The sequence below is a fragment of the Periophthalmus magnuspinnatus genome, chromosome 14 (genome assembly GCF_009829125.3).
Source record: "Periophthalmus magnuspinnatus isolate fPerMag1 chromosome 14, fPerMag1.2.pri, whole genome shotgun sequence".
Classification (NCBI taxonomy): Eukaryota; Metazoa; Chordata; class Actinopteri; order Gobiiformes; family Gobiidae; genus Periophthalmus; species Periophthalmus magnuspinnatus.
In genome coordinates, this window is record NC_047139.1 from 23,466,203 (window position 1) to 23,700,775 (window position 234,573).

The window sequence follows — 234,573 nt, forward strand, 5'->3', positions numbered from 1 at the left end:
GTATGAAAAGAAGTTCATAAAGTTTGATTGACTGATTGATAAACAGTATACTTGATATTGTTTGCAGTCATCAATGAAGAGATTCTGAAGTTTGATGAAACAGCAGTGACAACTATGAGAAAACCATGACATTTATACTCAGTATGTGAGACATTTGTGGTAAATGTGTAATTCAAGAGAACCAAAGGTTAGACAGAAACATCCTATTTCTAAAACTTGTATAGAGAAAGAGAAGATACTATGTCTTCCTCATTCAGCAGAAGAGGGAAACAAAAAAAAACAAACAAACCCATAACCCACACAGTGAACACTGATAAGTGAGTTCTCCTTCTCTAAAATCCATAGCAGTTTTTTATGAATGCATTTAATGGTTTGTGAGAAAAGCATCACTTGAGGTTGTACAGCAAACTCTATGGGTAATGTTACAACCAACACATTTAATTAAAAGATTTGGCTTCATTTATTGTTTTAATTTACAGTTTAAAATTAATAAAACAGAATACAGTGATTTCTCCATGATTTCTTAGCACAATATTATTTAAGTACCATAAGTCCAGTATCTTATTGTATCTTATAACAAGATGTCATACTGTGTGTAACTTCAAATCTACTGATATTAGGGCCATGTTTAAAGCTTGTGTTTCAATTTGTGTCTAACCTGTGAATAAGGTGGTCATTCTTAGTACACTGTGTCTAAAAATGCTTTATAATTTTTACTAGTTTATTTGAAGTACCAAAATTGTACCATAGTAACTGTACCATAAGACACTGGTTCTTCTAAGACTAGAGTGACAGAAGAAATCTGAATTTGGGTAACTGATGTGACTGTCATTTCTAAATAAAATGTTTCTTCCTCCAAAATTCACCTGAACTGTAAATAAATATGTATTCTATAAATTACAGATAGTTTCAGGACGAAGTCATGTTTCATTATCTGGTATTTTACTAAAACGTCCTGCAGTTTGACTATGACACTTCTACAATGAGTCACCTGTGTCAGAGCCAGTTCATAAAAATTGATGGCATAAAGACAAACATGTTTACATTATATAATAATAATACACCTTTATTAGTACTTTAAATATACAAAAGATATATGGAGTTTAATGCTGTAATCCAAAGGTTGTTCTGCAGTGTGACATGAAAAATCCCATATTTAAAAAGACACACAAAAACTAGAAGGAGCTCATCTGACATGTATGCACCAGGAAGAGCTCTGGGGATAATCGTTTAAGCAACAAGTCAAAAGGAATAATGATAATATACATATTTTTGTAAAATTAAACTTCTGAAAAAGTGTGATCATGCACCAGTTTGATGTCTTGACAGCTGTGTTTTCTAAGAAAAATACTATACTGATTGTTAAAGATGTTTTAAGATGGGACACTTTCATAATGATTAAACTAGAACTAGAGACATATTAAGTCATTTATAAAAATTTTTGACATGGCAAATTTATAGTGAATGTCTAGTGGGGCAGGAGAGAGCACACCGCTGGGCACATTAAAATGTCTCGAATTAAAATAGTTGCACAGAAAATGTTACAATGCTTGTGAAAAGGCTTCTTTACAATTGTTTTAAAGCTGATTTGTTTTTTAAAATATTTTTTGGATTATGCTACAAAGGCGTGTCACACCACAGGACAGAAAAAAAAGTTCCACTCTCAATGTCAAGTGCCCGTTTACAAATAATTTAATTTAATAACTTAATTGTCAATGATCAGCTTGGCTCTTTTTAATGGAGAGGTCCACAGCCAAACCTCTGTCAGCAAAAGTATGTGGTTTGGAGCAGAGTTCACACTTTGGACGAAGAAATTGGGTTATTTTTTATGTTAAATGGTAATGATTAAAAGTCTGTCTTGTTTATGTTCAGGAAATTAATGCTGAAAAAAAATTGAGGAAATAATCTTGACTGCATCTAATCTCTCCTGTCCTGTATAGAACTAGCACACTCACCTACACACACTTCTGGACGGTGGGCATGCGGTGGTCCCCAGGAGAGACCCCACATTGCCGTGCCTCTGACCTCTTCACCCTCTCAGAGCTTGATAATGGTGCGGCGCCTCCTACTGGGGAAATCCTCCAAGGTTCACCAACGCACAGCTACAGAGACTGATCAATGTGAATGAATCTGCAAAGTAAAACATAAGGCAAGTCAGACAGATACATACACATAAGAAAAAGGTTAAAGTTAAGACCAGTTATAAGCAACCAGGTAATTTTAAAGTTGGGAGTTTCTGACTCATGGGAAGACCCCTCATTATCATTACAAAAAAATGGTAGGTACTTTTGATAAATGTGAGACAAGGCAGGAGGCAACAAACTGTGACATTAAACTGTGTCTTCATGAGCTCAAGTATTTGTTTATCCTTCTTCAATCTTAAATGTTTTTAACCTGAATTCATTCTGTTTAATCCATGACCTAGTCCTAGGTAAGATACTGCATTTTCTTATTCATAGGTTTTGGTGTGATGACAAATTATGACCCGCTTTCATGTTTTAATTCAGGGCAAAATATTTCTGTTTAAATCAAAAGTCTTCCAAATGGCACTTGTGATAGGAAACTAAAACGCAGTATTATTAGATATTAAGTAGGTTAATTTTAAAAGATTACACAGTGGAAGAGAAAAATACTTTTATACCCCAAATTAAAACAAACAACTTGGCCATTATATGCAAAGCATTTGTAATTTTCAATATTACAATTGTCATCAGTAAAAGATATATTCCATTTGAACATGTTGAGTTAGCCATAGACAGGAATCACAGGTCATGTTTATGTCGTTTAAAATCTAATTCTCACAGTTCCTTTATGTTGGGCTATACTCAAAATATTTACAAGATACAAAATGCTTTATTATAACTGTTTAAATTCAATATCAAATGGCCAATTACAAGTGTCTTACTCTCTGCTGACTAGTTAGTTACTCATAAGCCAAAAGTGTTCTGATATTGAGAAGTTTGTGTACATGACATTCCCATGCACGGTATCATTATGAAAAATAACAAATACCAATTTAGTAGTAGTAGTAGTGTACTTTTAAGACCTTTTAAGACCCTTTTTTGACCATACAGACTGTGAACCCTGTATCACGATATGTATTGTATTGTGAGGCAGCAGACCCAACCCTAATACTAAGAAATTTGATAGTCAGTTATTATTCAAATCAGCAGGAGTTACTGTGTGTACTCCTCTGTTTCATGTGCTCACCCTCCTGCGTATGCCTGTGTAGGAAGGGTGCTCCCAGTGACGCACTATGACAGTTGGCGTTACGCAATACAACAGCACCAACAGTTCGAGAGATATGGCAGTGTTCGGGTGGGGTTGTAACTTCCGGACCCGGTGACATGATTACAGCACAGGAAGGGCATCAGATGAACTGGCACAAATCAGCAGCTACACACATGTTTATTATCACAACACTGAAGTGGAACAGGATTTTCAAATGAGAAGTACAGGTACACCCTCATATAACATAATATATAGTATTCAGTAAACTGACCTAACTTGGAAAGCAAATTTCTCATATTTCAAAAATGTTCTAACTGTACTTTGGGTAAAAATAAATAGTTCTAAATTGACATAACAAAAAAGGTTAGTTCCTCATTGGTCTGGTCATAAAATAATAGAGGGTTCATAGGAGAGATTTACTTTCTTTGTTTTAATAAAATTCACAATTAAAGGTGCTCCATGTAACTTTTATGCTTGTCTACATGTGTTTGTTTTGCTTGGAATGTTCCACAAAATGACATAAACTTGTCTGTCTTCATAGGGACAGGCAGGTTACACCACCAGGCCAAGTTATAGGTCAGATCCGAGGAGAGGCAAGCGCGCACACACACAGTAAGAATGTGCACGTGTTTTAAGGTATTTGTGAGTAATGTGAGACAGACAATTTGGATGACGTGCTGTGGAAAAACACGCATGATTGGGCTCACTTTTCCACAGATCTTACCTGAAACTTACTTGACCTTACCGATGGAGATTAGATTATTTTACGTAATAGGGGACAGTGCATGAGATTAGCCTTTTATACTTTAGCTTTCTACTTTGGAACAGTCTAGGCAAAGCAATAACATTTCCATGGAGACAAGCAGGTAGAATCCCCCCCTCCAGAAAAGTTTCATATAGCAACTTTAAATAACACTGGCCGTTAAAGAAGGCGCACTGTCACAACTTGCCACAAAGGAAAGGGGCTCCAGACTAATACTGTACAATCTAAAATAACTAGACAGTGAGTAAAACTGAAGTGAATATTTGGAAAATTGACACCCGGGTGTTTACGAAACACGCCTTATGTGACCAGAGGACCTGCCGCGGTCCATGAGGCTGATGCTGTCACTGCTCTCTGCTTTCGTATCAGTGTGGGGCTATGTCACTGTGACTCAGCACGACCTGGCCTCGTAGCGTCACCTGTGGGTTACAGAAACTACTATGGCTGCGTCACTGTGAATAAAATGAAACAGCAATTTTTCTGCGATTAGATCTGCGATATATTTAGAAAGTAGGATTCTGTCCAGAGAGCAGATTGTAAACAACTCCAGGAACATCAAGATCTGAGACTTAAATAAGAACTGATAAACTAATACAAGAATCCCATGCATTTCTGAACATGTTAGCAAAACCAGTGTTTCCCAACCAAACACTCTCAGAATGTCTTCAGATTTACATAAAAGTTGAATTGAATAAAATGTGAATATAAAAAGTTTTTTGTAGTACATTTCACATATTTCATAATGTTTCTGTAGCATAACTGTGGAAAAAAGAACATGAAATTAAGTTATAACTGACAAAAAACTAGTTAGGAAACACTAAGGAAAGTGAGACAATGCTTTGAAAAAAAAAGAAAGTTAAACTGCCTTTGCAATATGATAACTCTGGCAACTAAAAAAAATTGCGATTTCGATTTAACTGCGTTATATTGTCTGGCCCTACGAGCAACACTTATTTTGAACCCATGTTAGCCATTATAAGCTACTGTTTAAGGAGCAATTACCAACAGAGGAGGTGGTGGCAGCTGCTATTTTAGTATATGTGCTAAAATAACTCTTTTACAGTGCAGTGCTTAACATCCACCTAATGTTTACGATGCCTTGGACGACAAAAATACAGGCCGCACTGACAGAGAAAGCACACACTCTTTCACTCTATGGGATCCACAATGAACGCGGCATTTCTGACATTCCTGTGGTGACCTGCGGAAACCAGTGCCTGGCCCCAAAACGAGTGGGATCCCCTCTTCTGGGCTCGGGATACACGCAGCTCGGATGTAAAGAAAATATAGGGGAAGACTGCACACGTAATACATGCATTTCTATGGACAACTTCAGAGTAGGGCCGCAAGGATTCATAGGAATAACGGCAGAAATCACAACTTCATCACTATTAAAATAATCGTAGTCATTATTTTGAATATACAGACTCTAAAACAAGTCAGTGAGATAAGACGGCGACATTAGTCAATGAAAATATCAAAAATAGAGAGTATGTGTTTGTAAACTGTTTATACTGAATGTTCTTGGTCCCTTTTAAAAATGAGATGCTCCATCTCAAGGGGCTTTCCAGGAAAATTTTCACTATGGATAAAATAATTACAAATAAAATGAATTAATAAAAAAATGTTGTTGTTTTTTTTAAGTGAATATATATATATATATATATATATATATATATATATATATATATATATATATATATATATATATATATATATATATATGTATAAAATTATTATTATTATTATAAATAATTCACTTTATTTGTAAATGTTCTCAACAGTCGCTATATTTCAGCCTTTATTTAGTAAAAAAAAAAAAATTTTTATCAAAGTAAAAAATAATCGTTTGACTAGTTGACCACTAATATGATTGTTAGTTGCACCTATTACTACTTCAAACTACTTCAGATGTATACTTTTATTACGAAATGAAAATTCTGTAACCTAACTGTTATTTCACTTTGAAATAACAAGAGATGCATTATTTTTATTTTATTTTAAGTAAAAACTGCCTATAATAGCGCATTAAAACACTTTTATTACTTGATAAAATGAAATGTACAAAAATTTTCTATCAAACAGTGAAAGTGAATTTGCATTAACTGAATGGAAACATATTTGAAGAGGGCGCATGAACATGTGTGGGTGGAATGACTAAACTGAGAAAAATGGGGAGTTGCATTCTTACTACTACTATATATAACTAACTATTAGCATTAGGATACCCTCCAAAAGACAGTAAAGCAATTACCAACACTATAAAGCTTTAAACTATAAAACATTTTGTTTTATGTCATGTTCTGTTCGTTATGTTTGTAATGAAAGAAGGGCTGGGTGGGATTCGATGCGTTTTCTTCCTCCCACTCTTTCAAGCTTAAATCATTCTCTTTTTTTACATTACACCCCTAAAGCCTTACATGTATATTGCATATTTACTTTTATAATGTTCATTGACTTAAAATAAATAAAATAAATTAAAAACAGCACTGCACATAAAATAAAAATACAACTGTAGTGAAAACCCAAATGTTATGTTTGACAGTTTTTAGTATCAAATAAATGTTTCAGTTTAAATGTATGAGTTGTGTTTATATTTCCCAAGATTGACACATTCACACTTGCCAGTTACCAAAAATCATCAAAATTGAGACTAGGCTGGGACTAAACCAGGACCTAAACTTGGATTAGACCAGTACTAGAACAGAACCAAAACAAGTCTCAACTGCACCCTAACTTACTCAGAATTAAAACTACAAAATGAAGAAACCACAATTGATAGCAGATTTTTATCGCACAAATTGGCTCTACTCTTAAACTGACGAAAGTATGCACAGATATATTCAAGAGAAAGAGATTGAAATATTTTAGTACCAAAGCGTTGGGAGTCAGTCCTGGATGGAGCAGACAGTTTGATATGAAGATGTAGAAGTGTGTGGTCACAGATGATGACAGTGAGGGGTCCCACCTAATTATCCCTGTGGTTTTACAATGAGGACCCCCACCACACACACAACAAACAAACACACACACGTACACACACACACACAAACACACACTAACTCCAAGTGGATGGTTTTAGATTGAAGACTAGTTGAGTCTTAAGTAGGCGGAGGGATATATCTGAGAATTAATAATGAAGCAATAGTTGTTTTGGAGATATGCAAAATGAAAATATTAAGAAAATTGTCTATAACTAAAAAAAGCTCTGAAGGCTGATTTGGCTAGTGCAAATAATCAAATTTCAAATCGTCAGTGATATGCTTGAGTATTTTGAATGGAGAGGTCCACAGCCAACCGTCTGTCAGTAAAAGCATGTGGTTTGGAGCAAAGCAAGAAATTTGACTATTTTAAAATGTGAAATCTTCCAAACAATGATATAACGTGATATTTCTGCATGTTTGTGGTTTGTTTTACAATCCATTCACATTTTATACGATACTTAGCACATTTCAACTGAACTGGCAAAATAAAACATCTCATGACATTTAGTGTATATTTGAATCTAACAGCAAGCCCCAGTGCGATAAGCTCTTGTATATTTATCTGTAATGCAACAGGTGAGAAACTACCAGTGGTGGAAGAAGCAGTCAATTTTGTACTTAAGTAAAAGTACAGATACTGCAGCAAAAAAATACTCAAGTAAAAGTTTCACATGAAAAAAATCTACTTGAGTACCAGTTTAAAAATATGCTTGAAGAGTAAAAAGTAAAAGTATTTCGTGCTGATTTTGAGATCTAATGAAGCTTCAAATGTAGTGACTTCAATAAAGATTTGTGCTGAATTTTGATCAACAGAAACAACCGAATTGATAAGGCTGCTTTTATTTGTATATTTTTGTTTGTTCAGACTATGAACTTGCTAAAAATAAACCCCATGGACTTTTCCGCAGGCCTCAGACAATAATAAAAATACGTTTACTTTCCAGTCCAGTTAAAAAAATGTAGTGAAAGTGCAGACACCTTCACTCAAAGGTAGTGAAGTAAAAGTAAATGGTATCTGCTTTAAAATTTACTTAAGTACAGTACTTTACTACTTTTACTTCATTAACTTTCCGCCACTGGAAACTAACCACTAAATGCTGTTAAAAATGCATGTCTCCTAATTGGATCAAAGAAGTGATGCGGTTTAAATGAGAGATCCATTACTGACATCCAATGGTGAGTCAAAGAGTAGATTTTCAAAGAGTAGTCCCTGAATTCGATCCTCATGTGTCACTCATGTTCCAGGTAATAGACATACCAGGTGTCCAGTCTCACGCTAGTATCATGCACCGACAACACTGACTCACATCTGGTTTAGAATAATATGTCAAGTTATACACACACAGGTTCGAATGTAGGACAAGAAAATGAAAAGATGAGGGCCGTTACAAGTGGTGGAATATTTACAAAGCCCAGAGTGAGTCACTACTTATACAAAAGTGCCTGGTTTTGTTGTTTGCTCCTGTGACTACACACTGTAAACAATGGTCAGGTAAATGCAGAGGGCAGCGCTTTGTGTCGCTTAGGCTTCGTCACCGTTGTGTGGGTGGGGGCAGGACCTTGCACAGTTCCGACAGAGAGAAAGAGAGAGAGAGAGAGACTTCTTAAGTACTGGGGTGCTATGACCCCATGAGAATAATGACATTGTGTTTACATCATGTTCACAACAGAACACCTGCTGTACTATTCAATATACTTCAGGATCAACCAATGAAAGAGATTGGGTTCAAGCTTTAGAATTTAGTTATAATTTCAGATGGAGGGAGGCAGCAGCTTTGTTACACCTCAACATTTTTGTTGAGGATCGTGCGCACAGGCTTGTCGTGTTAATGTGTTTTCAGTTAATAACAAGCTTGTGTCATTAAATAGTGTAATGTTTTTTGTTTTTTTTACATTATTGTGAGAAAATTAAAACAACTAAGCTGACAGAAAACTTTGGTTATAAGGCCAGTAGTTATAGATATAACTATAAACTAGGGTTGTGAAAAGTATCGAAAATCAAATACTAATCCATAGAGTTGGGACGAGACACAATGAATGGTCCACAAGAATGAGACAATTCCCAATTTTGGTCAAATGATTTTGAATTGGTTACATTTTTTATAAATTGTGTGACAATGGGTTTTATGTGTTGCCAAATTAAGTCATTTTCATCATTTGCTTTTGACATTCTAAATGCTTTAAACAACCTTTATGCTTAAGACACCGATTCTGCAGTGTAAATCCACACATGCAGCACTACTGACTATGACAATATACTCTGTATACAATATGTCTATTACACTGAGCTGGAAAGACGCTTTACCCTTTCATACTCGTGCCAAATGTAATGACATAGAATAAAATCTCTGGAGATAGTTCTTCCCATGTGTGCACAGTCTCATGGGAATTTGATCTGGTCCCATCCTTATTAATCGATTCTAAAACTACTGTCAAAATTAGATTCATTTAAGGACGTGTTGATAAAAAAATAAAATAAAAATCACGTGACTGGATAAAAGTTTACCTTTCCTAAACAGTTTCATCTTAAGTTTGATCAGAACTAGTGTAAAACAATATAGTATAATAAACAAATGCTGTTATTTTGTGTTAGAACATTGCCTTAAAAAAGAGTTTTAAAATGATCATTTGAGTTTAAAAACTGATACAGTGTATCAGGTCTTTGCTTTAGTATCACAATCAAGTTTGAAATTTTAGTATTGTGACAACACTGCCGTGAACAAAGCCAAAATATCACCAACCTTACAGTTTAACTCTAGTAGGACTAAATTATACAACCTTTATCATAATAGTCTCTTCTGACCATGCAGTTACCAAGAGAATTGCCTAGCTGCAACAAGGACAACTCCAGTGATGATAACTTCTCTGTTGCTGTTTATTTAACTTTAGGCATAATACTTTTTGCCCATAATGACTTAATGGCAACAGTCGTTACTCAGAGTAATTTACCGGTGGATGACTCAGATGAGCTCTTCTCTCAAATATTTACCACATTCTTGAGTTTTGGAGGCTTTCTCTCACAGTGAAGAGGAATGGTGCAGAACAGTGACACAAATCGTCACTAGAGCTGTAGGCCTTAAGTCGTTTAGTCGAATACTTCGTTGATGGTGTCTTATTTGACCAAAATTTGTATTAGTCAAGTAATCATTTTATTACATTATAAAGATTTATATGGGAGAACAGCAGGAAAGAGAAGTGAGTGAGCTGAAGAGTTGGTATTTTTGGTATCTATATGTAAAAAGGCAAATTAAACTCACACGTTTAATTATTTTTTGATTAAAGTTGTTTTTGTTTTGTTTGTAAGTGCAGCTTGGGTCGGATACGAGGGGGCGAGTTTTGCCACGCCCCCTTTTGATCAACTAATAATCTCTCCGGTCATTTACAGTCCTAATCTTTGTAAAAGTAAATATGTCCCACAGAGATCCAGAGGAGGTCCCAATCATACCGTCACAGGTGGAGGATGTGTGATGTGATGTGCACTGATGCAGCCTCCACAAGCTCAGCCAATAACACACATAAAGTGGTGCCAGTCTGTGTGATATTGATTTCTTTCCAGATTTACTCCTCTTTATCCTCCTTTAATAATAATTTCTGTCCAAGAACAATGATCTCCTGCTGCTTCAGTGGGACACAAACGCAGAAGCACCAACACTAATTCCTCCACTGACACACAACCAGCTCTCTGCCTCCATCTACTGGCAACTTTCCAATAAAACTTTAAGCCTCCACTACAAGACCCAGTGTATCCAGGTTTTAACAAAAAAAATCGAATCAATCACATAAATCAAAATCAATACTTTGTTCCATTTGGGACAGTATTTTTGATACCACTCCACCCTGGGATGACAAATATGATTAATCTATAAGCCACTGAAAAGTTAATTCATCTACCACCAATACCACATTATACCACTATAGATCACTGGCACCATCTACTGACTCTTTATGGAAAAACCTCTAATACAGGAATAAAAATACAGTAGACACTAGTCAAACTGCTATAAAATCTACTTAAAATGTTGTGCTTGTTGATTAACTGTGTATAATATGCAACAATGTGGGCTACAAAATGTATCTTCTTTAACTAAAAAGAAAGCACGTCACATGGCCTGTCTTTTATGAAATCCATGCAATAAGTGTCTGTTTATATTGATGATGAAGTACATGAACATTCTCATTTAGTTGATCTTCTTTGGAGTTATATTATTGTGAAAGTTGGAAAGAAAACAAGCCCATTTTTGTAAGAGGTACTCTCCCTCCCAGTTGCATAACATTATACAATAGGTGCTTTGGTAACACAATAAAAACTTTTACAAAGCCAAGATGCAGACAGAACTCATAAGGTAAAAAATGTGAACAAGGTGAGCATATTAATAACTGACCCAGTCCTATTTTTGGCCTAACCTGTCTGCAGCCCTGTGTTAAAATACATGCATTTATTAAGAAAACATTGTAGCTATAAAAAGATGAATTGACAAAACATTATGGACCTGTAGTGGTTCTTTAACTACTTGAGTCTCTCCAACAGAATATATAATTTTCTTTCTGTGTGCGTGCGTGTTTCACTGTTATAACACACATACACACACTGCATACTTACATAATCAAATATTGCAAATGTTTTAAAATATAATAGTTTAACCATGAAAATAGAAGAAGTGATGCCAATAAAACAATTACTGAATACTAAAAAATATCTATATATCAACAACAAACAACGGTAAGCATAAAAGCACAACTGCAGTACCAGCAAAGAGCACCGAGTTCTAACATGAACTCGGTGACACCACTACTAGCAGTTCCAAGTATGTTCACTAGATGGAGCCATTCTGCATTTATTCTTTTTTCAAAACACGGTCCACTACGCACTAAGTAAATCAGAACTTACGTCATTTTGGGGGCAACAAACAAACTTGTCTTTTAAACTGCAGACTGAAGGACATGTGGTGCCACATGCCAGGTCAGACCCATTGGGAGAGGGGCACACTGACCTGCCAATGGTCCAGTGAATGATAAATAAAGATAGGGCAGACATAAGCAGATGTTGGGGGAATTGACTTCACAGCACCAGCTCCCCATAGTCAAAATTCACTCACAGGAGACAAGTTAAAGTAGGAGCAAGAAATGCAGACTAAAATGCAGGTGTAACGCACATCACCAGCACAACACAACAAGAGTGGGTGTGTTACAAGTTAGTAAGTTGGATAGTTAGTGGCACAGTTCGGAGCCAAGAGAAAGGGAGGGAGAATGTTTTTATCCTTGTGTGCACTCATTGAGAGGGGTCAGTGAGTGCGATTGTTCCTGGACTGCCTGTCAAAACAGTACAGCAGCTACCACAGTCCCTGTTGATCTCCGCCCCATTATAAAAGGCAAGCTTGCGCCCTCCGTCATGATCGCACGTAACACATGTGAGTGAAAAAGAGTGAGGAAGTTTGAATAACTGTTTAAATAAAGCCTTAGAAACAGCATAACAACAAAATAAAAACAGGATTTGTAGATTTAAAGACCTGCGTCACTTCTACATCATTACCACACTGTTTGAAGTATAAACATGCACAAGCAGGTGAGTAACTACAGTGTAAAAGTGACACAAGTTAAGTCTTACCGGGCAGAGAAGGAAGATGTCTTAAAAACCAAGAACACCCACCAAGAAGAGGATGCCAGAGCCCAGCCAGTAGTACACGCATGTCTCTTCTCCATGTCCTCCATATACTGCGGAGGCCAGAGAGAGGGACGGTCAACCACATGGCAGAGACACATGCATAGACTCTGAGCAAAACAAGCAGAGGAGGGGGAGTGCATAGGAGGAGGGGGAGAGCAGAGAGGGAGGGCTACGAGGAGAGGGTACAAAAGTGTAAAAAACAGTGCTTTAAAGAGAGTGAGGGAGTGACTGTTGTTGAGGAGAGAGCCGTAGGGTAGGAGCGTTCACTGACAGGAGAACAGAGACATTATTCTTCTTTGAGGCAGCCAAGTCTTGCAAAACAAGTCAAAAATCATGTTCAGAAATCTGTCTTCCAGGTAGTGCGGCTGTAGGTTAATTGTAAACAAATCAAAACCACAACCCGAATTGACGCAATTAGCACATCGCAAATGCTGCAGTTTTTGAAGTGGACACATTTCTTCCACAAACAACAAAATAAAGTCTTTATCTCTATGGAGAAACTGCTGTAGTTTAGATATGTACAAACATGTTCTGAAATATTATTCTTGTATTAGTTTGTCATTTCTAGTACATATTTCAGTGTTTTGGATGTGTTTAAAATGTGAATGCTTATCAGAATCTTACTTTTGAATCGCAATCGCAATTTTTGTAAGGAAATTTTCTTTTTTTCCCCTAATCATTCAGCTCTAGTTTTGTTATTATCAGTCCATCTATCAATCCACTGGGCAGGTTGTTTTTAGGAGGAAGCGTGTAGATTACCAGAAGAAGGAGGGGATGCGAAGTTGAGCTGAAGTTACGTTCACTGCGTTGGAGGAGTGTGGATATATTTCCCTCAAGAACTTCATTTCCCAGGAAACTTGCTAAACAAACACGCAAGTCCAGCCTCAATGTCTTCAGACGGAATCCTGGGAAGTGCAGTACCAGCATGAGCAATTGTGTGGTTACTGGGAAGCGATTACACAACTTCTGAAGTCATTTAACATAAAACTGTGGTCGTTTCATAATAAAGTACTGGTGGAAAAAAAACAAAAAAGTGCACAAGACTCTACAAAACGCAATTATTTTTCGTCAGCAACACCAAACACCACTGCAGAGAGCCTAGACGATAAAAAAAGTGAATTACTATTTAAAGAAAACGTCATGGGTTTACCGCAAAACACGTTAAAAATACCCCAAAAGTAATAAAGTAGACGATCAGGGGTGGCAGACGGCGTGTATCGAAAGTGCATTTTAGTGCGTCACTAAACGACAAAAATATAAAAAAAATATATGAATGCAACGTAATTAAAAATATGTATTGTTTTAACAATTACACGCTATTGGCATGCGTTTATAGACTAAAATACCGACAGGTTTTACAATTAAAACATTTTAAGTCACAAAAAGCAAAGCTAGCGGGACACGTTTTTTCAAGGGTTTTTTTTTTTTTTTTTTGCTAAGTCACATACTAATAACATTGTTTCCATCAGCACTATATATGTTTAAGAATAAAAAAAAAAAAAAAATACCCACCAGGCAGCTGATAGTTTGGCATGTTATATCAAATGTAATAGCTTTGTTGTGGTCGCGGATGAGAGTGAACCCGGTGAACCAGCCCTCCCTCCTCCTCCTCCTCCTCTCACTCCTCCGCCGTCACAACTCATTTAGAAGCGCTGCACTGAGCTCCGAGAGATAATTGAACTGGAGCGACAGGAGGTTTTGCCATTGTCTTGGACTAAATGGACGAATTAACCTCATAAAGATGGCCAGGCGACAGGACAAGGGTATTTTTACAGTAGTCAATTATTTCTAATGCACATGATGGCCTATAGGGGAAACCTTTTGCCTGAGATGCCTGCAGTGGTATCAGAAAACAGATTATTTATCATGGGTTTCAGATCCCTGCTGTTATAGGTGATATTTTGAGTCACAAGATAGAATATTTAGTTTTGAATACAATTTACTAATTTAATTTACAGCAGAAGCCTAGTTAATTTCATTATCACCCTGAAACCCATACATAGGACAGTAGCTCAAAAGAGAGACTGGATTAACTCTATATATTCATAAATGTGTACAGGGCATCATTTTAAAATATTTTAGTATATCATATCTAGGTGATATTAAAAACAAGCCCACATTTGGAATGACTTAGAGACTTAGTACCACATGTTGCGTAGTAGTATGTCTGTACACACCATGCTGTAGTCTATGTAATGATTGTGTCTGTTTGTCTGTAACTGCAGGTATGCGTGTGTTGCACGTGTGGAGAACAGTAGCTCTCATTCTGTACACTGCTTGTGGTGTTTGTGGCTAACCACATCCTCTTGTAGTTTAGAAAATAAACACGTTGTCCTCTCACAGTGAACCACACAGACCTCCCCGTGAGTACACTCTGACCTTCTTTCAGCCTCTGCGTGTCAACAAAGAATATATGAGCTGTGTAAAAAGCATATGCCACGAAAGCATGCAAGACACTCAGCATCAGAGCTACAATTAGTACCACAGATAACATGTTTGTACAGTTTGACAAAAAGACTCAACTCAGTGCAACATTAAAATAGCATTATGATTAACTACAACTGCAGAAACTATCCCACAACATCAAAATGTACACACAGTGCCATTTTTCGAGTTCAATAGTAATTAATATTGATGTTTTGCTGAATAGTAAATCTGATAAGTGCGTTTTTACCTTTGGACTCCTGGCTTGCGACATAGAGGAAGCTACTCGAATGCCCATATTTCCTCCACTTGCACTGAGCAGACGTCCTGGTGAGGGAAGAATGGTGTACCTTTAAAGATCTGATAAGTCTGAAAAGCACGCACTGGTTTGTTTTATGCCCCTGTTTCTACTTCCTGAAGATTACTGGTAACTTAATCAGGCCTGTGCATGACCTAACCACCACTTTGCTGGCGTTGGTGTTGACACTGGAAGCTCATGCAGTCCCCCTTGTGTACACCTCCACGCCCAACTGTTTGAACTCATACATAATCATATCATTAATTATAACTGTGCAGAAAAGGCTATAATTTTAACTTTCCCATAAATCTCCTTTATGTCTGCCCTTTCACAGCACTGTGTTCCCTTGGAGTGGGCCTCTTGTGTGTTCTGGCATTCCACACATGGACCACTGTCATGCTCCGTGCACATGTTTAAAGCTGCCACAGAGCAATAGGTGAAGTTCTGCTTGTTGTCTACTGGCAGCAGTTATCACGTCATAAAAAGTAATATAACCTTTAAGTAAGAACACACACTCAGCGCTAACATTTTTAATAGGCTGCCCAGACAAACTAGAAAGTGAATTAACTTTTATGGGTCCTCAAACAGCCTGGAAAACCAATATGGGTATAAGTGACATTCTGGGAAATATACATGCAAGTTAAATGTTAAAGGCCAAAGCATTGAACTGAAGTGTCAGGGAAACAGGGAGTTTTATATAGACTTACATATATACTTGTTTTTTTGTTTGTATTGTATTTTGAACAGAGCATCCATGAAAAAGAGAGTCTAACTGCTCTCACTGGTTTCCCCTGTATAAATAAATTCTGTCTGTAAACAAGATTCAAGACTTCAAACAAGGCACAACACGATCAAGAATTACATCACTGAGTTTGCACAGTGTAACCTGACTATACCAGGTTTTAACTAGGTCTAAAAGGTCTAGGTCTAAAATCCAACTTAACCACTCCCATGTTTGTGTGTGTCTATGTGTGTGTGCATGACTGTGTTCTGTGTGTTATGTGAAGCATTTTCAGTGTCTTGAAAAGTGCTATATAAATGGAAGGTATTCAAATTGGGCTATACCGTAAGGGGACAAAAATGTAGGTAAAGTTGCTTCTAAGCCAACACTAGAACTGCAGAGGAATCCACTTACCACCTAAAAAAGCTAGCGAGTTCCACCAGTGCGACTCGTAGCATAGTTTGAGAACCACCAGTGTGTGATCCTGAACAAGGGTGAAAAGAAAAGCAAGAAAGAAAAACTGCAAGCAGCTACTGGTGAAGATGTAGGCCTAGCATTAAGCATCTGTAAGCAGAGCAATCTTAAGTAATTGTGTTAATTCTGTCTGTAAACAAAATTCAGCCATTGAATTGTGAAGAGATGTCCAGGTTCTCATTTATGTGGCTAACTGTCTCTCATTGTGGTGATTCACACAAGAGCCATTGTTTTAGAAAAGTAAATAAACCAACCTATTATTCTACTACTCATAGGTTTCAGTGTCCTGTTATGCAACAATCTGAGGACTTTTCCTGTTTAAAAGATATTATTTTGTTTTAAATCGTTAATCACTATGGCAGCAGTACATCATTCTAAAACCCATGGAAGGGACTTTGTGGGCCCCATAGCCTTTCTATGCGCCACAGTAGCAGACCAACTGGTGATTGCGCAATCTCTTCTGCAAAACAACTCCGACCTGTTGAGTAACACTTTTGTGAGGGACAATAAAAAATATCAGATTTCAGTAAAAGGTCATAAATATTTTATTTCCTCGTAAAAATCCACACAAAAAAATTCAGGACCAATAATTTTACAAAAATAATAGTGAAAAAATTGAATATGTCGTTTCTAGACATAAACTCACCACAATAAACGCCAATAACAACTTGAGAGGTGCAGGGAAATGTAGGGCAAACACAAAAAGCCACAAACTGAATGCAGGGTGTGGTGGTGGGGGGGCAAAAAGAGAGAGGGGGGAGTAGGGAGGGGCAGGCGGGCTGGCTGGCTGTTACCACTGAAAAACACAGAAGACCAGAAAAGAGGGGAAGATGATTTTATCATTTGCCGGTTCAAACCTCGAGAGAGCCAGTCTAATTAAGAGCCCTATAAATAAGCAGTAGATGACTTTCCTGGAGCACACTTCTAACACAAGTACGCCCTCAGAAGAATTCAAAAAGAGAATGAATCAACGTTTGGGCAAAGAGACCTCGGCTGCGTCCCAAAGTGGTAGAAAAAAAACCTTGAGGACATTAGATTTTTGTGGGTCACTTTCTAAGTACATAAGGACCTCCATCAGCATGAATATGGTAAATGGCAAAAGCACTTGAGCTGGGGAGATTACCTATGTATTTAGTTACATAAGACTGAATACCTGAATTAAAATTTTGCAATGCATTTGGTTACACGGTCCAATCACCAGTGCTCTAGACTCTTACGAATAGTTAGAATACTTCCACATTGAGTTGCATTATATTGAGGTGTAAAAATGTGACATGGGGTTAACACCACTTAAAGTTTATTTCACTGTTTGTTCTGCATTTGTTAATTACTACTAGAAGGTGTGTTTCTGATTTTTTTCACTAATACTGTGCAGTTAGAAGTTTAAATTGTGTGATCAAGTACTGCAGTGTATTCATTTGTTTTAGGAAACTAAACCAGAAAAGTTACCCATATTTTGTTTAGATTTTTTAGGTATTTTTGGTATTTAGTTAAACTACTTCCCAGCCCTGAGTGCTTCAGTATACTCACACAGGCAGTAGTACTAGTTCATTTTTCAGTGTTCCCATAGGCCTACCAGTGCTCCCTAACACGTTTCAAATATTGGCTGTGAACTGAAGAATAAAATTATGCTAAAATATCCATTTCTAGATTCAAATGTAGCCTAACAATTACAAACAGTGCTTTTCTCTAACAAAGCGCCTGGAACAACCAAATACGCTGCTAAGTCGACTACTGGTAAATTCATTGTTCACACTATATTGTCAGAATATTTTCAATGAACCAAATTAAGTATTTATTCAGCATATTACAATCTTCACTGGTTTAATATAAGGTAAACTAGAAATCCTCTTTTTTGTGAGCACTTTTCACAATTTTTTGTTTTGAATTTTTTGTTTTGAATTTTTTGTTTTGGTTTGAATTGATAATTTCTATGGCAACGGGAGGCCTTTGCTTGAACCACAATCACATGAGATAATGCATTTAACAAATTTTGGTCTCCAGTAGAGAGCTTTTTTCAAATTTGAAGATGTCATTAGAAAACTCCAAAGACTCTTTCACTCTTTGCTTGTTGATGATGATCTGACTGCTCCTTGCACAAAAGCAGGTTAGGCAATATTTACTACTCTATATATGGCAACAGAAAAGTTACATAGTGCTCCTTTAAATACAATTTTTTTTAAATGTAATTTTTAATTAAAGGTGGCGGGTCCGTAGTCTGCTCGCCTGAAATGTTCCACAGTATAGTACAAACATGCTTATTACCACATGGTTTTGGTGGAGTCACCTGCCGGTCTCCATGGACACTGATAAGTGTTATGCCATTTTGTGGAACATTCCAGGCAAAACATTAACATCTCTACAGATAAAACAAGGAAGGACCCAAAACCTCAAAACTTAGCTTGGATACACCATGGACAGCTGTGAAATGAGTCCCATTATGTTATGTGCTTCAGTTGGAGGAAGACAGTTCACACTCGTATAGGCCACATGCAACAGAGAGAAAAGTATAAGGCAAAAATGGCTCAAAGTGGAAATCGTCATAGAAACCAGGTGTCAATAACAGACAAGGAGGGACTGTGCTGTATTGAACTGGAAGAAATGAATATCATGGAACTAAGATCTGCTCAAACAGAAAAAGACAGACAGAAAAAGTAAGTCATTTTATCATATTAGGATGAAATACAAGCCATAGACATGCATTAGACTCTGCCCATTTGTACAGGAACCATGAAGAACTCAAGATCAAACTACACCAAGCTATGAAAAGAAACAGACAGCAGAGGGCGCTCCATGACCTGCTGTTGGAGCAGGAGGTTGAAAGCAGGATAAAAGAGGAGACAGCTGAAAAAACCTCTCTTGTCAATCGTTTGAAAGAGTAAGATATCTATAAATATATAACCAAATATAAATGCAATAATAGTGTATAATAAATGTGTAATAAGTCAGTAATCCTTATGAACCTTGTAAATGTTTTGAATGTGTAGGCTTAAACAGGAGGTAGAGAGATTAAAAAACAAAAGATTGGTGAAAGAAACGGAAGAAGACAAGCCTGTGCAAAAGCTAAAAAAGTCAGTTATGTGTCAGTCACTCTACTTAAAACAAACAGTGAGTAAACAGTACAAATATCGGCATTAATTTGAATGTAATCAAAATACTGTACTTATGGTATGATGTTGACCTTTGCCAGACAGAGGATTTCAATGAACACCAACAGCAGCAAAGAAAATTGTCTATTCAAGTGAGATCTTTTCCAAAATACTAACAAAATACAAAAATAATACATGTAATAATGAGTGTATTTTGTCTCTTATCCAGCACTATCAACTGACTACTGAGAGAAAGAAAACTCTGCATTCCCTGTCTACGTATACAGCTGCTGAGATTACACTTAAGGTCAAATAATCTGCTGTACTGGTAGTAGTAATTATACAGTGATTGTTCATTGGATCAATTTACCATTTAAGGTTGAACTGGAAACACTGAGGAAAGCCATTTGTGCCAAGGATAAGGAGATACAACAGATGTGCACAGATATAAAAGCCGCAATGAACAAGATATGCAACAGTGACATCCGCAAAGTACATCACTACATCACGGAAAAGTAGTGAAACTGGTGGAAAAGTTGTGGATTAATTTGGATTATTCTTTATTCCTAGAAGCTGAATTGGAAGAATGCTTTGGATGAGATTGAAAAGGGACAAGACCATATCAAGTAAATACATGATCTGATGAAGTCAGACTTATAAAGTGTTAATTATTCTTTCTATTTCTCAGGACAGTACTAAAGTTGTGCAAGAATAGTCAGATCTTTCCAGAAGCAATACCACAGGTACTCCAGCCAGCACCAGCATGTAGACCTACACAAACTGTCACGCTGTTATTTGTTAAAATGATGGAGGTTTGTGGCAGTAACCAACTGTGATCTGTATTTTTCTGTGTTGAAGGGCCCTGTAAATGAGACATGTCAAGAAAAGAAAAAAACAACAAGGTATTTTAATCATTTGAAGATTTTTAAAGGCTCTACAATGTGTTTTGTTATTGATTTGTTTTGGGTTTTTTTTTTTTAATGCATTTTTGTTAAAATTTTATGTTGTTTAAACATTTAAAAACATGCTTTTTTCTTTCATTAACACATGCATAATCGAAACTGTTTATGCTATCCAGAGTTCAAAACACTTAGTACCCTGCATGATGTCATCCAATGTTTGATCTGGTCGATAGGTCAAAGATATTAATCATGATTTTAAATGTTTTCTTGTATTGATCAATCACATTTTAATACATAAAATGGCTCATGTGTCATGTGTGCCAGAGCCATAGCTGTCTAAAGATCAAATAAGATTTGAAATAATTGGATCTAAATTCAATTTAAAATGTATTAATTGTACAGCCCTATCCAGTGATAATGCATCCAGAATGTGCTACTTAATGATTTTAGAGTCCATTCGGGTTTACCACACATACATTTGCTGTCCATTCAACGAAAGTTTCTTTCACAATGCAGAGAATCCATTTCACATCATTGGCACTTTCTATATTAAATGAGCTGCGATACTTTTACTGGTTTTCCATAGATTGCTATTGCTCAACTCAACATTATATTTCACTAAATGAAATGGTGTGCAAAGCAGGATTAAAGACAGAAAATGCATAATATAGGACACTTTAAGATATAAATTAAATATGACACACATTCAAGAGCCAAATGTATGTTCAAGTCTTGATTTGTAAAATGATTCTAACCTTTTTCTGTCTCTGTTTCCTGTGGTGGTTGACTCACCTTAGCGCTGAGTACATTTGGAAAGTGACAAGAGCCCTGATTCTTTGTGGCCTGGGGGTGCTGGTTTTCATGCCTCCACTCTTCAGCCCCAATTATGACCTCTGGACCTTCCTGTTTGAGACTGTGGAGTCCTACAGCGAGCTTCAGCTGGCATTTTATTTCTGTCCTCTAACAGCAGAGTGATGATCTAAAAATATTATCTGAAATAAACCAAGCACCATGGCCATACAGTGACTTTTTTTTGTAAGCATTAAGCAAAAAATATATAGGTCTAGAGGGGGCTATTGTGAGTACCCAAGAGTTTAAAATAGCGTAAAAGTGTAAAATGATCAAACTCATACATATGCATGATTCAGTATAGTTTCTGTGAGTTTTGTTAAAATTCAGTTTAAAAGTAGGTTATGCCATATATAGCAATCACGCTCCAGGAATTTCTCCAAATTGTCCAAAACGTAAATTAGTTTCAGGGACTAGATTTCATTGTTTATGGGAGTGTAAGATTATACAGTCGTTCTGGGATGTAGTATGCAGAGAGGTTGATTCTGTAGTGGGGCGGGCCCTGTCTCCCACTGCTTTGTCTCCTGAGGTTTATACCTGTAGATCTGAAAGCTCTACAGACTAAACTTTCTAGATGGGTTAGTGAAGAAGCCCCTTCTGTTCAAATGTGGAAGAATCTAATATAATATAAGATGGTGACTTTGGAAAGGCTGAGATATTGTATCTGTGGTAAATTCAATCTTTTTTAAAAATGAGAAAATGCACTGGACTGAAATTAAAAGGGTAGTGGTGGTATATTGCAAGTAAGTGTTGATTGTTGATTCCTTTTTGTCAGAACAGCTGCATTTGGTATAGTTAATCTCATAGATTAATTTGCTGATGTAACAGGCTGTGTTTTAGTTTAGTTTGGGTTTTTTTTTTTTTGTATACTTTTTTTTTTTTAAAGGGATCAATAAAAATGTTACACTATGGCAAACAAAGAGCTAGGCCTGCATACATGAGTGTTTGTAGTGTGGTTTGTTGTAAGACTTCGCCAATACCTACCTGCTGAAGCCCTTTCAACAACAATAATAATAATAATGAAAACAAAAACAAAAACAAAACACCTACCTGCAGAAGCATGTAAAAGCGCCTGAGCGCCATCTCGTTCAATATAATTTTAATAAGACCCGGAAGAGTTCCATCAGCCGTTTCCGGGTCACATACAAATCCTGTAGGCACGCTGGCAAAACACCGAGGCGACCGGTAGGTAAGAAATACGCTATTAACATGCTCTCAGATACTGTCATAATCAACTATTCAAACATTTGTCGATCAATAATGCGATATTTAAAGAAAATTGCAGTGATAACTGTTAAATGTGAGCCCTGTATGGGTATGACAGGGGCCGTGCCAGGCGGGAAGCTAGCAGATTTAACGTTAGCATTTAAGAAATCTACTCAGATTTCTCAGATTTAGATTTTCATCGGACGCAAGGTTGAAGATTGGAAGACAACGAAACGAAACAAGTGAAACCTGAAACTTGTGCATATTTTTTGACTAATATATCCTATTGCTATGTTGCAGTGTCTGCAGAATGGACTTTGTTTATGGCCCGCTGGGCTTGAGTGTCGTCGCAGGATGTGGGCTCATCCTCGGTTGGTACCTCCGGGGCCGGTTCGCTCCCGCCCCCAAAGCCGCGGCAGCGGCAATGGGGAACAGCTCAGGGGAGGCCAGTGTGATGGGAGAAGGAGGAGAATACAAGATGATTCTTGTAGTACGAAACGACCTAAAGATGGGCAAAGGTAAAGTGGCTGCTCAGTGTTCCCACGCGGCCGTGTCTGCGTACAAACAGGTCCAGCGGAGGCACCCGGAGCTGTTGAAGGAGTGGGAGTACTGCGGCCAGCCGAAGGTGGTGGTCAAAGCGCCAGACGAAGAGACCCTCATTGATCTACTGGCACGCGCCAAAGAAATGGGACTTCCTATTAGTTTGATCCAAGACGCAGGCCGGACACAGATCGCCCCGGGGTCACGCACAGTGCTGGGGATTGGCCCTGGCCCATCTGATTTGGTTGATATGGTCACTGGAGAGCTAAAACTCTATTAAACATCATCTTTGCTACGCACCACCGTACTAGCAAAGATGCTGGAAGACATTTTTATAATATGAGTTGTATTTTTTACAGCGCACATTCACAAGGCTTCTTGCAATGTACTGAAGTAATAGTACAGTGTATACTGTGTTACCCAGTAATGTTTGGCTAAATACTTTTGTTAAATGGTTTAAATAAAATTGCCAATAAATTAAGAATTCCATAACATACTGTGACCTACATTCACAATCTCAGAAACATAACCTCCAGTGGTTATGAATGTATGTACAAAACCTTCACATTTCTGGCTCAGGGATTTTATTCTATTCTACCAAAGGGCAGAACTTGGTGAGTGAAGCTAGGGTGTATTCACTTAGGTGTTTAGTACAGTAATTAAGCATAAGATAGTGACTAAAGTATGTAACTTTGATTTGAAAGCTAATAGTCAACAGCAAACAAACTGACAAACAAGAAGCCTTTATTTTCAAGTGGAAAACAAAACTGCAGTTTCATTCAATATAATCCTGATTATGCACAATCACTTCTTATAAGTGCACTGTTTATTCTAAAGTAATCCAGATAAGAATATAAGTCCAAAGTTAATCAACAATTTTTCTGTATACACACAAGCCATTCTGATAAAAACTTCAAATAACCACATGACCTGCAGTGACATTGAATGTGTTGGTCAACTGAACAAGATAAAAGCAAAAGTTTTCAGAAATCTTTCTTGCAACCCAGACAACAGGATCATGTGATATCCAGCAGAAACAAACTGCGGTGGAAAGGGGGCTGAGCGCGTCAGTCAGAGTGGTTTGTTGTCTATGCCCAAGTGGAACGCATCCAAATACAAGCAGTATTTCAAAGTACAATCAAATATGAAAGCAGATGCTATGAACATCTTGCACAGGCATTGCTGAAATATATACTTTCTATTAAAATTGGGTGTCAAATGCCGTGAAGCAAGTGAAGATAAAACGTAGTGTTTCAGGATTGTACTTGAAGCGGCAGTTTTATATTCAAATACAAATCATCTGAATATACAATAATAAATGAATTTTACAGGTGGACAGAAAAAGCTGCTCACACATCAAGAGGTTCTACATTTCTTCTTACTACAGAGTGCAAATCAGATGCTTCACAACAGACCTTTTAGACTGAAGAGGACTCGCTCTTCCAAAAGCCCCCCTCCCCAATGTACACAAACCATTTTCCATTCAAAAATGACAGAAGAAAAATAATCTAGTCAATATGGAATGTGAGAAATTATTAATCTTTGTGATTCAACAGAAAAAAAGTCCTTCATAGCAAAAGGGGTAAAGTACAAAATAAAAATAATGTAGGTGTAATGTTTTGTATCCTGAAAAGGCAGAGAGGTCTGGTGAAGGACTGTGGGTGATGGATGGTAGCTCTACATGCCATAACCAAAGCCTGGCTGAGCAGCTGGCTGAGCATAGCCTGCAGGGGCCTGGTAACCATATGCGTAGGCTTGTTGAGGAGCCACAGGGACACTGGGGCCTGCCGTAATCATCAGTTGTGGTGTGCCTTCAAAGAAACACAAATGGTTTACTCAGGTTTATCAGCTTTGAGCTCATAAAATTAAGCTAGACCTACCATAAACAATGGGTTGTGTCTCTGTTGCCTGCTCTTCCTCTTTCCTCAGGGACTCAGAAGTCTCTAGTTTATCTACCTGTAGATGCATAAAAACACCCTGTGTGTTAATACACCACCACAAAACCAGTCTGTCATATCTATGCTTTTATACATGTCTTTTTGGAGCAGTTTAAGACTCCTATGGCTTTTGTCCAGTAATAAAAGGTGATTTATAAAGCAAGCTCCCATGCCAATATGCATTTCGTTGCACATTTATGCCCTAAAGTGTTACTGAAACAGTGAAGAACGTCATGCCAATGAAATTACAAAATATACAGCAAACAACAGGCAGACTCCAGACTCCATAAATTTTAAATTTGTGACATCAACAGTAATTTTATGCAAGTTAACAAAATTTTCATGTGTATTTTTTTTTTTTTTTTTTTTACATGCTTTTACAACCAGTTTGTTCCAACATTGGATTAATACTGAACTAGTTTTCTACTTGTACTACTTGCTAGTGATCAAACTATATTTTCATTGTTCCAAGGTTTTAAATTGTTCAATCTTATGCAAAAATCGATACTCATGCAAAAACAAGGCAATTTTAGAACTAGATTTTCTGGTTTAACTAAGACTTTCACCTGATTTGTAATTGCATCAACCTGAAATGGAAAAAGATAATGACATATTCATTTACTACACAAGTTTACTGTTTAAAGAATCTAATCCTTTTGGTTAGTGCTGTTTGAACTGTAGTGGAAGACATCATAATTGCATATATACGTTTTACATAAACCTGCAGAATGGCCGCTCACCTTGCTGAGGTATTCTCTCATGACCTGGATGAAATATGGCATAGAAAAGTCCATGATGTTGTGCCTCCATGCAGTCTCTAGCACCACATCTGGCCGTAGGAGGTCATAGCATGTGAAGAGGCAGGCAGCGAAACACTCCTTCTTATTCTCCTGTAGGAACCAGGCCAGCAGCTCCTCAGCCAGCTCTGTGTCTTTAGATTCAGAGGCATACTGCATGGCATCCTACAAGAAAATATCACAAAACAAATGTGTCAACTAGAGATGGGACAGAAGTATGGCTGCGACTAACAATTATTAATCTACTAGTCAAGTTATTATATCTTGTACAATGAGAGTTTTTAAATATTTATAATCAATTAAAGGTTGAATATGGTGAATGAAGGCTTCTAGATACAGAATATTTACAATTAAAGTGTAGTCTTAAAGTCAGAAATAGTTTTCTGTGTTTTAGAGTCTGTATAGTCCAGATAACAATAACGATTATTAAAATAAACCTGCAATATTTTTTTTGTACTCGATCAATCATTGTTAATAGTCGGTTAATTGTTTAGACATTTGCCTCACAGTGATTCAATGTATATACAAGGATAGGCATAAATTGGTTATCTATATTTTTGATGACCACAGATAAAATATTCATGAACCCAAGGCTGTGTGAACTGTTGCTTTTGCCACAATCTCAGTGGCAAAAGCATCGTCAAAAGTCCATCCTCATAGTATTGATATCGTGGCTTTTTAATACCGCGGTGTACCTTAATATCAGTTGTCCAATCCCTAGCGTCAACATACATGATCTGGTTGAATAAACAGATCTACAATATACCTTGTAGAGCTTGTCCTTCTTGCAAAGCTCTACACTCTGTTTCCAGCGGTTATTGCCCTTGAAGAGGTAGGCAGCGATTCTTCTGAACTCAATCAGCTCGTGTTTTTCTAAGCGCTGGGCCAGTGAGATGTTGTCAAAGTTGTCGTAAGCATCTATTGACGTTCTAAGAGCCTACAAAAACAAACAAAATTACATCCCTGAATAAAGCAGAACACAATCTAAAGATCATTTAATGTTCTTACTTGATAATCCTCCTCTACAATGAAAAGGTTGTTAAGTGCTTCATTGACTGATTTGTTGTTGTGGTTCTGCACTGAACGCAGGTATGGTTTAACCAAAGGCAGCTGTTTAACCTGCAGAGATATACATGTGCAATCAGTACCAAAATAAATACTGCAAGGCAGTACATTAAAAACATGACATTAAAAATCATAATTCAATGATACCTTAGAGAAAAAGTTGACGGCACGGGAGTGATCCAGTCTCGGTGAAAGCACTATGAGCAAATCATTCAGTAACAACGGTTTGAACTCCAAATAAAACTGGGTGGCTTTGTAGTACAGTTCCACATTTGCAACCTACAGAAGAAAAAAGATACTTAAGTAGGTGTAAACATTATTACTCTGACATTTGATATTACTAAAGAAGATAATTATATTTAATACATTTGTGCATGTAAATTAAAGAGGGCCCAATACCAACCTTGGTAATGATGTCTTTAAACTGTCCCTCCTTCCAGGCGTCTGTGGGGTGGTTCATCATGGTGATGATGGCATTGTCAAACTCTTCATATTTGTCATAGAGGAAGACGAGCTCCGCCCACAGATGTGCTTGTTCTGCTGCCCTCAGGACTTTAGGGATGTTCACCCTGGACCAGAACAGCTCCAGATGCTCCCTCATCTTCTGGGGCTTAAACTTGGAGTAAAGGATGGCTAGCTCTGTGAACATGCCCATGTGCGCACGTTCCAAGCCAAGGGCGGCCTCCAGCATGGTGATCAGCTCCTCAAAGTAACCCCGGTCCTGGCAAAAGAGATATTATTATTACCATAAGTACGTATGTGGACTAATACTTAACTTAATACATGCATTTGCTTCATCTTACCTGGTAATAGTTGATGAGCTCCTCCAGTTCGTCAGCATGCACCACAATGTGGAGGCCACACATCTGGGCCAGCCTAAACTCTTGACCGTCCACACAGGCGAAGCACACCTCTTTCCAGGTGCGAGTGCTGTTGGCCTTTCGAGCGCCATCCACAGCGGCCTGATACTCCCCGAGGTGCACCAGAGTGGAGGCCAAGCGGCCAAAGTTGGAGACATTGTTGTACAACAACTTGGCTGCCTCGTACATTTTTTCATCGTAGCACCTGTCACCAACCTATGGAAAATATTCAGAAATGATAAGTGCAATGACCAAACATTTATGAAGTGTGTATTTTAGATACACACAAAATTAAAGAACTAACCTGTTGGATGTGTGCATTGTTCGGTCCATTAATAAACTCTTCGAGTTCTGCCAGGCGATTTGTTTTTGCCAAAGCAAAGATCAGCTCTGTCTCCACATATGATTCACGGGCCTTTTTACGTGCCATCTGAAGAAATTTGACCAAGTCCTCCCAGTTTCCTGTTCAGGAAAATCATGTGTTCAAATGTTTAGTCATCACAACTATTTCAATAAAGATATTGTATAGACTCATTTTAGCAAAGTTTCTTACCACTCTTATCCGCAGCCTGCACCACCTCCATATAAGCAGAAGGATCATCAGCTTTGATGTAGGAGTCAATAGCCTCCTTCACCAAACCCTTCTGCAGTTGGGCCTTTGCCAACTGGCTCCAGACAGCCGGTTCATTACAGCGCTCTGCAAACTCATATGCTCTGTCCAAATTGCCAATGTGTTCAATAAGCACCTTGGAGAAAACAAAGCAACCAATTATTTTAGTACAATATACAAGTACAATATAAAGATATACAACATGGACAAAAGGGGTGAAATTTCTTACCTGTACAGCTGAAGTATTGACATCGAATTTCTTAAAGATGGAAAAGGCCTCCTCAAACAGTTCATTGCTAATTGCAATATTAGCAATATCAGGAGCATCATAGTTGTCCAATCGGTTAATGTACTCCATCACACGTGTGCGGTCTGCTTTGATTGCTGTCAGAATCAGCAGGTTCTGAAGATTTCTGTTTGAGGGGAATTTTCTACTTTAATTAATGCATTTTATATTAAGGACATTGTATTTAAACAATAAATAAACACCTGTGTTCACTGAAGACAGAGTTATCCAATACAATCTTCTCCAGGAGCTCAATAAGCTCATTGGGCAGGTCAGCTGTCATGAAGGCCTTCACTGTGACCGAGACCTCCTCTGGGTCTTGGGTTTCTGACAATGCTGTTTGCACAACCTAAAAGTAAACACAACAATAAGCATATTTATTCAGATGTTTTGAATGGCTATGTACATAAACACTACCTTTGTTAAAACTTACCTGATCAATAAGTGGTCGTCGGTAGGGGTTGGTCTCCAGGAGAACACTGGCCCAAAGATCTGGGTCTTTGCGACGAACCAGGTAACGAGACAAACTTTTGAACAGAGAATTCTCATTGCAAACCTGAAAAAAAAAAAAAAAAAAAATTAGACACATCATTGTAAAAAAAGAAAATCTGTACATGAATTTTAATCAATCATGACATTCTTACATTGATCAGTTCCTGGTCGCACTGGCCTCTCTCATATGCCACGCACGCTAGATGGGGGTCTCTCTTCTCGCAGTATTTTCCGACCACGCGGCTGTCGTAGTACGGGTTTTCTCTCAAGAAACGCTCAGGATTGTTGTTGCTGTCAATGTAAATCTTAGCCAAAGCATTATGGGTAGCTGGCTCCTCACAACCTTCATGGATACGAGACTCAAGCCAAGGCAGCAGCAGCTTCAGTCTGGATAACAAAGATGAGGAACAGGATTTTTAAGTTGGGTCTCGGACAGAAACAGGTTGGATTTACATGACATTAACATTGTAAAATCCTGACAGTTTAAACAGCTGGAGGAGAGGTCAGAATTCTATGGTGGAATTTGCTGTTTAACTGTCACATTGAAGTTGTGTTGACCTGTTTTATGGTTAATATCTTTGTGAATTCCTATTCACATGAAACAAAAACTGGCACACAGTTCAAGGTCTCCCCTGTCATTACAAATTTAGCTCTTTCATCTTTTAGTATCTATCTGTTATTTTTTGTTTATGTTTGAATCTGTCCCCTTTCCCCATTGAATTGTGGCTGTGTGACCCCTTGCTGTTGATTGGAGGACTGTTTTCTCGCCTGGCCAATCACCTGCAGCTACCTTCCCTATTTAAGTTTCAACACATCTGCTCAGGGCTGCTGGCCGTTGTGACACTTTGTCTGCGTCTCATTTAGTGGTTAGTCACTGGTTTGTCTCCCCGTCTCAGTTTGTACGCGTGAGACACTAGTTTAGTTATATTTTTGCATCTGTTGTTGTTTTGTCACTCATTTCTGTTTGTAGGTTTATGTGACTCATATTTATTTGGGGACACTTGTGGTTTGGTATTGTGTTATGTCTCCCTTATTTTGTCACTTGTTTATAGACCGAGGTCACTAGTTTTTTTGAGGCACGAAACTTGTTATTTGTTAAACCTGTTATTTTTGGTTTCTTGCTTTAAGTTTTGTTTATACATTTGCGTGAATATTTTCACTTTTGTTACTTTCCCCTTTTACAATCCTGTTATTAAATTACACTATACCACTTAAACATCTTGTTTTTTGTTACTTCCCTAACCCTGGTAGAGCTGGGTCATAACAGTTCTACACCAAAGACATGGTTTATGGTCCTTTCAAGTGACCACGATCACAAGATTAATATGGCAAGTTTACAGAGCAAAAATAATGACAGAGTTCAATATTTGTGGAGCAGTTTCTTTCAAAAATAATGAAAATATGACATCAAATAGCATTATTGATTCTGTAAATATTATATTTACAGAATCAATAATGCTAAAAGATAAGATATGCTAAATAAATCCACTGCAATAAGGCTTGTATTAACCAATCTAGGCAGATACACAATTTCCTCCCAAACCCTAAAGTTGATAAGGTTTTTCATTTAAGGGAATGAAAAAGCACAACCTTTTCATTAACTACAACATATACCACTCTGGTTAAACACGAATAAATTACCTGTTTCGCTTTTCAACTTCAGCCACAAGTTCATCAGTGGAGAACTGTCCTCTGACTACAAGGATCAGACTCTTAATGACATCTTCAGAGCAGTCCACATCTAAAAGACCTCCAACCACAACAGGTAGACGGCTGGGATTCACCTAAAACAAATATAAACAAACAAACAAGTGAATAGGTTTGTCATGATAATTACTTAATTAGTTGTTGACTTGGTTCAATAAATGATAGAGGGAACAATATTTTTTTGGATGCGATAAGAATTGAGCTATTGTGAGTTGAATAAATAACTGCCATGCCTCATTATGAATGCAAACTAACTACTTAAGTGTTTCATGTTTCTATTTATTGCAGCCCATGTTTTTAACATTGTATTTTTAGAATATTTTTAGGCAGGTGTCATTCTGCTTTAGGATTATTGTGTCAGTAGCATTAATTAGTTTCAGTATTATTGTTTACAGTCTATATTTTCTTCAGCAATATTCCACACTTCAAAGCTTGTTATTGTGACAAGCCTAGAATAATCTCAACAGGAAATGAAGAAGCAAAGTGAGAAATAATGTCTTACCTTCTGCACATAGATTTCAATGTACTTCTGAAGGTTGTTGCGATACAGATACAGAACCAGGTCATGGACAAAGTCAAAACGATCACAAACGATGATCAGTGGGAGCTGGTCTGTCAGTTTGGCCTCCTGTTCATCAGGGAAACACAAGGGAAATATACATTTACATATATAATAGAATATTTACGCAATCAATAATGCTAAAAGATAGATATGTTAAATAAATTCGATGCAATAAGACCTGTATTAACCAATCTAGGCAGATACACAATTTCCTCCCAGTCTAAAGCTGATAAGGTGTGGGCATTCGCTGTGATCTGACAACATGCTACACTGAATAAAGGCTTGTTGTGCTACACATAAATATCTATCAGATTCATAATAGGCTTCACAAAAGACAAATATTTTTACTTAATAATAACTACACCAACCAGCCAAGTCTACCACATCAGGTTCTACAGCACTGGGAGCACTTCATATGTATGGCTTGTGATGCATACGCCACCATACAAATGTTAAATCCAATTCACAGACTGGGTTAAGGATGGGGGTTCATAAGGGACATTTGTCACTAGTAAAGACAATTTACCTGATACATGTCCTGCCATTACAAAGACAAAGGAAAGCACAACAGTTAGAGTGTGAAAGGGATGTTTCTACCCAGTCAACTTGCTGCCATTTCCATTAAGAAGTGTTCAAATTAAATTTTAGGATCTTTATTATGGCAAGTATGGATTATCTGCACCATCAATTTACTAATTCAATTTTCAATTTAAGCCAGCTTGTTCAAATAAGTAGAATTGTTAACACAACATTGTACTAATATGCCCTTTTCAAAACATGAATCCCATGTTTGTTGAAACTTTACCTTCAGGAAGTTCTTGACGCGCTCTGGGTCGTAGCAGTTGCTCTCTCTGCAGATCCTCTCCACCTCTTTGATCTGACCCGTCTTGCATGCGGCCTGGATGTATTTGAAGTGCACCTCAGGATCTTGACTGAAGTTCACAATGGAGCCCAGGAAGTAAAACAAACCTGTACCGAAAAATCCACACCGTCACATTCTGTAAAAATGAGCATACAGGTATTTTCTAAAAAGCAGCCTAATAAGTGAAACATCACCTTCAAAGCTCTTGAAAGACTCGAACAGCTCAGTCAGGGCCTGTGTAGTGAGCTGCTCATGGTATTTGGATGCCACCTGGACACAGATCTGCAGATTCTGACGGATGTTGGCCGATAACATGGCCCTCAGGCACTCCAGAGAGTCCTCCACCGATAGGGAACCGAAGAAGTTCACCAGCCACTATGAAGGGGAACCAAACAATTATTCAGTGTATTATCAGTGATGCTTTTAATCCACGGTGAAATATGGTCCCTCATTTGGACAATAAACCTGTACCTCTGGGTTGAGTAGGTGCGTATGCACCACAGCGCGCTTGATGTCATACAGGTCAGTGTAGTGCTCCAATGCCCTCTGCAGTAGCCCGGCTTTTTCACACAGCTGGGCAATGTGGGCACGATCATAGTTGGTAAACATTTGATTGCCCAAGATGGCATCAGCGACCTACAGTAATGAAGACTTATGTGAGTCGATGAAGAACCCCACAGAGTTGTATAGTTTTATTACACTTCTAAAAATATTTTATAAATGGGTAACAGTGCATAAGTGTACCTGAGGAGCATGCATCAGGTTCATCTCCAGGAGGCGGGTCTGCAGCGGTCCTTCTGAGGGACGGTTGTTCTTCAGCGCATCGAGGAGGAAGGAAGTGCACTGCTGGATCAGGTTGTACTCCATGAACACGTCCACAATCTGAGCACACATGGACACCACTTAAAACAGTCCAGGCATTTGTCCAGATAAGAATCCATATTTGAAAATAAACTTTGTAATAGTACAGTAATAACGTTAAAATGCCAAACCTGTGTGATGTCGGCCAAAGGCTCCTCATCCTGAACAAGCATCTGGGCAAACTGCAGTCCCTGCTCTGGGTTTATTCTCATCACATTCCTCAGCAGAAAGATCCAGTCAGGTGTATATCCAACCTAAAAATACCATTGTCCTTAGTAACATTCAGAATATTACATAGTATTAAGTTAACAGGCAATAAACAGACCTTCTTTGCATACAGTACAATCTTGGGAAACTGTCCAGTCTCTGCAAAGCACTGAATGACTTTGTTGGGGACATTTGCTCTCAGGTAGACGCTAAGAGCCAGGGTGGGGTCCACTGCTTTCACTAGGTCACCCAGTTCTTCTGAACACTCCAGCTGAAAAACAAGTTTAGCAGCAATTTATCAATTAATTGACTAAAAGGGGGCAAGGTACGTTACTGGAAAATGCTCTCAAAATGACAGGCTCTCACAAATTAGTACTACTAAAACTATCCTAAAAAGGCAGATTAAACTGTCCAATCACCCCCAAAACTCCTGCTAAAGCACTCCATGGTTTCTGCTGTGGCTATTATAACCCCAATAATTAGTAGACTAGAAAATTTGGTCAGCTAAGGCACCGTTGAACAATCAACTAAACAAAAGTGTGCAACCCCGACAAATTTCCTCAAAGCATAAGACTTAACAATCACCTTTATAAACACATGATCTCACTCAATCTCAGATAATGGAGAAACTGTGTAAACAAAAGTGCTGCTCAGGAAAAGCCCCTTCCTGTTTGTAGCTGTTATCATGGAGATTGTGAATACCTTGTCTTCCTTCAGCCACTTCTCCAGAAGCTGCTTTCGCCCTTGCTGCAGCACAGGCCTGCACAGCTCCAGAGACTCAAACTTGTTGAGCTGGCCCTGGTCCAGAAGAATCCCAAAGTACTGTAAAAGTGGAGAGGTCTGGCCTTGCTGAGTTGGAACGCTCTGGAATCGTCGAATGGTGTCTGGAGTACGAAGAATACCCTAAATGCCAAAAACCAATATGACAGGTTAGACAACTCATTTCACTAAACCATAGTTAACATAATTGTATTTATGATTTATAAGTATTGCCTGGTTGGATACAGGCAGCAGATAACATACATAGATGTAAACTGTTACCTAATGCAACCATAACATTACCAAGGGCCAAAACTTTACAAAAGATAGGAATAGACTAACAATAAAAAGATGACACCATTACTTTTGATGAGGGTTTAAACTGTCAGAAAAATGCCTCCTCTTAGTGTAAACTGAGCCTAAATTTTGAAGGGAATTTTAAGTGTTTATGACTTATGCAGAGGTAATCTGTTTTAGAACTCACTGCTACCTTCTGTATTATCTTATCAGGTTTTATACTCACAAACTGCCACTTCATTAATGTTAAACAATGATAAATATTTACCACAGGTACTATTCAACCAAAAACAAGTAATAATTAGAAAAACGTGAGACTATCACATGCACTTTAACAGCAAAAGTTAGTCTAATACATCTGTTACATCTAGAAGTGTGGGTACCTTTGGAGCGTTAGCAGCCACTTTAGCAGCTTCTGAATAGTTTCCAGCAGCAAACAGGTTGTTGAACTTGCGCGCAAAGAGCTCTTCAGCACCTGCCAAGTTGTTGCGTACAGCCAAACGTAGAGCCAGGTCTGGGTTTTGTAGCACATTAGTGATGTAGGGAATGATGTTCTCCTCCTCCACACAGACAGAAAGCACCTGTTTATGAGACATGGATCAGTGTGACATAAATATTCAGAAAAACTGGGCTGCTGCATTTAAGGTACACTATGGAACTTTTATGGAGGAGGGTGACTACAACTTGTCTTCATGGAGATGTTTTTGCATTGTCTGGAATGATACACAGAATGGCACGAAACATATCTATCTCCATGGAGACAAGCAGGTGACACTATCGGGTCAATTTACAAGTCAGATCTATGGAGAGGTAACCCCGCTCACAATAAAAATGCTTTGCATCCATTAAATAGGGTAATACTGAGTAATAAAAACACCTGTAATTGAATATATGCATGACTGATACATTTAATGGTGCCATACTGTGGAACCTTTTAAGCAAAGAAATATCATCTCCATGGAGACAAGCATGTGGCCTACCCTACTGTAAAAAGCTGCATAGTTCACCTTTAGTACACAGTGAAGGGTTTTGGTCCACTGATGCAAATAGGTCAATGATTGTATCACTTTTGAGTCAAATCAAAGAAAGGCCGACTGAGCTACACCGACAAATTCTAAAGGGAGAAAATTTAGATGGATTCATAGATCACACCTAAAACAGACCTCTTTGTGCAGTTCTTTTTTCAGATTAGAATGTGTTTTTTAGAATCTCAGAGGGAAAAAAAAACTGTATTCAAAAACCATATGTTGGAAATCTTATGCCATGTTGATGACGTACAGGAGGCAGTGATTACAGGGAGAATAGGAGCTCTAAGAGGATTAAGTGCACCAGCCTGTACCTGTGACTTCAAATCATGTGCTTATTTGTGGTATGATTTCATTTTCTCATCACTAACTTTATGTCTGTCCAGGTCACGAATTTAAAAGTGCACTATGTAACATTCATGATAATGGTCATCTGCTTTAAAAAAAAAAAAAAAAAAAAAAAAAAAAGAATCCTTTATACAGGCAAGTTTCTTGAGATGTAAGACTCAAGAGGGACCTGCTTGTCTCCTTGGAGAAGCTATTGCTTTCCCTAAAATGTTCCAAAGTATGGTGACTTATTTCTCTCCATAGAGCACAACAGGTGAAACCATCAGGCCAAGTTTAAAAGGTCAGATCTGTGGAGAGGCAGCCTTGGTCACACCTAGAAACAATGTTTTTCATGTTTCAGCAATAAAAACACATGTCAAAAGCATTGCAGGCAAAGCAATAGCAAATAAAAGTGACCCTCCACCAGAAAAGTTACATAGTGCACCTTTAAACAACAAGGTGATTGAAAATCTTTCTGTGACTGTAAAGGATGTAGAAGCAAAGCAAATACAACACACTGCCCTAAGCTTATAGGACCGTTTCTGCCCCAGATCAGTTTCCACCTCCTTACTAAATTATTCATGGGGAGCGTGGCCCAACTGGAACATTATTCATCAGCTGGTTGAATCCAGTTTCTACTCTGGTTTAACAAAGGCCTCAGGAATCAAACCTCTCCGCCCTCCCCACGTGAAACTCAACCCTCAGGATTATCACCATTCATTCTTGGCACAGTTTGGACTCGCACAGTGATGACAGATAAACTACAGCTGTTGTCGTTATTAGTGCTACTTTTGTTTTGGGTTTGGCTAATTTCAGTTTATAAAGCCATGTCAGTTATGTTGTTTCTTGGACTAATCCATGTTCAAATACTAAATCTAATTGTTTGGTTTCAGTTGACATCACAACATTATATAGGCCTATAATATGCACTATGTGCACAGATCTAACTTTTCTGGTGGAGGGTATGCCACACCTGACATCAATGACATCTGCGTATCATTGCTTTGGCTGGAATGTTGGCCTGTATGACATTGAAAAAGTATTACCTTGTTTCAGTTTAAAAGGTTCAGGTTAAAATACCTTGGAAAAACATGCATTCTTATTGCGAGTGGGGAGGACTCTCCATAGACCTAACCTATAACTGGGCCTGGTAGCGTCAAAGATTTGAATGCCATACTGTGGAACACTGCAGGCAAAGCAGTAACATATCCATGAACACAAGCAGGTGGCAGACCCCCAACTAGAAAAGTTATGTAGTGCACCTTCAATAGAGATGGGGGATCTTTAAAATATATATTGTTCAAAAACATATTTAATTTTGTTTAAATACAGTGCATTCTTGGGTTTAGTCACTAATAAAAATGATCAGGTTCAACATTTGTGTATTTACCTTGTATTTCATAAGAAAATACATCATCATCAATACGGAAAAGTGTCTTGTGCTGAAAATGACCAATACAAGCCACGATAAAGTCACACCTGTCCCTTTCTGTTGACTCCGATAATGCCCGAGGTCGGCTCATGAGGAGCTGTGACAAAGATGGTCTCGCCGCTGATGCGGTTCATGTAGATGCAGGTGCCAGTCTCTAGGTCATACAGGTGGATGTAGCCATATTTGGTAATGAGGAAAACCACATTGTGTTTGCCACTTATCTGTAAGACAATGGTATTTTGTCATTCATTTCAGTAGGACATTAAAATACAGAACAAATTACATGCTGATATTTCAATAAAACTTTCTGGGCTCTCTACCATTGCATTGCAGATCTGTTTTTTGATCCGTTTCCCTCCTACCAATTAGTGTCCATATATCCACACACCTCCCCACACCCATCTCCACACCCATCTCCACACACACCTCCACACACACACCCACACACACACCTCCACACACACACCTCCACACACACACCTCCACACACACACCTCCACACACACACCTCCACACACACACACACCCCCACACACACACCCCCACACACACCTCCACACACACCTCCACACACACCTCCACACACACCTCCACACACACCCCCACACACACCCCCACACACACCCCCACACACACCTCCACACACACCTCCACACACACCTCCACACACACCTACACGTTTCTTTTTTCCCCTTTAAGTATTACAAATTGATACATACTTGCATTGCCACTGGGAAGTCATTCTGTGCTTCTGGAGGGAAGAAAACATCTACGGCCTTCTTTGGGAATGGCTGGTTTCCAGTTGGTGGGGCTCCGACTTCAATGATGTGCAACTGTAAAAAAAAAAAAAAAAAAAAAAAAGTTATAGAGGGATGTTTTGGGGTCGGTTATAAAGTACTTTTGGTTTGGTTGCTGTTACCTTTCCTCCAGCCTGGCCTCGGACAGCAAAGCAGAACAGTGTGGATTCCTCTGCATTGCCCTCCATCTTGAACTGGGCAAAACTGGCAGCGTGGCCTTCAATGGGCTGAGAAACCTTTCTGTCTACAGAGTAAAGCTGCATTGCTCCAACCACACGATTTTGCTGAGGAGTAAAAAAACAAACACAAAAATAATTATTATCTATAGAAAAACAAACACTTCTTTAAAAGGCACTGTGCCCGTTTTTTACCATCTTACAAATAGTGAAAACAGATCTAGCTCATTTTAAACTGTTTGCAGTAGTCCAAAGTTATTCCTCACTTCCCTGATGCATTCCGAGCATGCAAATTATTCACAGTGATGACTAAGTTTGAAGGGCTTTTCTCAGCACAGAGAGGAGTTTTGCTGTCACGTATAGCTAAGTAGCATGATAACACCCACTTCCTGATTAGCAAACAATAAATAGCTTTATAATTAGTTGCAGATGACACACAGCACACTTATTTTGACCTCAAGGGTTGCTTATACAATGCATTTGTACTGGAGCAAAATGCATGTTCTCAAATACACAGGTGAAAAAAAATTGGTACAGCAGTTAAATTCAAGTTTCAGTGTATTACCTGTGCTGAAATACCAATTAACAGAAGCCATTTCTGCTTGGCATCGGTGCGGTAGTTGATGATCTGGCAACCCGCAAGGCTGGAGTGGCGGTCGAAGACTTTGACAGGCTGCGAATCACCCTCCATGCTCCAGTGGTACACGGCCGTGTCCGTCACCAGAGCCACTGTGTTCAGGGAGATCCACTTCCAGAAGGTCACATCGTCCGTCATCGTGTGCGCCTTCATCTTACTCTTCATCTCAATGTTGAAGATCTGAAGAGTTTTGGCCGCTATGGGAATACAAATAAGCAGTTTTTATTTTCTGTCATTTTCAGGTAGAAGTTTCTACCAACATACAATAATAAAATAGGAAAGATTATGTTTAAGTAGAAGGAGAGAGATGATTTAAAAAAGTAACAGTCATGGTATAAAGTTCATCAAGCAATGGCACCATGACTGTCGGGCAGAGGGTGCCATACATGCGGTGTCGGAGGCGGTGAAGACTCAGGTGCACTGAGAAAACTGACAAAAACACTTAAAATGATATTCCCTCTGGGTGTTTATATCAATACTATAACCCTGTTCTTCTATTTAAGCTGTTCTAAACACAGATGTAGAGCTACTCTCACATTGGGCAGAATACACACATACTACTTAAGTCATGTAGCATTTTTGAATGCTTTCAGGGGGAGGAAGGGCAGCAGCGACTAAAAGCAAGAAAAAAAAAAAATCACCTTATAAAAAACATACCGTCTCAGATATTTTCAAAAGCAAAAGTCTGGACTGAAGTCCCTACAAGAACCAGCAGCCGTACCCACTGAGCAGTTAACTAGTATTTCACTAGTTCACACAAATGCATGCCTGAACAGAAGATTGAATCATGGCGATGTACTCACCTGGACAATGTTTCATTAGTTTAGATTAACCAAGCAAGCTTATGCTTTATTACAGCAAGAATTGTTTGTTCATTGATCAATAAACCTTTGATGAATGCAAAATGATTAAAAGCTGATGCATAATAGGTTTTCAACACAAAAGGCGATAAATTACACAGTGGTGTCAGGAGACACATGTTTACACTGGAGGCCTAGCAGCTCCAGTGCTGTAGTATACTGTGTATATAAACATGATTTTGTTCCTAATCTTTGTTAAATATGTGACTAGTTAACACATTACTGGCATAAGTAACATGTGAGATGAGGATGGCCATTGGACAATTACTGCACAATGATGACGGACAATTTTAAAATGGAAAATTACATGACATCAAATCACCTCATTTTAACCATTATGAAATCATTTGAACACACAATAAAACAATGAAATGCCAGCAAGCTATTAAGTTGTGGAAGATAAACCCTGTTTTTGAACAATCTGTCATTATTTATTATAAATATAATTATCATTAAAACATTCCTAAAATACTTATACTGTAACATTCCTGCAATTAAGCAAGTGGTTTAATTTGATGAAAAAAGGTTATCCCTTTTGCCAGATGTTTTTCCTAAACAAGGTTTTACTTCCACAATAACTGTAGTTAAATTTGAACTCACCGTCTGCAAACACATAAGAAAGCAGTAAAGAAAAAAAACACAAAGACAAAAACAAAAACAACAAAGTCAAAGCATTCATGAATGCGCCACAAAATACTTTAATATTTCTATAAAAATGCCTATAGAACATGCGGGTCAATAAAACTAGCACAGCAAAAAACTAGCTCCATGACAAACCGATGCATAAAAGTGTTCAAAATACTGTTTAATAAAAATGCTGCAGATTTTAGCTTTTTAAAAGTTACTTGAAAAATAATAAAAGTACTAGTATATTTTAACAGCGACCCCTAAATGTTAAATGAATTATTCAGGCAGAAAACACTTGGTCAAAGTCAATACATACCTTTGAGTGCAATGACCTTGCTGGCAGGGTTCATGATGGCGCTGTCGGCTGAAATGGGCCTGCGGATGGGGGTATTGGGGTCGGCCAAGTCAATGATCACCACCTGCGTCTGCTCACCCACCTTCTCCCGCACACAGATGAACTTGTCTGACTCCATGGTGAGGGTACTGAAGCCAATGTTAGCCGGATTGATGCCCAGGTTTTGGAGCTTTAGAAAAAGTAGGCAAAAGGTGTTACTATAGTTAATCACAAATTTTTGTGATTACATATTGTACATACTGTTCAAAGTGATTTCAAAGATTAAAAATGTATGCTTATTTGACAGTAATAAACTATACCATAATTTGATCAAAAATTTACATTTTGTTCATTGTAGGGCTGTAGTCAGCTAAAGACATGTCGATGAATTAGTTGAATAAAAAGGGTGCGTAGCTCTGAAAAAAATATTATATATCTCTATGGATCTGACCCAAAGTGCACTCACTCACTCATGCAAAAACAACTATGTATGCAGAAAAGCAAGAAGAAACTAGTATTTATCTCTGAAAAAAGCCCTGAAACAGTTTGATAATAGAAAGCACTCACTCACTTAATAACTGCAAAAATGAGAAAAATTTAGCATGCAAGTTACTCCCCTGCTTGTTACAGTTAAATTCTCAAGACACTGAAAATGTTTGATTCCATGTTAATTTTAATTCATGTCCCCTTTAATAGTAGCTACTGATATAAGGAGAATCCATTCATAGTTATAAAAAACACATGTAGCCGCGGAAACAACAGCAAGAGGGGGACTTTGACCTCAGCTTTTACACAGCGTGACCAGGTGATGTGGTCATATGAGTGACAGAGCAGAGCAGCCAGAGCAGTCAGATGGGACAGGGAGGAGAGCTAACGCCTAGTCTAAACTACTGCATTTTAACAACACAGTCTGAGAAATAATGTCAGCCTTTATTTCACATACTTCTATACACATAAAAGTATGTTTAAGTGTTTTATGACGAAAAATTATAAGGGCTGGAGCAATTTTCAAATTCCTCAGTATTGTGTTATCACAGAGTATAAGTTTTGGAACATTTTTAAAAGTCTCTTAAACATTCCATGCATTGAGAGAATTAGGTTTCATCTAACGTGAATTTGGTGTTTTTGATTCAAACATATCTTGTAAGTACACTCCATCAGGATGTGGCATCATCTGTGTAAATCTTTGTAAAAATCTCAGATTTACAGGGCTTTTCTAACATCTAAACTTGGTTCTTTTTAGTTTTACATTAGACCCAACCATTTTAAAGTGCAGCAGACAGCAAAGTTTGAAAAAAGAACATCCTGCCTGCAGTACAGAACTCCTGACGCAGCATTCTCACCAAAGTGGACATAGTTGCACCAGATTCAGGCCGCTGCACAAGTACTTGAGCTGTAGACCTTTAAAGATTAATTTATTGATAGTATCCTAAATCGACCAACATTTGTATTGGTCTAATAGTTTTATTAGGATTATAAAGAATTCCATGTAACACAGCAGAAAGGAGAATGCCTGGAAGGAGTTTGGAGTGACTGGATAGTTCAAACTTCCTTTTCAAATACAAAAATGCTATTTATTATTACTTATTTTTGTAGTTGTTTTTTGCATAAACGTCTATGAGCTGTGGTCTTGTATGTGCATTTTGAGTTCAATCATAGAAAACACTTCATAGTTTTGAGAAATGTGCCAGGCTGTGCCCTCTTGTAGTTGCCTAATTGTTGCATAGGGCATGTCTTTAGTTGACCAGCAAGAGGTGGTCGATATTTACAAAAATCAATACCTCAATGTTTGTTTTTGTGTCTCAGTTTTATAGTTTTAACTATGGACAATACAATCAATATCTCCAAAACAACATATGCAGTATTTTTTATTGATTCCTAGCTCCCACCTCTACAGTCCAAACAGGTAGCACTCTAGAAATCATAATCATATAAAATGAACAACCGTTTCCTTTTGTTGCAGTAGCAGAAACATGTTATGAAGTAATTTGAGGGAAATGAAACTACTACATCTCCAAAGGCCATTCTGTGGTGATGTTGCAACTTCCCTGGTTTTGCAATCCAGATGTATTAACTGCTTACAATGATCACTTGCAGGGAGTATATATGCAATAAATTGAGATTATAACCAGGATTTCAATTACTCAATTCAATTACAAAAATATTGTAATCAAAAATGCAGTGAATCATCTTATTAAGAATGTGTGAGCTTGTTCAATCACTCAAAACATGGAGCAAAGTGACACTTAAAAGTCAAACATAGAAAAAACACTTTTCTATCCAACAGTGACTTTTAAGTGTCACAAAACCTTACAAATAACATGTCTATTTTCTCAACAGGTTAATTTAAACTGCATAGAAACCACTGTTTTCACCAATTGTGATTTTAATAATGAGCAAAATATCGTGATTATAATTTTGGCCGCTCTATTAGAAGAGATAAAGTCATTATGTTGTAAGCTAGACAGGGGTTGAGTGGGTCTGCAGTTACTCCATTTTACATTCTGTTATAGCATCCTAATCAGCACAAACCACAGTTCCTGGAACCTCAACGAAATGTGTCCACCTTTTATCATTTAATGGCCACACCCCGCAGCCTTGGCCCACCCACATTCTTTCACTTTGGCTCACAGTTTGTTCTCAGTAGCACTGGGATAAATGTAGAGCTGCCAAGTGAGCTACTATATAGTGACTTTGGGCATCTATTTTGGGAAAGTTAGCTGCCTACACATTTTGAGACTTGCGGATTGTGTTTTTGGCTTGCTCCTTCTGATAGTGACGTTCACATCCTTTTTTAGTTTTGTTTGACCTTAAATGACCTAATGACTGAAATACTGACTGACAGTGCTAATGTTTTAACAATGTTATTGGTGCAAAATGTGCTATTAAATATACATGCATCTCATTAGTGCTTGTTTAACAGGAGCATATGTTCAACTACTTTTTGGGGGGAGTTTATTTTTGTGGGGCTGGCATTACTTATTTTGGGCAATTTTTCCCAAAGGCAACACTTGTTCTCTGAAAATCTGGCAACCCTTGTTAAATCTACCACATAACAAGTGCAACAAGCACAAAAGGAAGTCACAGAAACTGGTTTTGTATCAAGCTCTCACAGATGACATCACAGTGATAGAGGAAGTATTTACCAAAGCAAACAATACAACAAAGTGAAGCAGTCTGTAAAGACACTGCTCCTTGTCCAAATATTTGTAATAACATCTATGCTTTCAAAGTAGGGCTGTGAATTTAATCGAATTTTAATAGAGAATTGAGAAGTCCACTGTCAGTCCTCTTCAGGTTCAGATTTTGGAGGAAAAATTTATGACTATTTTTTTGTGCTAAATAGCAGTGATTGTCTCTGTTGAGGAAATTAATGGTGAAAAGGCTATTTTTATTTGCTTTTATAAAGACAAAAAGGTAATCGTTTTTGTCAAGGTTTCCCTTTTCCAAGACACATTAGTGAACTCCCAATTCATGGAACAAACCGGAAAGAGTAGTAAGTAGCACACCCAAAATAAAAGGACAACTCCTATTTTAATAGCCAGACAGATGTTGCCTGAACTGTGTATGGGTCCAACATGCAAATGACATCAGAGAATAGGAATTTGTGTAAAAGCAGGTCAAACCAGTGGAGCCGCAAACAATGTGGAAAATCACTTATTTATTCTGGCCCGTGCTGGTCTGATGCCTTTGAATTGAGAGCACCACAGTCTGAGGTATTGGCTTCAGTGTCTTGGATAGGATAATATAGACCGTCTAAGCTAGGGATGGTACAATATGGATTTTTTTGAGCCGATAGTGGTATTCAAATCGTTTTGCTGCTGTGGCCGACAGCCAATATTTGCCAATATTTACATTACGATTTATACATGTTATGATTATTGAGTTATGAGTTATTGTGCAGTGACTTGGGTATTACTGCTGGTACTCAGACACCTTGGTCGTACGTGGATTCTGCAGCAGTAGATTTGCTGAAGTCAGAATCACTTTAAACCACATTTTTGTCCTCTTTTGGGATAGTGCTTATTTGGTGTGGATCAGGTGGTTTGGATCCCTTAAGTGAAATATTTTCCTGGGGGTACTGTGGTGTATGAAAAGTTTGGGAACCACTGTTACAGAGAAACTCACAAATAAATTGTTCACTTAATAAAAAAAATGAAAATATGCAAAACTGTCTGCATTGTAATAATTTGTTGCATGACTGGGTAAACATATGGCCACATTTTTAGCCTCATTTAAATTTTATTTCTTTTTTTATGCTAATGAAATAGACAAAACTGAAGACACACAAACATTGCGGTCCAAATATCAGCTACATTTTCAGTATCGAACCAATACTGGGAAAACCCTCCAATATCCACAATATGTCACAAGCACAGCATCATTCCTGAACATCTGTTGGTTTAACTCCATGCTCTTCCTTGGTCAGAAAGCATCTTGTGGCTCAGCAGAAAAAGTGCTCCATGTGTCCTGCAAAAACGGAGAGTTCAAGGCAGCACAGGGAAGGATGTGCTGTGTAATGTGCTGAGGCGTGCAGCGCTCAACGACACAGCTCCACAACAGGAAACCAGGGACCCATTGTGTTAATACTGGGACTGAAATAACAGGCTGGTCCAAGCACTGCCTCCTTCACAACCATGTGACTGCAGTGGGACATGTGACCAACAGGGACACTGATAAAGAGTTGGGATGAAAGATACAGGCTTTGGTTCAGAGAGATAATTCCTTGTGTCCTTTAAATTCTCCTAATTAGGACAGCATAATAAACTACAAATCAAAACTGCAACTGAATAATTTACATTTGTTATGGTTATTTATGTTTTTGTTTGTATTGTGAGTTTAATGTCTTTCTTCTTCTTAAAGCACTTTTTATTACTTTGTGTATGAATTGCGCTATACAGATAGGCTATCCTTACCTCTTCCTTGCATTTGGCACAATTACCAAATTACAGAGGTTGCAACTTTTGGCTAATTGAATGACTATACACAAAAAACAAAATAGTCCTGTTTATTTAGGGAAAAAAATAGTTTAACCGTTAGCCGTTGTGAAATACATGAGATTCCTGTATTAGTCATCAGTTCATGTTTCAGTCTTCCCTCAGATATTGATGCTTGTGGAAGTGTTTAAAATCCAGAAATCCATAAACTGAACAGATTTTAAAACATAATTTGCAAATCTAAATCACAATTAGACTCCAAGATCATGCTGCCACACACCTAATCTCAACTTTGGAACGCAGAATTCCCACTCTTCAGCATTTCTGTATCCTCATTCCTCACCAGTCAGTCACGAGGTATCAGCTGGGCCTTCCCTACCCGGTTCAAAGGGTAGAGCGGAAATCTCAAAAGATGAAACCTAACACAGTACGACGATGACCCAATAAACACGCGTGCATCTGCTCCTCTGCAAGTAGTAAGATGTAATACAATATGTCATGTGCTCAAACTATAACAACTCTGCAAACATGTAAGAACGTTCAGATTATATAAGCACACTGTGACCTATAAAACTGCATCATACAAGTTCTACCACAAGCTCAAATTATAAAAAGGAAATGTTTGCAAGTTGTCCATAAAAGAATAATGAATCCTTTGAAAAGCCCCCTTAAGTCCATGTTTAGGTCTTTGTCAAACACAATGTGAAAACTGCTATCATATCAACATGGCTAATAGAGATTACTTTGAATGTTCTCACATTCTCGCAGTTTCCCACCGCACACAGGACACAGGCATTTGACATGTGGAAAAGTCCATACTACACTTGTTTAAATGGATGATGTATAAAATGCAAGCTTTGCATAATGATCAGTAGTCGACAGCTGAATGAGCACCTTGGACAAAGTAAAAAAGGATTTATGAGCATTTGTTAAGCTATAAACAACAAAAACTGTCTCAAAATTTGTTTGATGAATACATAAATATGATTTTTAAAAATGCCTTAAGCACAGAACAAAACGATATTAGGCCACAATATGGTCAATAAAGCCTGAACATTTTAAACGTTTATGAAACATATGCAGGTCATGCATTAGTTATAGCAGTTTGACCTTGTAATGTGCAAATGACACAACTCGGAAGAAAACAAAACGTTTCTTATACCTAACTTATAAGAAAGATAAAGAACATTTCTTTTAAAATGTTTAAAATCTGAGACTGTTATCATTATAAGCACAATTAAACAGATCAAATGAAACTTCTGTGCCCTCGACAGAATGCATCAAGTAGTACCGTTTCTTGACTTGAGTGGCATGGTAGATCGGATAACTTGTAATAAGCTGGACTGAGAGGCCAAAGTCTTATCATTTATTCATTGCATCTTGTAAGCCAGTGCTCCATGGTTACATTAGGACATGGGGTACTATTCCCTTTCCAACTTTTGTCACTTACATGGGAAGATTGGGGAAATATCTACATTAAGAATTCCTACGATTTAAAACTATATTGATCCTATAAATAATTACAAGGTTTTCTAAACAAAGGAACATGGTTTGAGGACCAACCCACAAACCACATGACACACTACAACTGTCTGACCAACGTGATATCTTTAGCATGCACTGTTAATTATTACAGCATGTCAAATCTGCACAAATACTATAATTCCTCTACCTCTAAGGCCACATCATCCCACAGTCGAGACAGCTGACAAAACCCAAACATTAGTGAGCCAGTGAGGAATAGCATTTGGCAAAAGGACATGTCTAAAGCGTCGTGCGTTTAACCTTAATATTTTACATTAATGATGACAGCAGTTGCAAAACCCAATAGCCTACATAACTTAAACTAATAATCTGTTCATAAGAAACCGTAGACGATGTGTGTAAATTAACTTCCAATATAAATCCAAGCACTGATACTTAATCAATATGAATGCCAAGTGCAATTAAACTACAACAGAGATATAAGAAAGGCACTAAGAGCAATAAAAGTGTTAAATTTAAAAAAAGTTAGCAGTCACGCTAGATGCTAACTAAGATAAACGTCATCCACCCAACCAAGCCAGTTAGCATAGCAAGTAAAAGCTAACTTAGCTTGTTAGCTGCGTTCACTACTATTAAAATAGACTTAAACCAAAAATCCTTCACAGGGACACCCCAAACTCCTGTGAGGACTTACGGACTTGCCTAAAACAGCCAACTATTCATTCATGCACAAACCTGCAGGTGCTCCTGAAAGCGAATAGGAAGGATTTGAGCCATGGCGGTGCCTCTCACTCTCCTCCGGTTTCTTCAAATGCTAACCCACTACTTCTTTCTCTCAGATGCTAGCCGGGCCGTGAAGGGGTCGCTAATCTACAGTCTAAACTCTAAATTTTACTTAATACGAGGTGTCAATCTGGTGTTACTTTCTATTTGTCCCTAGACTGTTTCCTTACGGGCTACCCTGGGTTAGACTGGCTGCCACTACACCTCCCTGGACCTGCAATGGCGGTGGAGGCTGGACAACGCAGAAAACATCCCGGAAATGGAAGTGGATTCAGCCAGGCGGAAGGATACATACTTTTAAAACTACAATATACCCAGAATAAAACCAAATCTGTTAGTATAACGGGTTGTATTTTATTCTCCCATGTAACTGTTATGTAAAAAGTGTAAACAACAACAGTTTAGTAAGCGTGAAAATTAGTAAAAGTGGGACTATTTTTCTCCATTCGCCCTTTGATTTTTGCCACATCATTCGTCTTCGCAGAACTACGTCATTCCTACGCGCTGTGCACTTGTTCCTTTGGGCCAATCATCGGCTCTTTCAATAAACCAGAGAATCTTAGGAATGACATTGATGAAAATGCTTGAAAAATAATTAATTAGATCTACACATAGTAGGAACTGCTTCTGTCTTTAATGCATGTTGCAAAAAATAATTACAAACTTAAGATGAAAGTTAGTCATGTTAACTAAGAATGCATTGGATTGCAACAAAGGAGATCAAATTTGGGGAAGCTAGGAAGCAACAAAATATGCTGACACTCCAAAGGGAAATGAATCAATTATTTTGCAACAACTTTTACTGACTGGAGTTTGCTGTCTATTACACTGAACAACTTGTTGCATTAACTGACATTTAGCCTACATAACGTGCAATAGGCCTATAAAACACACACAAAACAATTTAGTCCTGTGATTCTAAGTTTTAGTTGCAATGTTAAGCCAATGTCGGTGTCAGTTGCTGGAAAATCACCTTTTTTAGATTTTACTCACATTTACAAAAACAAATAAGGTAAAAGGACCAGCACATGTGGTGTTCTCCAAATACAGTGCAAGCCTACATCTCAAAGAAGCTAGAAAGAATCATCATTGGTTTTGCAGCCTAATATAACCCCATTGATCTCTCCAATCTTTCTCATGCAAAGTCTACTCAAGCCCCAGTTTGTTTGATTATCTTGTTTCTGAGGCGGTGAGAGTAGTGGGGGCCATCCTGAATGACCTATTCACGCTGTGGTTGCCATGGATTCAAAGGCCTATAAAACAGACACTTTGCTCAGAGAGGCTGTGTGCCATGATAAAAGGGCAGCCTTCGGGCTTTTTGCAAAGATATCACACAAACCAGTCAAGGCTCAGACCACTGAAAGACAGCCCTGGCTTTACAGAGTTATGGTTGGATCAGGGCTGAAATGAGGGAAAACTCACTTTAACTGTCAGTTTAACTACGATGCAGATTTGGACTGTTTCAACACTCACACTTTGGCAAGGACTTGGGTGCAGATTGAAGCTCTGTCTTCTGATGTGTCAGTGATCTGTGATGACTTAGAGCCAACTGATGTTTGGACCTTGAACTCAAAACAAGCCCCAAAAGCTTGTTGTGTTAATTCCTCTGTACTGCTGTACTACTGTTGCTTCATTATAGAAAATTAGGTCGGTTTGTTTTTCTGACATAAAAGTGAATGTCAAATGTGGCGTAAAAGATTTAGGTTTTGAAAGTACAATAAAAAAAAAAAGAGTAAAGAATTTCAACAAAAGAGTAAAATAACATTGTATGAATAGTCAGATTATTTTGGTAGGACATTTCATTCATAAGAATGGGCCAAGCAAAAGCCAGCAGCCTAAATGTTGCCATCTAGTGGACTCAACACAAACAGGAGCCTACTTGATTTATTTTGCTTGATTGGTAGCCACAGTCAGTTGTAAAAATGTCAGCATCTTACCTATTTTAGAAACAATTTGTCATTCTGTAGTACTTATATTTTAACCTAGTAGTTAGTTAGTTAGTTAGTTAGCTAGCTAGCTAGTTAGTTAGTTAGTTAAAGTTTGTAACAAGCACAGTCAAACTACAAATATAGTTTTCTGCAAATAGGTTGCTCTGTTGTATAGATATGTTTATTATGTTTATTATCTTCACTAATATCACTTAATCTGACCTCATCTACCATTAGGAACAATGTTGTTGATGAACTTGTGCAACATGAGGCTTATCAGTGCTTTCACCCTGACTATTACTGACACATTGTAGTTTTGCAAAGTTAAAAGACAGTACATTCAGAAAGAACAATATCAGATGAGATGACACAATTATGCCCACTGTGTTCCACAGATTAAACATTAACCCTGGAGGTTCTGGGAGGAGTCAGTGCTTGTCTGGTCAGTGAAATGTTTTCATCTGCTTCGCTGTCCCAGTCCTGAGATATGATGGGAGATATGGACAAGAGGACACCAGCTGAAGGTATGAATTTCCTAGATAGTAGTTGAAGCAGAAGAGAAAAAAACTTTCTATATTTAGTGATGGAAAGAGCACTGCAAATTTATACTCAAGTTAAAGTACAGTTATAAAGTACTGTCAATTACCATCAAGTACTGCTGCCAAAATTGTACTTAAGTAAAAGTAAGTACACATGAAAAATACCATAAAAAGTACTAGATACTTTTGAACAGATTATAGCAGCATTTTAGATCAGTATCTTAAATAAATGAAGCTATTTAAAGCTGTATTTAGTAATTTAAACCACAATCTGCAGATTCTCAAAGCTCTGGCCAGCCAGTGCAGACCATGCTGTTGAGTGTGTATGTATTTTTTAGTCAGTTTAAATGAAGCTGAGACAAAGTAGAGACAGCTGTGGACTGGAATGATGCGGAATGTGCACTATTCATATTATTTTAACTGTAAATGTGCACTATTCATATTATTTTAACTGTAAATGTGCACTATTCATATTATTTTAACTGTAAATGTGCACTATTCATATTATTTTAACTGTAACTAATTACAATTAGAATTGTACTAAATTACAAGTAGAAGTACAGGTTTAAAAATCTATTAAAAAAAGAAGAACTACCCCAAAAATCTGCTGCTTACAGTATGTGTATTATGTGTAGTAATGTGAGTATTTGTAATTAGTTAATTTCTACTCCTTGCTATATTCTTCTTTTAACGTTTAACACAAAAAAAGGAGACTTGAAGCAGCACTATGCAATTTTTCTATTTTCTGTTTTTTATTTTGACAAGAATGTCATTAAACATATATATGTTGCATTTATTAAATTACAATTTTATTGCTCAAAAATACCTAGAAATCCTGCATTCTTACTGTGCACGGGCTTGCCTCTTCATAGATCCGACCTGTAACTTAACAAGCAAAACTGACACTGTGTACCTTTAACTAATGTGCAAAAATACATTAGATTGTGCTGTCTCTGTGGGTTCTGTAGGTATTGTGGTGAAAGTCAAACAGGGACCCATTAGCTGGACTAAAGTGCTCAGAACAGGCCGAATGAGAAGGGCTGCTTAGATAGAAGGGAATGTTGTCTGAGTAAGTGTAGCATAGTTGTCCTTGTTTAGTGCACCCAGAGCAAACAACATGTGGTTATATTGTGACAGAGGATCAAGGACTCTGTTGCAGTTAAAAGATAACATTCAAAGATCAGTAGTTTTTAGTCTGTTTCGACATTACAAATACAAGGATTGTGTATTTTTAATGACACTAAATACTGAAGATCAGGGAGTAAAAAGACTCATAGACAGCAATGTGAAGTATACATGCTTTGGATCCACTTGAGGGTAAGAGTTTTGAGTAGTTTGGGGGCAAAGCTTTTCTTGTCTATTTCATGATCCAGTTTACCAGGATTTAGCCATATAGTACATCTTTCCTCTATGAACCACATTATTGGCTAGATGATTTCAGCATATAGCATAGATCATTTCTCATAATAAAAAGTGGACAATCGACTGAATCTCAATATTTATAGACTGCTCAAAGAAAACAGGAGCAAAACGTTTTCAAAGTATATAAGTGTAGATTTTTTTTCTTAGAGGAGTTTCAAATCTTTGTTATCATGTATTCCCTGACAGCAGACAGAACAAAGACTAAAACTAATCAGTTGTGGTCAAACCCAGTTTTATGGGTGACATAAACCAATATTGCATGTCAAGGTTTCAAAAGTGACTGTTGCTGCAGTCACAGTTCAGTCGCACAGGGTAATTCTCATCTGTGTAAGTTTAACCAGGGCATAGAAAACTTTTGTCTTTTCTGTATGCAGGCCCTGTGGAAAAAGGCTTCACAAGGTAAGCATTTCACTGAACACTCATTTCACTAATGGTTATATTTGCTGTGAAAAAATGTCATGCTAATGCTACTTTATGTCACATGACTGTTCACTTCTGATAAGGCCTTCTTTGGCACTGATTACATATGTCCACATAATTATGATACATTATTTTGGACATAGACATACAGGGAACTACTGACATTTCCCTTTTGACAGAATTATATTCTTAGTTTTTTCAACAGAAAATTCACATTTAATCCGAAGGAGGGAATAGATAATCCAATCATGGTCGTCACAGATGACACAGGTACCTGGGCTGAGCAGTTCTATAGCACTTCTTCTTCTGATCACATACTTATGTATTATACATCTCTTGTCAGACTCAAGGTCTCCCTGCCCACGCTTGTGTGTTCTCAAACGAGAGCAGGGGGAGTCTTATGGCTTCTACCTCCGAGTGGAGAGGGGGCAAACTGGACACATTATCAGAAATATAGCATCAGGAGGGATCGCTGAGCGCAGTGGCCTCATGGATGGAGACAAACTTCTGGAGGTCAACTGCTGCTTTGTGGATGATGTTGAACACCAAGAGGTGAGAAATACATTATACAAATATATCAGCGTTTACCAGAGCATGATGAAAAGCTAAACTCTGTCATTTTGAACAGGTTTCAAGAAGGATAAAAGTAAGTGGAAATCAAATTTCTCTATTAGTTTTGAGTGGAGATGAATATGAACAGGCCAAGTCTGAAGGTCTTGACCTCAGAAATGTGGCCAGGGTCGCCAAATGTGGCTTTAAACCTCCAAGACTCTGTCACATCAACAAGGGCACAGCATCTTGTCTGGGAATCAGCTTCACTGCTGTGGAAGGTAACAGCAATAACATGATTATTACTTAATTACAGTATTATTAATCTCTTGCTCTTTAGGGCAGAAGGGCCACTTCACTGTGAGCCTGGTCGCTGAAGGAGCAGCTGAGAAAGCTGGAGTATGCAAGGGAGATCAACTGGTTTGGATGAATGGGGCAACAGTAGAAAATCTAACGCACTCTGCCTTAAACAAGATGGTATGAATTATATTTCACTACTACCCTGACACAACAATAATATTTGTTATTATTGCAGTTGAAAAGAAGTGGTAGTCAGATCACTATTCTGGTGGTTGATGCTGAGAGTGAGAAATACTACAACTCCCAGCGGATACCCATCCTTCCAGCTATGGCTACGCCACATAATCTTCCATTGAAAGCTAGAAAACTACATTTGACGCCAGATAAAAATGGCTATGGCTTTTTACTGCGACTGGAAAAATCGCCATCAGGCCGTATTGGTAAGATTAGAGCAAGCATTTATTCTTTAACTTCATGACTGTGTAGTGACCAAGCTGATTTTCTAGCTCATGTTTTACGTGAGATGGAACGTGATGGGCCAGCTGAGAAGGCGGGGATGCGTGATGGAGACCTGCTGTTGGAAGTGAATGGAGAAGAAGTGCAGTCTCTGAAACATGACGAGATCGTAGACAGAATCAAACAGAGTGGACAAAAAGTCACAGTTACCACTATTTCGCCAAAAGGACTGGACTTTTACAGCAAGGTAGGCTGTTTGCATTGGATCGCTTTATATCTTTATAGTGACCAATACCACTCTATTATTTTTGACAACTTTTTTCCCAATTATTTGACTTATTAAATGATTATTTCTATTGTACACTGATATTATTTAATTGTAAACTAAATAAAGGTTCAACTTGCTGGCTGAAATCTTCTAGGTAAAGAATATTTAAAAGTGAAGTGTTAATCAATGATTTTTGATTTAATAATGTAATGCCGCTGTCTTTGTTATTACAGAGGCCTATATTACTCTATTTTCTGATCTATGTTATAATGTTGTTTCGTTATCAAAAACCCACCTGGAATTGCATTTTGTTTAATTCTCACATGTTTAAAACATAAATCCTGCATAGTTAGGCTGAGTTCTTCTTTCAAACTAAAAACCTGTAAAAACCTGTATCTACATGACATCACCATGTGATGTCATGTAGATACAGCCAGTGCGCCACTGTGTTTTTAACCTCCATGCCCTTCAGCAGAATTCTTTTGGATAATTTCAGCCCTGGAATTGTCAATCTCTACTGAACAAAAGGTAAAAGGAGCTGTTAACTTGAAAACTACCGCATCATGACATCACAAGGTGGAACAGAGCATTTTGAGCTTTGGAGATGTAGACAGTCTAATAATGCAAGATTACTCAAACATGTGTGAATGAAACAAAACACAACTCCAGGTATGTTTTTGATACAATAGCAACATTATAACATGTAAAGAGTCAATTTTGCCTAATGTAGGACCTTTAACTTCTTTTGGCATGTGCTTTAAAATGTATAATCTAGATAATGATAACAATTTTCAAATACAATTACAATCATTTTAATAATCACCTAGTCACAATTATTCCAATTAATCGTTGCAGCCCCATGTGATAATTTCTGATGCATTAAAATGTCATTAGTTGATATGAGCTTATCTTTTTCTACAGTTGGGTCTATCACCATTGCTTTTCTGTGACGAAGACACAGTTAAAGGACAAGATAGCAGTGTGCCAACCACTTTGATAAATGAAGGCAAGGAAAGCACTTGCAAGCCAGCCCCTGAGCCCTGCCCTAGTGAGGTGATATAAGATTTAAAATTAAAGTTAACGGATTAATGATGTGGTTACTAATAAACTGATCAAGATACATTTTGTCATTTGGCAGGCGGAAGAGGATACAGATGAGATAACATACTTGTGAATGAACATTTAGGCTGTAAAGATTAGACAAGTCAAGTGTACACTGGAGAATAATGCTTTGCTGATGTGTTGTTTTGGGAAGAAAAGTAGCATCAAGTGTTTTTTGTTTTTGTTTTTTTCTGAAATATAGGTCTAAATAAGTACTTTGCACTACTGAATTAAAGCTGTTCAAAATATTTATAATTTATCATCTGGATATAATAACAGGCTAATAGTCATAGTATAGTTTATCAATAATAAACTAATCTATTATGAGACTCTATGACGTAGGCTATTTATAATAATATAATAGATAAATGTGAAATGTTGTTTTCATTTCAGTTTTGTGAGGGCAAATAATATCAGACAATGTAGGCCTATATTCCAGGCATGTAGGCTATTGTGAATACTAAGCTTGTAAATTATTGATCATGTTAGTTTGAATTAAAATAAAATGTCTGTACATTATTATTGCGTTTTAGTGCATTTTTCGATTCTACCGCCCTCTGTTGGTCGAGGAAATAATGAAAATGTATTGTATTACACCATTAAAACTTAGATATATTGTGATTGCAAAAAAAAAAAATAAAAAAAAAAATACATCCAGCAGACCTTATTAAGAGACTTTTCAATTAGATACTAAATCACCACTGCAATATGGCCGTGTTTAACACTGTACGTCCACTTGCATAGTTCAGTTGCTTTTAGTACAGGCAGTAGTTTGGTCACTCCGGGGGTCCTTCTGCTGGTGGAGGTGACATTCAGGCTAACACCAGCGAGTTAGCGGTGCTCGCAGAGATCGTCAACATGGCACAAGCAGCGCAAAAACTGGTCGCTAAAGTTCCAACTCTAATCAGCGGTAAGTGACTTTTGTCTTTATATTTTGAGCCATAAGTTCATTGCACAGTAAATAACAGAGGCAAAATCAGTTTGTTGTGCGGCTAGCTAACGTTGCTAGTGCAGCTAATAGCCAACCGAGCTACTATCCTTCATTGATTCATTTGATTGTTTTGTTTATTGCAATGGAGATTAACTCCAGATTTTAGACCCTATATGTTTGACTACTTAATATGCTATCAAATTCAAATAAAAGCGTGGTGAAATTATGTAATATTATATTGTCTTGTCTTTAAGCCGCTGTCACCTACTCCAAACCTCGACTTGCTACCTTTTGGCATTACGCCCGTGTTGAACTTGTCCCCCCATCTCCTGCTGAGATCCCCAAAGCCATCGAAGGGGCAACCAATGTCATCAAGGCTTTCCAGTCAGGACGGCTGGGTCAGATCACAGTTAGGGTATGTATTTTATTTTCAGAGATGTTACAAATAAGTGTAGCTCATATTACATAATGACTTGACAGCATTGATGATCTTGTTTTTGTGTCCAACAGGATGCCTTCAGAAATGGGCTGGTGGCCACAGAGGTGATGATGTGGTTCTACATTGGAGAGTGCATCGGAAAAGGGGGGCTTGTTGGTTACGATGTTTGAAGTCTGGACTGTTATTTTTCTCTTGTGAGCGTTTTATGCTCAAATTCCGTTAATCCTGGGAATCAATAAATATGTTAAATTAAATTTGTTTTGTGACCACTTTTGTTTTCTTGAACTTTTTGACAGAATACACTTTGGAAATTCAGAGCCTGTTTCTCTGAAAATTCAGGCCGACTGTCCCTAAGTAAGTTGCTCTCAGTTATACGTGTTTACCAACAGGGGGCAGTGTGCTCATTTGTAATTTTCAAGTGGCAGGCCTTACTAGTAAAAACTACTGTTTTGATGAAGAACAATGGCATGAGTTATGATGAAGGCTCTAGGACACAGACTACATTGCAGTTCTTTATTATTTAACTTTGAACATTTCTGATAACAAAACATTTGAAAACAAGCAATCTTTCATAGGTAAACAAATTAAATAATGGTTAGTTCAAGTAGGAAAAAAACTCAGAAACCATCTGAACTGGTACACAAAATAAATTGGAATATAGACGGAGCAGATGAGTCTTGAGGGACTAAACAGTGGCTGTGGTTACATGTACACTCCACATCTGATTATTATCAGATTGTAAGCAGCACCAAATTGAGCAGCTTGCCTGTCCTTTTCAGTAATTTGAAAGACCTAGAAATAAATCAGATTTTGGTAAGCTTGCAACCGCAGCCAGTGACTGGTAGTCATATGCCCTGTTTGATCAAAAGGGCAGTTGTCAGCTAATGTTTGAGGATAATTACTCTGACAAATTTTATATTGTCTGCTTATGTCTTAAATATGGTTCTGAAAATGTGATTTGAGAATACAAACTTAGGTGCAGTGATAAAGTTAATAAAACTGTATACATGTATATACATAACAAAATAAAAATATGAATGATGGTTCAGTTTGAGTAAAATACTTTTCTATAGTATTGTGTAATGAAAGTCTGTTGTCATATTGCTAAAAACGCATTTGGCATAACTGATATAATATTAAATATCATCTTATTTGACACTACAAATCTTCACAGACGTTCCAACACCAAAGCCTGGGTACAATGGCTCCACAAAGTTGGCTTCAAACCTGTGTAGGAGGGTCATGCTGCTGCCTATGGCGTAGAAGGCCAGTACCCCAGCTGTGTGGTCCAAGTACACCCCTATCCTGGGTGAATGAGGGCCACTGACTGTTTTGTCCACCCTGTTGTGCCAGGCTGAGTAACCTGAGTCAGAACAGAGCAGGCTCCAGGACTTGTCATTGTATCCCAGGAGACAAAGTGAGCCTTTGCCTTTACGGCTGATGCTTTTGTAGGCCACACCAATGGAGAACTCCCCGCTCCACTCTATCTCCCAGTAGAAGCGGCCTCCGGATAGAGCTTCTCGGCAAAGCACTTGAGCAAAGCTGTCAAATCTCTCTGGGGTATCTGCATAAGCCTGAAGGTCTCTGGTGCGGATAACTTTTCTACTGCTGTCGGAGATATGTAGCTCTTTGTATGCAGTGTTTGGGTCAAGTTTCAGTTGGCAAAAATCTAAAGAGAATGAATACGAATGATACATTAAAAAGGCTAAAATGCATACTGTCATCATTATACAATTAAGCTGCTTACATTTTACAAAGTCTCCTCTGCTCTTAGGCTCTGGAGCTATGGGTAGGCTGTCCACTGTTATAATCTCTTTGCCTGGGAATAAAAACACAATGTCAACATGACCATACTCCCACACTTCTTCTATTATTTATTATCATGATGTCACACTACTCCCTTTAAACAATTTAAAACAATCTCCCCATTAGCTAGCCAGATATTTATAAAACACCTCATAACACTCACCTTTGCTTCTTCTGTCCAGTGTTCTGCTTTCTGTGGTATAGATTGGGACTTCATTCACTGTAAGACATGCAATTAGCAACAATTAGCCTCTTTTATTAAAATACAATGCTCTTTTCCCCTCTATTGTAAGCTGTTTTTGTCAGACCTGACTTGGAGATCCTCAGCAGCTCTTCACTGCCAAACTCCTCCAGACGCTCCTTGATCTCGGCCACAGCCTTTCTGACTGCGCCAAAAGAAAAGTCTGGGTTTACTGACACTCTTGGTATGAAGCCATCATCAGTCGGAGTGCAGAGATAGTTGAAATTCTATCGGAAAATAATACCGTGGTGAATATTACAACATCACAAATGCATTTCTTCTGTGGATTTCTTAAAAGATGCATTAAGTAACTTTACTAGGGGGACTGTGCCATCAGCATGTTCCAATGTATGGCATTAAACTACTCTGCATTTTTTCAGTTGAAGGTGTTTGTATCACTAAAAGATATTTTAGAAAAACATGTATTTTTGCTGGGAGCAGGCTTACCCTTACACAGATCTTGCCTGTAACTTACTTGACCTGGTGGTGCCATGTTTTTGTCTCCATGGATGCCTAATGCTATACTTTGGAACATTCTAGACAAAGCACTTATCAGACCCTCCACCATAAAAGTTACATAGTGCACCATTAATCCTGGAGGTCACATGTTACCTGTAGGAAGTGTATGTGGTCCTCTGTGCTGTAAAGCTGCTTCAGCCCAGTTTGCTTCTTCTTGAGCTCATCGATCTCCTGCTCCAGTCTCTCTATCAAAGCCTCAGCCTGGTTAAACGCGGCCTTTTCGTTAATACCGATCAGTTTGGTGACCTCTGACCTCATCCTCTCAATCGAGCGAATCATGTCCTCGAACATTTTCTGGCTCTCCACCATGGCCCTCTGTGCTGAGTTCTGCACAGGAAATCCAGGATGTTAGTCTCGTACATGATAAGCATCTGACGTCACAACATGTTTATGTACAGTATATAAGAAATGTGTCTATGATAAAGTACTGTGCCTTACTTTTAGGGAATCCACTGTGGTCTTCAGTTCTTCCAGTTCCTTCACTCGCTCTTGGCATTTTTGTTTAATCTCAGCTTGGGAGAGTCCCAAAAGTTTCTGTAAAAAAACATTACAATATTACTTGCACCTGCTTTGAACATTTCTGAAATGCTATCAAAGCAAACAATCCGAGCTTTCATGTATTTACACTGTGTTGTTTCCCTTTTAAATCTTAAGAAATGTATCAGGTGTGGCTCTTGTTTTTGCTTCACTGTATGAGACTTGTATAAGACTTAACATTCTTTCCCATCAAAGAACATCCAGAGGGGCCCTTTGCCATGTTTAATAAACCCTGCTCCTTAATACGCTCAGAGAAAGGAAAAATCTCTGATGGCATTCCGGTCATTTCAGGAATGTGAATCTTCTGCTGTCTGACTTTTAAAAAGATGTTTCAAGGTACACACTGTGGTGACAACCCCAATAGACGGCTTTTCCAATTCAGCTTTTTACTCAAGCCCACCAACCTATTCTTCAAGATAAGCTTGAGGAATGTTGGGAATCTAGGGAGGGGGGATGATGAACATGAGAGGGGGAGGGTCTGCGGGGGAGAGGGAGCAAATGAGATGTGTTGGAGAGTCAGGTTGTAAATCTCCAGATGAGAGAAACCAGACGCAAAGTGTAGCAGGGGAAACAAGCTGGTGACTTATTACTTCAGTGGGCCTTAAAAATCCTTTAACCTATATATCAGCATGCCATAAAAGCACCCTCCCACCTGGTTACTCATCCACTGTAAACCTCAGAATGTTGCATATCTGAAACTGTCTTATCTCTTTTGGCTTTACAGACATTGTTCCATCACTTGAGCATGAATGTCTGTAATGTAAGTTATGTGACTGTTACACGATCATGTGCTTTTGAAGGTCTTGACTCCCTGGCTCAGTATCACTTGACTCACAGGCCCACTCCCACAGGTGGGAACCAACACAGAACACCGAGGAAGTTTCTGTGTATCTCTCCCACAGCTGGAACAACAGATTCTCTGAAAAGCAGCTTTGATAAGTATAAGACACTCCCCCAGCTTTGAAACAGCTAATCAGAAAGCTGGATTTCTTTTGGCGGTGAAAGCCTGCCAGGGGAGGTGATACCATGGGTGAAAAGGGGCAAAGTACAATCGCTATTTCTGTTACAAGGGCAGTAGTTTTGAAAAACAGTTTGCTTTCATTCTGGTAATTAAGGCTGTTTAACTATTGTGTGTTTACCAAAAGAGTCAGGTGCTCAAACAGCCGAAGGCAAGAGCCCATTCAGATGAACTCTCTCTCCTCTAGACTAATACTGTTCTTTTTAAAACCACATATAAAGTCAAATATGGCTTACCTGCTTTTCTCCCCTCTCTGCCTCAGCTGATACTATGTCATGGCCCCGGTGCTCGCTGACAGTGCACAGGGCACAGATGCACATTTGGTCCGTCCGGCAGAACAGCTCCAGGGACTTCTGGTGCTGAGGGCAGATCTTCCGGTCCAGATTCCCGAGCTCATCCACCAGCTTGTGCCTCTTGAACGTGGCTGACTCGTAGTGAGGCTTCAGATGCTTCTCACAGTAAGATGCCAGACAGTTCAGACAGGACTTCACTGCCTTTAGTTTCTTCCCAGAGCAAAAATCACATGGCACATCAGTTGGACCTGCTACACCGTTCCCTTGTGTAGAATTGACGTTCAGGTTGAGTCCACTCTTCTTGATCTTCTCTGCCACCATGGTCAGAGTGGCGTTGGGCCGCAGAACAGGCCTCTGGGTGAATGTGATCTTACATTGTGGACAGATGTAAATTCCTGTGTAGTCAGCCTCATTCCAGTAGCCGCTGATGCAGTCCATACAAAAACTGTGCCCGCAGGGGATAGCCACAGGGTCCCGTAGCAGGTTGAGGCACAGAGAGCAGCTGAAATAGTCTGAAGACGTATGGTCGGCCATTGTGGTGGTCAACTCCCAACTGGGGCAGACCTGTGGGAAAGCAGTAATGAAGCAGATAGAGGATTTTGTCTAGTGCGCCTGGGAGCCCGCCTTCTCGAGTGTGGTACAGCCTGCCACAGACAGGATCTACTTGTATTTCTGAATTCCAGAGGTTATTGATTGAAAGCAGACAAGGCCCTCCCCTTCTGCCTGTGAGTGTACCGAGCCCTGCCCAGTTCAGATAAGCAGGTTGAGCAAGGAGAGAAGGGAGAGGCCGGCCAGCAGGAGAGTGGGAGCAGCCTACAGGAAAGACACAGCATCAGCAAAGTTTGAATGAATGAAATGTACAAAAACACAATAACATATGCCTAAAAAGTGATAAAATTTTCCAAGTAATTGCTCTTTTTTCCTCTATTCCTCTAGTGGCTCATCAGTGGATGTGTTGCGCGCACACTCCTCACAGCTGCATTTCCACCTATTGTTATCAGACAGAATTCCCATTGTCTTAAACCGGTTACAGTCCAGAAAACACACACACACGTAGCCTGAGGTTGTAGAGGAATTTTGGGACCACCCTATAAGCAAACAGCTCTAGTATGCACTTTGATTTCAAAAGACCCCGACTTCCATTGCTTAAACATACACAGAAGTTATTACTGAAATAGTATTAGAAATGTTTGCAGAGATGTAAGAGATGTTATATTTGCCCAGTGACCTGTCAGACCAGTGCAATAACCCATGCGATGTAACTGTAGAGGTAGAAAGATTACATGTGTTTGTGCAACATGTACAAATATTCAAACACACTGCAGCATTCCTGTTTAGTCCCTTGTATTGTAGGTAAGCATAGTTCACATATTTTAATGTTGCTTAATAACAGGTAAAGTAGCATCTTATTAGCATTATTTTTTTTTTTTACAAATAATATTGCACTTTTGTTGGTATACTTGGATATGTAGTATAAAGTTTATTGAGCGCTGCACATAAGAAAAGCTGACTCTCTGTTTTGCTCTTCACCCTGTGCAGCATGAAGTCTCAGCTGACATCACGGCCCCTAATTTGCATTTCAATTAGGCCAATGCCACCAGTCTCCGCCAATACTAATGCGCCACTTCTATTTCTCTGCCACTTAGGATCAGATGAATTTCTTGGTTACATTCCAAGTTGTGTACTCTGCCCCGCTTTTAAAATTAAAGCTGGAAAATTTTAGGAAAAAAAAACACCCAAACTCCGCCTCTTATCAGGCATTACTTCATACACTTGGTAGTTTCACCTCGCCATATTCGGTCACGTTTCTGATAAGCCAGTTTTCCTTCCTTCCTCTAGAGTCAGGAGTACTCTGTGTGTGCTTACAGATTAACTAGCTGTTATTGGAGAGAATCACTACCATGGGAGCTGACGTAAAAAATTCTTGCTTTAGTATTTTCCACAGGTATTCGCCATTACATAGTCCTCAACTGTATAACTGTCCGTGTGTTTTAAAGTGATAAAAACAGCCGTGGCAGTTAACAATTTAAAACAAAAATGTATATCTTTTGAATGGTGAAAAGTTCTCAAAATGCCACATCTAACAAGAAGTTGAAATCTCCAAATAGTCCCAAACTCTGTCATTATTTTGGTCTTATTAATGTTTATGATGCAAGACATGTTGATTTGTTTAAATAACTTTCTAATTAAAATAGTGTGTCCGTCAGTGCCTCTGTAGTTATCTCCGATCACTCAAGTTCAAGGTGAAGGGGCAGATTTCATTAAGGTGCAGTGAACATTGAAGAGGCACAGTGCAGAGGCTGGGAGTGGGCACAGCACCAGTGGCTGTTTGATCAAAGGAAACAAGGCTCTGTTTCACTGGAGAGACTGGAATCAAAACAGGAAGAGTCCCCATTTGAACGCACGGCCAGGAACAATGCTCAAATTTGGAGTTTAAGAAGACAAATGTTTAGAAGACTGTATATGAATGTGGTTATTACTATACCGAAAGATAATAATTAATTTGAAAATAGACTGAGAATGAATTTTAGTGGGTTCCCTATAAAATTCTGCATTAACATTTGAGGAGAGAATATGAAGTAACTTAATGCTTCAAGTGAAATTAGCAGTGAACAATTGTAAAGTAAAGTAAATTATTTCTCTCACCATGGAAGGAGGTGTGTGCATGTAGGAAAAGGCTCAGCAATTCATGACCATAAATAAAAAATAAACCCTTTTAAATTAAACTGCAATATTACTCATGTTTTTTCTTACAGGGAAAGTAAGAAAGTGTGTAGGGTGTCCAATATAACCTTGTGTGTGAGAGGGTGACCTGTAACTTCTTCAGCTAACATTTAATTTCCTTGGGTAATTTTGTTTTATTTCAGCAGTTTGAGAAAGGTGGACCAGATTATATAATATTGTCTATGACTTTGTGCAAATGCAGTGGGAAAGTATAACTACAGATTACCTGAAACCTAAACCCACAAATAAACTGGACTTCTCACCAATTTTATTTTGTTTTGGTTTTTAATTTCCTCTTTTTATCCCCCACTGCAGCTGAGTACACTGCACTTCTGAGTGCAGAAACATCATATTATTGCAAGATAAACTCAGGAATGTTTCAGGTCTGGAGATTTTGCTTTTTCTGAAAGAACTGAAGTCTATGCAAAACAAAGAAGAACAAAACATTGTACCATTTGTATCAAATATTACACAGACCCTGCCAAAGATAATGTCATTTTAATGTATCCTATTCCAGTCAATTCAAGTCAGGTTTACTTTTATAGCACATGATGCAATAAAAAGTATGAAAAGTATTCCTGTGGTTACAACAACTCATAGTATGTGTATAGACAGGAGTGATGACATGCACAAAAATGTGAATCAAGGACATAGGGTTCTGTGGTTTTACTCTCAAAAATAAAATGACACTTTTCACCATTCAAGTGACATAATATTGTCTTTGTAATTGTTAATTGCTACATATGGTAATGGTGCTAATTTTCCATCACTCCAAAGCCCTTTTTTTACTATATTAAATTTTATTTTAATTTTACTTGTGAATATACAAATCTTTTGCTGTTTTTCACTGCTTTAATTATTCATTAATTTAATTATTATGGTATGTTATTGTGCTGTATGAGTACTGTTTCCAAGTAATTTCCCCTGTGGATGAAAAAAGCTTCTAATTTAAGCCTTATATTTCTGAGTTCAGCAACCTGTAACACCCAAAGAGCCATTTGGACCAGATTTGCACGGAAAAGAAAATATTTAGAGCTGCAAATACTTTTTGACATCTAAAATGAAGATTTTATATATATATATATATATATATATGTACACTTTTTTTTTTACCTTTACGCTTTGTATAAACAACACTATAGTGTGTTGCTTATCTGCATAATATCTGCATAAATATTTATTTTACCTGGTTAATGGGACTTCTGCTCCTGCACACAGCATCTGCAAATCGGGGCTGTACGAAGTCACATCTGTGAGATGTGAGCGGCGTTTGTTTTAAACATTGTTCATGGTGGAGAATAGCGGCTCACATACGTATGTGGATCTGAAGATCGACAGGACTCAAAATGCATATTTCTTCTGGCTTCCGTGAGTGTGACGCTTATTTTGAGCGAAGAAAAATAATAAAATATAATTTTATTTGAATATTTCAAGATCACAATAATCCTCCAATTTTAAAATGAACTAACAAATAAAATAGACTTCAATTAAGTACTTGTAATTTATTTTCCCAAGCCGCGTGGAGCTGCAGTATAAGGATGAAAGAGCCACATGTGGCTCTGCTGACCCCTGATCTAGACTGTTTTTTGCTGTTCATAGTGCAAAATGCTTTGTAATTAAAGAACTTATGTTTTGCAGTGGTCATTTTTAACTATTGTTAACTATAGAAATGCATGTAATTGTGTACAGCTTTTAAAACCTTTTTACATTTAATTTAAGTATTTTGTGTTTTGTATGGTATGGTAACTGTACAGTTAAGGGCAGTGCACAGACCCTAAAATGCCTGGCACTGTATACTTCTTCATGCTGGCTCTAACACAATGGAATCTTTTACACAGGCTTTCTCGGCCCTGCTATTATCTGAGCTATCAAGTGCAGTTGCATTCCTATCTCCATTTCAACAGACCTGAAACTCAGCTGTGTACAGAGTATACATAAACTATAGGAGTCAGGCTTTTTAATCAGGTGATTCGAGTAAACATTGTGGTATAAGTGGTAAAGATTTTTACTGGGCTAAATAATATGATTTGAATGTAGCCTTTTTAATCTAATCGGAATTTTGTCCTAGATCTTTTTGTTATTGCATCATATCTACTGACAGTGCACTGATATGATCGTCCTAACTACATTGACAACTACATTTCTAACTACTAACAGCTAATAAGAAGCAACATAGTGTCTGTATGTTTCTGTATTAGATTCATTCCAATGAACTTAATCATGTTTTGTTCAGTTACTTAGTCCACCTTAGTACGTAATGTCACTAATGATTATGAAATACTTGACTCCTATGACTCAGCAATACATACTGTGCTTCTACTGCTTCTGTTACAAAATATTCATAATGTTAATAATACATTATCATATATAATGTACTACTAAAGAGTGGTAATACCTTATATACTAGCATTTACCTAACCAAGGCATTATAACAGAATAACATTATTCTATTCAATGTCAATGATGTACAAACAAAAGGCTGTAAAAAAAAAAAAAAGCTGACCTAAGGCTCTAGGGAGCCCCAGGGTGCTTAAAACAGTTCTCTAACTTGCATAATTAATCCAAACTAAAAGTCCCAAAATATTCACTTTCCTCAATCAAGAGTGACCTTTACATTTGAATAACACATTTCAATCATTCTCTGCATCAATGTAGGCAGCTCTGACCTCTCCTTGCCCCACCCTTGTTTAACTGGTTTCGGCTTAACCAGTTTCGCATCTCACTGTTTACTCTATATAACTTGTACCTTGTCGCACCTGTGAGATTACTTTGCTACTGCGCTGACTCAAGCCACTTCAGTCTCTGTTTGCTGTTACAGAGTTCAGAGCACCTACAGTTTATTCCAATGTCTTCAGATCAGGAGGCCTGCTATCTTTGCAAGGAATATCTCCGGGACCCAGTGACTATACCGTGTGGACACACTTTCTGCTCCATTTGTCTAAAGACTTATTGGGACCACGCTGACCACAGTGGCACATACATTTGCCCTCAGTGCAGAGTCACCTACAACAAGAGGCCTACTCCGAGAAGAGTCTCAAGCTCCAGCTCCAGCTCCAGATACAGCAGCATGCAGCGTAATGAGTCCTACCCACCGCCTCCTCCGTCTCCGGACTACAACTACGCCGGACCCCAGGATGTCGGTTGTGACATCTGTATTGGCAAGAAGCACAAAGCCGTTAAGACCTGCCTGATGTGCCTGGCATCCTACTGCGACAGACATCTCAAGCCTCACTTTGAGTCGGCCACATTCAAAAGGCATAAACTGGTGGACGAGATCGGGCACTTGGACCGTCAGATCTGTCCCCAGCATCAGAAGGGTCTGGAGCTGTTCTGCCGCACCGACCAGATGTGCATCTGTGTGCTGTGCACGGTCAAGGAGCATAAAGGCCACGACATGGTGTCTGCTGAGCAGGAGAGGGCTGAGGAACAGGTAAGCAAAGCTCTACTTAAACAGTCAATTATTGTAATATGCAATGTCTCCGGGAATATTTGCTAGATGTTTTAACGTGCATTTGTAGGTGAAGGTGAGGTGCTTTCTAACCTGTGCATGTCAAACTTGCAATAACCAGCACTTTTGAAACTTCCGATTACATCACCATAATAGGGCAAATATTTTCTTCAAATTTCAAATTATTATTTTTTTCCCAAATTATTTCCTCTTCAATCTAATCTTGCTACTGGAAATGGAACTAGCATCTGTCTTGTCTGCACTGTAGAACTAAGAACAAACCCAAGCCATTATATCAATAGTTTCTTGCATGATAATGTGGAAAATGTTGCAACAACTAAATTTACAACACAGACCATAGTCAGAGCTGTTAAGCCCTTTGGGACACACCCAGAGCTACCTGTACCTTTCACAAATGCTGTTTGAAGTATGACAGAAATAACATTGTTAAACAGCCCTCATCAAAAGTTGTATTGTTTTATCCCCATAGCAACGATTGGGCGCTACCCAGGCCGAGATCCAAGAGAAGATTCATGATCGTCTGAAGCAAATGGAACAACTTAAACAGGCTGTGGACTCACTTAAGGTTTGTGCCAGTATAATTCATCATAGATAAGACCAGACAAACCACTACAGAGACAACATTCCTGCATTCTGTAGTGATGACGGCAGCCTTTTGGTGTGCTCATAAAAATACACCTGGTGACACCCAGCTGATTAATGACACATCCCCATTTTTCCTGCAGAACTCAGCCCAGCAAGCACTGCAAGAATGTGAGAAGATGTTTAGTGACATGTTGCGCTCAATTGAAAGAATGCAGCAGGAAATGGCCAAACTGATTTCATCCAATAAGAGAGCAGCACTGAACAATGCAGAGGGCCACATGGAGAGATTAACCCATGAGATTGCAGATCTGAAGAGGAGGGACAACGAAATTACCCAGCTGTCCAAAACTGAGGATCACATTCACTTTATCCAGGTAAAAAGTCAAACAAAGGACAAACTAACAAAATATATACAAAATCACATGTTAAATTAAATTAAATAATAACTTTAATTTCTCTTTTAGTCCTACCACATGCTGATAGCACAAACAGAAGCTGAGGAATTGCCTACAGTGACCGTCAACCCCTATTTCACCTTTGGCCCAGTCACAAAGGCTGTCTCAGAGATGAAGCAACACCTGAATGAATTTGGAAATGATGAACTGGTCAAAGTGGCAAAAACAGGTGATTTCCTTTGAACTTCTCTCCTTTGAAGTCCAAGTTTCCTGGAATCCTAGTTGTAAATTCCTTTACATATTTTTGTTTTTCAGTGAACAAAATGACCTTCTGTGAACTCGACGATGTCAAAAAGAAAAAATCCCTAAAAGCTGAGGGCGTAAGAGGTATTTAACGTACTGATCCAAATGTGTTGTGTAATTGTTATTTATTCCTTAAGTAAATACAGAACAGCTTTGTATAAATAAAAAATCAAATATTTTTATGTGATTTTCTGTGCCAGCTATGACCAGTAAATAGTCTTATTACATCAATTTATATGCCTAACCAGAATATCCGCTTCAATATTTGGAAACCGATATCTAATCCAGTACATTTTTTCAGGATTGGCGCTGATATCTGATACTAGTAGTATATCACTACCAATTTATATATTCAGTTATTACAGAAGAAGTGTGCTTATTTTAGCAAGTAGGCAGAGCATAGACTGTGACTTTAGTAAAGCCCTACTGAGGAATTTCCTTTGTTTGAATTAGGGCCTTTGTGCAGTTCTGTCTGTTGTTTGGCCTGAGCTCAACCATAAGTATTCATTAGGACCCAGTCTGGGGTCCTTCAGTAGCTGCATGGTTAAATGTTTACTTTGATTAGGAAGTCAAACTGCTGGTGCGTTTACAAGAGCACATTCCACTATAATGGACTTTAGCTCAGTCTATTGGTGTAGAACTCTCCAGTCCATTCAAGGGACCATTATGTTAGTTTGAATAATGGGAGAAAAAGTCAACAATGTCACTGACTACATTTTCACTCTACTTCTTTTGACAGCTGAAGAAGCCGCCATGTACAAGTCTGTGCCAGTGCCAGTGCAAGAGCCTCACTACAGGGATGACTTTTTAAGATGTAAGTTTGAGTTTATTTATTTTATTGCCAGACCCTTTGGCTGCTCACAATTATTGTTTTTAGTATTCCACAATAACACATTTTAAAGATGCACTAAGCAGTTTTTCTGATGGAGAATCTTCCACCTGTCTGTCTCTATGGAGATATGGAGAGATGCCAGGAATGTTCCACAGTATGGTTTATCTAGCTCCATGGAGACAAGCAAATGATGCCACCAAGCCAGATTACAGGTCAGGTCTGTTCAGAGGCACACCTGCTCACAGTAATAATGCATCTTTTCAACCAAAGATTCCTGTAAAAGTAATGCAATCTCCATGGAAACAAGCAGATTCTCTCCAAAAGAAAAGTTATATATAGTACAACTTCAATGTAAAAAGGCAAATATTATTAATACTTGTGGCATTGCAGATCATAGATCGGACAGAAATAGTCGACCGCGGCGGGTGTACCACCAGTTGTGATAAGCAGAAGACAGACAGGTGACACTATTCCCTAGTCGCTCTTTCTCTTTGTGCAGCCAGAGGGTCTTTTCTATTAAAGTAGTTATCAGCAGAAGTTAGTTAAACATCTAACACAATGTAAAGAACAAAGTCAAACAATAGTGCCCTTAGAGGGAATATTGGTGGCGGGCTGCTCCCAATTGTGCTTTGAACAGAGGGTTTTAGTGTTGGGTTTTCTCACTGAAATTTGACCTGAGCCATTCAAAGCTAAAATAATCCATTGTTTCCTCTCCAGATGCCTGTGAGCTCAGTCTGGACCAAAACACAGCCTACAGACAGCTCTACTTATCCAAAGGCAACAAAAAGGCCACCCTAAAGAATGACCCCCAGGACTACCCTGACAGCGCTGCCAGGTTTGACTCACTGCCCCAGGTCCTATGCAGGGAACCTCTCGCTGGTGGGGCCTTCTACTGGGAGGTGGACTGGAGCGGAGAGGGTGCAGCCATCGGAATCACCTACAAAGGCATCAAGAGGACGGGCTATGGAGACAACTGTCGCATTGGCTACAACCGCAAATCCTGGAGCCTCTTCTGCTCTGACACCAGCTACTCAGCCCGCCACAACAAAGATCAGCTGGAGCTCCACGCACCTTACTCGTCCCGTATCGGTGTGTTCTTGGACCATGTGGGGGGTACTCTGTCCTTCTATACTGTAGGTGACACCATGTCTCTCATTCACCGCTTCAAGGCCACCTTCAGTGAGCCAGTCTATGTAGGCTTTTGGGTTTGGTACGGCTCGGCTATTAGAATCCTCCAACTGTAAAGCAACAACAACTTATATAACATGTGACATGCTTTTTACATATGACCCTACATACAGAACAAAAAAAATATTTTTCTCTGAAAATGAAGTATATTAATTAGATAGCAATATATATGGTTTTGATTCTTTTAATTTAAAACGAAATGTGCTGTAAATATAAAATGCTTTTTGATCACTGTACTTTTTAATGAATAAAGTGTACACCAAACATTCACTCAACATTAATATTATCGTAGACCTACTAGCTTTTCTATTAAGCACATATTTTGGGTTATTGGGTAGGAAATGAAGTTATCATAAGATTATTAGGAATGCAGGACTAATGTGATGAATCCATAGTCCAGAGGTTTTGCTAAAATAAGAGCAGCCCACAACACTGTCTTTTTTAGTTTGCTTCCAGGAAGATATAACATGCATCATACATACATACATACATTGTGCATTAAAAGCTTACCATGTTACCATGTTAAGTCGTCTTAATCAAGTAGTTTTCTTGTGTAGTGATAACATGTTATGCAGATACGATGAGAAAAATAAGATGTATGCCTACTAATCTAATGAGCCAACAGGTTTGGGATCCGTAGTGTACGTTCAGTTCAAATTAAAGAAACCACAGCTATGTTGCGCCATCTACTGGTGCCAACTTGGCAAGTTTTAACTATATTGGTCAGTGGAAAGAATGGATGGATAGAAGTGTAATGCAGCGACCAACGTTGTCGGTCTGATGGACGCAAATTTGAATGTGGTGTTCAGCACACTGTTTTAATTAATCAAATAATATTTTAGTCAATGAATACACTGTACTTTTCTCTGTGAAACAACCACATACACCACAACATGCAGGAGGCGCTGCTCTTGGTGCTACAGGAACCACTGCAACAAAGAACGCTTCCAGTTTCTAGTCGGTACCTTTTCCCCTGCGCACCACACAAGACGCGCCGCATTTTCCACATTTAAGTGTGAAGCGTGCCGGTACAGGTAAGTCTACATTTACAGTAGTGCTTTTAGTAAACGCGGACACCTACCTGCAGCAGATAATTGACTGTGTACACGTATTATTACCTTCCCATCTACGGGAATGCCACGTACAACGACTGTGCATTTGACATTGTTAGAATGAACCAGGCTAGCTGTATTGCTAGCGCTAGCTAACGATGCCATGGGGTTTCCATACCTTCTGTAAAATCAAGATCCGTTACTGTTGTCTATTCGTTACCATTGTTTATCAGTATGGGGTTCTCCAATTTATAACAATATAGTCTACGACGATTTCTTGAAACTAAAACCTTTGCCAAATCTGTACTTCGGTTTCTGAGTGTTGTGTTGTGATGTTCGTTATACCTGTCACTATGACAACCAACTCATGAAACAGGGCTAGTTAATGGTCACTGATTGTATTTAACCCCTGTGCCTTGTGAGAAATGTGTGTATTTGAAGGTACATTTATAGTATAGGCTAAAAGTGAATTCTGTCAACTGTACAGAAAGTTGTAGGAGTTTTGCGTAGTTGACAGAGTTCACCTTTGGCTTTTACTATAGATCAGACCTGGCCGACTGAGGGATCACACAGACAAGGTACATTTATCGTGATAACTTTGGCTGTGGTTGTTCGATTTCCATGAAAATTCACACATATGTGTTACATATAGGTGTTTAGACATATGTGAGTTTCATCTCGATCGGATCAATTTTGGCGTCCTGAGACGTTTTGTATACAGTGAGGGTGTTTCGGGAAATTTGTGCATCTATTGACGTCCGTTATAAGCTCATTATTTGACGGTCTATCTCTGAAAATGAAAATGGGCTCTTCATCAAAAATATTTTTGGTAACTTACAAAGTCAATATGTCATTTTGAAAAGAACACCTCTAAATATTCACCTTTACAGTGAATATCCACATGGATAGGCCAGTCAAACTGGCCATGGTCAGAGTAAAAAAAATCCTTTAATGGAATCATCACATTGTTTTCAAATTGTCAGTAGATGGTATGTGATAAAAAACTGGCATCTAAGGGGTTTATAAATTATAGTAATTTATAATCGCAATATGTCATATATGTCAGAACCCCTTCACCAAAAAAGTTGTCATTACTTTCATAGCAGAATCATGGGAGTGTGAATCCATTATTCAACATTAACATTTTCTTTTTGTTTAATATGCAGATGGCGAATACAAAGGTCCCAGAAGTTCGTGACATAACACGAATTGAGAGAATTGGTAAAACTATTTATATTTGTGGATATTCAACTGGGAATGTTTTTTTTCCCTCCACTTCACTTTTTAAATTTTCATTGTAGGTGCTCATTCTCACATTCGTGGCCTTGGTTTGGATGATGCTTTGGAGGCAAGACAGGTAAACATATGCGATATTTGTCCACAATAAATACATACATTCATCTTTAAAAATCTATTGATTTGTACATGTTTGTATTGTATATTTGTGTAGGTGTCTCAGGGGATGGTGGGTCAGCTCGCCTCTCGTCGTGCAGCAGGTGTCATATTGGAAATGATTAAAGATGGCCACATTGCTGGAAGGGCCGTACTCATTGCAGGTCAGCCGGGCACCGGAAAGACTGCCATTGCGATGGGTAAGTAACAAAGGAATATTAAAACACAGCAAAAGAAATATTTGATAATACAATGGTTTTCATTCTTTCTCCAGGTATTGCCCAGTCTCTTGGCCCTGACACCCCTTTTACAGCGCTAGCAGGAAGTGAAATCTTCTCTCTTGAGATGAGCAAAACGGAGGCACTTAGCCAAGCTTTCAGAAAAGCTATTGGTGTCAGAATTAAGTACGATTCCAAACCAAAACTGCAAATAACATATTTAATGATCAGTATTAATTATGTATATGTTTGTGTTTTGTCTCACAGGGAGGAGACTGAAATCATTGAAGGAGAAGTAGTGGAAATACAGATTGATAGACCAGCTACAGGAACAGTAAGATATTTTGATGTTTTAATTGTTTTTCTAATATGTAACAAACACTCACATATTTTGTTCTCATTTAGGGTGCTAAGGTTGGAAAGTTGACTCTTAAGACTACTGAGATGGAGACAATATATGATTTGGGCAATAAGATGATCGAAAGTCTTAGTAAGGAGAAGGTTCAAGCAGGGTAAGCAGCTCCCTTTTGAACATTATGGAGATCTTCTGGAGTTGTCCACTTGTATTTAATGCATTTTCTTTTATATCCATAGAGATGTTATTACAATTGACAAAGCCACTGGAAAGATAAGCAAGCTGGGCCGCTCATTCACCCGAGCCAGAGATTATGATGCCATGGGAGCTCAGGTATGAAGTGAATGCACCAACATTTGTTTGAATTTTAAGGATTATACAAAAACCCCGTTCATCTCTGTACATTTCAGACGCAGTTTGTGCAGTGTCCAGAGGGTGAGCTTCAGAAGAGGAAGGAGGTGGTACACACAGTTTCTCTTCATGAGATTGACGTCATTAACAGCCGCACACAGGGTTTCCTAGCCCTCTTTTCAGGGGACACCGGTGAAATCAAATCTGAGGTCCGAGAACAGATTAATGCTAAAGTTTGTGAATGGAGAGAAGAGGGAAAGGCAGAAATCATCCCGGGGGTTGGTATCACATTTTTGGAAATCTAATTGCGCAGTTGACATATAAAATGAATTGTTGTTGTATTTTTTGCTTTCAGGTGTTATTTATTGATGAGGTTCATATGCTAGACATGGAGTGTTTCTCTTTTCTCAATCGGGCCTTGGAGAGTGATTTATCCCCAGTCCTTATTATGGCCACCAACAGAGGCATAACTCGGTAATGTTGGCCTCATGCTCATGGCACAAAAGCACTACAATTACTTCACAACTTACTCAAAAATCATTAATTACACATTTTTTCTCTCTCAGGGCTACTGTAAATTAGTTTGCTTATTTTTTGTTTACAATAAATGGTTAGGTAAATCCTGTTCTCACTAATACAACGAGGAGTCTGGTTGCCTAAACTTAATGTCTAAATTTGAGTATTTAGTACCACCGATTCATATTTCAAACCTTTAAACAGCTGATTGACTTGTGCATGGTCATTTCTTTCCACAGCATTCGTGGCACAAATTACCAGAGTCCTCATGGAATTCCCATTGACCTTCTGGACCGACTGCTCATCATCGCCACTTCCCCATACAATGAAAAGGAGACGAGACAGATTCTCAAGATCCGGTAAGACTTCTATTGAAATGACAAGCTATGGTTTCTCTGTTCCTTTGTCTGAAACATGCCACTGTGTTTTAGATGTGAGGAGGAGGATGTGGAGCTGAGCGAAGAGGCACACACTGTCCTGACTCGCATTGGCATGGAGACTTCACTGCGTTACGCAATTCAGCTGATCAGCACAGCCGGCCTGGTCTGCCGTAAACGCAAGGTAATTTTGAACTATGTTAAACTCTTAGTTTTATTTTTTTTATTTAGCCACAATTCATTCAAACAGAGTGGATTAAATTGACTGTTGGTATGTTCTCAGGGCACAGAGGTACAAGTGGAGGATATCAAACGCGTTTATTCCCTGTTTTTGGACGAGGCTCGATCGTCTCAGTACATGAAGGAGTATCAGGACTCTTTTCTCTTCAATGAAACACGTAAGCTGAACTTGTAAAACAGCTCTTTACTCACTCATTCATTTATCACTACCGTACTTGTATTAACTTATACTGCAAATGAATCAAATATTTATTATAACTCAAAGTGTATTAATAATGCAAGTCTTTAAATGGTGGTTCACTGTGTTTTACCAGTCACCCAGAGGAGTTTAAGGAAATGCATTTTTAACCACATAATACTATATGTAAAACTAAGTGCTTTAGACAGAAACATGTGCCATCTTCAATATCTATATCAATTATTAATAATCTATTTAATTTATTTTACAGAATCTGGTGCAATGGATACCTCGTAAGGATGCCATGTGTTTTGTTTGTCATGTGCCCATTCCAATGTTAATTCAACATCAGTTTTCCCTGAGCTGATTCGTAATTCTGCCTTGTTTGTTTTTTCAAATTTTTCCTACTTTACAATTAGTTATTGAAAAAAGAAATCCCTCTTTTTGTTGGTTCTTTTGAGTGTCTTACAGCTATTTTATTAAAATAATTTTGCTTATCAAGGCATATTATTGTTTTGTTTTTACATATCTTTACATATTCAGCATGCATTTAAAGTTAATTTTGAATAATTAAAGTAGCTATGATAGTTGGTACAATTACATGGCCAGTAAAAATCATATGACTATAAATAACAACTGGATCTGATTTTTGGTGTGTGTATTACATGCTCAAAAGGAATGAACCGTAAAAACACTTGGTGATATGTTTAAGTTAATGCATTTTTGGACAACGTGTGAACAATCATGAAGAAATCAGATTAGTTACATCAGATGTAACTGTTTACATTTAAATAATCTGAAATCCAGGAAACAGATCATAAGATTTTTGGTGCATGTAAACATATCGTCAGTGTACTGCTATTTGTAACTCTGATTTCTGCCATAAGGGGGAGCTCTAACACAAGCGCACAGTTAGCCTACCTTTAACTGTCAAGGCTGGAGTCTTACTGCATTGCTCATTGCCAAATCTACCAAACAGTGTGTCTGTGGGTGTGAACGTATTCTGTAATGAATGCCACTGCTCCACACCTCAGTCTCACCCAGTCTGTTAATGCTGTGGATGTCACCTCACTTTCACAAGAAGGTGCCTATACAATTGCCACATCTGATTATTTTGTTTATTTATAACTACTGGCATTTTAGCAGCCTGCACTCTTACAGTCCTACTACTATCACAACTGAACCTTGGTTGCCAGTGCCTAAACGTGTGCATAGAGAGGACACGTTTAAGTTCTTCTATGGAAATGTCATGACTTGTGTTAAAACTCAGAACCTCCAGAATTCAGGCTGCACTTACACTGATTAATGATTGACTGCAGGTGCTGGGGTTTAAGTTGTGAGGATTCAGATCAGAGAGAGTCATTTTAGGGTTAAATCAACTGAATTTCAGCATTTAAACTGGCGACCCAAATGAGAGAGTCATATGAGGCTCATTTTGCTTTCTGATTGGATAATCATCTTGAGAACCAAAACACAAATTATAACATAAATAATGGGCATTAAAATAGCATTAGATCAGTAAATGATATATTTCACTGGAACATCTGGAGACACAGCTAGGTCAAATTTATGAAATGTATCAAAATCTTAAGAGTTCCTTTAAATGAGTCCTTGCCAGTACTTGAGCCAGTGGTGTCTGAATTATAATTATGCTATATTAAAATGCTTCACCCAAGGGAAGACAGTTGGATTTGCCTTCTGCCAGCCCTGATCCCCTCTGTGGCACTAGGCCCCTGTCAGCTGTGCCCCATTTACCTCCACCTTTGATGGATTCACTGGTCTGCTATTTTTCTAGACATGTAAATTAGAAGCTGCCAATTTTGTATCCACCAATACCTATTCAGTAGCAAGTGGAATATTTAAAACAATTATTCACCAATCCTTCTCCAGATCATTATCTAACATTTGCAGTGGCTATGTTTACATGCACACAAAAATCTCATCTGATTTCTGGACTATCAGATTATGGAAATGTAGTATGTAGAGTGTTCACACCTGTGCAGGTTTGAGAAGAGAAAATAAAGCAGACTAATGTGGTAAAGCCGAAGATGTTAAAGATTGAAAGAGTTATTTTAAAATTGATTCTACTTTGTCTTTTAAATACAACAGTTGCTCTAAAAATCTGACTGCCGGGTATTCTGATAATCTGATTGTGCATGAAAACACACCAAAAAACCATTGCGGTATTTGATTTGTGTAGTTGTTACTGACCTTGTAAATGTACCCAGTGAAAGATGCTCCCAGTAGAATATGTCTGAGTTGGCACATGCCCTGACCACAGGCTCAGTCCCTGCTCTGCATGTTAACATGTGATGGCATTTTGCCTGCAACACACTGGAGCATTCATCAACCAGCATTTTCATTTATATATCAAATATAGAGCTACAATCAGCAGCTCTGTACTTGACTCAAACAAGATCTGAGAAAACATTTGCCTTTCCGAGTAACATCAGGTCTTAAATCAGGTGCATTATTTCACTGCACCAGGACAAGTTATAAATAAAAAAACAGCCTAAATGTGAAGAAAAAATCCCAATAATTTTGAACTGCAAAATCCCAACATAGCTCTGATTTATTTAACTGTATTACAATTTTAATGTATTTAGTGGTGTGGGCTCTTATTTAAAATTCTACATTACAGTTTTTACACTATAAAGTACATATAGAATTTAAGCATGTCTTTTTTGATGTGGCAAAATACACAGAGGCCTATAAATCAGATATTTTTTTATTCATACTCTGACAGTTACTCTTACTTTCCCAAATACTATGATTTCTTGAGCCACTATTCTTTACTTCTACTTGAGTGATAATGTGACCTTCAAGGCTCTCAAAGCACTTTATATCAAGGAACCAGCCACACATCACACACCAGGCAACAACAATCATCTGTGGGAGCTGGAATCGCACCATCAACCTCAGGGTCAGTGGATTTGCCGAGAGCCGGATTCGAACCACCAATCTTCGGATCAGTGGACAAACACTACCAACTGAGCCGCTGTGACCCTGTCTGCCCTCATTAGTTCTTCCACTGCCTTCCCCATTAGCAGCATTGAATTAACTATGTGACCTATCAGAACCAATCCCATCAGCCGAAATGAATCAACTGTCAGTGTCATTGATCCAAAATATTGTCAGGCTTAAACAGATTCGTGTGTTGACCTGGATTTGACACTCAGTTACTTGTAAAAGCAGTATTCCCTTTTGAAATCTTTTGAATAAGACGTCTCTATTTGTGTAGTAATAAAATTGATGTATAATGATCTTTTAATGTTTTCCATGCTTCCAACTGCTCCTCATTTTCCGTTCTGCAGCATGTTCTAAGCATTTTTGCGCAATTTGTAGATTCCAGACTACACGTGTGTCCATTTCCTGAGGTTCTCAAGGAAAAATAAATGTTCCTCCTTCTCTTCCATCATCCTCCATATGTGAAAACGCAAAGTATATAATTAAAAGTGGGGTCAGTGGAAGTGCACCATACTTTTTCATTATATGGTGCTACTGCTGACTTCATGTAGCCTACATTTACCGTTGCACATTATTACATAAGCATCCTGATAAAATATTTTCTCAGTAGGGCCTAATCTGAAAATGAAATACACTGTTTTTCTTTATACTGGTGTGACCTTCTGCACAATCTTGCTGCAACTACAATAAAATGGAAGATGTTTGTGTTTCTTGCCGAATAGTTTGCACCAGGTCACATCACATACCATTATGAATAATCTAGTCCATGTATCATCATTTGGGATGTTCGGTTTGTGCAGCCTGCTTCCTGCTCTTTGTTAAGACAGTGAAGAGGTGTGAGACACAGGGCCCCGTGCTCTCATCTCTCAGTCTCATGTGGTTAAGTCTATGAAGAGCTGTCTATGAAGAGCTAAATCAGGAGCACAATTTGATGTTAGGTTCAATGGTTTCTATTTAAAGAGAGACGTATTTATCTGAATGTGTGATTTCATGAATATTCAATGGGCTCTGAGCACAACAGCGCCCCGCAACCTCACTGTTTACGTCACTACTGCCTGTTCAATTGTATCTCTATGAGGTTTTTGCTGAGCCACGCTAAAATGCATAAATATTTAAAGATCAGGCAGTGGACAGGGAGCTACAGGTGGATATCACTACACAAATAAAATGAATACTTCGCCGGATGATGCTACTGTGTTTACAAAGAGAGATGCAAATTTTGAGGCGTAATAAATGTTAAAGCAACACTACAAAATAAGGTATTCTACATAAAAATAAATATAATTGGGTAGTCTTTATTTTAATTAATTTGAATTTTAATATGTTGTTTATTTTATGTTTTCCGATTTTAATAAAAGTGACTGCTGTGCATTTTGGTACAATGTGTCTGTCCAGAGAAAGTGAAAAGAATGTATGCTTTGGTAATCCTATTCTGAAGAGCAGCTGCATCTAAGTGTACTTGATTAAACTGAACTTTAAATTTTACAAAATACTCCAGTAGCCAATAGTAGTACAATTCTCAATATATGTAAGTAGGGAGAATGTGCAATGTGTTACAATTTATTCAGAGTCATTCTCAGTGTCACATAAATTATAGTCTTTGTGTCAGACAGGACTTACTCATAGAACTTTACTGTAACATTTTTAAATCAATGGTGACTCTATCATTGGGTTTCAGAATGAGGAAAAATGACGACTGTTACCATAGCGATAATCAATTTTAAACTAAACATTACATGAATGGAGATAAATCCTAGAACAAGAAGCTGAAACTCATGCACATATTTATTAATTTGTATTTTAGTCACACAAGTGTAAGTGAGTCTTGGATATTTTCAGGTCCCTGTTTGTTTGTTTGTTTGTTTGTTTGTCTTTGATCTATACCCGGTCCATAGCACGTGAATTACTGCCCATTCATTTAAACCCAATCCCATTCAGTCCCTTAGTGCACATAAGTCATTCATGCTCCACGTGTGCCATACATGACGGCACACACACATACATACATACATACATGACTACCCCCCATGCACAAATATGTCTTGAGCATAGTCTTTTTATATGCAGCAAAACAGTGCTTCTAAAAGTGGCAACACACAGGCTAAATAAAGCAACAACACGCAGGCAACATTCTGGACAAGTCAAGCATAAGGTTATGACTTATTCACAAATCCTCGGCATATTCGTAACACGCACTGTGCATCGGACCACCACCAAACGTCTGATAATATCTCTCATATGAAAACAGTTACAGCTGAGGCGAGGAATCTGAGTTCTTTCTGATGGTGTGCAAAAAACAAAAAACAAAATGAAGATGGAAATAGTTGTTATAAATTCATTGTACTTTGTTTCAGTGGTGGAAAGTGAGCATAGACTGTATAAAGAAGAACAAAGAACATATTAAGACCAAAATGATGAGGCTGACAGCAGCAGATACAGAGAGAGGGTGACGCTTCTTCAATGTAAAGTCAATTGAAGCCAGAGTCGATGGAGCTGGAAGTTGATGAAGTCTACAAACGCAACAAAGTAAAGTAGTAAAATAATGTGCTTAAGTACAAATTTTAGGCATGTGTACGTTACTTAAGTACATTTTAAAGTGAATATTTTTTACTTTTACTTCACTACATTTGAGAACAGGTATCTGTACTTTCTACCCCGCTATATTTTTGAACTGGGCTGTAAAGTAAAAGTATTTTTTATTATTGTCTGAGACGTGCTGAAAAGGCTGAGGGTTTATCTTTAGCACGTTCGTAGTTTGAGCAAACAAAAATATAAATTCACCACAAATCTCTATCAAAATCACTACATTTGAAACCTTAAAATGTGTGTGAAATACTTTTAAGTAATTTTAAACAGGTACTTTAATACATTTACTTAGATTTTATCATGTTATACTTTTACCTGAGTATTTTTCTGCTCTGGTATCTGCACTTTTACTTAAGTAACAAAACTAAATACTTCTTCCACTACTGCCAAAAGTACAGCATTGATTAACCGACACAGTATATCAGCAGGTGTTTTTAATGATCCAAAACCAAAATTCAGATCGTATTATCGTGTTATCTGATTACTCTAGCTATCTGACTTTTACTGGCCATGCAAATGTACCCACTGTTTCTCACTACTATCATTACATACTCATTAGTAATATATGCAAATCAGCAATCTACGAACCTGAGCACTGCCTCAACTGGGACTGATCATTAGAAGTCGCTGTGGGGCAGCCTCGTCTTGTACTGTAGGATAATAGGCCCCGCTGCTGCTTACACATTCACATCTTCTTACATCTCTTTTCATTCATTCCACATGGGCAGAGAGCAGAGACTAGAGGCTGTGGTCGGGTTCACTAAAGATACAGAGCTGTGTGCAGTTCAGTTGTTGATGTGCCCTCTGACAGCTGAAGGTTAGTCAGATCCTCGGGCCTCCTCCAGACAACACGGAGGCAGTGGAGCCTGAAGATGCAAGACTCAGTAATGGAGGAGGAAGAGGAGGGACTGGGCATGTATTTGTGATATTTTATGATTGGATTTCTCTCGTAGTTATTAGTGGGGTTTCATAATTAGTCATATTCACATGTAGGCTATAACGTGTCAGAAAAACACACAAAAAACACATCAACACATCATCATCATCATCATCATCAATACTGTTATTAATATAAGAACTGAAAGCTCAAAATCACTTAAAACTGATTTGATAATTTGAGCAGTTCGTGCAGTTTTCCTTTGTTTGCATGCGTTTCCATTAGCAACTAGAACTAATATGGTGGCAGATGGCAAAAACAGACATTGGGAATGAATAATGTTTTCGAATTTTAATTTTATCACTTTTATTTCTTATTTCTGTGTGTGTGTGTGTGTGTGTGTGTGTGTATTACAGTCTGCTGCCTGTCCTCCTTAAAATGTGTTGCTCTGGTAACCTCACTGACCAAGCTTCACATGAAACCGCATGAACAAATATGTGCTTTTTATGTTTTTCTCTCTTAGAATCGTTTGTAACCTTTCATTTTTGTGGTACATTCTGTAGAGCAACACCAACCGATATAATTTGATGACTAAACCCACAATGACAAGACAACTACAAGTACATATGAAAATAAAATTCACAAAAAGAAAACCTAAATTGACAAAGGTATTAAATTCACCATTTTTACATTAGGCATGGCTTCTTATCTGTGGTGAGAGAAGTACTCAGTTTTGTCACTTATGTAAAAGTACAAATACTGGAGCAAAAAGTAAAAGTGTCACATGAAAACTACTTAGTAAAAGTAAAAGTATTAAAGTACGTGTTTAAAAATGTACTTAAAGAGTAAAAAGTAAATGTATTTTGTGCAGAGTTTGACATCAAGCTTCAACTGTAGTGATTTTGATCAAGATTTGTGCTGAATTTTGTTCAACAGAAACAGCTGAATAAATAAAGCTAGCTGTTTTTATTTGTATATTTTTGTTTGCTCAAACTATGAACGTGTTAAAAATAAACCCCTGCTTTTCAGCAGGCCTCACACAATAATAAAAAATACTTTTTCTTTTCAGTCCGGTAAAAAAATGTGATGGAGTAGAAAGTACAGATACTGCTCTCAAATGTAGTGATGCAAAAGTAAAAAATATCCACTTTAAAATGTACTTAAGTAACGTACAGATACCTAAAATTGGTACTTTAGTACAGTACTTTACTACTTTTACTTTGTTACGTTCCACCTCTGCTTCTTATCAGTTAAAAGGTGATCATATAACAGCTTTAGAGAGTACATAATGCACTATTTTTAAACTCATGCTATGATTTCCATAATTTGTGTTCTAGCAGTGACAGTAACATATCCTCCCTGTCATAATTGTTCTGTTTAAAGTGTGTACAACCCCTGCTTGCTTTGCCTCAAGTCACCCTCTAATGAAGCAAAGAGCTATTCTCGTCACTTCCCCTCAATTGGACTGAAAGCCTGGAGGTGGCGCCGGTCTGGTGTTCCCTCTGTTTCTTTTAGTAATCGCTCATTAGCAGAGATGAAATGTGTAGCACGGGTCAGTACCTCTTTAATATGACTCACATACAGATGACATGATACCACGCTACAACACCTTCATCCTCCCAGATTCACATCACGACTTCCCCCACGCCGACTGTTGGAGGTTACTGTGATGTAGTTTTGGAAAACTCGGCGGGTGCCAGGGGGAGTGAGGTGAGACATTCTCAGTGGAGGTGTGATGCTGCTGAAACTGAATACACTTGTCTTCTATGTCTTTGTACAAACACTCTATTCAGATCAGAGACAAAATGTGTGATCATCGCTTTTCTAAAGGTTATTTCTGTGTGTGTCACTGCTAGTGTCATTTGTAAAAGACAATGGAGGTAAAAGAACTGCTCTAAATCTCTACCAAGATCAAATGTTAAAGCTACACTACGTAACATTACCAGTAGAGGTTCAGCCAAATGCTTGTCTCAGAGATATTATTGCTTTGGCTAGAATGCTTCACAGGCATTATCTATCTCCACTGAGACAAGCAGGTTCACCACTAGGGCAAGTTACAGGTCAGATCTGTGGAGAAGCGAGCCCACTCACAGTAAGATGTTTTTTTTAAAAGTATTTATCTAGCAAAAACACCTTTAAGAGAGTGAGTAAATGCATGATAGATAAGTTTAATGCCTTATTATGGAACATTTCAGGGGAAGACTTGGTGGCAGATACTAGAAAAGTTACATAGTGTACCTTTTATATATGTAAAGGGTAAAAAGAAATAATGGTGGTTAATGGTCACATTTTTACATAGTGCTTTCCAACCTTCAAGACACTAAAAATGCTTTACATCAAGGAACCACACACACATTCACAGTGTAAGCAGATGCTGGGGGCGAGGTGGGTTAAGTGTCTTACCCAAGGACACAACTACAGTATTCATCTGTAGGGGTTGGAATTGCACATCAGTAAATCTGAATGCTCTACCAATGATCTTCATGTCAAAAGCAGTAATTGAACCTCCCACCTTCACATCAGTGGACAAACACTCTACCAACTGACCCACTGTCATCCTGATCAGAATGTGTTGTGTCATATAGTCTGGCAAAATCCAAACAAAACCACCCGGACATGAGAATAACATGCAAACTCCATGAATGCCAGACTCCTTTTGGTGTGAGTCAAGAGTGCTAACCACCTCCAGCTTCATAAAGCCTTCTACTTGTACTGCCTCTGCTGTAGTGGTGGAAGAAGCACTCAATTTTGTTACTAAAGTAAAAGTACAGATACCTGAGCAAAAAATACTCAAGTAAAAGCTTGCACAGATTTTGAAGTCTAATAGAGCTTCAGATGGACTGATGTTGATACAGATTTGTGCTGAATCTTGTTCAACAGAAATAACTGTATTAACATTTTTTTTCTAGCTGTTTTTATTTGTATATTTTTGTTCGCTCAGACTATGAATGTGTTAAAAATAAACCCTCAGACTTTCAGCAGGTCTCAAACTATAAAAAAAACCTTTTACTTCAGTCCTTTCAGTCTAGTTAAAAATTGTAATGGAGCCGGCTTTCAAATGTCATGGAGTAAAAGTAAAAAGTACTCACTGCAAAATGTAAAAAACAGATACCCATATATTTATTTATTTATTTATTTATTTATTTTTACTTAAGTATGGTACTTTACTACAAGCAGTTATGCTCCACCACTGCTCTACTGCATTTGAACACATGGGAGGACATGACTTGCAGACTAAAATCCTTGTTGTTCATGTAAATATGAATATTCATCAAATAACCATAACCATAAGCTCATAGAACAGAATACTGGGATGCATTCATTCCAACTGACCAATTTTATATTGTGGCATTTTGGTCAATTTACGGCGCACTCTCTAACCAAATATTTTCTGAAACCTTTAATTTGAATCATTAACATTTATATATAGATGTTGGGACAATGCTGCTTTCAAATCCCAGAGCGATGACATTTTGGGTCGTTACCTCCACCAGAAGTTATTTGTAACCTGAATTCACCCAGCGGCGTGCACAGAATCTGCCCTCTGTGAGTGCGAGAGGCAAAGTGCAAATGGAAATTCCAGTGCTGGTTAGAATGGCTCCCTCCTTTCCTGGCGACGCCCGCTGTTTCCTGGCTGCCTCATGACTGGAGATGTGTTGACTTTTGGATCGGAGCGGCTCTGTCTAACATTGGGGTACAAGACATGCACCGGTCAGACTGAGGGAATGGGTGGTGGCCGCTTTGGGTCTCAGAACAATTTGTAATGAATCACTTTGAGTTTTCCTCTGTAATCTTAATCTTTATTTGGATAGCACTCATTTTTTTCTGAACAATGTCACAGAGTACAGTGCAGTTACAGAGTCAGTCTCTCACCCAATGCAAAAATAAAAAAACATGATGCAATAAATGAAATGAAACATATGTATTATTATTATTATTATTATTATTATTATTATTATTATTATTATTATTATTATTATTATTATTATTATTATTATTATTATTATTATTATTACTATTAGTATTATTATTATTATTATTATTATTATTATTATTATTATTATTATTATTATTAGTAGTAGTAGTAGTAGTAGTAGTAGTAGTAGTAGTAGTAGTAGTAGTAGTAGCAGTAGTATCAATTCAGGATAAATCAGGAATAAACCCAATCTCGAAAAGCAAGACCTGACTAAACCATAACTAACTACACTTACCAAGACTTCAAGCTACACTGTGTAACTTGTCTCCATGAAGATGTTATTGCTTTCCCTGGAATGTTCCACAGTGTTGCATTATTAAACTTTACTATCTTGCACGTCCTGGATTACAGATCTTTTATTGCTCAGAAATAATGTATTCTTACTGTGAGTTTTGGTCGTCTCTACACAGATCTGACTTACTGGAGGCGGCATCTGTTTGTCTCCCCAGAGATAAGTTTAATGCCATACTGTGGAACCTTATAGAAAGCATTAACACAGACAACCCCCCACCAGAAAGTTCCATAGTGTATCTTTAACCAGAAATACTCAGTCACTATAGAAACAATAATAAAGATGGAAAAAAATTACATACATAGAGTTGTACGTGTGCCACACTTTGAGAACCATCACCACAGAGCGACAGTAGTCTTTGTCCACTGATTCGAAGGTTGGGGGTTTGAATCCTGCTCCCGACATAAACATCGTTGGTTGAGCGGTCAGATCCACTAACCCACAGGTTGGCGGTGCGATTCCAGCTCCCAAAGATGAATACTGTCATTGTGTCCTTGGGCAAGACGCATAAAACACCTCGCCCCCCCCCATTGTCTGTGTACACTGGTGTATGAATGTGTGTGTTAATGGGTGTGTGGTTCCTTGATATAAAGTGCTTTGAGTGTCTTGAAAGTGGAAAAGCGCTGTATAAAAATGTGACCATGTTTCCCATTTTACACAGAGTTGTGCGTGTACCACAGTTTGAGAACCATCACCACATGGAGCTTATAATGTCCGTCTAGATTTTGTAATTTTGCAGCCCTGCCATTCACAAGCTCATTAGTCTAAATGAGATCCCATGTCAGCCATACCTCCACATTACTTGCATGTCAGCTCACAGGGGGAACCTTTAACTGAAAGCTTCCTGTTCGGTAAATATGATGTTTTTCTCTTTATGGCGTTTAAACAGGAGCTTGTCTTGTGTCTCTAAATGGCACATGCACCAAGAGATTGCTCTACAAACAAGGCTGGCTGTACAGAGGCCTGGCTCAGTGCACCTGGACAATACTGGCTTTATTCAGACCTGGCCCTTCCCTGCCTGGCCCAGATAAAAATCAGCTCTTTGTGAAGGAAGATGAAGGGATGAAGAGGAACCTGCTGCCAGTCAAGTCCGAAGGGCAACTTTATCTGGTAATCTTCAAAGGACAGGAGGATACAGGTTTCTTGTTTTCTTGGAGTGTCCATTTTCACTCAATTAACATGAAAGGACGCAACAAAGAGATCCTGAGTTAGATATAACTGCTAATTTACAACATGGATGGACTGTGCAGGTGTATTGAGCACGTGTACATTCTTTATCTAATATATATTTAAACTTATTTTTTATCCTATGTCATATTCTGTCTATGCTCTATTGACCCCTGCTCCAAGCCAAATCTGAAGGAATATAAGGCACATAAAGGTATAATGTTCTGATGGAACCTTACTGTTGTGGAAATCTTGTATTTGGCTTTGTTGAGTGTGCTTATAAGTGTAACTAAAACACGTTCATTTCATCATGTTTATCACAGGTCAAAAGTATATTAAAACTAAATAAGATAAAGTGGTGATGAATGATGAGTGGATGCTTCATCAGTATCTGTCAGTGTTGTCTTACTGACTCAGCCCTGTAGTTGCTGTGGTAGATAAATGAACATAACACCACTATCAAAAACAAAACAAACCCACAGAGTCCAGATAGAGGTATGAAGTGATTAAATAGGTTTATTTGATTTACAGACATATACACTTGTCTATCAGCCCTCCAAGGGAGCGTCACAGTTCAATTCTAAACATTATCTGTAGATTTTTTCCTCAAACAGGTGTCATGTATTTCATGTACTTCCTCTAAAAATAAAATAACCTTTGTTTTCTGCTCAACATCAGAAATAGGTCTATTTATACAGGATTCTTGTATGACAAGAAAAAGCACATTCTCGGTACATCACCATAGTAGTGATGAAGAAGACAAAATTATGGCAATACTTTACAATAATGATACTTTAATTAGCTCTAATTAAGCAGGAACAAAGACTTAAATCATAATGAAGTAATGTGTATTGAGAATGATTCAGGCTTATGAACTAACTACAAATGAAGGGGAGTATTAATTAGAAAAGTATTTACGAAGCCTGGATCGTTGTTAATGAACTACTTCATATGTATTAAATCTTTGTTCATGCTTTATTAACACTATTCAAAGTGTTGTTATTATAAAGCCTTACCAAAATGACCTAAGCAATGGACAGGTTTTCAAATCAACTTAATTTGGCAGAGTGACACTTATTTCGATGTCCCTTCTTATGACATTATAGGTACATTTCACAAATTTAGAATAAGACAGAAAAGCAGTAGCCTTTTCCGTGCACAGTATTATGAATAATCAAGAATATGCACCTACGTCTTACTGTGAGCATGAATCGATGTGACATTAATGCTATGCTTCAAATAAATCCCTGAAATGAACATGTGCAAAATGGTTGAAAACATGCATAAGAGCTACAATAACACCGTCTAGTATCTCTCTTCATATAAGTTTGTGTGTAAAATGGCATTCATGATCACAGTAAATAGGTTGGATATTGATTTGAAAGGTATTGTGTTGTGATACAGGCATTCATACTGAAAAAATCTGAAACTTCCCTTTACACGTTTTCTTCATAACAAATAAATACATTGCATCAAAGCCATCATTTACAATATATTAAAGTGGCTGCATTATATAGATATATATAGATCTCTATTGTAGTTATAAAACTCATTTGGTAACATAAAAAAAAACAAGTTCATAAAGTAAGAAGCTTAAGAAGTTTACCGGGTTGGACGCTATCACATTCAGTTAAGCTAAAGCTAAATATGTGGCAACAAGGACGTAGCCCACTCAGACAGTTGGTGACTCAGGCTCTTACATCAACGCAACACGAATCTCTGTTTATTTTTAAGGTCGCTGCAGCTTCGACCCACCGCAAGTGCTTTTTATCTGTAAAGAGTCTTTTATATGTATTTTTTAACGGATGACTCACCTATTAGCCTCAAGGTTTTTTAAAAAGTTTGAAAGTTGAACGAGTTTGTCATGCTTTGAAGTTCTTCAAAACTAGAAGAAATGTAGAAAAAAATATTACTGCAGTCTGCCAGATCGCAATTTGAATTCTTGCGCTCAAATAGATTCGTTTTAAGAGGTAACTATAGATATTTGATGCTTCACTGTGATTGGTTAAATCCACCTGTCACTCATTCAAAGTCTTGCAGAGGATGACCAATAGGGGGAGTGGGTGCATTAAAAAGAAATCCAGTGAATCCAGTGAGTCAAGAAAATACCATATCTGTCAAATGTGAATGTGATTTGCCAATGCATTGTGGGTGTCTTGCTTAAGGAAGGACGGCATATTCTGGAGACTGAAGACACAATCCTCTGGTTAGGCGACATGCTTAACCTCCTACACCGCTCCGTAATGCGTTCACTTCAGACCAAACTGACCGAGGGTGCGTTTGAGTTTCAAAGAGGTGCAAAGTGGGTGTCATTAATCATCCCACCTTAAATGAGCGTGCAAACCTTCATAAATGCTCCCTTTTGCACCCCTGTAGACCTCGCCCTGATTCACTTTGATTTGAACGTATGAAAAAACTACACCCACGTATTCACATAATATCCATGTGTCTTCAGATTTTGGGCTCTAGATGCAATAGCAAAGATAACAGCGCTAAGATTTCTGTGAGTTTGTTCCTGGCGTGTATTTAAAGCAGGTAATTATGTGGACTTTTGTGGATTTTCTGGTCTGGTTTCAAAGGTGGATTCCTCTCTTATCTGCTATCAATGAAAGGACTCCTCATCAGTGCAACCCGGGCCAATAGATTTCCTCTTCCTGTCTGCAATTCTGATTTCTAAACGATTTCAAAGGTTTTTTTTTTCTTCGAATGGTGGAATGAGATACAATTGTAAGACTTAACAATGGCCTTGATGGGATCTGTAATTAAAGTGTCTCTCTCGGTGGGCGTACGTCCTAAGTCCACTTTTAAGGTGGTGTGGGGAAGAGATATTTTTCGTTCTGCTTTGTTGATAAAAAAGAAGCTTAAACTGTGGAAAAATCATACACAACATAAATTATAAAACATAGAATTATCCAGTGTTCTATTCAAAATCATGAACTTTCAGAAACTATAGGCCGTAACATTTCTCTCACACGCATTCACACAACAGGAAAACAATCTTGTGAATAATAATAGTAATTCATAATGTGCATAAATGGTCTTGTCTCTGTCTTTCTCCGGCACTATGCACTGACTTAAGTGCTAAAAGCTTGTAATAAAAACACAGGATGGGTCAAATGAAATGCACGCCATGATGTTAACAATGGGAAAGCTCCAGTTTGATATTAAGGCTGGTTCTTGAATGAAGAGACAGTAACACTTTTTGGCTCAGTTAGGCTATGGTTACATGTAATGAGAATATAGAGATATGAAGTACTTTTGTCAATGAATTACTTCGGTACTGTCTAATTCGTTGAGTAATGTTTGGGGTAAAAAGTGTGTGTTGGAAGAAAGTTGACGTAACAGCATTAACAGTATTTCTTTTATGCAATATATTTTCTGCGTTTAACTTGGGGCAGTGTATTTAACACAATTTTAATCAAGATTGAGATTCTGAATTTTTGAATTGTCAAAAAATTTTATTGCAATTTGCCAGGTCACAATTTCTAATCGTCAATGATCAGGTTTACTGCAAATCCTCTGTCAGTAAAATCTTTTGTGGTTTAGAATTCAGACTTTGGAAGGAGAAATTAGATTTTTTTAATATTAAATGACAATAATTAAAAGTATGTATAGTTCATGTAATTTGTTTGTTTTTAGTAAGTTATATTTAATTGAAAACTGTGATCGGTCTATATCAGTGATGGAAGGTAACAAAGTACAAGTAGTAAAGTAAAGTACTAAATTCTAAAAAGCTGAATTTTTAGGTATCTGGAGCTTACTTATGTACATTTTACTTACACTTTTTATATTTACTTCACTACATTTGAGAGCAGATATCTGTACTTTCTACTGCACTACATTTTTGAACTGGACTGAAAAGTAGAAAGTACTTTTCATATTATTTGAAGGGCTATTTTTACCATGTTTGTGGTAACATCCAGATAAAATTCACTAGAAAAAATAAGAAATTGATTTGTATTACTAGTGTTGATCAAAATATGTATAATTTTTTAAATCAATATCACTACATTTAGCACTTTTACCACATTAATATCACTTGTGGAATAGGTTTACTTTTTACTCTTAAAGTACATGTGACAAGTTCATGTGATACTTTTCCTTGAGTAACTTTTTACCTCTGTATCTGTACTTTTGCTTAAGAAACAACATTGAGTACTTCATCCACCACTGATCTACATAAGGATTTTGTTTTGTTGTCAGATTGACGAGCTCTAAATAATTTAACTCTTACACCAAATGATCAAAAACAGCTTTTAGCCCAACACAGTTTGTACTTCTCCATTCTCACGCACATGTAATCACAGCCACGAATAAAATGAGGGTTGTTGGTGATCAGTGCAAAGTTACTAGGAATGTAATGTTATGGCACTTGGTGCAAAGAGACGACCAATATACCAGACAGACACGCAGACAGAGACACAGGCAGACAGACAGGCAGACAGAGACACAAGCAGACAGACAGGGCAGGTTCATGGCCAGCATTCAGTAGTATGGCATCTGAGGAAGAGGAGTCCACCCTTCATCCTCTCATGGAAGGTTCAGTGGACCGTCACAGATTTAAACTCTGTGATTTGTGTCTTTTTCGGAGGGGCCAGACGCACCCTCATTCCAGTTCAGAGCTTATGCAAAACAGAGCCAAAATGGATGATAACGATGACGAAGGAAGAGGAAGAGGATGGACTGAAGAGGTAAAAGCTGCCCCTTGGCTCCATCGGAAAGCTCTTCAAAATTGTCCCACCTGAGGAAAAAAGACATAATAGTGGTTAAAGGAGATAAGTTGAGTTTTATAGAATAACAAAAGAACATTATTTTTACATTTTGTCCATAGTCGACTGTAATATTGATCTAAACCGGCTTAATAATAGAAACATGTCCACTAATTTCATATTCAAAACTACAAAAATTATAAGCCCTTTTACCGTTAGAAGCAGTAGACTTTAAATTATGTGTTTTTATTGCTGAAAAATGGTTATGGCATTTCTGAACCATATAGGTAACAGGAATTTGAATATTTTGAATAATCGAAAGTAACTACAGAGGAGTGGGCGGGGATAGGGCCCAAGTGAAAACTGGAATTTTCTGAGCACTCAAGCCTCAAATGCAGGACAATATGAGATTACTCAAACATGTATGAATCTATCAAAATACAACTTTGAGTAAACTAATGATGATGGAACACTATTATACCGGTTATATATACATTTGGTGTTTCTATGTTAAGTCTTTTAACGTCACACCTCACAGTTTTTGTTATATCTGTTTTATTTTGTTGTGTTTTTGCTCAATATGTGAAAAAATTTAATACGAATTTAAATAATGAAAAAGTCTGTTCTCTCCACGGGGTGTTTGAAATGTGATTATTATACAGTAAAGGGACAGGCTCCAGGACCATCTGCGATCACACCCACGCAACAGGACCAGTAAATGACCTACATATTTATCACTGACATACTGACATATTACTCGTACTGCAGACATCTTCTAATCTGTGCAACGAAACACTATGAACCACAACACAATTATGATTAGCAATGTTAATGGTTACATTTTTATATAGTGCGCCCTCTGTGTCAGTGGATCTGATCAGTCAACCAATGATATTTATTTGGAGAGCTGGATTTGAACACTCCAAATACCAACTGAGCTACTGTCGCCAATGTGCACCTGGATCCAGTAGTGGAATGAGTACTGCAGTAAAAGTATAGTTGCATGGCTATTAAAAAACATGGAAAATACTACGCAAAGTACTTTTTACAGTGAAGTTTAAAGTGAAGTTAAAAGGCTTTAAACCACAATCAGCGTATTCCCTGAGCTTAGGCCAGTCAAACCAGGCGATACAGAGGCAATGCACTATGGGGGGATGTTTGACACTCAAGTTGTACACACTCACAAAACAAATCACTGAAGACGCACGAAGAAAGTACAGGAAAACGCTGATGTCATTCTCAACAGATACATCTATTCTGAGTTCACATTGTTACAGTAATTGGTTTGGCACGCAATGTATATTTGTTGTATTGTGATATTTAGATGCATAAATTATAATACAACACAAATAAAGTGTCTGGTAAATTAAAGGAGATAGTTATAGTCAGCGGTGGAAGAAGTACTCAATTGTGTTAAAAGTAAAAGTACAGATATCAGAGCAAGTAAAAGTATCACATGAAAAAATCTCGAAATCTCGCCTCGACTTTGACAAAAAATCCAGGCTCAAAACTGTTCTGTTCAGCTGGGCATGAAAGGTTTTTATTCTGCACTCTTCTATTTTAATGTTAATTTTATGATTATTATTTGTGATTATTTATGTTTTGATTTGTGTGATTTTAATGTCTTTCTTATTCTGTAAAGCACTTTGAATTACCTTGTGTACAAATGGTGCTATACAAATAAACTTGCCTTGCCTTGCCTATAGTGGCTGAATCAGTTTTTCAGTGAAGACACATCTGAAAGTACTACATTCAGGACAATAGCCTTTGTTGCACTTGTGTGAGGTCTGTGGTTACTGTGCTACCCACGTCTCAAATCTTCAGCCCATGATAAGAGCTGGAAGGAGCAGAGTTATGAGTCTACAGCTGTGTAAACAGGAGGCATTTGGACTATAGCAGCTTTACCTTATGCTGTGAACTTCCTCCCTATAGGACATATAGGTCTGCGGTTATCGAATAAATGAAACCAAAATGGGCCCTTGTCAAGACTCCCGCTGATGCATTTGACAGCACGGAGCATTGGGATGTCCTCTACAGTTGAAATGTGGTGCAAAGGGGGATGGGGAAAAAATGGCCAGGGAAACCTAATTGGATCCCGGATCTGGGTGCATCTAATCTCTGCCTGGGATTGCATTGGCCAGAGATTAATAGCTTGCAATGTATAACAGATTAAGTGATTAGTGTAACGGTTCATCCTAATTTATACAGAAGTCGCTTTGCTTCACTCCATCTGAACCTGGAATTATGAAGACGAATTTTGGGAATGTCACTATCGGTTTGGTTGATCTTGTCGTAATCTTGCAGTGGTTTTGGAAGCAATGGTCAGGGATATAAAAGTGTGAAAGGGTCATAAGAGAGGCTTAACTGTGATCTATTGATCCATACTCAGACACAGCCGCATAGAGGAAATATAAACCTGTCACTCAGGATTATATGTTACAAACAAAAAAATCAATTTCTGTAGGAAGTAATAGGAAGCTTCAATTTTCCAGAAGACTGAAATCGTATCTTGCAAGGATAAGTAAAGTGTATTTGTTGAATCTTAAAGGTATTTCATTACAGCCTTGTTGTTAGAGTGGGTGTTAGTGAACTTGCATTAAAGGAATTAGGGTGCGTTCACATACGTCTAAAATTGGTCCTAATCTAGTCCAGATTTATTCAAGTTCAATTTGATTTAAGTAGTAGTAAAAACAACTTCTGCTGCCCAAAGTCCTTCACGTAAAATGTCAACAAAAATCAAATATACAGATAATGCAATACATAAGCAAAGAACAGTAGAACACCAAGATATCCTGTGTAGCTAGTGTTAAATGCCAGGGCGAAGAGGTGGGTTTAAAGACGAAGAAAAGGTTTAGTTCCGGGTTTAGTCTCAATTTTGGTGTGATGTGTGAACGTACCCAACACTTGATAAAGGTTTAAATTTAAAGTAAGTAGAAGTGGTAAGTTATATCTGCTGGAGTACTATTATTACTAATATAACTGTAATTTCAATGGTAAAAATGTTCCACTGCTATGACCTAATGAATAGTATGACACGGGTGCACACACACAGTTTTGCAGGATTTTGAACCATTCCGCATAATGTGTGTTCTGCTATTCACCAAGTATCATTGGCTCTTTTAGTTTGATTTCCTGCCCACAATAAAGTCATCTCCTCTCATTTATCAGTGCGACATGCAAATCAACCCACAGAACTCTGACAGGACGTGGGACTCATAATCCCTCCAGTCAGTCAGCAGTGTGTGGGTGTTACAGCGCAGGAAAATACTAGATTTTAATATTCATAATGTAATAAGAAATCATTATTCAAAGCTCTTAGGTTGATTTTGAGTGTTCGTTTTCCTCTCAAAGGTCATAATAGACGGTATAATCAGAGGTGCATTATTTAACTTTTATGGGAGAGTCCATCACCAGCTAGTCTCTGTCGTTAGGTTACTACTTTGCCTGGAATGTTCCCCTGTATGGCATTAAATGTAACTACATGGAGAAAAGCAGGCATCGCCTCCAGGACAAGCCAAGTTATAGGTTAGATCTGTGGAGAGTCAACCCCACTCACCGTAAGAATATATGTTTCTCAAGGTTTTTCTGAGCAACAAAACACCTATAATTAAACATATGCTAAATAGATAAATATTTCTAATGCTATATTGTGGGACTTTCCAGGCAAAGTGCTAAGACAAGCAGCTGCAGACACAGCAAACCCACACAAGACTGAAGTCATCGTCTTGGGCCCACAGAAACAAAGAGAACGTGTCAGCAGTCGCCTCCAGTCTCTCTAAAAGCTTCAAATCAGGCTGGAAATCTAAGGGTAATAATGGACTCAGACATGAACTTTAACAGTCACATCAAATCAATAACATCTGCAGCTTTTTACCATCTAAAAACATTAGAAAAATCAAAGGCATACTGTCTAAACCGGACTTGGAGCACATGTGTCCTGTGCTCAGGTCTCTGCACTGGCTCCTGTGGCTCAGAGAATAGACTAAAGCATCTCTGCTTGTGAACAAGTCCCTCGTTGGCCTAACACCGTATATCTGTAATATGAACCATCTCACACTCTGAGGACTTCAGGAACCGGCCTCCTCCTGGTGCCCAGAGTCAGGACTAAACATGAGCAATCAGCGTTTCAGTTTTATGCAGCTAAAACCTGGAACAGTCTTCCTGAAGATGTGAGGCAGGCCTCTACTTTGACAATGTTTTAAATCCAGGCTCAAATCAGTTCTGTTTAGCTGTGCATATGACTGAAAGGTTTTTAGTCTGCACTCTCCTCTTTAAATTGTAATTCTTTGATTATTATTTATGCTTTTATTAGTTTGCATTGTGATGTTAATGTCTTTCTTATTCTGTAAAGCACTTTGAATTGCTTTGTGTACATATTGTGCTATACAAATAAACTAGCGTCGCCTCACCATAGTGCATCTTCACTGTAACGTTATAATCACAAACAATCCAAACAAGTTATTTAAAAAAAGTTAACACTCTGACCACCTGCCTAATACACAGCACTATTTTCAACCATTTTGTTTTGCTCTCACGTTCCACTCAAAACCAACGTTAACGTGACAAATGCTGATTGAACACTGTTGTTTCCTTGGAGACCGGCCACAACACATCAGAACTTATGTGAAGCTCCGAAATGTGACACGTCATTTTTTTTCTGGCTTGTAATTCATTTGCACACCTCCTGTTTCCAAACCACTATAATGCTGTTGAAGAGATGAGATCATCCCTCGCATGTCCTGGCACCTTCATGACATTTTTCCATCACAATCGTTCATAAATACTACATGTACTTGCAAATGGCATGAGATCAGACTACTACTACTTCCTGAAATATTTAACCTACGTACGAGAACCTTTGATTCACCCCAGTTCAAGAGTTGCCAGTCAATTCCAAGTAGGGCGGCACTATTTATCGCAATTATTAAAACCAAAACGAGGCAAAATGCTCAACCACAAGAGACATGTTCTGAAATTCAAGTGATTCTTGTATTAGTTTATCAGTTCATATTTCAGCATTCCCTCAAACTCCTGAAATGTTTCAAATCTAATCTCAAACGCAGATTTTTTTCCCCAAAATTGTGCAACCCTAATTCCATCTAAATTACTCATGGACTCACTGATGAATATATATTTATTTTTCTATCATAAATCTCACATTCAACTCATCCAGTCTACAGTAGAGTATCTTAAGGGCATATACACATAAGAACAAAGAAACCTTGGCCTTTTGGCTCTGTTCGATAACCTTTACAAGAAATTCACAGCGGATTCCTTGTCGCTCTTATCACTCAGAGTTTAATCTTGTTTTTTCTTGAGCCACAACTGTACCTCCATTGTCCTACTTTGTAAGGTAAGGGCTGGTCGGCTGCCAATAATTGTGTGTTTTTGTCAGTTAATCATTTGTGAGCGAGACTTTTTGACCCATGCTTGTTCCTGATAAAGACAGGAAGCTGGCCTGGTCTTGGTAAAAACAACATACTTTGATCAAATAACACTTCCAGGGTACAATGTCTACAGAGAGTGCACCATAGAGCAGAGCATATTACAGAAGCTGCATCTAGTTAATGGGAAAACATCAAGATTTGAGTGTCCTCGTTAACAGCCTCTTAAATTGCATGTGCGACTGCTGAGCTGAAAAGCTAAAGTTTAATGAAGCGAAGGAAATAAAAGGAAATTACCTTGTCATACCTTGACAGAGGACGGCCGCTGTGTGAGCTGAGCCAGGCTGTGGAGAAAAGAGAGTACTTTTAGGAAAAGAACACGATTTTCACAAGAAATTCTCAAACTCAGACATGTCCAAAGTACAGGTGGGCGATATGGCAAAAAATGAATTTCGATGTTAGAACGATTCATGTATGTGTAATCCCTCAGAGTGAAGACGTTTCACTGCTCATCCAGTTCTTCAGTTCAGAACTTGGATGAGCAGCGAAATGTCTTCAAGCCTACAATTTTTTTGTCCCTTTGACAGATTTTTACATGTTGCTTTAATGATTCATGTACATTTGTATTTTTCTATGGCCTTTACGGGGGTGGGCAAGTATTTTTTCTGCAAGGGCCATATTTGAATCCAGACATGCAGTGAAGGTCCAACATGATTATTGGTGTAACACAGGCTCATAAGAAAATTCCTGTAAATTATAGGCTACTCACCGTAATCTGTCACTACACTATAATAATTATGATCAGAAACTTGCAGGGGACAGTAACTGGATTAAAACATGCCCAGGTTTACTTTAAGACCTAAATATATAACCTGCTTCTTCTGAAATGCCACGCTTGACTGTGATTAGTTAAATTCAGCTGTCACTCTCTCAGAGCCTTACAGAGGTTCACCAATAAGAGTGGGTGGGAAAAAAGTGCCAGTGTTTGAGCAGACAGCTGCATTAAATAGAGCAATAAGAAGTCACGATATGACCAACACAGCAGACGTCACAGCAATTAAATCACAGTTTGATTTTTATCTCCATATTGTCTGGTCCTATAATCCAAAATATATAGTACTTTTTCAGTATCCCTAGATTTGACCCTGTTTTGAGAATAGTTTGGAGCCGCCTGGTCTGAAATAACAGCTATCCCTCTACAAACAACATGTTCCCTTCTTGTTGGAAACGCTGTCTTCACTATGTCACACTTGACGATACACTCTTTCTGTGTGAACTGAACCAGGACTAGTTCAAATAGTCCTCTCTCACACATCAGTAACTGTAATTGTGGCTTCGATGAATATATAAAAGGGCGGGTAGATACACTCTAACCGAGCCATTACAGAGAGCACAGAAATAATAAAGGTCCAGAAATAGAACGGTTTGCTCCACACACTTAGTCCCCTGTGTTTTATAAATAGCTCCGAGTATCCGAGGACACACTGGAGGAGCTGTGAAGTCTGGGCGGATTTTAAAAATGGGGGCTTTATTGTGTGAATGGAGGTCTAAAAATAGCACATTCGTGGAACAGCCCAACGCTTGTATCGAGTTGTAGATGTACACAGCACGTTTATGGTTTTCACTGAGAAGTGTTATGTAAGAATCGCTGTTGCTACTGTTTAGTAATGATGTTTTTAGATCCTTTTCCACACAAATATATGCATCCAAGTCCTCGTACAACTGTTCAAAAGTAAGATTATATTTGGATGTTGCGATTAAGGCAATGGGTTTTCGTTATACGCAAAAATATGCATCCAAGAACTAGTGCTACGATACCATTAATATGAATTGCATTTGAATATGAGCATGGCTATGGTCTTATCTTACAAAACACTGTATTTCTGCTTTAAGTCTATTGCTACTGTTTGATAATGGTGCTTTTAGATCCTTTAAACTTGTAATTCTAAAATTTGTCACAGTGGTAAAATGACATAACAGACTGGCACCTATGTTTTGCTTTTTTACATTTCTTTTGAACTCCATATGTGAACAATGCACTCCCTGTAGCCCCTAAAGAAGTGGCTGAATGAGTGAATATACCATTTGGCTAGAGTTGCATTCATGTGGTCAGTTACAGTTCGTCTAACCACAGAATCAAGCCGCAACTTCATATCTGTTACAGGGACCGGCACTTCACTTTACCATTGTTCTGCTTTTCTTCCCTATTTATACAGTGAGTCTAACCTCACAGAAACCACTACAGGATCTTCACTATGAAACTTTTAGGGGGAAGGCATCTGCTTGTCTATGGTTGTTTTGTTGTTTTTTGTTTTGCTGTTTAAAAGGGTTTACCTCCTTAGAAACAACTTACAAGTCAGATCTTTTCACAGTAAGAATATTATGTTTTTCAAGATATCTTTGAGCAATAAAACTCACAAATTACAATTAACTTTGGATCAATTTAATGCTATAATGTGGGACAATCTAAGCAAAGCACAAACATAATCATAGAGAGTAGGGATACAAGCAGTGATACAATACTGGTATCGAATATGGCGCAGATATTGACAATTTTGATGGATCGGATATCAGTTGAGTCGACATCCCATTTTGGTTAATAAATTGGTGTAATAAGACGATTTACTGAACAATGTTGGTTCAAAACCCCTCATTCTGTAGCTACTTTACCATACACCATTTATGTTTAAAGGCAATAAATTATATTTTCAGTCTAGTATCCCCAGTTACCCCCCTAGAATTGGTATTGGTAGATACTTAAAGCGAAAGTATCGACATCAGTATCGGAACAAAAAAAGCTGAATCGGGGCATCCCTAACAGAGAGACGCCATGTGCCATCAGAAGTTACATCATCATACTTTTAAAGCGGGAATGCTGTAAATGCTTTTCTTCCCCATTTATAGACTCGACAAAAATCACAGCAGGATCTACCAACACTGGCTACAGATCTGATATTTTATTTTACAATGGGAATGGATGTAGTCAAAGTGGTGTTGGGACTTTCCACAGTGGTTATGATGTGGGCTCCCATGTATGCTACTGTTAATGTACTTATGCACTTTCTCTGAGGCTTAGGCGTGGGAATAGCACTGATGAACATAGATTGTACGCAGACATCAGACTACCATCCTGCCTATAACATCTTCAACAGGAAGGAAGCCATTTTCTGAGAAAGCCGGCACTAGGGACCGGAATAGTGTGATAAAAAATAGGAAGAAGTCTGGACATCTGAAAGAGGATGAGCGCGTTTGAGTTAGTTTCTTAAGGTCACGTTGGGAACTGTTCCTCATTTTCTTGTTTGAAAAAGGAAAGTTTAAAAGCATAGTGAAGGATGGTGAAAGCGAAGTTTACTTTAAAGTACACATGACAGGTTTATATGTTTTTATTATTATTACTTGGTTTGGTGGGATACTTTATGTGGCTAATATTTATCATAGTTTTACATCAGTTTGTGGAAGAAAAAGTTGAGAAAAGATCCAAAAATACAGAAAGTAGCAAAGAGTGTTGTCATTTTTTATTGGTCTAATCATAACTATTATGGTTGCTGGGTAACGGTTATGGCATTATGTCTATGTATGTCACTCAGCTGCCCATATCTAAACAGGAAATAAAAATGATGCAAACTAAACTAGGCAAGAGGTTAAAATGAAATCCTACATATGTTCTAAGATTTAGTGAAATGAGAAGTCTAACCTGTCATGTGCACTTAAAAGGATTGATAGATAAAACAGCCAGTGTCAGCTCTGGACTGGTTTTAGCTGACGTGCACTTTCTATTGGCTCTCGGGCCGTTCTCAGTTGGGCATGGCTGGCATCACTGTTGGCACTGGTCGTGTACACTGTGTGACTTATACTTGTCAGGAGCAGTGACCACAACAACACTATAACATTTTTATGCTTCTTTCTCTTTGGGTTTCAGGGGCCCAACAGCAAATCCTCTGACTTATATTGTTCTTTCATTTATGAGTTGATCGATTTTTTGCAACACATTTCCAACCATGTTGACAAATGTTGACAAGACATGCACTGTTAAATAAAAAAAAAGTTTGATATGAAAAGACTAACGCTTTATAATTCCCCGATCATGAACAAAGACTGAATTCATAAAGAACAATTAGTTTACTTATAGTTTACTAGATTATGTAGATTTGATATACATGCAGACATCAGCCTCTGCTTTGAAACCTTTAGATACTCAGTTCTTTGTTTCATAACAGGTGAGGAATTAAAAACCCACCACTGTACGCTCTATGAAAAAGTAAGTTGGCCATCACTATTTATCAGAAGAGCAACATTGTGTGAAATTTATTTATAAGGGACTACTTGATAGACTGCCTGAATATCTCATTTGCTTACTGATCACTGATACGGGAACTATTAATACAAGATTTCACGATTGTCTCTGTCTAAAAACTGGCCACGTTAGAACTGAAATGGAAAAAAAGCATTAGGTTACTTTGCTTCCCAAAAATGGAATACATTTCAAGGACAAGCAAAATGGGATATAATCACACTTTAACCTGTTTTAATGTTACAAGTGCACATATGTAATTGTGTTTTGTTTGATTTTTGTTTGTATTTTTCTGTATTTTAAACAGGGCATCCATGTAAAGGAGAGTCTGAGTGCACTCATTGGGCTCTCCCTGTATAAATAAAGATAAATGAAGAAAAATAAGAAGGATTAAAGCTCAGCAGCTACTTAATTAACACCGTAATCCTTCTTCCTAACCCAAATACCGAACCATAAACCCTTAATTCTGAGGTTAAAAACCCTGAATCATTGTAAATAGATTGTCCATTATAAATTATGTCTTGTTCATGCATTATTAAGACTAATTAAGGTGTAATTATTATAAAGTGGTATCGGACAAAAGTTGAATTCCCTTATAATATGGTATTTTGTAACTTTGAAAATAAGGATTAATTTTGACGTAATTCTTACTTGGGACTTGGGTTTGGTCAATGGTCATATTTTTATATAGCGTTGGGGGTGAGGTGGGTTAAGTGTCTTGTCAAAGGACACAACGGCATCATTCATCTATGGGAGCTGGAATCGCTCCGCCAACCTTTGGATCAGTGGACAAACGCTCTATGCAAACCACTCCATTCTGGACTAATGGATACAGAAACATACCGGCTAATGACCTCTTAGGACCATATAGCAAAAACTTTTAGAAAATCTATTCTTGACTCCCATTTGAATAACTGCAATGGCTCACTAATATAAACTCACCACAGGGACATCCAAGGACGCCATCAAATATTTAAAGAACCAATTACTAAATAATAGATGACATAATGATGAGTAACTCTAACAATATACAAGTCACTCACTGATTCTCGGCTTTCTCCCGGTCGTCTAGAAAGAACAGCGCTGTGGCCAGGAAAAACATGCCCCCCAGGACGATGATGAAGGGACAGAGCATGAGGGCATATCCCAGACTCAGGAACTTCCACAGGGTTGACGTCGCGTAGCTCTCCTGAAGACTGTCGGAGATCTGAAACACAAACACAACAAACACGCAATGACAAACAAGACCTCAGCTGACTCTTAGGAAAGACAACTTTGTTATTATATACATACATATAGTGAGTTATTACAATGCAGTAGTGTTGTCAGATACCACACATTTTTTTTGCATATACATGTATAAGTAGGGACGTCATGAGCACAATGTCTTGCCCCAGTACAGCCACATTGTAAAAGCAGCTCTTGAGGTCAAAATAAGTCCTCTGTGCACTGTCTGCATCTAATTAGAAAGCGTTTTATTGTCCGATAAACAGGAAGTGTGTGTTAATATGCTAGCTGTTCTTAGTTGTTGTCTCTAAAAGTTGTAAAAAGTGCTTATGAAGTCATTGCGGTGAATAATTAGGATGTTCGGAAAGCATAAGGCAAGTGAGGAATAACTTTGAACCACTGCAAACCATTTAAAATGAACTAGTTCTGCTTTTCATGTTTTTAAGACTACTTATAAAACTACTTCCCACTAACACAAAAGTCTAAAGCAGGATAGTTCCGGTAAGGCTAAAATAAATAAATAAATAGCAGAATGTAATGCTTTAATAGTTAATTAGAACGAGTCATGAGCAGGCCTATGTAAGTACTTTACCCCAGATATATGCATTCAACTACTCTCACTTGGCTGGCTTTATTTTATTAGAGCATTAGTCCATTTCCCCACTTCAAAAGGCATTGGTTTTGCTCAAGCAGATTTATGTTGAAGAAAACAACAGCTGAACAGTGCTGGGTGTTTCTGACCCCTTCTGTATCCATCACTGTACAATTGCTATAGACTGACAGCAGCTCTGAGGGGAGAGGAAGCTGCTCAGTGTACAGCTTTTAGCAGATTAGAGTAGTCCTGGTGTATGTCGCTAGTATGAGCGAGGGGTTTTCCTGTTTGGGAGCGAGCCATAGGTCACCCGGGCTGAAGAACATTGATTATATGTTGCAGTCAGCAGAAAGTGCTTCTCAATGGGGACTGGAGAGCTGGAATAGTGCTGACAGGCAGATGTTACAGGGAAGGCTGTTTAATTCACTGTATGTGTATGTGCTCTTGTGTAGCGCCTTATCAAAAAGAAAAGGGAAAATGTGTATGAATTAACAAAATACTTTATTGAGAAGTTTATTCAGAGTTAATATCTACTTAAAGCTACCATTTCTAACTAGACTCGGTAACCCGGCCCTGTTGTATTCTCACATACAACCACTAGATGCTATCTGTGTTTCTGCAGTCTAATAGTAAACCAGACCAGAGAGCACAGGTGAGGCTGAATAAAGGGCAGGTGAGCACATCTGCCATCTGCTGGTGAAAAAAATCAAACCAAGTTACAGATAGTAGCTTTAATTAAGGGGTCAGGGTATGAATTCAGTAGTCACACCTTAATCATTCTTAATTAACTGCTTGTTAATGATCGACTAAATCTTTGTTCATGCTTTATTAAGACTATCAAAAGTGTAGTTTAGCTGCGGGTGGCCCAAATAGCTTTAATTTATCTAACAAAATCGCACAAAAGTTGGAAAATGTAACTGAACTAAAAATACATGGCCGAAATGTGTAATTATCAAGCTCGAAGGCATTTCTGGGAAGATTGCTAAGAGATTGTCCCTCGCCACGTGCTCGTAGACTGCAAAAGTCCATTATGTGCTTCTCTGGGGATACTGATGGGTAGGGCCTGTGTATGTGCGGCTGAGGGCATTACTGGATCAAGCACATTCTTCTGGAAAGGTTGTAAATTTTGAACGTATGTATCCACGGATCTCAGTATGATAAGAAATAAGGACTGTTGCCATAGCGATTAACTATTTAAAACAATGGGGAAAATGGGGGAATGGCGAAAAAGTCCTTAAAATGTTGGGTATAACAAACTGAAACCTACCTGAAAGTATGTTTTGGTAATATTTAAAAGCTGAGGTGTTGATGGTCCTAGCGTATATGAAGCTAACCATGTATTAAACAAATCTGAATTGAATTTGCATAATGGAGAGAAAATATGACCCAGTTGTTAATGGTCTTATATCAAGCCAACAGTGCATTCAAAGTTTAATTGAATATGGGCTTACGGTATAGATCACGTCAATACAATGTCACCACAATCAGAATTTATGAACATATTTCTACTAAAGCTGTAGTCGATAAAAGTGTGCTCTGATTAATCGGCTAAAATGGAGCGTGGCACTGGCAAAACCTCTCAGAATTAATAGAATCTTGCACAAAAACCACTATGTATAAGCAAAGTGATAGTAAACGGCATCTTCAGAAATGAAAAGGCAACTTAAACTGTCCCATCACTCCCAAAGCTCCACATAACTCCTTCCAGGCTTTCTCCTTTCTGCTGTTGTGCATAGAAATCCTTAAGTTATATATAAAACAGCTGGTCAAGTAAGAAAAACATTGGTAAGTGGTAATTAGGATACTGTGTCTGTGTGAGACCCCGATCTTTCGACGCGCCTGGCTATAAGATACTACAGAAAGAAGTGAATTAACAGTGAACAACAAATATGTGAGCTAAAAGAGTTCATTTTGGCATTTAGCACAATGTCCTGACTTTGCACATTGGTCAAAAGTTTAACCGATGAGTAGAGCTGACCGCTATAGTGGCTGTTTTGGGTTCACGTCACCAGAACCTCATCACCCTCGGGTGCCAAACCTCGCTACAGGAACTGATGCAGTGAAAGTGACGCACTCGGAGCACTCTGAGGTTTGCGGAGAAGTGAGAAAGTCCCGGGACATTTGGCGTGTGTTGCTGGTGGGGGAGGCTGTCACCCCGCGCAGATGACCAGAGGGTCTGAGGGGATGCAGTTGAGTTAAAAGTTATGTGAAAAATTGAATATCGAGTATATTATTTGTAACAAAAAAAAGCTCATTTGCAAACTGATTTAAAAGTCCTATATTATGAAAAATTGAGTCTTGTGACCTTTTAGCCATGTTATACGGAAAAAACCCCAAATCCAGGTATGTCTTTTGATGAGGAAATAACATTACAACATAGATCAGAAAACAGCTAGTAAAGTAATACAGGCACATTAAAACAAAAAAATGAAAAAAGCTGGAAAATTTCAAAATAATATGGGTAATTTTGCAGTGATTTCACATTTTCTTGATACTCAAAACCCATACTTAAGCCATTCCTGCTGAACTGAAATACTATTATCGGGACACCCCTCTAAAAAAACCCCGTCTCTAACAATATATTAAAAGGCTATGGTGAAAATGGATGTATTCTTTTATCAATAATGCCAGGACGCTTGTAAAATCCCAGTGGGAATTATTCAAACTTTGAAGCTCTTGTTGATACATAAAGATCCCACAATTTCATCTTTTGAACATTATATCCATTTGAGAAAAATACACACAGCTGACTATGCATCTGCTGGGAATCTGTCAGAGGATTGGCTGATTCCCTAATCAAAGACTTCCACAGCTTTTGTTAACTTGACCCCGGCACTAAGCCAAGAGCACTACAATAACACAACGCAAACAGAGATCATAAAGACAACCTATTATCTTTTGGCTGCAATACAATGACCATGAATATAAAACTTTGATTCAGAAAATGTGTGGGTTTGATTCATAGTCATAAAAGTAGTTCAGTAAAGCGGTGCAGAGATTAGCCTACTTCTCGCGGCCTCTCATGGATAAAAATATGCACTTGTGAGGAAAACACACCTTCATTCTCAATACATAAATTAGCCATTCACTTGCGCTCTGTTCACTTGACTGTTTTTCCTGTAATGAACAAGTGAGTGGTATTCCGGGGTGGGGGAGCTGCTCGGTCGGTGTTTACTGCGACCTTGACAGACCAAATGCCCCCGCTAAGTGCCCCCTCCTTCCGCAGACCAATCAAATACAGTACACTGGCCCCTTTTGGGAGCTACAAGATTTACTAGAAGACGCTCTGACAGGCCGAAGACTGCTGGTGAAATCACAACTGTGTTCAGCTGTTCTCTTGGGAGTGTGGCTAAAAGCTCCACTTGTTCTAGTCTTTGCACTGGCCCACTTAAAGCTCATTTGGCGTCTCAATGTGTCCTGTGTGTGTGAAAGGTGCACTCAAATATACTATATGTTCTAACATGTATTATATATATATATTAACCAGGGTCTTATGTAATTGGACTGCCATGACAGACAGGGGAATAAACCATCTTTTTGACTCATTATAGGTAATAAGTGTTTCATTCTGCTATTTAGTTACTGCAGTTCATGTTTTTTTTAAGATATTTAGAAGAGTTTTTCAGAATAATCATATTTAAAACAGACCTATTATGTAGGTAATAGTAATATGTAAGTTGTTTTAGATTAATACTGCAATTTAAACTGTGCAAATTATGACATAATGATCCATGGGTGTTATAATTTATAAATATATAGCAGAAACAAGCACAATATGTCTTCTTTAAGGGTTATTGTGTCAGTGGCATGGGTTAGTTTCAATATCTTCATTTAAGCATTTATGTTTTCTTGAGCAATATATATTACACTTGTGTTATCATCACAGGTCTGTATGTAATGAGGCTTACCAGTCCGATGAGATACGGGCTCCCTGCGTCTCCAAGTAAATGAGAGATGAAGCCCTGGAAGGCCACTGCTGTTGCTCTCCGTGTCGGGATGACTACAAACTGCACAGAAATACAAGATGGTAAAGAAATGCATGAAATCAGGAACAGTAATTGGGTTAAGAGTTAGCTGGTTGAAAGACATTTGAATTATGAACCTACTCGTATCCATGGAGATGTCCTTGCTTTGCTAATAAATAAAACTAATAAATCTCTATGGAGACGAGCAGGTGACACCATTAGGCCAAGTTACAGGTTAGATTTGTAGAGAGGTGAAATGGCTCCCAGTAAGAATGCATGCTTATTTTAGCAATAAAAAGCATATCATTTAATGTATAGGTGAGGTTAGACAGAGTAGTTTAATGCTGTACTGTGTAATATTTCAGGTAAAGTCAAAACATCTCGATGGAGACAAGCGATAGTGATAGGCCCAGCACCAGAGCCATTCTTAATTTAAAAAAAAAATGAGTTCATTACAAATTAACTCATGCTTTATCGTCCATGCTTTATTAAGGCTAATTAAAGGCAACAGTTAATCAGTAATGAAGTAGTACAAGTTGGGGCATAAAAGCAGTCAGCTCTAAGACTTCATAAAAAGAAATGGTTTCACTGAAGTCATGCATCTGGCCAAAAACCTGTGCCAAAAAAATACTATGTGCATTATATATAGTCAATTGCATTACAGGAATTTCCAGTGACCAAAGTGACCAAAATGTAGGTTTTTTATAACATACCATTAAAATGTCAGCTGTGATGGCCCAATTCAGGAAGAGCAGTGTTTCTCCAATGAAGATGCACACCTAAGAAACAACAAAATGCAAATAAAGTATTGTCATCACTGCACAAATGACAGTAGCACATAACATTAACCAAAAAAGAGGTTTGTTTCTCATATCGTGCCACTCTATGTGAACTTTGGTATATCTAAAAACGCATTGGTTAACGTGGTTTCAAAACATGTTATTATGTTGTGGCCCAATTATACATATAGATACACAGGCTTTCATTTTGGTCCTGTAAAGTGCAGCGTTTGGTCAACAGCATGATAAGGAGATTCGGGTAAAAGCCATACAAATAAATGGTGCATGTTTGTTTTTGCGTGTTGGATTGGGTGGAGCCAAAATATCATCTTTAAATAACAGTGTTAAATGGCATATACGGTGTTAGCAGCTGGTGTTACTTAAAAAACATATGGCCCTTGCTTACAGTGGAAGCTCATATATCTGAATTGGCTGGCTTGATCTGGCACGGTTTAACACGCCGGACGGACACGGGTTGTCTACTGGGGACTACCCTCAGCTTAATGATTATATGTATGAGATGTGCCCAATGTGACACTCAAATATGAATAAGGTAACGGAGCAGAACCGGCCATATCATGCCTTCTATCTGGCAATTTCACACATCTGTCTATAGTTTGCTGTGAAAACTTAGATCTCATACAATCGCTCCTTTAATGTCAGAGGTGTTAATATCCAAACTGACGACTGCTGGAATGTTGTATATTATAGTTTCTCTCATGGAAATCCCTTTTCATTGGTTTTTTTTCTGTTTAAAGGTTTGTAAAATACACAGAGCTTTTTGATATAAAGTTAAGAATATTTCCTTTTCTGTGTATGAGGAGATGCTGGGAAATTTGAGTGGGCTGTGGTCGAACAGTTGCATAGTTTTAGTATAAGTCGTTGTTAAAGTCGTTGGAGTTTTTCTCTTCTGAGGCTATGCTATATTATCCTTTTTGTGTTATTAATTGTAATTACACAACTCAATAAACATTTTAATTACAGAAAACATATATTTCTTCTTCATGCTGCATATATAATTGGCAGAAGTATTGGGTATTGCATTTCAGTGATTACCTTCAGTATTTGCATCTGCATAAGTTTTGGTCACACTATAAGCTTACTGCTATGTTATTAAAGTGTATATTATACTTGACCCTATCACTAAACATGTGCAAAGTGTAAACCGAGAAGGAGGAAGTCTGAAAAGTCCATTCTTAATTAAAGATCCTATATTACACTAAATTGGCTCTAGCTCTAAACCATGTTATTTCCTCAAAAACAGACCTGGAGTTGTGTTTTGTTTCATTCACACATGTTTGAGTAACTCTTTATTATTAGTCTGTCTACATCTCCAATGCTCTGTTCCACCTCGTGATGTCGTGAAGCTGTAGTTTTCAAGTTAACAGCTACCTTTCACCTCTAGTTCAGTAAAGATCGGCAATTCCACAGCTAAAATGATCCAAATGAAGTGAAGGCGAAGGTGAAGGTGTACAGAGTTTAAAAACACACTGGAGCACTTCCTATATCATCACATGATATCACAAGGTGGAACAAGGTGGAGTGTTTTCTGTTTGAGAGAAGAACACAGCCTAAATATGAAGGATTTGTGTGTTAAACATGTATGAATGAAACAAAACACAACTCCAGGTCTGTTTTTGATGAGGAAACAACATTATAACATATAAAAGTGCCCTTTAATTGTGCAGTAATTTCTTTTGATTAGTAGTACTACTTCAACCACAACTACTATTCCTAGTACTACCAAGTTAGGTAAATTGTTGTTCAAAATCCCCACAAACCACTCATAGACCACACCTGAAAAGTTGGATAAATTTACGAATGCTTGTTTGGAACTATTTCCTTTTCAATTTTGCCAGTTGGTCTGATGCGATAAGAGTGTGAAATCTGCACTTTGGGTCCATTTACACCATTGTTCTAAGGCTGTGAATTGTGAGTGCAACCCTTTCCCTCTATTAAAACTGTGTTTCGCCATGCCAGATCTTTTGCTTGGAAATAAAAACAATATAGAAATACCTCTGGCACCTGCAGTCACTTCTAAGGCCACTTTAAACAGGCAGTTAAGGTTAAAGAAATGCCAAGAAACACCCACTAATTAGCTCAATCCAAGCACTAGCATCCTGAGAATTGCTATGACTTCACCTACACAGTATCAGACATAACATTTGAAAACCCCAGGATTGTGCTAAAATACCAAAATCTCTATATATCTTGATACAAAATTTTCGAGATGCAGTTTTGATATTGTGGGCTGCAGTATCAATATACGTATCGCTAAGTATAAACAGTATTTTTGCTATATTATATAAAGTTTATGACAGTGCTACACCTTTGTCGCTTGTTTAGAGAAAGAAAATGGCTTTATCCTATATATTTACATTTACATACTCATTGTTTTGGGTGTAGTTCATTGTAAGTTCGTGTGGGTAGTAGTTATAAAATGTACTTGGTTGTTAAAAAAACAGATAGATTTGAGCTGCCTGTTACATGCAACATTTCAAGGACTTTTCCCCATTCAAAAGATATAATATTTTTGTTTTAAATTGCTGGTCGCTATGGCAACGGCCTTAGATTCTCATCATTCTGAAACCCAGGATTGGTGGTTTTCGGATTCTTAAATGAGATGATGTCATACTCCCAGATGGGGGGCAAGAGCCAGATTTCCCTAATGATTATTCCACTGTACTTTCCCATAAAATATCCAAAACAAAGTCACAAATGTTGAACCTGATCCCTTCTATTAGTAACTAGAAAGACCCTAGAACCCCCTATCTAATATTCATTTCAGCCACCCCTAACTTGTACTAAATATATTGATTATCGCATGTATTGTGTACTGTATCGAATTGTGAGGACTCCTGTGATTCTTGTGTACTTTTCCTCCGAACTCTAGAGACGTGATCATTTGCTCTTAACCATAAACAACCCTCATTACTATCTGATCACACCTCTTCCTTCCCGCTCACATACTGAAAGTTAGAGGGGAAATGACCCTTACGTAAGCGCCGATGATGCTCTTCTTGGCCACCACAAAGATGAGGCAGATGAAGATGGCGGACCCCAGCATGCTGACGGCGCACACCAGGGGGTCGGCGCGCTCGGTCTTCTGGCGACAGAGGCGGGTGGTGGCGGCTCCGATGACCACGCCCAGAAGACCGGTGACGCAGGTGATGGCCCCAAAGATCATACTGAGGGAGAGGAGTGGAAAAGACTGTTAGAATTTATTAAAAAAATGTGGACCAAAGAGCCAATCGGGAGCGAGGGAGCGGGCCCTTAGCAACAGGTTTGATTGACGGCTCTAGTGGGAGCAACCTCGGGGAAAGAAGGTGCCTGATTTGTCTGTTATTAATGTTCACATCTTTATTTACAGACACAATAGCGAAATAAAAATAGATTAGCCTGAAAGTAGCACTTGCGGACAGAGGGGCGACAGTTTTTCAATATAGAAAGCAAACTGGAGCCAGAGTCGATGGAGCCGGAAGTGCGCCTATGCTCACTTCCTATTTGGAACGCAGTGATTAGCGGGTTAGCTATGTCCATTTATATATATAGTCTGTGGAAGGGAGTTACCTTTTAGGAAGTGGTGGAAAAAGTATTGAAAATTTTGTTACAGTTACTTAGGTATCAGTGCTGCCAAATAAGTACTAAATACTACTCAAATTACTAGTTACCAATTAGTTTTTAATGCTATTTATGGAGGATTTTAGAGCAGATTTTTATATGACTTTTGCATACAGTTTAAAGCTGAATTTTTAAACCACAATGTGCATATTCTTTGAGCTCCAGCAAATTAGAGCCGACAGTGCAGTGCAGTTATGTGAGATGCATTTAAAATATATTTGCAAAACAAATTAACTTCTGTTGGAAAAATGTCAACTCAATAACAAAAAGAATGTACTGGAACTAGAGGAGCTACTAAGCAGCCATGTTTCTGTGAGAAGTCTAGCGTCTCGGGATTAGAGCTAAAGTGAGTGATGGTTCAATGGCACCTTTTGTACATCGGGTTTCATGTTACACTCCAAGTTTAAAGTCTTTGACCACTCACCTGTCTGTGCTGTTACAGATCTCGTTCTTGTCACACGGCATCGCGGTCTTTTGAACTTCCTGGGCTCTGGTTAGGTATGAAGGAATCCACATACCGAAAGCACCTGTGGCGAAGGACACTGCCGCAGACGCGAGCGACGAAAAAACATAACTGCGACTGTGAACAGACAAAATCAAAACACTGAATTATCACATCAAAAACAAACAAGCTCTTATTATCTCTAACCAGCACTTGTTTGTGTCTGAGCTGCTTAAAAACACAAGATACGAACAACGAATATCTGCTTTGTTGACCCTTTCTGAGATTTTTATCACAATGGTGGAAAAATATCAATGTAACAACACAGCGTTTATGCCAAATGTGATCCAATGAGGTATAAACAAAGCTAGAGGAATCAGCGTCATGGTAAACTGTAGCGCTGTAAAGTGTTTTGGGTGTCATGAAAGGCACTAAAATCAAATGAGTAATTCATTAATATATGGATGAATGAATTAATGAATTAATAACTCATTCAAACTAATAGGGAAAACTATATTTATTGCGATTTTCTTTAAACTGACTCTTTTGTATATGTATATCTAAGGTAATATATGTATTTTTACTGTAATTTAGCATTTCTATGGTAAAGACATTTTGAGATAATTTAGCAATATATTGTAAAAAAAAAAACCCACAAGATAGTAGCTTAAAAAACACAAGATAAGAACAACAAATATCTGCTTTTGTAACACAGTATTTATGCCAAAAGGCTGCGAAATGGGATTCTGTTTATATCCAATGAGGTATAAACAAAGCTAGAGGAATCATTAATCATTCAAACTAAACAGAGAAGATTACTACTAATATTTTAATGTTCTTTTAAGTGTAAAGGTAAATACTGTAGGTATCAAGGGCGGTGTCCATACATTATACTAACATGGAAACATACTGTAATCCTGCATTTCTATGGTAAAGGCATTTTGAGAAGATTATTTAGCAATATATTGTAAAAACTGATAGATGTCGTGTGACCCAGCCCATTGTTTTAGGTTTAGGTCTATAGCATTATTTGTTATGTGTGTGCCTATAGTTTCCTATAATGACAGGATACATTTTGGGCACTGCTTGTTTGTGTTGACAGGGCCTTACTTCTTTGCGAGTGCCTTCATGTCACAGCACCAGGAGGTCCGGGTCCTAATGCGGCCCCCCCTTTGGTCGGCACTCCCCCTCTTGGGCTCCGGGACAAATACAAGGATAAGTGTTCCTGCCGTGATCCCTAACATTGGCGAAACCTGCAAACACACAGAAGTTCTGGATCAACTAAAACATGCCAAAAACAGAACAAGAATAAATATTTATAGAGAGAAGTATTAGTAAGCATTTTCATAAGTGAAAGGGGATTTTAAACTGTTCAATCACTCTCAAAACTCCACCAAAATCACTCCACACTCCTTTCTACTGTGGTCAATATGAATCCTTACAACCAAATTAAAATAAAAGCATGACGGAAGACTTTATTAAGAATGATTCAGGACTCGTAAATGCTTAGTTCGTGGGTTAGGGTCAGGAGTTAGGGGTAAGTAGACATCAGCCTCTACTTTGAAACCTTTAGACACACTCTTTCACTCAGCCCTTCATTTATAAGAGGTGGATTTAAAACCCATCACTCTATGAAAAGTGGTGATAAACACCTGCACCTGCTTTTAATGTTTTAAATGGACCTATGCAGTTATTCGTTTTGTTTATATTGTTCTGTATTTTAACAGGGCGCCCATGAAAAGGACAGTCTGAGTGCTCTTTTTGGGCTCTCCCTGTATAAATAAATTAAAGGAAAATAGTTAATAATCCTAAATCATTCTTAATAAACAAATTAACTTTTATTTGTACTTTAGTAATGCTTTTTAAAATGTAGTTATTGACCTATAGGATCAGCCGGTTGACTAAAGCTATAGCCCTTTACAACACAACCTGAATCGATATCACAATGGGAGCGGTTAGTCAGACACAGGACAAAGCAGCCTCTGTGTACAAGCTCAGTGCTGAGATACTATTTGCTGTTACGCCTCACATCCTATACACGCTCTCAGAAACAAGTGCATGGCCATTGCTTTCTCTGCACTCCCTATTCTCATACACATGCACGTTTTTGCATGCGAGGGGGAGGAATACAAAGGGTGTGGTAGACAGAATTGCTTACAGGCGCTCTCCCTGATTTTACAGTTTTAAAAATGAGAAAAACAGAAGTAGTTCATTTTAAACGATTTGCAGTGCTCTAAAGTTATTCACTTTCCTTATGCATTCTGAGCATCCTAATTATTCACCGCAAGCGCTTTTGTCGACTTTCAGAGGTCAAAGTAGAGTTTTGCCGTCACAGTAATGCCAACAACAAGCATGCTGACAGTGCAGTTCCTGATTCTCTGACAATACTTTATAATTAGAGGCCGGCAGAACACAGCAGACTTATTTTGACCTGGAGCTGCTTATACAATAGATCTGTAGCAGGGCAAGAAAACATATTATACTCAAAATACATAGAAAAAAATGGGTACAGTCTCTTTAAGAAATAAACTGCTCACCAGGGCAAAAAAAGAAATCCACCAAGGCGCAGTTGTCATATCACATTATGCAGTTCATATACACTCATTGATATGCATACATATTATGAGATCTCATTATTGCAGTATTTCTGAAAAGGGGGTGCCTCATATTGTAGACAATAAAACGCTTGGCTGGTCGTATTGTTGTGGTAAGGGGTTCAATATATACCTAGAGTGATTAATGGTTTTCTCATACACTATTCAGGCACTGGAAATAATTGGATGAAATCAAAAGCAGGAAAAACGCATATGGCTTTTGAAAGATGTGGAAGAATATAATTTTAATCTACACAGGAACCTTTGTATTTATTAAGTTGTCACCCTGACTGATGAACTTTGACCTTGAGTCCCTTTGCACCCATAACATACGTCCGGTAAGGGTGCTATCCAATCACACAAATTAATAAAGTGCCCTCCCTGGCTTCATATTCCTATACCCATGACCTTGTTTATCGTGAATTTGAATTTGAGTAAAAACAAGGAAGTCTAGCGGGACGTTGGGGTCAAAGGCATACGGAAGCGTTGTAGTGTTATTTCCTCAAAGCAGGCTGTATCCCAGAAGAAGGAGTTGTTTCATGTCTAAGGATGTGTTTTCCTGAACATGCCATACCGCTGATTAATACACTCTGAGATTGTTTTATAGGAATGTCATTGTGGCCCGGCTGGAACAAAGTGAAAAAATAGCCTGTTCCTGTTTTCTGTAGATTAGTGGACCGACATTTTTATCTTAAGTTGCGTTTCTCACAACACAATCAACACGCATTTTGGTAATTAAATTATTGCGCATCACAGCAGGTTTGTGAAGTTGTAGTGTATTGTTTTGTATAATACTCTTTTAAGCTTGTGGGCTGAGTCTTGGACAGAATCTTACAGCTAACCATAGGGAGGGATTGAATAGGGCCCGGGAGAGATCGCTAGATTATTCAGACATGCGTGGATGACATCTAAAACCTCTACAGACATGTTTTTGATGAGGGAACAACGTTATAACATGACAGGAAGCTCCAAAAAGTCGATTTTGCATAATATAAACCTCTTTAAGCTTTTGTGCCAGACTTTAACCTCAACCACGACATTTACGGGAACATTTTAACATATTCCTGATGCATTGTTAAAAAAATTGTCTGAAAATTGGTGAGATAATGCAAAAAATCTGGAGAAATAAACTTTTGTCACATTGCTCACTCATACACACTCATGCTCACTCATAAATAGAAGTGTCCTTAAATGTCGGTTCATGTTTGGTGTCGGGTTGTAATTTATTTAAACATTTTAAGAGCTGACCCACAGTGGAGCCCCGTGGAGAGGCCTGTTTTTCACTGGACTGCCACATTACAGCTGGTATTCCTTATAGAGCTGTTCACTGCAAAATGTTTTGTCTCGTACTCAGCAGAACTCTAATAAAATACACCAGTGACATCAGTGATTTATGTGGCTTTTCCAAGACTATATCTGCTCGAAAACGTGCAATTGGACCACAGGAAAAACACTAACTGCACTTTATATAAAACTGCTCTTAATTACAAACTGCCTGGCTTATATTGCTTTATCATTTCTAAACAATGGCATTCTGAAATGACTGGCTTCATTGTTTACATGATCACTTGTGTCTGTATTTTTATATTCCCATAAGTAATCTTCCATTGTTAGCAAGACAATACATTTTAAACAAATTCTTGCGTGCTTATTTAGTAGCTTGACCGTAATGAAACTCACTTGGGCATTTGGTCTTTCTTGGCAAAACAACCACATGATTAAACAAAAAAACAGAGATAGACCAATTTAAGACTGATATTGGTTATATATGGTCTTTTAAACAAATTGGCTATCGGCCTTAAATCTTCAGCAGAGGACAATACTTTGTTTAGGTCAATGAGCTGCCTAAAAAAGAATAGTATGAAGCTCCATTTGAACACTCTGATATGAAGAGGACACTGCACAAAACGTGACTACACTACTCTCTCACTCAGAGTTCATCAATGTCTGTGCTCACTTAACATGTTCATTTTTTGAGCTTTTTAACAATGGAGCGTACCCCTCACCCTCTACCATGATTCACTTGGTCTTTGAAACAAGTTTTAAATGTAGTTATCCCCTGTAGTGATTTAAATTTAAATAAAAATTACATGTTTTGGGAAAATCTTCAAATTTGGTTCTACACACAAAATATTGGCCTTTGGTTTCTCTTGATTCAAAAACAACCAGTATCAGCATCGGTCATGTAAAAACTCACATCGGTCAATCTCTTAGATAGATTTTGTAATAAACATGCAGGTTAATTTAAAAAGTAGTAAATCTGCAACAAATTGTCAGTCTTTCTTCAAGCTTTAGTAAGTTTAAAAGGTGCAGTTATTATAAAGTCTAATTTGGTCACATCTATACTGTCTTCTATACCCTTCTGTAGTTACCATGAAGTTAATATAAACAGCTTGTCATTTTCACATGTGCCGACACCATTTGCAGAGACTGTAGGTGTTAAATAAGATAAATGTGTTTACAGCAGCTAAAGGATTGCATCGCCCTTGTGTTTGCAGTTCATTTTTGTTGCAGAGATGACGCTAAAGGATGCTGATAGCTTGCTCATCAGCCTTGAGCCTAGTCTAGTGTCACTTCCATGCAATGTCATGCCCGGTCCCGCCTGTTCAGCCATGTGCTATGCTCCTGGCCTCCTCTGACCTCGCCATGACCTCCGACCCCGTATCTATGACAGCATCAGCATCACACCCCCCAGGAGGCCCCCATCTTATGTTTATGGATTCAGTGATGTTGATGACCATCTTACCCGCAGCGCCCAATGCCAGTCTCCCGCTGCCACTTTTGCACTCGAGCCCAAGATGTAGCCGAGTCCGCTGCAAGAAGAAGAAAGAGTTCATTTGAGCACATGTGGAAGTTATGTAGTCTTTTTGTTTCAGATTGCAGATATGGGTCTATATTGTTAGTCATTTGGATACTTAATAAATGTATGGAGCGTTCAGTCAATCAATAAACTACAACTGAACCAAAGTGCTTTCCATAAGTACATTAAAATACCTCGCTCATGCACATTTACCACATCAAAACTGGGACTAAACCTAAAAACTAAACCTAGACTAGAACAAGACCAAATAAAATGTGAATGCACCCACAGACTATAGACTATAACTACAAATACCTACAAAATATACAAATACCTACAAATTTTAATTAAAAGACTACAGTACAGTACTACAGAATGTAAGAATCGTATCTAAACCCAATTGCTACAGCTATCCAGGGTCCAAATTTTGTTTTCACAGTCTGGTAGTGGAAGCGAGCCTTAGACTGACTTGTTGATTCGTTAGCCCTAACCTGTTCTCTAACCTTAACTCTTTCAGCCAATGCCCAACCTTAACATGACACAGACTCATGGAAACGTAGGAAAGAAGGCAGCCAATCAGATGGTGCGCATCCTGTTTTTGCCCAAGGACACAATGACAGTATTCATCTGTGGGCGCTGGCACCGACAAACACCCTACCAACTGAGCTACTGTCGCCCATTTTTTACAGTTTTAAATTTTGTTCCGTTTAGTTATGTTGCACTTAAAGGCTTAACGTTCTGGTAGGATCCAAATCCGTGAAGTGATGCTATAATGATGTTCTAGCTGCATTTATATAGGGTGCATGATTCAGTCTGGACTTATCCTTGTCTGTCAGTTTCACATCTTTTGCCTACGCACCACACTTCCTGTTTGCTGTCTCATTACTGCTCATCCATTTGACATGCAGGCCTTATGACAGGACTGCTGATCAAAGCACCAACAGTCACTTGTTTAGTTTTGATCCCACAAATCGTAGGTGTAAAACATTCCTCCCTGGGCATCAAAAGGCAGCATTTTATTTAATGCAGTTACCGTAGCTGGAGGTTGAAAGTTGACAGTAAACTGAATTAAAACACTGTTCTACGAGCCGCCAGGAGACATCAGATACGACAGATGATCCCCCATGTTGTTATATTCTTAGCTGCCGCATAATATGTGTTTTGAAAAGACTAGATGCCAAAAAGGAACCTCAGCAACATCTGTTTTACATTTTCATTTGTCCTAGTATATGTTATAGTCAAAATCTCAAATAAATAAAACTCTCTATGGACTTTATGGAGATAAGCAGGAGAAATTAGATCTGTGGAGAGGCGAAACCGTTCACAGTAAGAATGCATGTTTTTTTCAACAATAAAAACACTGGGAATTAAATACATGCTAGATTTAATGTAATGCCATACTGGGGGACATTCCAGGTTAAGCAATAACATCACCAAGGTACCATCCTCGAGGAAAGTTACATTGTCCAGTGCTACAATCTTTATCCTTGAATATATTAAGGCCAAATCTCAAAATAAATCAATCTCTCTATGAACATTCAGAGCAAAAAAAAATCTGAATTCATCCAACATCTCAATCCTTTTTATCCTTTACCATCTGTAGATGCTTGAAATAGTTGAGATCGCCTTGAGTAGAAATATCAACAAGATTTGTGACTCTTAAACTTGTTTTTGTAAGTTTTTTGGCCCAGAGGAGAGAATTTTGAATGTGAATAGCTCAGAGTTGTACTAGATTAATGATGAATGGTTGTTAAGGAAATTTCTCTTATCAGCTTTGTGCAAAACATGTTAATCTGGTTGCACAACACACAAGATGGAAATGGGCTGCAGAAGTTGCCCTCTAAGAATAACAGGTTAGTGACCCAGATGGCACAGTACTAACACCTTATCACCATGGAAACTTCAACTTCAACAATAAAGCAATTCAGCGCCTCAGTCACCCTGTCAGCTTTAAAAATTATGGGAAAAAATCAGAGAGCGGGGTGAACTCTATTTCCTCTTAAACTTTCCTAATTTGCTGGTGACTTCCTTGGAATGGTCATAACAGCCTGACACAAACAAATAGGAGGCGGATACCGAGTGCACTTCACAGACAACTCCTTTTCACCTCCTATTGTCATCTGTCGCCGGGTACTTTACAGTGACCCAAACATTTTGTCTGGTCATTACTATGGCAATTCAAAACATTTTATTTATAACTTGCAGTGGGAGAAGACTGCACCACATAGTTGTAGTAATGCAGTTTACGTTTTTAATACAAACTGTTGTTGAGCTAGACACTATTAAGAACCACATTTAACAACAGACCCAGAGTGGATCTCACAAAGCACTCGGTTTTTATTACTTTGTTTTCTCCCTTTGGTCCATTTCATGAACCGAATGAACTGAAGCAACTGGAGGTTTAAGCTCAATATTGCACCATCAAAAGATCGGACATAAAAGTGCAGTATGTAACTTTTCTGGTGGAGGGTCTGACGCCTGCTTATCTCCATGGAGATGTCACAGCGTTGCCTAAAATGTTTTTTTTTTTCAAAATAGCATTAACCATTTATGTTTTCATGAAGACAGCCAGATCTGTGATGTCGTGCTGTCCTCTTACATAGTCTACCTTTGACTTGTGTATTTGTAAGTGTCTATCTTCATCTGTCAGATCTGTGGAGAAGTGATCCCTCGCTAAATAAGAAGGCATGTATTTTTCAACCATAAATATATACATGCTAGATGGATAAATTGAATGCCAATCTGTGGTACATTTCAGGCAAAGCAATACTATCTCCAAGCAGGTGTCCTATTCTCTAGAAATGTTACATAGTGTACTTTTAACTTGTGTATTTGTGAGTGTATGTGTGCTGCTCTTACCTCCCCAGTGGAATGGCCAAGTAGAAGACCGATAGCATCATGGTTCGACTGTTGTTGGTGAACAGGTCTCCGATGATGGTGGGGGAGATGGAGGAGTAACTGGACTCACCGATGCCCACCAACCCTCTGGACAGCACGAACAACCAGTAGTACTGCAAGAGAGGAGCAAAGACTAGTTTTTAACATTGTGTAAAATATGTATAGTAGTAGCTTATTCAGTAAAGATATTCTAATAGTTATGATTTAATTAGCCTTAATAAAGCGGGAAAAAAGACTTAATTCACAATAAATAAAAGTTTACTAAGAAGGATTCAGGCTTAGTAAGCTCAGTTGGAAGAGTGTTTGACCGCTGATCTGAAGGTTGGTGGTTCAAATCCTCTCGACTTAAAACATCATTGGTTGAGCTGTCAGATCCAGTGACTCACAGTTTGGTGGTGGGATTCCAGCTCCCAGAGATGAATACTGTTGTTGTATCCTTGTGCAAGACACTTAATCCACCTCACCCCAGTGTCTGTGTACACTGGTGTATGCATGTGTGTGTGAATGGGTGAGTGGTTCCTTGATGTAAAGCGCTTCAAATGCCTTGAACATGGAAAAGTGTCATATAAAACTGTGACCATTTACCATAGGTTTATTATGAGTATTAAAGTAGTCACTAGGCCAGAATCATCATCTTAACTTGTTCATTACAAATTAAATCTTTCTTCATGTTTTATTAAGTCTTATTAAGGTGGTTAGTAATTATATCAAGTTTTGCTGCCTGTCTATCAAGCATGGGCCACAGTCACATGGTCATGGTCGCATTTTTTTCCACCTTCAAGGCAGTCAACGCGCTTTAAATCAAGAAATTGATACACTAGTGAACGCAGATACAGAGGGCAAGGTGGGTTAAGTGTTTTGCCCAAGGACACAATGACAGCATTCATCTGTGGGAGATGGAATCGCACCACTAACTTGTAGGTCACTGGATCTGATCGCCCAACCAATGATGTTTATGTATCTTTGTATCTATAACATTACAACGTTAAATCTATTGATTAACATGGTTCTTTTTTTGTATTTTTTGTTGCTATTTCAGATTTCTTATTTTTTATATCCTTTCTTATTAGGCTACTCACTTGAAAACGTGGGCTAGTATGATATGGAGTTTCACCACCAACTAGTGGCCCAAATTATGCAACAATGACCTTGCTATAACATGCTAACGGGGCTAATAGTATGTTTAGTGCTGTAAGTAATGCTATAAAAGGCTATAAAAAAGAGGCGGGCATGCACAGGGAGCACCTGTGTAGGCAGCTGGATTGTTAACTGTTTCTATGGTAACGGCTTACTACTTGCTGACTCCTGTGTGTGTGTTTGTGGAGGTGCAAAGATCTCCCTCACACAAGACTGATGTGCAAGGACCATTCAGTGTGAGGTGTACTCAGTATTCTGTAACTGAATATATCTGTAAAGTCTTCATCCCACTGTGTACAGACCAGTTTGACAAAGTTAGTAATGCTGTTGCTTCATAATAGCTCTTTGGCTTTTGGCTTTGTGACTTGGTGAGGTCATTATGAACCTCCATTAAATCACACCACTTCATACTGTGTTTGTCAGATGATCCATGATTTGCACTAGGTCTATTTTTTACTTTTATTGCTGTGTTAGTGGGATCTTGGTGGTAGCCATTTTGACTCTGTGGTGTTAAGAAACTAAAATAAATTGAAATTGAAAACAACAACACGTAGACAACTACTTAGAGCTGGGCCAGGAAGATGCCTCAAGTATGCAGTACTGACAGTATGAGAAAAATACTGTGTAGCTTTTGTCTGATTTGGTATTATGTATTAAACAATGAGCGAGATGGTGCCATTTTTCAAACCCAATGAGGTGAAATAATAACATAATACATCGTGATATTTTTTAATTGTTTTTTGATGCATTGAAACGTCTGTATCTATAATTAAATTGAGATCCAGCCATTTAAGATCGTAGATGATATACTTGAGTTTTGTTAGTTTTTTCAATGGAGAGGTCGGCAGCCAATCCATTGTCTGTCACAGTCATGGACAAAAAACCAAACCATTGTCACCAATTTTAAAAAGTATCTCTATCTAAATTGGTCAGATCTTCTTAAATTTACGGATTTAAGTTTAACCTACAAAACAAAGCGTGATGTGGCCCCTGCTCCACTGGCTGGTTTCATCAGCCAAACAAACAACACTGACCGTGTCACTAGAGGCTCTGTCAGAGGTGCCTGCGTGATCCCTCTGAGATACAGCACCTTTAGTGAGTCTGTCTGGTCTGTGAGAGGAGCCAGAGAGTGAAACGCTATAAAAGAGGACATTAAACAACAAACTGCATGTAGAGCCTTCACCAAACACCTGAGAGGAGGCTAAAGTAGGACTAGAGGCCGTTGAGTTGTATGTGTGAACTGTGTAATGTAAATCTGTAGTGTGTTTGTGGTTCATCATATACTTTGTGCTGTGTATATTTTGTCTGTTTTGTTTTGTTTTTTGCTCATCACAACATCACAACCAGGGGACAACAGAGAAAAAAGGTTCTTTGTTCTTTGTTAATTCTCTTTTTTAGTCATGTTTAATCATGTGTTTTATGAAGTGGCACCATCCCATTTCCCATAAACTAATTTAGTCTAATCCAAAAGCACATGGTTTGGAGCAGAGTTCAGACTTTGGAGGAAGAGATGGGGTTATTTTTGTGCTAAATGGTACAAACCTAAGCCTATATGTTATGCTCATGAAATCAATATTGAAAACCATTTGATTTGTTTTTAAAATTTAATTATTTTTGCCATATCACCCAACCTTAAAGCATGTATAATAGGTAAAAACCTCCAGCCAAAGTAGTCCTGACCAAGCCCCGCTCAAGATCTGGAGATGGGTCACCAGGCACTGCTCCATTCCTGACCCGAGTGGCATTGAAGGAAGGTTCAAATGCATAAGATAAATTCCACAACATAATTAAGACTAAACCTAACCATAACCTTTTTTGAACCGAACATCCTGTTATGTACTTTTATGTATTTCCTTTTCTCTGAAGTGTAAATGAAAATCAATGACAATAAGTTGCTAAACAGGCTCTTATTTCCTCCTCCTTTTGTCTCACAGTCCCTGCAGGGTCTTGAACGTAACCACAGCTGTCAGTATTAAGTGAATATTAACATTTCATTGTGCGTCATGTCTTCGATCTCTCATGGCGATGGCGCGTGGGTCGGTTACATAACGGTCATGTACACTGTAGTCCCATTTGAATGACAGGCTTTGGGACTAGTCTCTGGGATGGGGTTAAACCTGGACCAGAGCAGTGAGGTTACCATGACGCCTGTACCACCTGACATCATTTCAATTGGACCATTAGCATGTTCAATAGGCTGTGTTCACGTGATATCACTCAAGAATCCCCAGAGTATAAAACTGAGCTGGAGGACAGGTCAGAAATCTATGGTAGAATTAGGTGTTTAAAGGGCCCATATTACACTGTTTTCTGATCTGTGTTATAATGTTGGTTCCTCATCAAAAAACATACTTGGAGTTGTGTTTTGTTTCATTCACACATGTTTAACACACAAACCCTGTATATTTAAGCTGTGTTCTTTTAATATAGAGCGTTTTTGTCATGGGGATCATATGGGAGATTTGAGGCAGAGTGCGCACCCTTGGGAGCACGGACACAGGCAGCTCTGGGCTAAGTGTCAGCAGTGTAAAGGATTACTCACCAGGGACGTGACATTGCGGGACAACATGCCACTTCTCGACAGGCAGGGAGCACATATCTTGATTTAAATGCTCAGATAATCCTTCACTGTGAATTTTAAACATCTCCCCAAATAAGGATGATGACATTTAAAAAGGCTACAGTTGATTAGTAGTTCTGCTTAGATTTTATTACGCACACGGTAAAGCTTCCTCTCATGAGTTCTGTTAAATGGTGTCAGTTTGAGGGCACCACCATTCAAAAGATATAATTGTTGATTTTCCTAATTTGCATCCATCTGAACCCCATTGATAAAAGATAACTGCAAAATCAATCTGTACTGGTAATGTGTTTCTGAGGCTGCAATAGCCACAAATTAGTGTTTGGATCCATAACACTGTAATGAAATGTATTCTGCTGTCCTATATTGTAATTTGTCTTTCAGATGTTACCAATGTGACCAAAATTACAATAGAATACCCATTTTTATTTTTTTATGAACACCATCTGTCTCATTCAGAATCTGGCAGACTATTTTTGAGTATAGAGAATGGTGCAGAGCCAAATAATTCCCAGTTCATCAAGTGAGAAATGTTTATTCCATGTTTGTTAGTGTTAAAGCTGCACTATGCAACTTTTCTGATGAAGGGCCCGTCACCTGCTTGTTCCATGAAGATGTTATTAAACTTCTCTATTTCCATAGAAACAAGCAAGTATTGATGCCAGGCTAGGTCAGATCTGTGGAAAGACGGCCTTGCATATTTGAACAATAATAATACCCAACTGAATAAATGTAAAACAGATGTGTTTAATGCCATACTGTGGAACATTTAAGGCAAAGTAATATAATTTCCACAGAGACAAACAGGACGGGCCCTTTACCAGAAAAGTTACACAGTGCAGCTTTAAACTACAGGAGCCTACATAAAGAATACTGTGTTCTGAACTTGCACATCAGGGTAGCAGCCGTCACACTATGGGGGGGCCGCTGGAGATATCAACCCTAAATCTGCTTGTCAAGGAGGACTAAAACAACAGGCTCTTATCTTCTTTATTGTAATGGAGACAAGTCTGAAGCATGGCCCTTCATTAGTTGATTGGCTCAGTGCCAGAGATCCCAGGGTATAGAAAAAAGAAAGAGACGCAGAGGCTGTCTGGCTACACAGGCATGTCACTCTGTTTCACAAGCCTAATATCAAGCCTATTCACATCAGAAGAGAGCAATTAGCTCGTCATTGTAGTTCAAAGAGGCAGTGGCACGCTAATAGAATAATATGATAGGCAGGGAGTGGGGCTGTGTACTGGAGTGTGTGGACAGGTATTTATGATATTGTGAGGACTAAAATCTGTATACACACAAACACAGAGACACATACACTTATGAGATTTGCCTCTATTATGGGGACACAAATTATTATTTATTATATTATACCTAATTATTCATTTATTATTAGATCAAAAACATGGTTTCAAGTTCAAATAGGGGTTAAAATAAGTTAAAGGTGCACTAAGTATGTAAACACCTGCATAAATGCAAGATAATGCCATGCTGCGGAACATTCTTTGTAAAGCAAAATCATCTTCCTGACACAAGCAAGTTGTGTACCTTCTTTCAGAAAAGTTGCATATTGCACCTTTCAGGTTAGGGTTTAAGTTAAGGTTATAGGCAATTAGTAACTATAGTTAAGGTTAGGACTGGTCTCTAAGAAATGAATGTAATTCAATGTAACGTCCCCCAAGAACCATGTAAACTCAACATACATGTGTGTGCCTGTGTGTGTGTGCCTGTGTGTGTGTGCATGTGTGTGTGCATGCTGAGAGGCTCACCTCTTTGCTGATGAACGAGCTCAGTAGAGTAACAATGGACCAGAAGAAAATGCCGCAGCTCAGGATGACCTTTCTGTTGAAGCGGTCGCCAAGGTAACCGAAGATGGGAGCCGCCACCATGAAGCTGCAGATGAAGACTGTAAAAGGTAAAAAAAAAAAAAGTGCAATGACATGAGAAAAAGTAATGAGATACATCATCTGTAATATAAATGTGTTTAAAGGGGACATATTTTGCTAAGCTGACCTGAATGAGCTTTTAACAGATAAGCTCCATCACAGTTACGTATATTTGGGTTCCTATTTTCACCTATATCCCCCTACTTTTCTGTATCTACTTGCAATTATTTTAAAAAATGAAGATCCCGGGTCATATATGTAGGGCTCAAATGTTATGTAAATATTTTTCAACAATAGAAACACATACATCGATCGCTTGCTATAGTGAAATGCTTCTTTGAATAATCGATGCTTCTCAGTTCTGCAGTTTTGAACAGGAAGTCATTGGACTGGTTTCTATTTTTAGGCTCTTTTAGTTCAATATTGCAGTTTACAATGAACAAAATATGAAATAATGCTCTTTGTATGATATATATTTTAGTTAAATACCTGAAAAAGCATAATATGTCTTCTTTGAGGATGCTGACATTAAATTGCTTTAGTTTGAAATCCCCTTAAAGCCTCAGTGTGAGGAGTCCGTCTTACAAAGCCAGCACTCTGGATCAACTGTGATACTAGTGAAGGACAGCCAGAGGACTCCTCAGCGAGCAATCAGAATCCCACTAAAACTTCATCTGCACCCCCAAAACCTCTCTTCAGAATACCTAATATTGTGCAAGGTGATGGCAATGAGAATAGCCTTGGAGTTTCAAAAGATTCGTTTTTCAAAGAGCTGCAGAGCGAAGCAAAGAATGTGAGGTATAAAAGACTACAAGAGAAAGGACCTTTAGAGAGAGGCAGCTAATATTACAAATCAATAATAGCTGAGCACAGTATAGAACTCCCTTAAACGAGTCCACTTTGACGCATTTTAAAACTCTATCTTGAACTGTGATGATGTTAAAAGTGCACGGTGTAACTTTTCTGGTAAAGAGTGCTTGTCTCCATGGAGATGTTACTGCTTTGCCTAGAATGTTTCATAGGATTCTTGTGAGCTTTTAGTCATGTTATAATGTTGTTACTTCATCAAAAACATACCCAGAGTTGTGTTTTGTTAAATTCACACATGTTTGAGTAACACTTTATTATTATTCTGTCTCCATCTCCAAATCTCAAAATGCTCTGTTCCACCTTGTGATGTCATGAGGCGGTAGTTTTCATGTTAACAGCTTTTACCTTTTTTTCTATAGATCTTGCCAACTCCAGGGCTGAAATGATCCAAATGATTCTAGTGAAGGTGTATGGAGTTTAAAAACACAGTGGAGCACTTCCTGTATCACCACATGACATCACAAGGTGGAACAGAAAGTGTTCAGTTTGAGGGAAGAATCCAGACTAAATACGTAGGGTTTTTGTGTGTTAAACATGTGTGAATGAAACACAACAACATTCCTAGCAAATCAATAACATCTCCACTGAGACGTGTGGCTTACCATATCAAGGTTACATAGTGCATCTTTAACTAAAAACATTGAATTCCACAGAGGGAAAATGGAGCACAGTCGCTGTCACTTGACTCTAAATAATTCCCCATTTCAAACTGCTACCTCTGGCCACATGTCATGGTAAAAGCCTCTCAAATGTGTTGCCTAATTGCTGCCACTGCCTTCGGACCGAACAACAAGGCCAGTTTTTGAAGGCTTTTAGTCAATATTTATGAGGCCCAGCTCTCTTACGCCATCCGCCCCAAGTTTTTCATGCAAAGCGTTTCCCGATTGCAGAGGAGAAAGGGCAGTGGATGTTACTGTTGACAGCAGAGAGGGGAGTTGGGGAGTGTTTTGACACATCATCAGCATAAACACACAGATACAGAGGAGAGATGAGAGGGGATAGAGAGAGAGGGGACTGTTATATAAGATGATAAGGCTGCAGCGTCGTGATGCTACAGCTGCGCAAAAGGATAATCTCATCACACCGTAAATGTACTTTCAGAGGGTGATATAATAGTATGATACATGTAATCCAGAGGGCCTTAGTGAACCGTGCAGCCAAACAAGCCCAATACAAAACAAAAGTCCAAAATTATCTTGTTTTTCAGTTTTACTTGTGTCAAATGTGATGTTTATGTTATGTTTATTATGCAAATTATAATGAGTTAATGGAGCTCAACAGTCAAAGCCCGCCAAGGTTCAAGAAGTAAACTTCACATAAATTTTTCCCATAGAAAAATTATGACTTTAAAAGGTACAGCGGAGATTAGCTAGCTGATATGTAACAAATGTCCATAATGTCCATAATGTTTTCAGTTCAATGTTTTAACATAGGTGGGTATACAACATTGAGTTTCATAAAAATAGGGTAATAACTGTCTAGATAAATTATAGTAAAAGACAAAAAACTGGACAAAAAGTTGCAGGATTGAAGACGTTTTGCTGCTCATCCAACCCACTTCTTCAGTTCTGGTCAGATTGCTCCTGGACACTGCCTTATATCTATCTGAAGGGAGGAGCTAACTACACTGAAACTAAAAACACCTATTGTTTACAGTATCTGTTTGTAGGCTAGGTCTATTAAGTGTGCACTGCGCCTGAGTCATACTTAGCACAATCATTCAAGCCCCTAATGAGTGATTTCACACCTATAAGCAGCCTGGCTAGCACTATTGTTTTCTTTGTTCTGATTTGGGTCTGAGGATGAAGATATAGACAGGAGATAGATGATGTCTAAGGCCCCACTCTAATTGTAATTCTCATGAGTTTAATTTATTTTGATGTTATCATTTACTCCTTACAAACAAAATGAAAACTGAAAATAATTAATGTGCAGTGGCGATCTAAAATCAAGACTCTGGTAAGCTGTCTGTATAAATGGCAGATAAGGAAAATTCCAGCAGCTTGCATATATTAGTCAGTTTATTTAAAGGACCCTGTGTAAAGGACCCAGCTAAATAGACACTTATTGGATAAACTGCACAATTTTCCAAACCACTTCCTTTTCCAATCTATATCCAACTGTACATATGATGAGCTAGCCAATCCCAATTTAAATTCAGCTATGCATAATTTCACACGGATTAGCCTCATTGACAGCTCTTGAATGTTGTATGCATACCTATGGCAGAAACAGCAGTACTCCACATGGTCTCTCATTATTACTTTAAAACCCATTAGCAGGTCACACACATGGTTCAATCGTATTTGTAGACTTTTAAGTAATTACTTGATAAGGTGCATCATGTTAAGACTCATTATCACATTTGGTTTTGGAAACACTTGACAGAAAACCTAGGTAAGTTAATCCTAAAAACGTCACTAATAACATCAGAGGAGGAGAGTGACAGGACATTTAATCATACAATTTATGTTGTACAATGTGTAAAATAAATTCAATACTGATATTTGGTGCTGTGTGGAGTAGGTAATTTTTTCTTCCAGAAAAATAAAACAGTTTTGGAGTAACAATGATGTATTTAAAGATGCACTATGTGACTTTCCTAGCGAAGGCTGGTCACCATGAGATGTTACTGCTTTGTCTGGAGTCTTCCTAAGCATGGCATTAGACAGGTTTATCTTTTATTTTGCATGTTGTTTAATTGTTCAAAAATATATCTCCATGGAGACAAGCGAGTGGTGGACCCTCCTCTAGAAAAGTTAGATAGTGTGCCTTTAAGTAAAGTGTCACTGTATTTATTTGGTAACATAACAATGGCTGTATCTCACATTCTATACTATTCAAAATAGTGCAGACAGCACACAGCATGCCGGAACACAGCATGCCGGAACACAGATGCCGTCTTGTGTCACATTTAATCTTTATAGAGGCTCAGCGACTCCCAGGAAACTCGCTGTCATTTTAAAGAGCCTTCATAAAACCCACTGTTCTCCACTACGTCTCTCCCGCCTCATAGAACAATCTGTCACACTTGTGTTGTCACTAATTTTCACCTCCCAGAAAGAAAACTTGATTATGTCCTTATGCTTATACATGGCATTTTATAAAAGTGTCATATGAAAACAGTCAAGATGTATTCCTTTGAGAGACATAATGACCTGAAAATTCTTTTTTAGTTTGGGACAATAGGAAGGAACAACAAACATTGCAGAGAATTCTTATATACGGTCACACCCAAAGCTTAACAATCACACATGACCTAATTAAAACCCACAAATATTCAAATTATTAGTGGACATTTCATTTGACCTTATATGGACATCATAGCACAGCTGACGTCAGTAGGTTTAAAGTCACTGTTACTGATGAAGCATAAACAGGGCCTGAACATGCCACTTACATGAATATATGCGGTGTGTCCACTGGTCACATTCCAGAGCTGACCACTATTGTTTGACTGTTTATGCAGCCTGCTGCTGTTTGAGTTATCCTCTGGTGCCATTACAGATAAGCACTGGCTAAAGACCAAACAATACAAAGGACGATAAATGAAAGTGAATCGCCATCAGACAAAACAAGACAAAACAACCTTAGCAGAGTGTTAAGTAGTTTTCTGTAAAGAAAGTACAGTAACGCCTCATTTACATCAGCTCCATCACGTCCCCAGTCTGAGACGTGTGCCTCTGCTGTAACAATTAGAACGTGTTAAAGTTAAATAAGATGATTTACACCACTGCATCCCGTCTCCGATCCCTCTGCAGCAAAACACACAAGGAGTCTATTTTTGACAGATGCTGCAGCAGTACTAATGATTTTGTACCAGCTATTTATAGCCACACGGACAATAAACAAGGGAAAACTGAACATTTTTAATGAAACTTTATTGTATCAATACGGAACCTTTCATGTGCTTGTTTCTGGTAGAGCAAAAAAGAGATGGACATCAACACCAGGAACCTTAGCTGGCCAAAACTTTATTTCTAGGTAGATTTCAGGTTTGCTCCATCTCTCTTGGACATATTCAGATTTATTGTGTACATTAAAGGTGTGAGATGTTTACAAAATCCAGTGCACTCTGCTTCTGCCAATGTACGGCTTTACTTTATACTTCTACTTCACGCTGCGACTGCGGAGCACTTGCTGGTTTGTGGATTTACAAAGATGAGCGGAGGAGAGGCAGAGGAGTGGAGGATAAGCAGAGGAGGAGAGGGGGAAGATTGGAGGAGAGGAGAGCTAACACCCAGCTGAGGCGGATCTCTGTATTTCTGCGAATCTGCTACAGCACAGGTAGGTTATATGCAAACTGTGAAGACGGCCATGTTTCACTGTGGTGTTATCTGTTAAACATGGAGTTAAATATGCTGTTTTATACAAGTGCAATACCCTGAACGCATTTTTTTAAATTCCTGACTGTATTGTATATATCCCTGTATTCAATGTAAACTGGAATGTGAAAAGTGGCTGTATGACAGACACACGACTGATGCGACGAAGCTGATCTAAATGAGACAAACTGACAATAGCTCTAATTATTATGAGATTTTTGGAGTTAAAAGATTATGCGAACAGCAAAATCATCTGATTTCTTTCTGGTCACGGTCCCTCTGATTATTCACCTGTAAGGAACATTGTGGCTGTAGTATATTTATAGCAGGGCAGGGAGTTACGACAAAAAATTCTAATCATAATTTATTCCTTCATATTCATTGATTTAAAATTTGGATTTGATTTAAATAAAACTGACTTTTAAAATTAATTACCAAAACATAAATGATACAGACGTTTTAATACTTGCTGATTAACAAAATAAAAGTCATATTTGTTCCTCCAAAATCTGAACTCCAAACTATACAGACAAATAACTAGATGTACCTCTTCTTGATTAAAAGGAGCAAATCTAACCACTGACAATTAAAAAATGACAGAATCTTGATCATTTGCACAGATCTAATTTAAAGTACAATTACTCTTTACTCCTACACAAATAATAACATAATGTGAATAGTTTCTTCTTCACAAGAGTCAAATACTAACCACATAGCACTGGTTTTATAGCCTAAGCTTTACAACATACCACCAAGTCAGCCATGTTGACATCATGTACACACAACTTGTTTACATACTACACCGGCGTCTCACTAGGCATTGCTGTACATAGCTAGTGCACAGTGTGTTTTCAATGGTTAATTATAGCTGAACAGGTATCTCACTGGTATGCCCATAACATTGCTGGAAAAATAAACATGCAATTAGCGTAACCATAGGCCCTCATGTACTATCTGAACGGAAATGACCCAAGTGGAGACTATGGAGTAACTCAAACAAGCTTTTCAGTATCAGCTCCTCCTGACATCCTGCCTTTATCATTAGCCTTATGTAACATATTCCTCCTATTAACTATGCAACAACAGACGCTTCCTTTACACACACTGTTTACCTCATTATTCCACTCTGTAAGTTCATGTAAATTATAGCAGGAATATTTGTTGTAAAGTTACAACACAGGTGCACAAACAATGCACGGGACGCCATTCATTGTAACCTTGTTTGAAGTATTAGAAGTTAGTTATTAATCTCACCCTGTATGACTTCAAGAGCACATAAAGGTAAATATATAATGAACAGTTCATTATATATTTACCCTTGGAACTTATTCTTGTTTTACCATTGTGAGAGAGGACAAGAGCTTTTGAAGGGGTCTGTTTGGATTTACAATGGGTACATAAAACCACAATAGTCAGATAATGCAATGATTAGATCTGATTATGGCTGTGTGTGTGACATGTGGGCTTTTTAGAGTAACTGTTGGATTTGAAAGACAAAGTACAGTGAATTTTAAAATAACTATACTTTAATACTATAAATACTATAAATAATTTTAAACATGTTCCCTTTGCTACGTTAGTTTGCTCCTTTTTGCATAATTATCTGATGCCGCTGTACATTGACATGACATTCAAACAGTGGTGGATGAAGTACTCCATTTTGTTACTTCAGTGAAAGTACAGATACAGAGGTAAAACGCTACTCAAGTAAAATTAAAAGTATCAAATGAAAAAATCTACTTATGAAAACGTATTTAAGTACCTGTTGTGTACTTTAAGTGTGAAAAGTTAACGTATTTCACACAATAGTTGTTAATTTGTTAAAGTGTAAATGTAGTGATTGACTCAAAAATGATACATATTTTGGTCAGCAGTAACAATACAATGAATTTCCAAATTTTTCTTGCTTGAACTTGAAAACGTTAGTCAGGAAAAATGGTAAAAATAACCCCTCAAATCATATGAAAAGTACTTTTTACTTTCAGTCCAGTTAAAAAAATGTAGTGCAGTAAAACGTACAGTACTCAAATGTAATGAGGTAAAATGTAAAAGTATCCACTGTAAAATAAAGAACAGAGACCTAAAAAAATCTACTTACATACAGTATTTTAATAATCTGATAATTCCAGAAATCAGATAATGATCAGAAATGCGGTGTGCTTCTAAACACAGCAGATGCACACAAAAAACAAAAAACTAATGAAGTTTGCAGTGAAGTTATGCTAAAAATGCATTATCCTATACTGGAGGCAACACAATGATTCTAATTTCAGATCACAGTCTTTCACAGATACGAGCGCCGCCCTTGTTGTTCAAATCCCCATTGAAATTTTGAGCATATTTGTCGTTCCCTTACTAAGCAAATTACATCAGTTACCAGAGTCTCAGAACATTCCACAGTGAAACAAAAGCAGTGGCAGCAGCTCTGAAGGTGTTGGATGTTTTCTGAAGTTTGAATGAATTTTCTCGTCACGGTGATGCGAGACGGAGGTGACTCATGTTGAATCTGTGTCTGAGGAACTTTGAGCGACCTCAACATGTTTAGAAATAGATTTTTTTTCCTGATGCACAGTATAGCTTTGAAAAGGAAGTGGATTATATTTACTGCAGCTCAAAATGAAACTGTCTAAAAAATTGCTTTCCAAATTAGGTTATAGAAAACATCTGTCGTCTGACTCAATAGCAAGATTTATTTCTGTTTGGTCTAGTGTTGGCACAGGACTAAAATTTCAAACTTGATTTCGATACTAAGGAAAAATAAATGATACCAAAATCTTTTTCTAGACCATAAACTGTAATTTTCAACCCAAACTAATCACACGTTTGTTATATTACATGTAGTGTTCTGCTAGTTCTCACGCAGATCAAAATTATTCTAAAACAGGAAAGGACCAATTTTTAACCATTTACGTGTTACGAGCATTGGTATCTAGGTATTGATTTTTTTGCCAAGCTTTTAATTAGGCATTCAAAACAAATATAGACACACACAACTCAAAGTGTGAGAAAAAGTGCAGCTGAGAAAGCCACACCTGTGTCATGAATGCTTAACTAAATACCATTTCACGTGGTTTACTGTATTAGAATCTTTTATTTATTGATGACACCACTTAACCACTAAAACCTAAAAATGACATTAGGCCTACTCGTTATTTGTGGAAAAAAACTGTGCTTAAACTGAATACAAATCTACACCTGAGGGCCTGTAGTCCATCCCCCCACACAGTACACAATGAGGGGGGCTCTACACCGGACGTCCAGGCTCTGTTTGGTTGGCTCGCATTATAACAATACCACTTAGGATGACTCACTGGTCTATGATTCAGTCCAGTGAATAGACCATCCAGGGAAGCAGATGCAAGTGTAGCTGATATTCACATTTCCCTGTGAAACACCAAGAACTCACCTGTGCACTTGAAAGACTCAATATGTCACATTTTGATCATTTTGTATTGTGTAAAAGTCCATATTTACTCTCACACGCTCCCTATAATCCACTCACACGCTCAAACCTATTACGCCATCTTGAGGGATTTAAATCGGATAAGCTGCTTCTTCCAAATAAGACTTCTGACAGGAATGGGATTTGGTGATGATGTGATAATGATATTTCAGTGTCATTCAGTAGTTGCTCCTAAAGGTACAACTTTTGGATACTTGGATGTTCTATATGACAAATTACCGTGTATATCTTTATGCAGGTCTAAAACTTTGAACATAATTTCATATAACTAACTATGTTCTATTAGACCCTAAATATAAAACTTTTACAACAAAGTATGCAATAAAGTTTGCAATTTTGGTTTGAATTCACAAGTAATGTCATTGGTACATGGTTAAAATAGTGCAACTTTCTATTAGGTGTCAGCTTCCTTTTTATTGGTGAGATTTTAGGGACTTTTGCCAATTCAAAATAATAATTAGGGACAAATTCTGCTTCATATGGTCTTATACTTGTTCTGATACAACTCAAAATCATTCTAAAGTTATTCAGGAAAGGTTCATTTCTATCCTGTGAATGTTATTTTTTTAGTATCGACACCTGCTTGAATGAGTACCTAGTTTTGATACTAGTTTTAATAATGATTAGTATCAGATTTTTGATTCTTTTGACTTTTGACAATTCTAAATGGGCTTATATGAGACGTTTTGACGACTTTCCCATTCAAAAGATAGATAGAACAATAGATGAAAGTTTTGTTTGAAATTGTTAATTGCTATGGGAACAATGCAAGATTTTCATCACTCTGAAACTACTGACTTTCTTTTCTCAGTGCCCTATTTTAGCAGTATTATTGTCAGAAAAAAACAATGTTAGCGCTCTAAAAAAAACCAACAGATTTCAAATTATTTCACATCAGGGTCACTGGATGTTGCCGCATGTTGCACTAGACAGGACAGATCTGTATTCTGCTTCTGTCCATGGGTTTCAAGGTGATGAAAACCAAGCACCGTTGTCATAGCAACAATTAAAACAAAATATATTCATCTATCTTTTCTATCTATCATTTGAAAGCACAAAAGTCGTCAGAATGTCACATATAAACTGAAAGCTGAAACCCATTTTGAACTAGGATTGTCAAAAGTATCGAAATTCAGCTACTAGTCATTATTAAAACTAGTATAAAAAAATTCCTGAATAGCTTTAGATAGATCTAGTGGTATCAAAATTGCTATTGCGTATCGAGTCTATTCCTTACTATCGAAATTGAGTTTGATATTTCAGCACCATGACAACACTATTTTGGACACACAGAACCCTACGCTGCAGTTTTGTGTATTCCTGCAGTGTGTCTTGTTGTTGGTTGCCTCATGAAACCTGACAGAGTGGACAGATGCTCTAACCCAATTTCCCTGCAGACAGAATTAGAGAAATGGGAGAAGAGTCTGCCAGTCTGCGCTTGTCTACTGGAAACGTCTTGTCATTTAGAGCCATTTACAGCGGCTCAAAGTGTCGCCCGGACCTGTTCACCTCCGGATGAGCCGTGTTCCTGGTTGTCAGCGCTTATCAAATATTCGGCCTACACAAACTCACCACTTCCCTTGTGATACCTGTTGTTTACTTTCATTTTCCTCACCTGTGTCTATTGGCCTTTCTGTCATGACAAAGCTATCTCTGTGAGGCAGGCGTAGGCGATTCAACCGAACTGGGGATCAAGGGCAAACTTTGCATGTCAGTAAACAACCTAAACATAACAGGTGTGATTATGTGCATTATGGTCTGTGGTCGCTTTACAAATGAATAGATGGATAATTAACACCTCTCTTTTATAAACCATACTTTTATCAGATACTGTAATAATTATTAAGGCTACAAAATATTTTCTTATTTGGATTGGATTATATTTCTGAAACCTTCTTCCATAAAAATCACTATGTAATTTTTCAGTTGAAGGGCCCCTCACCTGTCTCCATAGAGATGTTATTGCTTTACCTTTGCTCCAAAATCTGGCATTAAACTTATCTTGGGGACAATAGTAGCTCAGTTGGTAAAGTGATGCTACCACAGGTTGGCGGTGCGATTCTAGCTCTCACAAGTGAAGGCTGTTGTTGTCTTCTTGAGCAAGACACTTGACCCTCTTCACCCTCAGTGTGTGTGTTTGCGTACTCTGGTGTATGAAGGGGTGTGTGTGTGTGTGTCTGTGTGTGTGTGACTGGGTGAGTGGGTCCTTGCTGTAAAGTGCTTTGAGTGCCTTGAAGGTAGGAAAGTGCTATATAAAAACGTGATCATTTACCATCTATCTCCATGGAGACCAGTGAGGAACACCTCCAGGTCAAGTTACAGGTCATATCCGTGGAGAGGTGACCCTGCTCACATTAAGAATACAGCTTTTTTACCAATAAAACCTGTAATTGAATACATGCAAGATAAGTTTAATAACATGCAATGGCACACTCAAAGCAGAAACATCTTCATGGAGAAAAGCATGAGACTATCACCTAGAAAAGTGACATAATGCAGCTTTAATGAAGGGGCATGGAAAGAGCCAATGCTCTGTTAATATGCAAATATAAACTACTAAAAAACTACAAACTCATTATTCAAATGTGAAAATGTCAGTGACTATGTAATCTGAGGATGTAACTCAAGTCCACATACCGCTGTCAAAGGACTCAACAGAGACAGACTACGCATGGCACTTCAAGCATGTATTAACCCTTCTCAGGAAAGAAAACTGACGCTCTGTCGTACAGCAGTACAGAGATGTCTTCCATGGGAAAATAAAAGTATATCAGCTGGTTTGCTAATCCATTGCACCTCCCACAAAATCTGGCAAAACCACATTCTGTATCCTTCATCTTAAAACGCCCTTTATGTTATTATGACAGTGCTTAATGACTTATGCAGGCAGAGCTGTGTTTTGGTTATGAAGAAATAACTAGGTGTTTTGAATGAGCTCACTCAGGTATTACTCAGGTTGAAAAGCGTTTGGCTGGTTATGTGTTTGTAGGAACAAGAATTTTTATGGGGCTTTATGAAGGAAGTGGCAATAGTGGAGTTTTTATGGTTATTTACATTACAGAGCATAGTTTAGGATACGCCAAAAGTATTGGTTCTTTTTAATTAGCGAACTGTGATAGTAATATTATTGAAACTTTGTGCTTCAGTTAGGCTTATATTACAACAAGAATGTACATGTCATTTACTTCATTAACTGTCAAAATAAAAACTGATCAAGTCTAATTTAGGATTTAACATGGAAACACATTAAGAAAATCTGGCTTTTTAAAGTTCACATAAAAGAGGGTGAATCGTGGTGTTACGGCAATATAACACATAAAACACACCTAAATTACATAACATTTAATTACAACAATGAAAATAAATGTTTCTAATTAAGTGAGGAGCTATTGGTGCACTATTTCCCAGCAGATGTAGAACAGTAGACAGGAGTGGCTTCTCTTACTCTAATGATGAATAGGACTGCCAGAGGTAGGTGCGACACATAACTTTGCCCTGAATGGGACACAGAAGTTTACCTTTGTGTCGGAAACTCTCTCCATTACGTACTCTTCTGCATTCCTCACATATTTGATCGAGATTCAGTCATACTTTTGGTTTACACATTAATGACTAATTGAAGGCGTTTTTCTTTATAACTGGGGGCGAGGTGGATTAAGTGTCTTGCCTAAGGACACAGAGACAGCATTCATGTGCACTATGCAGAAAAAATTTGTACAGGAAGTATATCTGTTTAACTGCAAAATGTTAATGATTTTTTTAAAAGGCGCATTGTGTAACTTTTCTGAAAATGGGCTCGCTACCTGCTTGTCTCCATGGAGATGTTATTTCTTGGACTAGAATGTTCCGCAGTATAGCCTTAAACTTACCTATTCTGCATTTAATTCAAGTACACATATTATTGGTTTGTTGCTTTTAGCTGCGCCGCCTGTCCACAGATCTGATTTGTAGCTTTGCTTGGTTTCACCTCTTGCTTGTCTCTATAGGGAAAAATAACTTTAATGCCCTACTGTCAAAGTTTCTGAGCAATAACATCTCTACGGAGACAAGGAGGCGGCAGATGATCCATCAAAAAAGTTACAGAATGCACCTTTAGCTTATGACCAGTTAAGGATTACCTGTGAGACATTCAGTGCCTCAGTCTCACAGAAGGTTGTGTACGTCGGAAAATCTTGACACAAACCAATGAGTATAGATTTTCTCCTTAGAGCCATTTATCTCAGACGCCATGTCTTCAACTCCAGCGTAAAGGAGTGAGGAGAGCCTATTTCCTGCTCTAAGTACAAGAGAAGCCCCTTAATGACAAGCCCCCATTTGCCGTGACAGGGACCCTCCTCTGTCTCCGAGTAGACGAGTGTATCCCCGTTATTAGCAGTAATGGGTTTGAAAAACAGGGGCTTTTAATGATCAATGGCCTCTTGCTTTGCCCTTGTAGGTGTAGTTTGAATGGAGCACTTGCAGTCAACAAAGAGGGGCGTGGCATGTTTGCGGGCGACTGATTGATTCGTTTCAGCTTCCCGTGGCAACCGTGAGAGAGTATCGATTGCTATTCACAGAAGCAGGGAGTAAAAATATCACTAAGAACACCATTAGCATACCAAAATATCTGGTAAAATAACAGTATTTTTCAGTAAAAGTGGCAGGTTAGGGGCATGCTTGGTTAATGGTCCGTGAAATCCTGTCACTCAGACACGCTGGTTTTTGCGGACAGGAAGTGAGGGGGAAGGAAATAAGGGGCGCGCGGTGCCAATCATCACCGAACAGCTGCCCTCCACTGAGACTTGGCCTATAAAAACAGTCCACCGCCATAGAAACACACACACATGGGGTCTATGATGTCGCCGCACCATCAGGTCATCCTTCTATTCTTATCCCGCTGCTAGAACACCGTTCCCAACGCAATTATTTGGCTTTGGGAATCAATAGTGTAAAAGATCAGACTGCCATGCATGAGTGAAAAACAGGAAGTCACAGGTGGTCAACCCTTCAACTTCCATTTCGCTCCCAAAAGAATTTCAAGTTTTTTATAAATATTACTTGGTTTAGTTTGGTGGGGTAGTATCTGTCTTAAATATGTATTATAGGTTTACCATTGTAGAACAAAGTTGAGATAAAAAGTACAAAATACAGTAAGTAGTTATAAAATGGAATACTTCTACCGATGCCCTCAACACAGAGAATTCCATAATGTAGGGACGATGTTTGCACAAGGAAGGCGTTTTTCTGGAATTTAACAAAATAAAGGTGCTGTTTTTTATTTGTATTAGTCAAATCATTAGACAGATTTTGGCCCTTGTTAACATTTCAGTAATAGTTATGGGGTAAATGCCACATCTTCTCCCTATGTCCAACTAGGAAGTAAAATTGCAGATTTCACCTATATAAAAAAATAAAAATGTGGCAAAAATCTTTAGTAAAACCTTGATTATATAATGTTAACTAGTGAAATGAGTCGTCTAACCTCTCATAGGCGCTTTAAGGTAGCTCTGCAGGACAACAGCAGCTGGCAGAGCGCTGATAGAGAGACACAGGGATAGAGGGAGAGAGACGTACTGGCGAATGCATGAGACAAAATAGTAGCAAATGTGATAGGCCAAAACAGCTGATCAAGCACTGATAGCAGGACTCCACAGAGGGCAGAGGGAATGAGATGTTATGGATCACCATCACACATAAACTCATTTGGTTGCTAGGTAGTAAAGTTTATGTTCATAATATACTTCAACTGATGACAACTGTAAAGCCAGGCCAAGAGAGCAGTTTTAGATTTAGCTCAAGCTGTTTGTCGGGATTAAACTATTTTAGTAGTAGACTAGCCAAATGATTATTTCTGTTATACACTGAGAATTGCCAAATGCATTTTTAACCATATAGAGTGACTGAAGGCTTCTAAATAGAGAATATTTATAAATAAAGTGACAGTAGCTCAGTTGGAGTGTTTCTCCACTGATCCAATTCCAGCTCCCACAAATGAATACTGTCGTTGTGTCGTTGGGCAAGACACTTAAACCACCTCACCCCCAGTGTCTTCGTACAATGGTGTATGAATGTATGTGTGAATGGGTGTGTGGTTCCTTGATGCAAAGTGCTTTGAGTGGCTTGAAGATAGAAAATAGCTATATAAAAATGTGATCATTTACCATTATTGATGAAAATCTCAAATGATTAATTCCTTGACTCAATAATTCCAATGTCTTTTATAAAAGGTCATGTCCAGATAACGATTATCAAAACACGATTATGATTGTATTAGTCTACTTGTCACAATTGCTATAGTTGAAGCTCTAACAGCTGTAAGTACTTTTTGATTTGCTGCTATTACTACTACTACCACTACTACTACTACATCAAATACACTTACAAAAATATGTATTGCTCACAGAGGCTTATAATTATATATGTATTTTATTTTATTTTGTATATTATGTAGAAAACTCAGGAATACCCCAAGAACCAACATAAAATATAAAAAGAAATTGTTATATAGGCAATTTATACAATTCCACTGATCTTGCTAAAGTTGGCTAACGCAGATGGGAAAAGGTTACTATAGAACACCCAGTACTATTTTATTATTGTTACTAAAGCCTGTCACTCTTCCATAATGTTAGATTGCCCAAGACTGCACAAACTTACACAGCTCACCACACTTTACATAGTTCTTGTTGAAAATGCCCAAACACATCATTCCTTTGCAGAAACATGGAGACGATTACTGGGTTTGCCTTTGTAGCTGTAGCCGAGAACTCTTTGCGTGGCATTTGGATGTAAATATTTTGGAGTTCATTTCATAAGTCTGGCCTCGGCTGCTGCAACACCTGTGGCCTCATTCCTTGCAGCTCCCATAGTGGTGGAATAGCAGACTGACACCATGTTAGGTCTATATATGTGTGTGTGTGTGTGCGTGCGTGCGTCTGGGGGGGAGCGGTGTCCTTTCGCCTTGAAGGGGCACAGACAGAGAGACATTTAACCAGGGCATATCTCACTTATACCTATAATGTTGCAGAGTGATTAGGCAGTGCTGAGCTGGACTTTTCAATCAGAGGCAAAAATAGCATCTTATTCAGCAGATACATGAACTCGCTGGTTGGATAGATGAGCTTAGTTTCCGCCTACCATTATGCACTGATAATGCCTGTAGGCTTGCAATGACTGATTGAATAATTGTGATTAATTGCCTATTGAAATAATCGTATTTTGATCCTTGTAATCGCTAAATGGACTATTACAGACTCTATAACGGATTCCAAAAGACAGTTTAACAGCACAAACAACAACATTATCAGAATGTCAAGGAGGAATAACACAGATTTATATAAATAAGTTTAAAAAAATCTCTATATAACCTTTATTTGGCTAAAAATGTATCTCAATGTAGAATAGAAATATCCCTTTCACTAGTCAACTGATCCTAAAAATGATTGATGATTAGTTATAGCGATGTTCCGCCTTCAGTGCGCTCAAACACTTTACATTAAGGAACCACTCATTCACACACACATTCATACACCAGAGTACACAGACACTGAGGACATGGCAGCTGGATCGCTCTACAAATTATGTTTATGTTGCTAGTCATTACAGTTCCTTTAATTGGATGAGTTTTCAAATATCACAACCATAATAAGATATGTACACACTAAAACAGCACAGCGGGCATAACTATTAAACTCACCTAAACTCGATCATGTCTCCAGCTTCACCAAAACTACACTTTGGATACTCCAGATCGCTCACATACTGTCTGGAGTATCATTGAAATTTAGGACCACATGAAATCTTGAATGGTGCAAACTGTCCTGCGCCACACTCTGCACATCCCTGAGTCATGTTCCATCTTCTCACCGCACACACACTGCGACCCTTAAGTCCACTGCGAGCTAAAAGGATAATTATAATGCCAGCTTTCATTACGGAGATAATTCAACTCATTAGCGCTGATCTGCCTCTAAGCACTTCCATACAATAACCTTCACATGTTAACAGGAGGGGAAAACCTGCTCTCAAACCGGCAACAAAGGATCCTCGAGTCCCGAAGCAAAACGTAATACCATCCAGGTGAGTTCTTTTCTATCCTACCTTTGGCATTAACCTCTGCCCCCCCACCCCCCACCCCTCCTTAGCAGCCTCAGGAGTGGTCCCGTGTGCAACTGTGTGTTGGGATAGCAGCAGCCTAGGGGCCATTAGTGCCTATAGCCTGTCATTCCCAGAGGAAGGTGTGTGTGTATAGACTTGTGTGCGGACCTGACAGCGTTGGTGAGGAGCCGTCCGGATGCTACTGACGGATGGGGCCGCAGAGAAGACTGACAACTACACACTGCATTCTTACGCACACAAACACAAAGACAGAACCACACCTAGACACTTGTGTAAGGAAATAAGTTAAGGACATCAAGTATTTTCCACTTGTCTTTAGGTATGAGCTTAAGTGTAAAATGAGTTTGAGAACTTGTACAAGCTTAGACGCTATTAGTCATGCCAGCTAGACTAAATGGGACTGGATTACTTTAAAGCACGTTATTGTTATCACTTAATACATAGTTAGTTTTTATATAAGAGTCCATTTGCAAAAACAGGTAAGTGGCCTTTGAAAGTACACTGTTATTAATACTCTGTTTAGAAGAAAGTATAAAGGCCTGTTGAGTCATTTTATTTGTTCATTGAAATACACATTGGTCCGAAGTTAATGATGATGGTGAAATTGAATACATGGTCTGGTCTTTAGAGATGACCAGTGCTTTGGCAAAACTCTGATGTCATGACTTTGCAATTTCCTCTCTTTAAAAAAAAACAAAAAAACGTTCCACTAAAATAATTCTATCATGATCCACTACGTTTTCTCTTGAATGCAGTTTTACGTTTAAACAAAGACACTTTTTTCCCACTTAAACCTGGTCGATTGGTCGGTCTGGTCAATGCTCTGTCAAAAAACAACTTGACGAAAAAATACAAAATACAAATATACATATAGCACGATACATAGGAAAAGAACTATTAAAAAAACTAAGATATCCTGTCTAGCTTGTGTTAAATGCCAGGGAGAAGAGGTGGGTTTTCAGTCTAGTCTTAAATTGTGTTAAAGACTGAGAGAATCTGATAATTAGAGGGAGGCTGTTCCATAATGATGACTGTAGTTAACTCCCAAGGCAATATAAATGCTCTAAGTTCATATGAGTCGTGATGAAATTTAGATCAGGCTCTCAGACTATCGCAATATTGGGTTTTTTTTGCATATCCCCCACCTCTCATTCGATTGTATACTGTTTTCTAAAAAGGTGTTTGTGCATGTGCCAGTATAAATCCTCTGAGGATGTCTATAGACTACCATTGGCTGCCTGAGGGCAAAGGGCAAAGTTCACGCAGTAGCAGAAGTTCAAAGGCTACAAGGTAAACACGAGTCCAGCTCAACCTTTCTGACTCATTTTGCTTCTGGGTTTTCTCCAACACCTCCAACCGGCGAGAGGAAAATGTGTAAGAAAACCCGATGTTTTGTTAACCTGAAAAAAGTCTTTTAAAAACATGATTAATTTAGAGTGAATTTAAATCAAAACACAATTAACTGGTACTGTCTTTTCTGCTGATTTGGTGAGACGTGAGATGTGGTGAGACGACCCTAGTTTTCAAACAAAAACAGTCCTGAGGATTTCCTTGAGCTTAACCTAGATTTCTTATGTCAAGCATTGGTCATCTGGGAAATATTTTATTCCAGTAGTTCTTTTGCCCCGGGTCCAAGTTTTGTGCAGTACTTCTGACTAGCGTTAGTGTCATGATACTAGGAATTCAAACGTGATTTCGATACTAAGGAATAGATACTCAATATAATGTCATCTTCAACATAAAACTGTAGTACTTTCTTTTATATTATTGCTAGTTAGTATCCAACTAGTATCTGATTTTCAATACTTTTGACAACCCTAGTTCTGACTCATTCTTGTGTTTGTTTTAAGACTTGTATTCTGGGGTCAGGGGATGTGTTTTTTCATATGTGTGAGGTGACCTGGCACAGGCTGTAAAACACCTACGCCTGCAGTCTGAGCTCCAGGTGGACAGGACAGAAGGCTGGTCTGCAGGTGCTCAGAGAAGGAGCGATTGTGCACCCATGGGGGAGGTCGTGGGAGATATGTGGGTGACACAAACAATAATGCTGTGCAGGGATTTATTACATAACTATTGAGTTCAAAAATGGTACCTGAATGGAGAATGGAGGTTAAAATATCAAGGCTAGACGAGGATTTAATTTTAAAATTGTCAAAAAACTAATAGAACACATCTATTTTAATGTTAATTTTATGATGTTCCTTTGTATTTTGATTTGTTTGTACTGTGTGTAATCCCTCAGTCGTCCAGGTCTGATCCATATCAAAAGAAAAATATAAAATCTGTCAACTGGACAAAAAGTTGCCAGAGTGAAGATGTTTTACTGCTCATCCAAGGCGCTTCTTCAGTTCAGGGCCAGAACTACAAGCTGTTTGTACTGTGATTTTAATGTCTTTCTTATTCTGTAAACCACTTTGAATTACTGTCTGTACTAATTGTGCTATACAAATAAACTTCCCTTGTCTTGCCTAACAAATAATACACAGTCATTGTTTTGAGTTCAAAGAAAAGTACATTATGCAACTTCTTTGTAAAAGGATCTGCCACCTGTTTCTACCCAAGGAGATGTTATGTTTTCACTTGCAATATTCCTTAGTATGGCATTAAAATGATCTAAACCTAACCTAAGATTCATCAGTTACAGATGTTTTTACTGCACAAAACTGCCCAGGTTGTCTCTCCACAGATCTGACATCTAACTGGGCCTTGTGGTGTCACCTGCTTGTTGCCATGGAGACAGATAACTGTAGTTTATGTAGTTGTTTAGCTGTGCATATGACTGAAAGGTATTCATTCTGCGCTCTCCTCTTTTAGTGTTAATTTTAACTGTGATTATTTGTGTATTGTGATTTTAATGTCTTTCTTATTCTGTAAAGTACTTTGAATTATTTTGTGTGTATAATTGTGCTCAGCAAATAAACTTGCGTTGCCTTTCTTTACAGTGGTGAACATTACAGGCAAAAAAATAAATAAATAAAGATCCTCCACCAAAAATGTTGCTTAATGCAAGAATAACAATAATTTTATTTTCTAATCTTTGTCCAATGACTAATGCTAATCCTAATCTCCAGAAATGACATTACACTCAGTTTAAGTTAGCCGTACTTAAATCATTACTAACACAAACACAAGGCTCTACACAGCAAACATTTGAACTGACAAACAGGCATGACGTCACCCCTTTAACCTCTCCCTCACACCCCGGTCCGTCTGTCTGCAGCGGGCCGCCCTCACAGCTCCAGACCTGGACATTCCTCAAACCCGTGCGAGGGGCGAGGGGAAGAGGGGGGGGGAGAGGGGCAAGAGGAGGGGGAGAGAAGGGCGAGGTATGAGGGGGGATGTGGGGGGATTTGGCCCGGAGATCAGGGGCCAAGTGGAGTCCTGTCCGGCTGGGACCAGGGTGAGAATCAACCGTCAGGCGTTCCATTTCATAAACACGTAGTGGAAGTCGTCTAGGAGAATGTGTTTAAGCGGCACAATGATCCAATCAAAACAGAATTAAAATCTGAAAGTACTTTTACGGTTTCCTGAGTCTATTGAACAAAACAGTCGGGGCAAAACGTCTGGTAGCTCAAAGAGTAGACTTGTTTTTACAGATGCAAGCTCCATGCTGACTAAATAATAATAATGTCTTTCTCCCACCTTCAGGTTCTGCTTTGGTCAGACTTTTGAAATAAGTCCAGGCAGCATTTTTTTTTGACTTTTTACACTTGTGTGAAAGGTTTAAATTTCATACTTTGCAATAACAGAAATATGAGCTGTGCTACTGTTAAGCTGCACTGAGAGCTTTTTGTTTGAGTTATTCTATTTTTATTTTTAACTGTTCAATGTGGGGGCAAAGTTATATTGATTGATTGATTGATTGATGTATTGGCTGATTAACTATTATGTAAATAAAATAACCCTGAAACCTGTACAACTGTCCCTTTCCTCAGTAAATACATAAACGTTATTGTTCTGGGAGTTTTACATGCTACAATCTCCAGAGGTGGAAGAAGAACTCAATTTTGTTACTTAAGTACAGATACCAGAGCAAATCAACACTCAAGAAAAAATCTACTTAAGTAAAAGTATTAAAGTACCCGTTTAAATGTATTTCAGTAAAAGTATTTTGTGCATATTATAAAGCTTCAAATACAGTGATTTTGATACAGATTTGTGCTGAATTTTGTTTTTTGGGCAAACTATGAACGTGGCAAAAATAAACCTTCAGCCTTTTCAGCAAGTCTCAAAAAGTAATGAAAAATGCCCATACTTTTCAGTCCAGTTCAAAAATGTAGTGGAGTAGAAAGTACAGACACCTACTCTAAAATGTAGTGAAGTAAAAGTAATATCCACTTTAAAATTTACTTAAGTAGAGTGCAGATACCTAAAATTTATACTTACTTAAGTATTTTACTACTTTCACTTTGTTACTTTCCACCACTGACGATTTCTCATTTTCCTGTCCATAAGAAGATTAAATGTATTATGACACCTTAGTAATAAAAACAGTTACTTTCATTCCAATGCCAATGCTGAATAATGTAGTAGTATATTATAGTAGCAAAAATGACCTAACAGAATAATGAATGAGTTTGCACTTGCTTTGGCAGAGGATTTACATTGAGTCTATTTTAATGCTCAGACGCCTTGGTCCAATTTGTCTAAGCCTGCGCATTAGAACAGCGTTTTTCCAGTGATAAAACGACTCATTCATTGCAAAACCAACATCAAATATAGCGAGTGGGTATTTTTGTCTTTCAGGCCCGATTCAGTTCACTAAAGTTAGTCAACAAACATGACGTGGCGAGGAAACACTGGGCTGTATTCTTCCCCCTCTCTCCCAGACCACTTTGCGTTGGCTCAATGGGACTTTGTGTGAGTTGGAGTTTGTTGGTGTTTGAATGGGGTTGAGTGCAGAGGGGGGACAAGACTGCGCCCTGTCCTGAGAGCTGTGCAGTGTATCTCCCCAAAAGGTAAATTCATACAAGTGTAACAGGAAACCCAGCCCTGCACTATGGGCTTAAGGTAGTGAACATACACGATGTAAATATATAGAGTCCCACAGTGGTGCACTTTTGTTTTCTTTGCTCTTGACCTCCAAAGCTGCTGCTGCTACTGCTTCTGTTACTGCTAATACTGCTACTGCTGCTGGCTATGGGGTCAGCGCGGCCTGTCAACCTCGACCAGGCAACAGTTTGTTTTTCAAAATAAGTGCGCAGTTATAGACCAGCAAATATTGGTGCAAACAGTAGCAGAGCCTCATCTCTTATATGTACTTGGGATGCACTTAAATAATTATGTTTGCAAAATGTCATAGATATACTTTTAGAGGGTTAGCCATGAACTCAGATGAATGGATGGTAAATGGGACATGGTCACGGTGTTATATAGAGATTTTCCACCTTCGAGGCATTCAAAGCGCTTTTTCACACACACATTCATACACCAGTGTACGCAGACAGTGGGGGCGTGGTTGGTTAAGTGTATTGCCCAACGACACAGCTGGAAACACACCACACCATCAACCTGTGGGTCAGTGGATCGGACCGCTCAAAGTTATGCTGGCAAAACCAACCCAAAAAAGTACATTATGAGGTTATTATGTTGTGTTATTTTGAAATTAATTTGAAAGTAAAGGGCTGTGCAATCAGTCAAATATTAACTGAGATTTAGTCATTGATAAACGTCATGCTTGTGTCTATTTAATCAAGAGGTCGACAGCCAGCATGTGGTTTGGAGCAGAGTTCAGACTTTGGAGAAAGAAATTAGACTTTTTTGTTTTAAATGGTACTGATTAAAAGTATGAAATCCATTTTTATTTGTTTTAATAAGCAACACTGAATCAGAAATTGCCGTACTGTGCAAGTGAAAAAGCGTCTGTGTATCTACTGTATAATGAGACAAAAACGAGTGTGCTTAATGTGAAACTATAAAAATGCTATGAAAACGTGAGTTCTGTTTTGCTATTCTGTGCAGCACTTTGGAAATGATCTTGTTTATAAAATGTGTAGTTTTACAGATCAACTTGGATTGTGTTATGAGCCTAAATGAGACCACAGTAACTTAAAGGTACTGAACCTTCATTGACTGAGCACAGTTTTTGGCAGTGTCATTGTGCAGTACCTCTTAAGCCTTCATAAGTTCTTAATAATCAGAGAATTAAGGAGAAGCACTAACCTGTTTGCAGTAGGCCAACCCCGCTGTCTGTCTTGTCAAAGTGCTTCTGGATGTCTTGCACCACGCCTGTGAACACAAGAGAGCATTAGATGAGTTATACTGACCACACAAACAACGTTAAATTAATACAGTCTTTACTTAGAAGTATCCCGCTGTGGATATGAGAGAGATAGAGTGTACTAAAAGCCCATCATTCATTCAACGTCCCCAAAGTGCGTATGCTGTTGGCTAAGTGGTCTTGGCTGGCACGCATGTGTTATAAACGGTTGCGATGATGTAGTGGTGAGTTTTTAAGATGTAAATTACTTGGGTATTTTAAGCGAGAATCAACAAAGGAACATGGCAAAGGCAGAAAATTTTGGCACAGATACTAATGGGAAAGATCTGTAATAATGCTGTTATATTCAAATTCCCTTCTGTACAACCAGCTTTCAGTGCAGTTAGTGCTGTCCCAATGTTCAAATTTCAAAACAAGAAACAGGCTTGATAATAATTCCAATACCACCACTTTTTTGACGATAGAAAGTACTCTTCAACACAAAATAATAGATATACTTTTTTTCATTTTAGCACGTGGTCTTGTATGAGTTTCAAAGTCAAATTCTGTCCTAATTTGTGAGTATCAGTACTTGTTGAAATGAGCATCTAGTTTTGATACTAGTTTTATGGAACTATTAAGTCTTTATTGCAGTTTAAGACTACACTGAAAACCCACCTCTTCTCCCTGGTATTTAACACTAGCTACACAGGATATCTTGGTGTTTTATTGTTCTTTTCCTATGTATTGTGTTATCTGCGTATGTTTTTGCTATTGTTTTTATGTGAAGCACTTTGGGAGCTTAAGGTGTGCTATATAAATACAACTGAATTGAATTTTAGAGTTGAGTAATATCTGGGTATACATTTTTCACAACTCTTAATGCAACTGAATTTTGCACACAGTCAGGAAATAAAAAATGAAAATTTATTTGAAGAAAACGAAATCTAATTAATCAACAAACCCATAAACAAAACACACACATATTTGGGTTAATAAACTATAATGAATAACCATGGGAACTTCTACAGCAACAATTAGGTAAAGAAGGTATACTTTAGCCTCTTGTCACTCACACAATAGCCTTCTACCGCGAGAAACCACAGAGCCTTTGAAGTAGTCGCAAGCCTGCTCCATAAGCCCAGAGCCTTCACAGAGGAATGAAACCCATCCACATAGTGCGCATCCCTCTAATGTGTTTTAATGCAGTAAACAGCAGCTGGCACTAGTCCAGAGGTGCAATGCAAAACACATGGGGACAGCTGGGTGTTCTGTACAACGAGACTATACAATCCCATAAAGATTTTAACAACCCGTAAACATCAGAGAACGCAGCAGATCAGACCTGGATCAATTTGGGTTAAATAATTCATTTTATTGGAGGCACTGGTGAACATGAAGCAACACTTTTAAATGAATTCGGTTTCGAAGATTTCAAAGAGTCTTTTTTTTGGTGTGAGGAAGAAAGAGGAAAGGGAATAAAATATTTGGATTTGGGAGACAGCGTGGTGCAGACTTTCTGTGAAGCTGGCAGGTCGGTCTGGGAGATTTCAACACACGAGAATCATAAAAATGGAGCAGTGACATGACCAGCATTTTAAAAAGATAAAACTGAAGAAGACATATTCTGCTTTGCCTGCTGTACAGTTCTTATCTATGACATCTGTGAATCATTATTTCATATTTTGGACACTTTAAATTGCAATATTGATCTAAAATGATTTAATAATAGAAATGAGTCTGCCCCTGAGTACAGTTGACATTAGCCAGCAGTATTTTTTTATTAATTTGTACTAAAATAGGTAAGCAGTGCAGCTAAATTCTATACATGTACGATTAAGAAGAAAAAATATCTGAGAATGACGGAAAAGTGGGCATGTATGTGGGGGGGGGGGGGGAAGGGTCAGTAAAAATAGGCATTTCTGGAGCAATTGCATCTTGACTACAGGAGAATAAAGATTCCTAAAACATGCATGAATCACTCTACGTATAACTTTGAGTGGGTAAATGAGAAAGCAAGACTTGTTGATTTTGCATAATGTCTCTTTTAACTCTGATGTAACCTTGTATAACCTGACTCCACAAGCTTTGACCAAAAACCCTCCTGTCCTCACTGGGATTTAGTCCAGACCCCATCTAAACCAAAGCTGCTAAAAAAGAGCACACCGTGAAATAGAAGCTGTGTTTGGCTATCTCCGGTATTACAGTTTCTTCGTATTTGTCAACAGAGATTCAAAGACAGTCCCGCTAAAGGGGGCAGGTGCATTTTTGACAGGGACTGCGAGTTGAAACATACGTCAAATTCTTGTCATCTGAGACAAACCACCTGCTCGCGTCGCGTACTCTGCAGCAAACCTCAACACTGACAGAGCGGAGAAGACTTTTCTCTAAGGTGACACTAGGACTGGTTTTGTTCTGTTACAAAGGAGAATGGGTTCATGATTATTGCTTTCTGAGAACCTCTGTAGTCGGGAAAGCCACAGTGGTGAATTATAATATGCAAGCCTCAGGGCAGAAATGTCTTATTTAACACTGCAAAAACACAGGGAAAGGCTCGGTTAAGTGGACTGGGGAGCACATCATTCGAATAATCAAAACCCAGTAATTAGATCTGATGTGTCTGATCATCAAAACATCTGGTGACATGCCTCAGTTAATCAACAGATTTTTTAGGGTAACTGTTAAAAGACAAAGTGCGATGAAGTTTAAATAACTCTTTCAGTTTGGTCCTTCCAACATTAATTTGCCCGTATGAATAATTTTATTAACCTATTTGAACCACAAAGATGCCTAATCACACACAAGGAAAGGCAATAAATAAGCTCTCTAAACAAGATGAAGTTTTTGCTATTTTAATCATCACTTTTGCACAGATGCAGTCAACCCTGTCACAATCCTATGAGACAGTCCGTCCCTGGTGCCCTTGGCAGACTTACTGACTCTACCCCTGCCCTCCTGAGTTGTCCTGACCGTCAAACAGATTGTAAAACAGTGCATAAGTGCTGCTGTAGCATAATTAGCCTGAACACGTACACACCACACCCACATACACACATACATGCACACACAGACGCACACACACACACCTGCTGAGAGGGGGATTCCTCTGGCAGATGGTTAGACGTCCCTCCTGGACACACACTGCATTTAACTGTACCACACCCGTCTCCACACAACACTCACACAGACAGCATGGGGGCAGGTAACTGGATCTATGGACATGGTACAAATGTAACCAATGTGAAACCAAAAAGATATCACAAAACTGTTATATAGAAAAGATGTACATGGAGATGAAATGTCACTCGAGGGCACACTGGTATTTAAATGACCTTCTATACTAAACTGTACATCTATTTTACAGTATTTTTTATTAAAATCTTTAACAAACAAATTTTGCACTTTTGCAGCGTAACAATGCAGTGGCATTTTAAGTATGTATCTAAAGTATAAAGTCAGTTTTGATTTCATAATACCAACCTGTTTATCCTTCTTCCTTTGTTCTGTGGCATATTGTGTTTATGTGAGCCCTATCAAACCCAGTGTATTGTCACAGTGGATTGGGGAGCAGTGGACTGTGTAATGAAGTCTGCTAATCTGTTAGGGATTACAGAGCTGCTAGCATTATGTTTGTGTACTCACATTATATCATCTCCCAAATTAGGGCTTTTACCACCAAATAGTCAGTTCCCTCTTTTTTATCTGTCCTAACAAGGTTCAGTCATCTTTTCTTGTCTTAATTAAACACAAGATTCATGTTTTGGACTTTAGGGCAAAACATGACTCTCTAGTGAATGCAGTGAGGTATTCAAAGTTGCTCACCTGCGTTGCCATGGATACTAGCATTGAGCGGCATCCAAAAAAGGTCACAGAGGAACCACAAGGGAACGCTACCTCTCCAAAAATGTTTCTTTAAAGGGGCTCTGCTTGATTTTTTTCTTATAATAAAGTTTTGCTTTTGCCCCAGTACAGCTATATTGTAAAAGCTGCTCTTAGGATCAAAATGTGATCACTGTGTGCTGTCTGCATATAATTATAAAGCATTTTTATCCTCCATAAACCAGGAAATGTCGACGTTAGCATGCTTGTTGTCTGCTGTGGCTTCTGAAGGTTGTGAAAAATTAGGATGCTAGGAATGCGTTACGAAGAATTTTGGATTAAACGGTCAAGATGAACTTGTTCTGTTTTTCACATTTTTAAGACGGTGAGAATCAGGTGCAGCTCCATATGTTCAGGCTGCACGCACTGTATTGATTTACAGTGCACATCTGTCCTCCAGCATTTTCAACCATTTGATAAGACTCATAAATAATCCTACAGCCGATCTGATGAATGGGACCCCGTAGCTGTACTGACAAAATGTAATGTGTAGTAACATTTGGAGACAGGACTGAGAGCATGAGTTCCTTAGATGAAGCTAATTGAACAGACCAGGAGTGCAGCTGAGTACGATACGAGCCAGAAGCATTGTAGGAATGTGGCCAGTCGGCTTCTATCATCGTTCAAACTCACTGCAGACTCAAGACACTCCCTGGCATCACATACACTGTAACACATCTCCCTGGGGACTTTCACATTTGAAAAGTAGCTCAGTTGAAATTACAGGGGATTACTTTGTTTCATCATCTGTGTTTGAACAAAGCTAAAAAATGCTTGAATTATGGCTGTGTAATAAATCAAATTTTAATTGACTCTGTGATTTCATATGGTCCATATGTTTGAGTCTTTACAATGCAGAGGTCACAGCCAATCCTCATATGATTTGTAGCAGATTTCAGACAATTTATCTATAACTAACAAACATTTACTAACTATATTCTGGTGCAGTTACTCGATCACTTGGCTATATCGAGAATACACCTTTTTCAACTACGTTCCTAATGTCAAAGTAATACTGTACATGTAGTAGTATTTGAACCTGCAGTTTAGCTTTAAAAAGTAATGCTATTAGTATGAAAAAATAATTGGTGATTTCTCCTTCTCTTATTAGTACTAAAGGTGTACTATGAAACTTTTCTGGTAGAGGGTCCACCACCTCCTTGACGCCATGTAGATGTTTTTTGTTGTTTTTTTTTCTAAAATGTTCTACAGTATGGCAGAAGAATGCATGCATCTGCAGTAGTTTTGAGAGATAAAAACACCTGTAAATGAATAAATACATGATATATTTGTTTAATGCCATACTGTGGAACATGCCAGGCAATGCAATGACATCACCATGAGACAAGCAAATGGCGGAAAAGTTACACAGTGCATCTTTTCACCTTAGGAAATGGTGCAACAAACATAAAGCTGTTTTAATCCTATGTCACAGTTTTACACTATAATCAAAGTACTGTATTCAGGTTAAATCCGGTATATTGATTGGACCATGTCTTTTAAATCGTCTTATGTATGTATTTGCTCTGGGCACCCATGACAAGCGGAGTCTGGGTGCTCTCATTAGGCTCTCCCTGTAACTAAATATATTTCATGGTATTTCACCCGACACGACATGTCTCACCTTTGCTTCACTTCAGTAAAAACAAGGAGGTCTAATACGGTGCTTTTTATTGTGTATGCGCTAAATAACGGGCCGCCGCCTCTGAGCAAGCACAGCTGAGTGAGCCCTCTGTAGCTTATTCCACTCTCCGCTCATAAAGTGTGCTTTTATGAGCCCCTTTTTTCAACAAGAAGAAATGACTCAATTGGAGAGCAGACCACAAGCGCTGCATTTAGCACGTGTGAATGGCGATCTATCAATTTGAATAACACATTTAACCCAGGCAATAAAATCCTTCTCGTGTCCACGTAAATCACACCAATTATGTACATTTGATCTTCAGGTATAATAAATAAAAGGTAGGGATTATATAAGCGGGTTGTGTAAGGTTGTTTTGCTTTCAAACACACTCGCCAAACCCCCATGCAGCTAAAGCAAATCCAATCATCTCAAAGAGGACAGCCATTGAATCATATCCCCAAAAGAGACACTTGCGGATCTCCAACTTCTATTTCTGCACAGCGAAACTAGGCTAAAAGGAAAAGCAGTCCATTTTGAAGGAGTCACAAATCATAGTCCAACCTAGTATCACGTTGGATCAATTTATCCTCACTACTTGATTAAGATTAAGAAAGATGACACTTACTGGGTGTTTTATCTTTGTCGGAATCACGCTGTATAAATGTAAAAGATGAGAGTGAAGCTGCAGCTCAGTCAATTCTTTCACATTTTGATTTATGATCACAAGCTCGTGTAAATAACAAGGTGACCGGTGTCTGAATGGGCAGGTATTTACATGTCAGCAATGTAGATGCTTTATTATTAGATCAACAACATGGTTTAAAGTTGAGATATGAGGTAAAATGGGTTACGGTTTGGGTTTAGGTTAAGGTTTGGCAAGTAGCAATTATGGTTAAAGTTATGATCTGGCTGATTGAAATGAATGCAAGTCAATGTAATGTCCCCAAGAAGCATGTAAACCCAACAAGTCTGTATGTGTTCCCCTTGGCTCTGGTTTGCCTGTGTGGATGGAAGTCATTCATTCTAGCCTGAGTGAGTTAGGCAGCGGTGAACCACTTTGCTGATGTGGCCTCTGCTCTTGCAAAGGGAGGCGATCCTGACTCTTGTATCAACTGGTATAAATAGTCTGGGAAAGGAAGAAAAGAGGTTTTTGTAATGACTGAGGAGAAAGTGCGTCTTTTTGGGTTGTTCTTGTAAACTGTTTTTTTTTTTTTTGGTCTGGGGAGTGTTGAGAGAGAGTACGACAAAGGCCTGCGCAATATATTGCAATCAAACCAAAATCGAATTGTGAGTTGGCGCCATTATCCAATCACAAAGGCTGCAATTGTTTTGTTGTTACAATGTCATCTGAAAAGACCAAAATATCCTGTCTTTTTATAGAAATATCTTGCTGTACCTCCAGTTTAGATGTCTACAAACATGTTCTGAAATTCTTGCATTAGTTTATCAGTTCATATTTTAGTTTTTTCCCTCAAATGTAAATGCTCCTGTAGTTGTTTACAATGAACAACTGAACAGAATCCTACTTTTTAAACATCTAATGACAAAACATTCTAGAAAAATCACACTTTGATTTATTTTTTCCAAAACTGTGCAGCCTCATACACTCCAAATAAGCAGAGCAGAAGCTTGAGTCGCAGAGCCGAGGCTTAGTGTGCAAGCGAGGAGAGCCGACCACAAATATGTCCGACTGTGGCCGGCGGGCTCCTGACCGACGCTCTCCTCCCTGTGCCATGTGGCCGTGCTTTGGGCGGGAGAGGGATTTTTCCATTCCACTTCCTCTCCTCACAGAGCTGAAGGAAACGCACTGCAGATGTCGGGGAAACAGAGAGGAGAGCAGAGGAGCAGAGCGGAGAGGTGGGGGTCCAAAGAGGTCCACATCGAGTTCACGTCAACAATAGAATGAATGAAATCACTCCTCCGTGGTCGCTTGGCAGGTTGCGGGTACATCCGTGTCTGACCAAGCAATCAGGAGCAAAAGATCAATAAGCAAGAGGCTGTGAAGACGCTCAGTATGATCCTGTACCATTTTAACAAGCAAGTAGCATGTAGTTAGCAATTTAACTGTAGTAATAAATGTATTTTTAAGTAAATAACCCAAAGGCAACCGATTAGGTAGAATTTGTTGGCTGGCTGGTCGATAACATTTAAAGAGAGAAGTCACTTAAAATAATCAATAATCCATTTTCTGTTGATGTTAATTAGCTTCCTTGTGTTCATTGTTATGAGTTGGTTTGTCAGCAGCAAAGATTGAAAGAAACGTTGGTAAGAGTGCCAGAGAAAAAAGCCAAAAAAAATGAATCAGTGATAAGATTTTGAGAGAACATGTTCTGAAAAGAGTTTTTCATTTGTATTTTCCAAATGCTTCTATATTCCAGGGTTTGACTTTCTTGTTACAGGCAACATTTTGAGGACTTTGGTGGCATTTTTATCAAGGCACTCGCTTTACATTAAGGATGATGATGTTTTATACCGCCAAGCTTCGATCTGACATCCTACCAACCGAGCTACTGTTGCACATATTCAGTTTTGAATTGTTTCTTGCTATGGCAACGGTGATGTGTCATGATTCAGAAACCCATGGATATGTTGTTGTCTTGCTTTGCTGAAAACAGTAGAGCTTTGTAACAGACTATAAAGATGCTATTATTATTTCAGTACAAAAACACCCTGACAGTCCAGACAGCTTTCAGTCTAATCTTACAAATTTATGAGTTCCAACTGAGACTATGAATCAAATCAGGTCTTGTACATTTGCCAGCCTTGCAGTCCCACTTTGATTTAATGAGATCTGTTGTAACCCTAATTCTCCTTTTACTAATCAAACGCTCGTATTCATCTTCGGGGTGAGCTTCTGTGGTCCCAGCCGGTGTGTGTTGAATATTTGATGACAGTGGAGACTATAAGAGAAGCATGTGAGGGGCAGACTAAACCTATAGCTTATCAATAATGGATTTAGGACTGGCACACTTTCTTGTACCGAAACGCATTATTGGGAGACAAGACGCAGTGGAGCGGAGTAAAGGTATTTGCGATTAGATGAGACAGACGGACTGCCGGGGGATTTGCGTTTGAGCACGGGAATCTCGGAGGAATACTGAACAGAAGTTGAACCTGAATATGAACCTGCAGAGGAGGAGGAGGAGGAGGAGGAGGAAGAGGGAGCAGAATTATGAAATGAAGTCAAGTTAACCCAGGAGAAGTGCGCAAAGTGTATCCAGTTTGTTTAATCATATCAAACATTTTGTTCTATTAGTCAGCCTCAAAAATATACAATGATGATTTATTGAGGAGAGAACAGAGAAAACAGTTCAAACATTCAGCTATTTTCCAAAAACGTTTTCCATTTGTGTGTTCAATACAATTCAAGTTTCTTGTTTATACATGGATTTCAGAATTATGAATTATTAAGACCGTTGCCAAAGAGATTATCAAGTTAAAACTAAATATTTCCCAAAATTCTGCAGCTAACAGGAAGTTGAAACCATAAATCAGCCATTTTAGGACTTTGGACCATTCAAAAGACATCATTGTTTTTGAATGAATTGCTATGGCGACGGTGCTTACTCTTCATCACTCCGAAACCCACAGATAAGTCTTTATAGAAATAGAAACGTTTTTTGGTTGAAAACTTTCTTGCTACTAACGATTCAATCAATTTTCCATAGCATTTTGGTTGGACTAGTCGGGATGCTAGTGAATTCCATCACGGCTTTTGCTAACCCGGTTTACATAACAGTGTAAGGATTAAGTCATCATGTCTTTTTAATTAGATCTCTGCTCTAAGCTCACATACGTCAATAAGGAAATCCACCATTATTTGAACAGTTCCAATATCTAGGAAACATAATCTTTACGGCTACAGTCATTTACACAGCACATTTTTTACATTCACGTTTATTAAGGGATACATTTAGTTTATTTTCTCTTTAAATAGAAATAAACGGCATGTTTCTGCCTTCACCTAACTACGTCGTCTGATTTCCTCTTGACTCAGTTGTTCTTCATGATGACAGAACATCCAAAGCTTGTCAGAATGTCTAGACTTATGTAGCAATGTCTCTGAAAGCTGTTGAGAGACCGGCCCGGAGACGTGATGAAAAGAGACGAGAATTGGTGAAGATCTGTGCGTTCAGCTCAATTTAGCGTCAAACGGCTGGAGCGGCCCATCCATCTGGGTTTATCTGCGTGTGTTAGCGCAGTGCACAGCTGAATTACAAGTGTTTTAGTTCTTGAAATGTTAAAGAAGACATATTAGGCTTTTTAGGGGACTTATCGTTAAACTGTAACATAACCAGATCACTGTTTTACACTGTATTTATTTTAAACCAAAACATTGACTTGAAACAGCTTAGTGATGGGAATACTGATTTCCTGTTTCCTGCAGAGCTGACAGGTCATGCCTCTTCAGACACATTTCACAGTAACACGTAGTAGATGTTTTTATTTTTTCTGAATGGCTACTGAACATTTTGAACCTTATGTATATTTTCAAATAATTGCAACTAAGTACAGGGACAGAGATGGGCGGGGATAGGGGGTGTGTGAAAACAGACTCATTCTGGAAATACAATGTGGTATTGGACTGGTGATTTGGTCTGAGTACTCACCTGAAAAATGTGCAGTGTCTGAGCTTTTGCCAGTACCATTATCTGTATCTGTATGTGATCTTATGTAACACATGTATACAGACCCTAGTGGAGAGGGCTATTTGATGTTGAGAATTACTCTGTGCGATTTTATTTAGCGTCTAAAGTGAACTTATAGATGAAGAATACCGTTATTAACATAAATTTCTGCTGTTTGTAATGTGATTCATGTAAACCACGATCCATGTTTAAGCCTCTGTAGATTAGACAAAATATATAGAAAATGAATCACACTGATCAAACAGAACAGAAACAAATGCAATTGGTTTTTTTTATTACACTATTTTTGTACTAATTGTAACTAAAATGTGATTAATGGCACAACCCTATTCTATTTGTAATATACTGTATAATAATCTGCAAAGAGCTGAGTGTACTCCTCCTCCCACACATCAGTCAACAACGCCCACAGCTTTTCCAGTGCTTTTTGTGCCTCTGCTAATGGGTTATAATAAATGTCACTCAGTGTGTCTTTTACGATATGTACAGAAGGCATTGTAGCAGTTCAAAAGTATAGATTTAAAAGCCTGTCTCTTCTTCAGGCATCATAATTAACTCCCAGGAGATTTAGCTTATTTTTTACACTTCGTGAAGGTGAACAGACATCGCTGGAATCTGTTTCTGCCCTTCTCTCAATGACACTGTGTCATCATTAACCTCAGAGGACAGTCAGTTTCATTCCAGTCACGGTTAGGACAGTCATTAAGAATAGACCAAAATGTAATAAAATATATAATAAAATAATAGCGGGGATAGCCTAATGGTGCGTTCATACTTCCCCTGGTTTGGTTCAGGTTTAGTCCTAATATAGACCTGATTTGGTCCTGTTCTAGTGCTGGTTTGGTCCTGGTCTAGTCCAAATTTAGTTCCGGGTTTAGTCACAGTTTTTATTGTGGTGATTGCGTAAGTGTGAACGCACCTTAATACTACATATTACTCCAAAATAACAAACTTGTAAACTTACTTCTAATGTAATGTTTATTTAATACATTCTTCCTATAAACTTAAGTGTGTCAAATTCTAATTAACCACTAAAGAATTCAACATCACATTTTTTTTTGTTTTTTTTTCCTATATTCTATTAAGGTGTACTATGTATCTTTACTCATGGAGCGCTTGTCACCAGCTTGTCTCCACGGAGATAAATACGTTTCATGTCATACTCTGGAAAAATTTCAAGCAGTGCAATAACATATTTGTCATGGAGACAAGGAGATGGTGCACCCTTCAACAGAAAAGTTACATAGTGTGCCTAAAAAATACCTATTTACAAAATCATTAGCCAAATCTACATCACACCTAAAAGTTTCTAATAAAAGCATTATTACTAAACCAAAAACCTGACTCACTGTTAGCTCACAGTGGTTTCGCATTGATAAGGTGTGTGTGTGTCTGGTGACTTAGGACCTTTTTTCTTGTCGTGAGAAAACAATGCAAACACATCCTCTTTCTGCATTCCAGACCTGTTTCATTAAGCACCTGTCATACCTCCTGCACAGAGCACCGCCCGGGGCTCACAACGCGCTTATCAGGACTGCTTTTAAATGAACTGCACTGGTTTATCCATCAACAACAGCGATCTTATCTCCTTAACATGGCTGGAAATGAGAAAACACATCACCATAGCCACAATAGGGAGTTTTTCAATCACAGCTGTGGCTAAAAATACATAACGTCCAAATGGGATCTTTGCGTGTGGTTTTGTTCGTTGTTGGTGTTACATTGTAAACCCAAGCCCATCAACAGAAATTTGGGGGCCCAGGGGGAAGAAACCTCACATGGGCCCCCCTCTAATATAAATTAATAGGAAGAGGGTCCAATTCTGGGCCCCTAATACCCTAGGGCCCGGGACATCAGACCCATTTGCCACCCCTGTCGATTCCCCTGTGTAAACTAGTATGATTTATTCTAGCTGCAAAGAATGCTGTGATAAGCCAACTGAAGCAGTGAGGTGCAACCGAGCGCTTTAGTGTATACATACACTGGAGCAAAGCTTGGTGTTGTGCCTTACAATTGTTCTTATGTGTTGACTGGAAAAACAAAGAGCAAATCCTCTGTGAATTAAGGTTTGTTTGAGCTAGAATCATCCAGATATAATGGACTAAATTTAGAATTTTAGTACAGACATTTTTTGTATTGCATTTTGCTATTAGCATTAAAAAACAATGGCTTCATTTCCCCCAGGCTTGTTGCTGAAAATCATTTGCCTTCGACGCAGTGTTTTGAATATTAATTTGAATTTTGCTTGTGTCAAATGCCCTTCATTATTCAACCTTTGTGAGTCTGCTTGTGACTGCGGATGGCTGGTGGAGAGGTGTTATTTCAAATCCTATAACATGACATATCAAGTGTCTGAGACTGAAATATGAGCTGTCGAACTCATATTTCAAGAAAGAATCTCATACATTTCAGAACTTGTTTGTAGAGAGCTAAACTACAGGCACAGTGAGATTTTTCTAAGACAAGATATTTAGTTATTTGCCAAATTTATGTTTTTTTCTCTTTTGTGATTTGATAATAGTACAAATGATTGCGCTTTTTAATTTGCAATGTACGATACAGCCCTGCCCATCAATGCCTGGCCTACTTGTTTCATTAGAACCCTGTCTATTAATACCAAAGAATGCTCTGACGGTATTAATCCCTGTTTGCATATTACATTTTAGCAACTGCTGACACATCTCTCTGGAATTCAACCTCACATGTGAACAGTACCAACATTACCCATGATGACTGTACGTGAACTTTGACCCCGGCCACTTATTTAACTCTCTGTGACAGGTCAGGCCCTCATGTGACCTCTGTCCATTCCACAAACCAGGTAATGAAATCCTGTCGCAATCTCATCTCTCATCTGGCCCGGACAGCGTGAAAGATATCCACAAATTAAATCAGAAGTGCAGGTGATGATACAGTGAGGAGTGTATCAAACAAGATTACAAAATATATCCACACCCATTGCTATTTACTTGGAATTTAAATCGAAACCAAAATTTGGCTGAGGCTGCAATTCAAATTCTTGTAATTAAGACCTTAACAAACATGTTCTGATATTCATGGGATTCTTATTGGTATTTGTATTGGTTTATGAGTTCATATTTCAGTCTCCTCTCAAATATAAATGCTAATGGAGTTGGTTACTATTTGCACTCTGAACAGAATACAACTCTTAAAACATATATTGCAAATCTAATCACATTTAGTTTAGTTTATTGGTTTATTTTAACAGGGATCATCTGCAAACACAATATCATAAAAGAAGAGACGCTTTACACCATATTTAGCTAAATCTAGTTCCATCTGCAGTCTCCGGGCAGGTTACAAACAATAAAATACATCCAAGTATCAAACCGTGCATTCCCCAATTCTTTTCATTTAAAAACATACCACTCCACTCCAATTCAATGCTTCTTTTCTTTCAAAATCGTGCAGCCCTGCTATATATTTAGGCTACTGGTTATATTCCATGTAATTGTGGAATAGATTACCCGTTCCCCAGGGCAGCTTTTCAAATATTAGCAACAGATATCCTAAGGGGAGGCTAATATGGCAGTTTGAAGCAAAGAGCAGCCATCTTTCGCACAAGCAGGTCAATATGAGATCTGCGACCTCGCTCAAGAACAACTTGTTAATGTGTCTGAGAAAAATCCAATCTCCGCGTGTCCCCAGACATTACACTTTCATCTGTTGTGGCCAAATCCTGCTGCGTTTGATCAATATTCAGTGTCTCGGCATCTCATAGACTTTCATTGCTCCTGATATTACTTGTTTGTGGTAATGTGCAGTGTGTATTGGGCAACAGTGTATTTCGATTTAGATGTGACAGGACAAGACAAACGGTATTGGTGAATTACATTTGCTGAAATAATGAATTATAATCAAAGTCATAGTAACGTATTGTACATAACAGTATTGTACATTTTTACTCTACTTGTGCAATGTTTAGTTTTATTTTTATCTTAATTTTAGTTTATTTTCCAGTTTAAAGATTCCATTTAAGTGTATGTTAAAATAGTTATTCATGTTGTACTTAATGTTGCAACACCCATTCACACACACATTCATACACCAGTGCACACAGACACTGGGAGCGAGGTGGGTTAAGTGTCTTGCCCGAGGACACAACAACAGTATTCATATGCGGGAGCTGAAATCACCACACCACATCAGTGAACAAACACTCTACCAACTCAGCTACTGTCGCTTTCTCTTATCCTTCTGTAATGTGGTGGTTTGTGTATTGGAACTGCTTAGAATAAATCATTTTGTTGAGCTGTGTTGATAGCAGACAGGTGGAATTTAAGGAGTGTAGGAATATTACATTTTTCCTTTCCAAAAACAGAGTCAGGTGTTATATTTCTAGAACCTCTTGTGCCGGTTGGTTGCTACACACCTCAACAGAATTCATCCGCTGATAAACAAGAGACAGACATGACAAATTTGCATGTTGGGATATTTAAATGTAATAAAGCAAAATGAGTCTTGCCCCAGTACAGATGTGTTGTAAAATCAGCTTTTAGGGTCAAAGTGAAACCACTCAATCTAATTATGTGTGTTTTTATTGTCCGCAAGCCAGGAAGTAAGGCTGGTGCGCTGTTAGCATGCTAGTTGCGGTGGCAAATCTCTCACGCTCGCCTCTGAAAGTTGTGAAAAGCGCTTACAAACTCATCACAGTGAATAACTACAATGCTTGAAATGTGAATAATTTTGGATCGCCGCAAACTTCTCAAATGAATTAGTTCTGTTTTTCAAGTTTTTAAGACAGTAAAAATCAGGTAGACCATTTTGCTTTTTATCTTTAATCAAATAAAACACTGTCACCCAGCCCTTGTGTTGACTGTTGAGACAAAGTGGAGAGCAGTTGTTATCAGACGAACACTCAACTGCCCAAGCCAAAGTTCAGAAGTGCTCCTGGGCTGATGTCTTTAAGTTGTCACTCGTTAGGCGGGTGCAGGTACGGAGATAAGAACCGGTTGGTCAATTTGAATAATAATACAGGCATCTACGGGGAAATTGCCACTCAGCCTCGATCAGTTTATGCTAAGTAGATGTGGGTAAAATTATCTCTTGCAACTGTTGGCATTCTGGCTTTGTTGAGTGATTTGGGAAGTTAGTCAAACAGCAGCTGAAGACAGGTATTCTATTAGCAGCTATGTGAAAAAGAAACAGAAGACACATGACTGGCCTGATTGATAATACAGCTGAAAATCTACGCATGTATTTTGAGACATTTTTAAGTGTAATCTGTGGTTTTATGCGACAACAGTAGTAGTAACAAGCAGGCCTGACACGATAATCACTATATCAGTTAGTTCAATACATGACAGACACAAATATATATTTTGGGGCTCAAATTTTACCGTGTGTACCAGGAGATTTTGTCATTTTTATGTAACAAAGTAAGGTTTCAGCTGTGGAGAGTAAAATAAATCACCTCTATAGCTAATTATTGGTACAGTCTGTTGCAGCTCAGGCTTTTTAATGATTCTGCCTGTTAACAATGGTTTGCTGGGATTATCTTGCATTATGTTTATTGTATCAGTGGTAAAGTAGTAGTTTTCTGTTCTAAAATACTGTACTAAATGTGTTATCATGACAGGCCTAGTAACAAAGAGTGCAGTGTACAGTAGTTCATCCAGGGACAAAAACATTACTGAAGTAGTTTTTGTGTGACACTTACTATTACTGCTATTGTTATTAAATTATAGTTTATATTGTTTTGGTAAATCAGATTACGTTGTATTGGTGTAGCAGTGTAAATCATTTAAGGGTGTGTTCACTTGTCCTGGATTGGTCTTGGTTTGAGGCTTCCTGCAGACTTGGTTTTGGTTCGGTTATCAGTCCTGGTCTAGTTCTGGTCTATTCCCGGTTTAGTTCTGGACTGAGTCCCAGTTTAGTCCCTTTTCTGACGTGCTGAGTTTGCACATTAAAACTCACTTCTGTTTTGAGTTATTCATTGGCACTGAGGCAAATCCTTAACATACAACTTTTCTTTTTGGTGTTCACATAAATTTCTCAAACCATGTCCGATCATATAAGGGTCAGAGGGTGAACCGTGCTGTAAGGGAAGTGTCTGGCCCGTGGTTAAATCTGCAGCCACCACATTAAAAGCTCTCTCATTGGCCCAGAGAAACTTGTTCTAAATCCAGGGTCTACTATTACAGGCGCTGGCTAAAGCAGAGCTAAGGAACACACAGACTGTTTGACTTACAGTAGTGGGAGGTGTGTGCCAGGACTCACTGTGGGAAAGAGGTCTAGAAAGTGCACTTTAAGATCAAGATAGTTACTAGGGCTGCAAAAATATCGATATCACAATATTGGCTGATGCAAAAATCAATGTTACAAGGAAATAAATATATCGCAAGAACCAAAATGACTCAGGTTTATAGAAATGTGCTTTTTTGAAAATAAAATGGACAAAAGGTCAGATTACACTTGGGTAAGTATTGGTTTAGCCTTTATTTTCTACTAAATTTATATTATTTTGACTTGAAAAAGAAGGTTTGGACATGTTTTATTTTAATTAAACACCCAAGTGCCAAAAAGTATATTAACTTGTCTTGTTTATTTAGATCCTCATTAGCATCTGCAGCATACTACATCAGCTACTCATTCTGGGGTAATTTTAACATTTAGCAATTACACTTCCTAATTGCAACCAAATAATTCAAATACAAAATATGCCACGTTTTACATCTTATCTTATCCTCATATTGTCACGCTTACTTAGTTACGTCTTAACATCTGCTGTGTGGTGCGGACCTTTCCCTGTCAACGTGGTAAAGAGAAGTCGCATGAACAGAAGTCAAAGCACCAGAGCGTCGAGTGAGGTTTTGGCTAATTTGGAACAGTTCAAAAACATGTGGAAAAGACTATAAAGCAAATTGCGTCAGGGTTTGCCAAACTGCTGTTTTGAGACCCTTTCATGGGCATATTATAAAAGTGCTGGAATAAACCTGACGTACGGTATCTTACGTAATATTTAAGCAAGAATGAGAAAAACATATTTAGGTTTTTGTGAACATAAAACCCTCCCTCCCTCTTCCTTATATGTCCATTTTGTTTAACACTAAATCGCTTCTTGACTGTTAAATGTTCTGTTGTTTTAGTAGTAGTAGAATTTGGATTCAGTCCTAGAATTGGCAGCGTCCCATTCGCACTTAGAGCCGCTATTACTCAATGTAATGTTTCTAGAGATCCAAATTGAAGCTTTGTATTGATTGTAAGCGGTCAGGAAAATTAGAACGTCTCCCCCTGTCAAAAAGCTTTAAAATGACCCCCTGGTGCAGTTATGTTCATATTGTTTGACAATTATTAGATAAATACAAAGGTAAAACGCTATGTGACCAAAATATGAATCATGACTTTTTCCTCATATTGATCTAATACGATTTTTTATTTTATTTTGTCCTATTAAAGGTCCCAAATTACACAAAGCTGACTCTTGTGAGCTTTAAGTCATGTTATAATGTTGTTACCTCCTTAAAAACAGACCTGGAGTTGTGTTTTGTTTCATTCACACATGTTTGAGTAACACTTTATTACTCTGTCTGCATCCCCAAAGCTCAAAATGCTCTGTTCCACCTTGTGATGTCATAAAGCGATAGTTTTCAAGCTTTACCTACCTTTTATCTTTAGCTCAGTAGAGATTGGAAATTCCAGGACTGAAATTATCCAAATCATTCTAGTGAAAGTGTATGGAATTTAAAAACACAATGGAGCACTTCCTGTATTACCACATGACATCACAAGGTGGAGCAGATTGTTTTCAGTTTGAGAGAAGAACTCTATCAGTCTAAATCTGCAGGGTTTGTGAGTTAAACATGTGTGAATAAAAACAAAAACGCAACTCCAGGTCTGTTTGTGATGAGGAAACAACATTATAACATAGATGAGAAACCAGCGTAAAAACAAAATTTCAAAAACTACATTTATTTCCAAAACATAAACAACACAGGGTTAGGGTTAGAAACAGAAAAAGCTATTTGGTTTGGTCGCACAAGCAAAGAAAAACTAATTTTTACATTGAGAGTACTACAAAAGTTAACAACACAAAATCTATTAGAACATTTCCACTCGGGTGGTTTTATTCGCTGGAATGTCCCAAGGCATGTGTGGACAGTGATAATAAGTAACCACTAGAGAGACTGGACCCAGCTATTGCACATTAATCTGCATAGCCTGTCTGACTGGAACGATCTGCTTCCAGATACTCACATCTCCGCTGACACTCTGACAGAGCTCTTGTCTTATAAGAGGATTACCACTCCACACTTCATCTACGACTATATGCAAAAAGCCAAAAGTTCACAGGATTTTAACAGGTGTCCAATAGGAAATGACCCTGTTTTTAAGGAGGGGGGGCAATGACAGCTTGACTAAGACATGCTAAATTGGGCTAATCCGTAGCAACAGCCCTAATATTGTTGTCAACCAGATGACAGTAGCATGGGGAGCGCTGGTGGGATGCACGCAAGGGGAGGATACTGGGGTAACTCTAGCCAAAAGACTACTTCAAACTTCAGACACCCTTTAATTAACTAATGCACTTCAAGTTTGTGCATACGTTTGGTGCCACTTAGAAGACGATTCAAAAGATATAATACTTTGGTTTGAATTGTTGAATTGCTATGGCAACATTCCAACTTTTTATCATTCTGAAACCCGTGGATAGCTTTTGCCAGTTTTATTTCATACTCAAAAGATTAATTTTTGTCTTATTTTAATATAATAACATATGAAATTACACTACATTTTACAAGACATTTTTATATACTCACCTGTAGTGTCTCTAGTTAAGCACTTATTGCCTTCTACTCCTAGCCTCATATTCTTTTGAAAAAACTAAACAAAACCCTAATCCCCTTCTTTATTATAAGCTGCAATGGAGCTCCGACTGTCTGCCCCAGGACTACACGAGACCAGCGCCGGGACTTAAGGTTTCAAAGCCACCACAAATGAAATTACAAACACAGTGGCACTCTAAATCTCATAGCTCTAAATGGAATAGGGGCGGCTGCAGGTTAACCCGCTGCCCCCGGAGGTCAGACAGAGTGTAAGTGTAAAATATATGACTTTCCCAATATGGTAGCAGCCTGTCGCCCCATGAAGTCATTTCAGTAGTTCTATATGTTATCCAATAGTTCCTTGACACTTTTAAGCACTTTTTTTACGCTTAAGGGTTCAGAAGTGTACTAGGTGGGACTGTAGGGCTATAAATCAATAACGTTGAGGATCAAGAAGGGCATCTGATGTAAATTCTATCACATTTTAATACATATTTATCAATGTTTTTAGTGACACATTATATGATATGAGGATGCAATATTTAAATTGAGTCTGACGAGATGGGAATAATGTCAATTTTCATAATTTAGGTCTACATGAGTGACAGCGGCTCAGTTAGTAGAGTGTTTGCCCACTAATTCGAAAGTTGGTGGTTCAATTATTGGTAGAGAGGTCAGGTTCAATTATTGGTAGAGAGGTCAGATCAACTGAGCCACAGGTTGGTGGCATGATTCTAGCTCTCACAGATGAGTGCTGCCGTTGTGTCCTTGGGCAAGACACATAACCCATCTCGTCCCCAGTGTCTGTGTACACCAGTGTATGAATGCAAAATGAATGGGTGAGTGGTTTCTTGATGTAAAGCGCTGTAAGTGGCTTGAACGTGGAAAGGCGCTAGTGCATGTTTTTTCTATTACAATTTTTTCGAATAGATGTCTTTCAGCCCAACACTATGCCACAGTCTGAACCAATTAAACCAAATCTAAAAGAATCCATCCTACTGACTCAAGCAGACCTACAGCAAGAACACCCAAATGTCCAGACTCTGCCTGTTTCCACGTCTGCATTAGTCATAAAACTACGGTGGGCTTGGGAGAGACCACCAAGGGTCAGCCCCCAACAGCTGAGCCTAAAACACCGAATGGAGCTGTCACTCATACCTCAATGCAATAGTGCTGCTCTCCCATTTGGAGATACACCAGAAGAAAATGTGTGCAGAAAGAATCAGTTGTTATGTCTGAGAGAAGTATTGAAGGGGATTTCCTGATCTTTCCTTGAGTTTATGTCAGTGGTTACAAGGACTTACATGCAGAAATGCACATCCTATTCCAACATGAATTAGTTACCTCAGTATTAGCATGAACTTCCTTCAATTATCCTAGCTGGTTTTACTGTGTTTTTTCCTTTATTTTTTTGTAACAGACCCATATTGCTGCTTCCAAATAAAGAAAATGTATGAGTTGAATCTAAATAGAGACAAGTATGAAAAGAATTAAAAGCTGTCACATTTACAGAGACTTAGAACCACTGGAACCAAAGTGCTTTACATTAAAACCCATTCACTACATATAAACTGTCACATATACAAACCCAATAAACAAGGTGGGCGAGGTGCCTTGCCCAATAGAGGACAATTTGATTCACAATTTATGTTATAATAGTTCAAAGCATTAACATTCGAGCGAAGACTGAAATCTGAACTGATAAGCTTGTACAAGAATCCCGGGCATTTCAGAAAGTGTTTGCAGAGGTTGTAAACTACACGGTTAGCTGCTTTTATACCGTGTAAGATGGTGAAGCTCTATTAGCTGAACAACTGCAGTCCTTACGATTTGCTAATTGTGAGTTTGTAAATATTCACTGTGATCTCAAGTCGAATGCAACCCTAAATCCTTCTTGTCTATACTTAATAAAACAAAAACTTGTGCCCCTAATCTCCTTCCTCCAACAGCCCCCAACATCTCCACCCTATGTCTCCGTGTTACAATGCTTTAGTGATCCGAACACTACAGTGATAGCTGGTGGTACAAAGGCCTTTTGACATGCACTGCTCTGCTCCTCTGTGCTCCTACCACTACACTGCACCATACGTCCCCACTCCTCCATCTCCCCACACCTCCCATTCATTCAAGCGGGGTACCTCCTTTTCACGTGTGCTTTCTGTGGCTACGCACTCAAGCTCGCAATGTGAAGATCTGGGCGAGTACTTCTACCACTTACGAGAAATTTGAATAATAAACCAGTAATTACACCGCAAATCAATCGTCTTTTTTTTTTTTCCTTATCTTGGAGTATTTATAGGGAAGCCACAGTAAATTGCCTGTTTTGTTGTGCTATCACCAGATGTGCCGTAGAGCCTAATTACTGCTGCAGTGCCACTCACGCAGCGGGACACATAGAAAAGCATTAAAAGCACAAAGTAACTCGCAGTGCTGGCAACGCGGGCCTATACATTATGAACTACATTAAAAGGTGCCAGGAATAGGTGTCTCTTCTCCCAAGTGGTTAGGTCCAATAGCTGCGGCAGCACACCCCCCTCCCAAACCCTCTCCAACCTGCCAGCCTTATTCGTCTTAATTTGCTCATTTCTGAACTGAAAAGGCACTGCAGACAGGAATCTCATCTTGCCATATGACAGAACAGGTGCACAACTGTATAATAAAATGGATGTTTCTATATTAGTACTAATAGCAGGTTAATTATTTAAATGACTGCAGATGTTATCTCTTGTAGACTAGTGCTTGAAGCTAGTAGAGTTAAATATACACATTTTATCAGCAAATTCATCCTTTACTGGCATTGTTCTACCTCCCACTGCAACAAGCTGCACACACTGAACCAGGAGCGCTGAAAAATGCACGCTTTTAGTTACAATTTGATATCATTTCTCAGTTCTATTTCTCAGAAGTTTAAATACAAAATATCAAGTCACTTTTTACGGTAATCAGAGAATGCCAAAGGGTAGACCATGTTTTTGCTACATACATGCGACTACTGTATGAGCTGAAACTGCACTTTGCCCAGTGACACATCTCCAGCAGACTTCCCTCCATTCTCAGTGCTGCAGCAGTGGATTAACCCGTTCACTGCCACTTTGCATTACACATAGACAACTCATAAGAAAAATATTGCCCCATTTTACAAGTAAAATATATGATTGTTTTAATGCAGTCTAGTTGTAAAATTTCACTGCAGCACTAAACTCTTTTCATCAGTCATGTTTTCACTGCTTTAGTTTTATAGTTCACACAGTGCAGTTTATTAGTGAGTATACAGCAGATCTGAGGCTGGAGTAAGGAGGTTCCAAGAGGATTAAGAGCACATGGCCTCATCCCAGCATCACACACCAACAGCATGCAGCTCAACCAGTCAGACACACACTTGTGCTCGGTACAGTCAAAAGAAACTAACGATAAACACATCAGGCTTTAGGCTCTAGTGTCAAATAGATGACTAGATAATAATGAATCACTCAACACTATCGGCAGAAAGGACCACACCGCGTCCTATTGATTTGGAAAACAGTGTGATTTAATCATGCATTTAATTATACAGTCCTACACACTGTGAACATCTTGTGGTTAGACTGTCCACTGCGCTTGGGCAAAGCCATTGTTCCGCCCGTCTGAGCTGAGGTGCGCTGGTGGCAGCTCCTCAAGACTGCTCAGGCAATCAGTTCGTAAAAATCCAACATGTTTCCTATAATAAAGCTATAGTCTAAATCCCCCCCGGTGTGAGCGCTGTGGACCAGAGGTATGGACAAGAGGTATGGACAAGAGGAGACTTACCGGCCACAGTGTATCTGTCCATGTAATTGAGGATGTTCCCAAAGGTAAGGATCCCGGCAGCAGCAGCCGGTGAGCGGCACCGGAGGAGCGCAGCGTGGACCTTGTGTCCCGGTTTGCACGGGTGCAGGTCCGGGCTGGATTTGAGCGCCGGGCTCATGCTTCCAGACAGCGTGTGCACCTCGTCCGAACTGCTGCAGCCTTCAATCTCGCATCCATCGCTCTCCACGCACATATTCTTACACGAGAAATCCAGCGTAAAAAAGAGAAGCAAAAACACCCGTAAAGAAAGAGGAGTGAACGACACGAGCCGTGGCTCACTGAGGACCGCGCGCGCTCTGTTTATGTGTCAAGTGTTGAAGCGCAGGAGCCGCTCTTTGGGAGATCATAATTCTGTGGAGCAGAGTGCACTGACAGAGGCGCTGCGCTCCGTAGTTTTGTCAGTAGACAGAGCGCTATTAGTGTGGAGCCCTCTTCTGGGGGTGTGGCCTACAGGCCCCGCCCCCTCATCGTGCAGTCACCGATGAGGCGCACCTGACCGTCCTGCAGAGGGTGAGCCCTGATAGTGTGGATGTATGGCTTACATTGGAAAAAACGACCAGTAGTATGTGTTTTTATTCATTTATTTGAACCGACTATTATTATTTGACTGGGAGGAGGAAGTCCCCTGTTATCTCTGTAGACCATTGCATCAGATCAGTCTTGAATGGGACTTTGTGAGGCAATATTATTTTCTCAACATTAAAATAACCCTACATTACACCGTGACATTATCCACACAACTGTTTATTTTGATTCTATCGCTATTATTTTTATACAACTCTACTTCCCTCTCCCACATGCACTCATCTGTTTCCTCTTCCCTACACGCGCTCAGACGTGTCCCTACAATAAAACCTAAATCATTGAAACTGAAACTAGGCGTGATTTATATAATGAAGCACTTAATGACCCATTACTCAGCATTAGTAATATTTGAATACATTCTAATTGACACCTCTGCAGTCCCTATTTAACATATATTTACATTTATTATCCCAGTTACACTTCCTATTTGTGTGTGGTCTGCCTTTCCATTTGCATTGCATTAGTTATAACTCAATATCTAAGCCTACTACAATATTACGTCATCCTGGAGAAGCACAGAGAGAGAGATGGACCACATGTCTAGATATGTTTGACTGTGGCATTCCTAGTGGTTCAACTATAAACCCAAAAAGAAAAACACACTACTTTAGATCAGAGAGATGAAAGTCTAGCCCCTGGATCAGTTCTGTTCTTTCAGCAGTTTCTCATCAGCCATTCAAGACAGCAGCAGTCCCCTGTCACCCGGTGCATAATACTGTTTGTCGTCCACACCGCAAGGAATGTTCCACCACAAACAGAATACGCACAGTTTCCATACAAAGAAGCATCTCCACCGACTTTGGGATTCATTTAGTCAAATATAGTGGTACCCCTTCAAGTATGCTTCTATGCTCGGTATTAAAGGTGCACCATGTAACTTTCTGATGGACTGTGTGCTACTTGCTTGTCTCCATGGAGATGTTATTGCTTTGTCTAGATGTTCCAGAGAATGACATTTATTTAAAGGCCCTTTTTTACACAGAATAAATTCATGTGAGCTTTTAGTTGTGTTATAATGTTGTTACCTCATCAAAAACACACCTGGAGTTGTGTTTTGTTTCATTCACACGTTTCAGTAACCATGCATTATTAGTCTGTCTACATCTCGAAAGCTCAAAATGCTCTGTTCCACCTTGTGATGTCATGAAGTGGTAGTTTTAAAGTTAACAGCTATGGTTTAACTTTAGTTCAGAGATCGGCAATTCCAGAGTTGAAATGATCCAAATGCTTCAAGGGAAGGTGTATGGAGTTTAAAAACACAGTGGAGCACTTCCTGTATTACCACGTGACATCACAAGGTGGAACAGAGCATTTCGAGCTTATACTAGATCAGAAAATAGCCTAATATGGGCCCTTTAATTACAGGTGTTTTTATTGCTCGTTTCCACAGATCTGACCTGGTCTGCTGGCTTCACCTGTTTGTCTCCAGATATATATTTTTTAAAGCCATACTGTGGGACATAGGCAAAGCAATCGCATCTTCATGGAGAAAAGCAAGTAGCAGGCACTCCACTAGAAAATCTACACAGTGCTCAACATGGCAGACACTTTAAAGGTGTTAAAACCTGAAAAACAGAAAAGAGATTCATTTAAAATAGTTTACAAGGATCCAAAGTTATTCTTCACTTTTCCAATGCATTCACTCCCCACTTATTCATTTCAGTTATAAGTATTTTTCACAACTTTCAGGTCAGTGCAGGCGGCACATAGCGGCCTCATTTTAACCCTGATATTTTGCTTTATTAAACGAGAAAACACTGCCCGTTTCAGATAAGACTGTGATTAAAGAGGACATTATCGTGTGGAATTTTCAATTGAACCTAGAGAATACAGATGATATCTAAGCCATGAATGGTTGGACAGGTCCCATGCACAGAGAGAGGATGAGGTGGGCTAAACCTTGGCCCGTGTTGTGGAGAAGGTTGGGTGCTTGCCTGGCTCACAGCACTTGGCTTGTGCTTGTGTATCAGATCTACACCACACATGCCTGATCTGTACTGGTGGTTTTGTTTTAAACATTAGAGCTGACACAGAATAAACGTATGATTTGTTTACATAATATATTACTCCATTATATTAGTCAATTGCATATTATGTGACCTGGTTAAATAAAGATGGTGGAGATGGAGATGTAGACAGAATAATAGAGGGTTACTCAAATGTGTGTGAATGAGACAAAACACAACTCCAGGTATGTTTTTGAGGAGGTAACAATATTATAACGTGGCTTAGAGCTCACATAGAATCAAGTTTGCTTAATATAAGACCTTTAACAAAACATCTCACATTTTGTCCTTCAAAGTTGCACTATGAAACTTCCCAGGTGGATGGTCTGAAACATGTATGTATTTGGATATAACTTGACCTATAACAGGCCAAGTTATAGGTCAGATCTGTGGAGAACGCATGCTTTTATATGTGTGTGCATGTGTGTTTTTTTGGCAGTAAAATCGCCTGTAACTAAATAAATAAAGATAAATATTTTTAATGCCATTTTGAGGACTAATACATTCCAGGCGAAGCAAAATCATCTACATAACGACAAGCAGGTGATCATCTCCCTTTAGAACAGTTACACAGTGCACCTTTAAACACATCCATAAACTAATAAGAACCAGGAGAATTCATAAAGTTGATGTTAAATGATATCAGTGTATTACAGAAAGCGTTATTCCTGATAAGAAAACAGCAATCACCGTGTTCCTCTCATAAAATACTATCTAACAACAGAGTAACAAATACAAAGGCGGGTTACATTTGGATACAGAAAGGTACTGTACTGTCATGAAGATACTGGAGGAGTGAAGGAAAAGTGGCCTGACCCGTGTAGCCTATTGAACACAGAGCTTAGGAGGAAACCTGGCAATGTCTCCCCATTCTAAGCCCCCCAGACCCCCCTAGAGCCCCCCACTACCCTGCTTTTTCTCTGGGACGCGTTTATATGCCAGTCATGCCTCCTGGATCTTCAGTTTTTTTCCTATTGGACAAAACATGGTGACTTGGTGGAGCTCCTGGGATTATTGTGCTATGTGGCTCACAGCCCTGCCTTCCTTCCTGTCTGAGCTTTGGGGCTGAGGCCGCGGTGCATGATGGGAGATAACCCTGTAATCGTCGGGTCCCATACCCCTCTTTGGAGAGATAAGGCCTCAGTGTGTCTGCGTATGAACATGTGGTGGTTCCTTTCAAAGTTTAAATACCCAAAGGAGACGTCAGCTGAGCGCATATCAGCTGTTTTTAAGACAACGCCTTCATGTCCCTTTAACTATGAGGTCATCAACCAGACACATCGTAGCTAATTTGTAGAAGACAGTGAACATGCTTTAGAATACTCAGATAGAAACTGCTGAATTAGGAAGCAGGGGTCAACTGGGTTTTTTGGCAATTTTTTTTTTTTTTTTTTTTTTTTTGAATATTTAAATGTTAATAGCTGAATGCACTGTCCTTGAAATAAATAAATTTAATACATAATAATAACAATAATAATAACAATAATAACAACAACAACAACAATAATAATAATAATAATAATAATAATAATAATAATAATAATAATAATAATAATAATAATAATAATAATAATAATAATAATAATAATAATAATAATAATAAAACAATATAAAGGGGTTTGCACATACTGTCATTATAACACCTGCAGACCTATATTATACTTTTAGAGCTCAAGTACAGCTACTTCAAACTCCTGGCTTTACCACATCACAGCTCAATTTTCATATTTTGTCTTACATCTCCCACTTTTATGTCTATTCAGTACTAGTACAGTGCTGCGTGTAGGGTTGTCAAAAGTATCAAACATCATATAATAATCAATACTGAAAAGACTATGATCAAAATAAAATACTGAAAAAAGATACTGAAAAAAAAAATCACATAAACTGGACAAGTTGGACCTTTTGGTTGGTTATTGTAAAGATTATCCCAGTTCAACAGCTCCCAAAGTATACATAAAGGTAAAGTGGTTTCAAAATACAAGCTGGAAACTGAGTGAAACTGTCTCTCAAAATAAGATACTCATTTGAACGAGTAATGATACTGAAAAAAATTACATAAATCGGACAAAGTTGGTGCTTTTGTTTGGTTATTGCGAGGATTATCCCGATTCTGCTGAGGTGGAACAACTGATCCCTAAGTGCACATAAAGCTAAAGTGGTTGCAGAATACAACCTGGAAACTGAGAAAAACTGTCTCTCAAAATAAGAAACTCATTTGAAATAATCATATAAACCTGACAAAGTTGGATCTTGGTTTTTAGGTATTTATCTTTATCAGAACTAAAATAAGACCACATGGTAACAGAAAAAAGAAAATTATAGTTTGAGAATTTTTTCTGAGTCATTCCTTTGAAATGTACTTACTGAAATTGTATTGTTGTGACTCTACTATAATATAATGCGGTTTTAAATGCCAACATTAATTTGTCATTTCCACTATATTCCGATGCTGCGTTTTCAGATAAGCTGGTATGACTGACGTAACCACGGTTATCCTGGAACTTTAGGATTCTCCATTGTTGCTTGATCCTCCGCAGCGGCGTCATGTAATGTCCACACGCTTCCTTTTCCTGTACCAAAGAACAAGCCTTGGACCAAGTCTCCTATTTTCCCTGAAACTGGCCGGGCGCTCTGCCCTCTGCACACCCTATGTAAAGTCTGCCAGGACAGAATAAACACATCTTTGTTTGGTTGGTCTCCAAAAGAACACAGCAAGCATTCATCACTGTCTTTTTGCCAACACACACACACAATTAAAAAGATATGCAAATCTTGTAGGCAGCTTCTTCTCTCATTGTTCTGTGGGAAGATGGTTATTGTAAGGATTATCCCAATTCTGCTCCTGAAGTGTACATAAAGGTAAAGTGATTCAAAACACAAGCTGGAAACTGAGCAAAACTGGCTCTAAAATAGGTTTTATAAGCCTCATTGTTCTTGAACTTAACTCAAATAGAAGTTGATTCTATGTTTTTTCTTTAATACATACATACATGCTGAAGCGCTTTGATCAGCTGAAGTTTAAAAAAATGTACTATATAAAAAAAGAGCTATTCCTTTGTCATTACAGCTATGGCCATATGCAGCATTGCAATTTTACTACCAACTTTATATGACAAATTCCTATTTCTTTCAGCTACTAATAATAGATTTTTTTTCTATAATGACTAATACCTGACTACTGAATGTGAATATTGGGTATTGAGGATTAAATTGCCATGAGACTGTGCACACATGGGAATAATATGAAAGCGTTACGTGCTGCTCTGGAAAGGTGCGTGTGTTGGAGCAGCTGTAAAAGACTCCTCCACATAGACTTATACTTGCTCACATATTCGGACAGAGAATACTTTAAACTCTGCCCTACTCTGCGAAATAATATAATCAAAAGATGTTTAGGCCTTCTTCATCAATAACTTAGTTTAAAGTAAGAAAGAAGGTGGGAGAAGTGCTGCTCATCTGTCTGTGTCCCTCTGAGCTCCATGCGCATAAAGAGAAACATACAGGTTTAGTTTAATCATTTGAAAGCATCAGATGAAAAGAAATGATGTAAACAAAACTGTGACTTGATCCAGTTATTATGATATAAAGAAAATAATTTTAAAATCTCTTCTTGTGTCTGTTCTCGTCTTGTGAAAATTCAGTCTCATCCTTTCCCTATTGGGTATACAGTTTATAATAAAATAAAACATGAAACTATGAAAATTCACTAAACTTTGAGACTTTCAAACATGGTGCAAAGTGTGGGGTGTAATTTTATAATTATTTCACATCGTCTGACACTTAAACTTATACATTTAAAGATACCTGACACACTTCTGCTGGATTACCATCTTTTGTTTTTTGTTATTAGAATACACTATATTGTCAAAATCGCTCATCCGTTGCACAGAAAATATAAAAATATACACATTTAACTTATATATCCAGTAAACATCCAGTCCTTTCCCATGTCAGTACATCTGGACGGGACCATATCTTATCCTAACACCTGTACGCACTGCAGACTCAGTGACCCGTCAGTGTTCGGCAGCTCTGGACCACCCCACTTTCCACTACTCCACTGTTCTCATATGTTTTTGTACTCGGAGCCGTCCAGCCCTGGCTCGAGGTGTGGGCTGTCCCATTCCGACCTCCTCTCAGTGTGCAACCTGTGAACTGTCCCACCCCTCTACCCCCTCTCCCCCTTTCTTCCCCCTCTTCCCCGCCCCCCTACTCCCCTTCCGCTGCTATGTGCTAATGCGGCCCTGGCACGGTCTGGAGCAGAGCAGCTGAGGATTTGAATAGATCTGGCCTGATGTCTGCAGTGTAGTGAGATGGACTGGACTAAATATAGTGTTCGGGGACATGGACGCCGTCTTCATCTGTTCTTTCAATTATTTATTAGGCACCTCTTTCCAAGTCGGACCCCTTGATCTTTTGAGCTTTGGTTGTGCCCACCCGCATGCAGGAGTGTATTTGAAAGAAGGTCAAGAATTCTAAGTTATGACAAAGCTTAGGGCTTGGCTTTGTTGCTATTGTGTCAGCAGTAGTAGTAAATGACAATATTTTAGTTTCTACTGACAAAAAAAATCAATAATCCTGCTAAACAATAGGAAATAATTACTTTGGTGAATGGTCATATATAGTACTTTTTCCACTTTTAAGGCACTCAAAGCACTTTACATCAAGGAACCACTCACCCCTTCACACACACATTCATACACTAGTAGACACTGGGGATGTGGACGGTTAAGTGTCTTGCCCAAGGACACCACGACAGCATTCGTCTGCGGGAGCTGGAATTGCACTGCCAACCTTTGTATCAGTGAACAAACACCTATTGCCCACATTATTTCTATTGAGGAAAATATTTGTATGTTAAAGAATCTACAAGTCATTTCTTTAAAGCTACACTGTGTAACTTTTCCGGAGGCGGCTACACAACCTGCTTTTGCCAGTGAAATGATATAGCTCTGTGTAGAATGTTCCACAGTATGGCATTGTCTTGCTTTTATTCAGGTGTTTTTATTGCTCAAAAACTACCTTGAAAAGCATGCATTCTTACTGAGTGTATACAGATATTTTAAACTAGTAAAAACTCAATGTTCCACGTCCGATTATAGCGAAAAAGCTTGTTTCCATCTGGAGTCACTGATTTGCAGGAATAAATTATACAACGCAATTACACCCAATCAACTACCAATAACAACTGTGTTGTTATAATTAATAACAATTTGCAATGTCCACATGTACAACACAACCACACATTTCAATCAGTGATAGTGTTAAGTATGTACAAAATACACACATTAGCTTTGTCTCATAAAATACACATTTGCCAAACCATTTTCTGCATTTCACTATTACATCAGCCAGAGCTATATATCATGATTACACAGCAGAGTAAAACGTCACGTGAAAAAATATTATTCATCTGCTATAACATGGCCTTTGTGGCGTCACCTTCTCGTCTCTATGTGGATCATACCAGGCAGAGCTTTAATATCTCCATGGAGACGAGCAGGTGGTGTATGCTCCTCCAGAAAAGTTGCACAGTGCTTCTTTACGATAGTGACTCCAAGCTTCACCAACAAATTGACAAAAAATCTACGGTAACTTTGTAAACAGTCACATTTTTATACAGCACTTTTCCACCTTCAAGGGACTCCAAGCAATTTACATCAAGGAACCAAGGAACATCCATTCACACACAGAAACTGGGGGTGAGGTTGGTTAAGTGTCTTGCCCAAGGACACAATTTATCTGTGTGAGCTGGATTCACACCGCCAACCTGTGAGTTAAAGAACTGACCACTCAACCGATGATATTTATGTCGAGCACTTTGGATCAGTGGAGAAACGCTCTACCAACTGAGCCACTGTCACCTATTTAAGCTCAGAATATATCCCACAACCCCTGTTTTAAAGTACCACTGTATAGTATTGAGCTTACATTGCGTGTTACAGGTCAGATCTGAGGTGAGGCGACCCCGCACACAGTAAGAATGTACGTTTTCTTAGCAGTAAAACCACCTGTAACTGAATAAATGCAGCAGATAATTTAAACGCCATAATGAGGAACATTCCAAGCAACGCAATAACATCAACAATGTCAATAACAAACAAGTGGCGGACTCCCAATAGAAAACTTACATAATGTGCCTTCATAATATAATATAGAATAATGCATGGCCAGTGCCGTCTCATACCTCTGCTGCATATTTGGAGTGATTATAAAGCTCCATAACTTCACAGAGTTGGATCGGCCATAGTTTGGCTTAAAGAGATTGCATTTTACTGTGAATCATATTTATAGACTGCCGCTGGTCTTTGTAATTACCCCGTAGCTCAAGTGGAGTCTAGTGAATGAGCGGCCAGTGGAATGCTAAATACATAGGAGCAGAATGAACTTAGAACAGTACACAGCCGGCCTCAATACTTTTGCTTTTTAACTACAGCCTATATTTGTTCTGATGCCATAAAAAAGTTGTGTGACAGCAGCTAAAGTTTTGACTTATTATGTGGCCTCGATTGTGCATTTGACCACGTAGCCAAAGGGATACTTTTCCAGATGTGGGTATAAGATAGCCCACAGTTTTGTCTGTTGTCCCTTTTTAAGTATTTTTGTAAATTGTACTTCAACCCAGAAATATTTTGTGGCTGCTCAGATCAAGAAAGGTTACCTAAAGTGAGATCGGTCCATTTGATTCTGTTGTGAAGCGCTTTGAAATATCAGTTTGCAAAGCTCCTCTAGATTATGAAAATTATTGTGAAAAGTGAAAGATTTTGCTGTTCTTGTCATTCTCGTTAAAGCTTCATTGTGTGACCTTTCTGACGGGGGTGTGCAGCAACTGCTTAACATTGCTTTGCTTGAAATGTTCCACCATATGACATTAAACATACACATCTTGCTTTTATTCGGTTACAGTTTTTTTTTTTGTTTATTACTGCTGTAAAAAGCCTAGAAAAACAGGCATTCTCACTGTGAACGGGTCGCCTCTCTACACAGATCTGACCTGTAACTTTGTCTGATGGGATCACCTGAAAAGTTACATAGTGCATCTTTAACTTGGAGAACTATTCCCATTTCTTCTTTTCCGCTTTCTCTTCTTGCAACTCAAAATCTAATCACGTCCTTTCTAATTAACACAGTGTAAAGTCATGTGTGTTTTGTATTTATTTGTGTGTTTCCACTGTAAAACTAATCAACACACAATTTACATGATTAAATATGATTAGATCTGACTTTTGGTGGGTTTTTACATAATTACACAAAAGAAATTAAATCAAAAACTCACCAGTTATCAGTTGTTTTTTAGAATAACTGCTGTATTTGAAAGTGAAAGTACAACACATTTTCAAATATCTCTTTTGTTTTTGCCATATTAGTTTCCCTTTTTTGCATAATTTTGTCAAAACTTGCACAGATGCGAATAATCAGAACGAAATCAGATTACTCACATTCAATAATCTGATAATCCAGAAGTCAGATCGTGATCAGATTTTTGGCGTATGTGTAAACATTGCTTATGAAATACACAGTTTTAATGGGAAATGTCTATTGATGGGTGCTGTTGGTGGCTGCGTGATGTAATTGTCCTCACCGGGGGCAGGGCGGAGGGCGGTGAAGGCTCTTCCTGATGATGTCATGTCACTGCAGCAGTTTGATAAGGAAACAGTGCATCTCCACATCCCATAGTGAGGTTTGACACGCTTCTTTATCAGAGCGCTGAGGATGCTGATTAAGACAAAGACACATGTGGTAACACTCATATAGACTAAAAGTTACACGTTTTTTCTGTGTTTTTTACTTTTAAATGCTTAATAAATTGATTGTCTGATTTCAAAGGCTTTATAACTTAAGAATCCATTGTATATGTTCCCACGTTAGACAAATAAGTCCCAATTATATGATATTCTGTGACAAATTGAAATGTTTAGTCAGTGAATGGAAGAAAGAAATCAGAATTTGAATATCCAACTGAGTGAAGAAAAACAGGGAAAAGTTAGTAATAGTCACTCATTTGTACATGAAATACAATAAGAGGTCTGTCTGCACCATGAAAAATTAGAACCGTTGCCATTTAGTGATTAACAACAGAAAACAAAATATAGAAACTTTTGAAAGGAAAAACGTCCTCAAAATGTTGCTTGAGTGTTACAGTTTCCCCTAAAACTCAATACGAGGTCCAGTTTGGGATCTGCTCCTTTGTGGTTGATAAAGGTCACATTTGAGAGAAGGGACAAGACAAGGTTCTCTAAAGCAGAAAGAGTGTTGACATGTTTTGGTAAAATTACTTTTTTCTATTTAGATAATAAAGCATGAACAAAGACTATAACCCTCTATAAGACTCTATAAGACCCTATAAGACCCTATAAGACCCTATAAGCCCTTATAAGACCCTGACCCCTGGTTTAAATGGCAAATGGACACATTTTTATATACCTTCAAGACACTCAAAGCACCAAGCATCAAGGAACCACTCACCCATTCAAACACACATTTATACACCAATGTACGTAGACACTGGGGGCGAGATGGGTTACGTGTCTTGCCCAAGAACACAACAACAGCAGTCACCTGTGGGAGCTGGGTTTGTACTGCTAACTTTCAAATCAGTGGATCTGACACTCTACAAACTGAGCTACTAAGCTGAAAAACTTCTTAAACCATTTGTTCATTATGATGTAAGTCTTTGTTTGTGTTTCTTTCAGGCTCATTGAGGTGTAGGTGTTATGAGGTTGTGCAAAAACACTAAAACCTGAGTGTTACAAGTGTAAATGTTGCTGCTCTGGTGAACAGTGGGCCTTCCTGGCTCCACTGCCTCATTGATCAGCTCACACAATTTATTAGCCATTGTGACAGTTTCCTGCGTGGACAGGGTCGACAAGGGAAACTCTGGTTTTAAAATGTCTCAGCCATGTTGCACAATACAATACCTATTGTGTTTTAATTGCAGGTTGGACTGTTGTTTTCCACATACCTTTTAATGTGCACGTTTACCTTTTTGATTGTTATTCCGCCTGCTCAAGTACTTCATAAACACATGAGTAAGTGATAACATAACTCCTGGAAATTTACCATTTTAAGCTGCGAGTTCAAAACAAAAGGAAATGCCAAAGTAGTGCCAGTGCCCAACAACGTCATCAGCGTTTTAAACAATCTGTGTGTGCCCTTGAACGTCTACTTTCTACGGGAAAGGTCAAGATTACAACATGGCTCAGGCACCTTCTGCGAAATGACCACAGGTTTTAGAGCAATTAAAAAAAAAAAAAAAAAAAAAAAAAATGTTTTATATGAATTTGTATACTTTGTTTTGCTTGTTTTGTTTGATTTTCTGCCTGTATTTAAAAAAGAGAGAATCCAAGTGCTCTCATTGGGTTCCTCTGTATAAATAAAGAGAAAGAAAGAAAATACAGGCTACATTTAAAAACAGATGAAAAAAGCCACACTGCAATAAACCTTTCTAAAACATTACATTTCACAAATACAAGGCCCAAAAACACTTAAATAAACCATGATTCTACTTTGCGCACGTGTTTACTTTGCAGTATAGCGCCACATGGGAACGTCTCGCGCATCTCGAGTTCTTTTACAGTGCCGTGGCGCCATCTAGCGGTCACAATAGAAATAGACCAATATCTAGTTTTTTCATAGATATTTTTTAAACCATGCATAATCTAGGCTTAAAACTAAATAAAATAATAATAATAATAATAATAATAATAATAATAATAATAATAATAATAATACTAATAATAATACTAATACTAATAATAATAATAATAATAATAATAATAATAATAATAATAATAAAAATACATAAATAAATAAATATTAATAAAAAATAAATAAAAAAATAAATAAAAAAATAAAATAAATAAATAAATAAAATAAATAAATAAAATAAATAAATAAATAAATAAATAAATAAAATAAAATAAAATAAAATAAAATAAATAAATAAATCCTTCTATTACATTGCAGGACCTGTAAGCTAGCAATCTTTAAGTTACATTAATGTAAGGAAACACACTATTAGTATTTTTACCACAATAAAACAGAAGTTGATGCAAGGTAAACATAGGCTCTCTTTCAAGACCTTCCTGTGTCTACACCGCCAAATTACCACACACCCACAAATGTTGGTGCAGAAGTTAGGCCTACTTGTTCTTTCACATTTCGATCATGTAGATGTATATAGTAATAAACCTAGTTATAAAAAGTCCTTACACATAAATATCATTCAAATGATTTACATATGTTTGAAAGGGAGCAGGAAGAAACACTGAAAGTATTGAAACATCTTGAACCAAAAAGGTTCCCAGTTTTATTTTTTCAGAGTCACAACACAGCTGTCACTCACATGTATGGCACTTTCATTCAGTTCAAGAGTGCACACATTTAAATACAATCAATAACACTGATTACTCCTGAACATATAATTTAGAGCTCTCTTTCTAGATCCCACTTCATATTTGTTTTATTTCAAGTATTTTCCACATACTTTTAACGTGTGTATTTACCTCTTTGATTGTTCCCCATATTTAAGTATGTTTAACACTTAAGTTTGTACCACACTTTGCCCCTGCCACCATCTAATGTTTGCTATGATATTTGATATTTTTGCTCCTTGTTTACAATGTGGTTGTTAGGTCCATGTCTGCCATATGTTCTGTCTATGTCCAACCCTACAGTAAAATGATAAACTTTAAAATGATCAAACTAGGGAAAACTAGGTAAGTGCTTTACCTAAATCGTAAACATCACCTAATTGCTCAAGTTAAAGCTTGCTTGATACTGAAGGATTTACCGGAGCTTATTTTTGGTCTCCATAAACAATGTGACTGTGTATACAGATTTCAGTCGCCACAATGTGTTAAATAACCAACAATATAAGAAAAATACAAAATATTAAAATAAACATACATCAAAAATAGATACAAAATACATTCTTGATACTTATTTGGCTCACATTCCGTTCTCAGTCTGTAGCTCTATAGATGATACTGCAGTGGCTTCACCTGACAAAGAGAAAAAAGTAGAAATCAGATTTAAACACAAATAAAAGTAGCTAGGTCCTAGTTATTTGGGATAGTATCAGAGGGATAATCATGTTTTCTAATCTAGATCCAAAAACAATGTTGTCTTTATGTGGTTTGGATCATTCCTGGTGTGGCATCTCTGGACTGTTACTGAAGGGTATGTGGGCAGATAAAGACAGTTTGTAAGTAACTATTTACATGAGGAATGATGCAATTTTAAAGTACACAGCAGGTTTTAATGTTTTATAAATATTACTTGTTGGGTGGGATAGCACCTGTGGGAAACCTCATCACAGTTTTACATGAGTTAAGTACCGCAACCTAAGGACAACTAACTAGGCAACTAGATTTTAGTTTGGTCATACAATTGCTCAGTCTTGAGAAGGAGACTGGGACATTGTGGCTGGTGGTGACTCTAAAAAATGAAGGAGTTTCCAGTTTTACCTCGCCCCACTTGTAGAGCTGCCTTCCTGTCGTTGGTGATGTAAATAGCAGTGACCAGGAAGAACACTCCACCCACTACCCCAACCAATGGACAGAGGATGAGACCGTACTTCAGGCTCAGGAAGCTCCACTCAGGGGAGACAGGGTTGGAGCGTTGGATGGCATCAGAAATCTACAAGTGCAAAGACAATATCTGAAGTATTTTTAGGCTAAAGGTATTAGTGCCACTTTTATAATAACTACACTTTAATTAGTCTTAATAAAGCATGAACAAAGACTTAATTCACTGAGGGGTTAGGAGTTAGGGTTTTAATAGGCAAAGTGCACAGTCACTTTTATTAAAATTAGAAAACATAAAATAAAAAAATAAGTTAAAATAAAGGACTACAAAATTATTGTATATGTAGAATGCTTCATCTTGTGGCACTGTATTACTATTTATTATGCCTCAAAATTATCAACAGTGTTAGCATTGAGACAAACATCTCTCATTCGAAACACAAAAAAGTCCTCCGGTGAAGTTTTCATTTTATTTGTGTGGTGTTTAACATGTTGTCAGTGATGTTCACCCACTGCCTTATCTTTAAATATTTATTAACTGTAGCATCGCCTGGCAAAAAAAAACAAAACATGGATCTAGGACTATAATAAAAAGATTTTATTATACTTCCATGACAAAAACCTCACAGAGATGGAATTGGACAGGAAGAAGTGACACTAACAGTGATGCTGCTCGGTGCTATTGTGCACAGAGCCTATTAAGGACTTACAAAGTCTCAATGATTGTTCATTGTGAATCAACTGCTCGTTCTACGTCTTCTTGTAGCTATAATAAAGTGTTTCCAATATACTTAAAAATACATATTTGTGAAGTATTATGAAAAGTATTTTTCTTACCGTCCCAATGAGATACGGGCTGCCAGCATCTCCAAACAGGTGTAATACGGCAATCTGCAGAGCCTCAGCTGAAGCCCTTCTGGTTGGGACCACAACATACTGACAGGGAACATGAGGGAATATGTTAAAATGCATCTTTACTGGAAGACAGACATCTTGGGGGGTGATATGCCTCTGATTTCCTATCACAATTTTCTTCCAATCAACCAGTATCTTTAACTTTGAAAAGGTAAAGTCATCTGCTTCTTCAGAGAGTTCATACTTTATTGCAATTGGGTAAATATCTGTCAGTCTCTCACAGCAATGCTGATCCTGACCAATAGGAGGAGTGAGTGGGGAAAACTGGCTTTGTTTGAGCCTACACCTACATTCAGGAGAAAATGTGTGGATTGTGACATGGCAATATCATCAAAATTGTCACAGGGATAAGATCACCATTTGATTTGATCACCATGTCGGCACGTTTATCATCAGAATGTTATGCTTGGCATTTCCTCTGTGGCAGAATACACTATTCTCCATGTAAAGGAGGTTATGCCTGACACAATTACACAAACCACTATGATAATGCCTGTTTGTGTGAAATGAACAATACAATCAGTGTAAACAATAGATGGTCTGTGGTTCTCCTTGCCTCGGCTACAATTCAACTGCCTGCTCCCCTTAGCCTGTCACGGGTGTACACAAACATCTCCAAAGTCACAGCCCATGTGCTGGTTAAAGGCTTAAAACTTACTAGGAGTATATCAGCCAGAATAGGCCAACACAGGGACAGCAGCGTTTCACTGATGAAAATAAACACCTGAATGAGAAGCAGAGAAAGGATATGTAAAACTGTGTACCATTATTATATTTCCGTATATTGTGTCTCTTACATAAGTGGCTGGGATGTTGACTGAAGCGGTAAAGACGGTGGCAAAGAGAAATGGGACAGATCCTAACATGCCGACAGCGCAGATGACCGGGTCTGCATACTCCACTCTGTCCAGGAAGCATCTGGACAGACCAGCACCGATGCCAACCCCTAAAATACCGGTCGCCACGGTAATGGCTCCAAAGATGAGACTGTAAATGTAAAAGCCAGGGTAAGGGTACACAAATCAGACCAGTGGAGCAGGTCTAAGGGCCTTCAATACCTGTCTATGCTCTGGCAAGGCTCCACTGTGCAAGGTTGCAGAACGCCCTGGAAAACCTGAGCTCGGGATAGGAACAAGGGCACCCAGAAAGCCAGAGCACCAGTCAGAAAAGCCATGGCAGTCACTCCCAATGTTGACCATACAAAACTTTTACTAAACAGAGAAATACCAATACATGTCATCACATAAAAACAGATCTGCTAGATGAATCACAGTCTAAGCAAATTTGTAAAAGCTGAAGTGTAATAATTTCCTCAACAAACAACAAAATATCCTGTCTTATTCTGCATAAAATTTGTGCATGTGATTTTTATTAGTTTGTCAGTTCATCTTTCTGTCTTTTTGTCAATTGGATGCATTTAAAAACTCTTAAATCACAAATCAAAATGCAACTGACAATATTTGCCCGAAAAATCACAATCATATCTTTCCCATATCATTCAGCTCTAATTAATAAGCTACACACTTAACAGCAGCCTCACTTTTTCAGAAGATACTTGATGTCCTCTTTGTAAGACGTGGGTTCAGTGTTTGTCTGGCCTTGACTTTCGACAGCACCTCGTGATGGGTTTGGACAGAAGAAGCCAAGCAAAAGTAGCCCGATTACTCCTAGTATGGGAGTTAACTGGGAAGAGACCCACACAAAATGATTATCATGATGATTATTGAAAAAGATGTATGAGACTAAATAAAACTGCTCACCCTAAGAGCCCATCGCCAATCCCCTGTGGCAGAAGCAATGGACGCACCTAAAATATAGCCCAGACCACTAGAGGGACAGAAAATGTTAAACGCACTGGTCAAACTTATATGTTAATGACGGGGTAAGTGTCCATGCCTCTAACCTGCCCACTGGGATGAAGATGTAGAAGATAGAAATCATGGAACTTCTTTTTGTCCCAGAAAACATGTCTCCAATGATTGTGGGGGCAATAGTTGAGTAACTGGCCTCTCCGATCCCAACCAAGCCCCGCATCAGCATCAGGAACCAAAATAACTGGAATGAGAGAATAAACAGTATGACTTTTGTTTATTGTTTTAAACAGGAATTAACTTTGTTTATGGACTATTGTATGGAAATAACTTGTGCATTTGTGATATTCATAATTTTAAAACCTAAATTGTTTCCCTATAAAGTCACAGTTTAAATTGGCCTACTTTAACTTCTACTTAGGTGCAAATTACCTTCATTCTCTAGTGGACCTAATAATGGGAGACACTCAAACTATGTTCAGTAACAAGTAACCATGTGTTTGTAATTTCTGTATTATCACCTACAGATGACCCTTTTGCTCACTTACATTCTCAGTGACAAAGGAGCTGCACAGGGCTGTGATGAGCCACACAACTAGACCACACATCATGATATACTTCCTGTTGTAGCGGTCTCCAAGGTAACCAAAGAGAGGTGCAAAAAGAAGAAAACTGCAAATAAAAACTGTGGGTGCATTATTATACATGATAAGGTCACCAAACGCCAAACACACATGTACAAAATAAATAGCAGAAGTGTGTGTGTTGTGCAAATAGAAAGGCAGTATGCAACACAGTCTGCTGGAATCTATGGGTTTCAGAAAGATGCAATATTTTGACATTTGAAATAGGCCTAGAGATTAATCATTTTAAGCAAGTATTCTATTTTTTGAATGGTGACTAGTCCTCAAAATGTCAACGTTAAAGAGGAAGCTGAAACCCTTAAATAGACCCAGCAACTTTACTGAACTAATTGAAAAAAAAATCTAAAGACAAATATATTATGATAAGCTTTGATGCTTTGTGCGTGTACCTCGTACCTGTCTGCAGAAGTCCGGCAGTACTGTCACTTATATTAAAAAACTTCTGGACGTTCAAAAGCACTCCTATAGCAACAACAATAAGAATTGGTTTTCATACATTTTGAATATAGGTTGCAACTCCCCATCATATGAAATTATCTCAAATTAATTTTAAAACAACCAGTACTGACCTGCTAAAGTGTACCGTTCCATGTAGTTGAGCAGGTTGACATAGCAGAGCACAGCCACAGCCACATATCCTCGTGCAGGGGGGGCAGGTGAAGGCCGTACCTTATCCAAAGAACTGGTGCTATTGACAAAAGAGCCATAGCGAAAACTAGCACTCAGACTGCGCCCAGGAGACACCACATCTTTGAAAGATGACACAGAAATCCTCGGCTCCATGGTTCACCTGAGAATAAATGTGATATGAACAATAAAAGTAAAGAAGTTTGTGTATGCAGTCAAAACATAGCTCTTGTTTTATCCAAATGGAGTATAATTAGGATTATGTAGTAGAATATTCTAAAGTTGTAAAAGTAACCATCTACACTACCATCTCATGTTTTTTCTTTATTTTTAAAACTTTCTACATTTTATACACACACACACAGAAGACATCATATATATATATATATATATATATATATATATATATATATATATATATATATATATATATATATATATATATATATATATACACATACATATATACATATATATATATACACATACATATATACATATACATATACATATATATATATATATATATATATATATATATATATACATATATAAAGTTGCCATCCTTTGCTTTGTTGAAAAATATTTAGTAGAGTTGTTTAACTTTTTTTTCTTTACTGCATAATTCCATATGTCTTGCTTCATAAAACATTGAATGAGAAGATGTGTCCAAACTTGTGACTGTTAGAATATGTTAAAGTACTGAACAGATGAACATGATTTCTGTTCTTTCTGCTCCTTTCATTCATTTTTATGTATATTTTATGACACTGATGTTATAATGTATTTCATATAATATAATTAAAATTAAATTAAATAAGTAAAAGGTACAAGAACACTTTACTACCCCATGGTATTGACAACACTTTGCCAAAGTCCTTATGACACAAATACATTACACAAGCGTGCATGTACAAAGTGTTGCAAAAAAAGGAGGAAGTGTAAGGCTATATGTGTGAACATAAAGATTAACTTTTTTAAATAGTATAAATATAGAGGGTAAGAGTGAAAGGCAAAAAACTTTTTAGACAAAAACAAGTGACACTAAAAACTACATTTCACACAGCACACTATGATAAACAACAGTCTGCGTTTATGATGATACATTCAGACTCTCAGACAGTGAATTAAAGTCCAGTAGCACACTCACTTATAGATGAACGGTGATTCAGTTCAGTGTTATTCCATTTTTGCTCTGGTCAGATGATGTGGGGAGTGTTGCTCTGAGCAGAAAGGTCTCTGCTCTGCTGCATGCCTTTAGAAATATTGAGTTAAGAGCAGAGCTGTCCTCAGGGAGGCGGTTTTAAACTTAGAGAGACACATTGTTGTAAACTTACCCTATTTACTTCCTTCCTTTTTCTGTGAGTCTTGTTTGGAAATTATATTTTTAACATGTTCCAAAACCAGGGTCAAATGATAAACAGCTGAATATTTTATATATTTTGTCTGTCTCCCTCAAAAATATATATCTCAAGGGACTTCCAGGTAAAAAAAAAGGTTAAAAAAAATCATTAGAAATAAATTGCTGGCTTGATGATGTTGATGTCTTCAAAAATGTATAGCATTGTGTAGCAGTGTACAACTACAACCTCATACAACTGCCACTTGAATATACTTAAATAAAAATCAGCAGCATCAGATTTTAACATGATGAAATTGAGATAGTGTCATGTTAAAATGTGATGCAAAATGATCATAAACTTACATGATGAGAAATAAATAGCGTGATATGTAAAACATGGGCAGTAGAGGATCTATCCACTTTGCACATTTGTGTAGAGAGATACAGGTTATGCTTTAGTAGTAGTAGCCTAATAGTAGTACTAGTAGTAGGACTACTGCTCATGTGTAAATGGCAAGGCACAGTACCCAGTGCACCGAGCACTGCATTTACCATAAACTAATCTGAAGGTTTCAAAATCTCAGACCAAGAAATAAAATGTTAACAGTTAATGATGACACAGACAAAAGACCAGATCACTGACTGTCTGAAGTCATTCTCTGAAGTCTCTGGTCTCATTTTAGAGAAAAGAAAATATTTCCCATTTCCATAGAAAGATTGTAACATCAGCAGAATTACAAGGCAAAACTGAAGTTATCTACACTACAAGTCAAAAGTTTGGACAAGCTGCCTGTTGCCTATCATCTATCTATCTATCTATCTATCTATCTATCTATCTATCTATATATATAAACACAACATACGTACATACATGTATACTTTCACACACACTGAAATGTAGCTAGTCCATTACATGGGCCTATCTTTGAGGCTAGCAGTAAGAAAGGACAAGATACACAAAAGTTTAAAATGTTTTATTGATAAATGTTGTATCAGTTAATTGATTATAATTGAATTGTGCGAATTTTAACTTACCCATGTTGTCTGCCTTTGGTGTTTCAGCCAAATGAGTCCCAGGGAGCCGAAGCACCTTAAGAAGGTTCTGGGGAAGACAACTGGGTGCTAACAAGGAGGGGTGTCCTATATTTTAGCTTTTTGGGTTACCTAATTAGTGTTCACTGTTAAAATAAAGTAAAGTAAACATAGAGCTCTGCTTTAACTAACAATTTAATTGAATACATTTGTACACTGTTTGGAAAGAGCTCATTTTTAACAATAGAATTGGATGTGGGAAAACTTACCTGTAATACAGAGTGAGCTCAGCCAATTAGGGAGGTGCTCTATAAAAAGAGCAAATCTCAGTTGGGTAGGAGAGGGTGTAGTATGTACAGCCATGCTGATTCTTTTAAAATGTTTCCTTGGTTTTTGTAAATATTTTTGATGTTTAAATAAATGCATTTGGGTCTGCACTGGACAAACTGTCTCAGCTCTGCTCTATTCCTCATTCCCCACACACACACACCCACACATGATGGTGAGATGAAGCCTTGTGAGGCATTAAACCTCTTGAGACAATTGGTTCAAGAAAGGGTTCATTTCTCGAAGCTTCATGTGCGCACGAAACCATCTACGGGCCAAGTGTATAATCACAGGCAGCTGTATCTGAATATGTGATGCATTTAATTTTTGTGTCTGTTGGGAATGACTATGAATTACAAAAAATGTATGATCAAATAATTTCTGTACATATATTATCACATATGTGTATAATACATTTTGTATGTATTCTGTGTGTGTAAATTTTCCCCAAATGTTAATATTGTAATATGGCAGGTTAACCTGTTTATCTTAAAATGGCAAGGGCGTAATCAGGCAGAGGACAGTGAAAGTGCTTGTGGAACTAGGAAAAGGGCACAGATTATGCTTGAGTAACTTGGACAATGATGCACAGGACAGGGGAAATTTTATTCAGAAACAAGAGTTTCTCAACAGTTTTTGGTTTTAACACAGGGCACAGATGAGGCAGGCATACACAAGAATGCCACTGCTAACTTATATAAATACACACACATATATATGGACTCTGGATACACATATTTCTGAAGGGGGTCCTCCAGCCTTGCCGTATTTAGCTCCATCATGTAGCGTTGGACCTCAATATTTGCGTCTGTTCTCATGTTTTTGTTTGTCTCTGCCTGACACTGTCATCCAGGCGACACCACAGGTTGTTACCTATGCTACAGGTGTTACTTGTGGCAAAATCCGAACCACTTACTTACTGAATCAGTCACGTGGTACAGCCGGCAGCGAGGCTTCGGACGTCATCATTTTCGGCTCCTCCCCTAAATGAAACCAGCCTCGATACACGCATCGCGGGAACGCCCCCTCCCCTACTCGGCACACGCTTCGAACCCTCAATACGGAACGTCACATCACTAATACACACATACATACATACACACACATACATACATACACACACACACATACATACATACATACATACACATACATACATACATACACACACACACACACACACACACCCCCACCCACCCACACACACACACACACACACACCCCTACATACACACACACATATATAAACATATACATACATAACATTATGCATGTATGTTTATTCTAAACATACATATATGTTTATAATTGTATTTATTTTACCAAAGCAGTAAGTGCAGTAATAGCCAGTAGGTGGTAGTAAAGATGAATATAAAGCTAAAGCTCAGAGACTGCACCCGAAGCAGAGTTGCCAAGTCTGCTCCTTTACAACGACTTTGGGCAATCAGTTATGGAAAGTCGCTTGCAAATTTTGTTTTCTTTTGACGTCATAAAATGGATGCTTTTGTTACTTATTTTTTTTAGCCTCTTTGGCTAAAAAAAATAAAAATAAGACCAAGCTTTAGACCAAGTAATGACAACATATTCATAACAGTCTCAATTCAAAGCCGTTATTGATGTTAAATATAATATTAAATTGCGCATCTCACTGTCACTCGTTCAGCGGTGATACACTGCCTTTAATTATGTGTTGTTATTTTTTGCAACAGTGGTCTCTTGTTTTGGTCTTTTTTCACAGGCTCGCTCGCCTGTTTCTCTCCCACAACCTGGCAACCCTGACCCGAAGAAGAACACGGAGAATGACGAGATCCAGAGCCGAAAATAGACCAGCCACTTCTCTGTCAACGCTTTGTTAACCCGATTATATCTAAATAACGTTATTGAACACCGTAGCACTGAATTCGCTAAAGTATGACAGAGCCCCAGTCTGCATTGTTGCTCAAGAAACAGCTTGCAGGTAATTAAAACCACCCAAGTGTTAACTGGTGACGGCATTTGCGCTAGCACAGCCGTTAGCTGTTAGTGAAAGACTGATGCTGGCGCAAACTGTTTCCTGAACCTTCTACACAACCTACAAACAAATGATTCATATTTATAATTTACTGACATAATCATCCGTGTGACTGTGTCTGTTTGGTGTCTGGTTGGTCCCAGTTTGCTGTTTGTACAACTTGTTTTCTCATATCTTTCGCTGTTCAGTTGAAACCGCTGTCAGAACTCTCAGCGGCTTTCACTGTGCAGCGCTGTTAGCTGTTAGCATTTAGCATTGCCTGTGTTTACAAACACTGAGACAGCACATCGATCGGCGTTTGATGCATTTTGGTATAAATTGGTTTAGATGCACTTGAAGAGGACATATTATGCAAAATCAACTTTTTATGATACTTTAACCACGCTCTAACAATATTCCTCATCATATCCTTACTCTAAATTGCATTTCATGCACGTTTGAATATTCCTGCATTGTCCTATATTCAAGGCTTAAGTGCTCAAAAAAACAACAAAAAAAACAAAACAGTTTTCACCTACTCTCGATCCCCGCCCACTGCTCTGTACTTATTTGTATTTTTTTGTATTTAAATTTTGAATTTAGACTGTCATTCAAAAAAGGAAAAACATTTCACATGGATAATTTTCAACAATGGAAACATAAATGTGTGACTTGCTACAGTGAAATGCCACCATTAAGAGCCGGAGTTTCACAGTTCTACAGTTAAAAGACAAAGGTGTGGCACGGTGGCTGAGTGGCTTGTACTCATGGTTCACAGCAAGAAGGTTTGATTTTCTCGTCGCCCGGGCATTTCTCTGCAGAGTTTGCATGTTTCTCATGTTTCTCCCCGTGTCTGGGTGGGTTTACTCCTTGCACTCCAATTTTCCCTATCAACCAAAAAAATACACGATAGCCACTAGCAACAACATCTGGAGATGGGTCCCCCCAGCATCACTGAATGAGGGGTCAAATGCAAAGGACAAATTTCGTCTATGGGGACAAAGTGTACCTTGACCTCAATGGACCTGTTTTGATTATTAAGCTGTTTTAGATCAATGTTGTGGTTTACAAAGAATGAACATGTTTTAGTTTGATCCTGCATATTGTAAAAAAAAAAGGCATAATATATCTTCTTTTAAGTAAGGTGGTTGATGACAATATAGGTTAGTGCACTGTATCAATGTGATAAGCAATCCTAGTGAAAACAGACCTTTATATATTTTTGTTATTTCTTTGTATTGTTTTCAGAGCTGAACAAAAACCCAGTGGAGGGATTCTCGGCAGGTTTGATTGAGGAAAGTGACCTTTACAGATGGGAAGTCCTCATAATTGGTCCCCCAGACACATTATAGTAAGTGTTACCATAGACCATTTTGCATTATGTTGATCTCTGTCATGTACAATGGATACCTATATTTTGTTCACAGCGAGGGAGGTGTTTTCAAAGCTCACCTGACGTTTCCCAAAGACTACCCTCAAAGACCTCCCAAAATGAAGTTCGTTACAGATATTTGGCACCCCAATGGTAAGTAGAGGGACACTAACTACTTGCATAACTTTATTTGAACAAGCAAACAGGCTTATTGCACTTTGTTACTGCTTTATGGCTGGCTAATACAAAAGACACTAAATATATAATCATTATTGAGCCTAATCATTTTTACTTTCAAACAGTAACTAAAGAGAACATGAACACAGAGTAATAATTTAAAAACTAACTCAAGAGAAGCCTTTTTGTAACATTGGGCATTGACACAGGATTTCAAACCTTTCACGCCAAGTACCAATATTTGGCTTTCCGACTAGACTGGCAGATCTAAACAGGACTAAACATGGTCTAAAATGAGTCTAACTGATGGTCAGTTCATATTTCAGTCTGTTTGTCAAGTCTTCTGGATGTGTTTGAAATGAACATTTTAGTACAGAACCCTATTATTAAAACATAAATCGCAAATTTTATCTAAAAAACAATATTTTTTCAAAATCGTTCAATCCTATTCAAAATACAGATTACCCAAAAGGGGACACAAATATTAATACAATTGTCTTGAATTGTGTCTTGTCTTGAATAAAATTGTCTATTAAACAAATACACAAACTCCAGTGATACACATACCACAGTTTGAGAAACACTGGACTAACAGATGCTATGTCTTTTCAGTTGACAAGAATGGAGATGTATGTATTTCTATTTTACACGAGCCTGGAGAGGATAAGTATGGCTATGAGAAACCTGAAGAGCGCTGGCTGCCTATCCACACAGTTGAGACCATCATGATTAGTGTTATCTCTATGCTGGCAGACCCAAATGGTGACTCCCCAGCAAATGTAGATGCTGCTGTAAGTGTTGTCCCTGAATTTCATATAGTTCATCATGAGAAAAAAGAGCTTCAAATATATATATTATATATTGTCCACCTTTTTGTAGAAACAATGGAGAGAGGACAGAAATGGTGAATTCAAAAGAGAAGTTTCCCGTTGTGTACGAAAAAGCCAAGAGACGGCATTTGAGTGATATTTAGCATGATTCTAGCTCAATGTTTTCAGGGTAAGTCTTTTTATATTAAGACCTTTCCTCCAAAGATAAACAGATAATTGTCTTGTTATGGAAACCACCTTGGACCTTTGCTGCTTTGCTTATATTGAAATGTAATTAATAATAATAATGGCTTACACTTGTAATGCGCTTTACAGGCTTGTCAAAGCCTCTCAAAGCACTACACTATAGTCATTATTCATTCATTTCCACACTTGATGATGGTAAGCTACTACTGTAGCCACAGCTGCCCTGGGGCAGACTGACGGAAGTGAGGCTGCCAATCTGCGCCATCGGCCCCTCCGACCACCACCTATAATTTGCGCGTGCACACCACTTTCATACTAGGTAATGTGGGTGAAGTGTCTTGCCTCGATCCGCTGACCTTCGGGTTGGGGAACCAACACTCTAACCACTGAGCCACTGTCGCCCACATAATGCTGTTCCTCATTGTTTTTATATTTGTTGTACTTTTTTCTTTTTTTTTTCTTTACAGGTTTCAACTTTTCAATCGACATGGCACTGTCTCTAGTTCCATTTGGGATCAGGCTTGTCCTCCTATTTTCAGCAGGACTTGTCTGGCTTTTCCTTGGGCTGCAACTGAACATACCAGTGACTACCAAGGCTGAATGAAAGTTGCCAAGAAAGTGCCAACAAAACAGGAAAAATAATAAATACAATTTTATTTGAGTTTATGAACTGCTTCAACCTTCAGGAAGATATTGTAAAGACATGTAAATAGCACAGACTAAACCGGATAATATATTCACTTTTTCCATTCGTTAGGAGTCTTGACCAAATAAATAGCACTGGTTTATTTTTTTCTACTTTTCCATCTCTCAAGTTGCATTAGTTTTTGTCCTTACCAGAAGGTGGGATGCCTTTGGATATACCTGATCTCACAAGAGCTCCAGAAAGTCTTCAAAAAACACATTGTTGCTTTTTAAACCATTCGAAACAATATTAATTTAACATTATTAAATTAACACAAGTGAACAAAACATATATTTGTCACAGTTATCAGAATGAAGTCTTGCATATAGCCACTAACTCCCGTACGTGTGCATGTAATTTTTTGTTGACATTTTTTCAAAAGTGCCTCCTAATAAAATGCCTGGCTTCGAAACCCTGCATTTAACACATTGAAATGAAAAGATAAACATTTTTTAAACATGTCAAAATTATATAATACCAATGGTGAGTTCTTGGTGTAGCAATAATCTGATATCTCATATAATTTCCAATATTCTGTTATTTTATTTGCTATTTAACTGGTATGTGTCGTCCGTAGGAATTGTTGTGCATGCTTTAGTCTTTTTAGGGTTTACTTTTTGATGAATGGGATTCTAGTTTGCAAGCTTGTGTGTTTCTGTAAAAATGTGTTCCTGTTTTCTTTTTTGACCAATCTTACTTGACCCAATCTCCTCACTGCTCTCACATTTATTTCCTGGTCTCCTCTATGTACAAAGAAAATTACTGATGTATATTTTTCCTGTTATGAAATTTGTCTTCTGTAGTGACTTCTAAAGTTTGATTTTTTTTCAGTATTCTGTGTGGATTTTTATTTCGACATTAGGAATCCCTTTAAAGCTGATTAGATTTAGAGAAAATGCTTGACAATGTCACTTGCATACGTATTTGAACTTGTGATTCAAACTAATTCATAATTTACTTAAAAAAACAATCAAGATATTGAGTTCTTCAACTCATTAGTTGTGGGGACAAAACCATCTATTCCAAAAAGGATTGTAAAGTTACAGTGTGTAACTTTTCAGGTGGGGACTGCTACCAGTTTGTTTCCATGGAGTTGTCATTGCCTTGCCTGAATTGTTCCTTTCCATCTATTTTGCATTTATTAACATGTGTTTCTATGCACAAAAATCCCCTGAAAAACATGAAGCCTGTGAGCTGGGACACCTCTTCAAATCTGACCTGTAACTTGGCCTAATAGCGTTATGTTACCTATTTGTCTCCCTGGAGATATGTGAAATGCTGTTCTGTGGGCCATTCCAGGTAAAGCTGTTAAAATGTAAACGAACAGATGGCATACCCTCTATTAGAAAAGTTCCGTGGTCCACCTTTAATACACTTCCACTATTGCACAGATCAGCTTTATTAATTGCATTATTGATTATTATAGATACAGTATTGTAATTCACAAGTTACGTGGAGTTTTTAAAGGAATAACTGTAAATCTGTGTTTTACTGGAGTCCGGTGAACGCCGCGCCGGTGCTGTTTGGCTTCAGAGGTATCGCGATACTAGTGTCGGGGTCGCGCAGCCAGCCTGGAGCAACATGGCGGAAGGTATGAGATTGATTTTTTTGGTCTTGAGTACACACCCGTCCACCGTGTTATGCATTTTAACAGTATGTCTTTAGAATATGCATCTCGTAACTTAAGTGTGACAGTGCTTTAATAACTTGAATAACCAATGCAATGGGCGTCAGGAAACTCAGCTCTGGGTGGTACTCGTTATGTTGCTAGCTGATTTTTACTGTAGAGTTAGCCGAATTGAGCTGTCAGGTGGGGTTTTAATGACTAGGTTGTGGAGCATTTGGCTGATTGCTTTCCAACTTGGTATTAACTCTATTGTTTTAATACGCTGACTTGCAGTTGTATAAATTGCACGAGAACTGCTTTTTGGCTGGTAGCCTTTATGCAAATATTTCAATACCTTTCTATTGCTTTTATTGCAACAAAATGTGATCTTTTTAATCTATAAAATTAACTACACATGCAGATGCAAAGTTGGTAATAATGCAGTTCAAATTGTATGCTCATTATCAATAACCGTCATATTAAACATATGCAGTAAGAAATGGTTCTATGGACAGTGTGTTTAGGAAAAAACTTAACATCGTTTGCCTTGTTTTTTCTTTAAGTGATTACCTCTGTTAGTGTATGTGTGTGTATGTATATATATATATATATATATATATATATATATCTTGAAAGAGCACAGAACCAGCATTCCCATGTGTCCCATGACCAGAGGCCAATCCTAACCCTTTACGAGAAAGGCCAAAGTAACATGCTTACCTCAGCATTGTTTTTTTTTTTCACTGAAACTTTACTGTTGTAAAAGGAAGGAAATGGGGTGAGTGGACTCAGCTTTGGGACCAAGCTATGATTCTTTCTGTAGTAGTACAAAAGTGCAAAGTCTTTTCTTTTAATGATTTCTTCCCATTTTTCAAATGTGTCTCATCACATCAATAACTGATCTTTCGAAAACCCATATATTTAGTACATGAATAATTCTTTTACAGGTATTATCATCAATCATGGAAGATTGGGTATCGGCCGATTTCCCGGTTCAGTCTCTACTTTGTTCTAATAACAACATCTCATAATATTTGCACTTATATTCATACAAAACTGCATGTAGTAGTAGTAGTTACTTGCAGGATAAGTAACAGTTACATAACACAAATTGATCCATTTTGTAATAAGTTGCCTGTGGTTTGAAAGGAAAATTTTCATTTTCAGTGTCTGCGTTGTTATTAGTTCAGGAAGCATCAGGAAGTACATAAACCCAAAGGATTGACTTTGTCTCAAATAGGGATCCATCGGCTCTGCCTTTTAATTTCCAGAGGGAGAGTTCACACTTGTTCTTGTTTGGTCATGATTTGAGCCCAGGTTAATCCTGGATCCTTAGTCCTGGACTAGTTGAAGCTTGTTTCTGAGTTTAGTCACAGTTTAATTAGTTTTATGTGGTGTGTGTGTGCGCGCATGTGTGCAATCCTGATCTAATCTTTTGGTCTTGTGTATCATGTTATTCTTTGGCACAGAGGAGGTGGCCAAGCTGCAGAAGCACCTGGCTCTGCTTCGGCAGGAGTATGTGAAGATGCAGCAGAAGCTGGCCGACACAGAGCGGCGCTGTGCGGTGCTCTCGGCTCAGGCCTCTGCTCAGGGCTCCGCTGCTCAGGGCTCCACAGGCCAAACCTTTGCAGACAGCTTCATCAGCCGTTTACTAGAGATTGTGGCTGATCTTTACCGACAGGAGCAGTACAGGTGACACTAGTGTTTTTGATGAATGGTTTGTGAGGAGTGAGACTGTGTTTTTGACTTGTTTTTGTTTTTAGTGACCTGAAGGTAAAGGTCGCAGGTGAAGAGCTCTGTGCCCACAAATTTGTGTTAGCAGCACGCAGTGATGTCTGGAGTTTAACCAACATGGCCTCTACATCTGAACTGGACCTCTCTGGTAAGATATTTGCCACAATGTGCTCTATTTTTAAATGTCACCAAAGTTATTCATTGGTGAATCTAGAATTTGAGTGCTGTAATAAGCCTAACATTTACTTCACTCTCAATATGTCAATTTAATGTTAAAAAATGTCCAGCTATGTCCTTACTAAATGTGATTGACACTTTATATTTAAATTTAATATCCAGCAAAAGTTTAAAGCAATTTAAACTTAATCTTTTTTTTCAGATTGCAAACCGGATGTTGCCATGGCAATGTTACGCTGGGCTTACACAGACGAATTAGAGCTTAGTGAGGATGATGCCTTTCTTATTGACTTAATGAAGCTGGCCAATCGTTTTCAACTTCAGTTGCTTAGAGAGAGGTCAGTGTATCACTTTGTATACATTATCATACATATTTTATATCATACATATTTTTTTTCTTTATCCCTAGATGTGAAAAAGGTGTCATGTCCTCTGTAAATGTCAGAAACTGCATTCGATTTTATCAAACAGCAGAAGAACTAAATGCTGCCACTTTAATGAACTATTGTGGAGAGATCATTGCCAGTCACTGGGTAAGTAGAAGGCCATTGTATTATTATTATTTATTTTAATAATAATTTGGTGCTCATGATTATTACTAGCCATAATGAAAACAGATGCTACAAATGTATGATCACTTTACCTGACTGCTATGTCGGTGCTTTCTGTGTTGTTGTTTTTTTGTTTTTTTAGGATGACCTCAGAAAAGAGGATTTCAGTACTATGAGTGCCCAACTTCTGTATAAAATGATCAAGTCTAAAACGGAGTATCCTCTTCACAAAGCCATTAAAGTAGAGAGAGAAGACGTGGTCTTTCTGTATCTTATTGAGATGGATTCACAGGTCAGCTGCCCAGATCAATCAGAAAAAAGAAAGAAATTGTTTTATTACATTTATACTAATATTTAATAATAATTTGTTGTAGCTGCCTGCTAAGCTAAACGAAGTAGATAACAATGGCGATCTGGCACTTGATCTGGCCCTTTCCCGAAAATTAGAGAGCATTGCCACTACTCTGGTGAACAACAAGGCAGATGTGGATATGGTGGACCAGAGCGGCTGGAGCCTGCTGCACAAGGCCATTCAGAGAGGTTAGAAGTTACATCTTTTGGCTCTGTTATTTGTCGTTTGTATGCAGAACTAGGTTTGCCACGATATTGATACTGAAAACCATTTAATCAGGATAGTAAACTCTTTTGAATCATATTAAAGAAAAAACATGTGTTAATAAAATCGCACACTAGAAGATAATTAGCATGAATAAAGCGTAATAATTATTGTGACTGGCACATGCAGAACTCAATAGTTGACTTTCTGATTGCTTATATATATATATATATATATATATATATATATATATTTTTTTTTTTTTATTTATTTCAAACTAGGTGATGAATTTGCTTCCGTATTCCTAATTCGGCACTCGGCACAGGTGAATGCTGCCACTGTGGGAGCTGTAGAAACACCACTGCACTTAGTCTGTTCTTTTAGTCCTAAAAAACACTCTGCAGAAGTCATGGCTGGAATGGCACGTATAGCTGAAGCCTTACTTAAGGCCGGAGCCAACCCTAACATGCAGAACAGCAAGGGCAGGTAGATCACATGATTTGTAATTTCTTGGACAAAAATAGTGTTGAATGTATCATCTTTGGGGCTCCTTTCAGAACGCCTTTACATGAAGCTGTGACGTCGGGAAATGAGCCAGTTTTCAGACAACTTCTACAGTGCAAACAGTAAGTGGATTTTTACAATGGTGATTGTCCCTTGGCTGTCCAGGTTGAATAAGTTTAAATTATGTTAGTATATATGTATTCACTCTTAAAAACTGTGTCCGTATATTGACATAATTTAACCTTTTGCCTTTGCTTGTTGACTAATCTCATTCTGATGTAAAGTACAATTCTGGTCGACTATTGATGTGTTTTTGTTTTATTAGGCTCGACTTGGAACTCAAAGATCATGAAGGCAGCACACCATTGTGGCTAGCCTTGCAATATATAACTGTTTCTACAGATTCCTCTGTAAATCCATTTGAGGATGAGGCACCTGTAGTAAATGGTACTTGCTTTGATGAAAATAGCTTTGCAGCACAGCTTATCCACAGAGGAAGCAACCCTGATGCACCGGACACTACCACGGGTATGCTATAATCTAAAGATGTTTTTTTTATTGTCTCAGTATATTTCCATTAATTTTCTGTTTGTTTATTTTCTAGAAAATTGCCTCTTACAGAGAGCAGCTCTGGCATGCAATGAGGCAGCTGCACTTTTCTTAGCTACACATGGGGCAAAGGTGAATCATGTGAACAAATGGGTAAGTATAAGCTTTTGGGCACATAGAGATTAGATTAAATTTAACATTCTCAGGCTCATAATTTCTTTAACACGTTTAATGTACTATTAATACTTTTGTACCAGGCATGCATAAGATTTTGTATATTTTCAGGGTGAAAGTCCACTTCACACAGCATGTCGATGTGGCCTTGCCAATTTAACCGCAGAGCTCCTACAGCAGGGGGCGAACCCTAACCTGCAAACACAGAAAGCTCTGCCTGATGACAGCCATGGTGTAGCTATGCAGACCCCACTACACATGGCAATAGCACACAATCACCCAGATGTGGTTTCTGTTATTCTCGAACAAAAAGGTTTTAAATTATTTTATATTTAATTTTAATATAATATTTATTTTAAAGTGTTATTATGTCCTGAATGATTGTGTTACAGCAAATGCCCTTCATGCAACGAACAATTTCCAGATTATTCCTGACTTTAGCCTCAAAGACTCAGTAGACCAGACTGTGCTTGGCTTGGCTCTGTGGACAGGTAAACAGCAAAGTACTTAATAATACAGTGTTTTCCTCTCTGTGTCCCTGGGAAATGTGAAACACCCACCTCTTCATGGAGGCTGACACTCTTTATATGCTGTATATGTTTTCTCTGAAGGGTTTGGAGTGAGGTGTGCTCATATGTAATTGGATTATCACTTTTAACACTTCTCCCCTCTTACAGGCATGCACACAATAGCAGCACAGCTGCTAGGCTCAGGGGCATCTATTAATGACACTATGTCCAATGGACAAACCCTGCTTCACATGGCAATCCAAAGACAGGACAGCAAAAGTGCCCTCTTTCTTCTTGAGCACCAGGCAGACATCAATGTTAGGTCAGTTAGAATCATACTGTTGAACACAATCTTGGCATGTACATAAATAAAATACACATATCCTTTTAATCTGGCAGAATATTGATTAATACTGGAACTTAATTTGTGCTCTTTCTTACAAAAGGACTCAAGAGGGACAGACAGCACTGCAATTAGCCATCAGTAACCAGCTCCCTCTGGTGGTGGACGCTCTCTGCACCCGAGGAGCTGATATGTCTGTTGTTGATGACAAAGGAGACCCACCACTGTGGTTAGCCTTGGTCAATGGTTTGGAGGATATTGCATCCACCCTGGTGAGTTTATGAATACACATATGATAAGAAGAGGTGCCATGCCGACATGTGTGTTTGGAGAACGGCTAATAATACTTTATTGTGTTTTTTTTTTCTTTTTCTTCTTAGGTCCGTCATGGATGTGATGCCACCTGTTGGAGTCCGGGTCCTTCTGGTTGCCAGCAGACACTTTTGCACAGAGCCGTTGACGAGAACAATGAGGTCATTGCTTGCTTTCTCATCCGCAGGTATTCAAAAAGCTGCATATTTTGGATAAACATTGAACAATTAGTCCCATGTTTGTTTTGAATGTCCCTTTGTTAAAACATAAATGTTTACCATCTTAACTCTGTATTTGTAGTGGGTGTGACGTGAACAGTTCCAGGAGACCAGGACCAAATGGAGAAGGAGATGAAGAAGCCAGAGATGGACAAACACCCCTTCACCTGGCAAGCAGCTGGGGGCTGGAGGAGGTAGTGCAGTGCCTTCTAGAGTTTGGAGCAAATGTTAACGCACAGGTTAGTCACTACATTACCTTGCACACCTTTTAATGTATTTGGAAGTATGGAATCATAAAACATATCTGTGTCTTTCCTGTTAGGATGCAGAGGGCAGAGCTCCCATTCATGCTGCCATCAGCAACCAACACAATGTGATTATACAGTTACTTATTTCTCATCCCGATATCCGCCTCACCATTCGAGACCGACAAGGAATGACCCCTTTTGCTTGTGCCATGACGTATAAAAACAACAAGGCTGCAGAAGCTATTCTTAAGCGGGAGCCTGGTGCTGCCGAGCAGGTAATGCTGTGTAAATGCTGGAATTGGTTTATATACCGGTAATGTTAGCAAAAATTAAAGGGACACTTTTTTATGAACAATATATTAACTCAAACACATGGATTTGTGCTTTTGTTTAGGTGGATAACAAAGGGCGTAATTTTCTTCACGTAGCTGTGCAGAATTCAGATATTGAAAGTGTCTTGTTCCTCATAAGTGTCCAAGCAAATGTCAACTCCAGGGTTCAGGATTCAGCCAAGCTAACTCCTCTCCATTTAGCGGTTCAAGCTGGTTCTGAGATTATTGTGCGCAACTTGGTATGTGTATAGATCAACTGTCATAAAAAATCTAAAATGCAAAAATCCATTTAAATACGTTTATCGTTTTTAGTTACTTGCTGGTGCTAAAATCAATGAGATGACGAAGCACAGACAGACTGCTCTACATTTAGCTGCCCAACAGGACCTTGCCACCATTTGTTCTGTTTTGTTGGAAAATGGAATTGACTTTGGTGCAGAAGATGAAAATGGCAACAATGGTATTTACATTTTTTACTAAAGTTTTTTGGATAAGTGAATGCATTTTTTGCTTAGTTTAAAACACACCTTTGGCTGTTTTTCCCTATGACGCATGCTCCCACTGAGTTGTATTTATAATAGTAATAGTAATAGTTATTACTTGAGTTTTTGTAGACTTTGTCGTTTACATTCAAGTATACAGCAATTGCTTTTTTTTGCAGCTCTGCATTTGGCTGTGATGCAGGGCCGCCTTAATAATGTCAGAGTACTTCTCACAGAGTCCACTATTGATGCAGAGGCCTTCAATCTCAGGTATTTTCATTGTTTCCCTGTCTCTCTTTTCATTTCATTGTATCCCATTTGTAATAATGACTTTGCCTTTAACTGTAAGGGGTCAGTCACCAATGCACGTACTGGGCCATTATGGAAAAGAGAATGCTGCCGCCATTTTTGAATTGTTCCTGGAGTGTATGCCTGAGTATCCTCTTGACAAACCAGACAATGAAGGGAACACAGGTACAGTATACATATTCACTTTGGTTGAAATTTTTACAACGTATTCTATGAAATTCTTGTTTGTTTTGCAGTTCTTCTATTGGCATACATGAAGGGAAATGCTAATTTATGCCGTGCCATTGTAAGAGCAGGAGCTCGACTTGGTGTCAATAATAATCAGGGCATTAACATTTTTAATTACCAAGTTGCGACCAAACAGTTGCTCTTCCGCCTTTTAGGTCGGTTTCTACACACACTTTGATTATTTGATGCTTTTTGCCTGTTTTGACATGCTTCATTTTTATTTGTTTAGACATGCTTTCCAAAGAACCCCCATGGTGTGATGGGTCAAACTGCTATGAATGTGGTGCCAAATTTGGTGTTACAACAAGGAAACATCACTGGTACTAGTTAATACCTTACACTTAAAAATGCACAACAAATCTGCAGTTTACATGTTTAATTTTTTTTTTTTTTTTTACAGCCGTCACTGTGGGCGTCTTCTGTGCCACAAGTGCTCTATAAAAGAGATCCCAATAATTAAGTTTGATCTGAACAAGCCTGTGAGAGTGTGTGACATCTGCTTCGATGTACTAACTTTGGGAGGGGTATCATAAATGCAGTGTTTCGATATTTTTCAAAAGGCCTATTATTGGACAGTCAATTCAGGAGTACAACAAAGACTTCATTAGTGACATAGTAACAAATGGGAGTTTTAAATCATTACCACTATACTATTATATATAGAAAAATATTATGTAGAAAGACTTTTCAACTATAAAATGTTTTTTTTAGATCAAAATATACAATTGACAAGTTACTTCCTACACTGATGACCACTTTCTGTAGCAGACATTTGTTGTAACTTATGTAAGTTATGATTTAGAAATGTAATTGTTAAGAAAGTTGCAAGTTGCACATTTCAAAAACCCAAGAGACTTGTTAAAAACAGAACTTGACTCGCATGCATTGCGTTCCTTTTAACATTCTCTTTCAAAATTTTAAACTGAATAGATTGGGTTTAATGAAATTAGAAAGGGTCTTTTATACAGAAAAGAGTATGCCCATGGTCCCCAAACCACACAACAAAAATATCAACATGATTTTAATTCTTTGTTCCAGTAAATTGAGTGTCATGCTTTGAAACTCACAAAAATACATTCCATTTTGACCTGCAACATCTATGATGATAGTTCCAGTATTGCCTCCAGTGATTTGGATCAAAGCTTCTTAATTTCTAAGCCTAACAGGTGCACTTTATAAAATGACATGACATTTCTGATCATCGGGGAGAATGTGGAGACACGGAATGGCCATGTAGTGGGGCCCAATTAAGTATTGTTAAATTGTACAGATAAATGTGTGATATTTTTGACCACTACAACAGTTTTGTACTTAATGCAGTTTGTGCTTGTCATTGTGACAAACCTAAATCTTGCCGCTGTTAACCTTTTATGCACATAGTTTAATCTTTTATGCACATTGTATTGTATCTGTATGCTCAAATATCTAGCCTGTTCCTTCTGATGTATCCTTTTAGAGAAAGGAGGGACAACTTTACATAAAGGCAATCAAAAACAAAGATTTGTGTTTTGGGATTTATTGTCTTTTGCTTCAAAGGAATGGTCCAAAAAACAAACAAAAAAACTTAATCCAAAAAACTTAATCAGGTCCAATAAGGCATGATTCAGAAGATGACAGGCAGCCTTCGTATTTCTTTAGATTAGGATAGTCTTCGTATGGGTTTTCAATACAGACACAGCGAGCAACACTGGACCCAGGACTATATAGCTGTCTTGGAACACCAGTCCATTTCCTCTCCACTCCACCACTGAATAAAAAAAAAAAGAAAAACTACATTCAATAATTTGTGCTATCAAAAGAGGAGGTCTAAATCTAATTGCATCACAAAATAAGGAAGACTAGCCTTTTTACCTCTTGGTAGAGCACCAGACCCGTCCCCCAGTAGAGGCACTCCATTCTGAGTTACATGGTGGAAAGCGAGCCTTATCAGCTTCAGATTGTGCCTTGAGCCTCTGGCCCTCAGCCAGTGATGCCTCTACCTGTAGAAGAGTGTCTGTGGGCTCCCCACTTTCTGTATAATAACTCCCAATAAGGAACCCTTAAAGAATAACATTCAGCGCATTCATATTAAATATACAATTCAGTTTTAATACTTGATTTCTAATGACACACATACCTACATGTTGGTATTGCTTGTGGTAAAAGGATAACCACTCATATAAAGCCACCAGCTGCAAAGGAGACAAACTGGAAACATCATCTGTCAGTCCACTTTCTGTGAAATCCCCCGTGATGAAGGACAGTGAGGCATCTTTTCCTAAAAAAATAAATACAGTTTAATTATTTAAAATAGACAATCAAATTAAATTATTGTAATGATATTTTCATGCAAGATATTCATTATTCTTTGCTTATATATATATATATATATATATATATATATATATATATATATATAATATATATACACATACACACAAAATTCACCTGCCATGAAATGGTAAGCTCCACCTGGTCCATAATGTTTCTCTCCTTTGTTTACATCAAAGATCTGGCCCAGTAAGGCCAAGTACAGGCCTTTGCTGCCTTGGCCCCCATTGTAAAATGATAATTCATGAGCGTTTAAGAGTCGCATAGATGCTGATTCATTTCCAAATGTGAGAGACCATTTGTGTGGAATAAATATTGCTGCGAGGACTACAGATAAAAACGCAACTAACGCATAGCCCAACATATTTCTTTCCTAATGATATTGCTAACTTCTGTGATAATTTCATATCGCATTAAAATAAAAATAAAGCATCCAAAATGTATCAAGCAGGTGCTTCCTGTAATGTGACCTTGCGCATGCGCAGAACATTAACGCAAGAGACGTTCCTTTGCAAACTGACGTTCTGTACGTCAATGCGGTAGTGGACGACAGCTCTCTGCTCTGTGCTCGGGTGTAGGTTAGAGAGGTCTGTGATCAGAACAAAAGTAACACTTTGTGGGCCGCAGAGATTTTAGGGAGACTGTAGGTGGGAAACATCAACATGGGGAATTCGGAGAGTGGTTGCGGGGGAGGCAGTGGGGACGAGGAGGACATGGAAACGGAGAGTCCGGGTTTCGCGGAAGACAGTCCGGCCTCTGCGGCCACTGGCGTCGGTGTTGGTGGCGGCGGAGGCACTGGTTCTGGCAGAAGCGGAAGAGGATCGAATGGCCTATCGGTACCCACCGGTGGACCCCCCAGTCCTGAGGCTCTCCTGGAACAAGTGAAACTGAGGGAAGCAGCAGCTCGCATTAGCGATTCAGGAGTGGCTATCCCGGAGTCGGTTCTCGCCGGGAATGAAGGCGTTCTTGTGCGGTGGCTAGAGGACCGGCTGAACCGTGGAGAGGAGTCTGTCAATGTGGAACAGTTTTGTGAAATGCTGGAAAGCAGAGATGCGCCCAGAGAAGAGTGTGAAGAGGTACAACGGCATGCACAGACTCACCTGATGTGTGTAGATTCACTCAGTGACATCCATGAGAACATTTCATGAAGTTTGAGAAAAGTTTGTGTTTTTGAAATCCCTTCAGGACAGGTGCTGTCATAAATAGTCTCAGTTGTCATTGTTTGAGGGCCTGTAGTAAACACAGTGCTTTGTTGTCACTGTGTTTCGCTTTTATTCCTGCAGGTGAATAGATATATTGTCATGTGATTTGTTCACTGTCGTGCAGCGTTCCATAGTTGTGTTGTTTATCTTGTCAAACTATGAGTGAAGAAAACACATCTATTGTCTATTTCCCCAGGCATTTGGTCAGTTTGATGCAGAAGGAGATGGAGTGGTGGATGTAGAAACTATGCTGATTGCCTTAAAAAACTCCAATGGCGCCAATCTGCAGGGAGAACTGAGTCATGTAATTAGACAACTACAGGCATGCTCACTAACTCCAGGTAAATATTTACAACTCAGGGAGGAAAAAGCAAATATATATTTTTTACTTTTTTATATGTGTGTGTTGTCCTTTTTTCCTTGTAGGTTTTGTTGACATTTTCTCCAAGACCAAAGACCGGTTAGGGGCACATGCCTTTAAGATCCTCAAATTCTTACATAGGAATCGTATTCCCAGCAGTGCCATCCCTTTCCCTCTCTTAGAAGGCTACAATAGTATCTGCACCATGAGGTCCACGGTGGTCCAGGACTATCTAGAGTTCCTTCTACAGAAAGAAAAAGGTGAGTAGCAGTACCCTTGATTCATTTCACATGATAAATGACATAATCCTTTAATTATCTTGAACAAATACTGTCTCCTATGTGCAACCACATAGTGGACTGTTGTTTACTTGACTTGTTTATTTCAGATTTGGATATCCAGTACAGAGCAGAGCTAAACCGTGATCCGGATGTAGACAAGGTCAAGGTGGTCACTCAGTGTTACAGTACGATTGAAGCATCATCAAATATTTCTGATATTTACAAAATGACAAATGGGGAGACGTCGTCTTTCTGGCAGTCAGATGGTAGCGCTCGTTCACACTGGATCAGGCAAGAACATTTTCTGAAATTTCTGGTGTTTTGCTCCATAATGGTGTTGAATCACAGACTCTGTTTTCTCTATTCTCAGATTAAAAATGAAACCAGATGTGGTTTTGAGGCGCCTGGCCATCGCTGTTGCTTCCAATGACCACAGCTATATGCCTCAGCTGGTCTCTGTGGCTGTAGGAAAAAATAGACGTTCATTACAGGAGATAAAAGATATTCGTATCCCAAGCAATGTCACAGGCTATGTAGCCCTCTTGGAAAATGCCAACATCACACACCCATGTGAGTCAGCCTCTGACTGTCTCTTTACTTTTGTTTACACTTTAGTATCTTATATATTTTAAATAAGTTAACTTGGTATTTATTGTATTCAATGGAAAGTATCTCATATCTTGATCAGCCTATTAATTAATCAATATAACTATTTACTCCTGAGGGCAAATTTGAGCACATTGAGCAGTTAAAATTCACATAATTTCAGCAATTTAACTTTTTTGTAGATGTTCAAATCAACATAAAGCGTTGCTTGAGTGATGGATGTGACACAAGGATTCATGGGCTGAAGACATTGGGATATCAGATTACCAAGAGTAAGGACATGTCTGTTTCGGATGCTTCAGCCATCTGGTACCTGTCTCTCCTCACCTCTTTGGTCACTGCTTCTATGGAGTCTAACCCAGCTCTGGCACACACAGTCCTTCAGAGCACACAGTATGATGCATTTCATAATTATAATGTTTTGTATTGTATTAAAATAAACTAATGAATAATTTTGTGTGTTTCTAGAAAAACCTTAAGACACATGCCACCTTTGTCTTTAACGCCATCATCTGCTGAGTTCCCCTTCTCTATGAACATTTTGGAAGAAGTGGATGGATTTCTCTTAAGGATAGCTGAGTAATGACCTTTTGTGATATCAGCGAACTGACTTATCTCTGCTACAATGTGTAATGCTGACATAATCACATTCAAAAAACAAGCTCTAATCAAAACATTGGCTAGTAGTATGTTTATATTGGAGTTAAAAAAAAAAGTATTATTTAAAGAAGCTTTAGAGGGTAATTTTTAAAGTAATATGCATGACAATTAAGTGTATTTTCTTTCTTTGTAGTTATTGTATGAGTCCCGATGCGGAGTTGACCCTCTTGGCCTTTGCACTGGCAAGAGGCAGCGTTACAAAAGTCCTCCATGCTCTGTCCAGTATATGTGACCATTTGGAGACACAATACAAGGCATCATCCCTCATCAAATCTATGGCCTCAGTCAGACTGCGTCTTCTCTACCGCAATGGTAACAAAACAAGCATTGGTAATACTTATAACTACACTTAATGAATAACACACATAGTGAAAAAATGGTTTATTAAGAATTATTCCGTCATAAGTACAAAATTAAGGGAGTAAGGGTTTGGGTGTTTATTAAGAATAATGTACGCTTAGTAATTCTTTAATTAAACCCTTTGTTCATCATGAATTAAGTCTTTGTTTATTAAGGCTAATTAAAGAGTTGTAGAGTGTTATGTAAGCATCCTCTTATTTTAAATGACCAAGAACATTTCAAGTTCAATTCATTTCAGTTCATTTCTTTAAACAGGAAAACATCTTCAGTTGCACTTACAAGCATGTGATGTAAAGAGCAAAGAAGAGAAATCTGGTCCAGAAAACATGCTGTCTGAGACTTCAACAGGAGATGGTAACTCTGAGTCCTGTTTGTTTTGAATTTATTTGAATTTAATTAAATATGTAAAAAGATTCAGAGCCATATCAGGATGTTTGATGTTTTATGCGAAGGTTTTCTCACTGAAAATGGCAAAAGGAAAGCCAGTATAATCCTGTCAACAGAAGATCAGAGCGATTTTCAAGTCACTCAGATGAAAATCAAAGTAAGTTCTTTTGTCTTTTTATTTGGGGACTCTTATCAAAATAAAGCCAAAAGAAAGATTGGGTTTGTTGTTTTAAGGTGCGAAAAGGACCCATCGGAGCCAAGTGTGGTTTAGTATTTGCCTACAGGGATGAAGACCCTTTTGACGCCGAGAAACATTTCAAGAGATTTAAAAAGTTTGACTCTTGGGACTACAGAGAGTACAAAGAGTTTGTTCAAAATAAGTGAGTATTCTCTCTTTCAGATCAGCTATTTCCAATGTGTGTTTTTGAATGATGTGTAAAAGTTTTCCTATTCAAATCTATTATCTGTTAACCTGCAGTGTAAAGACTGCTCGACTATCTGAAGATGACCCTATTGGTTGGTTTGAGCTTGAGGAAGACTGGAATGATATAGAAATCAAACTGCAGCAGTGCCGTGTTGCAAAGGTAGTATTATTATTTTTTTTTTCTGTTATGATGTTATGCCATGTCATGCATCTGTAACCAGGTACAAATTAAAAAACATGGTAACAAATATTGAAAAACATCATAATTATTTTGTATTTTTCCTTCTTTACTTCTCTTTCCCTTTAGTTCTTGATGGTTAAATTCCTATGCACCAGGCAGGACACAGCAGAGCGCTTGGGAGTGCAGGCACTCAGCTGTAGTGGGTACTTGTGTCCCAAAGGTGAACGGCTTGTGGAGTTGGATGATCTCAGTCCAGATGGAGAGAGTTCAGACACTGATGTTGTGTCTGGTCTTTGTCTCCTGAACAAGACACTGTTCTTCATACAGCAACTGACGCAAGACATGGTAATCACAACTTATTTTCTATTTATAAAGAAAGCAATTCCTTGTATTAAAATGAAATTGAATCATTTGAGTTTTAAAGAGGGGGTATTGTGAGGCAGTACAATGCTCAGCCCACAAACCTATGTAACCCATGCTCCCACACATCGGTTTTACATAAATATACAGGAGCAGAATACAAAACAATACACAGCAACTTCACAAAGCTGATGCAATGTGCAGTAGTTTTATGAGCATTATGCACACTTTATGTTGTGACAGCTTTCTAAGGAGAGGAAAGAGGGGAGCAAGGGAAGTGAGGGCAAGTGAAGCAAGTGAAGGGTATTCTATATTCACCATGTTATAACATGGTGAATATAGAATACCCCCTCTTTAATGATAATGCAATGAGCCGTCCCCTTAGAATATAAGGTTCAGTCTGCTTTCTGTGTAGTTCCAAGATATTGTGTGCTTACCACTCATAGAGCACAATAAAATCAGGAAATGGGGTTTTGATCATATAAACCTATAAAGTTACCAGACCATACAAAATCTGTACAGAAGGTATTCAGAAACAATAATATATGAATAACAAATTTTTTACAAAAACGCAGATAACCTTATAATTTTAAGAGGAAGGTCTATTATTAAAACCATCAATAGCAAAAATATGTGCTTGTGATACATATGTTTACAGGATACCTCTTTCTTCAAACAGAAGTATATGCTCAGCTTCAGTGATCTTAGCTTGAATGTCTTCTGGGAATTCTACAGTAAACTCAGGGAGATGTGAGTCTCAGTCCATCTCCTTAAAATGTAACTACCCAAAACCAGCCTGTGGTGCATTTATTTATCATTTATCTGTTTCTGTTTTCAGCGATGAGGATGAGGTGGTCAAAGCTAGAGTTCTCCTCCTACAGTTGATGCAAAACTGCTTTCCCATGTTGCCCAATCCACTGGAGTCGCAGCACTCAGATGAAGCCAAAAGGGCCAATGACGAGGCTGCCTGTGCTTCCTCGTCCTGCAGTGTAGAGACTGATTCAGCAAAGGCTGTTCAAGAACTGTACACGGACCTCTGCAAAAGTGAGAAATGTTTGATTGACTGATTATGGTGTCATATTTAAATACTCTCATACATTTTTCATCACCTATGCTGATCTGACTTTATAGAAGAATCCAAGCTCTGACGGTATTTTTGAGCCACAGTGTAGGGCTGATTTTGTTTGTTTTCCCCAAATTATGTAGTTTGGTTAAAAAATCAAACAGCTCTTTTTGACCTCAAACCTGCAAGAGTGTTGTCAAATAATGTTCATGAATATTTTTAAAATAGAAGACAGGCCAAGACAAAACAGCGGCCTGTGCTGGAGATTTAAGGCTGATAGCTGATAATGTTAAAACATTGGCCCAATATTTTAGTCTATCTCTAGGGTTAAATAATGAACCTTACCTGTTTCTACAGTTGTTGATGGTCCAGAGGGGGACACTTGGATGAACAAAGCTTTGCACAAAGAAGCAGTGAAGGCCATCCTGAACGGAGCACCTGTTTTCTTCCCAGACAAAAGTGTTCGAAGGGAAAAACTCTTTCACATGATGGTCAGTCTCTTTATAATTCACTGGACTTTCCTTTTTTTCTGTCATCTATTTATTTATTCTACTTTCCCTTAAGAAAAACATAACCGAAGAAGCTCAGCCTGAGTCTGTCAGAGTAACATTTGAGTCCCTTTGCAATTACTTCAGGTAACTATTATTTGATTATTTTTTAATATTGAAGTAAAATATTTGATAATATGAACTAAAATATTTGATTATGATAATTTAGCGATCAGGATCCTAGTGGTTTGCTGCTGCTCCCACCCAAAGGTGCACCTGTCGACTTTGACATAAAGCCCATTCTGTCAGTGATGGAGACCCTGCTACTGGTGGCAACTAGAGAGGTGAGAATTTATCAGTTGTCTTTATATTTGCAGCTTTTATTCCTCAATGAATTATCATGTTGTAATTTTGTTAAAGAGAAAGTTGTATATTTGTGTAATGTATAATGGTTTGTTTTATGTTTTCCTAACAGTGTGAGCTGATAATGACTGATGAAAGTGGCAGTGGCAGTAGAACGGTGATGCTGTCCTTATTCTGGGCTCTACAGGGCAGCATGCTCTCCTGGTGCTATCTGCAGCTCAAGGGGATTGCTTCTACTCCAATTACAATGGATCTCTCCAGAGAGATTCTGATCAAATGTAAGAGATTTACTTAAGTAGATAATTATATTGATTTTTATAACTACTCTGAATGAATATGTTTATGCATACTTGTGTTTTAGACGTGGAGCAATTCTTGAGAAATATTAAGACGGTACTACATTCTATGCTTGAGAAATACACAGGTCCTGAAATTGCTGACAAACTGCATCACTCTATTCTGGTCATTGTCTTTAGACAGCTGGTAGGTCAGATACAGTAATAGGATACATGCATTTCAGTAATGGCTTTAATGAACTGTCTGATGCTTTCCTCCAGATGATCTTCCTCTTGGAGCTGTGTCCTCTGGACATTCCTCATAGTGTGCTCCTCAAGAGCTTCTCCTCCCTCGTGGAGCTCCTCAGAAATCTGTCCACACATTCTGGAGATATCCTCTCCAAGGTTTATTTACAATTACAATCAATTAAATGAAACTGAAAATAGATATGGGGTTGTAAAACATTTCTATTTCCTTTGGTGCTCAGGAGAGTTCCCAGCAGCCTCAGCAGCCTGTAGTACTGAGGACATGGAACATGGAGTCCCCACACAACTATGAGAACAGCCGTCATGAAACCACCATTTTTGCTTGTCCTGGTGCCACAGTTTTTGAGGTGGAGTTTGATGAACGGTGCGAAACTGAGAAAAGGTGACTTTTTAGATCTTACACATTAGGACAGCAAATTTAAGTTTTTAATCTGTTTACCAATTCTTATTTGAGTAACAGTTATATATTATGAATGCAAAATGTTAGCTTTGCTATTTATGTCCAAATTGGAGCGAAAAGTTTTACAAATAAACATTTTAGATATATTTGGATGCAAATTAATTAATTAAAATGAAGGTTTAAAGTCAGCACTTTGAGCCGAATGATGTGACTTGAAAGGTTGAAAATTTGAATATACATATAAAAGAGCAAAACTCGGGTCACTGGCCAAGTGATGGTTTACTTTATTGATTGAATTTCTTCTTCAATTTCTGCAGATATGACTATCTGGAATTCACAGATTCTCGTGGTGGTAAAGTTCGCTATGACATGAAAGTGGGAACAGAGAAATGGCCAAAAGTATGAGAAATAAAATGATGTTAAGTAAAAATAAGATGTGGCCAGTAAAAAGTAATAGCATGATGTCTTCTTTTCAGAAAGTCACATTTGATGCTGGCCCTCAGCTGCAGTTTCTGTTCCACTCTGACAGCAGTAATAATGAGTGGGGCTACAAGTTCACTGTCACAGCTTTAGGTCTGCCAGACATCACCATCTCCTGGATGTCAGATTTGGAGCTGCTGGTTGCACGCCTTATGGGTCGCTTTGCATCAAGAACGTTAGGGCTAAAATCACCCTATGGTAAGATTTAGCTACTGATTTGTGCTTTTTGTCAGTTGATGTTAATGTGCTTTATATCTTGTTCTCAGAGATACGCAGTATAAAAGAGCTATCACCTGGTAAAGTATCACATGTTCAGTCTTCCCCATTATGGAAACCAATTCTGCGACATGGGCTGTGTGAAACAAAAGCCAGTGATCCAAAAAAAGCAACATCAGAACAGGTACAATTAAACATCATCTTTGAATTGTAAACAAGTGTGTCTTAAAGTGTCCAAGTTATTCCCATTGTAGATTCATAAAGCCTGTCTGAGTGCAATGTTAATTATTATACTTGTATGTACCCTAGATAAGCACATGGACTCATGAGGAGTTGTTAAACTTCTTGGAGGACTTTGCTCGTTGGAACCCCTCCCAAGAAGTTTCTGATGGTAGAACAGAGTTAATGAAGACACTGATGCAATGTTGCAGAAAACAGCTGATCCGAAATGAGGTAGCATCTGGTCCTAAAGCAGACCAAGCTGTTAATGCAATATGGGCAGCTATGGTATACCACACACCAGCCCTCAACCATGCTCTGGCAGCTTATGGTAAAGTTTACTGAATAAAATAAAGTGAATGACGGTTTATTTAGATTTAGACTCTGATCCCTCGTTTTTTTTCTTTTTTTTTTTTTCTTTTACAGTTAACCAGGAATGTAAGTCTTATTTAAGTGAAGAATTTGCACATGTGTATTTTCTGGCAGACAGCATTAGAATGTGGATGGTGAGCATGATCCAAATCACCTTCTGCTTTGTCATTGGTCATTATTTTAACAATTTAATGATTAACATTTGCCTTCTACAGCTGGAAATAAGACAGAGATACTTGGTTGGCAAAATGAATGTCCCTGATGAGAAGCAAGTTGGAGCTGAGGAGGTTACAATTGACTCACTTGGTAAGAAAAGTAGCTTTTTCAATAATAAACAATACTTAAGTACTTAAGTATTCTTTCTTTTTTTTTCACTAGCCAATATGTGTATTGAGAAGAGCCTCCTGCTGTTCCGATTCCCTCCATGCGGTGCCCCATATCAGGAGAGTGACTCTAGAGGGGCAGAGGGCAGATGTGTTCCTCTTATCCGCTCCAGTTCAATTTCAGAAAGCGACTTCCAGGCCAGCACTTCACAGGGACCTCCATCACTGGGAGATGAAGAGGGCAGCAGGGCAAAAGAAGGACAAAACTGCCCCCCCACCCTCCAGACCCAAACCTCCACTGGCTCACATAGGAGGGGTCACAGGGGCTCTACAGAAAGCCTGTCCTCTCAGCCCGGAGAGCCAACGTCTCCCTCCACCTTCTCACGAAAGGCCCCCTTAAGCAGAGCACGCCTGCGCCTCTTGTCCTGTCGCTCAATAGAAGAACCTCGCCTGGCACTGTCTGTAAAGGATCAGTATCCAATCCTCAAGCACATTCTAAATTTTATAAAGGACCAAGCTCTCACGACAGCCAGGTGATTACCCATTGTAAGTCACTGTGCTGTTTTAAATGCTGCCTTTTTACACCAGAGTTCTTTGTTCCTCAGCATATTACATGCTCTGGCTCTAAACAAAGCCCAGGCTCTGAGCGTGTGCAACGTCCTGGAAATGGTCCAGCAATGCTTACGGTCACTGGGGAGGCCACATCTTTTCCAGCCTCCGTGTATTTTATTCCTCCAGGAGCTTTTAGCCTGTCAGAAAGACTTCACAAGGTGGGTACTATAATACTTATGTGAGGGGAGTCATTCAAAGGTCTATCATATTAAAGTTTTTTTTTTATTATTTTGTTGTGCCAGTTACTTTTCCCAGTTGTCAGAAAGTGGTCAGAAGCAGGGAGAGGATGTGAGGCGGTCCTATCACCAGTTGGTTCTGATGCTGGTTGAAGCAGTCCAAGGCTTTGGCAACTTAAATGAAAAGTAAGCTCAGTTGTGGCAATGTAACAAAGAATAAATATTAAACCTTGTTATGAACACTTTTAGTTTATTATTTAATATTTTACTCCATTCCAGAACACTACTTCCAGGACTGTCCTGTGTTCAGACCTGCTTGTTGCATCTCCTTGACATGAACTGGGATGTACAGGACCTGTCTTTGTTTTCGGCAGTGAAGCTTCCTGATCTCCTGCTCACAATGTCCCAGGAGAACATAAGTGTTCATGACATTGCCATCAGGTAGGGCTCAACAAATCACTTTATATTTTGTGCAAGAGCCTTGTAGGGCTAACATATTTTTTTTCTGCAGTCAGTGGACAGAAGAAGATGAAATTGCAGACTACAAGAAGAACCAAGAATGGATGGATGAGTGTATGGATGGGATGTTTGAGAAATGGTATGATAAAATAGAGGAAGAGGACTCCATGGAGGACAGACGAAAGGTATAATTATCAATCCACCTACTTTAAGCCATATAATATATTAACCTGTAACTAAATTGTTTTGGGGCCCACAGATGCACATGTTTATAGCACGATATTGTGATCTTCTCAATGTGGTGATTTCCTGTGATGGCTGTGAGAGGATGGCCCCATGGCACCGTTATCGATGCCTTCAGTGCATGGATATGGATCTGTGCAAGACGTGCTTCCTAAGTGAGTTACTGTATTATGTTACATGTATTTCATATATTTGTTCATTTAAGTCTAGTAGAGAACAGCAAAACTAACTTTTTTTAATTTCTAAGCAGGTGGGGCTAAACCAGAGGGACATGAGGATGACCATGAGATGGTGAACATGGAGTATGCCTGTGACCATTGCCAGGGCCTCATTGTGGGCAGCCGTATCAACTGTAATGTTTGTGAAGATTTTGATTTGTGCTTTGGCTGTTACAATGCCAAAAAATATCCAGACAGGTGACACATTATGTGTTTAGTTAAATTACACTTTTTACATATTTTATATTTGTATGAAATACATTTGCTTGTTTGGTAATTACTTTTTTATGTCTAGCCACCTGCCAACACATAGAATTACAGTTTACCCAATGGTGACTATTCGGATCAGTGACCGCCACCGTCTGATCCAGCCTTACATCCATAACTACTCGTGGTTGTTGTTTGCTGCTTTGGCTCTGTACACCTCAGACCTGAGCAGTGAGAAGAAGTGTGAGGGAGAAAGTCTGGATACCAACATACTGAAGCAGGCCTCAGGTCTGCAGAGACGCTGCTCCCAGCTCATCACTGACTGTTTGCTCAAAGGACAGACTGGAAAAGGTAAAATTGGTAATGTTAAAGTTGCACTATGTACTTTTTCTGGTGGTGGGATCTTTGCCTGAAATGTTGCACTGTGGTGTTATTATATTTAATACATTATGGATGTTTTTATTGCTCAAATATATCTTAGAAAAACATTTATCTTGCTCGTCTTGTCAGTGGTCTGACTTTTTCTGGTGGCATCATCTGGTTGTCTTCATGGAGATAGATATGTAAATAACGTCTCCATGGGGACAAGCAAATTACCAACTAAAATTCATTCTCTTCAGGTCTGCGTTCGTCAGCTCTGCTTGCTCTCTTGCTGTCTAATGAATCGGTGTCTGATAGTGAAACTTGCCTAGTCTCTCCTGAATCCTCTCAGGAGCTCAGTACAACCACTGATACCTCCTCTCTTGCTGAAAGTACAGCTGCAATATGTTCCCCTACATCTCCTAAAGACAAGGTAGGAAACAGTCAGGAAGAATGATTGTCATATATTAAATAAATTAACTTTAAAAAGATTAATCTAGCTGTTGGCTTTTGTTTTAGAGCAAACCATCTGGAAAAGAAAAAAAGGTAAAGGAGATATCCTCTGTCCCAAATGCACCTGCAGAAGGACTGTCAAATACTGGTGAAGGTGAGAAACGGAAACTTGTGGCTCAAGACACTCTGGACTCTTGTAGCCTCAGCCAGACTCCTTCTGTATCGAGTGAAGATGCTCTATCTCCAGTCGTTCGACGTAAGCATTTAAACAAAACAATAATGTTGTGTGTTAGATTATTTCTTTATGTTTGTTTCTTACTTTTCAGCTTCAGGCCCTGAACCAGGCATTTGTCCTGAATCTGATTCTCTGAAGATAAAAGACCAGAGGCTTCCCCCAGTTCCCCTCCAGGAACATGTGTTTTCCGAGTGCTCCAAAGAGAGGATCCTTGGACTTCTCGCAGCCATGTTGCCCCCTGCCTCTCCGGTACGTAGTAGCAGACAATTGTTTCAATGTTTAAATAGGCAAGAATAAAAAATGCATAACAAGTTGTTGCATATAAAAGGAAGCTGAAACCCATAAATATCCACATTTCTGAATGATGAAGCACTGAGAGTACGACTGTGGCAATTGACAATTTAGAACAAAAATATCTTTTGAATGGAGCAAAAAATCCTAAATGTTGCATATAACAGAAAGCTGCAACCATGAGTACCTATGTATATATGGCAACTTTATGTAGGACCTGAGTGGGTGGTTTTAGTTTTAAGCGTGGTGTGGGCTGGCAGCGGGCTTATGGACATAACCTATGATTAATAACTTGACTTGACGAATAAATATGTTAAAAAGAGTAAAAAATGTTATGTCTCAGTTAAAAATGGTTTTGTTTTATCTCTACAGGAGTGTGCACTTTCTTTGCCAAGTCTGGACACGATCCTGCCTCAGCTCTTCAGGGCAGTTATTTCCAATGCTGGCTCCCTTAATGAGACTTTCCACCTCACCCTGGGATTACTGGGGCAGCTCTTACTCCGGATAACTCCAGTCGAGGCCGACGCTGCTGTGACTGAGGCCCTGGCTGACAAATACGAGCTGTTTACTCAAGGAGATACCTGTTCAGATGGTCAAGGGTGGAAGACCACCCAACTACTTTTTAGCTTGGGGGCTGTTTGTTTAGACAGGTACAAATAACAACTCTTTCTACAGCATCGGAAAGTATTTGGTTATTTTTATCAGACATTCAGTGGTTGATTTCATTTTTTTTTCCAGTCGAATTGGTCTGGACTGGGCTTGCACTGTGGCAGACATTTTGCACAGTTTGAACTCGTCATCTGAATGGAGCACAGTCATTGCTTCCTTCACTGATCACTGTATACAACAGCTGCCAAATTCTCTGAGATGCACCAATCTTTTCACTCTGTTGGTGCTGGTGGGCTTCCCTGAGGTTAGTGAGAACAATGTGTAAAAGGCCCACTGTAATTAGCACATTTTAAACTTGTTTTCTTTCAGGTTCTCTGCGTTGGCACCCAAACAGTGTTTATTGACAATGCAAATGAACAACACAACATGATCTTACTCAAACACTTCACAGAAAAGAATCACGCTGCAGTGGTTGATGTTAAGACAAGAAAGCGTAAAACAGGTTGGTTTTTAAAATATACATAGCTGCAAAGATGACTGTCTGCCTACATTTACACTGTATAATACAATAAACCTATTTTCTTTTTTGTAGTTAAAGACTACCAACTAATTCAATCTCATGATTCAACATCTGGAGAGGGCTCCAAAAATGCACTTCTTGTTCGTTATTTGAACAATTTTACCTCTATCATTAGCCATCTACTGCAGGCATCCCCAGACAACACCTCCACTAATGCTGTTGAAGCTTCCTGGGTCCTCTCATTAGCTCTCAAAGGTCTCTACAACACGCTTAAGGTATCATATTTATGGATCAAATATACACACACATTTACATAAAATCAATGAAATGCTGTATTAAATGTTTATATTATGTTGTGTAGAAACATGGAGTAGCAGAAGCCCAAAAAGCCATTCATCAGGCCGGTCTGACACAGCTGCTGGTCAGGAAGTGCAGCAAAGGAACAGGCTTTAGCAAACTGTGGCTTCTCCGTGACTTGGAGATCCTGTCTATCATGTTGTACTCCTCTAAAAGAGAAATCCACTCTATGACCCAGGACCCTGATAGAGACCCAAAAGAGCAGGAAAAGGAGCATGACTCGGACCAATCCAGCTGCTGTGCTGACGAGACAGATGTGAACAAGCCGGATCCACTTGAAGGCCTGGATGAAGAGACCAAGATTTGCTTTCAGGTACAACTTCTAATATTCCATCGGCCTCATAGCAAAACTGTCATATTTGGCCAAGTTTTCTGTCTCGTTCTACTCTCCAGACTCTGCTGCATCTGTAGGTGTCCTTGGGTCTATCCTCGGCCAAACATGAAGATTTTTACAGCCAAAAAAAAGACTGCTATGTTGCTATGAGACTAGCTACTTTAAAAATGTAAAGAATAAAGAAATCTAAGCTAACATGTAAAAAACACATTTTTTTTTTGTCATTTGTTAAATTCAGATCACCCATGATGCCTTAAATGCCCCTCTGCCCATTTTGAGAGCTATGTACGAGTTACAAATGAAAAGAACGGATTCCTTTTTCCTGGAGGTTCAAAAAAGGTTGGTAACAGAACCAAAATATTCACTATGTAGGCATAACAAGACTTGTTATGTAATACCTAATTTTATATAATCAAGCAGATTTGATGGAGAAGAAATAAAAACGGATGAGACAATTCGGACCCTTGCTCAGAAGTGGCAGCCTCTCAGACGACTGAGGTCAGAAGAAAGAAACACAAAGGCTGTGGATACTGACATGATTGTAGTGTCCTGTGTGGTGAGTTCTCTCAATTATAATCAATTCAAGTAAAAAGATGAGTTCTTTAGTAAGCCAAGGTTTCAAAAAGTTGTCAGTCTGGAGTTTCAAGCCAGTTTACCTGTCATTCATGAGGCTTAATCAATTGGCACAACATTCTTGGCAACTTCAGTGGTAGCGTCACTACCTCATGTCCAATTCTGTCTCTATGAGGTTTTGTTTTTGAGTCATACTAAAATATCTCTTACAACATATTAAAGATTGAACAAATGAGGTGAAAACATCACTGAGCTAGCCTAGCATGCTCCTTTGCACAGAGCCTAGTCTGAGGTATAAATGGTATGAAATTTCAATTCTCAAAACCTAAACCTGGTTACTGCTTTTAGAAACCCTTAAGATGTTGCTAAACTGAAAAAATAAATTCAGTTGAACTACTGAAATAAATAGGTGTACTGATCTGCTGATCACTCTCCTCATCATAACTGCTTGTTTCGTTTTTTGGACAAACTTACTGTCCAGAGTCTGCTGCATCTGTAGGTGTTATTGGCTGTTTTCTTTTACAGCCACTAAAATACACACTCCCAAAGTCATCTTTTTGACTCGGGCAGTTTATTTTTCTGTTTCCCCTAAAACCTTGAAAAAATATTCAAGTAGTTATGCAAATAGTCTAACAAAATGTCAAATTTGATTGATTTGATTTTCCTGCAGTCAAAGCCCAGTCACTGTGAAAAAGCGACGGAGGAGATCAATGTAGTGGCCCAGAAGCTGATCACAAACTCTGAAAGCGACCTGCAGCTGAGCTACGCCAAACAGAGGCGCACCAAAAGCTCCGCCCTGCTTCACAAAGAGCTGGACGTGCGCAGTAATCGGGCCGTTCGACAGTACCTGGTGAAGGTGAACCAGGCCATTGCCACGCTGTACGCCCGGCATGTGCTGGCCTCTCTGCTGGCAGACTGGCCCGTCGAGACCCCCCTGAGTGAGGAGGCCCTGGAGCTGAGCAGTGCCTCTCACATGGCCTACATCCTGGACATGCTGATGCAGCTGGAGGAGAGGCCGCTCTGGGAGAAGGTGAGAGCATAGATTTGACAAGTAGAGCTGCAGTGATTAATGGACTAATCGTGACTAGTTGACTAAAAAAAAAAAAACCTTAGTCATATTTTGATAATCACAATCGTTATCTGGACTATACAAACTAAAACACTATGCAGACTAAAACACATGCAAAAAGACCTTTTTACAGTCAATCTCCTTTTTACAAAAATCAAAATGTCCAAAAAGAATTAAAAAATTCTGTGTGGTACACTGGTTGATCATTTTGTTAAAAATTCTCAATGTACAATAGAAATATTGTAGAATTATTAGTATTAGTATTAGTATTGGTATTGGTATTGGTATTGTATTTTATTTTTTTTACTAAAATTGCTTTCAATCCTTTCCTGGACATTGCCACTTAATACATAAATAGCTGAATTTCTTTCTCCAAAGTCTGAAATCTGCCCCAAACAGCTACCTTTACTGACCTTTACTGACCTCTCGATTAAAAAGACCCAAACAGATCATTGACGATTAGAAATGGACTCAATCTCGCCCTCGCTCAAGGTAGTTTTGTACTTCTGTTAATATTTCTTTTTTACTATATTTTTATCAGATTCTTCAGCGGGTGCTAAAGGGCTGCAGTCAGAGTATGCTGTGTAGTTTATCCCTAACAGCGTGCCAGTTTATGGAAGAGCCCGGGATGGCAGTGCAGATCCGAGAATCAAAGCATCCATATGATAACAACACCAACTTTGAGGTTTGTGAAAAATATGTACAATTAAGATACTCGTCAAATCTGCTTTAGACTTAGACGGGTTTATTAATGCACAAGCGACAAATTATTCAAGTGGCAAAAATAGAAAAAGAAATTTGTTGAATAAGACACAAATAAATGGATGTGTATGTGTACAAAAAAAAAGTTAAAGATGCAACATGCAAATTTTCTGGTTGAGGATCTGCCATTGCCTTGACTCCACGGAGATGTTATTGCTTTTATAAGAATGTTTCACAATTCCTTATATATTTCAATGAACACAAGTCAGATCAGGCCAAGTTACAAGTCAGATCTGTGGAGACATGACCCCCACTGACCATAAGAATTTGTTTTTCATGGTATATTTGAACAGCACATTAAATTAATTCTTAATACAAGTTTAATGCCATACGGTGGAACATTCAGGGCAAAGCAGTAACATCTCTTTGGAGACAACCTTTTATCAGAAAAGTTACATATTGCACCTTCTATCTAATCTAAAATATATCTATGTTCTATACAAGAGGTGGAGGTGTTAGGAGATACAGTGCAGATGAAATGGTGAGATGACATGACATTAGGTTCTATTACAGTCTGTTAAGTGTGAGCTGTTGTACGGTTAAATATATGGTTTGATTGTAGTCCCCTGTAACTTAAAACTCTGTAACAAGAATCATTTTATTGACTGCTGATTAGACCTGTCATCATAATTACTATATCAACTTATCGTTCAATATATGAAAGCTGAAACCATATATTGTGAGGCTCAGTATTTATTGTGGGTATAATTTCTTTGCAATAATGGGGAGGTTTTTATTATTTATGTTCTATGGGTAATTGCTTTATTTTGCTGTTCATTTGTTACAGCTCAGGCCTTTAAATTATACTGTCTATTTTAAAAGTGGTTTACTGGGAATATCTTTTTTTATTGTTTTTGTATCAGCGGCATAAAGTTGTTTCAGTATTATCATTTATTGTTATATTTCCTTGTAGCAATATTGTATATAATACTGTTTGCTGTTTTTGTTATTACATTTAAGCTGTGTCCTAAGTCTATAATAACTATGTAAATTCTTCCTGTCACTCCTCAGGATAAAGTGCACATCCCTGGAGCGATCTACCTGTCTATAAAGTTCGACTCGCGCTGCTTCACGGAGGAGGGCTGTGATGAGCTCATCATGTCCAGCAGTAGCGATTTTCTCCAGGATGTTCATAATTTCAGTGGCTCTCCTCAGAAATGGGCCGACTTTGAAATTCCTGGTAAGAGTAAAAAAAAAAAACTTTAAAGGGGACATATCCTAAATGAACTTTTGAACTTTTAATCATGATGTGGTGAGGTTATTTCACCATGAACTTACTCAAAGTTGTATTCGGATTTATTCATGTATGTTGGAGTGAGTTCTGATTTTCCACTTTTCCCTACTTTTCACCTTCCTCCGCCCACTTCTCTGTACATATATTTATGATTATTTAAAAGATTCAGACTCAGGGTCATACATATAGGATTCAAATATGTAACAATATAACCACGTACATGAAAATCCATTGCTCGTTATGGTGAAATGTCATTATGAAGAACAAGTTAATAAACCTGTTTTTATTATTAATCCATTTTAAATCAGTATTGCTATTTACAACAAATACAATGTAAAATAGTAATCCCATATGTACCCTGAAAGAAGAGAAAAAACATTTAATTCTCAGATTCACAAGTCCCTCTTTTACTGTGTGTTTTTTCTGCAGGTGATACCCTTTACTACAGGTTTATGTCCGACATGAGCAACACAGAGTGGGGCTACAAATTCACCGTCACTGGAGGTCACAGAGGCCGCTTCCAAACAGGTCAAATAAGCTTCCATTAAAACTTGCATTGAGTTATTCAGTCATACTCTTAGTTAAAATATTTCTTTTGTTTTTGTTTTTCCAGGCTTTGAGATTTTGAAGCAAATGTTAGCCGAGGAGCAAGTACTAAGTCACCTGCCTCTGAATGACATCTGGGAGTGGCAAGTGGGCGTGGCGTGTCGGCAAACTGGAAACCCGCGCCTCAAAGCTATTCACCTCTTACTCCGTCTCCTGCAGTGTCAATCACAGATGTAAGTAGCATTCAGGTTCTTCCATGATGTAAGATTATTAAAGGCGTCTTAAAAATGTGAAAAATAGAACTAGTTCATATTACAGTTTGCAGTAGGCCAAAGTTATTTCTCACTTTCTTAACGCTTTGGTAGCATCCTGATTGGTCAATGTGGCGAGTTTATAAGCATTTTGCACAACTTTCAGAGGTCAAAGCGGACTTTTGTTATCCCTGTAATGCAAACAACAACTAGTGTGTTAACACCACATCTGCTTTACTTCCTGATTTTATTGTTCATGAACAATAAAAATACCTTATAATTACATGCAGATAGCACACATCGGTCTCATTTTGACCTTCAGAGCTGCTTTTACAAAACAGTATATGTCTGTACTGGGTCAAGACCAATTAGGAACAGCCCCTTTATTTTCTAACCAACTTTGATCTTTCAGTGTCTATAATTTCACTAGTTAGCACAATTCCTGGTGCGGATCTGAATCTGTGACATTGTTCCTTCTCGACAAAAGTTTATAAGTAATACCAGGTGGTTTTTAGTTTAGTCTTTCATTTACATCCTCTTTACATAAACCCAATCTGTCCAGACGGTGACGGAGGAAATGAGGTAAAGCTTGTATCCAGATATTTGCATAGAAACAAACTAACTATTCTATTTCTTTTCCTTAAGATCTTGTGACCTGACTTTGCTGCGACCCCTGTGGCAGCTTTTCATGTCCATGGAGTCCAGCGTGAGCCAGGACCCCACTTCAGTCACGGTGCTGCTGCCTCTTCATCGAGCCCTCACTGAACTCTTCTTCATTGCAGAAGCACAGGCCAGTGTGAGTAATGCACCCTCGAGCTCAGTCATTTCAAACTAGTCATTATTGCAAAAATATCTATTATGTGAATTCAGCTCTTCAAAACTAATAATTACAGTAAGATATTTGTTTATAACCCTACCCCACCAATTTTAGAAGGTAGGACTAGAAAAGATGATAAATAGATATTAAAAAAAAAACCTCAAAAATGATATACACTACCAGTCAAAAGTATGGGCACATATTTTCATTCTTGTTTTTTCTTTATTTTCTTAACTGTTTGCATAGTAGATTCTCACTGAAAAAACATCTAAATTATGAATGATAGTACATGGAATGGAGTAAACTAAAGATAAACTCAGAATAACTCAAAACTTGTTTAAATAGTGACTCTTTGCTTGGATCACTGCGTTACACTCTTGCCATTACCTCATCCTGACAAAGTACATCTGTGTGAAAACTATTTTGAGTGACTTAATCTTGAAGCTCACTGAGAGAAGGTCAAGGATTTGGTGCTCTGTGGACAAAGGAAAGGGTGGCTAATTTGAGACGTTTGAATATAAAATATAAAAATATTTAGTTGAACTTTTTCTTTGCTTCATAATTCCATCTGTATTCAGTATGTATCTAAATGGAGAAAGTAGCTCAGTCCTTGTTATCTTGACCTGTGTTATCAGAGGTATAATACTCCCTACAATGGAAGCATAGCCAGACTGGACTGTATTAGACTGGAATGGACAACACTATCATAATGTCCTGAAGGTTCATGTATCTGGGTGCTGGTTCTCGTACGATGATGGTAAATAAACTTCTCCTGCATTAGTATTCCAGTATTATGCCTCTCGGGCAGCTACAATTTATTCTACAATTAGTAAACATAAAGAACAAAACCATTGAATGAGAAGGTGCTGTTGTAGAAGTTTTCACCTTGTTTAAGAAAGGGTGGAAGTGAAAGACTGGAGTAGTAGAAGTTTATTTACCATCAATATGGGCCCAGTGGGACATAGTGAACATAGTATGATCTCAAAAATGAACATAGTCTGACCCTAGCGTGTTCAAGCCTCCATCACTCTGCTTCCCAAGGACGAGGTTTATAGAGCAAATCTAGTGAGACTATGAAGGCCAGTAGGCCCCAGTTAGACAGTACTATGCCATGGTTTAGACAATGGTGTGCCAATGAAAGATGACAGTCTACATATGGCTCCTGTGAGACAAGGTTAAACTGAGAAATCAAAATGGAAGATACATTTATTAAATTCTCTTACAGGTGTGTTTAAACTTTTGATTGATATTGTAAAATACTGTTGTTCAAAGGATGCCATACAATTATAATCGACATAATTAATAATGGTGAATTGTGAGTCTTAATATGAGTAATTTGCGTTCACACATGTGTGATCTGTCTGTGTGATGAACATGTTTTTCCTGGTCCCACCTGTTCTTCTTTGGGCTTGGGGCCAAAGTGGAGTGCTGCCATCTGCCAGACACCTCCGGGTTTCACCGTCTCCTACACTTTGAACTACAGGCACTTTTTGTCATTTGATTGTACGTTGGCATTCAGAACAATCTTAGAATTTGAATATAGTCTTGAGGATTATGCATTCTGGACCCCCCACCCACTAGTGGATCCTCAGAGTGGCATTTTGATTTCATCTATTCACCGTTTTATCTTTTAGTATTGTATTTGTAGTAGCAGTCTCTAACCACTAGGTAGCAATAGCAGTTCATGCAGTATTTATTGGATCCAGTATTCTGTATCTCCAACATTCAGGCTGCTTCATAGTTATGACAAAGACATTGCATCTGTCCTGTTTAAAGTACGTCTTAAATACCACTTCTTTGTTTTTGGCAGGAGTGAGCACTTTAGTCTAGTTTTAGTGCATGAAAGACTGTGTGTCGTGCAAAAGTACAGTACAAATGGACTTAGGATGTGCTGCTGTATAAACAAGAGGGGAGCAGTGGAACAATATGAGACTTCTGGACTGTGTTTCCAGCACTATTTGGACAGTTACAGCTCATTTAGCCGCAATGTCGACTTTTCTGTGTTCCCAACCTCCATTTGCTTATTATTAGCTGACATACATTTCATCTGTTTAGTTTAAGTGCTCTGGAGCTCCAGGCCTGTGTGGAAAAGGCTAGCTGCAGCAAAGTCAGTTGTGCTACCAAAGTTAAAAGTTCACTTTGTAATCTTTCTGATGGAGGGTCCGCCACCTGCTCGTCTCTGTGGAAATGTTGTTGCTTTGTCTGGAACGTTCATGGCATCTATGGATCTGTGTCCATGGAGATGAGCAGATGACACCGGTCAGCGTGGTGATTCAGGTTGTTGAATGTTTTGGGGCAATGAAACTGCTGTTATTGAATAAATGTGAGATGGGCAAGATTATTCTATACTGTTCAACATTCAGGCAAAACAATAACATCTCTATAGATACACCAGAAAAGTTACATAGTGAACCTTTAATTCAATAAGAGGGCTAACAACATGTCTCTTGTATTTTGTTTTTCAGGTGCAGGGTGTTCTGCAGGAGTACTTGTTAGCTATGACAACTGATGAACAGCTCCATAATCATACAGCTATGGTGAGACGCACACTGTATTTATTACCAGTGTTGATAGAAAAAGGAAAAAAAAACACTTTTTGATTTCTGGATATTACAGATACACATATTTTATTTAATAAGTTCAAGTATTAGATTTATGATTCACTGTTACTCACAAAAGTCACCAAATGAGCAATCACATAAAAAAGTAAGGAATATATTTTAAACACCCCCAAAATATGACAACCTGATGAACACATTTTCCTACACATGTATTAGTGTTGGAGGATAGTATAGTATAATAGTGATGTAAGAAATAGCCTTGATACTAAGTACTGATTTGGTTACTACAATGATGATAAAAATACTCTTTCTTTAGACAATAGAATGTAATTTTCAACATTAAATCATAGCACTTTTTTTTACGTTGACATGTGTCCTTATATCTGTGTAATGCCTCAGTCGTCCAGGTAGGTTTTATAGTGATCCATGGGGTTATATTGGTCTATGTGATCTTATACTTGTTCAGCTCCTGTTAATGTGACTTTTTAGTAGTTTCAATACTAGTTTTGGTATCGATTTAGTATCTGATTTTCAATACTTTTGACACCCCTAATAGATATTACTAACACAATATATATATATATATATATATATATATATATATATATATATATATATATATATATATATATATATATATATACTTCAACCATGTTACACAATTTAGCTTCAACAAAGAGTTGTTTTGTACAAGTTTGATTTTATTATACAACTTCTTTGGAAAACTTCTTCATTTGCAGTGAGTCACCAAGCTGTTGACAGCCAGTATATCCCCTGACACCCCCTCCTCTTTTGAGCACATGTAGGCTGCACTCAGTATTAATGTTTTTAGTAATTATGGTCCATTAGTGTGTGTGTGTCCGTGTGCATGTGTGTCCGTGTGCACGTGTATGTGTGTGCGTGTGTATGTGTGTGGTTTGGAGAGCCTCCTCTGACCTGTAACCGTAGCAGAGCAGCCTGGAGGTAGTTGAGAGGTGCCCACGACGGAGGTGGGTAGAATATGTGGGCGGTTTTGTTGCCATGTTATTTAATATCTGTCAGGTTCAAACCAAAAAGCATAGATACTAATGCAGTGAGCACAGTTGTCATCATGTTGTGTGGTCATGAGGAAACTGGCTTTAGGATCTGTTTAAAACATTACCAATTTATGCAATCTGTAATTTTAATGCAATTTTAAGGGCTGTACAGTTTTTGGGGGACTGCAAATTATAGTATAAAAAATAGATTTGATTTGTGAAATGTTTAAAAAGTAGGATTCTGTTAAAGGTGCACATTGTAAACAACTCCAGGAGCATTTGAGAGAATGCTAAAATATGAACTGATAAAATAATACAAGAATCCCATGGATTTCAGAACTCAAAGTGCACTTTTTTATTTGTTTGCAGTCTAGTGTGCTGTCCTAATTTTAAGGTTGTATATCAGGTTAGATCACAAAACATCCCCAATGCTGTATACATCCACTTTGTCTGTTTATGTTTTATTTAATGATAATTTAGTCCCATTCTTAAAGCTTTTTGTATCCTACAGGCTCTGAAGAACATTGCTGCTATCAGTCTGGCCATAAATTACCCGAATAAATCAACCAAGTTACTCAACATGTCGTCGTGAAGAAGACAAGAAGGCAGAGAGACGATGGCAAGAGGACACATTCTGAGGGGAATAAGTCATACTGTGTCTGTGTGTGTCGGGGGGTGACCTCCTTATCATCGACCACTTTATTTTCAACTGGCCCCTACGTCCCCCCACCCCCCTGCCTCTGCCTTAGACAAATCCAATATATCAGCATGTGCATTCTCTGGAAGAACAAGTCTGAAGATTATTCATCAGGAGGACGGCAAGTGTGCCATAACAACACCGTCAGATGGGACGTGGATGAATATTCCTTGGTTTTTGGCCTTATTTTGTTCAAATGATAAGCCACACAAGATTACATAGTGGATTGCGGTCACCTTGGCCACACGGTCTCCATGGACATGCAGAGCATCCTAAAAATACTGTCCAGGACAGTGGAGCTTCATTAGTCACCATGGGGAGTGTGGGCTGACCTACTAGCTTCTTCAATCACTTCACTTGCTCCTTTCCCAGCCATCATCTCTGGTACCAAGGTGCATTTTGGGACACTTTGTAATTTCAGAGTATTGTAAGCATCTATCTCTGCATCTCAGATTTATGTACAAATTTACCATCAACGAGAGGAAAAAACTGACCTGTGTGTTGCACTTAGTGGCCCTGACCTAAAATAATAGCCATAGTTTTTGCATAGAACAAGAAATAAATTACAACAGGGGCAAAACTGTGATTTAACATTTTTCCATTTGATTCATGATAAATATGAAGTACTTTCACTGCACCTTATTAAAAAGTGTGTTATGATGTCAGTTCATCTTAGACCCATTTCACTATTGAACACTTATGACTAACCCTCACTACTCTCCCTAAATCCCACTAAACCAAAAGGACCATAAGTCTCTATGGAGCTTTGTACAATGCACAGTGTACAATAGACCACAAAACAACTGATAATCTATACTTGATGAAAAAGAATAATTTCTTAAGTATTTGCTTTTGTTATATAAAAGGTTGTAATAATTAAAAAATCAGTTCAAATATTTTGAAGACCCAACCCTGCCAGAGGTAAATAATTTTATGTTAAAAACATATTTTATGAAATGAATCTAAAACTGTTGTTTTTGCTTGTATTCTCATTTATTGAAAAGATTCTGGTGTGATTTTCTTTAGTTTGTAGTTAGTAATGTTTTATGCCAAAGAATTTAATCATTGTGACCCATGTGACTTGTGAACAGCTCCTTTAGTCTCATCACATATCAGACACTCTGGAGCAGAGGAAAACCTTCTTAAAACTAATTTTATGAATGATTTTTATTTTGAAGTGGTCTTATGTGGACTGAAAGAAGAGTGTGATTCTGTTTACACAAACATCAGATCCACGGCCTCAGTCAGCCTCACTCGTATCTACAATGTGCCTAAAGTTAAAAATGAAGCAATCATTATTTAACTCATGTTAATGTATGGATTATTCTATTTTAATGATAAATATATTGTTTATTTTGAGGGTTTTCTAACTTTTTACTTTTAGTGTTTCTTTTCATGAAAGTGCTTAGTTTTTGAGGCGGATTATTTTTGAATGTACATATCTGTGAATATTAATTGCACAGAAAAGAGACTTTGATATCAACCCGTACAACTATATGAATACTGGTCACTATATAATGGACACTGATTTTGTATGCATGGCATTGGACGTGTAAGTGCTGCTTGGGTTAAACAGTGATCCATTTATAATAAAAATAGAACTGTCTCTAAAGTATTTTTGCCTCTTTATGTGGGTTTCTGTGCTATAGGCATTATTCAGTCCTCAGTGACGTGTGCCCACTGCCCACACTCACACAAGCTTCATACAACCGCCAATAGTTCTGTTTCTCTCTTTAGGCTTTACAACCCGGCTAGAGATGGGGTTTTTTTTTACTGATGGCCAAGATTTGGACAGAGCTTTTTATACCTTGCAGATGAGCCCAATAATCAATATTTCCTAATACCAATATTCAGATTTTAAAACATTTGTTGCATTGACCATGTAAACATACAGCCATGTTTTTTAGCCAATTGCTCTTTAGAATTTGTACTCATAATTTTACCATAAAAAAAAAAAAAAATGGCACACATAGACCAGGACTGTTTAGAAAAAAATATGTATCTGTGCCAAATATCTGCTACATTTCCTACATTTAAAAAGTAGAAACATGTATACAGTACACAGTTATACTATACATACATGGTAGGTCAAATAATATGGTACAAAATAGTAATGGGAAAGAAGAAATAAGTAATACTTTAGTCTGCAGAAATGGAAGTTAGATCCATAAAGTATTGAAGAAAGGGGCCC

At 38.2% G+C, this 234,573-nt stretch overlaps 13 protein-coding genes and 1 long non-coding RNA gene across 20 annotated transcripts; 9 read left to right on the forward strand and 5 right to left on the reverse strand.

The window, feature by feature from the left end:
• The first annotated feature begins 19,919 nt into the window (after positions 1 to 19,919).
• Positions 19,920 to 20,549, forward strand: LOC129456803 (uncharacterized). Its single transcript, XR_008648948.1, has 5 exons — positions 19,920 to 19,953; positions 20,025 to 20,138; positions 20,217 to 20,272; positions 20,335 to 20,389; positions 20,505 to 20,549. It is a non-coding gene; the product is annotated as an uncharacterized LOC129456803 (long non-coding RNA).
• Positions 20,550 to 22,516: 1,967 nt separating this feature from the next.
• Positions 22,517 to 23,613, forward strand: ptrh2 (peptidyl-tRNA hydrolase 2). Of its 2 annotated transcripts, none has more exons than XM_033978358.2 (2): positions 22,517 to 22,586; positions 22,904 to 23,613. In XM_033978358.2, exon 2 carries the CDS (start codon positions 22,914 to 22,916, stop codon positions 23,421 to 23,423), a length of 510 nt encoding a protein of 169 aa, XP_033834249.1. In that variant the 5' UTR covers positions 22,517 to 22,586; positions 22,904 to 22,913; the 3' UTR covers positions 23,424 to 23,613. The 2 variants fall into 2 exon arrangements, with proteins under 2 accessions (XP_033834249.1, XP_033834250.1); XM_033978359.2 differs by having other exon boundaries at positions 22,520 to 22,582; positions 22,904 to 23,550.
• A 257-nt stretch (positions 23,614 to 23,870) lies between these two features.
• cltca (clathrin, heavy chain a (Hc)) lies at positions 23,871 to 48,104 on the reverse strand. The gene is made up of 30 exons (XM_033978313.2): positions 47,818 to 48,104; positions 40,643 to 40,850; positions 38,768 to 39,036; positions 38,149 to 38,310; positions 37,949 to 38,062; positions 37,277 to 37,450; positions 34,829 to 35,026; positions 34,092 to 34,292; positions 33,508 to 33,660; positions 33,314 to 33,436; positions 33,066 to 33,203; positions 32,793 to 32,957; positions 32,516 to 32,696; positions 32,265 to 32,428; positions 31,400 to 31,525; positions 30,832 to 30,974; positions 29,343 to 29,577; positions 29,132 to 29,254; positions 28,902 to 29,047; positions 28,642 to 28,825; positions 28,356 to 28,548; positions 28,107 to 28,264; positions 27,746 to 28,018; positions 27,346 to 27,663; positions 27,090 to 27,221; positions 26,886 to 26,996; positions 26,644 to 26,814; positions 25,821 to 26,042; positions 25,024 to 25,099; positions 23,871 to 24,954 (listed from the first exon to the last, which is right to left on the reverse strand). Exons 1-30 carry the CDS (start codon positions 47,857 to 47,859, stop codon positions 24,821 to 24,823), a joined length of 5,037 nt encoding a protein of 1,678 aa, XP_033834204.1. The 5' UTR covers positions 47,860 to 48,104; the 3' UTR covers positions 23,871 to 24,820.
• A 1,917-nt stretch (positions 48,105 to 50,021) lies between these two features.
• Positions 50,022 to 55,479, forward strand: nherf4b (NHERF family PDZ scaffold protein 4b). The gene is made up of 11 exons (XM_033978125.2): positions 50,022 to 50,106; positions 50,189 to 50,317; positions 52,129 to 52,153; positions 52,380 to 52,444; positions 52,518 to 52,726; positions 52,803 to 53,004; positions 53,064 to 53,200; positions 53,259 to 53,463; positions 53,530 to 53,726; positions 54,669 to 54,800; positions 54,886 to 55,479. Exons 2-11 carry the CDS (start codon positions 50,281 to 50,283, stop codon positions 54,919 to 54,921), a joined length of 1,245 nt encoding a protein of 414 aa, XP_033834016.1. The 5' UTR covers positions 50,022 to 50,106; positions 50,189 to 50,280; the 3' UTR covers positions 54,922 to 55,479.
• Positions 55,480 to 55,615: 136 nt separating this feature from the next.
• Positions 55,616 to 56,485, forward strand: atp5l (ATP synthase, H+ transporting, mitochondrial F0 complex, subunit g). Its single transcript, XM_033978126.2, has 3 exons — positions 55,616 to 55,758; positions 56,034 to 56,194; positions 56,290 to 56,485. The coding sequence occupies exons 1-3, from the start codon at positions 55,707 to 55,709 to the stop codon at positions 56,386 to 56,388; spliced, it is 312 nt and encodes a 103-aa protein (XP_033834017.1). The 5' UTR covers positions 55,616 to 55,706; the 3' UTR covers positions 56,389 to 56,485.
• Positions 56,486 to 56,716: 231 nt separating this feature from the next.
• Positions 56,717 to 61,352, reverse strand: ftr82 (finTRIM family, member 82). The gene is made up of 7 exons (XM_033978123.2): positions 60,576 to 61,352; positions 59,223 to 59,318; positions 58,878 to 59,111; positions 58,333 to 58,492; positions 58,188 to 58,244; positions 57,966 to 58,037; positions 56,717 to 57,887 (listed from the first exon to the last, which is right to left on the reverse strand). The coding sequence occupies exons 1-7, from the start codon at positions 61,164 to 61,166 to the stop codon at positions 57,367 to 57,369; spliced, it is 1,731 nt and encodes a 576-aa protein (XP_033834014.1). The 5' UTR covers positions 61,167 to 61,352; the 3' UTR covers positions 56,717 to 57,366.
• A 4,772-nt stretch (positions 61,353 to 66,124) lies between these two features.
• Positions 66,125 to 70,389, forward strand: ftr83 (finTRIM family, member 83). Its single transcript, XM_033978799.2, has 7 exons — positions 66,125 to 66,786; positions 67,295 to 67,390; positions 67,551 to 67,784; positions 67,875 to 68,034; positions 68,121 to 68,192; positions 68,848 to 68,922; positions 69,658 to 70,389. Exons 1-7 carry the CDS (start codon positions 66,202 to 66,204, stop codon positions 70,182 to 70,184), a joined length of 1,749 nt encoding a protein of 582 aa, XP_033834690.1. The 5' UTR covers positions 66,125 to 66,201; the 3' UTR covers positions 70,185 to 70,389.
• A 651-nt stretch (positions 70,390 to 71,040) lies between these two features.
• On the forward strand, positions 71,041 to 75,311 carry ruvbl2 (RuvB-like AAA ATPase 2). The gene is made up of 14 exons (XM_033978853.2): positions 71,041 to 71,162; positions 72,347 to 72,401; positions 72,482 to 72,537; positions 72,631 to 72,772; positions 72,847 to 72,976; positions 73,058 to 73,124; positions 73,196 to 73,302; positions 73,385 to 73,478; positions 73,556 to 73,774; positions 73,852 to 73,970; positions 74,252 to 74,371; positions 74,444 to 74,573; positions 74,673 to 74,787; positions 75,079 to 75,311. Exons 2-14 carry the CDS (start codon positions 72,347 to 72,349, stop codon positions 75,102 to 75,104), a joined length of 1,380 nt encoding a protein of 459 aa, XP_033834744.1. The 5' UTR covers positions 71,041 to 71,162; the 3' UTR covers positions 75,105 to 75,311.
• Positions 75,312 to 87,162: 11,851 nt separating this feature from the next.
• spns2 (SPNS lysolipid transporter 2, sphingosine-1-phosphate) lies at positions 87,163 to 171,677 on the reverse strand. 2 transcript variants are annotated; one of them, XM_033978003.2, is made up of 13 exons: positions 171,254 to 171,677; positions 148,493 to 148,558; positions 125,459 to 125,595; positions 119,936 to 120,087; positions 117,023 to 117,089; positions 112,793 to 112,935; positions 111,665 to 111,820; positions 110,618 to 110,807; positions 107,554 to 107,619; positions 106,784 to 106,882; positions 102,100 to 102,263; positions 97,073 to 97,109; positions 87,163 to 91,413 (listed from the first exon to the last, which is right to left on the reverse strand). In XM_033978003.2, the coding sequence occupies exons 1-13, from the start codon at positions 171,483 to 171,485 to the stop codon at positions 91,399 to 91,401; spliced, it is 1,524 nt and encodes a 507-aa protein (XP_033833894.1). In that variant the 5' UTR covers positions 171,486 to 171,677; the 3' UTR covers positions 87,163 to 91,398. The 2 variants fall into 2 exon arrangements, with proteins under 2 accessions (XP_033833894.1, XP_033833895.1); XM_033978004.2 differs by having other exon boundaries at positions 90,926 to 91,413; positions 97,063 to 97,109.
• A 12,487-nt stretch (positions 171,678 to 184,164) lies between these two features.
• spns3 (SPNS lysolipid transporter 3, sphingosine-1-phosphate (putative)) lies at positions 184,165 to 190,690 on the reverse strand. The gene is made up of 13 exons (XM_033977791.2): positions 190,562 to 190,690; positions 189,354 to 189,574; positions 189,181 to 189,246; positions 188,689 to 188,825; positions 188,233 to 188,384; positions 188,090 to 188,156; positions 187,870 to 188,012; positions 187,388 to 187,540; positions 187,127 to 187,316; positions 186,988 to 187,053; positions 186,252 to 186,350; positions 185,355 to 185,526; positions 184,165 to 184,889 (listed from the first exon to the last, which is right to left on the reverse strand). The coding sequence occupies exons 2-13, from the start codon at positions 189,565 to 189,567 to the stop codon at positions 184,837 to 184,839; spliced, it is 1,512 nt and encodes a 503-aa protein (XP_033833682.1). The 5' UTR covers positions 189,568 to 189,574; positions 190,562 to 190,690; the 3' UTR covers positions 184,165 to 184,836.
• Positions 190,691 to 193,863: 3,173 nt separating this feature from the next.
• Positions 193,864 to 197,465, forward strand: ube2g1a (ubiquitin-conjugating enzyme E2G 1a (UBC7 homolog, yeast)). Its single transcript, XM_033978007.2, has 6 exons — positions 193,864 to 194,069; positions 195,351 to 195,453; positions 195,530 to 195,627; positions 196,264 to 196,442; positions 196,531 to 196,650; positions 197,135 to 197,465. Exons 1-5 carry the CDS (start codon positions 194,024 to 194,026, stop codon positions 196,615 to 196,617), a joined length of 513 nt encoding a protein of 170 aa, XP_033833898.1. The 5' UTR covers positions 193,864 to 194,023; the 3' UTR covers positions 196,618 to 196,650; positions 197,135 to 197,465.
• Positions 197,466 to 198,906: 1,441 nt separating this feature from the next.
• Positions 198,907 to 207,682, forward strand: ankfy1 (ankyrin repeat and FYVE domain containing 1). 2 transcript variants are annotated; one of them, XM_033978001.2, is made up of 25 exons: positions 198,907 to 198,943; positions 200,428 to 200,650; positions 200,722 to 200,840; positions 201,072 to 201,207; positions 201,279 to 201,402; positions 201,563 to 201,712; positions 201,795 to 201,960; positions 202,258 to 202,462; positions 202,534 to 202,602; positions 202,806 to 203,008; positions 203,085 to 203,182; positions 203,315 to 203,516; positions 203,596 to 203,694; positions 203,881 to 204,034; positions 204,159 to 204,327; positions 204,436 to 204,554; positions 204,668 to 204,824; positions 204,908 to 205,108; positions 205,228 to 205,404; positions 205,478 to 205,625; positions 205,827 to 205,917; positions 205,997 to 206,121; positions 206,193 to 206,339; positions 206,414 to 206,504; positions 206,585 to 207,682. In XM_033978001.2, exons 1-25 carry the CDS (start codon positions 198,934 to 198,936, stop codon positions 206,715 to 206,717), a joined length of 3,516 nt encoding a protein of 1,171 aa, XP_033833892.1. In that variant the 5' UTR covers positions 198,907 to 198,933; the 3' UTR covers positions 206,718 to 207,682. The 2 variants fall into 2 exon arrangements, with proteins under 2 accessions (XP_033833892.1, XP_055082903.1); XM_055226928.1 differs by lacking the exon at positions 198,907 to 198,943 and having other exon boundaries at positions 200,409 to 200,650.
• LOC117381128 (neuferricin) lies at positions 207,682 to 208,977 on the reverse strand. The gene is made up of 4 exons (XM_033978006.2): positions 208,612 to 208,977; positions 208,301 to 208,441; positions 208,036 to 208,222; positions 207,682 to 207,931 (listed from the first exon to the last, which is right to left on the reverse strand). The coding sequence occupies exons 1-4, from the start codon at positions 208,856 to 208,858 to the stop codon at positions 207,763 to 207,765; spliced, it is 744 nt and encodes a 247-aa protein (XP_033833897.1). The 5' UTR covers positions 208,859 to 208,977; the 3' UTR covers positions 207,682 to 207,762.
• A 55-nt stretch (positions 208,978 to 209,032) lies between these two features.
• zzef1 (zinc finger, ZZ-type with EF hand domain 1) lies at positions 209,033 to 233,997 on the forward strand. Of its 4 annotated transcripts, none has more exons than XM_055226925.1 (54): positions 209,033 to 209,570; positions 209,893 to 210,037; positions 210,123 to 210,317; positions 210,446 to 210,629; positions 210,709 to 210,908; positions 211,127 to 211,337; positions 211,413 to 211,523; positions 211,738 to 211,916; positions 212,220 to 212,318; positions 212,417 to 212,508; positions 212,586 to 212,731; positions 212,830 to 212,935; positions 213,083 to 213,301; positions 213,975 to 214,066; positions 214,155 to 214,360; positions 214,737 to 214,870; positions 214,944 to 215,014; positions 215,097 to 215,211; positions 215,343 to 215,508; positions 215,592 to 215,713; positions 215,788 to 215,910; positions 215,994 to 216,154; positions 216,490 to 216,571; positions 216,649 to 216,850; positions 216,919 to 217,052; positions 217,178 to 217,418; positions 217,514 to 217,593; positions 217,675 to 217,765; positions 217,838 to 218,315; positions 218,388 to 218,552; positions 218,637 to 218,756; positions 218,850 to 219,011; positions 219,082 to 219,214; positions 219,289 to 219,427; positions 219,520 to 219,688; positions 219,786 to 220,048; positions 220,318 to 220,490; positions 220,577 to 220,766; positions 220,837 to 220,994; positions 221,409 to 221,686; positions 221,775 to 221,949; positions 222,015 to 222,147; positions 222,238 to 222,440; positions 222,527 to 222,835; positions 223,095 to 223,195; positions 223,274 to 223,412; positions 224,100 to 224,459; positions 225,040 to 225,183; positions 226,272 to 226,440; positions 226,924 to 227,022; positions 227,108 to 227,273; positions 227,937 to 228,087; positions 230,574 to 230,645; positions 232,197 to 233,997. In XM_055226925.1, exons 1-54 carry the CDS (start codon positions 209,157 to 209,159, stop codon positions 232,275 to 232,277), a joined length of 9,051 nt encoding a protein of 3,016 aa, XP_055082900.1. In that variant the 5' UTR covers positions 209,033 to 209,156; the 3' UTR covers positions 232,278 to 233,997. The 4 variants fall into 4 exon arrangements, with proteins under 4 accessions (XP_055082900.1, XP_055082902.1, XP_055082901.1 ...); XM_055226927.1 differs by having other exon boundaries at positions 223,277 to 223,412; XM_055226926.1 differs by having other exon boundaries at positions 219,523 to 219,688.
• Positions 233,998 to 234,573: the final 576 nt, after the last annotated feature.

Bases quoted from the DNA above. Each gene is read 5' to 3' on its own strand.
- ptrh2 (XM_033978358.2), top strand. From the start codon at position 22,914: ATGGACTTTGTTTATGGCCCGCTGGGCTTGAGTGTCGTCGCAGGATGT.
- cltca (XM_033978313.2), bottom strand. From the start codon at position 47,859: ATGGCTCAAATCCTTCCTATTCGCTTTCAGGAGCACCTGCAG. The intron at 40,851-47,817 runs GTTTGTGCATGA...CTTTTTCTAAAG, and splicing joins GCTTTCAGGAGCACCTGCAG to CTCCAAAACCTGGGCATCAA. The intron at 32,958-33,065 runs GTACACTTATGC...TCATTACTGTAG, and splicing joins ACCTGATGCATGCTCCTCAG to GTCGCTGATGCCATCTTGGG.
- nherf4b (XM_033978125.2), top strand. From the start codon at position 50,281: ATGATGGGAGATATGGACAAGAGGACACCAGCTGAAG. The intron at 53,005-53,063 runs GTAACAGCAATA...CTTGCTCTTTAG, and splicing joins CAGCTTCACTGCTGTGGAAG to GGCAGAAGGGCCACTTCACT. The intron at 54,801-54,885 runs GTGATATAAGAT...GTCATTTGGCAG, and splicing joins CTGAGCCCTGCCCTAGTGAG to GCGGAAGAGGATACAGATGA.
- atp5l (XM_033978126.2), top strand. From the start codon at position 55,707: ATGGCACAAGCAGCGCAAAAACTGGTCGCTAAAGTTCCAACTCTAATC. The intron at 55,759-56,033 runs GTAAGTGACTTT...CTTGTCTTTAAG, and splicing joins AGTTCCAACTCTAATCAGCG to CCGCTGTCACCTACTCCAAA. The intron at 56,195-56,289 runs GTATGTATTTTA...TGTGTCCAACAG, and splicing joins TGGGTCAGATCACAGTTAGG to GATGCCTTCAGAAATGGGCT.
- ftr82 (XM_033978123.2), bottom strand. From the start codon at position 61,166: ATGGCCGACCATACGTCTTCAGACTATTTCAGCTGCTCTCTGTGCCTC. The intron at 59,319-60,575 runs GTAAGCCATATT...GTTTTTTTACAG, and splicing joins CAGAGAGGGGAGAAAAGCAG to AAACTTTTGGGACTCTCCCA. The intron at 57,888-57,965 runs GTAAGCAGCTTA...CATTCTCTTTAG, and splicing joins CAGAGGAGACTTTGTAAAAT to ATTTTTGCCAACTGAAACTT.
- ftr83 (XM_033978799.2), top strand. From the start codon at position 66,202: ATGTCTTCAGATCAGGAGGCCTGCTATCTTTGCAAGGAATATCTCCGG. The intron at 66,787-67,294 runs GTAAGCAAAGCT...TTATCCCCATAG, and splicing joins AGGAGAGGGCTGAGGAACAG to CAACGATTGGGCGCTACCCA. The intron at 68,035-68,120 runs GTGATTTCCTTT...TTTGTTTTTCAG, and splicing joins GGTCAAAGTGGCAAAAACAG to TGAACAAAATGACCTTCTGT.
- ruvbl2 (XM_033978853.2), top strand. From the start codon at position 72,347: ATGGCGAATACAAAGGTCCCAGAAGTTCGTGACATAACACGAATTGAG. The intron at 73,303-73,384 runs GTAAGCAGCTCC...TTATATCCATAG, and splicing joins AAGGAGAAGGTTCAAGCAGG to AGATGTTATTACAATTGACA. The intron at 74,574-74,672 runs GTAATTTTGAAC...GTATGTTCTCAG, and splicing joins TGGTCTGCCGTAAACGCAAG to GGCACAGAGGTACAAGTGGA.
- spns2 (XM_033978003.2), bottom strand. From the start codon at position 171,485: ATGTGCGTGGAGAGCGATGGATGCGAGATTGAAGGCTGCAGCAGTTCG. The intron at 120,088-125,458 runs GTGAGCCTCTCA...CCTCTCTTGCAG, and splicing joins GCTCGTTCATCAGCAAAGAG to TACTACTGGTTGTTCGTGCT. The intron at 107,620-110,617 runs GTAAGGGTCATT...GTTGTTTCTTAG, and splicing joins AGAGCATCATCGGCGCTTAC to GTGTGCATCTTCATTGGAGA.
- spns3 (XM_033977791.2), bottom strand. From the start codon at position 189,567: ATGGAGCCGAGGATTTCTGTGTCATCTTTCAAAGATGTGGTGTCTCCT. The intron at 187,054-187,126 runs GTAAGAGACACA...CTTCTCATTCAG, and splicing joins TCAACATCCCAGCCACTTAT to GTGTTTATTTTCATCAGTGA. The intron at 186,351-186,987 runs GTAAGTTTTAAG...GTTCCCTGTCAG, and splicing joins TTCTGGCTGATATACTCCTA to TATGTTGTGGTCCCAACCAG.
- ube2g1a (XM_033978007.2), top strand. From the start codon at position 194,024: ATGACAGAGCCCCAGTCTGCATTGTTGCTCAAGAAACAGCTTGCAG. The intron at 195,454-195,529 runs GTAAGTGTTACC...TTTTGTTCACAG, and splicing joins GGTCCCCCAGACACATTATA to CGAGGGAGGTGTTTTCAAAG. The intron at 196,443-196,530 runs GTAAGTGTTGTC...ACCTTTTTGTAG, and splicing joins CAGCAAATGTAGATGCTGCT to AAACAATGGAGAGAGGACAG.
- ankfy1 (XM_055226928.1), top strand. From the start codon at position 200,409: ATGTTATTCTTTGGCACAGAGGAGGTGGCCAAGCTGCAGAAGCACCTG. The intron at 200,841-201,071 runs GTAAGATATTTG...CTTTTTTTTCAG, and splicing joins ATCTGAACTGGACCTCTCTG to ATTGCAAACCGGATGTTGCC. The intron at 204,035-204,158 runs GTCAGTTAGAAT...TTCTTACAAAAG, and splicing joins CAGGCAGACATCAATGTTAG to GACTCAAGAGGGACAGACAG.
- LOC117381128 (XM_033978006.2), bottom strand. From the start codon at position 208,858: ATGTTGGGCTATGCGTTAGTTGCGTTTTTATCTGTAGTCCTCGCAGCA. The intron at 208,442-208,611 runs GTGAATTTTGTG...TTATTTTTTTAG, and splicing joins AGCTTACCATTTCATGGCAG to GAAAAGATGCCTCACTGTCC. The intron at 208,223-208,300 runs GTATGTGTGTCA...TTATTCTTTAAG, and splicing joins CAAGCAATACCAACATGTAG to GGTTCCTTATTGGGAGTTAT.
- zzef1 (XM_055226925.1), top strand. From the start codon at position 209,157: ATGGGGAATTCGGAGAGTGGTTGCGGGGGAGGCAGTGGGGACGAGGAG. The intron at 209,571-209,892 runs GTACAACGGCAT...CTATTTCCCCAG, and splicing joins CCAGAGAAGAGTGTGAAGAG to GCATTTGGTCAGTTTGATGC. The intron at 214,067-214,154 runs GTGAGTCTCAGT...TTCTGTTTTCAG, and splicing joins TACAGTAAACTCAGGGAGAT to CGATGAGGATGAGGTGGTCA.